At 41.9% G+C, this 288,358-nt stretch overlaps 4 protein-coding genes across 7 annotated transcripts; all 4 read left to right on the forward strand.

Moving 5' to 3' along the window:
• Window positions 1-19,595: 19,595 nt before the first annotated feature.
• On the forward strand, window positions 19,596-115,256 carry RBM20 (RNA binding motif protein 20). Its single transcript, XM_058029141.1, has 14 exons — window positions 19,596-19,729; window positions 92,014-93,193; window positions 94,815-94,876; window positions 95,034-95,125; window positions 95,471-95,562; window positions 99,428-99,571; window positions 100,499-100,630; window positions 102,431-102,510; window positions 103,319-104,003; window positions 105,792-105,890; window positions 107,301-107,970; window positions 110,331-110,450; window positions 111,149-111,270; window positions 115,133-115,256. The coding sequence occupies exons 1-14, from the start codon at window positions 19,596-19,598 to the stop codon at window positions 115,241-115,243; spliced, it is 3,723 nt and encodes a 1,240-aa protein (XP_057885124.1). The 3' UTR covers window positions 115,244-115,256.
• A 14,525-nt stretch (window positions 115,257-129,781) lies between these two features.
• On the forward strand, window positions 129,782-148,019 carry PDCD4 (programmed cell death 4). Of its 3 annotated transcripts, none has more exons than XM_058029398.1 (13): window positions 129,782-129,801; window positions 133,356-133,502; window positions 134,667-134,763; window positions 138,059-138,355; window positions 138,877-138,971; window positions 140,618-140,731; window positions 140,995-141,216; window positions 141,474-141,571; window positions 143,061-143,175; window positions 143,961-144,068; window positions 145,142-145,252; window positions 145,986-146,125; window positions 147,282-148,019. In XM_058029398.1, the coding sequence occupies exons 3-13, from the start codon at window positions 134,724-134,726 to the stop codon at window positions 147,340-147,342; spliced, it is 1,401 nt and encodes a 466-aa protein (XP_057885381.1). In that variant the 5' UTR covers window positions 129,782-129,801; window positions 133,356-133,502; window positions 134,667-134,723; the 3' UTR covers window positions 147,343-148,019. The 3 variants fall into 3 exon arrangements, with proteins under 3 accessions (XP_057885381.1, XP_057885380.1, XP_057885379.1); XM_058029397.1 differs by lacking the exon at window positions 129,782-129,801 and adding an exon at window positions 132,343-132,504; XM_058029396.1 differs by lacking the exon at window positions 129,782-129,801 and adding an exon at window positions 132,343-132,490.
• Window positions 148,020-161,091: 13,072 nt separating this feature from the next.
• SHOC2 (SHOC2 leucine rich repeat scaffold protein) lies at window positions 161,092-222,615 on the forward strand. Of its 2 annotated transcripts, none has more exons than XM_058029111.1 (9): window positions 161,092-161,180; window positions 185,251-186,185; window positions 199,065-199,202; window positions 211,235-211,365; window positions 214,082-214,270; window positions 215,566-215,688; window positions 217,795-217,932; window positions 218,419-218,536; window positions 219,838-222,615. In XM_058029111.1, exons 2-9 carry the CDS (start codon window positions 185,483-185,485, stop codon window positions 220,044-220,046), a joined length of 1,749 nt encoding a protein of 582 aa, XP_057885094.1. In that variant the 5' UTR covers window positions 161,092-161,180; window positions 185,251-185,482; the 3' UTR covers window positions 220,047-222,615. The 2 variants fall into 2 exon arrangements, with proteins under 2 accessions (XP_057885094.1, XP_057885096.1); XM_058029113.1 differs by lacking the exon at window positions 161,092-161,180 and adding an exon at window positions 161,969-162,064.
• Window positions 222,616-238,354: 15,739 nt separating this feature from the next.
• Window positions 238,355-241,665, forward strand: ADRA2A (adrenoceptor alpha 2A). Its single transcript, XM_058029110.1, has one exon. It carries the CDS (start codon window positions 238,383-238,385, stop codon window positions 239,715-239,717), a length of 1,335 nt encoding a protein of 444 aa, XP_057885093.1. The 5' UTR covers window positions 238,355-238,382; the 3' UTR covers window positions 239,718-241,665.
• Window positions 241,666-288,358: the final 46,693 nt, after the last annotated feature.

Genomic DNA, 288,358 nt, shown 5'->3' on the forward strand with positions numbered 1-288,358 from the left:
CAACTGGGTTTCTATTAGTGTGAGGCACCTGAATCCAAAATTACCTATTTCGTGTCATGTCCTGGTAAGGCATCTCAATTTGCTACATAAGACATCAAGGACCCAAGCCATAAGAGAACCATTCTTAGATTAGATGTCAAGATTGATCACATAAATATTCCCTCAGTGTCCAGGGTGAAGGGCAAAGCAGAGATTAACAGCTGGATGGAGGAGAAGGATTTGTTTTCATGAAGAAATAATTTGGTGGATAGCTAGAGTAAGAGGGAAAACTGGAGAATATTTACCTGCTTTTGTCTTGTAGTTCCTCCTCCCTCTTCCTCAGGAGGCTGGGGTACTTCTGGATGTAGAGCAGTTCCTCAGTGAATAAATTGTCAGAATGGGATCACTGGTGATATTCAGCACACTACACCAGGGCTTCACTGTCTGATCCCTCTGTCTGAGTTGCTGAATGATGCAGCTGGGGCTTGTTTCTGGAATGTGCAGTGAGACAAGGGAAAAGCATGGATGCATACAGCTGGTGTGATAAAAGGAGACAGCCAGGTTTTCAGGGTGGTTTTTATCTTGGCTGTGTAACAGTTCAGGAGAAGTGTCTGTGGTCTGAGGTAGCAGGGGATGTGTTGTGCTGGTTCTATGACTCAGCACCAGCTTCTAGGAGACCAACCCAGAACCACACATTTGGAGACTGGCAGTCAAATAGGGATACTTGAATTGTTAAATGCATTTTTCTTGTTGAACCTCCTTGTACAAAAAGGAATTCCTTCTCCTGTCTGATCCCTCCAAGGTCACTTGGCAGCAAAAGGAAAGGCTGCTCCGTGGGTTGCAGTTTCAGATTAGTGACAAGAATTTGCAGAGTTATCCATACCCTGTGCTCCTAAGGAACCCGTGAATGGAACCCTTGGATCTATGTGTGGGTTTTTACATTGGCTGAGTGTGGAGGTTGTATTAATCACTCTCTATTGTGTAGAGCACAGATGTTGGACTGTGCAGAAAGAGAGCTAAAGGGCTGGATGAAGGCCATGGTCAAGCTCTCTGGCACTTGCTTTGTGACATTCAGGAGCTCAATGGCTGCTGTTGTCTTTGTAGGGAAGCTGTGCTTACAAGACCACTTTGAGCAGTCAGCCTGTGCAACAAACACCATTACTGATGCCACTGTATTTCCTTCTTTGTGGATTTCTAGATGCCAAAATTTGAAAGACAGCATCCAGGATGCTCTATGGCTCTTTCTGCAGAGAAACCAAAATACATGATCTGGAGAAAGCTCTGTTTGGTTTGCATTCTGTCCTCCCAAAGTGTCATCACCAGCCTTGCCAGTTCCTATGAGGTACTCTTCTTGGAGACAAGAGAACTTTATTTAGCATGACATGCCATCCAATTTGGAAACTATTAAGAGCAAAATAAATTTTAAAAATTATTACTGAAAGAAGCTTATTAGGTATAAAGTACTTAGTATCACATCCACAGACAATTTACACAATATCACATCAGTCCCAAACTTCTGCTTGCTCTTTTTCCACTAGGACTTGGATGATGATTTTATGAACCAATTTCCTGAGATCTCAGCACCCTTCATGCTTTGCAGTTTCTCCTGAGCTCACCTTTCAGGAGCTATACCCAGTGACTGCAGTATGGGTATGTGTATAATGGCTTGGCAGGTCTCCACAGTTGTGGAATTTACAACCATTGCTGTGCATGTAAAGCTTGGAACAGCTTTTTTTTATTATTTATTTCTGGTGTATGATGAATTAGGCCATCTGTCTCCAATGTCTGCTGACCCTTCTCCCCCACTCTCCTCTTGCCTGGTATGTTGGCACTGTCACACAGTCAGCCAAGGTCAAGGTCTGGAGGCTGGTCTGTGACCTTCGCTGCTGAGCCCTCGAGGGCTCAGTCCTCAGTTTCCCAGGGTAATTCTCCAGTATGTCATGCACCCACTGGCCTGAGATGCCATGCAAGGAGGAGGGATCTGTTTACAGTAAACTTAAGAATGCGATAATAGGAACTTCCTTCACGCACAGAGCCAGTGCTTGCAGAGTGCTTTATTTAAGCCCAAAGTTAACAAGAGGACTAGTTTTTCAAATATAAATGAGACACTTCCTGCTTTGCAACTAAAATGGCAGAGGACACTTGACCAAATTGAACTGAGCATAGGTCTTAAAATGTTAAATGCAGATGCACTTAGACATACTGAGACAGAGGCAAGCTTTGATGAAACAAAAATAGAAAGCCAAGTAAAATTATCTTGGCTTATCCCATTGTGCTCCTTGCCTGAAATAAAAATATATGATAGTGATATAAGTATCAGCAGCCAAACAGGTATGAAGGTCAACACTTATAAACTGGGCTAGCACTAGTAACTCTAGAACTTGATCCAAAGATTTCTGAGATTAATGGGAATTTTTCTAAGGAGTTTAATTGTGCTTTAGATTAAGCGTGTCGATGCAAAAGACTGTATGTATCAGTAAAATGTCTGCAAGCACTTGGGGAATCTTTTGGAAGGCTTACTGTAAATAGCTAGATCTTTAGTATAAGACTGGAAAGTTTATTTACTGCTGTTGGCAGCCATCACAGGGATATACAAGAGCCTGGGCAGCTCCTCAGGGAAGTGACTTTTGTAGTATTGCCAGTGCTGTTACAAGATGATGAGTCAAGTATTAAAAAAAAAAGTGAGAGTGTATGGAAATGATGGGGCTTTGTTTTTAAATAGAAGGCTGTAAGTTCTTTTTCTTTGATGCTTCTCTTTTGGCCTTTAAAGATGCCTGCAAAGCATATTTCAAAGCAGTTGTATGTACCCAAAAGGGCCAGGAACAACTTCCCAATCAGAATCTGAAACTGCCATGCAGCGATAGGACTAAAAGATGGTACAGAGCATCGTGGATTTACATTAACACCTCTGGAAGAGGTGATAGTGAGCTACCAGAGGGATTGGTGGAATGAGATTTAATGAGGTTGACCAGCAATGAGGAAGAAGAGGAAATTCCTATATGTACCAAGTAGATGACAGAGCAGGCATAGTGTGTCTGGAAAATAAATAATTCTTGTGTTATTTTAGATCAGGATTACCTCTGATAAGGAAACGCTATGTGTATGTGTAGTGCTATGTGAATTCTACGCACAACATAATTTAACCCAACAACTCCAAAGGGTTGTTAATTTTCAGCTCTCCTTTTTTTTTTTTTTTTTTTTTTTTCAGCTTGACCACATGTTTTTGCACCTGTTTTGGCTGCAGTGTTCAGAGATTTGTCTTGTGGGTCCAAGCAGTCCTGTCTGGATGTGAAGTAGCTGACGAGATTGATGCTGAAGGCTGATAATCAAATACAAATAGCTGTTCTCACCCCTGTTCTCACTCAGCCTCTTCTAAAGATCAGAGCCTGCCCAGACTCAGCTGTGTTTGTCTATTAACAGATGAGATTACTGCTCTGAGATGAGGTCCTGCCCATGCTGCACTAAAAGGTTGGTCTTAGAGCAGTCACAGGTATGTGAGGCCACATGACTGCCTGCCTTGGCACATGAGGCTGGATGCTGTGCCATCCCCTCACACGTGGCCCAGGGTGTACATTCACAGGCACTTCTGGGGCCACACTGTAGGGAATTAGTAGATCTGCCATGAAGGAGCCTTGGCCCTTCTGTAACAGGCAGCACAGACATAGCCTTAGTTCTTCCTGATGGAATTTAGCTAAAAAAACCCTTAAGTCTCTCTCTGTGACTTGACTGGGAGTTACTGTGGAACAACCTAGAGGAAGAGAAAATTATTCCATTGCATGTAACCATACTGTGAGGAAATGGGGGTTGGTGCTGGAGTGACTGATAAAAGTTTAATGTGTTTTTCTGGTGCTTTTTTTTTAGTGTTGAAATGTTAATGAGACTTTGAGACAATTTTTGATCAGTTCTCAGTGTATGCCACAGCATAAGGGATCATAGTTTCAACAACAGAGATGGACTTATGTTTAAAATGAAAATCAAGCGTTCCCTTCATTGTTGTTATAATACTTCCTCTGCACTAATAATCCCTCAAGGACCAAAGCAAAAAATTGTTTGTTCCTTGTAAGGAAGAAAAGTTCAGAACCATAAAATTCAGATTACTTTGTGACTTCTGTCTCTTGGACTTTACCAACTGGCAGAAAATTAGATGGCATCAAAGAATTACTGGAAAAGGACTTATTTAATTTTGAAATTAATTGGAAATTGTCATGTGTTTATAATGCTAACAGCTGTTTTCATGTCACTTTACTGCAAAAGAGAGCAGCATTATGCCTGGATACAGCTATAGAAGATGAAGCTGAGAACTGTGATAGAAATACAAGTCGAACTTAATGGGATGCACAAACAGGTATTTCTGCTGTCTGTACTGCACCTGTTAAGTGTTTTGCTTTCCTGTAGTTTTTTTGGAATTTTGGAAGAGTTAAAAGTTAAAATGAATTAAATTAATTCTTAAATTTAAATCAGTAATTTTATTTAAAAACTATTCAGATGAAATACACAAATAACAATCCTGTCCTAAAAAGGAGTTGGAAAAATATCTAGTTTTTCATGGTTGTTTTGTTTTTGTAAAATGATGAAAATACTTCTATGGGGAACTCAACCCTTCTGTAATTTCTTACACATTGATCTAGGTCATATGTTTTTAGGGAAGGAACCAAAGAGGAAAAGTAGTTGCAGTAAAAATCAGCTGCAGGCAAACATGGATGAGTGTTGGCAATGAAGTCTGCTCCAGAGTAGTTCATTGTCCTTTGCTACCTCTGATTAGTGTGGCTTACCACACAGCTATTGGCTACCTTGAAAGATGGTAAGCAAATTGAGGAAGTATGATTCTAATGAAGCAACATTTGATGCACAGTGTACATGTGAAGGATTATCAGAGGCCTTGGGTGTACAGTGAGATATAAACCTGTGGGGTAAGTGCTTTCAACCCCTATCAGTGTAATAATTAATAAAAAATGTGCCATTTAACCCATCTAATTGTAGAATTTGCAGGGAAATGAATAAAATCCAAAATAAAACTCTGGAGGGTGTATTAATAGCTGGTGTGAAAAGCAAAATTATTTCCAGGTTTGCATATCTGCTCTGACCTAAAAACCCAATTCCTTAAAAAACACATTTAAAGCCAAACAAAACTTATGGAAGCTGACAGTTCTTCCTGCAGCAAGACTTTAACAGTATCGAGGGTCCATTAATCAGGTTCATTGGTGTGATCCCAACTGCAGTTTCTGAGATGGCTTTTCTAGGTTTGGGAATTGGGTGTTCTGTTTGTTTTAACCTTCTTTCCACCAAAATTGACATCTTATAATGGCACCACAAAATATGCCCTTATGAAAAATCTTACCAGGATCATTCAAAAAAGTTTTAAGGCTAGTTGCTCATTTAAAAGAGTCCCATTTATAGCAGCAAAAGTCCTGTCTTGTAGCCCTTGAGCTGAACTGGTGAGGAAAAGACCTCTCACCCACTGCTTAGACTGTCAGGAAAATAGTCTGAGTTGTGGGAGGACAAACAGGGATTGAGAGCAGGCTGGGGGAAGGGCTGCAGCCACACAGTGCATTTGTCATCAGTTTGTAGTCTGCCCATCCCTTGCTGCTGAGCATAGGCTGTTGTTAGTGGATTATTTGATGAAGATGCTGAGGGAAACAGCTTCCCTGAGTGTACTGTGCAATCTGTTATGCAGAATTAGAGCTGAAACAGCCCATTCAGTGGGAATGGGTTTGTTTTATGTCATTCTTCCAGCCCAGGTTTATCTGTGTGGACTGGAAATTACAATATTCAATGCCCAGCACAGAAATTTTGTGTGAGGATTATCAGACTTAAGTTTTCTCAGTGTACTGCAGTCTGGGCTTCCTGCTGGCACAGGAGCTTCCACTGCCAAGGTTTTTGAATACCAATGCCTGGAGTTCCAAAAGGAGGAATAACAGAAGAGAATGTTTTCTGTTTCACTCCTTCTGCATGACAATGACTATTAAAAACTTTTGCTCTTCTCTCACTTCCCCCAAGCAATTTCTTTTAAGCTTCCCAGCTGAAATAAAGCCATGGCATTTTTCCACCTGAGTAAAATTGCTCAGTTTTCTTAAACATAAAGACATAAGCCTTGGATACCCAAAAGATATATTTTTAATTCTGCTTTTATTTTCCCTTCTCCAGATTTACACATAAAATAGATGTGCACAGAAGATTTGAGGTGTTTCAGATACTGAGTGTATCAGCTTCCTCTCCTGAGCTGAGCCTAGGATGATTATCTGCAAATGAAGCTGAGGCAGCTGCACAGCTGCTGCCTCCTCAAAGTTGGAGTTACTTGCTGTTGCCACCTCTCTTTTGCTGGGTGCAGCTCAGCACATTCAAGGTCAGCCTTTCTCATTCTCACAGTGCACATGTGGGTGTGAGTGCTTGCATCTGACTCCTCTAGTGCTGAGACCTGTCCAGGGGTGCTACATGTCTCACCTCAAAACAGATCCACCAGATGTTTATTATCTGAGTGCAGTGTGATTATTTAGTGAGGATTAGATTTCTTTAGGTTTTAAACAGTAATGCAATTGTGCTGTGGTTTTAATTAAGTGTTCATTTCAATGGGTGCAGCTGGTGCTGCAGTGGTGGAAGGCAGGGTTTTTGAATCCATGTGATGCATCACCACCACGTGCTTGGTGCCTTGCTGCTGGCCTGATCTTGTGAGGTCTTCATCACAGTCCAAAAATAAAACTTGCTCACAATGTGATGTATGGAATAGTCTTACAGGGGAAGGTAAGGGAGAGTTTTGTTGCTTGTATCACTTGACATTGGGACTGAATGGAAACTGGAAAATATTATGCCACAGCAATAGCCTTTCAAATTGCCTCTGAGTTTGCAAGAAGCAATTACAAACATTTATAATCCATTATATAACTTTCTTTTTTTCATTCCATTAACTCAGTTCCATAGAATTTTTTCTTTTTTTCTTTCTTCTTCTTTTCTTTAATGCCAAGAAATCCCAAAGGGTAAAGGATTTTGTTGGAAAAACTTGCTTACATTTCTATCCAATTCTGATGATCTCTTAAAAGGTTATATTAATAAACAAATGATATAGACAAATTAAATTCCTGCATCTAACTACACAGACCCAGCATTTCACTGCAATCAGTGTGAGCTATAGCTAGACCTCTTCAGCCTCCCTTGCCTGAGGCTGCAATGCTCCCACTATAAAGCCATTGGTCACACCTCCTTATTGAGGTTATTTGCAATAGTGTGCAAAGGACCAAGTAACAGATGTTTTGAAATGGCTAATCAATTTTTATAGATTTAATTAGGTTGATATCTGCACGTATTTCCAATGTGCTTTTTCACCAAAGCCAGGGAAAGGATCTTAATTACAAATTCAGTCAAGCCTTTGTGAGGCTCGGGCTTCAGTGTTAGAGCATAAGTATTACTTGCATGCTATTGCAATTTTCTATTTTGGCCACTTACACTGGAGATTCTTGTCTCTGAACTTCACTCTTAGAAAGTTACATTTGGACTTAGATGTATGACACTTGTTGTTTGGAGTGACACACACAAATCCCCATATACCAGAATGAAAATTCAGCCCTAATCATCAAAGGGAAGTGAGGACTAAATGAATGTGTCATGCATATCCAATTTCTCCACTGATCATCCAGAGAAAATAAATCACAGTGGATGTCCTTCCATTTCTTTTTTGTTTCAAAAACTAGAAGGAGTTCTCTGTTAAAGTCACCCTGGGTTTCCCCAGGGAATACTAAAATAAATTAATATTGTCTGATTAAATGTTTTGACCCACATTTAAACCACAGGAAAATGATAGGCCTATTTTATCATGGCAGTAGGCCAGCTTTTTGTGTGTGTGTGTGCTTCTGGAATCAGAGGATAAAACTGGAGGATCACATCTTAACTGAACTAATAGCCAATCCATTCATTTTAATATTTTTTTGTAACTGTACTTTTCCAGATAGATTTCTCATGTATCAATCTCTCAGCAATGTCTAGTGTCCATCTGTGCTAAGATCTCCTGTCTTCTTCCCATTATACATCAGAAAAGACTGCAAAAGTGATCCACAGAAAAGAAAAGAGATAAAAATGGGGAAAGGCATTGCAGAAAGGTCTGGACTGATTAAGTGGAAAATTTTAAATGGCACACATTGCAGATATCCAAGTCACGTTGATTTCAGTGAGAATAAGATAGCTTACAGTCCCTCATCTCTCTGAAATGTTCCCTTGCACCCTAAGGCAATTTAATTTGGAAAGAATTGTTGGAAGAAATATGATAGGTGTATAAAAGGAGCAGTATAAAAAGCATGCTGCCACAGCAAGGGCAGTGCCCTGAGATTCAGGACCTGCTCAGAATTAATTGAAATAAATTGGAAAGACTTCTGTTGACTTAAATAAGCTCTGGATCAGCCCCTGTGAGAGCTACTTTCAACACCCAGGTCTACCACAAATTTTTTGAATGGCTCAAAGCAAGTCATTCAGAGCCATATCCAGAAAGGGGGCCAGATATTGTAATGGGATTGCTCCAAGTGAAGAGTGTGAAAGGTTCTCTGTGTAGCCTCACACTAGGGCTCTTTTCAGAAATGTGTTATGAGCTGCTAATGTAAAAAAAAAAAGATTTTTATTTTACCTGTGGTGCTTATAGTTGTAGGATGCTGTCAAGACAATTAGAAAAATATTTAAAATATTAGGATTAAGCATTTAGGATTTAAAAACCAGCATCTGTAGTCAGATTAGTTTTGATAAAATGTCACAGGTCACCAGTCCTCATGTTTTCCAGCATAAACTCACCAACAGCTGGAATAATGAAGCAGATACCTCAAAGGAAGACTAGGTTACTGTAAGCAATTTATTGTATCACTTACATATTTTGTTATCCAGCCTTTATGTGGATCAGAAGGGGATCTGTTCTCACTGCCTGGAGAATGGCAGAGCTGTTTGTAACTTGTGTAACTGGGGCCAGTCCCTTGAGGTGATGGAGGTTCCTGGTGAGTTCTGCACCCTTCAGACCCAGTGAGCTGGGTCTTTCTGGCTGCTCTAACCCTTCACAAGCTCTAGCAGTGGTTTTGGTGCAGTCAAGAAAGCTCTGCAAGCACAGGAGCTGGGCAGTACTCTGTGGGATGGAGCCTTTGCCATCTGAAATGAGATCAGCTCAGATGGTCAGAGCATGGTGTTAATAACACCAAAATTGTGGATTCAATCCCTGTATGGACCATTTACTTAAGAGTTGGACTTTTAATACTTTGCCCCCTAATCATATCGGAAAGGACAGACAGTTTAGCTTCAGATATTATAAAAGCTCATCTGGAAGCAAACATTTCAGCCAAATAACTGCTTCTGCATTGTTCAAATTCCACTTTGTTTACGCTTAACCCAAACCAACTTTTATGCAAATATTTTAAGAATTGAAGGAATTAGTTTTATGTTTACATGTTTACTCCAAAATAAAAAAAAAAAGAGAAAGAAAAATAATCACTGATCTTGTGAAACCTTCACCAGAGTCAGACTTCAGGAGAAGTAACTTGCATTTGAACTGAATTCCTGCTGCTTTGCCTTTTATATATTTATATTAGCTAAAGTAGCTTCCATACAAAAGGAAGAGACCAGTCCCAGAAACTCAGAAGACTGGAAATTAACGTAACTTTGGAGAGATGGGAACATGCAGTTCAACCTCATCCTCTGAAAAGGCAGAGGAATTTGAACTTTCCTGACATTTCTCTTTACTCAGAATTTATTTTCAATTACTTAGACTTTTATTGAACTAATGTTTAATTTTTCCCTTTGGATTCTGTCTTACCTTCCTCCTGCCTGTCCTTATCAATGGGCTTTTTTTTTTTTTTTTTAATCACAGAGTCTTGAGGAGTTTTCCTGCCTCTTTCAAGCATTAACCTCACTTGTAATGTCTGTGCCTCTGCTTACAGTTTTGATGTCTCTTGAAACTGAGAGGGTAAGGACACAACTGTGCTTGTGAGAAAAATCAAGACAAATTATGTAATTCTTTCAGGAGTATTACCTTTCTTCTGAGCTGAGTTCAGCTTGAGCTGATTGGTAAAGTTTGCCTGAGGCTACATATTTTTTGGCAATTGATCAGCTTACTGAAAAAGACTGTGTGACATGTCAAGTGCTCTATGAAAAAACAAGAGGAAAGGGGAAAAAAGAAAGAGGAAAGACATGATTTTAAAAGCTTATTTTTCTTATTTATAGCTTTTTGTCCTGTTAAAGAAAAAAACAAATGGAATAATCAATGTAAATACAGCCTAATAGATTTCTCTGTGAACTGTGAAAAGTAAGGGAGTTTTCAGTGCCTAAGATGGATTATGTGTTCTTTGGTTCAAGGAGACCACTGTGAGATTTCCAGAAATGAGCATTTCCAGAAAGCATCATTAATTTCATATGTGATTTTAGGTAGACTTTATGCTTTAGCCTTTTCCTGGCTGAAGGCTGTTTTTGTTTTTCCTTGTATCCCGAGCATGAAGTAATCAAATGGCTTTGCTTTGGTCAGTTTGCAGACTGCATGGTAGGCCTTGCATTCCAGATTGTATGTGTGCAATGTTTGGAAGATTAGTAATGATGTGCTATCACAGCCAAGGGCAGTCCAAGTAAAAGCTTTGTGGACTGTGACTGATGGGGTGGGGCTTATGCCACTTCTTTAACCCTGAGATTGCTGGCCACAGTCTCATCACACATCTTTTTTTAACAGTGGAGGGAAAAGGGCCTGCATTTATCAGTGGATTAAAGCATCTGACTTTTCAGAAATGATTCTTTAAGTGCAAACTATCCTGATATGATCATATTTATTTTGTATTTTGTATGTAGAGACATGTCTTCTTCAAGACTCTTACTTGAACTGCCTATTAGCCAAAATATTAAATAACTTGGATTTAAACAAGCATCAGTTAAACTAAGATTTTCTTGGGCTCTGGTTCAGGTTTCCTGGATGGGCTGAATTTAAGGGTCACTCCATGTGTGAAATTTTATTTTCTGCTTAGGGCCTGTGTTTGCAACGGCTTCTGTGTCTGGGAGAGTGATGCATTCATTCCTTAGAGACACTGTATGACTTCCCTTTCACTAGGAACAAATACAAACATTCAAAATGTTTGTGTGATCTCTGCTTCTCTCTCTCTCCCTAAGAAAACAACTTTTTCTCCTTCCCTACTTTGACTGTATCACTTTCAAGACCCTCTTTAGATGTATGGTCGTGCCTTTTATTAACATACATTGTTGGCATCTTCAAGCCACCTGAACCATGGACCTGTAGGGACTATGAAGACTTGCTGGACCTGCAAACTACATAAGTTTTATTAACTTTTGCTCTTCTTGCTTTCCAATGGATTTTTCATTGCCATTCCAGAGTTTGCTTGCTTCAATAATCATGGATAATGGGCCACCTAGGTGTACCTAATCCTTCCTCTTGCCCCACAGCTGGATCATGTGTAATTAATTCCTGAGAGATGGCTTGTGCAACCTATTTTAAAGCTGCTACGTGAGGTGTTTCAAAATTTGACATATTCCCTTATTTGCAATTAGCAGATTTAATCTGAACCTCTCTTTCTGTGATTCAAATCCACTTTCCCCCATCTTCTTCACCCTGGGGATCAAAACCAATTTATTCCATTCTCTTTAAATGTTATTTTCTGATTTCAGTCTTTTAATTTCTAGACTGAACAATGCCCTTTCCATCATCCATTTTTTGTGACTCTTCTTTTTCAGGCTTTTGGTTAGTTCTATACTTTCTTCTGAATTTTTAAATCTATTTTGTAGTGAAAGTACCACTGCCAGAGTGAATGTAGTGTTCTTACTGAGGCCTTATCTTAATACCAAGAAAAATAAGGGAATTACATCAGACAAAACTCCTATTTATATAGCTTAGGTTGATGGATGCCTTCCTTGCATGATATTGTTGACTCATGTTCAGCTGTGATCCTCTGTAATACCCCCAAGTCTTGTTCAGAACAACTGTTTTCTGTCTAGTCATTCCCCATCCTGTACTTTCCCAAACAATATTTTCCTTTCCTAAGTACAGGACTTAACATCTGTCCTTCCTCAGCTGGATCCTGTGTTCTTCACAGTTTCTCTGATCACTCCAAATTGTTCTGAAGACTCTCTCTGTGCTCCAATTTGCCTGTAGCACTTTACCACACATGCACATTTCAGATGTGTGATCTGTTCCGTTACCCAGACGTTGAATAACAATATAGGAAAAGGAATTAACCCTTGCAGATTTCCACATTATACGCCTTTCTAGTTTGACAGCAGACTACTCATACCAGCTGTGAGTGAAGGTTTCCAAGAAGCTATGCATTCATCTTCTTGTAGCCTCATCTACAGTATGCTACTAGTTCTCTTTTAAGATTATTTTCTGTGATGGTGGAGCTTTTGCTGTGTTACCTGAGAACATGAGTTATTGCTCTTCTTTTTACCCCAATATTTATCTTTGCTGTTTGTTTTCTATGCTCTCCCTCACAAGTTGCCGATAAAGAAAGAGGTAAACTCACTACTAAAGTGAGAAGTAACAAAGGAGAAGCCCTCCAGAACTCAAGTCAAAACGGTTTTTTTATTCTTAGTATTTCCCTATCTTAGATGGCACATTTCAATAAACTAATTTGACATCACAGTAATAACAGTTATGTGTTTTCCTCCATGATTATAATAAAATTTTGCAGTTTTATCCCTCTATAAATTTCTTTCAATACTGCTGTTTCATTTTTCAGTCCCTATGATAATTATTTACAAAATTTATTTTACAATCCTATATATTGCATATTCTTCAGCTTCCTAACAGGGAAATTACTTTTAAAGTCCTTGTAGATTTTCTAAGGGGAAGGAGCCTGTGAAAGGTTAGCAGCAGTGGTAGTTCAGTAAAAAAAAAAAGAGCTGTAGGTTCTAAACTGAAAGGCTAATTTTAGCAGATGACCTCAACAGGTGAGCAGATCATTTCAGGTAACTTCAGAGTCCTTTGCTTCTCTGCATTAAATGTCAATGTCCATTTCTCTGTTGACTCTTACCCTGAATATATAGATTGCAGGAGCTGAGTTAGATTCCAGATCAGCAAGATCATGTTTTCCACTGGAAGTATTCCAGATGATGATAAACATCATCAAATAACTTTGAGCTCACCATGAATGTCGATGAAAGCATATCTCAGACTTCAGGGACACATAGTCTCACCTACCTTATCTAAATGCCATGAGTTGTTTGAAATCACTGTAGTATCTATGCAGCAAATGCTGCATGGATTTGGCACACTTTTGCAGGACTTCTTTTCTTTCAACTGTAGAGCTGGCCTCGCTGCACTGGACCGCCTGTGGTTACATGGCTGCAGGTCAGAATGTTAGTGGATTCCCCACTCTTGTTCACTCAGGGCCCACGGTTCCCTCAAGAAGGTTGTCTCAATGTAATGGCTCAGCGCCACTGTCTGGCATGCAGAACATTCCTGGTTTGTCTCCGGAGATCCGCGCTGCAAGTGCTGACATGTAACACCACAGCTGTGCAATTTGTCAGCGGACAAGGGGGAAGGAGCCCTGCCTCGCTCCGTCAGGAGGCACTGCAGCTCTGGCCTCGGCTCTGCCGAGCTCCGCAGCCTCCCAGGCAGGGCACCTCGGCAGCTCATGCCAGCAGGCGGGGCTCGCACATGGGGTCTGTCAAAAACTCGGTCCTGCAGAACATCTCTCACGAGTGAGAGGTCCCAGGAAGGGATTTGTTTGCCATAGAACAGACCACCATATCCTCACTATAACCTAACATCATTTATAGGCGCATAAATTGTGCAGTCTTTGGTGCTGTTCTACTTCAGCAGACTTCCAGAAATCACTTGCCTTCATATAAAATATTAAAAGACCCTACTTTGTAATCTAATTTATACTTAGTTTGTCTTTGTGTGTCAGTAGTATTTATCATTATCAAATGATACTCAGCAGTTATACAAAAATCAGCGTTTCACCATGGGTAAAGAAACCATTAAGTTTAGCTCCAGCTATGCATATACCCTTAGAACCTGCATACACATAAAGAAGAGTTAGTATTTAAAGGTTTGGCAAATTAAGCTTTTTAATGTCTGGATATTACTTCTTTTACATATTAAAAATGAAAAATTATTGAAGTAAAATCTGTACTAAATATATTAATGATGGGTATTTTTATTAATAGTGAAAATGTGATAGTTATTACCTAGCACTTTGGCGATGAGAGGAAAAACTCCCCACGTATACATTAGAAAGGAGTGGGGTAAACAAATAAATAAGCTTTTATTCTTAATTCTTTTGTGCTTATGGGGCCATAAAGGATTAGAATCAGAAGTGAGGATGACTGGAAGCAGACCAGTTACACCATGATATGAATGGAAGTTTGTAGTAGTGAAAGCACAGAAAGATAAGTCAGGTTATTAACATGCATATTTCAGTTATCTGAAGAGATGACAGTAACATCAAGGATTGTTTTAAAAGTCCTCTTTTTTCCCTCAGAGTAGTTTAACATTAATTTTTCACTGTTGCCATTATGTTTTCTTTATTTACATTTTGTTGTTCTTTAAGCAGTTGGCTAAAATAGTTAAAATGGTAAACATTTGCATTTCTGCAGCTAGAAAAGAGCATGATACAAGCCATTAATGTCATAAGCCAGTATTCTGGGATCAGAGTGTGTGTATATCTCCCAGGTATGATCAGTTGCACATTCCAATGTTTTCTAAATTTATAATATGTGAATTGAGGATTATATTGTCACTGGCTGAAGGTGCTGAGGAATACACAGCTTCTCACAGTACCTGCAAAAGACATCATTAGTTTATTCCACAGTGTTCTGCATCAGGCTTAAAAATCTGCAATGTTTGCCTTTTATTAGCTGGCTGTCCCAGCACATTTGAAAGTCTCAGCTATCCATGATTGAGTATCGATAGCTTATCTCCAAAGGTTATCCTTTAGCATCTTGATCTGCTTGACTCTTGAAAGCACCTGATCTGTACACTGCAGCAGTCAGTCCAGCCCCTGAGTTTTGTTTTTCACCTTTCAGAAGTCTGGGACCAGGCTGTATCTGTCATTCGTAAGCTTCATTTTCTGGTTATACATGGGTTGATTATTTTGCTCCTAACCTAATGTGTTTAATCAAATTCTTCAGGTGATTCTGTTCTCCCACAAAAACACCTGCTCTGTAACAACCTAATTCTAAAGGACTAGATCTCCCTGTATTTTCCTTTCAAACTATTAGGAAACTTTCTGCTTTCAAAAATGTTGAAAGAAATTTTGTTTGTTTGCTTATAAAGCAACTAGCAGGCTTGAGCTAAATTTTACCTGATCCTTTATAAACATAGCCTGGTTTCTGAATAGCACCATTTCAATGACATGCAGTCATGAGCAGCAGAGCCCACACAGGTGCAGGAAAATGCAAAGCCAGAGTAACTGCAAAAGAACCTACCAGTTGTGGCCACCTGTTGCCATTCACATCCAGTGAAAAGAAAATCACTGAAAAGAAAAAAATCAAAAGTGGTGCTGATTGTAATATTTTTCAGGAGAAGCTGATAGAAGTAAATAGAGACTTACCCAGAAGGCGAATTTCACATACCCAGGCACTGGAAATTTCTGCTTCAGTCTTCAGCTTCTCTATCCAAACAATGATCGGAGAGAACAAGAAAACACGTACAGCAAGCTCCAGAAACAGGGTTCAGGGTAACCTGGGAAAACCTGATGCATGGATTACCATAAACTGACTGAAGTGTTTTTCATTTTTTTAACCTGAATTTTCCCTCATAAGTTTTGGAAGTTCAGTAAGAGAGTGCTTTTCTACCTCTCTGCACAGTCTGTTAAGGAGTATGATACCATTCTTCCTAGATGAAGTCTTTTATTCCTGCAACTGGATACTTATGTTACTTCAGTCCTATTTCAGAGATGACATCTCATTCCACATGAAATCATGTTTGTATTTTAATGACTATTGCTGCTGCAGAACCGTCACAACACTATCTAGATCACGCTTTATAAATATGAATTGCAGTACTTGTGCACAGTAGTAACAGTAAAAACCAGAGTTTATTCTCCATTGAGTCTGGGTCCCTTACTCACTTTGGGAATAAACCATGTTAGACACACAGTGGTGCCTAAACTGCTGCTGCTCATTGCAGTTTATGTGAGCAGGACATTTACACCATAGCACAACATGTGCAGCTGGGCCAGCCCTGGCCCTGAGGTACTCACGTTATCTATCAGGTTTTCCATCTTTCTTTTTTTTTTCAACTGCTTCTTTTCCCTGATAATAAAGAGTTGATTATATATTAATTTTCAGAAGATTAAAATTAAGGCAAATAATTCTCCAAGGATTAAATTTCAGGTCACAGAATAACAGATTTATGCATGAACCAATGAAAGGCCTTAGTCAGACTAATAGGCAGATTGACATCTTTTATTCTTAGATGTGTTTCCTTGCTACTGTGTAACTCTAGAGTTAAATAAGCTCTTAAAGCAATGAAATCATTGCTGTTTTTGTTGTTTGATGCTGAACTATTTGGGGATGCAGTATCTGTGTGTGCCTGGCTCCATCACTGTCCTACTTTATGATCCCTTTCTTTTTCTCTGAGTTCTGCCTGTGCCTTTCTTGATCTGCTCCTAAAAATGGAATATTCTGGGTGTGAGTTCATTTACACCAGAGAGCTGCATCTGATTTATCCTCATGCAAGTTAGAACAGCAGTTAGATCAGGATTTCAGTTTTAGCATGCAGACTGCTACAACTGGAAACTCCAAAAAGGCATTGTAAGAGGTGGAGATTGTATAATTGTATTGGGAGATGCAGTAAACATATTAATCTCAGCTGAAATTATTAGCCAGGAGTGTTTTTTGCATGAGGTCTCATTAATACCCTGGCATAGATACTTTAAAAAAATCAGCAGTTTTAATCTAAAATCATAGATATTTAATACATACAAAGTCAGCAACAGGAAAGTCAGTGTTTTGCCAATATTTTTAACAAAATCTCTATTAGCTGACTGTTACACAAACACAGAATGTGTCTCTAGCCAAGTGGAAAAAACCTAGAGTTCTGATTTCTCCATGTGCATAGCTATGTTCCATATTAGGAGAACGGGAACTTGTATAGCTGTTAGCACTTGTTCAGTTCTACTGCCAAACCCAGACCCTAAAAGTGTGGGTTTTGGACCAGCCACTGTTGTTTTGCTCTTATGGCAGTGCACCAGAAATACTGTAAGGTTTTGCCAGAAAACTGCTTATATTGATTTCTTGAATAAGAGAGTCCATGAACATTGGTCAGTCTGTGCCTGCTCACACCCACCCACTTATTTCCCTGTAGGACAACCTCAGTGAGCTTTCTACTGCCTTATGGTAAGGCAGGGAGCAGATGGTGGTGAGGGGTCAGTGCTTTTGTCACACCAGATCATGCCAAGCCAAAACATGGGGATACGACAGAAAAAGAGAAAGAAAACAAACAAAAAAACCAAACCCACAAACAAACAAAAACAAACACGAAAAAACAAAAACAAAACCAAAAAACCTCGACAAGAAGCAAACATAGGGATGAGAACTGTTAAAATAAATGGAGAAAATCTTTGCAGAGTTTTAGGACCCCGTGCTGAGGCTGATTGCTGAGTTGTACTGTGGATGTATTAAGTGCAGAAATAGTAGTGCCTAGTAAAACACACTTGATCCATTATTACAAGTGATGTAATATGTCTGTGCGAAGTAACACGTTCTTGTGACTATCCACCTTCTAATCCAGGGCCGTGCATTAGTGTCATAGCTGTGCTCCTGTTGCCCTCTGAGCCATGAGTCACCATCTTTCACTTCCTCAAATAATTACAGGCAGCAGTTGGCTGTTGCTTGGTCTCAAGGGCTTTCACTGCTGCTCAGGAAATTCACACAAAGCCACTTTTCTGTGGATGATCAGTGGACACCTTGATTTGCTTTAAGCCTTGGGCAGAGATGGTCCTACGTGTTAAACATTTTTTTCCCGTGAGTTGCCTCATCTGTCTGTTAGACCTTACCTTTCCTTTGTTGGAAGATCAGGCATCTTGTAGCTGCACTGTGCTGACCACCCCTTGGCCCTCACTGAACCAGAAAACACATAATTTGCAATTTTTTTTCCTTGTGGGAAAGGATGTGAAGCTCCCTTTTTCGTATTTCTTAGAATATAGTGTAAGTCAATGTGTCTAAACAAGTACTGATGGCTATTCATTTTTAGAAGGTGCATTTGGTGTTACATTACCATTAAGTAACTGTGCAACTGCAATCTGGCCCAATTCTCCACTGCCCTGCACCTGGTTGGTGCTCTCCATCTGCAAAGTGTAAAGTACGTGATTAATGCAACTAACTTAAAATTTTCCAGTCACTGGAGGTGGCATTTTGTTCCCATTTAGAAGGCTACATAGTTGTAAATGACTGTGCCAGGTGCAGGGGAGGAGAACCTGACCCCTTCAAAATTTGTCTTCCTGAATTAGGATTAATTTTTCAAAGAAGCCAGGATGTTTCTGCTTTCCTTGGGGTATGTGTGTGTGTGTGTGTGTGTGTGTGTGTGTGCTGGGGGGAGGGTGCGTGGCAAGCAGAGGTAGTGCAGGAGCAAGTACTGAAATGGTCTTTGACTTGTCCCTCTCTAATACGCAGGACCTTACAAAGGGAGCAAGAGCTGGAACAAACATTCTCAGTGTTACTTGTTTAATGCAAGAGTGCAATTTCTGCTCCATCAGTCGCCTGAAATTTCCTCCCAAAACGCGTGCAGGTAAAACTTTTTTTGTCACATTGTATCATCACGCAGCAATTCCACTCCTTAGTCCTGTGCTATTACAGTAGCAGGTAATGCCTTCCTGAGTAGGTCCTGATGGCGCTAAGGTATGTGTTTGGAAGCAGAGAGCCCAGGATCGACATCCTTTATTAAAAGCCCATCATGGCTGGGCCTAGACAGGGAGAAGGGTCTACTGTAGCGATTACTTGCTGCTTTAGAAGGTTTATTAATTGATTCTCCTCTCCCGTTTTATATCAGCCGACAGAGCCTGTATCTGATAAATGACTGATTACATTTCTTCAAAGGTGCTACCAGCGAGAAATTAGAACAGTACACACGCTTTTCCCCATGCCCTTGGCATTTAATGATCGTTAATTATTGCCGGAGGGTGAAGGGGATGGTTTGCTCTCACTCTTTGCTGTACAGCCCGTCCTTTGCCAAGCGCGGCCCCCGGGACCATCCCGGGCAGGGCCAGGTGCGCCCGAGCCAGCCTGCCCCGAACAGGTGCGCCCGATCCACCCTGTCCCGGCTGGGACACAGGGCAGAGCCGCAGGGCCGCCGCGGGGCGTGGGTCCCTCCCGTCGGGCAGGTGCGGGCGGAGGAGGGAGGGAATGGGCCCGGCGCCCAGGTGGGGCCGGGCCGGGGGCTCCGCCCGCCCCTCCCTCCGGCCCCGCCAGCGCCTCTGGGGCTCCGCGCAGCACCGGCCGCCCCCGCCGGTGGCCGCAGCCCTCCGGCAGGGCGGGCTCAGTCGCAGGGGGTTGCCTGTCCCGCCGTCGCCAGCCCGGCGGGGGGGCGCGGGGGGGAGCGCGGTTGTCTCCAGGGCCGGTCCTCTGCCCCCTCCCTCCCTTCTCTCTGCCACCCTCCCTCCCGCCGCCGCGGCCGAGGGCTGCCCGGCCACCCGCGCCTCCCGCCGCAGGGGCCGCCCCGTATGGTCCCCGCCGCTGCCATGAGCCAGGCCCCGGCTCCCCGCGGCGCTGACCCGCCGGAGAGCGATGCCCGCAGCGGGGCCCCCAGCCGAGGGATGCCGCCGCCGCCGCCCAGCCTGCCCCAGCTCCTCCACAAGTAAGAGCCGCCCCGCGTTCCGCCGCGCCGGGAGGGCGGGCGGGCAGGCGCGGGTCGTTCTCCCTCCCCGGTGGCGGTGCCCCCCTTCCCTCCCCCCGCGGCCAGACTGACAGCCGGGCGGGCGGAGGGTCGGCCCGGCACCGGCCCTGGCCCTGGCCCTGGCCGAGCGGTGCCCCGCGGGGCTGAGCCTCGCTTCGCCGTGCGTGTGGCGGCGGGCCCGTCCCCGCTGTTAGGGGCACGGACTCCCCTAAAGACCGGCAGTGGCCTCGCTGCCCTCAGAAGTTTTCTGCCCGAAAAGCCGCTCGTGTCGGTTTGCCGAGGGTTCGCCCCGGCACCGCGTCTTCCGTGCCCGGGAGCTGGGCCGGGGAAGTTTCCGTCGCTTGCCCCGCGGCGGTGTGTGCCGCCTGCCCGGCCGCCGTTCCGCTGCTGCCGTCCCCCCGGCAGGCCTGGAGCGAGGGGCTCCTGGGGTGCCAGAAGCGATCGCATCTCTGCGAAAGTGTCCCGGGGAAAGTAACCTGTGCGGGTTTGGAAGTCTCATTAATGAGCGCAGTGATGCGAGTGGTATTTTGCTGTTTTGTTTTCCATCCAGAAATAGGGGAGAAAGCACTTCTGCTACACAGATGCAGTGGTGCCAGTGATACTTATCTGGCTAAATGAGAAACTTGAGGACGAACCGAATGCATTGTAGCTAATAGGTGAAGCATGAGTAAGGCCTAAGCTGATGATCTGTGCTGATTCAAGGTGGTTAGGTGCACTGTATCTGATTTTTCCCCAAGTCGTAACGTATTAGAAGAGGTAAGGGCTTTTAATCTGCTAACAAATACCCGGCTATGGAGCTGTTAGAATTGCCTTCTATTACTTTAAGATTTGAGCTGACGAGCCGGACACTGGGTGCTGCGCAGTGGTGAAGGTTGAGAACCGCTTTCGATATCAAGTCCCAGACCGCCAAGTGGACTGAGCCCGTGTGCGGCCCTCAAGCAAAGCGCGAGTATGACAAAGCACTGAGGAGCTGCCACGGCCTTGACCCTGGGCTTGAGCCGCTTTCCTGCAACAACTCCTTCAGCAAAGGCGCTGGCTTAGGCATCTCCGTTATCACCTTCTTAACAAAACCCAACAATGTAATTAACGGAGGAAATGCTTTCAATTCTCTCACATTTGCAAAATACACACACGTACAGATAGACAGAAGTGCAATGTGTTGATGTTACCGCAAATTTAACGTATGAACGTTATTTTCAGTTGGGAAGCACATCAGCTTTTATAAATATGTAAATAACTGGACTTTCAAACATTCTGCAGAATGTGGTCCATAAATTTGATGCTTTATTTTCTTTTAGTCTGTTTGTTTTTAAATCATGGTTTGTAGCTTAATCGTGAAAACATTCAAGGTTCTTGTTACCTACATTTTTATTTCTGATTGGAAATACAGATTTGGAGATTTGCACTGAAATTGAAATACTAATTGTGTCTTCCTAAGTCCACTGGGCTGTTGCTGTGGTACAAGAGATTTATTGTGCACCCACAGAGTAATTTACACTTACTCAAAATCAGTCTTAAATCTTAAACTACAGTCTCTAAAGCTGACCTTCATTTTCTCACAATTACCAAGACTATGTTGCTGCATATTGCAAGTCAGATAGGTAGATCTGTTGAGAATACTTCACAATTTAATTTCTCGTGTGGTGTGTGTTACGTATACGGGCATCACATTCTTGCTAGTTATGCTTCCTAGCGGATTATAAGCGGGAAAACTTGAAATGCTTTCTTTTTGACCCTACCTTTAATGGAAAGATTTGAGAGAGATGCAGTCTTCTGAGTGTTCTTTGTCATGTTAATATGACGTAGGGTGGCAAAGACCGAACACCTCCATCTAAGGTCCTGCAACTCGATCTTAGAGTTTTGTAACCGTTGTGGCGTAATTTGGTGTGTGCCTGTTTACCTGATTAATAAATGCACTGAATTGGAAATGCAGGCAAATTGTACTTTGTTTTTATGGTAATAACTTGGTATTTTATAATCTAAACTGAATGTACAGTTCAATTGAAAGGGAGATGTTAGAGAATGTCCAGAATTGCTCTTCCAAGTTTATTTCCGATACGCTAGTACAGGTATTATGTCTGGTAAAATACAATGGAATGAAAGTGGTGATTCTTCTACAAAATGAAGTAATGGTTTCATTACAGGAAAGAAAACAATGATCTTGTTTTCTGAGCATTTTGTTTTTCTTGACTTTTTTCAACAATTGCTATCTTTTTGCTTTCCAAGATGCAGTAAACAAATGTGCAGTTGCAGAATGCTAATTCAGAGCCAAATAGATCAGAATATTCTGTGGTGTTTAACAAAACACCTCCCTGTTTGAAATCTTTCCTTATAATACCATATAAAATATGCATTTTTCATTATCCCATTTAAACTTTAAAAACTCTCTGGATTCCTTCTTTCTTCCCCTTTAGTAGTTTTGTTACAAAGGTTTACAGTTAGGTGAAGAGCAACGTAACTTTAAAAAATGGCTTCCTACATGGGCAGCTGATGAAGATTCATTGTGAGTGCTGAGCTTTGAACAAGGATTAAAATTTAGTGAAACCGGACATCTGAAATGTCTTAGCAGCTACATTGGCTGAACTCATGCAACACAGGTAGCATGCACTGTATTCTTTAAATGCTCCTCTGCTTTAAAATTTATAATGTAATTTTACTATAAAAGTACTACTGAACCTCTAGTTTGAAATTCTCTGCTGGTAGTATCCAACTACAATAAAATACAAATTGAAATATGTTCTCTACATGTTGTACTTTTTCCCCGAGTGACTACGTCAGTTGCGTTGATAGTAAAGGTCCAATGATAAGATTTACAGAGTTAAAGCATTCTATCTATGCAGGTTGTTGTGATGTTTGATGGGTAAATACTTCTTATTTTCCAAAACTAAAATCCTTATTGCAGTCAAAGCCCTCAAGCTGTAGAGCTGAGAATGAGAAATTGCTGGGAAAAGGAAACTTGAATTTACATGCTTCAGAGGATGATTTATAAAAACATACCCTTCTGTATGAGATAAAGAAGACTGAGAAGAACAACATTGTAATGGTGTTGGCCAGTGTTCATAACTGGTTTCTGCTGCTGCTGTGTGGAAGGAGTGGAAATGCAGGGTAGGGTCTATAGTGCCAGCAAGTGAAACACGTATTGGATATCTCTGCAAAGACCAATGTGTGTTTGGAACTGTTTGTTGTCTTGGGGCTTTTCCCCCCTCTCTTGGTAAGTCTGCTCTTACGAGAAAATTGATATGGTTTGGAAGTTTCGTTTATAATGTGCAGTTGCACTGCAAAATGTTAGTTTTAGATGACAGGTCAGTGTGTGACAAATTTTAGTACCTGCTGTTAGATTGGCTGGAGTGACTAAGCAGCATGAGAGAGTGGAGACTCCTATTAATAATTCCAGGTGTGTGATTTATTGCAGTTTGACAGAGCAACTAGCTGGAAACAACTGAGAGAGAGGACTGAGTGGTGACTGTGGGTTAACTACAGAGATATTGCATGAAGAGTGCTTTCTATGAGAGTTCTTGCTGAAAACATTTGTCACGAGTAAACTCTGTAATTACAGGAGACCTCATTGTATTGAAATCCAACTCTTTGTATGCTTTTGGTTCTAATGATTTGTCATGGGTCATATCTGTCCAGTGGAAATAGAGCAGTTTTTAACTCCCTGTGTTGATGTAGGAATATATGTTTGGTTTACGAATTGAATAAAAGGCACCTTAAAACAATGGGGGGAAAGGCAAAATTAATATTTTATTCCTGAGGGGTTGTGCCCTGGAGATTTTGAGCTCCTCTGGAAGGAAGATGGAATTTCCAACATCTGCGCCCAAGTTGTCATCAGTTTGTGCCAGTTCTGGGGGCAGAGAGGAGGCAGCAGGCTGGTGCTGAGTGCTTTGAGTCCTTTATTTCTCTACAGCAGCAAGGAGAAAACTTGTTGAGAAAAATTATCTCCAAAAATTTATCCTTTTTTAACTCTAGCCCACTCTGTTAGACATGTGGGGTTTTTATCATTGTCATCATTGTCTGTTTGTTTTGTGTAGTGTGGGATTTTCTTTTTCCTTTTCCTTTCTTTTTTTTTTCCCTCCCTGACTCAAAGTCTCTCAGGAGAGATAAAATATGAAATGTACTCCCATTATATACATTAGTCATGGCAAATAGTTTGGCATATATGGCAAAGGCTAAGCTGATACTTAACAAGGAGAAACACTGGTTTTACTGTTTCTCTTCTTACTGTTACTGATACAGGCTTTCCATATTTATTTGCCTTTTAAAGTACATCTCCAAAATCTCAGTTTCTCCTCTACCTGATAGGGCTCTGAAAACTCAGAGTTTGTGTTGAGACAAATCTTACAGCCCTGACTGGAGATGAAAACAAAACAGAGAGGGCTGTAGTTGTCTTAGCTGAGCAGCTTTACCAAAACAAGGGACAGGAGCTGTAAAAGCAGCATGGTGTGGGACTGGCCAGGGAATGTGGGAAGCAAACCCACATTGTTAAGCTCCTCCTTGTGTTTGCCATTTATTGTCTCTGTATATTATGAAACAGGCAGTGGGGGAAATGCAGTTTTTCTGGAATTGTCTGGCTTCTTGCTGTGTAATTACTGAGACTCTTCTTGCACCTCACCTGAGATAAGAATCAGAACTTCAATGCTGAATGTGTGTAACAAATGTGTGTGTGTGAATGGAGGGGACAGGGTCAAACGGAGGGTGCTTCACTTTTAAGTTTAGTTGTTTTCCAAAATCAGCATCAGTGATTATAATTATCTTCAAGTCATGCAATTAAGATTTCTTTTTTATTTATTTCTTTTAAAATTTATGTTCTTTTTTTGATGGAAAACAATGACCCCTTCTTTATATCAACTGTGACACAAAGGTTTAAGATTACTTAATCTTAATCATGGAGGTTCTTTCTTTTAAACAAAAATGATTGAAAGTGTGGAGTTTGGGACTTGGGTTTGTTCTGTTTGGTTGATTTTTTTTCTTTAATCTCTGATTTAGAACCCAACAGCTTACTGGCAGAAAGGCAAAATAAAAAGACTGAAGAGAGAGCACAGAGGTACTAAAGCAGAAAGGAGTCAGAACAAAAGAATTTAGAAGGAATGTGTTGCATGCAAACATTTCCAAGTAATCTTACTTTTATTATCAGTTATCAAGCAATTCTTATTTGCTCAAAAGTGTCAAATTTTAGTGGAGAGAGACATAACAGCAGTGATGCCACCTTTAGTGAAAACTTCAATAATGCACAATTTTTAAGAAGAAATATACTAAGTGACTATTGGAATACAACACATGACAATGGAGTCCTCTTTAGTAAAACTCAGTTGCCTGGACGTTGCTTTTAACTGGAAATTTAATATACTGTTCCCATCAGTGGGAAGGTTGGAAAATATGTTCCTTTAGTTTTCCTCTTAATTCACCACTTGTCCTTTCAGAGCTGTGTGCACCTAACAGTAAGAGCTGTGTGTGACCTGCTGAGCTACTGCTATTGCTGTGGTGCTAAAATCTTCCTGATCTCATTTGGAGGAAAGTAAAATGGAGATGGGAAAAACCTCAGTAAACAGTTCTGATCCTTTCTGCTGGCTATCAAAATGGGAAGAACTAGATCTTCAAAGATACTATTTTACTTCATAGAGATTGTAGAAATTTATTTAGGAAGGAAAAATGGGTTATTTACATGAAATAATAATGTCAAACACTTTAAAATGCTCCTTCAAATAGAATCTGCTTTCTCAGAAGAGTAAGTTGTCTTGCTTTTTCTTTTATTTAGATGAATTAATTTCATATGATTTGCAGCTAGACACTTTATCAAACTGACTTTATTCCTCCCTTTTTTCCTCCTCTTCGTCCTTTGTAACATTTTATAGTTGATTTAAGGATGTAATCGCTCTGTTAGCCTCTGCCCCTCTCTATGTCCAGCTGCTTTCCCTTTGTCACGCTAATGACCCATCACAGCGGAGCTGTCACTTGACACAGAGGGGGAAACCAGCAAACGTCTCCCTTTGGGCTTTAGAAACGTTTAATATCTGTTCTGTTCTGACAGCTCAAGCCTAGCCCGTTTTACAAATGCCTTTTGCCTATTTAGAAGAAATGTGGAATGAAAGCATCGGGTATTCTGTTGCAGGAAGGGGGCACAGGCTTGTTTTCTTAAAGGATCAGTAGGTACGAGTGCACAAGAGTTACTTTGCATCAGGAGAACTGCATTTCTGGGTGTGTGTCTGCAAACTTGTGAAATGTGAGTTTAACTGATTTTGAATATGCAGCTTGTGGTACAATTATCTTGTGCATCTAAGGAACTACAAGGAGGATGCATTTGTTGATAGTTTTCTCCATGTCTGTGTTGGGAGATGAGCTGAACAGGCAACTCCCTGTTCAGTTGCCTGTTGAGGACCAGGGTGGAGTTGCATGAATGATGTTGCATGAATGATGCAGTTCAGATTTGTTCTTTACCATCTCGGTTGTTTAAAGATGTGCAGCTGTCCCACCAGCCTCTGCAGAGTGCTCCAAAGATGCCGTGAGCATTGCTGACTCTGGGGGTGACAGCAATCTGTAGCTATGCTGGTTGTGAGGAGCAGTCTATGTCCTGCATGATTTTAAAGCCTGTGTTATGTGAAATCTTAATGACAATCACTCCTTGGGGAGAGATTCCACTTCTGGATTACTTCTTCTGAAGAAAAGACAGGGACAGGATAAGGAAGTCTTTAACTTGTGTTCCCTTGAGTAATATCTTCTGCTGGCCAGAATGAACAGAGAAAATGTCATTTTGGGCAGCTGATGAGCAAGCTCCCTGACAGCATTCTGATCACCTGGTCCCTTCTCTGACTTACCAGCTTTTGACCTAACAAAAGCATCTGGTGTTATCTAGTCTTAACTTTTCTCAGCTTACCATGAAACTTGTGATTTTCTGTAGATTAGGATGCAGAGTTTTAGAATTTAAGCAATGTCAAATGTCTTGAATTTGGTAGTGTCAAAAGCTACAATTTTATTTGTCATGCCTTTGCTTTTTTCCTGGATGCGCAGACACATGTGAGTTGATGGTGTCTATGAGTTAGGGACACTTGGGAAATGTGCAGGAGTTGCAGTGCATTTTTACTTATATTTTAATATTTGTGTTAGGAAACAGGCTTTAAGTACCTCTTCAACAAGTGGCTTGATGGCTGGCATTGGCTTTACTGAGATAACAAATACTGTCTGTTTCTGCAGGAACAAATCTTGTTTCTGTCTCTGCTGATTAACATGTTTTCCCTCTAAGGGAAGAGGCACCAAGTAGTTTTATTAGGCTGATCACACATGCAGTTTCTTACACTGACCAGCTTTTACTGTTCTATTTTTGGCCTCATTTTTAAGAAAATATTTTAATGTCTTTCTCACCCTTCTTTCTCACAATAGAGTGAGAGCAGATTAACTTCTGGTACAGAGTAGGTTGCTCCAGTCCCTGCAGGGCTGGGCACAGCTATGGGTATTTGCCTGGTTTGCAGTGTGGATGCTGTTCTTGTGATTGTCAGAGGTTTCCTCTGCTCCTCCACATAAAATTCTGTCTGAGATTATGCACAATTCAGTCTAAGGATGACATTTGGAGAAAAGATGACTGATATCTCCTGAAACCATAGAGAGAAATATTAGTGAACTAGGATGAGATTTTTTTTCAGTCCTAGGCTCCTCTTATCTTTCAAAGTCTTCCATTAACACGTCTTAACATTCACACCCTTGCTATCCATGTGCTCTGCACCATCCATTTGTGTTCCTCTCATGGCACATTCTTTTAAGGTCACCTACAATTTTCCACTGTCCTGCCAACTCACAACCAAACACTGGCCTCTTTTCTTTATTTACTGCTTCATTCAAGGTCACTGTTGTGTTGTGTAGCAACACCTTCTCATGGTGCAGACAGGGCTGACCCTTTTGTTGGCATCTTCTGTTGACTCTCAGATGAACCAGGAGGTCTGCCTCAGGTTACTCTGCCATGCATTACACTCAGCAAAATGTCATTGTTGTATCTAGAGGTGGACATGTTTGTGAGAACTACAGAATAGTAACTGATGGTTATATAGGTACCTCTTTGGTTGGCATGGGCAAACAGGTTCATAGGTAACATGTTGTAATAAAATAATCAAAGTTCTGTGGTACTTCAGTTCAAGTCAGCTCACTTTCTGCACTTGTATGTACCTCTTCTTTCCCAGCTTCTGGCAGATAAAAAATTGCTAATTAAATACTCCAGATTTGACAATGAAATTTAAATTAATCCCATGTCATGTATCTTTGTTAGATCAGACTTCTACAAGGCTTGGGATCAATTCTGTTCAACCTAGTAATCTGCATTGCAGATTACTAAAAGATTGAATTCCCTTCAAAAAAAAAGGAGTTAAGTTGAAATTTGGAAGGGCTAGAAGTGACTTTGTGATTTTGTGTAGATGGTTAAAGTATACATGTGCAGAGTAAAGCAACATGTCTTTATATTATAAATATATAACATATATATATTAGTACATACAAAATAGTATAACAATTTATAAATTGCATAAATAATGTTAGGTGGCCAAATGTTTGCTTGTCAGTGGTAAATAGGACTTGAATTCCTCTTTGGATATAGTGTATATGCCATGATCTTCTAAAGCCTTATTCATACACATGAGGATTATTTATGTGTGTAAGGCTTTAAAGGATCAGATCCTATCATCTAAATCTGCAAGGCTTCATGACTCTTTAGTGTTTGTTTCTTGGGGTAATTGCTGACAGAAGAGACCTAATGTAGTAGAAGCCAAAGTAAATATCAGAAAGTTTGAAGCATTAAATCTTCCATTTTTAAAGAGTATGGATCTGTGCAGGGAGGAGTAGGAGTCCATGCTCCTTTGTGGTGCTTAGTAGCATATTAGAAGTCTGACATGTTTTCAAACCAGTACTCTGGGGTGTTGAAGCCTCACCAGCTGCAGGGATTTGCAGAGTTGGAGGTGGAGAGGGGTCTACAAAGAGCCCATCAGCTCCTCTGCACAGAGCTGCCCTTACAGGGGGCCATCACTGCTGTCTTCTCATTTGTGCTGAGCATTTGGGAGAAATAAGGCATGGTCTTATGTCTCTCATCTAAGCTGGCTACTTGCTTTGCTTTCTGTGTAGGTTCTCAGGATTTTTTGTTTGTTATTTTTGCTGCCCTTTTAAAATGGAATAACAGGCAAATAGCAGATACAATTTCAGAGAAGCTTTTATAAATGTTATACCCCCGTCCATATGGCAAGAACGTAAAATACCAGCAAATAATATTATTTTCTGGATCTCTGGCAAAATTTATGGAGGGAATCTGCTCTTAAACTGCAAGACAGCAGTTTGCAGTCTTTTCTGTACAACATACTGTCTCTTACTGTGTATTTTGGCAGCACTTGTAATCTCCTCCTGCTCTGTAAAAATATAAGACCCTTTTATACAAAGATGCAAACATTCAGAAGGGAGCCTCTGCATGCTTGTCTTATTGGTCTGCTTAGTATGATAGATTTTTCTCGTACCCTTCTCTGAAACATTAAAACCTACTGTTTTGCTTTTGACAAACTGTGTTATGTAGAAGTTGGTAGCAGTGTTCAAAGCCAAGGACTTGATTGGCAAGTTTTAGCTGTGAGTAAATTTTCACAGCTGATCCATAAATCCCCAGCAGACCATTAGGAGCTTCAGAGCGGCTCTAACAAACTCCCTTACAATAATTGTAGTTTTAAGTTTGTTATATTTAGTTTTCTCACCTCTTAGCTGGATGCCAGGGGGACCTCACTAGAAGTAAACCAGCTCTGTATTTACTTTTTTTCTCTAAGCTAGCAGTTTGCACAAATAGCACAGTGTGGGAGGAGGGCTTGCTGGTTGGCTCTTGGTGAACAAAACAGAGACTGACCAAGAGTGTTACTTGTGAGAGATGGACCCCAGATCTGGGGTTAGACATTTTAGTAATTCGAGGAGACTTAAATACATAATTTTTAGCCCTCCTCCTGCAGCCCCTGTTCTTAAGAAGCAACAAAACCATCAAGGGAGCAGGAAAAAATGCATCTTCAAGCTTCAACACGACAGAGTTGTATATAACTGTGTGAGACAGAGAGGCAGCTCTTAATTTAAGTTCCCTGAGGTAATTGTACTTATTTATCTGTAGTGAAGCTGGCAGAGTGACCAGCTTTTAGGAGTCAGCACTGCTCTAAGAACAGAACTGCATGGGTGGCAGCGGCGGGGGCAGCAGGCGTTGATGGTGGGAATGTTGCTGGATCACCTGGAAGCCTGGCTTGGAGAACACATCCCCCTCACATGCAGGAAAGCCAGTGCTGTAGGGACTGCATTGCATCTTCAGTAAGTCCTGGAGCATGCTTCTTATATAGTACTGCCTGACAGCCTAATAAAGCCAGAGAGGTTCCTGTCATTCCCTACATTTAGATCCATACTGGGTGGACTCCGAAGCAAACTCAGACTTGAGTGCTTGTTTGAGCAAGCAATGAATATTTTGTATGTTTCCTTCTGAAATCGGAACTGCTTTGCCAAAAATGTACTTGCCCCTTGATGGAGTCTGGTGTATTACCTTGCTGAAGAGGGCTGTGTAGAAGGAAGGTGTGTCTGCATGGTAAACTATTTCAAAGGGTATTTTTCCTTTTTCAGGAGATAGAAAAATAAATTGAATGTTTCTGTCTTCTGCCTCAGAAAACCAACCTCTCATACCTAGAATCCTTGAAGGATTTGTTTATACAGGAGGGTGAAAGCAAAGCATTATCTGAATGATTTAGGAAAGGAAGTAATGAAGAATTGGTCTTTGAATTTTCAGTATTTTTTTTTAATTTAGAGCAAGAAAAGCAGAAATCTCATTTATATTAAAACTCTTTCAGACAAATGCCTTCATGTTACAATTTTAATTTAGGAGGATCAGAAGCTTTGTTGATTAAGGTCTTGTTAGGATAACGATAGAGTAAGTAACTATAAATAGTGATGCAGTGAGTGATGATCTCTTCCTACAAACTTTGTGTTGAACTTAAGCAGGAGAAAGGAAAAATATCAGCCAACAAGTTTCTTGCAAGGGAGCATCTCTAAAATAGAGGGGTCTACAGTAAAACAAAAAGAGTTGGTCATCTCTTCAGTCTTTAGTTTCAAGTGCTTTAACTTCATTTGATGCAAGAAGTCAAGTGGAAGTTGTCATTCCAATGGTGGGGATAGAGTGCTCTTGATGCCTGGGCCTGTTTTGGTATCTGACACTTAAACTAGAAATGCTAGGAGTGATAAGAGTAAATGAGCTCATTTCATGTGTACAAATGAAATTCAGAGCATGCTTCTGCTGGGAGAAAAGACAGTGACCTTCATCTGAACAGCATAATGGAAAAAAATTTTCGGAATTGTATGGGATTTCTAACATAAATTTGGATTGGGTTTGGTGGGATTGTGGGGAAAACCACATTGTGGTAATTAAAAATTCAAAACTCTGTTAAGATTAAAACCAAAAGGTATTGGTTATATGGATGTAAACAAACTACACATCTTCCTAGGCTCAGCTGCCTAAGTGTTGTGCTCTGCTTTATTTCCTCAAGAGCTAAATTGATGGGAAGCAGGTCACTAAAAGGGATGGCATGGTTCTTCTGTGCTTTTGGGGACGCCGTTCATTAAGACAGTGCACTAAAGATCATAATGGCAGGGCATCCTCACCTAGGAAGTGCTGACCAGCAGGTTGTTAATGCAAATTTCAACTGACTTGCATTTCACTTCCCTGGCAAATAGAGTTTGCAAATGCTGGCTCACAGAAGCACCTGGAATGAATCAATGACCAGTCTTAAAGTATGTGAAATTTTACAGGTGGAGCCTCAGATGAATCTGTAAATAAATGCCAAATGTAAGAGGGAGAATCTTTCTGATTGTTGCTCTAAAATACAAGCAAGGGAATGTAACTGTGGAAGAGGATGGGAGACTTAGGAGGCTTGTTTTCACTGCAGGATTAACTCAGACTCCCGCCTAGGTTTTAAGCATTGTCATCTATCAAGAAAATTATTCTTAGGTAAAAATGTGCTTTTGTGACACTTGAGGATTTGGGGGAGGATCTGACCTTCACTTGCATAGCTGACACTTTGGAAAGAGTATGCCAGAAAAATAATCTACAAGCTGATTAATCTTCATTTCCACCATTCCCTGAAGGACAGAAAAGTTGTTAATGTGATGCTATTGACCAAGAAAAATTTCAGTTCTGCCCTGCTGTCAAAATTTGCCAGCTTGAAACAGTGTTGGATGGCCAGGGATCCCTCAAAATGGGGAACTTTTGCTTGAATTAGGTTAATCAGAGAAGTGTAAGCAAGGTGAAATGTATGAGGTATGAGGGAGCCATACCCAGAGCAGATTCTTCCTTTATGTCGGAAAAGTCTGTGTACTTCTCCCAGCTTCTTTGGGAGAGCCTAGGCATAATGCCAACATTAAGTCAAACAACATTTCTTGCCTCCTGCACCCACCCACCTTTCTGGTTGGTGTTGACATTTTTTTCCCAGCTCTTAATTAAAATGAGAATGAAGTTAAGGTGCAAACTCAAATAATTTGGTTTTCACTCCTCATGATAGAAAATTACAGCTTTAGTAATTGCAGTGGGTGACTAATGGGAAAACAAAGTGTCTACTCCTGCATGGATGTTATTTACCTGTGAAGCGGCCAGAGCAGTAGGGAGGTTCTCTAATCTCTGTGTTTGTCTTTGAAAGTGAAGTGATTTGAAGAAGCAAACCAGAACTTTTTCCTGGTTGAAAGGGTGCCTAGGCTTATGTACAGCCACAACAGGATATTAATAGAACATACTGCATTTCCTTCACATAAAAATACGAAGGGCACTTTGCTGAGAAAAAATCCTGCTGTCCCTTTCTGTCTTTGGGACCAGCTCATCACCCAGCTAAAATTAAAACATGAAGTCAGGCAGTTCTTGCTCTCTATTTTTAAACTGCTTCAGCATATGAATGTGAGTGTGAAATCTTTCTTTAGGCCTCTCTTAACTTAATTACCTACTTATTCAAAATATTCTCTTCTCAAATTGCTGAGCTATAATTATATTAATATTTTCTGTAGACACACTTTTGCTACTTGATGTTTGTTCAATTAGTTTTATGCTTAATTTGTAGTTTTGTTATTATTTACGGTGATGGAAACCTCATGGTAAGTGTTTAAAATCTATTTTGATATGTTAAAAAATTAGCAAGTAGGTAAGGTTTTTGTGTATCTGCTCCATGTGTTCTTCTGGAAAATATAATGAGAAAGTGCACTTCAAAAAAAGGTATTAATATTAAATTAAAGGGAATGTCTTTTTATTCTTTAATTTCTTCACATCTTTTGCTTTGTGCGAGGTTATTCTTATTTTATTTTGGTTTTATGTCTTTTCATTTGTTTGTGTGAAAGGGATGATGTGATCCCAGAACAGGAGGTGCAGTGGAACTGCTTATATACCATAGATTTGTAGCACTTTTCTGCTGATTTAGATATACTGAATTCTTCTTCCTGCATTTCAGTGAGTTTGAAAAAATTCCATGCAACTTCCTTTCAAAGTGAGCTGCCTTTGCTTGCCTAGAGCTCTGCTGTTTTCCAGTGGCACAGTCAGCCTGCAGAGGGTGTGCTTCCTCCTGCAAACCCTCCGCTCCCAGCTCAGCCAAAACATCCTGTCCATGAACACGGTGTTCAGAACCCAGTGCTGCACCCAGAGGTACCAAGGGAAAGGCTGTCTCTGTTCCCTGTGGCATTTGTCCCTTGACTTCTTTGACTTTCAGCTGTTTGAAGCGCAGGCTGTGTGACTTATTCCCAACTGACCCCTGTCACTGGAAAGGACACTCCTGAGAGAACACAGCGCTTCTTTGCATACTCATGTAACTGCTCTTGATCTTAACCAAAGTGCAAAATAGAAAAAACCTTCTCAGGGTTTTCCTGGTTCATTTGCTTTTGTCAGTGGGGCGTAGCTGTGGTGTCAGAGATTTTGGGAAGAGTTTTCCCTGCAGTTTCCTATGTCTGGCTAAGCAGTGATCAGGCTCCACTGCACGGGGTCCTTTGTGTTCTGTCAGGTAGATGAAGTTGGGTGAGGTGATCGGTTTTAAAAGGCATCACCTTCAACATCCTCATCCCCCTGCAGCTTGCATATGGGAGTCTATTGCACTCCTACCCCTGACAGCTAAATGAGTAAATGGCCTGCTACAAACTGTCTGCAGGGTGGCTGGTACCTGGGCATGGCAGTAAGTGTGATTACATCTGCCCAAGCAAATCCCGTTTTGGGATTCAGCCTGTTCTGACTGCTGGACACCTTCACACATCTTACCAGAAATACCAGAGATTTCATAGATTTGGGTATTGGATGACAAGGCATTTCTATCACTGGTGAGAAACATGTTGCTATTCACAGTGGTTTGTGTCAGTATAGTTAGATAGCCAGACAGTGATGTTAAGTAACACAAACCTGGAGTCACAGTCTTTTGGACACATCTTCCTGTGCCAATCTTGGTGCTTGGAACAGTTTGCCCACTAATTTGTTCCAAGCTTCCACCCCCCTCCCTGCCCTCTCCAGAAAACCCTTGGCAAACCATCTCTTCAATAAATCCTCCTGCCTTGGCTGGCTGCTGTCTCTCTGTTCATGTTCTCCTGTACTGCTGCCCATTTTTTACTTCAGATTGATAATTTGTCAGCACAAAGATTTATGTGAGCCTATTACATCCTGTAAAGAAATACACAGACTGCTTATTCTTTGAGAGATGTAAAATTTAATTTTCAGAGTTCAATGCAGATGTGGTGTTCACCTAGACAATTTAACAAAAATAATGCTAATTACATTAATAGATTGTCTTTTCTCCAACTGAGACTGCAGTCCAATGTAAAAATGCCAAACTGACAGTACCTGCAGAATTTCTGCTTCTGTCATCTTTGCATCTTCTGCTGTTGCTTAGCTTAATAAACTGATTCGTTTTGTATGTTTATTTTTGTAAATGAATTAGTGAAACACATGCTTGACAAAAGCATCTTGGCAAAATCAGTGCATTTTAATGGTGTTCACATACTTCGGTGCTTGAAATGAAGCCTGAAAAATTTGTCCTCTGGGATGTTACATTATGTTTTGGCCACTGGAAATGAAGCACCTGACAGCATTAAGCTATCGGGATTTCCAGTCATGGGCAAGCAGCCATTATGTATATGTTGATCCACAGTAGGAGATCTGGACAGCTTTTGATTTACTAGTGCTCATCTGTTCAATATGAGCTGGTGATCAGGACAGCAATTACCTTCAACATTGATTGAAGAGTACTGAAAAGGAAAGGAGAATTCTATGAATGCAGGTCTAGAAGAATTGCTGATTGTTCTTCTAGATTATCTTAAAAGTACACTTCTCAAGGTGGCAAAAAACTATTTTTGTAATAGTTTAAAAATAGCCTGTTTAAAAATATCTTACTAGCTTTATCTTATTTTAAAGCAGACACTTTTGAATTCTCTAATGTCCTTTTCGATAGATGGGGTTAAGTAAGTGGAGAATTAGAAACTCTGTTTTTTAGCAGCTTGAGCATTTATCCATTTGTTGGAATGCTGCAGAGCTCAGATAAACAGATTTATTAGCCGAGTTATACATTTGGTTTTAAAAAGACTATAAAAATTCTAACATTGTCTTCATATTTGGCCTTTAAATAGTTGTAATAGTAGACTTAATTTGAAGAATTTGAAACATCCTCCTTTTTATTCCAAAAACGACATGTGAATTTTATTTGTTTAAGTGGGTAATAAAACTAAGGGGCCAAGTCGTAAAGCACTTTTGACTGAAATTAATAAAAATACTGACAAAATTCCTGTCATGTGATGTGATAATGAAAACAGACTTTTTTGTGTAGCATCTCATGCAGGTAAAGCATCTATCTCAGTGTTAGTAATAGAGGTGTGTGTAATACATTAATATTTTTATGTGTGCATGTGTTTTGTAGGGTGTGTATGTTTGTGCACTTATGCACAGTTTTATTTTTGTAAGGAGCTCTTGTTTTAGAGATTATGCACAATTTTAGCTATTAATATTACTAACCTTTCCCAGTGTATAAATACTCCTGGTCTCCCACACAGCTGCTGTGTCATCAAAAAAGGCCTATGCTCTTTTCACCAGTCAATTGCATAAAATCAGTGTTGGAACAAGGATGTATATGATAAACTACTTTGCCCAAAAGATCTCTTGGTTTCTTACCAAATTTCTGGGGCTGCCTGAGTCAAAGCATGGACATGGTGGAAACTGACTATATTTCTAGGGCACAATTTTAGAAACAAATGGTTTGCTTTTCTCCAGTTGAGATTTCAGATTATTGCATGACCTGTCACATGACCTAACTTTTACAGTAACTTCTAGAAAGTACTCCTTCTATAGGTTTTACCACATTTGTATTAAATTTGTGACAAGGCTAGCCTGACCTGATAGTTTGAAGAGCTGGAGATCATGTAAGAGTTGAGATTGTTGTATCAATGTGGTTTTGTGTGCAGAGTGTGTGTATTTATATATATATATACACACAGACATAGATATATTTTCTTCAACTGTGGATAATCACTCTGTTGCATATCTCCTTAGGGATACTGAAGTCTTGGAAGTAAAATGGGGATGATGGCCTGGGAAAGCCAATCCAGAGGTTTCATTTACTGAGCTCTCTGCAGGTTGCCCTGTTAAGGGCTTGGCTTTGTCTTACTGGAAAAGATATCTTAAGGAGCACGGTGGGATTTGTCAGCCCAGGGCTATTTGTAAAGGGGATTCACTGTGAAACTAAACTGCTGCATGCTGTTGACCCCTGTTGGCTTTCAGCTGTGGAACAAGTTTCACAGAGATGGATCTAAGGGCTGCTGTGCAGACTTTGCTTCTCATGTCAGAAGCTGTGCTAGTCCCTTGCTGGCAAGGCTGGCTTCTCTTGTAGTGGGAGCAAGCCCTGCAGCATGTGTATCCTGGGCCAGGAATAAGCTAGGATGCTGGACATTTATCCTGGGAAAAGTGGGTGACACTAAAGGCAACTGTGACTATACAAAACACATTGTCTGCTGAGTTGCTCTGTGGTGCATTCTCAGGGCAGCATTTCTCTTCAGCAGCTGACTGTGAGCAGTTTTTTCTGCCCATCAGCACAGGAGTAGTGGATAGACCAGGAATACCTGGGACTGCAGTGCTCTGCCCACTGTCAGTCTGTCCCACCCACTCCCTGAGCTGTGACCCAGCTTTCTGTGTTGTCTTATGCCATCACTCTTTAGAGTCTCTCTGTACACCTAATAGAGCGTGCTAAGCAGGCACTGGGGAATGTTCCAATCACCTTGCTGGCTCTGGAAAGCTCTATCCCAGTATGGTTCCTCTGAGCTAACTAACCCACTGCAAGAATGGATTTAGCAAGAAAACTTACTGGTGGAGATATGCATTGGTACATAATTGGTTAAGGATATAAGCTGAAAATCGAGTTTGTACTTAGGTATGGTTTTTATTAAGAACAATATCCTACTTAGGATTTCAGTAACATATTTTACAAATCACTCTTCAGATGCTCTTTCTGGAACTCAAACAGTCATGTTATAAAAGAAGAATGGATTCAGGAGGCTTCACAGTATTAGTGATTATATTGTAATGCTTTCCAGATGGTAGAACATGATGTAATCCATACTGCCCAGTTTGTTTCACTGCACTGGATACTGTTATAGTCAGTAAGTAACCAAGAGACTCTAAGAAGCTCATCAGGCTGTTATGAACAATAGCTGGTTAATCCATATGTTCTTTATTATGTTATGAAAACTGCAGATTAACAAATCACTTGGTGAATGCAGGAAGATTGATTGCTGCTCAAAGCTCTTCGAGAACTGGATATGCAACTGGGATTAGCTTAGCTCAAGATACACATTGGTGAATGAATTCCATTTTCCTCAGGGCTATGAAGTAGTTTGCATCTGTTCAATTGCAAACTCCCCTAGCTGCACTGGGTAGTTTTGATTCCTCTTTGGAGAAATGGCAGGAATGTTGATTTGTTGCTGTTTACATTGATCTGAAATAAAATCACAGCATTAGCATCACTGGTTGTGTGGGCATGGTAGCTAAGGTCAAATTAATTGCAGCTTGCAGTTGCTCATAATTCTGCCAGTGTTCGTGCAGTAATGTTGTTTACTAACTGGTGCTTTTATTAGACTGACAGACCATCATTTGAATGGCAAACCCATCAAATTTAAGTAGGCACTTAACTCAGGATTTTCTCAGCATTAATTGAAGGCGCCAGGGGTACTGTGCTGGGACAGGTGCAGTGTTGCTGTGAAGAGGGAGGATTTGAAGAGTACATGGGGAAGGAAAACTCCCTGTGCATCCTGACATTCAGCTGTGTAGGGTTTCTCACTTGAACCCACATACAAGAAGTGTTCGAGTGAGATTAGGGCTGGGGTAGGAGGTTTCAGTCTGTTGGCAGTTATCCTGTAGAGTGGGTTTTGTAGGCGCTTCTTTGGGCTATCCTACCCTTTGGTTAAATCCAGAAAAATGGGATGGAGAGAAGAATAGCAAAAGAGACATAAATACATGGTTTTAACTAGCTTCTGGAAACAAGAAAATTTCTTGAGGTGGGTTTAGTATCTTGTGGTTATCTGAATATCCATCTGCCCGTAGGTTGCCATTGGCAGGCTCAGATCCCTGGGTTAGTGCTATCCCAGATCAGATCAACTTTCTACCCTGTCTATAGGATTTCAGGCAAGAAAGGTTGGAGCAGGAGTTGGGAAATGCTGGAAAGAAGAGTGGTTTCCAGCACAGTTGTTTTTTTAATGGTTGTGTGGTGCTGTTTTACCCAGTGACTCCCTCATCTGGTTTTTATCATGCATGGCATTGATTAGCTGGTATCTGTTTTTATTTTTCCTTTATCAAGTCTCTGGGGAATTCCACAGTTCAGTGTCAGATCAACGCCTTGTAGGGAAGGGTGGAAAGAGGAGAGGTTTGCATGGTGCACATGTCTCATTTTACAGTTTCCTGATGATCTTAGTTTGGCTGCTCATAAGAAGTATTTGTTGTTTGTAGTCACTCAGCCAGGCTTGTTTATTGACTTAGGCTGTCTTTGCTCACTGCAGTGTTGCTGGTGATTGAAGTGCTTTGCCATTCTGATTGCTTCAGCCTGTCCTCTGAAACAAAATTAATGACAGTGGCTTTTGGAAATTGAAGGGTAGCAGAGACCTCATTACAGTTTTCATTAAATATTCCTGCAAGCCCAGGGGAAGAGCTGTGGTGCTCAGTTTCATGTAACCTCTTCGCTTCTTTTTGCAAAGAGTTTGTGGTGAATGGACTCACCTGTGATTTAAGGGCTAAGAGCGTGGACAGAGCTGGGAAAAGGTCTTGAAAGGATGCTGTTTTCATGCCCTTCTCCCTTTCCTTCTCTGCTCCTCAGCAACTTTTTCATCAGGTTTTCTCCCACTCAAGATCTTTTTAGTCTTCCTGATGTCCTGCCATGCCTGGATCTGCAATATTCCTAGTTTCTTCTCCTTTACCAAGCCTTCTTTGATTGTAGATTTTTTTTGGTGTAATAATTGGCTGCTTCTTCCTCAACAGCTGAACCTTTTATATAAGGCACAAAGTAGAAATATTCATTGCTTCTTCCTGTTTTTAAAAAATGCCATAGAGAATCACAGTAGATTGGACACCTTGAAGAGTTTTTGCTCAGAAATCCAGCCCACTGAATTGGTTTAAGATGGTAGGAATAGAAATTCCACATTTGTTTGACTGAGAGAGACCAGAGATTTTCAGACTTGATAGAAGTTTGAAAGGTGACATTTATCTAAAGCCTTAAAATGCTCTATTAACAGCAGCTTTCTAGCATTACAGGGTCTCTCCTCAAAAAAAAATAAATTACTCTCTTGATCAAGGAGGGAGCAACTGCAAAAGACATTACTTTCCTGAGGAGGAGTAGGGAACCTTCTGTGATTCTAGGAAGCCTTTGCTGTATTTTAAAGAGGCTATAAACTGAGTGGGGATCCTGCCTGGGAGGGTTGTTGGTGTGCAGAGTGCTGCTGTAAGCATAGATTTTGTGTTGGCTCAGCGCACAGACTGCAGGGCTCGCAGCCGTAAGCGCAAAAGGTCAGGATCACATTTAGCCCATAACTATCAACTCTGTGATACACTATTAGTCATAGAAACTTGAGAAATTTGTTAGATACCCTGAGTTTGATTTGGATATCTCGGGACAGTTTTTAAAATTCCATCGCAGTTTAAAGTGGTACTGCCAGTAGGAAAATCAGTTGATCAAAATACGTTGTTTTTAAAAGATTTTACTTCTCTTCTGCTTTTTGTGTATTTGCCATCATCTTCTAATTTTAAAAGTTCGAAGTTATATGTCAGAGTAAAAGCTCTCTGTCTAGAAAGAAATTCTTCAGGCATAATATGATTAAAATACTTTCATGCATCTATTCAGTTGCAGCAGTAGTACAGGATCATTTTAGCACAAATAGGTTAAACAATTATTCAGATACAAGTGAGATTTTTAAAAAATTATTTAGATGTTCCTTTAATATTCTTAACTACATTTTTCTTCCCACCTCAGCTCTCAATTTCTGATTAATTGAAATTAGGCAATTTTTGTTAATCAGTAATGCGGTACCGTATTTTGTCGTTGTTTCTTAGGAGCTGTGTTTACCTAAATCTACCATGTCAAACTGTAACTTATATAGGAAAGCTACAGAGCAAACTATAAACCATGTATCCTGCATAAATCACTTCAGTCATTAAACAACAGGTTGTGCATATTAACCTTGCCCTTTTTCTGTTTAATGGAGAAGGCTTTTATGAAGCAGTCACAGGGCATGGTCTTTTGTTCTACTTACAGAAAAAGTAGTTTTTTGCAGAAATAATAGAACAGGATATCAAACTGTATTGTTTATTTACTTCCCATTGATCGTAGATAAGATCAAACCAATAACCATCCAGAAGTCTTGTCCTGTGCAGAGACGCTTTGAGTAGTTTAGTGGGAAGTGATGTGCAACTGGCTTGTGAATGGGACGAGCAAAATGGAAAATCACTTTAAGTTTATCCATCGGTCAACAGTAACATACTGCGGCACATCAGACAACTTTATTGTAATTAAATATTTTCTATTTAGATTTAACAAAATAATGTCTCACATTTGTTCATATTGTAGCTTATTCTTGCTTACTCTATCAGTGTATTTCTTCCCTTCAAGACAATTGCAGAAATGTCCCGTTTTTGTGCTTGTTCTCTAGATATCTGGAGCACAGAAGGTGAAATCATTAGCTCAAGAAGCCAATACTTTATGAGCAAATTTAAAGTTGTTTCCCATTGTTGAATATATATGTAGTGCAGAAGGAGAACACGTTTTTATTTGTATCCCATCAAGAAGATCGCGTGTCACTGAAAAACCCTTTTCAAAAAGCCAGAGTTAATTTCTCTGGCAAAAGAAATTCCTGTGGGGTTAGAATCTCAGATTGGAGACAGGCAGGTCAAATTCCTTATCACTTCTAAACTAAACATGTATAATATTTAGCTTAGAATTTAGTTTCATTTATATAATGAAAGCTATTCAGGCATGTCTGAATCTCCTTAGTGGTATTTTGAATTATTTTTTAGAGTATATACAGGAAAAGCCTTTTTTTTTTTTTTTAACATTAAACGACTATTAGACTTGGATATAATTCATTAATTTAATTTAGTTCAAATTTGTGAATATAAATTTTTTGCATAAGAGGAAGTCACTGTGAAGAACAAACATAATTGCATAATGTTAATTTCATTGCTTTAGTGAGTGGTTTTGTTCTGTTCTATACACTGATACTTTGTCAAATGTGATTAGTTAAATCCTACTTTATAATACCTGTGCTTTCAGTTACTATTTACACATTATTTCTCCGCTTGATTTACTGAAATTTTGTTCTCGCTGCAAATATTCAATGTCTTAGAATTCCATTATACCTGAAGATTTTGAAAGGCAAATATTCATTATTTTCTGAAACTTTCTCATCTTGAATTTAAAACACATTATGAAATTTATGTTTGTGTATAGTTTTGGGAAACAACCTTTCAGTACTCAGTCTATAGAACGGATGATTTTAGAATATATGATTTTAAAATAAAAGCAAGGATTTTCCTTAAAAAAGAAGAAAAAAGTTTCTTATGCAAGAGAGCCTTCCACTGGAAAATGTTTTTTCTTCTATTGGTTTGCAGGGAAATCTGCATGTCTCAGCTAAAAAGTATCCCATCACCTTTTTGTTAATTAAACTACAAATCTCAAAATCCGTTTTATTTAATTTTATTATTAAATTATGCAATTCTGTAATGGGGAAAGTGTGGATCCAAAATCAGCCTATTCGAATTAAATAAAATGAATTGATTTATAATTGGGAACAGCTAGTGGAACCTGGCAGATAATCTCATTCAATGCATTTACTGGGTCCTTCATCTACCAACTCTACTTTACATTAACTTACAGATTGTCCTGACCTTAAGTTCTGTTTCAAGCACTCTGTTCCCTTTCAAAAGATAAATTTTCTGTAGGCCAGTGCTTATCTGCCTGACTTCCTGGCTGACTGGGATTTAAGCTATACTGGCTTGGACAACACAAGCAGTTGAACCGTGTAAACTCACAGGAGTGCTCAGCAAGAACATGGGGAATTACTGAGATTTTATCAGAGGAAAGCAGACAAAATTTTATAAGAGGAGAAACGCAAAACCAAAGATAATGAATCAGAAAAGGTAGTGTATTCATTTGACTTGATGATACTGGTTTGTTGAAATTGTTTGGAATAACATTTGGTAGTTAATGCTATTTTTTCCTTGATATATAAGAAGGAGAACACAGTGTGTCTCACTGCTGTGTGGCTATCCAATATTTTGTTAAGCATTTGTGCCTTCAGTCTGGGATATTGTGTTGAGTAAAAAAGGCAGAGGGAGGTGTATGTGTTTTGGTTTTAATTTGCAGTGGAACGGGTTAGTGGTGGTTTTGTGAAGACACCTATTGAAAGCATAATGCACAAGAGAATGGACTTCAGGGTAGGATTTATTTTTCTTAATTGCTTCTATTGCTCTTGAAAAACATGCTTTTTATTAAATATAATTCAGAATTGTCCCCAAATGATTCCACAGCAGATATGGGTGCTGTTTTTCTGAAGTGCCTTAATGTGGTTTGCAAAATAACTAAGAATGAGATAACTGTGGAAATGTTCTCTGCTGCTTTCAGATGCAGACAGTCTATTTTTGACCTGGAGACCAGTATCAAGTCCTGGGTTTTTGTTAGGTCAGAGGGGTGGGCACAGAAGGCCTTATCTCTTTTTTCCTTTGTTGACAACATACCCTTATCCTTCCTGGGTCCTGGGCTGTCTGCTTGATAGTGCTGGCATTTGAAAGACCTAGATAGGAGAAGTCACAAACTTTTCTCTATTTTTAAGGATGTTCAATAAAGTCTCTAGCAAGGCTTAGTGAGCTACAGGGCTGTGGGAGAACACTGCTAGTGAGACCAGGAAGCCATAAGAAATCATGCTTCCTTAAACAGAGACCTGTTAAAAGCATGAATTAGTGTAAACATTTTGGAAGTATAAAAAATTTTATAAACATAATTTATTTGTTTATTTATTGATTTTGTACAATAGGAGTACTTTCAACGTGTATTTTTCTGGTGCATTTGGGATGTTTTTTTAAATTAAGTAGTTAATTCCTCTTAATTCCTTTTTAAGAAGGGCCACTGTAATTACATAATGTTTTATTTAAGGAGAAGTTAGTTACATGTGTTATTTTAAAGATTTTTTGTTAGATAAGTGGTGAAAACTTAATATAGATCCTCATAAAGGTAAGGCATTGAAGGAAGCTTTTGAAAGAACATAAAGTTCTGTGCAAACTGTTAGAATGCATGAAAAAAGTGCTTTGTCAGTGCTGGAGTGTGGTAGTGGGCCAGTTCCCTCACATTATGTTAAATTATGGGTTTTCTTTAATCATTTAGTGTTTTGGCTTGACACTGCCCCCTGCCCAAATTCTTGGACGCTGCAGTGTTGAAAGACCAAAGCAGGTTAACTGCACAGTTGCTTCTCTCTGTTTGTGGGTTAATAATAAAGAATTATATCTCTGAGAAACTTTATTCTTTGATTGGCTTTATTTATGTTGGTATTTAAAAAATAGAATGAAATAATATAAATAAACTGTAACTGTGAAAATTTATTTTTTATTTTTAGCTATAAATAATGCACAAGAAGAAAATCCCTTAAGAGACTGCACCTTGTTATCAGTATGGATAAATATAGGTGGTTTTGGCAAAGTGGTAGTTTTTCCTCTGTTTTCAGTCTCTTAAATATTATAGCTACTTCCTTTACTGGGAGGGAAGGAGCAAAGAGAAGAAAAAATTTATTCAAAATAGGCATTTAACTGGTGAATGTTTCCCTATCTAAAGACACATTTGCAAAATTTAAGCAGAACTTTGAAGGTGGAAGTGAAAATTCATGAACTTCTGTGTTAACAGAAAGATGAAACGTTCTTTTTGTATGTTCAGACTGTATAAAAATGTAATTATTAATAATCACTAAGTTGCCTTTGTCTCTTCAACTTAATCATACCATGGAAAATACATTACAGGATAACTTTCCTCATGGTAAATACAAAATACACTTTTCAGGGGTTATGGAGGTTATTTTATGCCAGTTGTTCACATGCCTATAAACATGAGCAATTATTGTGTGATTTGCAATATAGTGGTAAATTTTACCTGAAAAAGAAAATTAAGGTGACAGATAATACATATTTGACCTTGTGTTAGTGAAGCCTTGCAGAAACTATTATTTAACACTTGCATCTATGTAGTTTTATTAGTCAATGGGTGAAATCTCTGTATGAGGGGAAAATACTGCTGTGAACAAAGGAAAACTGAAATTGCTTCAAAATGAGTTCTTAATCAGAGAAAACATAGTCATCATAGAGGCAGTTTACACAGTCCAGTAGTGCATGTATAAGGTCTTCTCTGATCATCTTCAATGTATTAACTGCTTTCTGTCTAAATGGGATTTATCTGCAATATTAATCTCATGGACTGAGGTGAACTGTTTTAAAATGGTTAGAATGGGTTTTATGAAATCTAACTCAGAGTATTTTTGTACCGAATGAAAAAAAAGTGCTGCAAGTTGGTATTGAGTAAGGTTAAAAAGTAATTAGAAGAGCTGAACAGATATTTCCTTGATATCATACTTCTTACTCATATCACTATAGATAATTTCTGAGTGTCTGGTGAAAAACAGAAGTTGAAACCACAGAATAAATTGTAGCCTAATTAAGTCCCTGTTTTTCCTGAAGAAACAAAGATGTTCATACCCTCCAGAAGAAATTTGTTGGTGTATCTCTATTGCCATAAATGGTTTCTGTTGCTGTCATCCCCACAAGTGATGCTTCTATATTAACTAAAAGCAGTCCTAGTTATTAACTAAAAAATCCGAATCAGACAATGTGGTCACTCCTTGTCCTGGGAGTTTGTAATTCTGACTACACAGATTTGTGAAATGCTCTTATGAAAAATTGCAAATGTAGCAGCATAGGCTTTTCTGAAGCACTCCCAAATCCTATAGAGTGTAAATGTAGATTAATCCCCAGTGATTCCTAGGACTAGATGAGTAGATACAAAAGCATTTACCTGTTAAATACTGTACTGTCGGTTTTTCCGGTGGATTGTACGTGGCTCCTGGTTAGAGATCTGTGGAGTTGCCGAATGAAAGTGTCAACAATTTTTCATGTCAGTAACCCGTTTTGCAACTGACAAAAAAAGGAAAAGAAGCTTAGAAGGAAAAAAAAAAAAAAAAGGCAGAAAAAATTAACTGTGGTAAAGAATGAGCTGCTTTGGTCCCAGCCAGGTCCTCTCCACCTCTGCAGTTGGAGAATTGGGATTATTTTTTTAAACCACCTATCTTGAAGGATTTAAAGAGCCAAAATCTTCTTGACTAGTAGAAATGGCTTAACATCTGCAACACATTGATGTTTTTTATGTTAAAATTTGTCATGGTGACTTGTAAAATTTTCCAAACCCCAGCTTTCACGCTCTTCATGTATCAAACAGGTAATACAAGTCAGCAGAGTATCAGAACCATTCTTTCAGTGGTATTTTGCTGTCCTTTGCTTGGAGTTTGCTTTCTAAAGCAATGACCCATGTGCTTTTATTTTAGCTGAAGTGAAAGCTGGAAAGATTACTTTTTTTATCAGATCTTACTGCTGGTCTTCAATATGGATTCAGTAAAATGCTTCCCAGTAAATGGAGTGACAAAGAAAACTCATAATCTTGTTGCTGTTGCAGCGTTGTGTGAATGAAAACTGGAGCTGCTAAACTGCGGCAAAACTTTTCAGTGCAGGCAGTGACTTGCTGTGTACAGCACTGGGAGCAAACCTGTGAAGGAGTTTAAGATACAAATTACTCATTTGCACAATTTATGAAATACCACATTGATGTGACACGAAATTTGTTTATCTCAAATACTCCAAAGCCATTGTTAAAGTACATTTAATAAAATCAGAATGGAATTGTATTCTGTAGGAATAATTAGTTCTGGAACAGTTCTTTACATGTGCACTTAAAAAGTGCCTTTGTACTCAGTGCATATGTATTATAGACATAAAACTAAGCAAATCATGCTGTTTTAGAACTCCAATAAATGACCAAATTATCCAATAAGTTATACCAGTAAATATGTCCTAACTTATTACCCTCGAAGAGCCGGAAGCAGTATGAACCTTTCTGTTTCAGGAGCATGAAAATACATTTTGTATTCTTTTTATTATCTTCATTATATTGCTCGGTGAGATTGTACCAAAAATTAATATTTTAGAGACTTCTCTCAGAATTTTAGTTTAATGCCAAGTTTCCAAAATCAATTGGCTTGAGGTTTTCTGTATATTATTTATTAGTCCCCCTGGAGCTTGAAAATTTCTATTTTAGAATTAGCACTTCTTTCTCTGAATCTTTGCTTCAAGAAACCTTCCAAGGAATCTTCTGCATGCTGTTTGATATCTAACCAAAATAGGTGTTAATATCCAGTATTAAGCAGAGGGAATAAATGCTGTATTTCTCAATAAAATGGCTAAAGAAAGGGAGTGTTGGCTTTGTTGCACAGGAAAAATAGCTCATTGCATTCAGTTAGTGATTTCAAATACTCCTTTATGAGTAGATGGCATGAGACAATTTAAAGTCCAAGCCAAATTAATTCTCATCAGTAGATCTTCAATCCTAGAGAAGTTATTCATAAAAACTCATTTACTTGTATTTCTAGACTTGAGAGAAAAAAAAAAAACCAAAAAGCACCTTAAAATAAGCCGACTGTGAAACCTGTAGAGATGTCGGTAACCTTGACCACTATGATTGAGACGTGCCCCCTAAAGAGCCAATGGAATTAGCAATTTTCCTTCCTTCATAACACAACTGGGACAGAGAAACCCCGTTGTCTTTACTTTAGCAGGAACACTTGGAAGCCCTCCAGTCAACTGGGAACAAAGAGTTGTCTGTCAGGGTCCAGAGAGCCCCCACATCTGCTCTGTAAACAGGATGTGGGGAAGGGTAAAATCCTCTCCATTTGTGACGCTAACGTGGCTTTGAGAACACCTGGAATTACTAGACCCAGCATTTGAATCTTATCTCTGGAGCTGATTTCTGATAGACTAAATCCCTTTAGAGGCCAGGTTTCTGTGTTGTGTGGGACATTGGAGTTTGGGCATATTTTGCACTGGAGGTCCTGAACAATAAAATCTGAACCCAGCTTTCCCTTGGAAAACTGTAAAATAATTTAAACAAATAACTTCTGGGAGACTGTTTAGCTTAATTCTAGATTTCATTTAAAAAAAACCCAAAACAAATGATAAAACAAAATTATAAACAAACAAGCAAAATCTTTGAGTAGTTTTTACTGCATTTCATTGTCCACTCAGAATTTTGTAAGCAAAAACAAATTTAGGCCTTTTTTTTGTTGATTACTTTCTGGTTTAGTTGATTTAATTTGTGTGAATGTTCAATGAAGCAGAAAACATTAAGCACAATCAGGTTGTTTAAGGAAGTTCTTTCTGGGCTTGAAAGAGTGCTAAAAAATACCTGTGCATTTTCAGTAGAGCATGAAAGTGTTTCCTCTGATCAGTGCACAGTGAAAATGGCCCAAGTACGTTATATTAGCAGTCAGATTTTAGCGGAATGTATTTCAGCAGTTTCTAAGATAAATGACTAGATAATAAAAGGAAGAAATATTTTGGTAGACAATTTGTATTTCTATACTTCTTCATCTTAATTAATCTGTCTCTCTTTCCAACTAAATGTGCTATCAGAGAATGCTGTCAAAATTTTACATAATAGTGCTGTTTACTTTTATTATATTCAGGTTTGGTTTTTGTGTATCATATAAAAAAGATTTGTTGGGTATATATTATTTTGTTTGTGTTATTTGGAGTGGGGAAACCATAAATGGGCTACTCTGGCCTGACTCTGAACACTGCTAGATTTAAGGAAAGCTTGTTACAAACTTGTCTAGAAACTTATTAAAAAATCTGTTTTCTATTTCAAAGATATTTTTTTGAAATCAGTGGCCTAATTGCTTGCATATTAAGTAGTAATATAAAATAAATTTTGATATAAAAATAAATAATCTGCTTCAGAATACATGTTGTGGTAAATTTTACAAAACAGTTGTCGTAAAAATATGTGGTTACAGTCATCTTTATTTCTGGAATTTTAAAGTTTGTAGGAAAGCTCTGGAAGTAAAGGGTTGACAACCATAATTTAAATTGTGTTATTGAAACTTGTAGTTAGGTGTGTTAATGACTGCTTTTTGTATTCATTTCTCATTATGTAGGATAGCATATAATCTTAAAAATATCTAAACTTGTTTTTGATTTTTTTAGTATTGGAAAGAACCTGCAATTAAGGGGATGATGCAGACCTTGTTGAGTGTTTATTCTTGCTGTTTCATTTTTATGGTAAATCCCAAAAGTTAAGAATGTTCATGGATATTTCAATCATCTGTGTTTCGGTTGGTTTTCTTGAGTACAAGTCTCATTGATGTGCTCAGAGTATTAAAATTTGTTTGTATTCAGCTTTGGTTACTAAGAATGTTAAATTTCATATGTTGTATAATTGGCATCTTAAAAAAATCTTTAAGAAGCCACAAATTACAAGAGAGTTAATGCCTTAGATGGGTTTGTTACATCCTTCTTAGGAGAGAAGTCTGCAAAATCCTGAAACTATAGCACTGGACATATCATAAGTTCAAATAAAGATTATGATAAGACTGTTTGAAGGATTACGTTTTAAATCTAAAAAAAGAAAGAATATTTTAAATTTAAATGTTATGCGCTGGAAGGAAAATCCTGGTGACAGCATTGGTGTTAATCTGGCTGGTTCGCAGTTTGCCTTCACTCTTTCTTCTGACAGTCTTAATGCCACGTAATCCTTCATAATCTAAAACTGGCTATGCACTTCCTTTTACTGTGAAATGAAATATCACCTAGAGGTAAAAAGAAAAGAAAGAGTAACTGTTATAAACAAAAATCCCAATGTAAATAACAGATGTTTTTCTAATCACTTGGGAGAAAGTATCATGGTTGCTATAACTTTTAGAATAATTTTCCATTACTATGCTGTTGGCAATCTATTCAACATTTAAGAAATTTGTTTTTCTGAATAGCTGCTCTGAGATGATTGAGTTACACATACAGCTAGAAGCTGCTATGCTGTTGGCTTGTTGGAATAAAGCACAATGAAAATAATTCTAGGTATTGGCTGTCATAGTAGGAAAATATTATTTAAAACATCTCATTCTTTGTGAATTCTCTAAAAGTAATTTTTCTTATTTTAGAAGCTTGTTTTTAAAAAATAGTAATACCTAGCCTGAATGGATGTTTTGTTATCTTTTTCAGTTAAGTATTTTCAAACATTTTGGGGGTAATTTTAAGTATATTTCTAAGAAGGACAGTATAAGGAAAGTATAGCAAATATGAAGGGCCATTGATTGGTAGTATAAAGGAAAAATAATATGTGAGAGTAGTTAAAATGTTAAATAATTTTTGTTTCTCGGAAGTTAATATATGTGTGTCAATACTGGCAATGAAGAAATTTTCTTGAAATCCTCTCTGAGCTCAGAAAGTTCTGTGCTATCCAGAGTGTACAGGGAAGACGTGCGAAAACATTTTGATGTTATAGTTAAATGTCAGTGTATCACAAAGATTGGATAATATAAGCTTTTTGTGTCAGAAAATTCTTTGATGTGTTTGACATTAGATTTTTGTGGGGGATGTATAATAGATCATTATATAAATAGTTTTAATTACTACTAGTCCACATTATAATAGAGAAGTCAGTTAATGGTTATGCTTAACTATTACAGTAGGTTTAAGGGTGCATGTAAAATTTTTTAAGGATATAAATTTGTTTTTCTTTTGTATGTGTTTAAATATCTTGAAGGTAGATGAGTTTTCATTCAGTTGTATAACTGTACTTTTTCTTTATCGAGCAATTTCTGTTCTTCTACCTTAGGAGAAAGTGTTTGCCAAATAAAAATATTGTAGTGTGTTACCCACACACTTGAAAAGGAACTGGAAATAAAGAGCAGTTGTGTATATTATGAATTCCCTGCCTAGAAACACACATATAGTGCAGTCTCTTCTTTCTTTTTTCTTTGAGTTTAGGAGGCTTCAAACTAACTGGCTTTTTAAAAAATAAAGTTTATATTAGATTACTTTCAATTTTTATATCCAAACCAACTACCAGTGCTTTTCTTTCAAGTACTTTTAAGGAACATGCAAAATAAAAATACCTAACAATTATTTTGTAGCTCCTGTAAGATCTGTAAAAAGCAATGGCTGGAATATAGGGCAGATGAAACGACAGACATCGCAGTAAACTACCACGATACTGCAAAATTAATTAAAAATGTAATAACTAAGTAAAAGCACGAGGATGCTGTGTTTCCCACGATATTTAGGGTGGAAGCAGCCTGTCGGTGCTCGGACAGGAGTGGGCAGTTGCGGTAAAGTGCGGAATCACCCACCTGACTTTTATAACCCCTGGGGGCTGCTCGGCCCTCGCTGCCCGGTGGCGCTGCCAGCGCGGCCGCCCGGGACAGGCGAGGGTCCTGCGGCCCCCTCGGAGCCAGAGCTGCCACCCCCGGCACCGCCAGGGCACCCAGAGCTGCCCGTGCCGTCCCCTGCGCGCATCCGACAGCGCTGCGAGCCTCCACCTCAAAGAGTTTGTTAAGGATTAGAGGGCTTTAGCAGGGGTTCTGTGGTTTCATTGCCCCGAGCGCTGGAAAATGCAGTTGCAGCTTGCACGGGTAGAGGTTACAATCCGTTTTGAAAAATGAGCTACTAGAGGTCCCCATTACACTGTGGATTAAATAATATGAGTTGAAGCAGCGAAAAAAACCAAAATACAGGTGGAGAGAACAAAGGAGAAAAATAACACTGGCAAGTAAACTGGGCTCATGGACTACTTCTGGAAGTACTTGGCTCGTCTTGACACAAGAGTAAATATCTTAATGATTATTAGCCAGTATATCTTTGGCTAGTGGCAAGGCTCTGCAGTATCTTGCGTCCTTTTAAATTTACATATTAATTAAAAATGGAATGTGTCATTCCCATGTGAATGTACTGGGATACTCTCTGAGTGCAGTTTAAAAGATCAGTATTATAGTTTAAGCCATAGAAAACACAGGTGCAGAGAATAAAAATAAGATTGCACATGTTTTAGTCATTCCATATCATGAACTGTTTAATTATCCTTCTTTGCTTGTAATTGAATATAGCCAAACCAGGCTTGTGTTTATGAGCAGCAATGGGTGATATTTCTTACAAGGATCCTTTATGAGATTGCTGTCCTAACTGACACTCTTGACCAAAAGTCATTTTATTACCTTTAAGCCTGTCAAGATCAGTAGGTGATTCTTTTTTCACAGCTTGATATCAGATGGGACTATTGTGGCACATGGAAATGTTATCTGTGCTAAGATGTAAATGATTAAGTTTTATAGCAGAGAGTTAAGAAAGCTTGCAGCTTTTTCTTTTTAAATGGGCATGAAAAGCATTGATGTGCGTCATCAATGGTAATAGACGTCTCTAAGGAAAAAGCACCTGCCAGGAAACGTCATGGGGCAGGGAAAGACTGTCTGTGTTCACACCATGGTTTTTAGTGTAAAGCACAGTTGGAAGTATGAGCTTGGATGTTTTTGTTGACGTCTGCACAGCAAACTGATATGTCCGATTTGTATTCCCAGTGAATAAACATCTGTATCACCAAGCCTGCCTGTTGTTCTCAGCAAATGAGACTACATTACTTTAACCTCTGGATGAAGTCAGCATTACCATGGTATGGGAGCTACATGGGTTTACTTTATCCACTTCAGGCTGTGTTGCTGTTGCTTGGTGCATCAGTAGGATGAGGGTGGTTGGGATGGCTGTATTTTCCAGTAGTCTGAAGACTCTGATTTCATCTTTCTTGACAACTGGGATTATATGTTGCTTTTGGTGGCCTTCTCAAGCTGCTAAAATGGCCACACTTTGCTGTGAGTTTGCCCATTTTGGTCATGTAGAAAGTGTTGGACAGAAAGAAAATATGAAAGAGGGGTGAAATTCAGTGTCAGAATTGCAGTCAGCTTGTTTACTAGTAATTAAGAATAACACTTCAGAAATAACCACCCCCCAAAACAGGCTTGCTATCACAAACAAGAAAAGAAAATATCACTTTTTTTGAAGTTCACTACAGGGAAGCAAAATACGTGCATTTTATGTGCGTTTTTCAGTTTGGGGAGGAGCTAGGTTTTTTCAGGCCGGTGTTAGGCTGGAGAGAGGTTTTCAAAGAGGTCACCAAGCTATTGTAAGAGCTACTCTGACATTGCTGCAGTTAGTGGGTTTGTCATGTTGGGTCACTGGAGTGACATTGAGGCTGGTTGATCTCTTCCAGAAGCATCTGAACTCTGAGAATAAGTTTAGAGGTGATTATAGTACGCTGTATCATTTACATAACTTATCTATCAGTAACACTTCCCATATTGTCAAGTGTGTGTGTTTATATATATGCCTGCTGAAAGGATTGGGTTCAAAGGATAAACTCTGACAGTGATGTGGACTCTATTTGACCTTGTCAAAAGGTAAGTACCTCCTCTTTGGCTGTACTGCTTTTCATAAAAGAAAAACTAAATATCTGCATGAGCCATTTCTTCTTCCTCTACACAGGCTATGCAGGACTTGTAAGAAAAAGGAGCAAGTCTGATTATAACCTTTAAGCTTTTGATGACAATCTATTTTAGTTTTTGTTTATAAGCATTTTAAGTTGTTAAAGACTTGATTCAAGTTTAGAATAAAGGACTGAAATAACAGGGATTTGGGTCACTGTTGATAGTCAGCAATGTCTGTGAGTGTGGCTTTTCACCAGTTTTCATGCTATATTAATCACAAAGTTTGAGAGCAGTGGTGGGACCTGTCTCCTTGCCATCAGCCCTCAGCCTGTGTGCCGGATGTGTCAGCACAATGCTGCTGGCAGATGGAAGAGTTGCAGTAAATATGCACAGTTATGGTTTAAGTGAAAAAGCTGTGGGAAAGGAAATACATTAATCCACTGCGGCTGTTTTTGCTTTTATGTAAGCCTCTGTAATAATTTTGAGTTTTTCCTGGATTTACCCTTTAAATTTCTAGATTCCTTTCTTGATTGGAGGAGGGAGTAGAGTAAAAATTGAACTGTAGCATTAAAAATCTCCCAAAAAACCAGAAGCAACTGAAAATTAATTGGGTTGTGCATGTGAAAAGAAATCCTCTTCCATGTGGCCATTTTCTTGAACACACTTCAGGAAATCTTGGTGTAGCAGATCATAAAATGCACTCTTGCATACAAGTGGGTTGTTTGTTTAGGTTGTGTTGTGGAAGTGCTGTTTAGGAAGTGCTTTAAAGACAGAAAGGATCACATCCCTGAATCTGGGAAGAGATAAACTTGATGATTTGCATGTGAACTTGATATTTGAAAGTACACTAAATGTTTGGTCCTTTAACTCTTTGGAGTTTTGATACTTTCTTCCTACATAATCAGGAATTTCACTGAATGAGTGTGTCTGATTCTCTTTCTTTGATATTTGCAGTTTTAATAGCATTTAGCATATAATTGCTCAGGCCATAAAGAAGAGGACGTTGAAAATTTTACAAAACTTTTTTTTTTTTTAAATTCAAAAGTATTAATATAGTTTTGTGCCTCAGACACCTAATTTTGTTTTGATTCTTATGTCATCATCTTGTTATTTCTTCAGTCACTACAGTTTTTATATCCTGAAGGGACCTGGTATGCTAAGAAGAAAATTTCACATGCCATACAAATGTGGAGGAAAATAGCTTTTCCTGTCTCATTTCCCCTTCTCCACTTGTTGTAAATCACCTTTGAGGTACATTAAATCTTTATTCCTTACTTTCATATTGACCCCTGCCCAGTGTGGTAGCAGTGCAGGTTACCATGGTGGTTGTTCCAGTGCAGGATCTCCAGTGTCTCCGTAGGGTTCTGAGGGAGGGGTTTAGGCTCTCTGCAGATGCCACAGCTGCTGTTGTGACATGTGGCAGGCTGGTTTGCCTGTTTGATGTTGGCGTGGGTGTTGCTGCAAGGACTGGGGACAAGTGGCTGTGCACGGAGGACATGGGTAGCAGGAGCCTAAGCTTTCTCTGCAGAAGTGCTGTTAACATGGAATAAAATGCCTGCTCAAAAAGGGGTAGGAGTGGCAGAGGTCGGCACTCATCCAAGCCTAATGTATCTGCAAGCTGTGCCAGTTGCTTTTGGTACTTGTTGGGATGGATGAAGCTGTGGGCAGAGCTCTGTGTTGTTACATCTCAACCCATTTCTTGTGCTCAAGCCAGTTTATTTTAAGCTATCTTGAAATATCTCTACGCTGCACCATAGTGGGTAATGTATGCAAAGTCATGCATCTCAGTGCTATCAGTTGCAAATTACTCTCCTGTCACATGGAAACCTTACAAGGAAAAAAAGATAAATAGATGTAAATAGTGTAAGACTCAAGTTAAACTGTTGCTGACTTTTAAATATTGCTTTCTTGCTTTCCAGAAACTTTTGTGGAAGCTGGAAATACTCTAGGAAAAGGTGGCACCTAAGGACACTGCTGAATTAAGACATGGCTTATGTGTGTTCTGTTGTGTCAGTAATTTCATATCCTCCTAAGAGCTTGTCCATCTTCTTACAAGGGTTTGATGTGGACACTGTCAGGGCAGGAGCTGATGTAAAATATGTATTACACAGCCAAGTCATGCACAGTGAAATGGATAAACCCACATGCATATGGCCTGTGGGCGCCTCCTCACTGGTTAAATGTTATTTTTGTCAGGTCTCTCGTGGTACTTATATACATGATCAGTTTTAGTCTCCTACTTGTGGCTTTTCACTGAAAGGACATTGAAAAATGCAAATATTACCATAATAACCTAAAGACCAGGAAAATTGCATCAGAGATAATATTTTAAAAAGTTATTGAAGTACACTGAGAGCAGAATAACTTCAAGTTCAACTCTCAAAGCAGCTTTTGTCCTTAGGAAAGGAGGAAAATTTTGTATTGGCCAGTGCTAGCTCTGATGCAGATGAAGGAGACATTGTAGCCATGAAAAAAGGAGAAGGTGCAGATGTTTTCCTTGTTCAGATCCTCTCCTCTGTTAATGCCATACTATGCACCATGTGTGCACTGTGTCATGTGGATCCTGCAGTTCTAAGAAAGGCTTTCTTTAAACATACACTGCAGCACTCCAGAGCTCTGGTGACACAGATCCCCATCACAACCTTTCTCCTTCATGCGTCTTTTCTAGTGCTTGGCCTGTGCCAGATCCATAAGTATCTTAGGAATTAACTTTTACATTCCTCTTACCCCATCTTGATACTCTGAAAATCTTCTGTGCTGAAGCATCCGCACCAGGGCAGTAACATAGGAACATCAAATAAATTCTGTGTTTCATTCCCTGGTAGATACATTTGCCAGCAAGTTATACAATAAGATTGTGTGAGAAAAGGGTGTTACACCAAAGGAATAAGAAAATTAGAAATGTATTAATGACAGTGCATAAAAGTATTGATGACTAGAAGAAACAGGACTGACTCTTGACATAATTATGTTATCAGAAAGAAATCTTACACTAATCTTCAGAAAGAGTATTGGAAGGCCACTGCTTAATCCCTGTACATTATATCAGAACCCTAGGTCTGCTACACTTGAGCTGGAGATCTCCATTCTCCTGGGTCTGTAGCAGCTTTTCTCGAGCTCTCCTGAAATTTGGGGCCTGATTGCACGATGGGATAAACCTAAATTTGGGGATCATCTGCTGTTTTGTTTCCCAAAACACATTATTCCTCTAACATAGTTTTAATTCACATTTTATTACTTTTTTTATATGAACATGTAGGAATTGCACTATTTTTCTGATCTTACCCCAAAAGCAGCAGGAGCTCTGTGTGTGTTCACCTGTATAGCACTGAACCCCCTTTATCTTTAGCCAAGCAGAACAGAAAGCTTGAAAATTAGTTTAAAGGGGACAAGAGAGGCAGGGATCTGATGTGCAGGAGATATAGATTACCCTACACTTGCAGAGGTCACACTGCCAAAAGGGCTTTTAATCTCTCATCAAGACATCATGAGAGTCTGAGGAGATGTATGTCAGCCAGTTGAATGTAATCTTTAAACAGCCAATTTCAGTTTCTCACTGTTGGTTATCTTGGTGTACTTTAGCATGTTCATCAGAGGGCTGTGAGGCTTTCAGCCTTCCCCTGAAGAAGTGATTATTGCTGATAAATGCGATGGAAGGTTTGTTCATCAGTAAGTGAATACTCATCGTAATGAATGACATTAAGTATGCTGATTAAGTAGTAGTGGCAATCAGTAAGTTCTGACAAAATTAGCACAAAGTGCCCTGTTTTTTCTCTTGATGACTCAGATCTCTGAAAACCTGTTAGAACTCAATCTCTTTCTGAAGAGTTTCCCTGATTGTTTATGAAGGTATACCTCAAGGCATCAGTGACATCTTGTCCTTGTTCACCTCCCCTCTGCTCTGTTAGTCTTCAGAAGCTCTCCAGAGCCCCAGGCATGGCTCTTCAGGGGGTTGTTCAAGCGTGCTGGAATGCAAAGTGACCTTTGCTATTAACCAATGCTATGGAGATCAGTGGGAATGCAGCAGAATATCCCAGTGGTAAATCTGGAATCCTTAATTTCAGTTGTGTGTATTTTTCTAAATCACTTGTGCAACCAGGCTGAAGTTTGGGCTCCATGTGGCTCAGCAGTGTAAACTAATTCAAGAATTGTGAACAAGTGTTATTTTTCAAAGTCTTCTGCAGTTCAAGCTGCATTGTCAGGAATATGAATTGGGAAGATAATTTAAGGCATCAATAAGCAGTTGAATGAAACTGCATAAAATTTAATTCACTTTAAAGATTTTTGTACCAAATTTGACATCTCACACAAAAGCTTCATAGCACAAAAGTATGTGACAGTGATGCATAATGAAACGTAATGTTGTTGCACAGTGTTTGCCAAGGAGCAGAGAACTATAATCTTCACAGAAGAAAGAGATAATAAGTTGTTAATCTATTTATTGTTCTAGCTACTACTATGAGCAAACATCAGATTATTTCGAGAAGTACATATGTATGTGAATATCTGTAATAAATAATTTCTCCCACATTCCATTCCAGGGCAAGATTATTATAATGTGCTGACTTTGGCACAGAACCTGAAATCATTTGGAAGATAAAGCCAGTGCAGAATGTGTCAGCTTGCTTGTTAAAGCAGTGCCCCTCTATGAAAAAAGACAGCAAGTATTGTGTGATCATAACTACTGGGCTACTTCTTGGAAGCATTTAAGATATAAAATTTCTGACTTGTTATTTTTTACTTCTCAAATGAAGCAAGTAGGAGCTTCCTTTTTGAGAGAGGTACTGGCTCTGAATCTGTTGCTGCATTGCATCTGAGGTCTTTGCTTAGGAGGCTGAGCTGGAGGAGCTCTTTACAGAGAAGCCCTCTCTTTACAGGAGTTCCTGGCAGTTTCAGCAGCATGTGCCTGAGTTCCTAGGATGGAGCCAGTCGTGGAGCCAGTGCTTCACATTCCTGCTTCCACAAATGCAAAATGCAGTCATGCACTGCCCAGGACCTTACTAAGATCCAGCAAACCAGTCCCAAAAGCCCTGTCCACAGCCAGCTCTCCCAGGGCTTGTCAGGTTGGTGGGTGATGATGGTGGAGAAGCAGAAGCCCAACCTTGCAGACTTCAGTGGTCTGGCAGGAAATCCCAGGAGACCTGCCAGGGCTGTCTTGCCCTGTTCTTTTGCAAAGAATATTTTGATTACAAGTGAATTAAAGATTCAGAGGCAACATTTTTAAAGCCATGAGTATATAGTTAAAATAATTTATTATTTTTGGAAATAAAGAGAAATCTTTCTATTGGCTTCATCAAAGTTTGGAGTAACAGCAGGATTGTTGTTTCTAATTGCTCTGAGTGTACTAAGGACTGACATTGAGGAGGTCATGGTAGTTATTTACATGATAGATAATCACTGTGTAAAATTATAAGTGTTGGTAGTCATCTAGGCATGACAAGTGACGCAGACTAAGCTTGGGTTTTCATGGACATTAATTGCAAGAAGACTTGTGTTCACCCAAATAACAAATGAGAATTCATCCAGAGTAATTTATATGGTGAACTGGAGTTGGTGAGGAATGGAGTGATCATTCTGTTTTGAAAGTCAGATTTCAGATTTGTTCTCTGTGCTTAGAGAATGGGTTCTGGTTCCAGGTGATGCTGTGCACCTGGTTTAGACAGAAGATGATTTATGCATAATTTTTCATTAATTGATTATAAAGAGGAGAAAAAATGGGAATCTGTTTTGACTTCAAAAGCTCTATTCTATTCATTAGCCTTATAAAACAGTACTGAACTTGTTTTTGTTTCTTGTGCTAAGAAGTCATAGAGAAATGTTACATTGTTCCTAATCCAGGCAATCCAAAATCCAAATTATAAGCATCATGTGACTTTATTTGTTGATCACCAGTTTTATCTGTTGACTGTAGAGGAAACCAGGGGTGATTACAAATCTAAGCTTATCATATTTGTATTGCAGTAGGTAAATATAACAATGGCAGTATTCCCAGGGAGAACTTCCTTGATTTGAAAAACCATTAATTCATCGTTCCATCCTTAGTATTATTACAGGGTTGAACTGTCGAGCAGGTTTTCTGGGCTAAGATGCAGTCTCTCTTTAACAGAGCAGAGAAGACCTACAATGGAGTCACTGAGTCCTGATCCTGTAGATCACTATCTCTGATCAAATTCTTGTATTTGCCCAAACCTGATCAATTAAGATCTTGTTGCCCTTTGCAACTTCCTTCAGCCTCCCACCCTGAGCAGTCAGCAAGGGAGAGGTGGGCAAGGAGACTCTTTTAGGAACATCTTCATGAATTTGCCGTAGGAACGTGAAGAGACAATGGCCGACCACAGGAAACAAATACAAATATAATAGGTAATAAAGGCAGTAGAGATAATTGACAATATTGGCAAAGTAAGTGGCTTTAAATTTCATATCTGAATATTTCATAGGGACTTATAGTTACCTGCAAGGTTAATTTGAGATTAAATAATACTGAAATTGATAAAATGTGAAGTGGTGGACATACAGTAACATATGCAGTTTCCACGTCTCAGTTCTCAAGTTCTTTCCACTGTCTTCTGCAGATGGGCTTGTTTTGCTTTCCAGATAATTTGCCTGTTGTTTCTCAGGTGTTTCCTGAGGGATTTTGGCCCTGCATGTCCAATTGGGCCTTCCCTTTTGATCTGAGCAGTAAGAAAAGCCTGTAAGTCTGAGGGCAGCAAGTCCCCTGTATGTTTCCAGAGGCACAAGGATGGAAAGACACTCTTGAGAGACACACAAAGGTCACTACTGCAGTGTCCATTCAAGAGCTTTATGGCTCATAGAGAAGGGTTAAATGTATTTGCCTGTTGGAGAGTAATACCCAGTTGTCACTGATCATAAATAATCTAAACTGCAGGTGGTCTTTGGTACCGACAAATGCAGACTTTATGACCTATGTTCAAGCTAGTAAACACTTCAGTGAATCTCTGTGCTAGTTGGGCTAAAAATAGTCCCTAACTCCACTGAAATCTACTTTAAGGATTTCTGTGTTTAAATAAAATTTCTGCTTTACTACCTGCACTGCAAGAGAGAATGAGTAAGAGGCCGTGATCTAAATAAAATCGTTATGGAAAATAAGAAAAATTTAGGAGAGGAGTGATTACAGCAGCCAAGTGTGAAGGCTGAAGGCCAACACTATAAAGATGTGTTTAGATTTGTGTCTTAAAATGATGGCAGTGCTAGAAGCAAGGAAGCAATATCCTTGCAAAATCTATAAAATCTCAGTCAGCAACACTGCCATTTACTTGAAATTGTTTCTCTGTGTTTAGATTGATTTTATGGTGCAGGATCGTTACTTTTAGATAATCATTATTCCAATTAATGATTAGAAATCAGGACTTCTGCATATAGTTATGAATTGTAGCTGCAAGACGGAGAAATTCAACAAATCTTAGAATAGACAAGCAGTCCAGCCTTCCTGGCATGTTTCTAGAATTTGCAGTTATTTAATCTGTGCATTGTTTCAAACAGTAGCTACCTAAGCTTCAGTGAGCAATGAACCTCTCTGCTGTAGAGCACCATTGATTTAACTTGTGGAAGGCTTACTGAAGTCATGTGTGTACACCTCCTGCTAGTTAAGCATGTGTTAATCTGTTAAGATTTACATAAGAAAATGCCAGTGTCATGGTCCTGCTTTGGGTGGGTTTGCTCCATTCCTGTCTTCCTTCTCCTTGCTCTCCTGTATAAAGTACATTGCACTCGATAGCCAACAATCCGAAACAGCAAAACCATCATTAAGCAGATGTACTAAAGCACATAGGAGTTTTTGAATAAAGAAGAGATTTTGCAGATTGAAATACTGAAAGCTAATTATGGGGAGGCAAGGCCGGCGATAGAAATCTTTAATGTGGTAAATCCAGATTGAGGTGACTTCTCCAGCTCTGACAGTGTTGTAAGATGGGGGAAGCTGAACAGTAAGAATTGATTCTGTGTATTTTTGCAGAGTACATACCAAAGCCTCTACATTTTGGGGTGGTTGCCAGGCAGTAAGATATGATGAAATATTTTGCCTGGAATTTGTAGCACTGGAAAGTGCTATCCCCATGCAAGTAGGGATGTCAGTGGAAGGGATGGGATTCACTTGCATAATTTTTCAACATCTCGAGGCTGTTGCTTATTCCCTGGTGGGAGTGGGAAGGAAGAAGGAAAGTTACAAAAGACCAGCATGGAGGAGTGCTAAGAATATTTCCAAAGAGGTGTTTGGTTTTGATTTGTTGTTGGTTTGGGGTTTTTTTTGCATTATTATGAATTCAGATTTATCAAACTGTTTGGCCTGACAGGTAGGTTTGTCTACTCACACTTATTCGGAAAACTGGGTAGCTGCTAAATTGACATTTTATTAATTCCAGTGCCCAGAAGTGAATCCATGCTGTCCCTTTTGATTAATGGCATAGGACACCAGTAGTTTTGGACAAGTGTGGTCCATTGTCCTGTGGATCTCAGTAATCTATGCCTACCTTCATCCAGAGAGCTAAGTCATTCTTTTATAAAAGCAGAAGAAGCAATAAAAGTTTGTATGGAGTTAAATTAAGTCAGAAGCATGTGTGCACATTTGCTCCAAGAAGAACCTGTAAGACAAATTGTGGTAATAAAGTTATTCCTGTGTTTTTGTCTTTGCAGGATCTGGCTCTAGGTATTGAACCACTTGCAAATGTGTTTAAAATAACCCAAAGGGAAGAAGGGAGGTAGAGTGTTTCTATTATAAGGTTGGCTGCAGAAAATTTTTTATAAGGATTACTTGTACTAAATTGTAGCACACAGAGTATTTTCTCTTTCTATAACTACTCTGAATGGGGAAATGGAAAGAGAGGAAGAAGGTTCCTTACATCCATTGTTAGATTTATGATTTTCGGTGTACTGAGCTAGGTTCTGTGCTATGCTCTGGATCTTGTAACAACCACCCCCTTCCCTTCATGTAGCAATGTACAGCCCAGTTCTGCCAGAACTGTTTTGACTCCTAGGAAGCAAAAAGCAATTTGCACATCCACATGTAAATGTTGCAAACTGCAAATTGCACAGGAGCAAATGAATCCCTTTTTGCATCTGTTTCTGTGAAAGGTTTGATGTTCATGTTTATTTATATCCCACAGTCCTTGCCAAGTGTATGATGTAATTTCCTAACTTGTGGCCTCATGACTACTTGCTGATGCTATTCCATTTCAGAAATAGCATGAATGAAATACAAACTTTGTACACCTAAAAGAAATCTTGTCTTGTCTGCTTCTCCCACCTGTCATGTCTCTGTATCTACAGAAGATGCTGCTGCCATTGCTGGCTTCAGAGATCAGGTGGTGAACTGCTACTCCAAGGACAGCTCCTGTATAAATCATTCTGTGAGAAATACAGAATACCTTTTCTCTTTTGTGCATAAATATATATGTTGTAGCTTCAAGGTTCAAATACATCCTGAGACACTCGTGCATATGGTTTCATCCATTTACATGTGCATTTAAGTTGGTGCAATAGCTTCCCATTTCTTCAGTTGAAGGGCTTACGCAATTTTCAATCCACTGGCCTTGTAAAAACAATAATTTTATGGTTTGGAGCTGTGTGGCGTGTGCACAGTAGGCTAAGCTGATTGGAAACACCAAGGTTTCCCGTGAAGCTGGTGGGATTGACAGCCACAGCTTGATGATGAAGACAGATGGAAATCTGCTGTGTCTGCAGGCTGTCATGCCCAGCAGATCTTAAGGTTGCAGCTATGTGAACACAAGTCACACAGCAAAGCCAAGGCCCCGAAGCCCTGGTCCCTGGAACTGGTGGGATATGGAGGAATGAAGACAGTTTTCCCTAAATGCCTGTAGTTGTTAAGCTTCTTGGCTTGCTGCTTTGGAGAGCTAAGGCTGATATTAAGACAAGCCATGATTAGTGCAGCAATCCCATGGAGGTGAGGAGTTAATCCAGGTATATTTCTCATACTTTGCCCAGGGAAGGTCTAAGCAGCATCTGCTTCACTTGTGTTGTTGATGCATCTGCTGAGTATGTGTCAGGTAAAACTGCTGTCACTTGACATTGCTTGTGTGGAATGGCTGTTCCTCCCTCCATCAGCTGGGCCAGGGCAGGCCACAGCCAGGGTTAGTCAGTGGCTGCATTTGGTCTTGTCTCTCTCCTGAGACACTGGGATCTAGGTGCCAGTTTTAATCACTATGAAGAAGTTTTCCCTTAGAGTCTGTATCTTTTATGACAGATAAGCAGAAGTGACACATTTTTTTCAATCAAATATTAAAAAAATTCTGTTTTGTGCCCATTACTCATCTGCAAGAACATTGAGAAAAATATGTCGTTCTTATTTTCCTTTACGTTTCACGTATTTTTGTTTTTATTTTTTCCGTTTCACCAGTTTTAAATCCAAGTATGGAGCATGTAAATAGGAAATATGAGTTTAATGCCTTTATATTATGTCTTTTTTTAATCATGCGGGGGTAGTTACTAAGTATGAGAGAGTGTAATACAATTTTTACCTTTACATAATAATATTCATGTTTTAGTAGCTGGCTTTAGCCTCTCCATCATAATTTGATTTTAGGTTTGCAGATTGGACTTTTTTTAGGTTTTTACTCTTACCTGTACAAGACGTTTTTAGATGCAGTTAAGAAAAACAGTCTTGGTTTTCGTTTCAGTTCAGAGCCATAACCAGAAGATAATTGTCAGGAGAAAGGAAGAAAAGTATACAGCACTTTATGAACTATTTTCTTATAAACCAATAGAACTTACCCCAGTAGCAGAGCCCAGGCCCAGCTCTGGGCTGTGTTCCAGGGAGCTGCAGAGCTCTCTGCATGCAGCAGCCTTGTACCTTGCAAACTGGAAGGCAAAGCATGTCTGACATTACAAGAAGCAGATATAAAGGCATTGAATTAACATTTCATTTACTGCATTGGGTGTTATTGCTAAGTCAGATGTACAAACTGAGCTTGGCTTGCAGTGAACAGATTGATCCCCTAATACAAAATATGTGCTGTGGGAGACCAGCAGGAGAGAACTGATATTCTCAGTGACTTTAAGAAATGTGTATTACTAAACCCTCAGGGAACTATTTGTGTGATGAGGGTCATAAAACTCATGGGATACTTCAGTGGCTGAACCACTGCCAGGTCAGGCTACTGTGACTGAGCAGCAGCTTTGAGTACTCTATGCAGCTCTTGCAAGGAATCTCAGCAGTCCCAGTGGAAGCAGGTTTACAGAGCTCTGTCATTGTGCTGTCTGGTCCCTGCCTTGCTCTATATGGTTCCTGGTCACTTCTCATGCTTTCCAAGGCCCTGGTAGTGCATGTGTGTAGTGCAATGCAGTTTGCTGGGAGTGAACTCTGTGAATTCCTCCTCTGCTCATGCACTCATCCATATTCTTAGAAAGGATGAGCACAAAAAAAAAAAGAAATCAAGCTGGATGTTATAGTATTAAAGAATTGATGAGTAATTCATATCCACTGAGTTTTGACTGCATGAGGATTAATTTGATAATCAAAGTCTGGAAAAGAATCCATTAAATAAAGCCAGAGACCAATGGGAACTAGTCTGTTGTATGGCGGTATGTGGGAGGAGAAGGAAGGCAGATATGGAATATTTAAAAATGGACCATTCAATGTGCCAGAAATCTGATGCAGCCAATAATAACTCACTTAGCATTGCTAAAAACAGATAATAATCTTTTAATGCAAAAACCACAGCACACAATACCAGCTGAACCCATTTCAGACGTCATGAAGAGGGATGCAGATGCATTGATCAAGGGAGTGAGATTTGGTGGTTGCCTAGGGACCAGTGAGCCTGACCTACTTCCCAAAGAGGAGGCATATGCAGATTTGGATGGCTAACCCGCTGATGTGGCATTTCAGAAATGCTGAATTTCATCTCTCTGGAGAAAAATCTTCTGAGCAAACTTGATTGAGAAGAAAAAATTAGAAGTGAATAAATTAATTTGAGATTTTTGTAAAGAAACCTTGCAGAATGTTTACTGCACTCTTCCCACTCAATAACAGAAAAATCAACAGGGGCGTTCTCTCTGGGAAGTATAAAATAAAATCTATGGCTGATGGAAGAATTTAGATGTTTCAGGAGAATGCCACTAGAAAGGACTGAGACCCAGTACCAGATAAAGACTGTAAAGGAGCTAGAATTGATGCAAAAAGCCAAGAACTGTTTGAGATATATCTTGCTTTCCAATAAATATTTCATTTCTCTTTGTAAAAGAGCAGGATAACTTTGTTGTATCAAAATAGAAGAATACAGTACGCTAAAGTCAATATTTAGTGAGAATATGGTAATGTTTTTCCTAGTAGAACTGCACCAAAAATCAACCCACAGAAATGATAATTGATTTATTCCACTGCCTTAAATCCACCAGTAAGCCACTGAAAGTTAGACATATGCTTTAGTGGCTGGGAAGAATTAGTGGATAGGAAAAGAGTGGCATTATTTTTTTTTAAATTATGGTGTATAGCCTTTTCTTCAGCAAGTTTTCAGCTCTAATCATGGACGATAATGCCACTTTGCAGATACTAGATTGTATTGTGAGGGAGTTTTATAAAAATTTGACAAGGAAATCTTAAGTTTGGTGTCCAGTTCAGCACTTGAGAGGGGAGATGTTCATAGGCTGTGTAACATCAGATTACAATTGATAAGGTTCCTCTGTGCTTCACCTAAATCAAGTTACGTTGAGCTGAATGAAGGTCTTGGGCTGAAATTTCTGTGGTGGTGTAGAGGATCCTGTGCTCTTCCTGATGATGTAGATGTTGTGAAATAGTGTGAAGCCAGTGTGCTTTGCTCTGGGGCTGGGAGGTGAAGGCTGGGTGATAAACCAAAGAGATAAATTTTAATTCAGAGCTTTGAGACCTTTCATAGGTACAACCTCAATGCTCTTGTTAGGTTTCTTGAAAACAGTGAGATTTTTTGCATACCCCACTAAATTGGTAGATTTAAAGCAGGTTTTTCCACTTTCTTCTTCTAACAATGCTGTGAGGATCTAAAGAAAATTTCCTCTTAACTTTTTTTCCTGGGTTCAAGTAGTTTTGAGAAGATACTGCATTGCATCCAGCTCATCTGTATGGTGACTGGGGTTTGTAGGCAGCTTTCTCTTTGCCTTCTCTTTCTGCAATAAATGGCTGCCAGGCCTCCCTGATGGGGTCCTTTAAAAAGTAGGAAATATCAAATGTGTGTACAGAGTACTTCAAAATTACAAGAGAAATGAATCTACAACATTATTTTGTTGAAGAAAAGTTGTATTGTTGGTAAGCACTCCCCACTGCCGGCAAGAAAGTCCCACGCTGGAGCGGAGAGGGTACAAGGGCAGTATTGTATGTGAGTCCTGGCATAAATCTCTGTCCTTGCTGCCCCAGCACACTGGAGCAATGCAGAGGCAATTGCTTTAGTGCAAGCAGGCAGATTGCTTTGTGCAAGCAATTCAGCTGCTGCTCGTGAGAAACAGAACTGCAGGAGCTGTTTGACTGACTTTCATATAAATGAAGCGTGATCAGAAGATGTTTCTGGTGGAGTTTTGAGTCCCAAAGATTTCACACTTCTGCGCTGCCCTGTGCAGATGCCAGGGTACTGATCTTGAATGCTAGCCCAGAATTCCCAGAGAGTCAGTGTTCAAGTGCTGGATGCAAGCTAAGAGACCTCTGCAGATGGTTGCAAGGTGGCTTTTAAAACACTTTTGGGAATGTGAGAGCTGGCACCAAAATTATTTTGGAATGCAGTCCGTCAGAAAGATGTGATGTAAACCAGATTTCTGTGTGCTGTTAAAAGTCAGTACAATATTAATCTGGTTGAATTAGTATCATTATTACTTTATAAAGAGAGACTGTTCTATGGCTTCTCACTGATTTTTATGAAAGTCTCTGAAACACAACCAGGCATAACAATATTTTTTGGAGATGAGCTGAATTTGTACACTGGAAGAGAAGGCACTTAAAGGGCTGCCTTCCTCACTGGCGTGAATTTTACAATTTCACTGGAAAAATGGCCACTTAACTGAATGTGAACTTAAACAAAATGCTTGTCTAGCAAATCTTCATTCATTTTGATGATGATCCAAGAACCAAGGCAGGGAACTGGGAATACCTCTACCAATTCATGTCCTATAAATACCATTTCTTGGCTCAATTTTTATGGTTTCATGTGTCCTATAAATTACTCAGACATACCTGTAGCTGTAAAATTATTAAGCAAATGTACCTTTTGTGAACTAGGACATGGGGTGTTTTAAAACTTGAAATGGCATCTTTGGTAGAAGAGGTTAAGTGCTGAACATTAGAGAACTTAAGGGAGATTCAGAGCTTTGTAGAGGCTTGGCAGGAAGAGGATGCTCTTTTATGGCACAAAATCTAAATCAAGATATATTTCTGTGTCTCAAAGTGTCATCCAAATCACATGCTGCAGCTCATCTCTTTCTGGTAATGCTGTTTGACATACTGTCAGTAACACCGAGTATGTTTTTTCCCTTCCTCACTCTCTGTGTGTCAACACATTTACAGCTGTGATTAAGTATCCTCTGTTGAACATTTCATAAGTTTTTGGGTTATCTTACACTGAAATAAGTCAGTCTTCATCTGAGAGCACTAAACTGCATGTACGTCCCATTGCTTTTTTGAAATTAAAGAACATTAGAATGAACCTTGTGTGAAATAATAGAATCATGTGTGTACACCTAGGGAAAAGGTTGGTGAGAAAGCTGAAGTTGTGTAGCTGAGTGGGAGTTTACTTCTACAGTGTGCTGAAAAATGTCATAAATGTATTCACAAATTGTTTAAATTCTTAAGGGGGGAGGGTTTCTGCCATGGCATGTGAAGATTTACTGCCCTCTACTGTGCAGTTGAACACTGAATATGCGTAACAGATAAAACAAAAGCAATGAATTGGGTTAGTGTACATTTTTTGGAAGGGAGGCATGGGTTAGGATTTAAGGTATTATCCCAGACAGACTGTGGGGTTTGAAGTTCTGGCTGAGCAAGGGCAGGGTGATGATGCAGAGCAGAATCCAGTGCATCAGCTTCCAGACTGTGTGTGTAACCAAGTGGCCAGGCACAACCCTGGGCTCTCCCACTGGCACTGCAGCTACAGATCCGAGGGGTTTCTTTAAAGATGCCCTGCAAGTGTTAGAAGAACCTGCAGCTGTTTCCAATGGATCTGACTTTTATTATCTTTATAAGGTAGGTACTTATTCCTAAAAACCGTACTGAAGGTGATACCTCTTAGCACATTCGTACTAAATAGACTCTTAACCAGAGATAGAGATTTTTAAACCCCAGGTAGAGTGGTTAAATTCCTTAAGATTTCTGCATGTTTTATTAAGGTAAAAGGCAAAATGCTGAGTGAGAAATAGTTGAAGTGTCTCATTGCTCTGGCAGGGAGGGGGAACCTAGTAAGCGGATTCTTGTTAGTTACTGCCCTCCCACCTGTAATAAGGAGCTTTTGAGCTTCTCTCACAAACATTTTGCCATGATATGTGACTTTTTACTCCAGTGTGAATCTCTCCTTAGTACATAACTGAACGGACTTCTGAGCTCTTGCATCCTGTAGCTGAGGCTCTAGGTCCCTTCATGTGGGCCAGGAATGCAGCCCTTCAGATGACTGAATTCCTGTGCCACTCTCAGGCCAGCTGTATGCCTCCTTAAACCTGCTTCTGGATCTGCCCTGCCTCCTGTTCATTCAGGCTTGTTCCAAAATTTGGAAGATGCTAGTTAGGTGTCTGTGCTGGCTGCTGAATCCAAAGTAGCTTGGCAGTGGGGGGGAGCAGGTGAGTGTTTAGATGTGGGTGCCATTGAGACTTTCCTTTCAGGATCATTATTGTGCTTCAAACTTTTGCTAGACAAGTCTTTGTAAGTTAAGAGAGAGATTAAATGGTCCTCCAGCATTAGTGCATCTTTTCCTTACAACAAAACCATGCATTTCTTTTAAGAATCAATTAAGCCTACAATTAGAATTGCAATTTAAGGCAGTTCTAGGCAATGAGGAAGTTGTGGTGAACTGATCAAGAAATTCAGGCTGTTGTTAAATTCTTTTATCTCCCAGACAGAAAAGTCCCAGGCCTTCTTCAAGTAAATAGGTCTTCACCTATTTAGATTCAATGTTATATTAAAGCTGAGTTTAATATCTAGAAAAAAGCCCACCTAGGTTTATATTGCTGCAGTAGAAGGAATCATTTAAGGAAGTATTCAGAAGGCTTTTTCTTCATTTTGCTTCTTGCAAGATTGTAATTTTTTCTGAAAAATTCTTACACGTGGGCTTGCATGTGTGCTGTACCTCAGAGCTGTACCTTGTAGTGTTTTGGCAGTGTGAGGAGTTCTCATTTTCTGCTGTGTAATTTTATTCTACTCTATAGGATCAGAGTTATTGGTCTTATTACAGCTGTGTACAACCACAGCTCTATTGCATCTAGTTTTATGTCCTTCACTGTAACAGTGCACTAAATTCTGATAGTAATAATGCTAATTATATCAAGAAGGAAAACAAACAGGGTGGCATTAGTGAGGAGTCCTTTTTCACACTTTCAAGACATCATTTTTTCACACTTTCAAGACATCATTACAACTATCTGAAATTTCTTATTAAAATGCCTCAAAAAAATTGCATCTCTCTCCTCTCTCCGTTTCTACCATTTTGTATTCTCTATTCATCATTATTTTTCTAGCAGTTTGCTACAATTAGGAAAGATTTCCAGAAGGATAAAATTGTCTGATCTAACTGAGGCTGTTCCCTTCTTCCTATAGAGAGTTGAATAAGTCTTTGTTGTCCTATTGCTGAATCTCTGACAGATACAGTTGCATGTCAGTTGTTAATTTAATTTCTCTGTACTCACTCTCAATTTTCCTGATAGATCACCCCTGAGGCCTGTATGTAAAGCATGTTTTAAAAAATCCCACTGCTTGTAGAAAACAGATCCTGGGAGACTGATGACACATTCACATAATTGTGAATCATGATGTGGAAAAATAGATTTTTCTGGATTGCTTTTAAGAGTTCTGCTCAGCTTTATCATAATTAAGGCTTTTCACTGTGGTATTGGAGTTCAGTGTGAAGCACACATTAACTAGTATATTATTAATGCTGTTTGTTCTTACTCTGTCAAAAGAACACCTCAGGGTGCCTACTATAAATGAGATCCTAAGATCATGGTAGGACTTGTGCCTTTTTGTTTATAACCATAAAGGAACCAGTATAATAGAAGTGCCAGTGTCTATTTTTTGCTGGGTGGCTTAATATTGTGCTATTTCAAATGGTGCTAATTAAAAATCATGGCATTTTTGGTTTTCACATTTAAAACACCGCAGTGTAGAATTTGGTCATTTGTGGGGAGGATCTACAGCATCTGCTTATCTTTTCATTCTTGCTGTGCACCCTGCTGCTCTAAAACCTGTGATTCCCTGGAGCAAATTGGGGTTGTAAGATGCAGATGTAGAAAAGGGACAAGGATTCTAATCCCGAAGGAATTTGGCTTTTTGGCACTTGCTATAGGCAGACAGGTGTGGGTGACTTTGGAGCTGGCTTTAGGTCTGTCACTCGATAGGGCTGCTAATGAGCTGTTTTATGCTTCCTTGCTGTAGTGGATGATGTTGTAATTCCGAGGATAGAATCAGGTTTCCTTTCGGGAGTATTGTCTGCAGCTCCTCAAGAGATCTCTGCCCAGGATCTTTCATGGAGCTGTAGTTAAAGTCTTTTCTTATGCACACATATAGTTATTCTTTTAGTAAATAGCAGTGCCCACCCAGATACTGGTATGCTGAAGCATAATGTAATGAATTACTTTCTTCATGCCTGATGGGAGGGAATTCCACAGCCTAATTGGTTGCACAGAGCAGGACCAGAGCATGGGGAATGCTGTCTTGCAAATGACAAAATGCTCCTTTACAGTCAGATGCAGAGCGTGTCAAAGTCTGTAATGAGCCTGACTGAATGTTTAGTAGTGTAAAGGCATTGAAGTTTAAGAATTACATTAAAAAATTTAATTCTGTCACTAATTCTGTCACAGTGGTGTGACAGAATTGCATTGTCAATGCACTGAGGCTCCCATCTGACCATTAACAGCATCTCCTCAGATCTCTAATATGTTACAGCAAATGCCCAGAGGAGGCTGAGTCTGTACTGCTGAGATCAATAAATATTTCATCTTTGGGTGAAAAGAATGGTGGTGAGGAATACAGCCTGCAGTGCTTTTTGTATTTACCTTTGCTTTCCAGCAGTTGAAAGCTATGACAAAGCATGCTGAACATAGACTGGTTTTTTGTTTGCTTACTCAAGAGTATAAAAGTCTGACTAAATATGTGTCATCTCTGAAACATAGCTTTAGAAATAAATCCAAGATTTTGCTCCCTAAGTTGAAGGAAACTTTTTTAATAACTTTTTTTTTTTAGTTCTGTGCCATTTTTCACTCTTACACAACAGTGTTTTAAAAGGAGATGACCAGCTACTTTCAAAGCATTGAAGTGTGGTGTTTTGTTTGTAACCTTTTACCTTGGGATAAGGAAAAGCAATAGATGAAAAGTTTAAAAGGCTTCGTGTGTTTTTTTTTAATGTGAACAAATATCAGTTAGAAAGCTTTTATGGGAATAAATGGTTTTCAGCTTTAGAAAAAGGAAGATACAGTTTATTTGGAATACCCCCAAATCTGTCTGTGTTCCTAACAGGGCTCCTCAGGTGTCTTCTGTAAAAGAATCTGACTTCGGAGTGCAGCCTTCTCTTGACGTATACTGACATTTTCAAGTGATATATGAAATATTTAAGTATCTCTGAGTAATCCCCCACTGCTCTACTGCTCTGTGATTATTTAGCCACTGCTGGGGAGGAGGGTAATACTGGAAGAGGGGATTTGAAGGTAGAGGGAAAAGGGACCTTGGATTTTAGTGCAGAAGGCATTGCACTCACAGGGAGAAAGAGAGGCAAGTGAGCCCCAAAGCTGATAAAGTGGAAAAGAAAAAGCATTGCCTGTGCTGTGAAGAGTTTGAGGGTGAGGACATCTAAGAGAGGCTTCAAGCCCTGGGATCTGCAGAACCACTTGAAGAGCTCTGTCATGGTGGAAGGGACGAGGGCCGTGCACATCTTATGAAGGTGTTGGTCCCACTCATTTAGACAGGAGATGCATGTTGAAGTTCTAGCTGTAACCTGGTGGAAAGGCATGGATAGGGGAGTGGCAGGACTTGCCTACCAGGTGCTGGAGGGAAGAGGAGAGGATCCATGTGGACAGCAGGGTGGAAAAAAGGACAAGCAGGTGGAACTGCAAAAGATCCCTTGCCAGAGAAAAAAGATGGTCAGAAGTGGGAGAACCTGCTAGAAGGTTGGGGAGATAGACCAGCAGTTTGCTGTTGCCTGGATATTTGTTGAAACTATTTTCAGGTCAGTTTGGAAATATGCACATTGATCTGAGACTGTTTTCTACCTGTTTCTCTTGTACTGTTTATCCCTTGCACAATATGAATCCACGCATGGTCTTTCACACAATCCAGTGAAAGACATGGAGAAGCCAAGTGCATGTGTTCTCTGTTCCTCTCATTCCTTTTTTTTTCTTTTCCTCTGAATACTCTGATAAAGCTTTATTGCAGATATTGCTACACAGTTCTTAACTCTTTGCTCTTTAACATTCTGAAGCCAGACATCCCCATCTAGTGGTTATTCCACCTTCACTCACCAAATACCACTGTGGGAAGGATGCCCTGCACACAGAGCAGGACGACCAACTGCAGCCCCTCTGTAACTTCAGTGCATTCCTTATGGGTGTCTTAAGCTGCTGTGAGTCCAGAACAAAGCACTTACAATTTTTTTCCCAAAGGAAATTTTTTTAGTACTTAGTGGGAAAAAATATGCTGATATATGGAAGGGAATTATTTTACTGCTGCTTATGACACAGCAAATACACATGAAGATGCTTATCATCGTAACTGTATGCAGAAAATAAAGCAGGATCTGTCTTGTTTGTTAACAAGAAAATGACAAAAAGAACTAGTTATTAGACATTGCTTTGTGAATCAAATTATTACATTAAAGTAAAATTGTTGGGACCTTGTAGCGCATATAATAATGTTGTTTTTTTTTTCAGAGAAAAACAAAATCTCTTGTTTTTCTTGTTGGAGTCCTGCCTCCAGAAGGCCTCACCATATCTCCCTGTTGAGTGGCTGATGGGTGTTGTTGGTGGCTGTGAGTCAGGAGCAGGTCAAGGCTGGTATTTATCCAAGAGGTGCCCAGGCTGGGGCTGTGGTGCAGCCATCTGACCCTCCTTGGCTGTGAGGGAAAGGGTGCCAACAAACAAAGTCAGGCTCTTGCAGCCTGGGATGGGGAGACATTTTCAGGACCACTTGGGATGGGAGAAAGAAGGGAACCCCCCTGTTAATTAAAGACAAAGTCAAGGTGTGCACCAGGTGTAAACTCCCATCTTCTTCCCCACAGGAAGCTTCATTGTGCTTTCCCCACTGTGGGATCTCCTCCACCTGTGGGCAAAGAAATCTCTCATGGACTTCATTGCAGGAATGGAAACAGAGTTTTCTATTTCTCCTCAATCTTTAATTAATTTTACTTCTCTTCTTGAAGTCCCTTTTACTTTCTCTACATACATACATTCAGAGATCACAAGATAATTTGTTGGATCCCTCACCATGCCCTGAATTAAAAAGTCTTCAGGGCCAGTCAGATTTTCTTTATATCAGGAAGGGCTAAAGTGTAGCCAGAGATAGAAAGCCAGAAAGGAAAAAGAGGCTCTTTATCCCTTCTCCTGCAGTGGGGGAACATCTTCAGAAGTGCCTGGCTGAGGACTGGGTGCAGAAGCTACTGTCCTTGTCAGCTGAATAACTCACCCATGTTTGTTGCTGGAGATGGTAGTGAGAATATTCAGCTCCATTTCCACCATCCTCAAATGAGTATTTTTAACATGTTTTTTATATGATTATTTTGAAGAAGAGCTCTTTAATGGAAATGTCCTACTATGAAGGTGCTTTCTGTTCCCATAGCTGAAGCAGAACTGGTTCTGCTTTACATCTGCTTTAATTTTATTTTTTGTAATCTGTTAATGACTAACGAGCCATTGGGTGGCAGTATCAGCCAGTGAGCACCTCCAGTAGTTGCTGAGCTAAATGCAAAAGTCTAGGTAGGAAAGATGACAAATTACAAGTTTCTTAAGATGGAAAACATACATTGGTTTCTGTTTGAAGAGGCTGTGTTTGACTCCAAACCATATGTGTCTTGAAAATCTTTTAAAATTAAGTATGATCTCTTTACCTTCTTCAAAAGCAGAAGTCTTCATTTGTAATTTCAAGATTTTTCTTTTTTTTAAGGAACACCTATGAATGTAGAATAAAATTAATCCCATGCTAAGAATAAGGAAAAGTGCAGTGCAGGAGTTCTAGCTGCTGTGTGCCTTTAGGGTTTGCCTGCACAGGGGCTTAGGTGCTGTTTGAGCTTGGTGTTCCTGAGCTGAGCACACACACCAGGGTAATAGCATCTGGGATTCACATCATACATTTATTTTCATTTTAATTTTATTCAATATTTTGGTTAATACAGAACTCACTTGTGTATTCAGCTTCATGACTCAAAAATAGCATTTGTGGTGACCTACTATTTAATTCTAAATTTGGAGGCAGCCGACTTAAAATATCAATGTATTTGTGATGATGTAAAACTTGCAAAACTGAGTAAGAGTGCCTACTTTTAGGCTCTATTTCTAGCTAAGCCTGTGTTTTCTGTGATAGGCATTGTAGTTATTTTTGTCATGGAGATGGTGTCAGTTCCATTGTAGGCATTTTCACAGAATTACTGTTTTATACATTCATGCTGTTAGCTCTCAGCACTCTCTCCTGAGTTCAAGGCTGACAAAACCATGAATGCTGCAAGCAAATTTTGACTTGTTCATAACGTCTTTCACTTCAGGAACCCCATCCTGATCCTGAACAGGAACATTTTGAGAGGTACCAAAAAAAGCTTCCATGATCATGTTGTTCACATCTTGCTTTCAAATGCACCAGATAATGCCACTTGTTTAAGCTTAGTCATGTCTGGGGGAATGTCAGGAGTCTGCATCACATGAGCTGCTCCTCAGATTTCCCAGCCTGCATCAGCATGTTTTCCTGGGTAGAAGCAGAGTGGAGACATTATTAAAATGGTTAATGGTTCATCCTAGATGTTAGTATTGATATTAACTCTTAGGCTTATTCTGTGATTTTCATGCAATATTTCACATTTACATTCAGCTGATTCATGTGAAAATACTTTAGTATCTTTTTTTCCTGAAAGTATGTGCCTCAGATGGAAGAACATACATTCTAACCAACCACTCTCTCTGTGTTTTTGCTGATAATTTCATTTTCTGCTCAACCCCCAGACTTACCACCTTGGGACATCTTCGAGCCACCATTCAGCTTAATTTTACACATGTGTATCCTTCCCATGATCTGTTCATAGACCTAGTGTTGCTTGTGCTCTTTCCCTCCTTGGAGACCAGGAGGCCAGAAGGACCATTGGCCTGTCCTTGCTCATGCTGCAGGTCAGCAACCTTCTCCTGAACAAACCCAGGATAAGGCACACAGGGAAGCACTCGGTACAATCTGAGTTTGTTCCCTCCTGCCTTTGTGGCACTGGTGATAAATGCACCCTGCCTGGAGATACTCCAGACTGCTGAGATCTTTGAGCCTTTCCCCCTGAGCATCATTTTAGCTGCTCAAGGGCCGCTGTACTCACCACACCAGCTGTGCAACATGTGGAGAGGATGAGAGATGAACCAAAAAGGCTGGCAGCACCAAAACACTGGGTTGTCTTATGCCTTGCCATCAGGTGATTCATATTCAGGACAAAATCTGCTCAGTGTGTTCAACTGCTCCAGGGCTCTGTTCCCAGGGTCTCTGATCCTGTTTCAAGAGTCAGGAGTAGATTGACATTGCTTCCTAAGGCTTCAAGCCTGTGTTTTGTCTGTCCTCTCCCTGCAGTCCCTCCCCCGTGGGGCACATGGAGCTGGATGCCCCTCATGTGCCCATATAGGGAAGGGTGTAACTCTGTTGTTGACATTGGCTAATCCAGGCAGGCATGTGAAGGGGCAGCAGAGTGTGATGCTCACATGTAGTGTGGCAGATGGCACTTGGGACTGGCTGTCTCCATCACACCCCTCAGGACCGACATATAAGACAGGGAAAGAGCTTTTTTGCATACCTCTGCATGCTCCTGACAGAGTTGCTGAAGAGCTGGGCTGTCTAGCTCCATGTACTGAGCCACACTCATTCCTAGAGGAGAAAATTAATGAATCTTTCTTGTGCTGCAAATTATTGGCAGTTCTGCCGTAGTTTTAATTTCCTCTACATCAGTGCATTGTATTAGGTGAAAATAACTGAGCAGGAGCAGATGTCTTGCAGAAAACACCATCCTGTATTGGTGAAAGCCTAGCTGACCATGCCTTTTTCCAAATGTATGGCCAAATGGGACAAAACTCAACTAAATGATTTGTTACTGAGTTTTCATCAATGACATCTAGATAGCCCTCTGAGTTATTTGTATGTTAATGCTGGAGTGGGCAGCCAAGCTTACTGTGTGTGTTATTCTCTTTGAAGCTCCAGTGATGAGCTTTCATGCTTTGCTTTCAGTAGACAAATCAGAGGGTGAAAGTGTCTGAAAGAATTAGCAACACAGAGAACACAGGCTGGATCATAGTTGGAAGACCTGACTGAAGGTTTACTAAATCTGACAAGAGACTTTGAGACTGATCTGTTGTGCAGGAGGATTTTAGATAATCCAATTAATTAACTGAAAACCAGTGTACCTATGGAAACTGCTCAGGATCTCTTTGTAATGGTGCTGAGCACTGAACACGATCTTCAGCTGCTGTCCCATCCACCAAGTTATTTCCCTGTGTGATAATGAACCACTGCATTCACTGTGGACTACAACACAAAACCTAGTAGGAGCAACAGAAAAATAGGAAAAACATTAAAGCAGGTGACTGTGCTCTGCCCTTAGATGGAAGCAGCCAGCAGTAGTGCAGGAAGCCAGCATTTCTCTGCAGGGAGAAGGCTTCAGCATCTGTTACACATATGGATGACTGGGGGTTTATTGGCCATGCTTAAAGTATAACTATCTTCTTTGCTAAATTGTATTTTATGTGCCGCAAAAATACTTGCTAGCGTATTTGATTAGCACAGTCTTTGAACCAAGTGGAGAAGAAGTGTGAATGCTGGACACACAAGCAAATCTCAGGTTGGCAGAGGTTTTCCTAGCTAGAAAAGACCACTAAAGAGTTGAGTCTGACCTCAGGTGTAACACAGTTATTTCATACTGTGTGACCCAGAGGGTTCTTTATCATCCCAAACCCAGGTTTTACAGCTCATGCCCCCGATACCAGAATTGACCTGGACTCTGGCAGCAGCACTACGCTGTGATTTCACTAGTATATATTAGCACATACATTTGATGCTGCCAATCTTGGAAGCCTCAATCTCTGCAGGCACTTGAGCATCTTAAAAAAATGATCAGAAATATTGATGTGGGCCTGTTTTATTATCAAACAGGGGTTGCACTTACAAACCCAGAAGACTATGTTAAGGTCTGTCATTGTTTCTTGATGTCATGTTAAAAAGTATTTATGAAGTTTGAATGGTCTTGCTAGTGGTTCTTCAAAAATGTCAATGTCCAGATGCCCAAACAGTTTGGAATCACAATTGTGTGGAATATTTCTGGTCTTCAACTTACTAGTTTAGATATAGACATTCAAGACATATGTTCAGTTTTCCTGTCTATCATAAAGAAGCTGTAGATGAAGTTGTCTGATTCCAGGCCCAGTAAGGAAGGTGGTTTCCTGTCCTGGTCTGTAGGACCAGACTGTAATGCTTAATTAGGTTATAATGCTGACTACAGAAAGAATTGTAGCTTCCCTTTTTAAAATAATTTGTTTGAATATTGCTATATGGAGCTGGATGGAGCTCAGGAAGAGTGACTGGCTGTGAGTAAAAGCCGAAGAAATACATGAGAATTTTCTGCTTGCACTGTGAAGACAGTTTATTAAGATTTTTTTTTTTATTGGGTGAAGAAGATAATTTATTTTACTGTGCATTACATTGTAGAGGTTAAGATGGATGAAACACACTCCATGTAAAAAAACCCCCAACTTATTTGATTGTTTTAGAAATATGGGAATTCTTACAGCAAATCCAACCACAGTTCTGTCTGCTAGCATCTCATTTCTTGGCTATTATAGAAGCATGACTCTAAAGCTCATTTTTGTGGAATATGGAGATAAGCTTCTTCCAAAGCCCACTCTGTAGAAGGTAGTTTATGCCAAGAAACTTTTAGGCTCATATTCCATCCACATATCAGGACATGTTCTTTATTCAGTAGTCTTCTTTGAGTGGGGATGCTACTACATCTGGAGATCTCAGTCCAATTCTTTCTCTAAATTCTGTTGTTTAAATATTCAAATTGATCCGTCACATTTCTGCTTGGCTTGCGTTGATGCATCTGACTTCTCAGGATGTTTTCAAAATGACGTACTGATGGTTTTTGTAACAGTAATACTATGATCCAGAAATTCTGGAGACGGGGCAGAATCTAAATTTTTTTGATGCTTGCTGCGATAAAAAGAGATTTTTAAACAAGTGAAGAAACTTCAGAACCCAAAAATTATGCTTAGGTGATTTATATAAAAAGATTGATTGCCAAATTACAAAGGCAAGTCTAAACAATCCCAAATTAGAGTATTAGAGAGCAAATTTCCTGAAAAGCTGCATCACAGGACTTAAACCTCCTCATCAAATATATTCTTGCCTTTGACTTGATATCTCTCCTTGTATGCCAACTGCTCAGCTAAAATCTGTTCTCAGCTGCACTACTTCATCTATGCTTTTTCATTTTTTGATCCAAGTGGTCTGAATAGTTTTTTTTCCCTACTCCCACTAATATGTAAAGAATGCCAGTGAGCCTCTCTCATCTCACCAGCCCCAGAGAGCATCATATTACTTTAGCAGAGGGCATCAGGCAGTTAGGAGGCCTTGCAGGTGCCAAAAAGGTGGGTATTGGGACTATCTGAAAACAATGAAGATGCTCCCAGCTGAAATTGAACCAGCTGAGAGACTTCACAGTCTCTCTCCGAAGTGCATCCACTTTCAAAATTAATGGAGTTTTTGATCCCTTCTGATCACTGTTAAGGTTGCAAAAAGCCCTAAAAAAGGCAGATAGATGTTAACTGTTAACTGATTTATTGTGAATGGCATGTCTTTCCTTGTGAGCAAGTAGGGAAAGGAGTAGCTGCTTGTTTCTTTCTTTTTCTTCTTCCTCCTAACTTAGCAGACAGATGAAGTGAGGACATGCTACAGGGATGAGACTTGCCAGACTGCCAGGAACACCACGGTTTTGGGGCACGTTCTTTCCCTGGGTGTGAAGGGAAACTCAAGTATCTGATGACAGATGAAAATGCAGGTTAGGGAAAACCCTATAACTGAGAGAGTGAATTTTTTCCCTCTTTGGAGAGATCAGCAGCCATGCAGCCCGTATGTTAGGCAATGTTTTCTGCAATCAAGCTGCCTGTGTTACTCTCCTTGCTTTCCTTCCCCGTTGGCCTGCCGTGCCTCGGTGGAAAGAATGCCATCCGCCTGCTGACAGGGCGCAGTTGGCTGGGCCAGCAGCTGCGGGCAGGGAGAACCTGCAGCGCTCGGTCACATGAACCGCGTGCGGGCAGCGGCGGGGATTAGCTCTGCTCCTGGCCGGAAAGGTCCCGTGCGGTTCCCAGGCTGAGCTCGCCATATGTGCTTCACATGATTGTCCTGAGGGTGACACGAAGTGGAGAGTTCACATTCGAGTGAAAGTTGGTTTGTGTTTCTTCACCCCGTTTAATGTAATGCAGATGCAGAGCAGAGCATGAGGGCGCCTGTGCTGGGGGGAGAAGTGACAGGCTGTAGAAAAGCCCTGTAGCTTTTACTAATTCCTTCTCCTTCCCCTGAATTTTACGCTGTTTCCTGATGGGAGTTGTATGTGTGAAGGAACCCCCTTGGACCACCTGTTAGGTGCCTTTCCCCTTTCAGTCATGGTCTTCGCCATCTCTTAAGCTTTGGGGGTTTTATATTTGGAGAAAAGCCAAAAACTTGAACAATAGTTTTCTCCTTTTGAGGGGCGGGGAGAGCTCTCTGACGTGGTGCAGGAAGGAAGAAATAAGGCAAGAAAAAATTAGAAAATATGGATGGAGATCCCTCCAGTCTCCACTTTGAATGAGTGTGAAGTATTGCAGGATTATAATATTTTTTTTTAAGGTAAGAGATGCGCGCTTGCAGGCTGATTTAGTTTGTGGTTTCCCTTACTGCAAGGTAATTTTGGAAATGGCATCTTCCATAGAAGGATCATGTCGCATACAGAGTGCCAGTGCTATTGCGAAAGGTTTCCAGACTAATGCTGGAAAAAGGAAGTTTAACAAGCTCTTGCTGTAAGAAACATTGTCTGATGGGCTGAAGAGGCTCATGTCCCTGTGGCAAAATAGGAGTATTTGCCTTATTTTGATCTTTGGATGTGTGAGAACATCATTTATTTATTAATAAGAGAATTTATTTCTTAATTGACATATATACTATGTCATGTTAGAAGCAGAGACAGCAAAATAGAAGGCTTTCTATGTTAATTTTTTGGTAGTGTGAAATACGGGAAAGGTCCTCGATTTTGCCCCTAGATGTAAGGCGTAATATATTTGGGTTTATGGAAGTGCAAACTTTGTTCTTGGAAAGCTTTGGTTTTCAAGGAAAAGGTGGATCAGCAATGAGAAGAACCTGCTGAGATAACTTGCTGAAGGCTGCATGCGGGTGTGCGGGCTCTGCGCTACCTCTTGCTCTTGCCTCGGGGTCCGAGCAGAACCTGTGGCACAGGTCAGCGATCGCACACTTTTGAGGCAGTGGATTAGTGCTGGATGATGACTTTTCCTTTCGCTGAGTGTTTCTGAGCGGGCAGAGAGCTGATTTGAGCGATAATATGCTCAAGCTAACAAATATCAGCAGTGTCTTTCCTCAAAACCTCAACTTTCCTTCAGAAGAAGCCAGCCCAAGCATGGACAAATTGCTCCAGGGACGAAATGTAATGTATTTGAGTGCGTGTTTTAAGAAACTGTTAAAACTTCAGCTGGCTAATGCTTGTTGTCTTCCAGAGCAAGGACTTGCTTTGTAAAATTCAGTCTCCCTCAGTCTTCATTAGTGAGCCGTGTTTTTTCCGCAGTTTGCCTAATTAGACTGTGACCCTCTTGCCAGTAGGATCCCGTGGTATTACACTGTACAGAAGCAGGATTTTGGTGCTGATACTTGAAGAGATCGAGAACATATGGCATAAACATCAACCGATATTGTTTGCCATCCACACTTGCTGCGTGTAATGCAACGGGACGGGCTCCTGGTGGCCACGTGATCCGCCTTCCAGTCCTCCATTTGGGGTGGGTTTTTTTGTTCCTAAAGTTGTGACTTTCTGGAAGGAAGCTTGTAAATAATCGGGGTGCAGAGAGCAGGTAGAATGTCAGTGGGACGTTACTGGGAGGCATGTGCGCAACGCTGACATCGGCTCCTGGCCGCGCTCCCTCCGCACCAGCTCGCTGCTCCCGGCAGCCCTTCATGTTGCAAGAAGGTAAGATCATGTCGTGTCACCCGTGTCCACCCACCGCCGTGCCGAAAGGCCTGTGTCCCCGTCCTCTCAGCAAGGAGGGACACTAATATGCCAAGTGGAGTATCTTAAGGATCTTTAAAATTTGATTTTGAAGTTCAGCTCTTTCCGTAATGAAGGGAAAAGACAGGGAAGTGCAGCTCTGGCGGCAACAGCTAACTGGGATTTCAGATTAAAGATACGGTCTGCTTTGGGCAGTAGCTTCTTATCGTGCTTAGCTTTTTGTAATAAAGGGCTTTTAGACTTTAAAAGACATTCCACACCCAATTGTATCCTATTGATTTGCCATGGTTAACCACCCGATAATAAGCCTCATAGTCTGTGTTAGTAGGCACAAAGCAGAATTATATTAGTGCTGTTTACAAGCAGTGGGCAAAGAGTTGTTTGCAAATCGTGGAAGAACTCAAAATACCAAAATTTTTTGAAGATGTTTGAATTTGGAAATGCCTTCATTAGGCTATGAATAGAGTTCTTTGGAATAAAAAAAGAGGAATCAAAGCATTATTATTTTTTGTTTGTTTTGTCATTTTATTGTTTGGTGTTTTTCTAATAATGATACTTTATACTTCAAGAGAGTTTTTTATTTTCAGAAGTAAAGGCTGGTAAAGAAATATGATAGCATTAAGTAAAATAGAATTTTTTTTTTGGAAAAGGAAATAACAGTAATAACTTTCTTGGATGTCTTTCCACACAAAATTGAATCTGGATCCTAGGGTGTTTTGCAGTTAAAAGATACATCAATAACACAAGGTGTATCATCTGCTGTGCAGGCCAGTGGGATAAGTAAAAACTTATTTTTCTTCGGTCCTGTAAGCTCCATAGACATTTAGACAATCACTTCTCAGCAGAGCATGTGCATTGTAGTAAAATGGACAGACCATCAAGCAAAAATTGAGAGGAAATAAGGCAGTGCTTAACCTAAAAGTAGTGGCCGGCCGTGTCCATTGACAGTTCTGTCAGCAGGAGTGGGCAAATGCCCAGCTCAGTGTTGGGGATAGGTTAATATCTTCACACTTTTTCCTTCCTATGGCTGCCACATGCAGTGCTCTGAAACCTGATATTTTTCATCAAAAACTGATTCTTAGTTTCTGTCTTAGTATACTAATCAATTTTATCATGCAGAGCTTGGAGCATATTAACTGTCAGTTACTCCTAATTAATACTGAAGGCAGACAGAAGGAGAGAACAAAATAATTGATGTTATTTAATACAAAATGCCTCTTCCAATTTTGTTTCCTTTGTTTGGTTCCTGTTCAAGATTTAAGCACAGTCCTGTTTTATGTTTTGTTTCACAAGGTTGATTGAATGGCAGTTTATTATTTAAGACAATAAATTAAACTTCTCAAAGCCAAAGAGTTGCAACAGTTCTGGCACAGGCTGTTTTCTGCCAGAAGGAACATGCTCAGTCTGATTCATGCAACTGTTGCCCTCTAACATAAGAAAATTAAAGAAAACCTCCCATATACCTTTTAAGATTCACATTAAATTTCTTTAGCATAGAAATTGGAATTCATTAAAGAAAACAGTGAGCAACATTCATTGCAAAACAGATAATGAAAGCTTCTAGGCTAAAATACCCTGCGTATTACTTCTGTGTAATAGTATGAATAATATGGTTTAGTATTAAAGGCTGATTTCAAAGAGATCATGGAAAGAGAGCAAACTTACTAGATTTTTTATGCTTAAATTAAATATAACCAAAAAGGGGCACAGAAGCATTGCTCTTGTTACAGTGAGATCAGGAAGGCTTTGCAACATGCTTCAGTAACAGCTGAATTAGGTTGGGGCTTCACAAGGTTCATGTATAATTTATGTACACCAGTAGCATGTGAGAGTACCTAAACAATAGGAATTTATAACATTTATGTTGTGTTAAAATATGCATAAAGGGAAAACAAAAAAATAGGCCGAAGTATATAGTCGTGTAATATAAACATCTTAGGCAATCAACAGAGGTTCTGGTTTTCTAATCACAAATCTGACTGAAAAATAGCTGAAGCTTCAGGGGCTTTGGTTGGGTTTTTAAATGAATGTATTACTTTAAATTGCCAACATTTCAACATTAGCAGTAAAGAGAAAGTAAACCATCTCGGCCACTGCAGATAGGAGCTATTCCAGCATTTCTGCTCCTACACTCATGCGCTATGTTGGTTAGTAGCACCTAGCATGTAAACAGCTTTTAGGGGAGATACTAGATTAATTCTGAAGTGATTGTGATGCTCCTGGGTGACTTGTGGTCACAAGCTGTCACTTTTCAGCTGGCCTAGCATACAAACAGGAGAGCTGAGGTTTGCATGTGATTTCTGTAGCCTGTGTCAGTAGTGTTCTGCCAGAGACTTAGTTTACTAATATGCTTTTTCATTAAACTTTTCAAATGTATCATTGGCACTAATATTTAAAAATAAAAGGAGAGTTTAAATTTTTCCCCCCACAAATGGTAATCCTTTCTTTGAACACAAATGAAGCTACTTTAGAAATAAAAATCCTTCTTTGTACTCTATGTTTTCCACAGTTATATGTCATTTTCCTGTCTACAAACTGAAGATATTACCTTGGTAAAAGGGCTTTTATGTTGTCTTATGTTACTGTGAAATAGAAATGGCTTATTCAAATGAAGAATTATCTGCCTACCACATTATGGCTCCTACTTTCAACACACAAATGAAAACAGCTGTGCCTCCAGGCACTGCAAGATATTGATACATTCAAACTTATTATTATTGTAGTGGTTAACAATGTCATGCAGAGAACACATTAGCAGGAGGTGTGGTGAGATATTACTGTAAAATCTCTTGTAGTAAATACTATATGTCAAGGATTATTTTTCAGTTGGGCATTTGTCTATGCGTTCATGTAAAAGCCTTTAAAGGATTTCTGAATTGTGGTTTTTCTTTTTTAAGGTCTGCATTTTCTTTTCTTCATTACATTGAAATAAGTTTTCCAGATCCTTTCCCCCCAGAATTGTGTTCTTTGCGAGGGGAGGCCGGGAGCAGCGCCGGGAGCGCGGAGCCGCGTGGCAGAGCGGCCGCGCTCCGGGACAGGGGTGCGTCTGCTGGAGCCCCTGCCCTGTTCCCACAGAGTTACCTGGCTCTGCCAATGCTAATCCTTGTGCCTGCCTTTTTGCCCACCCTTTGGACTTGCATTATGGTCCATACCACCTTTTCTCCTGGTTTTCATCCCCCAAAGGACCTTCTGTGCTCCTTGGTCCCAGGCAAGTTCCCAGTGCTGTTGTGTTGGCAGCTTGGGGCAGGAGCAGGAGGGGTTTGAGCACTCAGCACCCTGACACCACCATCTGCTCAGGGCCTGTGGCTGTTGGGGTCCTGAGTTACTGGGGTCCCTCAACACCCCTCCTTACAAGGACCCCTGCTGAGATGCTGGTTTGCAGAGATCATCCAACCAACCAGGACTTTGGCCAGTAAAGGGTATTTGAAGCCTAGCTGATAAGAGTTGTTGCAGGAAGGGTGCTGGGGAGACAGGCATGGGCAGCATGACACTGCTAGACTGTTATAGCAAGCCCTGAAAGCCCCACAAAACTGTGACACAATTTCTCTGCTAATTTAGAACTTTGCAGCATGTTACTGAGGGCACTGATCTGGTGCTATAGCTATTTCTGACAGGTTTTAGGGTAAATTTAAAATAAATTTTGAAAAATATTTTTCTTTAATTTCAGTAAATAAAGGATTGCATTTCCTTGGGAAGTAGTTGCAGTTAGCTGCTTGCAGTATAGCTAAAGGAATTACTATGCTGAAATTTAAAATATAAACCAATGTTCCTATGTGCACACTAATGCTCAAAGACATCTTTGACATACTGTGGAACATCATCAAAACCAAGCAACACTTAAATATCACGAAACAATATGATAACTTTCCCAGCTTTCGGAAATAATGACTTAGAGCCTTGGGCTTATGGAGTGCCTTTACTAGAATATGTGCCTTACTTGAAAATAGCTGAACTTTACCTAACTATTTGTGGAGAGATGCATTGCGTGGGGGAAAGCAGAGATAAGCCCAGTATGTAATCTGGAGTTTCACACAATATAAGAAGTATATTTTCAGGATAAAACATCTACTGGGTAACATCTACAGGAAATGTGATAGCCGGCGTAGACCTCGGTGGTACCTGGTATTATTCTTGTGTTCTAAGTGCCAACTGTTTTCTATGGCCCTGGATTCAGCAACTGAAAGCAGCTAGAACAAAACAGAAGCAAATGTTGTTGCAAAGAAGCCAGAACACATAGTTGATTTTAAGCAACAATCCCAGATAACTTCCCCAGAAATATAGAGCAAGAGTTGATAATAAGAAATCAGTCTCACCAGAGGTGATTCACCCTTTTGTTCTTGCAAATGCAAATATGTTTTGTTGGTTTTTTTAAGCAGAAATGACTGTCAGGGAGGAAAAAACATGGTCTCCTAAGCATGCAAAGCAGAGCTGCAAGGTGGATAACCTGTCCTTGAATTACTGGTGTTTGGAGAGTAAATGGAAAGCACACCACAGTCTCCTTATTTGGAACATCCCTAGTTTATTTGATGCCTTCATTGATAACTTGGGTGAGCAAAGTGTCCATTAAATTGATGCTGAGAAGAGAGAGTTTACAAGTGCTCTGGAGGCACCATGGGAATTCAGAGTAATCCTGACAAACCAGATCTGATCTAATGTGGATGCAATAGTGATGAGGATAAAATGAAATTGTGATACAATTAATCCTTTGGACAGTCAAAAAAAGCAAGGACTGAGCTAGTCCTTATTGTGTGGAAAGTCAGACTGCCTGAGCTCCCAAGATTCCTCCCAACCAGCATATCTGGGCAATATCCCTTCAGGAAAGGGGTTGGGTGTAACAGGGAACCACAGGGCTGTGCTGTTATAAAGAAAAGCAATCAGCCTGGGGTTTGCAAACAAGTGCAACACACAAAATGTGTAGAGAAGGGAGCTGGGATGATTGCAGAGAAGATATGGTAGCAGCAGCTACAGGTAAGAGAAGCCCTTCTTTGTGGGCATGGGATGATGGGCTTAGGGTGTCAGCAGACAGCCACCATAGGCTTCTAATGAGTTTTATAAAATTAAGGGGATTTGAGCAATTTGACCCTGAAGGTCATGGAATATCCACCAAAGTAGCTTCTTAAGAGCAGATTAAACAAATATGTCCCAAGTGGTTGAGTTCAGCTTGATCCTGCTTCAGCAACTGGTCTAACCATCCTTCTAAGATCACTTCCAATTTTATTTCTGTGATCAAAACAAAGAACTGTTATCCAAGACAAAGCTACTGTGTTTTGCCCTTTTATCTTGTTCCTTTCTTAGTGAAAATTGCCTGGCAAGAGAACCTTTTGGCTTCAAAGTTTCAAGCCAAAACACAAGCACAAGGACTCTTGGTAGGAGGCAAGCACTTAACTCCCATTAGCTTTGTAAATATCAGGGTTAGCAGTTCTGTGATAACGTTTTACATTTCATCTTCTAGATAACTGTTAGGTTAGATAATTGTCCGGGTGGTAGAGTTTAGCATTGCCAAACATGCAAAACTCACTTGGCAATGCACATGTATACATTGGCTGATGTTTTATTTTCCTCTCTCAGTAGTGTAATGGAAGGCTTTAGAAATCATTATTTGGGATAAGAAAGGTTTTACTTGCAGCTTATACATGTATTAAAGTAGCTTAAGGTTTTTAGTGCTCCCCATCATTAGCTGAACTTACTGGGAAACATGATCTCTTTTTTTTATCATTTCTAACCAGAGCTCAGGAAAAAAAAGTTTGGTGGTAGATGATTTCAGAGTTTAAATTATGAAGGTGAAGGGTTATCTCCTTTCAGCAGTCTTTCTAAGCTTTTCTGACAAAAATATTCATTTTACTTAAACAAAAAACCCAAAAAAACAACTTCTTGTGGAGCTGAAGAGAAAATAAGCAGTTATTTAATATCAGCCAGAAACAACCTAAGAATATAGAAGAAATTTCCAGAGTTCATTTTCAACCAGTGCTCCAGTCTTTGTTGGTATAAGTGCTGGATTTATTCAACAAGCAAAAATGAATATAGATCCTGTATTATTAATAAGATCAGCAAAACAGCATTATATTAAATGTAATTATAATAATTTTATTATCATTAATATATGTTGTGGAATTTGCTGAACTTTGTCTTTACTCCTAACAGTGTTTGAAATATGATGTTGTAGTTCCCTTGTGTTCAAGAGGCTGGATTCTGTCCTCGCATACAAGCATGCAGTTTTAATGAAGTGCTGTCAAATTATGCATTTTAATTTGAAAACTCCATCTACTGCTAATATCTTGCTAACTTCATCATCAAACATTTAATTTGTATATTTTTGAGGCATATTTGCTTTTTTAGTACAGTGGCAATTGTTTTGGATGAGTTTAGAGAAGGCAACCTGGTATATTTCTCATGTGTGATACATTACAGAGAAGGGGTATGTTCACCTTTCTGCATAACAGAATTATTTTGTGCTTGCATAATTAGGAGATGGTTCTGTGTGATGTATTCAGGAGTCCTGAATCATTAATTTAAAGTTTGCTAACTGATTCAGAAGCAGCTTTAGAAAAACCAGCGTGCTACTGCACACATTTAAATCTAATACTGTACTAGTGCAGAGTGATGATGCATTTAGGATACTTGGGTATGTTAATGCCCTTGTCATTTTAATTCTGAAATTTTAACATATTAATACTGACTGCTTGGGGGAAAAAAGGCACACTCTGGAACAAAAATTATTAAAAATTTCTCTTGCGAATATTTTGACGGGTAGGTGTAATTATATGTAAAGGCATGTCTTGGGGAGGGAATGCAAAAATCTTAGAATATATGCAAGATTCATGGAAGAGACAAGAAAAATTCTGCACTGCTATGAATTAGATTTTTTTTTAAAAGTATTCAAATTCACACCTCATGCAACATTTCAAATATTTGTGAATATATAAATAGTTGTAACTCAGATCATTAATTTATTTGTCCAGATTTTTTTTTTCTTTCCTAATTTTGAAAGGTGCTGGGCAGCATTGTGAAACCCTTAGTTTTGTCAGTTGAAAATCAAGCTCCAGGTTGTTGGTCTGTTCTAATAAACATGTTTTGTGGTCAACCTTTTCATCACTCTTGTAGACAGGATTGCTCAAATAATCCAGCCATCTAGATACCTTACCTCTGACACTGTTCCTGGATACTAAAAGCATAATAAAGATTACAGGGATAGCAGGTGGGCTGAATTGATTTATGGTGATATGACCTTGCCAGTGTTTGCAATCCCATTGTGAGTGCTGCGATATCAATGTACAATTTCAACTCCCGTCTCTCAGAGCTGTGTGAAAACTTGTCTGGGCTATGGATTTCTTTGTTGAATCTGTGTGGCAGCACTCCTGCCTGTCATTATTTCAGCAAAGAAAGACCATTTCTGGCGTTCCTAGTGGTGCTGGTGTAGGCCAGCTGTACAGCGGGTGTTAAATAAATAATTGCAGAGGACAAGTTCTGTTTACTTTTTACATTGCTGACCTTATAATCAGGAATGTTTTGCACAGGATAGAGCTAACTGTGTCTGACGCAGGCCAATTCCCTGAGAGCTTCATTCAGCTGCTTTCAATCATCTTGTGGCAGAGACCCCCCACAAGCAGCTGGGGGCTGCCTTTCAGTAACCTGAGGATGAGCTGGGGGTGGGAAGTGTGTCCAAATGGGGAATGGCACCCACAAAATACCTTAGCTGAGTGCTATCCTCACCTTGTGTTTGCACTTTCCAGCAGGTTAGTAAGTCTGTAGCAAGATTATTTACAAAATTATGTTATCAAATACATAAACGTTGTGGTAGTAGAATAGAAAGAAAGAAAGAAACTTTCAAAGCTGTGCACGCTGGCCCGGTATATCTTTTGCGCCATGTATTTCACAACAGAACAGAAATCCTTAAATCTGGGTATCTGTCTAAAAGATGCTTTATGTACAGCTCTTCTCCAACCTTCTATCTCTATATCTGCTTTCCCAATGATCCAAGAACAAGCACTTCCTTCTTTGCCTTGGTTAGATGATAAAATATTCTGTTTCTGCTGTGGGAGGATAAACTTCGCAACCCGAAACACCCTGAAATCCGGAAATTCATAATAGACATGGATTTTGAGGGTTTGGCCATTCCCAAACCTATTGGTGCACGGGAACAACTGTTCCTTCTTATTCTGTCCCTCTCTCAGTGGATTGGAGGCTGTGGCTTCTTCATACAACCGTATGGTTGAATACCACATGGTATGAATGCCATATGGTGTGAATGCCATATGGTACTCAACATACCATACAATGGGTTCATTTTCGGTAAGGTTTCCTGGAGCCCCAGTCTCTCCTTGCTTTGGCCTGCTGGCTTGCAATCCAGGATGGAGCCAGCAGGCACAAGGGGCTGGTGCTGCCCTGTTCCACAGCAGGGTCCAAAGGCTGTTGGTCTGAAGTGGCCAGAGCATTTCCAGTGCGGCTGTGCAGGGCACTCCAGGCCTTGCCTTCCCCATACCCAGCAGCAGATCCCAGGAGCAGGCACAGAGCTGGGGAGAGCCAGCGCCCAGAGCATTGCCCAGCTGGGGGTGCCGGTTCTTGGAAACAATGTTCCAAACTTGGTCAAGACACAAGGAGGCTGAGGCAGCTTCAGGGCTTGTGGCAGTGTCAAGTGAGAAGGTTTCTCTGGAGAGGGAGCCTGTGTATCCAGCAGGTAACCACCAGAGCTGGGGAGTGGCTGCAGCTGTTGGGATAGGCACGCTGCTGCGTAGGCTTGCAGCACAGTGGAATTAGATTGCTGGGAGCAGGAGTCATCTGTGGCTCCTGTGCTGAAAACATTATATGCTCCTGGCTTTTCTTTTTGAGACCACTGGGCAGATCTTATTTGCATGCTTTGTAAAAGTTTTTTAAAGAGTTTTGCAGCTACTTAAAGAACAAAGGGTATAGCTATAAAATAAAACTGTTGTCAGGCCTGTGGTAAATGCCAGAAAACACACCATGAGTCTGGACACTCCAGATGCTGGTGGCACAATACAGCCTAGGCACAGGGCCATGCCATGGCCCCCGGTGGCAGTGACAGTGCGTGTGCCATTGTAGCATTCCCTCTCACCACATGCACTCCTCAGCAGCTTTGTGTGTCCTCAGGATCTCCCGGGCTGGGGTTTGTGAGGCTCTCCATGTTGTTTTGACTGTACTTGCACACTGACTCTCATCCATAATCAAATTTACAGCAAACTGGGTTGTAAGTGCAAGTCAGAGAGTAAGTGATGGAAACCACATGGGGAAACAAAAGGCACCTCAGCTCTGAAGCTGAGCACTGGTGTCAGCCTGTGCTGGCAGGGAGTCGTGTCATTACATAATGATGCATTTATCCAAACGGTGGTTTGTGTTTTGGGAGACAGATGTGCCTTGCAGTTGCTAGTGGAAGTTAAATGTTAAATATGAAACCCATTCATTTTCTCTTAGTCATACTTTGGATTTAAGCAGATGTTTTCCTAATTTGTGGTTTTCAAATGTAGCATGCTGACAAGACATTTATCATTAACTACAGCTTCATCCATGCAGTTTAGCAAATTGGCCAATTATTAACAGTGAGGGTTGCGTGGTGGTTGATGCATGGTTCCTGCTACTTTGAAAGGCCTCAATTGAAACTCAATACATTTTTACAATATAAATTAATTGAGCTTTGGACCACGTCCCCGTTGTATGAGTGTTCTCTGCTCTCACTGTCAGAATGAGCAGCCATTTGTAATGCAATGAGTAGCTGTGCTGTCTGTGAGCAGAGGTGGTGGAAAGTGAAAGATAACATTTTTCCAGTAGGAGCATGAAAATGATAGTTTGGTGGTGGTGCTGGGAATTGGTGAGATATCTCAAAGGTGTTTCCCAAAGCAAGAAACCACCATATGCCTGAAAAATTCATCTTCTGTTTTCCCAGCTCTGGAGTTCAAGCAGGCAATTCAATAATTTACTCATCCCATGTATGAGACTTGAAGGACAACGCTGAGTGTACCTCTTATTTCTAGGAAGTATTTAGACCTTGATTTTCACCAGCTGGCACTGCAGAAATTTTGTCTTTGATTCTAGCTGAACAAGGAATACTCTTGAGGACAGCTTGTTTGTAGTTGCTTCTCATTCACTTTTTTCGTCCTCTATATTTGCATTTGCAAAACTATAGGCTTTGTTACAGAACAAGCTGCTGTTCAGATTAATAACACAAGGACTGTAAACAAAATAAATGCATGTGGAATATTTTCTCTTGCTTTATGCAGCCAGAAGTGCTAAGTGAGAAATACCTGAGGGGCTGGCTTTAAAATCCCATTTGATGTCCTCTTCTTCGCATTACCTGCTTTGTAGGAAAAGAGAATAATGAAGGTATCACAAAATCAGTCAGGATCAGTGATGTCTCAGCAGGGGGGCTGCAGGTTGCATGAAGTGCAGAAAAGGGGGAAAATTGCTGATTTGGGGACGGTGTGGGAGGGCCTGTATGGCCTTTGCTTTCCCTGAGTTTGGATACACTAAACCTCTGGCAGCAGCAGTGTATCCCATGCTGGGCTTTCACAGAAGGTGGGCGTAGGTAGGTGTGGGGTGAATTTGGCTAACCCAGATGCTGATCCTTTGCAGTGCTGCCAAACTCCTGGAGAAGAGTCCATTCTCTGTTGGCGCCCCGAGCCCTCTGCTCCCCTCGCCGGCGAGCCTGCAGCTGGCACAACTCCAGGCACAGCTCACGCTCCACAGGCTGAAGTTGGCTCAGACTGCTGTCACCAACAACCCAGCCGCTGCCACTGTCCTCAACCAGGTGCTCTCCAAAGTGGCCATGTCACAGCCACTCTTCAACCAGCTGAGGCACCCCACGGTGATGAGCGCCCCGCAGGGCCACAGCGCAGGCCCACCCCAGGGGCCTGGCATCGCTGGCACGAGGTTCCCCTCTGGTGGCATTGCCTTTTCTGCCCAGAGCCCGGCCTTAACTGCCCCAGGGGGAGGTCTGGGAGCCGTCCAGGCCCAGGCGCCCAACGCAATCGTCATGAATCCCTTTGGAAGTGTCATGGCTCCGACCTCCGGCCAGCAACCCGTGGTGGTGGGTCTCAGCAAGGCAGGGGCTTCCACATCTACTGCTGCAGGGGGCTTTTATGAGTACAACAAGCAAAATGCTGTCACTGCCACCTCTCAGGCATTCGCCTCAGAGGGGGAACAGTCCAGCCAGCACGGCTTCCTTGCTGGCAGCACCCACACTGCCACCCCAGCAGCAGGGCCGCGCTACGAGAGTCACTTTGGGGCTCCTGGCCAGCTGCAGCACGAGGCGGCAGCGACATTTCCCAAGGAGTCCTATGGGGCAGCAGCACAGCACGGTGCAGCACGGGCCTTCCCCAGCGACCCACACACGGGCTCCCATCCGAAAGGAGATCCCGGCCCTGTCTTGCATGGCAGCAGTACAAGCAACCAGTGGGAAAATATCCCTAATTTCCCCAGCCAAAACAAGCCTGACCTCATGCCCGGCGACAGCCTGTGGCCGTCAGCGAGTCAGCAGCAGTATGAAATAAGAAACGAGCTGTACAACCCCGAAGAGCCGACACCTGACACAAAGTTCAGCACGGCCGCCCCCCCCTCCTTCGGCCGCCTCAACCACAGCGCGCAGAGCTTCGGCAGCCCTCGCATGAGGCAGAAGGAGGAGCGCAGTGGCGGCACGCCCGACCTGCCCACCCGCTCCCTGCCGCCGCACCAGCTTGGCGACCTCCGCGGTGTGGCCCCTCTCCACTTCCCCCACATCTGCGCCCTGTGCGACAAGAAGATCTTCGATCTGAAGGTGAGTGGTTTGAGGGCGTCCCTGGGCATGGGTCAGACCCTTGGACAGGCTGTCAGGTGACTGATTTGGCCACCAGCTCCTGCCACCCCTCACTGCCAGTGTCCATCACCACAGAGGTGCCCTGAGAGACAAAGAAACAAAAGGCCTTAATTTTGCTGAGGCCATGGTACATCTGTTTCATGGCAGTTACTGGGGCTTCGAGATCGGGTTTTGTTCCACATGCAGCTGTGAAAGATTGTGAGATTACAGCACTGATGTAAAAACGTGAGATCTGAGCTATGTCCTAGCTCACCTCATGGGCCCAAAGTGAGGCAGGGAGGAGCTTGAAGCTGATCCCCCAGTACTCAAGCCAGTGTTGCAACCCCATGTCTGTAGTTTCATCTGCTTCCCTTTTTCTGATCCCAAAGGCTTCCACCTAACACAGCCTCATGGAAGCAGCTTTCTTAAACAAACCAACACATTGTTTTTATAAACTTATTTTAACTATTTCTCTGTAGGAAATTTTTCCTCCTTGTGTCTCACAAGAAAATTAGGTCTCAGGGTCCCCAGGGACTTTGACCTGAAAGCAAGAAGCTGCTCCGCACATGTAGTACAGACTGTGCTCTCTCTCACTTCTTTGTTCATATTACCAAGGGAGCTCCAAATTCAAGCTCACCCTCAAGAAACAGCTTCCTAGTTTCCCAGGCAGTGTGTTGTAGGTCACGTTATTTAGGTCAGGTCTGGAGAAGGCCACTTAAGTGGCCCTCTGTGTCCCACAGCCATCCATGGTTGTTCTGGCCTCCTGGTGAGCCCTGCTCAACAAGTGCTTGTGACCTTTTCTCTCACATCACAGGACCAGCACCTAACCACAAAGGCATGTGTTCTCATGTTGATGGTGGCCTGACAATAAAATTATAACAGCATGTATGTAAGAAGGAAAATGACCAGCAGATTAAATAGTACCTGATCCCTAAAAAACCTGGGGATTTGGGGTATTTGAATATATTTGCTTTCATGTTTACTTTTTAGTCTTTTAGCAATGGCTTACAAAGTGTTTTGCTTTGTTTACTGCAGCTTGTGGTGCTGGGCTGAAGCAGACCCTGTCTAGGGCATGCTGGGCATTTGTTTTTTTCATTGAACACTTAAAAAGTGCAGGGGGAATGCCGTTGCAGTGAGTTTCAGGAGATCTGTTAGTTGGTGTTTAATGCCTGCCTCAATTGAATCATAGAAATGTAAATAGCTAAGTGTACTTTCACAAATGTTGCTGATCTAGTGAAATAATAAGCACTGTCCTGGCTGCCTTGAATACTGAACAAGTTCTTTACGGACATTGCAGGAATTGAAGGTGCTTAGCACTTTGCAGGATGAGGTCTTCAGCAAGAATTAAATAGCTTCATTACTAGAAATACACTGAATTTAAAAGCTAATACAGAGAAGGTTTCCTTTTGTAAAATAATTGATAATATTCAATTAATGAATCAGTAAATGCATTGGTTGAAGGTGTGCTTGGCTCTGACATCACATGGTTTCTTCAGCATCTCAGTATTGGTTTTAGAATAAGGTAAACTGAATGGAAGAATGATCTTTTGTAAATTTGTCTCAGGATTTTTCCTGTGTTCATTGTCTCTTTGTTTCAACGTAGGACTGGGATCAGCACATTAAGGGAAGTCTTCACATTCAAAAATGTATGGCTTTTTCAGATAAGTAAGTATTATTTTAAAATGAATTCTTCAAAGTGAATTTCTAACCGAATATCCCTTACTTCAGTGGTTTTCCACTGGGAATTTACTGCCTAACAATGAAGCTTTAATGTTTTTGGTATATCATGCATGTCCCTAAAGTTCTTTTCTTTCTTTTCCAGCACTGGTATCCGGTGTATGTTAAGCTCAGCAGATGGAACATTGCATTTATCACCAAATAATGCAGCAGTTTTCAATCCATCAAGTATCGAAGGTGAATGATTGTATGTGCAGTAGTTAAAAACACTTTTTTTAATTGAAGAGGAAATGAGTCTCTGAGGAGAACTGTGTTTTTAAAATGAAATGTGATAAAAGTTTCAAAGGAAAAATTTTGAGAAGTTGTGCACAAAATAATGAAAGCCAATACTGTGTCCTTTGAAATATGAATTTATTTTTCTTTCAAACAATAACTAGTTTTCATGCTACAACAAAACAGTGTATAATTTGGTGTAGAGACTATGAAATTATTTACTATGTAAATGGGGCATTGTTTACTGAGCACAGTAATGCAATTAATATGAGCCAAGATTTAATGAAGTGTGTATAATCCATTATTTAGATTATCCACCAAATGTTGGCACCTCTTTTATCGCTACACCAGCAAGATCCTTTGGCCAGCCAGGTCCTACATTTTCTTCTCCTCCATCAGGGGTAAGAGTGAGTACCTAAGCAAATTGATGTCTCTGTTTCTTGTAGAAGATTCTTGTAGAAGCCACTTTTTCTTACTGGAATTAAAACCCTGAAGGCTTTCTTTTAGGCAGTAGTCTGAATATGAATGTTATTTCAACTTCCCTACAGTTCTTTTATGCTTTTGATTTTGACCAAATATGAACTTGATTGTAGTTTTTGTTTTGCTTTGTTTTTTCCAGTGCTAACAGATGTTTGCTTGTCAGAGTTATTTGGGGAGGTTGGTAAATAGGTTTGTGTGTGTTTTCCATTGACTTTTTTCCCCCATTATCTGAGTCTTTTTGACCCAGGAAGGTCAGCTTCAGTTTGGGATGAAGATTTGGATTAATTTTGAGTTACCTTCAATATTGAGCCCATAAAACAACCTTCTATCTCTCTGGTTATTTGTAGCAATTGCTCTCTGCTTCTCTCACACTGAGGTCCTTCTCCCAGGTAGCAACAGTGGCATGGACAGTGGCTGCAGCTTCACTGTTATTCTTCTGGAGGTCCCAGATCAGTTCATTATACTGGATTAGCTTTTTCTTAGTTTATTTTAGTGTAGTATTTATATCCTCTGCTGTCACTGGTAGCCTTTCAGCAAGTTTGTTTCGATGTGGAGCTTCCATGGTTTAGGTTTATTAGTCCCTGCCTGCTTTCAGCACAGGTACCCAGTTTTATATTGCTCTAATGCACACTTGAATTCCTAGCTCTATAGTCAAAAAATTCCAGAAAAAAGAACCAACATTAAAAGGAATTCTTACACTGACAAAGCAGAAACATTTTAAAAGAGGAAAAAAAAGGCAAATAAAAGCAAACCATATTCATCATGAAAATACAAAGTTGTTAGGGTTATGAAACTCATAAAATGAAACTCATCACATATCAGAAAGCTACAACTAGAGCTGGACACACCAAAGACTTATGTTAGGGCGTTCATGGAATAGCAGCAGTAATCCAGGGGTTCAACTTTTCACCTTGTTAACTTTTATGTATATATCTCTCCTAATGTGGTCTCAGACACTGAAAAGCCAGGCTGAGTTGTGTCCCTGTGGCACTCCAGTTCATTGGAGTTCATCAGGCACTGCTTGCAGAAAGTTCACCCAGATTTCCTTAATCCAGCCAATTTTCTACAGTGCAGTTTTTACTGTGCAAGAGGTTATTTGAAGGGGTTTCAGCTTCTGCCTGTCACAGGCACTGTGAGTGCAGGCCAGCAAAGAGCAGAGCTGCTCATGACAGCTGCCTCCAAGGTCAGAGGTGGACTACTAGTGGGCGCAGAGGAATGTTCCTTTTCATCATGTCTGTCAACTTCGCAACAAATGAAATCACTGCTAATACCAGTGTCATTTCTCTTTAGAATCTGTCACTATTTATCATTTAAGCTGCCTGAAGAAGTCCTCTTCTGAATGACCTGCAGTATTTTGAGACATAAAAGAAACAATAACTTTGATTTTCCTGGATGCTGTAAATCCCTTTTTTCTTCAGAAGCCTATTGGATGAACAGGGAGCTATATTAGAGGTGTTAAGACTGAGTTTGCCAGCTGTCATTCACTCTGCAACCCAGGTGGCTTATAATTTATTACACCTTTGCATGGTAGTATTCACTTTCAGCTAAGCTGCTGCCATTTAACTGAGCAGTAGGAGATTACACTTGACCCTGCATGTAATCATAAACAAAGTGTTCAGATTTCTGGAAGAGCTTGCTCTGTGCTGTCCATCTGCAAATAACTCTATCCCTCTGTAAAAGGCAAGTGCTACCAGTCTTCACTGGGGCGTGGTGAGCCAATAGCACTGCAGGGATGAGATTGGCAGTTTCTTACTATCTTTATAAAAAAATTTCATGTGAAGCTCAAGAAAGGGATAAAGAATTTGAAAAGCAAGAAGCAGCAACAACAAATGTAAGAAAACAACTGTAATTAAAAATCACCAGATTGGATGAGTGAAATAATATTGTAATTAATATGAGGTACATTTTGCTGTTGTACATATTTTTTTTTAGATTTGTGGTTTTTTAATAGCCATGCAGCTGCATTGGTAACCCCTTGTAGACATTGGTTGCCAAGAAAGTTAACTTTGAGTATTACTGAAAATTACACGCAACACCTGACATGTAACAGCTCCTCTAACTTCCTGATTGTAGATATGGAAAGGGTATATTCCTTTTCTGGCCATGATTTACAGCTCTGTTTAATGAATGGATCCAGTTTAACTGCAATCAGCTGACAAGATTATTGCTTGGTGCAGCCTGTTGGCTTTTGGCACGAGTATGTGACCACTTCTTAATCAAGAACTACAGCAGGTTTATGGCATAGCATTTTCATTTAAGCCATTGCCAATTGTGGGGAAGTGGCAACGTCTTACAGTTGTTTGATTTAATGTACTGAGGGCTGTGTGTGGGAACATGGGCTCTGGAGCCAAGGCACTGAAGAGCTGAGCCTTTCTAGTCCAATTGACTCTTACATATCATCTTTTAACAGATCTAACAAAACAAACAGAAGGTGATTGGTGATCTGGAGTGTTCTTACACTGGGACTGCATTTGATGTTTCCTTTTTCTCCAGCTGTAGCAGTGTTCTTCTGTGCTACATGCTGCCTTGCCAGATGTGTGCAGACATCACTACCTTTTCTGTTCAATTGGAGTTAATTGCTTCATCTTTTTTTCAGGATCAGGTCTTTGTTATTTTTCTGCCAGAATAAAAACCTAACTTCTGGACTTTTGCACTTCTCTTTTGACTTACCTTACGCACCTGAGTGGGCTCTGTGAGATGCAAGCTCAGTTGCAGATCACTGTGTAATGCAGGGTTCTAATGCAGCAAAAATACACAAATGGTTAAGTGGTGAAGTCTGAGGGGAAGGCAACAGGATGGAGGTGTAAATAAGATAACATTAGCTCTGTAACTTGTGAACTTGCTGACAAGCCAAACATTTGTGATGGCTCTGGTGAACTTGATCCCACAAGATTACATGATTTGCATCTTCCCTTGAATGGCACAATTTTAAATGAAGGTAGAGTTACTTCTTCAGTAAAATCCTAATGGAGAGGTCATAAACATGGAGGTAGTCTGGAAAGATTTAATCCTGTGCGAGTGACGTTTTGCTTGTCATTAGCTATGGTAAATTAACATTCTCTCTGGCTGTACCCTGATGCCTTTTGCACAGGGAGTGTAGAGCCTGCTTCCCATGCCAGGGAGATGGGCAGCTCTTTCAGAACTGCCCCAGCACTCCAAAATAGACTTCTACCCTTGGGAAGTGATCACCACTCCAGTGCTTTGTGCCTTTGCCAGCCCAGTTCGGGAGCTCTGCGTCTCTGCATGTCCACTGCTCACTGTGCCCGCAGGGGGAAGTCCTTCTTCCTGTGTGTTGTTGCAGTTAGAGGGAAAAGTAGCAGGTTTTCTAACCCCAGGTACAGCTGTGTGTCCTCTCACAAGTCAGGTGGGATCACTTTTACCCCCCACCCAGTGTGTTCCATGAAGAAGGATTTTAATTTAGTCCCTGCTATCCTGAACACCCATGCAGTGATTTCCAATATCCATAAATTCAGCAAGGACTGCAGTGAGTAGTTAGTTTTTGCAGGAGTATTGTTGATCCTGTTTGAAGGAGGTGTCTGCCTTCTAGAAATCCTCTCTGGACTTTGCAAAGTCCAGGGACGGAGACTCCATTGGACTGCAGCTAAACATTTCCATTTCCATTTGTACTTCTAAACCAGGATTGTAAAATGCAAGTTTTAAAGAATATTTTTTCTTAATAGCAGGTGAGCAGAGCATATAATTTTTTTGCAGAAATGTAAGATGTTATCTAGTGGAGAGAATATCTAACATACAAACATTGGTTTAAGTTGGGTTTTTTTCCCCCAGTTTCCCCAGAGGAAATCTACATTGGGTCGAGTTGTTCACATTTGCAACCTCCCTGAGGGAAGCTGCACAGAGAATGATGTCATTAACCTGGGCCTCCCATTTGGAAAGGTCACCAACTATATCCTCATGAAATCTACTAATCAGGTACTGTACATTTGGGGTTACCAGTGTTGACATCTGTTGGCAAAAAGACATAAAGATATAAAGACATAAACATGAAGACAGTCTTTGGGGGGAAACCTCTGATTTAGTAATAGAAACTTAAATACATGAAGTCTGCTCTCAAAGTGAAAAAAAAGTTGGTGGTCACTGAATTAGATGAGGATGTAAACATGACCACATGTAAACAAGTTCTTGTTTAAACATCCTGGCAATCTTAATGAAAAAGTGTTGTGAATCTGTACTTCTACTAATTTTTTTTTAAAGTGAATTACTCCCTGCCTTCTCTCAGCCATTTGTTAGGGTTACTTCAGACTTCTCTTGTTCTTTATAGTAGCTTAAGTATACTCTAAGTATCTTAAGTGTATCAGTGGTGTAAGCTGGTGAGAATAGAATATCTTCTCTCACATTCCTGCAGCAGACAAAATGGATGGACGTAGAATCCATGCTGGTGGAAAATGTTTGAGATTGTAATGTGTAAAAATCACAGAATCATAGAATGGTTTGGGTTGGAGGGGACCTTAAAGACCATCTAGTTCTAACCCCCTGCCATGGGCAGGGACACTTTCACTAGAACAGGTTGCTCAGAGCCCCATCCAGCCTGGCCTTGAACACTGCCAGTCAAGGAAGATTAGGTACCAGTCATTTTGTTTTTAACTGAACCATCTTCTAAGGTGACATATTGGCTTTAATAGCTGGTTTGAAACCATTATTTGCAGTTAAAGAAAAAATGAGAAATGGAACGGACTATTATAATCTCAGTTTCAGGCCTGGAAAGCTACCCAATTTTGTACTATCAAGACATTTTGCATGAGAAGCATCCAGAGAAAATTTATTATGCTGCCTTTTCTCTCTTTTACTTTGTATTCTTAGTTATGTAATAGATTGTAAAGTTCTCTCCATTTGTGCTAGGCCTTTCTGGAAATGGCTTACAGTGAAGCAGCCCAAGCCATGGTACAGTACTACAAAGAAAAACCTGCTATGATAAATGATGACAAGTTACTTATTAGGATGTCTAAAAGATACAAGGAATTACAGCTGAAGGTAAGATGGTCATTCTTGATCAAATTATATGAGTTTCCATGGCACATCTGGCGAATACATTTTAAAAGATTCTTGCTGATTACTGATTTCTAATTAATGCTTCAATATGATGGGAAAAGAAATAAAGATAACTTAAGCAGTGTATATTATTGATCTTTTACACTTGCTCTTATTCTAAATTGTAACTCTTGGAAGAAACCCCTTTTTCTATGATCGTTTCATACCATTATTTCAAAAATCCCTTCTGAACTTCATTGTGAGCAGACTCCTTGGTCTAACAAAGATCTAAAACACAGCCATGTGTAAGACACAACGTGTCAGCAAAAATAAGATTATTCTATCCTTTTAGTCAGGCATTAAGCCCAGAACAATACTTTTTTCACTGCTTCCATGCCTGAGCCATAGCAGTCTTGACACCAAGCAGTGGTAACAGGACTAAACAGAATACTGATTTCTTTTTATTTTTTGTGAATGACCTAAGTTATAAAACATGAGGGTTTTTTTCATTTAACATAGAGTCAAACCAGAGCAATATTATTTAGACTTTCTGTAGAGTGTGTGACACTTCTGTTCTGGACACTTGAGTGATGTCCAGAGATCACTGCTCTTGTGAAAGTATTTATAGAGGCTTATATACTGTCATGTAATGCTAAGAGAGTAATTTTATTTCATGGTGACTTGGACCAGAACTGGCAATGCAGAGCTTAAGAGCTCCATATTGTATTACCTAACACAGCACAAAGTTATTTTGTAGAACAGCTCTGTAATGTTCCAATTTAATGTTAAGAGTCCTTTATGAGCCTTGGGGAAAAAAAAAATAAAGGAACTTGGATAGTTTGACTTGACCTTTGGAAAAGCCTCTTTCTCTCCTGTATGTGTATACTAGCTTAAGGAGACTTAAAATGAGTTGCCAAAAGTTCATAAATCAGGGCAGACTTTCCTAATGTGGAGGGGTTCATGGCATAGGGAGGGGTTCAGATGTTTGGTGGTGGAGATTGACAGAGAGGCAGGAGTTACCCAGAGGAATGTGATAGTTTGCCTAGATTCCAGGAAGATTTTTCTGCTTTTCCAATGACAATTTTTCAGGTCACGGAATCATTTTGCTTTGCAAAAGAAAGCAAGCAAATAAAAATACCAAGAAGGAAATAGTCATGAGCTAGCACATACTGCTACAAACTGCTGAGTTCCTGCATGATTATGTTGCTCATCTGTGTGCGCTCCAAGTGTTTGAGGAATTGTGAGCACTCCAGCCTGTGTAGGGCATCCTACCTAGGAGTAATCAACACCCCAGGATACATCTTGCACTTAGCTTGTCTGAAACTCTCCTTGTCTAAACATAGTCCTTTAGAGCTATAATCCAGAATGAATAACTCTGAGATCAAGAGAAGGCAGTTCATACCTAGAGGATCAGAGATAGGCTGCTATACATATTTGATTCTGTATCAGAAAAATTTGTCTGGTTTGTTTCCTCTTAGATCCAGTTCCTAGAAAATGCTCTGTAGTGATTGTGTAACAAGGTTTGAAAACAAGCTAGTTTTCAAAGCCTGTTAGAGCAGCCAAATATGAGGAGAGACTGCTACAACGTAATGGAGCAAATTTTCCATTTGTATCATTTTACTGCTTTGATCGTGCTGTTGAGAAGGCAACTGCAAAAGAGAGTGTAACCACAACAGTGAAACTAAGTATTTCTAGTTCTAGAATAATTCAGTGAAGCATGGATACTGTTTCTTGAAGGACAAATCACCTGTGTCAGCTTGGAGAGTAGGGCAGCATGCTGAACAGTGTCTTTGTTTATTTTAGAAGCCCGGTAAGAATGTGGCTGCTATTATCCAGGACATCCACTCGCAGAGGGAGAGGGACCTGCTGCGTGAAGTGGACAGGTAAAGTTTCTCCAAAGTTTGGAATTGAAAGTCTGTAAATCTGCAGATATAAGGAGCATTATCTGTGTGCTTCCCTCTCATATTTAATTTTCTTTCCTAACTGGGATTTCACTTATAATATAGTATCTATTTTTATACAGTTCAATAGTTGGTACAGGGCCTGTATAATGAGATCCAATTGAAACTGTGCATGTTATGAAAATAATTCTTTCCTACTGATTATGTCTCAGAAGGTATGTCTGGCATGTGAAGAGCATAAAAATGAAACTTTTCCACTCTCCTCCCTGTTGACTGAAAAGCATAAAGGCTGGGGGTGCTTTGAGACCAAGTGGGAAGGAGGCAGTTCAGATTAAAATGTATTTGGGTACATTTCTGATATCTCTGACTTCTGGAACTTTCAGCAAAATGGGAGAGGAATCACAGTCCAAAAACATCTCTTTTAAACAGGTGGTCTTTGTCACTTCTGTGTCAGAGATGCCCTAGCTGAGTGAGTATTATGGGTATACACATTAGGGTCATTGTAAAGGCATTAACATATTATAAGCTTTTAATGCTAAACCCTTCTGAGATGCTTTTAAGAATGAATGAATATATTCTTGACAGTTCTGTGGGGATTTAGTTAAGCTCTGTGGCTATGACACTGCCTTTTCTCCCGTTCACTGTTTGCAGCTGTGCAGTGCATGTCTGTGAAAGGCCTGGGGTCTCAGGTTCGCAGTCCCCAGGGCAGTCCCCATGAGCCTCCAGTGTACAAGAATTGGTAGACAGCAGTGGGTCAGCCAGTTTCAGTAGCTGCCTTTTCCCCCTGCAGCAGGTACGGCACCGAGAGGCCCCGCTCCCGCAGCCCCATAAGCCGCTCGCTGTCCCCCCGGTCCCACACGCCCAGCTTCACCTCGTGCAGTTCCCCGCACAGCCCGCTGGGGACCGGCAGGACCGACTGGGGAAATGGGAGAGACGCGTGGGATCAGTCCCCCTACTCTCGACGGGAAGAGGAAAGAGATAGCAGAGAATGGCGAGAGAATGGGGACGAGAAGAGGGACAGGACTGACACGTGGGTACACGAGAGGAAACATTACTCCCGACAACTGGACAAGTTTGATTTGGATGAACGGCTTGAAGGAGGCAGAGGACACCGAGAAAAATACTTAAAGACTGGTTCCCCTGGGTCCCTTCACCCTTTGTCTGGCTACAAGAACAGGGAAGATGATTATTACAGAAAATCCTCTAAGTCAAAATCTGACAAGTTTCAGAGGCAGCTGCAGGATTTACCTGGGAGATCTAAGAGGAAGGAAGAGGCAAAGTTAAGGGAACGCAGGCATTCTTACAGTGAGGACACTGCCAGGGAGGAGGCAGCTGAACAGAAGCACAGCAAAGCATCTGAGGGCTCCAGGCAAAAACAAAGTGATAAGAATAAGGTGAAGAAAGCTGAAAAAGACCAAGAAGATGCTACTGCTGAAGGCAGTGATGTAAAGGAAACCAAACCACCTGAGAACGAGGTAAATAGAGATCTAAAACTATATGTAAGAGGAAGTGTAAGTGGTGAAGTAATACATTTTCTGAAATATCTTAGAGAATTTGTTGTGGGTGTGATGCCAGCAATGTGAAATGTTTTTCCATGATGAAATTAGGGAATGTAGTCACAGAAGAAGTCTTGGGAGGCCATCTTGTCCGTGTTTTTGCCCAGACCATGCAGATCTATTACACTCTTGTGGTATTGGTTATATGGACATTATCATTTTGTATCTAGCATAGAACCTTTGGGTAACAAATGAGGGGATGGGGTCAGACAGCTGCAAATGAAACCAAGTGACAGTCTGCTATTTGCATGCAGGTTGTGTGTGAAGAGGCAATTGTCCTCCTCCTAACTCTGTGCAGAATGCCCCATAGCTGCTCTTTCTGCATCCATCACCTGCTTCTGCTGCCAGTGAGGAGGATTGAGTTATCTGGAAATTAAGTAATACTTTTAATGAGAAACATTTCTTTCTGGATAACTCAACAGAGCAATTGTTTCTATTAATCATGTGTGCCTACCCTCAACTGTGGCTGGCAGGGATAATTCACACCACTCCCTTCAATGTTCTGGCAGAAATCTCTTCCCATGACAGAAACCACTGAATCAGCTCACCTATAAAATTATGCAGTCTCTGGAGAAATACTTGCAGTGGTAAAGTGGCAATGTTTGTGGTTTGATTCTCCACTGGGAAGAAGTAGGAGGGGGAACACCTCCAGATACCTCATTTGCTCAGTCTCAGTACAGCCCATACTCACATCCCCACCCCTTGGGGATCTGGTTACTGGCTCTTGGCCACCTTGCCACCCCTGGAGTCCCCCAGGGATAGCTGCTGCCATCCACCCCCAGGTCTGTTGGCACAGGAGCCTGCAGATATGCTTGGCAGACCAGGGCTCCATCTCTTGCTTGTGCCTTTGTGCTGCCGGAGCCATTGTTGGTTGTTTCCAGTTGATCTTCTTCTCCTGAGGGGCTAAGTTGGTGGAATTTCCTAGATTTGTAACTCACTAGTCTGTAACCAGCAGCAGCACTGCCTCATGCCATAGATAAGCATGTTTGTACCACCTTTTATCATCTTTCTCCTTTGGCTGGTGTTTTACTATGGTGTGTGGTTCCCTGGGAGGAGACGTCAGAGAGAAATGTCAGACAGCATCCCAAATCACACTCCTCTGCATGTTTTCCAAGTTGTTCTACAGTGGCTTTGCTAAAGATATACCTCTCTGGGGACTATTGCTAGTAATTTATTTTAAAAGGAAAAAATAGTTTTGTATGTCTTGGACTCACTTTTGCTTTGTCCCCCTTTTACTAAGTATGAGGTAGTACTGTGGTTTTGTTCTTCCCAAGTATGAACTGTACAACCAATTCCATTTTCAACTGATCCTGTGTCAATAAACTAAACAGTCGAGGTCTTCTGCAGTCTTTAACACTGCTGCTCTCCTTACCACATCTGAGCCAACATAACAAATGTGGGTAGAGAACAGAAGAGTGGAGGCTGGAAATTTTAATGAATTGACATTCTCCCCCACCTGTCTTTCAGCCAATTCTGTGATATAAATTACACCTCTAATTTAGTTTAAAATTCTTTTTCTTAATTCTTATTTGTACAGCTCTGCTAACGGAATTTATTGTTGGGTCTTTTCCCACAGCCTAGTTGACTTGCATAAACTTTAGAAATAAAGAATGTGACCTTGTGAGTGACTTTGCTTCTCTAAACCCAGAATAGAAACATACTAGAGCACCACTGTGTGTTGTATACATGTATATGTATTTATTTTAGCTTGAAAAAGAGGAGCAAGTTCCAGTGAAGAGCTCACCTTCAGATAATAAACAAGGAAAAGAATCTGGAGAGATTCTGGAAAACACAAGGAAAGAGAAGGTTGGTGACACATTGTTGGTGTAGCTTCTTTGAGAAAATGATTGAAGCCTCAGGTTTGGTAGAATGCCCTCCCAAATTAAATATTAACCTCTCATGAAAAACCACATAAAGGGGTTGGATGAAGGAAGTTGTCAAAATTAACTTGCCTTATCTTGACCTCTCCTTTAAGGGACAGCTTTTCCTGAAGTCTCCAGAATTCTTTTTTTAGTTACTCTTTGCTCGTGTACATTGCTTCACATACATAGCGCTTGGCAGTGGCAGCTGTGAGGAATGTATGCCCAAGTGAGCTGGGTAACTTGGCAAACCCTGCCCAAAAATAGGAGATGTGGTCAGTTAGTGGGGAAGGAGGGGAGATATGATGAATACTGCTTAGAACATTGGCCTTCTGAACTATAGATAGCAGTCTTCTGATTGTTTCTGGTTTTAATTAAATAATGCCTTTACAGCACCCCTACAGCTGCATTGCAGTTGGGGACAGCAATGTCCCTGGAATTCCTCCAGCTTCATTTCTGTAGGGTCATGGGTTGATGGTCAAATATGGAAGATATTGATATCTGTTGCTGCAGAAAACTGATCTCCTGGCAAGAGCAGTGCCAGCTCACAGAGTTTTCATGCTGTTTTAGGATTCTAGGAGGGGAAGTGTGGGAATGGCCAAACAGGAGGAGAATACAGATTATTAATAGATTGTGTGTACACAAGGAGTCTGGGAGTTGAAATCTAAGATGCAAGTGTATCTTAAAAGTAAGATATACCTTTTAATTCTAAGACTTCACAAGTCCAGTATTAGTGCCTAAGTCCTGTAAGTCTGAAACTGCATGTATGAGGTATTTCAGAATATGTGCCTTGGGGTATAACTGTAAACCTGCTTTTTTTCCTAAAGTTTAGGCCAGTGGCTCCCAGCACAGTCCCTGCCAGAGGGATCTTGCTGGTGGAAGGAAATGGCTGCAGAAGGAAGCCATGTTTTCTCAGTCACCATGTGAATTTAAAGGACCTGGTCCAGGAAAGAGAAAGCCACAGTGGCTTGAATGGGGTTCAGTATATTTTCATTGCACTGAGAAGGAGGCAGAGGAGGGGGATCACACAGTAACATCAATTGGATAACAAAGTTTAACACATTGTGCCTTGCTCTACTGCTTACAGAAAAGCAAGGAGCAGAGGACTGGAGAGACTGCAGTCCCCAAGGCAGTTACAGAATCTTCACAAAGAGAATTTTATGTGATAATTCAAGAGATTTTTTTGTCCTCGTGCGTAAGATTTAAAATCACAGCACCAAGGCATATCACTCTTTGAAATTAAAACACAAGAGGAGTTAGACATGGCCATATCAAGGTTTTTCCTGGTTTCAAGGACCACTTTTTACAGTGATTAACTATAATCACCAATCTCTCAAATGTTTTACATCTGTGACAGGACCGAGACTGGGAGAGTGGAAGTGAAATAGAAGGTGAGACCTGGTATCCAGCTAACATGGAGGAATTAGTGACAGTAGATGAAGTGGGAGAAGATGATTTAATTATGGAGCCTGATATAACTGAGCTTGAAGAAATAGTCCCAGTTGATCAGAAAAATAAAGCTGCTTCAGAAATGTGTCCCTGTATGTCAACCATGCTAGAACTGAAAAACGATCACAGCCACTTAACAAGAAGTGACGACAAATTTGCCCATAAAGCTTTAGAAACAAACTTCAGAACAGCAAAGGGCAGTGCAGCTTCTAGTGGCTGTCAGGAAGATGATGAGGATGATGATAATGATGATGCTGTAACTGAAGCATCAAGCCTAAATCTGGACCCTGAACAGAAGCCAGAGGAGTTGAAAGAAGACCAATCTGCTAAGGAGTCTGATTGCCAGCAGAAGGAAGGAAAAATTGATAAGAGCTCTGACACTCGTTTAGAGCCTGAAGATCACCAAATACCTTCTGTTCATCTGAAAGAAGAGACTCTCCAGCTCCCTGATGCATTTATAGATGATTACAAACAGATGGGATCACAAGGAGCTGAGAGCAGAGAAGTTACGGAAACGCTCATTAAAAACGCTAGTGAAGAAACAAGACATGGAAGCCAAGAGTGTCCAGAGGCCAAGGGTAACTACTGCTTTTTTTCCCTTCTGCCTGCAGAGAGCCTTGCATGTTTTCTCTGAGGGTAGACTGAAATTTATTGCTAACAAGAACAAGTGTCGTTAATAGTATCAAGGCTTGTCCTTGGAGCAGCTTAGTAAAAGAACCCCAGTGCCTTCGGCCAAGCTAAATCATTAGAGCCTCTTAGATGAATAGTGTAAAGGAAATATGATAAGCAGCTTGCAAGCTTTCTGAAAGGCATAAGCTGCTATAATTGTCATGTCAAGGTTCACATGAGTTTAGCTGAAGTCTTTCAGTGCCTTGCTAAATTTATTTTGAATTGTCAATGAAATGAGTGACAGTCTCTGAAGGTCAACAGAAAAGTATCTGTAATGTCTGGCTGGCTCCTGGACAAGGTGGGTATTCTTACACACTGTACTGAAGCATTTTTAATATGGATATCGTGCATAGATTGTTACTTCTCAGTCCCTGTTCATGCAAATATATGCCTTTTGCCAGGACTTGCTTTATCATGTCCTGTTCTACTGCATGCTGCCTTTAATATAACTGATAGGATGTGCTGTGAGATAATGTCAATAAATGTAATCATAGCTACCTATTTATATTTGTCAGGAAAAAAGGGATCTTGAGGTCTGAAAGTCAGTTCAGTTCCTTATGATGATACCTGAAAATGGGCTGTGCATAGTGAGATGAAGTGAAAAACTACATTGAGTATGTTGGTCAGAAATGCTCTTTTTTAATTGCTGCCAGAGCCCATGTGATGGACAGGGGCTTTTGAAAAGAAGCTGATGGAAGATTTTTGAGAGTGCAATGCTGGAAGCATTTCATGTGAGCATCTGATTTTGAGCTAACTTCTTGCTCCAGGACAGATTTGAAACTCATTGGTTTTTAATACTTGCCTGATTGGCCTGAAGACACCTTGCCAGACTTTGTGTTTGGAGATAATATTGCCATGGGACTGGGCAGGGCAAACTTGGCTCTCCTGGGCTTCCTGGGCAGCCAGCTGATGAAAGAGTTGGGTGTCTCAAGAGCATATTTACTAGTGTTTCCAGCATCTCAGCTTCCAGCTTGTCAGCAGGGAGCCTGGAAGCTCCAGGGCCTCTCATGCTTCCCAGGTTTCAGACATGGACTCGTTATCTGGGATCTGCTGTCCAAGGCTCTAGGCCCTCTACCAAGGCAGCTGCCAGCTCAGAAGCACAGAAATCAACTGAAGTGGGGCTTCAGTTGCTGCAAAGGCCCTGAGTGTCTAAGCTTACCAGCTTACTGGGGGTCTTCCAGGTTCTCTGCTGCAGTATTGGAATCCTGGGGTAGGTTTAAAGTTAACTTGAAAGCCAACCAGTTAGGATTTTATATTATTTTCTTTTAAATCATGCAATAGACATATTTAAAAGTGAAGAAAAATTCATTCTCATAGCCAGAAACTGTAGATCTTTGAACTACAGACTTGAAAGACAAGAAGGGTTTGGTTTGGGCAAAAAGATGTTTGTTTTATAAGAAAATATATCCCTTATTTAGGTGAAATTTGCAATGCATTAGAAATTTTGTCAGGGCAAGTAAAGTAGTTCTTTGACGTAAGGACTGAAAAAGAGGAATCAGACCAGTTTATCTGTATTTCTGTAGCTTTGTGATGGCAAATTCCTCTTCTTTTTAAATAAAATTAATTCATATGATAACAATCATGGGAAGGGACATCATCTGTTCTTTTGACTGGCTATATCTACCTCAGCAAACCAACCCAGTGTTTCCACATCTTGAATCTCCTGCTGTGTCAATTAGTGTCAGCCAGCAGGGACCCACCATCCATCCCTACTATTCAGAAACCAAAATCTTTTAGTGGCTGAGTGCCATAAAGCAGGAACTATCCCTTGGAGAGATGAGGATGGGAGGAGTGGCTCCAGGGAGAAGATGCCAATGATGCTGCAGGGATCCTCCAAAAGGCAGCTTTGGAGAATTGTATTCATCAGGTCCTGCTGCCCCCACCATCCCATCTCAGCAGCCCCGGTGTCAGCCCATCTGCAGCACTGATCATGCAGTAATATATGTGATTAAAAAGCTGCAGTCAGGCCATGCTTCTGCCAGAGGTGTGTAATGTTATAGCTCTGTTTATAGACTAAAATGCAAAACCCCCTCCAAACATAGGATTAAATTAGAAATGGAAAAATGGTCTACTGGGAGGAAGCAGAGTGACTGCACACCATAGTACAGCTGCTGGAGTTGCACTAAACAGGCCTCTGATTGGAATGGAAAAGCATTTTTTTCCTGATTTTACTTCATTTATAGATCCACCCAGAAAGTGTTCCCAAGAAGCTTTACAAACATCTCTTTAATAAGCTGTTTTCATTCAATGCATTTATTCATTTGTTAAGCAAATTCTAGGTACTTGGAAATGAGATCTCTGGAATTCCCGGAGGTAGAGCCTAAACAAAGGCCCTCTGCAGCAGGCTGGGAGCAAGAGGACGTCTTCACCGAGCTCAGCATTCCCCTGGGTACGTTGGGCCGCCCCCTGCAATACCCAGGGCTTACAACAAGATGTCACTTTAAGGCTACTCGCTATATTTATTTCTCAGAGCAGATGTGAGGAGAGAAGGAACAGAGTCTATGACAGACGGGTAGCTGTTGAAAGAAACAGCCTTTTGATTCTAGAGCATTGCTAATTCATTCCAAATGAATGGCAAAAGGCAGCTGATGAGATGAAATAAGTTCCCTTAGACTATATGTGAAATACATATGAAAAATTACTTAGTAATTGAAAAGTCTTTGGCATAAAGCATAAACAGAAGTATTGGCTTTACTGTGTAAATACTGATTATGAGCAAAACACCTGGAAGAAGTACATCCTCAAAAGCAATCTGTGTAACTTGAACATGTATTTACTGCTAAACAGTATTATTGCCTTTCTAGCCCTTGAGGTTACAGAGTGAAGTTTCCAGTCAATATTATGACAAAATAAATTTTAAAGCATGTATATCTAAGAGAGAAGAGAAAAGGTGTGTTTTCAATACACAAGATTTAAAAGTGCAGCTCAATATTGCAAAATTAGGGAAATCAGAGAAGTGATTCAGGATTCAGTCTTCCTATTCTAATATTTAACTAAATAGCATGTTTTTTTCTTTGAAAACAAGTTTATTATGAGAGGGATAGGATTTCAACTGACACTTTAATGTAATTCAGAATTTCTCAACAGGCGTGGAATTCGTGGTGCCTAGAACTGGGTTTTACTGCAAGCTCTGTGGACTCTTCTATACAAATGAAGAGACAGCAAAGACAAGTCACTGCAGGAGTACTGTTCACTACAAAAATCTCCAGGTAAAAACATACCTGAAGCTACCTAACAACAAGCTTGTGGAATGGTTTGTGTGTAAGGTAGATGATGTGATAAAAAATTAGTTTTTAGTCTGTAGACAGAATTCAGATGAAGTGAAATTCAGGTAAACAAACTTTTCAGTAGTTCAAATCATTAGCATGCTAATTTCTCAGTCTCAGGTCCTTGAAATCAACTTCTGGATCATAGGTAAAAAGAGACGATAATTTGATCTTCTCATCTACATTTGGTCCTTGTGACTAGCACAGCATGCAAGTCAGATCATTAATTCCCTGTTTCAGAGGGTCCCAGATGTTTCTGTCACTGGCAGTGACCCCAGCAGTTCAGTACATCTTAACATCAGGAGCATTAAACATGGCATTTGTCTGATATCATAGCCAGAGCCATTTCTGTGTTGGTGTGGGTTCTCAGCGTGTTTCAGCTCACAGCTCTCTGTGACACATGGGCTCTGTCAGGCATTTCCTGTGACCTGCTGAAATCCCCTCCCTGTGTGCAGAGCAGCCCTGCTGGGTCATTTCCATCGGGATGTGCAGGAGCATGTCAGTGCTTGTTGCTCCATAAGAATGTAACAAAAACACGTCAGCAGTTGGTAACAGCACAGGGAGACCATGTGTGCCTGCAGTTCAGTCAAAGACCTGCCTTTGTCACTTTTGAGAGGCACCATCAATAGAATCAGTCACAACAGCCTGAGCATTGCCTGTCCTAATGTCCCATGCTCAGGGCTCCTCGAGGCTCCCACCCCCAGTCCTGCCTGTGAGCAGGGTGTGTACACGACACACACGCTTGTGCTGGCATTCTCATACTCTTAGCAAAAGTCATGGCAGAGCAAAGCAGGGCTGCTCCTCCTTTCTCTGCTCCTTCCCTCTGCCCACAGTAACTCTGCAGTAACTCTGCTTCTGTTCAAGTAATAGCTCTCTTTCCTTAGCTGGCTAGTAGGCGTTGACACTCACAGTCAAGTAATTTTTCTGGGAGAATTTTCTTCTTGGTTTCCTGAAGTTCCATAGCTGTAATTATACAAAGGCCTCTGGCTTCCAAAGGCTTCCTACAGAGCTCTCATACTTGCTCATAATGGACCCTCTAAGTGCAAGCTTGAAAAACAGGTGCCAAGTTTGCATTCCTTTTTTTGCTTCATACAAAAAACCCAGAGGGATTCACCAGAGGTGGCACCACTCAGTGCAGGCTGTGTATCCCATGCAAGTCTGTCCCTAAGAAACTCATTCTAAAGAAAGATTGCAACTCCTGCCCCTGCCCCTGGAAACTGGTTCCATGCAAAGAAGAGGGATTTTTCTTTTTTAATTTTCTAACTTATTTTGTTAAAGTCATAAGAAACAGGCCCAACTAAAACTGACTTAGTGTGAAAATAACCTCTTTTTCTCCCCATTAAGACATTTCCAATGAGTACTGTGGGAGATAGCTAACACTGACTTGAGATAAAAGAACAAAGACTATAAAAGCTGTTAAAATTAAATCTGCCAAATGCAGCAATAAAAACAGGCTGTTCTGTCAAGCCATACCTCTTCTCTTGCTACATACAGGAAGTAAATGTCTTGTCCAACGTTTGCCTGCTCAAATGGAAACTTAGCAAATTTAAAATCACTGTCCTGTGCTGCTAGAACCCTTTTAGTCTCCATAATGATCTTTTATGCATTCTGCAAGGAATATGAGGCTTCTCCTGTGATGATGCAAGTTAATGAGTGTATCCACCAATGGAGGAACTAGGGACTCTGTAGTGCAGCTATGGGAGTGAGTGCTGCTGCACTGTTCCTTTTCTCCTTCCTGAATGCCAAATGCCATCATCCAGTGACAACAACAGTGTCCCAAATTGTGTCACAGCTTTGAGTCTTTTACAGCTGATTTGCTACTTGTTGTCTCTCATGTGATCTCCTTGAGCCACATCCAAAATATATGTTCAGTGTTTGGATTTGGATGCAACACTGAACAGCTTGTTTGCCAATTTTCTTCCAAAAGCCTTGTTTATATGGTGATAGTTTTGTCTTGAAGTAAAGTAGTCAACTTTATCTAACTATTATACCCCTCAAATAATATCAATCACTGATTAAAATAATCAGCTGTTTCTTTGCCAGCCTTGCAGACTTTTTGTAATTTTTAATTATCTTCATCATAATAAATTATTTTCCCAGGTGATATTTGTATTTACGGATACACTGCAATTCCCATGTCGAAAAAATCCATATTTTTGCCATCCCTTCCTCCAGCTACCATTCATCTGGTGGAAGCTACCTTGGCAACTCAGTGCAATATTTCATCCTGTTTTCCATTGGCTTTATGCAGTAATTGTCAAAACTTGTATTTAAATGAAAAAACATACATTTTTTTACTTGACTTCCATTTTGCTATATATTAATCTGAATCTCAAATTTCAAATCTGGTGTTTGTGGTACTCATGACAGCTGGCAAAATCAGCTAAAGGTAGTGGATAGAACTCAGTCTTACTTTGGTCGGTGCTCATGAAAAGCCCCAAAAGCGTGGGTTATCTGATGCAGGGACAAGTGTTAGTGATTTATTACAGTTCATGCTGTACAGAACACGTCTCCCTGCCTTTATGGTCCCTATATCTCTGTATACTACTGTAACATTTACTCTGGCTTTTTGCCACGTGGAATTTTGCACCCAGAGATCAGGACTGAGAGTTGTGTAATTTCCACAGCCCAGTCTCTCTAGTCAGAGTAATAAGGGTGCAGTCCATGGGTATGTCCATTCATTACCATTGCTGAGTAACTTTCAGATGAACCTCTTATATTCAAAACTTGTATTTATCTGAGAGAATGTGGCAATTCTAACACGGCCCTTAGGATTTTTACAGCCGTTTCTTATTTAATCTCTTCCCCATGGATGCCAAAGAGTAAACTGTACTCTGGGGAAATCCTGCAAGTAGAGAATTTTGCAGTGATGTGAAAGGACCTTTTCAAAATAAATCAGCATAAGAAAATAGCTAGAATAGGAGTTTTATGATCCTAATAATGTGTAGATCAGTTATTCTTGAGTATAATGGAGGTGATGTGTGTAAATCATTAAAAAGAATACTGCTACATTATTATGCTGGAATTTCCCAGGTGTCTCTGCACTAACTGTTGCTGAAAAAGTTTCTTTCCATCCATTTCTATGTCTCCTGACCTTGAATAAATAGTTTGAGCACTATTTTGAGACCCATACCCATTCATCATCCATTTTGTGTGCAGCTCTGCCAACTAAGAGCACTGCCAAAAGGCTGAAAGCCTCACTGGCCATGTCTGTTCTTTTAAATCTCAGTGAGTACCCAAAGCAGTGAAAGGCTTTATCTTAGAGAAACACAATAAAGGTAAATACTCTAGCCAAATTGCTAAATTGTGTTGATTATTACTGAGTGTGATTATTCCTTTAAAACAAAATGTTCTCATACAAAAGGTGTATCTCTGAGCTGGACATGCTGAAAAATATAATATATAAACTTTAAATCAAGGCTCTGAAATCATATTTATGTTCTGACACACCAGAATGTTGTTGACTCAGTGGAGTTAGTTCCTGCCCTGTAGCACAGGGGAGTAGAGAAGAGGTGAGGTCTGGTCACACAGACTGATGGGGAGTGGAGTCCTCCTGGTTCTGTCACCAGTTCCTCCTGTGGCACACAGTAAAGCTCTGAACTTCTGAGGCTCTGCATGTATTCAGCTAGTTTGCCTGACACAGCCATATCTTCTAGCTTGAGTTTTCACCAAAATGGGGCTTCTGTGTGCTTTCTTTTCCTTTTGAGATATTGGAAGAGTTAGAGCTCTGAAGAGGCATAAAGAATCCTGTGTTGAATATTTCCAGTTTTGGTAACAATGCTTTGGTTTTTTTATGTGATTGCAGAAGTATCTATCCCAGCTTGCAGAAGAGAGCCTGAAAATGAAGGAAGAAGGCAGCCCTCTGCCTCAGGATGACACTGGCATCGTTCCTCACTTTGCAAAGAAAAAACTGTGATGCAGATGAACTGGAAGAGCTGTAATGAGTGAATGCTGATACCTTTTATTTTTTTTAATTTCTATAATATGTGTCAATTTGCACTGTACAGAGGAGGGGAAATAAAGAGCATGTTCCATGCATCTATGCCCAGAGTGCCATTAAAAACCAAAATGCCTGAAACTGTTTCCCACGGTGAAGCAATGCTGGCATATCTGTTAGAAGTGGAGCAATTCTTTCTCACACTCTGCGTGCTGGGAGTGGTTTCCTAGATTAAATCAGAATTCTCAGGGATTCTTAAAGTTTTAGTTCTGATGTAACATGTCAGGTCAGGTGGAGTACTTAGAAGCACTCAGCATCCTCCAGTGGACGCTGGAAGGAAAGGAGATGTGACTATTTATAGGCTTTAATGTTGCTTAAAATATCTTCAGCCATTTGCCCCAGTGAGAAGTAGGATTTGCATAAAAGTAGATTTTGCTAAAACTAGTGAGTAGATGGCATAATGTAAACCCCATCAGCACCCACCTCCATGTCTTAGAGCTTGGTGAAATGACAAATGTTTGTGTTGTCAAGCACTGACTGTACACTGGCAGTGTTGTGTGAATTCTGGGGGAGCCACAGTCTGTCCCAGGGACCTCAGAGCCTGAAGCCAGCACAGCAAGAGCAGTTCAATGCACGTGCTGACAGCCAGCCTGCTCTGGTTTCAGCATTTTCCATGGTGTGGTCAGGGTGTTCTCCAGGGACCGTTGTGTTTGAAACTCTACTTTTTGATAATTCTAAAGGGTGCCAACTTTGAGTCTTACAGACTTGAAACTCTCATGAGAGGCTTTTTAAAGTGCCACATGTTTGGACCATGTCTCTTTTAGACATTTTATTCAAGATCCTTGCTTTTGGGGTCTTTTTGTTTTCTTTAAAGCTTGCTTTTCCTCAGCTTGGCAACGTTGAATTTTCCTGGTTTTTATGGAAAGACGCCAGATTTCTGATATTGTTTTTGTATTTTATTTCCCTGAATTTTTTAAGGTGAATACAACAACTGATGGCTCACGGAGCACTGCACTGAGAACACAGGATGCACCAGCAGCTCTGGCATTATTATGACCTATTGTTTCTGCACAGTTGTTGCTTAGTATTTTGCAAAGTCCTTTTGAAATGCACTGTACAAGTTTCTGGTTCATTTCAATAGAGCTTTGTGTATTAAAGTGAATACGCATGCAAACCATTGCCAGGATTGATCCCAGAGTTTATAAAATGCCCTGTGCAATCTGGGCAGATGGGGATTTGCAGGCATTTCCATTCTTTGCCTGACTCTAATATTCATCACAGTATGTTCTGTAAAAGTTGATGGTACTGGATGTCCTCTTTAGATGTTGTGCAGAGGAAACAGTTTCCCAGAAGGTTCTAGCTTTCCCTAAGAGTGACAGGGATGTTGCACAATATTGCAAAGTGGCTAAATTGCCAAAACTGCTTCCACCAAAGTATTTGTTCCATTATGTCTTGTGCCAGCAGCTGTGCTTGTTCTCTGAAGTACCCTGTAGCCAGGCAGTGTCTCTCAGAGGTGCCTGGTGTTGTTGCCTGAAGCCCTGTTCCATTCCATGGCCTGTGCTTTCCACTCATTTTTACCAGAGGTAGGTTCAGATTTCATAGTTGGAATTCCTGCTTCTTGCAAGCTGAGGGATTCTTTGCATCCCAGATTCAGACAGAGCCTACCAAACAACGAGGGGAAATGAAAAACATTACAGCCTAAATCCTCTTTTGTCCAGGCTTGAAGTATATTAAGACTTGTGTCCATCTGTCATTTAAAACAGCTAGTTTAGTTTTAGTCTTGGGGGGATTTTTTTTATTGTTTTGGTGAGGGCTTTTTTTGATGGTTTCTTGTTTGGGTTTTTTTTTTTTTTTTTTTTTTTTTTTTTGTGGGTTTTGTTGGTGAGGTTTTTTTTTTTTTTTTTTTTTTTGGTTTTTGGTGGGTTTTTGGTTTTTTTGTTTTTTGGGTTTTTTTTGGGGGGGGGGGGGGTTGTTATTTTTCCCTATGGAGAAGAAAAAAACCCACCAATATTGCAAACCAGGTATTTTTCCTTCAAGGGTTGGGTTTTCCTTTGACTGTTTGTTTTTCACATGGCAGTGAAACTTGAGCGCAGGGCCATTAGGACAAGAGCTTGTATTGCAGGCTGTAAGATGATGAAAATGGCAGTAAAGATTGTGCAATTGTCTTCTAAAGTGCAGCTCTCTAGCTGGTCATGTATCATCTGAATATGAAGTTCCCTTCGTGCCCTTCAGCACAAACTGAACACAAGGGAAGGAAATCAGGCATCAAATCTTTGAAGCTAACCCTGCTATCAAACTGGGGCTCTCACCAGCCTAATGGGAGCTTGTTAGACCATGTGGTTAAGCTTAATTGGATGTGAGACATAGCTGACTGTATATCAAAGTCATATGCCTCCAGCAGCTTTATCCCCAGGTAACCTCAAATGAGAAAAGTATCACTGTTATTATTCTTTATTTGTAGTGCAGCAGAAGCTACAGGTCCACTGCCTTTATTATAGGCAAGGCACAAATCCACAACAAAGACTTTCCCAGGCCAAAGAGCTTTAAATCACACTTTCTGAAAACAGACAACAGGTGGATACAGGCAGGCAGGGAAAGCAGCAGGTAACCATGAGATTTTGACTGGCAGCAGAAGAATTAAAATGAGTGTTTACCCAGGGGCTTATTTTTGGATTTATGGGAGATGATTCAAACTACTTTCCCCCTCCTCTGGTTCTGAACCAGGTTCACTCCCATTTTTCACAGCTTGCAATTAACCTCCTTTTTTTCCCCTAGACAGTTGCATTAGGAATACAAAATTCCTCCTTGATACAGTGGGTCTTGGTGTCCTTTGGTCCCCAGCCATTGAAGTTTCAGTCTCCAGAGGTGGAGCCTTGACCGAGGCTCAGCAGGAAATGTCCTGGCTCCAGACACCTTGTTTGGTCACAGCTACAGGCCCTTGCTTGCCACTGAGGAAGGAGGTGGCTCTAGATGGCATCTCTGCCCTGTGCAGTTTCCTCTTCTGGAGGGAGATGACTCAGGTGAGCAGTGCAGGTGCAGAGCTCAGCCCCACAGCCCTGATCAGAGCCAGACATTTTTAGGGCTGCTTTGGACACCCCATCCCTTTGGGCTCTGTCCTGACAAAACAGCAATCTGCAAAATCCTGGGAACAGCCAAATGGGCACTTCCCCTTCTGAGAAGGTCCTTCCTCCCCAAAGTTTCAACAACTGAAAGCAATGCCAAGTCTCAATTAGCTCCTAATGATGCCCATGATCAGTTTGCAGCCTGATGCACTTTGAGAACTCAGAGCTAATCTCCTTCCCTCTCCAACAGGCCATCATGCAATGCTGACAGGCACTCCTCAACTTGTCTCTACTACCTATTCTGCTGAGAAAGAATTCTGCTGTAGGCAGCCCCTTACCTTCCTCAGCTTGTGTAAAAATGTGCTGTTTCTTTTGGTTTATTGTATTAAACTCTTGACTTCTTTTAGTTGGCATAATTTGTCATCACTATAATCCACGCTCTTTATTTCTATATATATATATGTATATAGCACAAAGCAGGCTCAGGTCTAGCCAAACAAATATTGATATTTAAAAAGGAACTTCCTTAATATATCAAAACCATTTCGATACATCTCAACCAAAGATTGCACTTTTGTAATAGGGACTATGTTTTTCATCTCTGTGAAATCTGCATTGACCTCAAATAGTCTTTAATGTCAATCTGCAACCTACTTCCTTTGAAGAAAAAAAATGAAAGAATTAAACATTTTCCCCATTAGATCAGACAAAGTTTCTGGCTTTGACACTAAATTAGTGTTAGGCTGGTTATATTCAGGGTTTTTTTTCTTTTCTCTAAGGATTAAGGCTGTGATTTGTTGAATTATACTTGAACTGGACCAGATGTACTATTTATTGAGCTTATATAATCTTGTTAATTTAAGTTTTGGTTTGTAAACAGTTGAAATTTGTTAGTACTTGTTTAATTATGTAGGACCTGTCACCAATATTAACTGATCTGTGTAACTGATTGCAAAGTGTTTCAATTTGTGTTTCTTAAGAAGAAAGATTTTAATAAAGAGAATTATAAAGCATATACATTGGTGGGCAATTGACCCAGAAACAACATGCTTCTAGCTTCCCAGGGGATCTATTAAAAATCAAAATGAATAAAAGATAGTTTAAGGAGTAAGAATGAAGCAGGGGTGTAAAAGGTTTGCTTTTAAATATAATTTTTACAAGTTGTGGTTCGTGGTTCTTGCCAGGGAGCTCCCACTGAACAGATTGGGAGTGATTGCCATCAGCCGGTGCTGAAGTTGAAGTGAGCACATCTCAGCAGTTCACTCTGTAATTATCATTAATTGTTATTACCCACTCCTATCCCTCTAGATATGTCCTTACTTCCCTTTTTATTTCCAAATGAACTGGGCAACCTGTCTGTTCCCACTGGCTTTTTGCTGTCTCCATCCAGGTTGTCTTCTCAGCCTTCTGAAAGCATCACATAAAATATTGCCCAGGCAGGAACTTTCTCCATGCCAACTCAACCTACGTCCCTTAAGTTTACCCAATTCTTTTGTTTCCCTGGTTCTCTCCCTCTGCCTTTCCTGATTTTTCTTCTTTTCAGCAGTGTCCTCCCCAGTGCCACCCCAGCTATACAAGGACCTTTCCCACTCTGGCCTTTTCCTGGCTCACCACCACTGCCACCAACCAGAGCTCCTGGGAAGAAATACTCAGCCTCAGCCAGGGTGACCTAAAGACATTCTTGTACTAAATATTTAAAGAATGCAAAGAGGACAAAAGCTGAGGGGAGACTTTATCACCAGATCTGATAAATTCATTCAGTGGAAAACACAGGGAGGAAAGCTGAGACACCAATGTCTGGTCCACGTGCAAGGCATGGCATGGGGCACTATCAAAGCATGAGCTACACCTCCCATCCCCCTCTCTGGGAGGGAAATGGGTCCTGTCTGCCCCACTGAATGGCTGGGAAAATTCTGACTCTGCAGCTCGTTAAATCAGTGCCTTTTAAGTAATTGTTTTGCAGGTGAGGCACACATGTCATATATTTTAAGCACAAGTGGTTTCAGTTCTTCTGTCCTGGATGTACTGAAACCTTTGTTCGTGTGATACCATCTCACTGGAGCTGTGAATCTCTCGCTCTAGAAATCAGGCAAATGAAATAATATATTCATACCAAAGGGAAAAAACATCCAAACTCTGGTGTTCAAACACAATGTTTCAAGTCCAGCTTTTGTCACATTTAACATTCTTGCTGGAAAAGGGAACTCGGGTCTGGAAAACTTCACAGGTGAGCAAAGCATCAGCTTGGCCTTTTGACACAAGGCTGTGACTGAGCTGTCTTGGACAGCCAGGCTGTGAAACAGCAGGGCTGCCCAGCCTGCCCCCAGTGCAGGTCAAGGCTGTCCCAAAACAGGAGCCCTGTGTGGGAGGCTGACCAGGAGGGAGGGCAGGGGCATGCAGGGAGCTGGGCATGGTGCTGCCAGCTTTGGGCCAGGCTGACGTGGCGCCTGCCTGGGGGGCGCTGCCCTGGCACATCAGCTGGCTGGCAGGCCCTGTGTGGAGCAGCCTCCCCTTCCTGCCTTTTCAGTGCCCTGGGACTGTGCTGTGTTTGTGCAGGTGGCAGCAAGGGCAGCCCAGAGAACAGGTTTGCCTTGGTTACGTTCCCACGTCCAACTCCAGCGGCCTCCACGGATCTGTGTCAATAGGTCGAGCTCTCCTCACGTGCTCTGCTCGCTGATGCAATGCTGCAGCACGAGGCCATGGGAGCATGTGGTGTGTATTCGTGGAGGGGAAGGTCCCTTGGCTGGGGACAAGAGGGGGACTCAACAAGAGACAGGGATTCTCCCTAAAACATCTTGGTGGAACTAAGTAATGCAGCAGTGGAACACAAAATACCAACGAAGATCAGCATTCAGCGCCCTGTAGTTGTGTCAGGGGAAGTTTAGGTTGGATATGAGGAAAAGGTTCTGCACCCAGAGGGTGGTTGGGATCTGGAACAGGATCCCCAGGGAATTGGTTTTGGCTCCAAGCCTGACAAAGTTCAAGAAGCATTTAGACAAATAGCACATGGTGTGAATTTTTGGACTGTCCAGGAGTTGGACATGATGATCCTTGTGGATCCTTTCCAACTCAGAATGTTCTGTGATTGTCACTGCACGGCCTGAGCTGGTCTTACTGACCTGGTGGTCAGCAATCCTTCCCAGCTCTCCTGCCATGCCCCACCTCCCCTTTCCTTGCCTTCAGCAGATTATGGTGTATTACAGCACTGGCAATCTGGCCCCTATCATTTTGGAACAGTCTCGTACTAACCTGACTTACTCATGGCACCATGGGAACCTCAGTCCCCAGATGCAGAAGTGAAAGAAGCAGAAGTAGTTTCCATTTTTTCCCTCCTACCTGTCCCCTTTTGCTGCCAACATCAGGAGGGCCCTGGTTGGTGCCACGGGGGCGTGGGAGCAGGCAGGAGAGCAGTGGGGCCACCAGGATCCATCTCCCACACTCTGAAGATGATTTTCTTAGGGCTGATCTGCACACAATTGCATCAGCCTTCTGCAGGGTGAGATTTCTAATCAGATACCCAAAGCCAGCAGCTCTCTCAGTTCACATCAGGCCTGTTCTGGTTAAAGGGCTGCCTGTCAGGAGCAGCACTCAGCTAGCTACCTGAACTGGCTTCCTTTAAACTGAAATAGGAGCATACATCAATTTTTAATTAACTGGATCATCTGAATGAGTGGGCACGTCCAAAAGCTTTTTGTGAACTAGAAAGCTGCGTAGGGCATGCTGAATTCAGCCTATTAAATGTTTAAATAATTGCCACGCAGAGTCTTGGACACTATTCCTCAAGGTAACACAGTGAAGTATCAGCAGCACAGCCCTGGGTCAGGAGGCAGCTTTCTCAGCCTAATTTCTTCCCTGTGCCTTAGAAACAAAGGCTCTTGTTTAAAAGCTGTCCTCCCGTTGTTCCTGAGCCTTGTTTGAGGACATGCATATTAGTTCCACCTTCCTTAAACACTGCCTTGGTGTCTTTAGAGAACACAGGAAGCCTGTTTTGTTTGTGGGTTTCTTCTCTGGCTGGGCTGCTTTTGCATTGCAGCTGGTTTATCTTTGGCAGATAGCAACGTGTTCTTGGCAGCACATTTTCACCTTGAGCTCACGGGGTGTAGCCACACTGTGTTTTGCACACCTGTGGTGGAGAACTAGGAAAATGTTGCCTGTTTGTGTCAGTGCTGAGATGTAAAAACCAGTTTCCCAGCAGAACTGTTAGTGCATTGTAGAGGTTCTGGCTCCCCAGGCGTGGGCACACTGGAGGGTGGGTGTGCATGTGTGTGCATGAGCAAGGCTTGTGCTGCTGCATGGACTTTAGCACTGAGCAGCTGGCAATGGGACATGCTTCTCCATTACAATCACAAGTAAAGTTGTTTTGGTGTGCCCAAGCTGAGTTTTTGACCTGCTTATCTGCCCTGCTCACTGTCACCTCCCACAGCACTGTCTGTAGGTGGAAGCTGTGGTGACAAGCTTGCCAAGACACGGCCCCACCAAGACATTCACAGGGACTGGTGTCAGTGTTCCCCACAGTGCCCTTGGACAATCCACAGGGTCTCTGGAAAGAAGGGAGACCTCAAACAGGTGTGCTCAATAGCAGAGTGAGAAGAAAGAACACTGAGACCAGCAGCAAGAGCAGCCCAGGTGTGTCCTGATGCTAATGGGGATCAGCACCACTCCAGCTGAGCTATTCCAGTGCCTGGTTCCAATTGAGAAAGATGAACTCAAGCAGGCAGGATGGATATGCTAGATATTAGTCTGCCAAGATATCAGCAGGCTGATGCCCCTGTGACTGCATGTTCACAAGCTGAGTTACATGCTCCTCTGCTTTTCTCTTCCTGCAGAGGCAGGTGCTGATTCACGAGCTGCTGCTGTAGTTCAGCCACCAGCACATCTCTTCCCAAACCCCTTCTGGGGGGTCTGATCTTAAAACCAGCAGTGAGAGTCTGGTGGAGCACTACTTGAGCACTAAGGTAAGTTAAATACTTGTTTAAAACAGTAGCAGATATGAGCAGTGTGAGGGAGCACTGGGCTCTGCCAGCCTGGTGAAAGGAGGAAAAAAACTGGAAGAAACCCCTCAGAAATATTGCTTGGATATGTTCCTTCCAGGAGCTGCCCATCTCTCTGCACTTGCTATGTTCACACCATAGCAAGGAATGGCATGAGCTCACTTTCATTAATCACTTCTTTTCAGGCAGGCAAAGTGGGAAGTGAATTCTGTTTGCTGCAAGCACCATGCAGGTGCTCTGAGAGAGTGGATGTTGGCTCAGCAGGAGCAGGGAGTTGGGGTGGGTCAGCTGGTACCCAACTAGAGCCACTGTGGTGTCTTGATTGCCTGTGAATGAGCCTGAAGGTGCTCAGGATAAAGCAGAGTGATGCTTATGAGGGTTTTGAAGCTCATATTTGCTCTTATTTGGTCCTGGAGGCTTTCAGCAAAGACCACCCACTGAAACAAAGAAGAATCACTTTCCTGAAATGGAAGGGACCAAGTCATATATTCAATCTCTTTCATACAATTCTGTGATCTTGTGGAGCCTTTGAATTCTTCTTTACCTACAAAAGGTTTTCTACAGAGCAAAATGAGTTCCCAGAGCAGAAAGATGCTCCTTTTCCAAGGGGATATGGGTTGTTGAGGCTTCAGGTAATGCTTCAAGGTGAGTTGTCATACATTTCTAAAATAATCTTTTCCCACCACTTTCCTCATGTCAGCATTTCTAGAGCTCCAGTGCATTGTGGTTGCTGTTGTTATGTAAGGATTTATGAATGGCTGCAAAGTTCAAAGGCATATTGGCAACCCCAAGTCCCAAAAACCAGGAGTCAGCCCAAGCCCTGCCCCACTTCCCAAGACAAAGTTGTTTGCTGACTATTTCTTTTCTTAATTTTTTTTTTTAAATTAGCCCACAAACTTTAGGATCTCTTAATTCACCTCCCAGGTTTTTTTTTTTTTTTTTTTTAGCTTTTAGGTTCACTAGTTTCATGGTTTCAAATCTTTCATCCACAAAACCTTGAGGGCTAGGGGCATACTTTGTTTATAAATGAAAGCTAAAATTCCCTTGTTTCAAGGAGCTGGGATTTTAGGATATAATCCCCAAAGCATATAAATTGTGATAAAATCACAGGAGTTTCCAGCAGTGCACCGTCTTCTGTGTTTGGAAGAGGAGGTATTGGATTGCAGTGAGCTGCAGGCATCACTAGCTACTGTTATTTAGTGAGTCAAATAAAAATAATATTGTGGTTAAACATGAGCTCTGCAGGCCTAACTAAAGAAGATAACCTCATCTATCTGCAGTGCTTCACAAAAGCACTGCCTTTGCAATCCTCTGGATTAAGGTTCACACTGAAGCACTCTGCCCCAGAAGCCTCTGCATCCCTGGCAGAGTGCATTTAAAGGATAAAGGCTCTCTGGGATGCAGAGGAGGCTGGTGCCAGCCAGGCATCTCCTGGGACACGTGGTTGTGGCTGCTTCCAAACCAGGAGCATTTCAACCCAAGTAATCCTCCTTTCTTCCCTCTCATTGCTCTTGAGTGTTGCTTTCATTTCAGTGTCGTGCTGCCTTTCACGTAGCCCCCCTCAGCCTGAATCAGATCCCCATTGTCTGTGTTGTCAACACAGCTGTTTAAATCCCTTCCCCCAAATTCCCCTGTCTTCCAGAAAGCTCCTGCCTGCAAGGCCCAGGCGCTGCTCTGAGTTTGCAGCTTTCTGTCAGGTCCTGGGCTGAGCTCAGATTCCTGTTTGGACCAGCATGAGGTAAAAATGGAAACAAACTCAGGAAAACGCTGCACTTGAGCAGAGCCTGATGCTCCCTGGCTGCCTGCTGGAGGCTGCTGCAGCCTGAGACTGGCACTGCAGAACGAAGAGAATGATTAGCATTATTAAAAATGCTTTGCAATTATGCAGCACCTTTTCATCTAAAGATTTCAAAGCTTTGTAGCACTCACACAAAGTTACTTATTATCCCTGGCGTTTAGCAGAGTCAGGAAAGGCAGGAGAGCAGCTAAGTGACTTGCCTTAGGTCATGCAGTAAGTCGGCGTCAGAGGTGGGAACCCAGCCCCGAAGTGCTGACTGTGTGGCTCATGCCCCAGCGAGAGGACACACCCCACCTGCTGCTGCAGAGAGGGTGCCAGGCAGCTCCTCGGGGTGGGCAGAGATGGGGGAAGCACTCAGCCCAGCTGGAGCATCAGCACAGCCTGGGCACTGCCCCGGAAACCCCTGGCTGGGAGCAGCACCCACCGTTCCCAAGCTCTGCTCCGTTCCCCAGAGCTGAGGACCCCTTGTGCCTGAGGCTGCAGTTCAGCTTGCCTTGGCATGCTGTGGGGTGGGTGAGTGCAGCCAGGGACCTGGAGGGCCTGGAGGGCGAGGTGTGATGGCCCTGGGCTGAGCATGGCCACTGCAGCCCCATCTGCAGCCCCATCCCTCCTGCCCGCTGGCCATGCTCACATGGGAAGGTCACAAGGACCTTCCTCAGCAGGGAACAATTCAACCTGGGGGACACCACTGAGGACCAGAGGTGGCTTTCCCTGTATCAGCACTGCCAGGCTGCTGTTCTCCCACCAGTTCTGGCTACAGTGAAGGTGCAGCAGCACTGGCGCCCTCCAGACCAGGTGGTCCAGCCTGGCAAGGAGCCTGGATGCACATTCAAACACCTGCCAGGACATCAGGAGGCGTTACACTCTTTGGCCAGCTCAGTGGGCTGGGCTGTGGGAGGCACTGGGAACCAAACCTTTATGCCCTGCAGCAGCAGAGCTGAAAATGTCAAGTCCTTGTATGCTGACACTTTTCTGGCTTCAGGCCAGTGGCAGGACTTGGGGACAGTGTCCTGTTTTCTGGGAGGAAAGTCAGAAGGAGGGAGAGGAGAGGTGGAGGAAAAAGCAGACGTGAAATGGGGTGAAGAAAAGCATGTAGACATTTAGACCTCAATGGTCAGGAAAACACCTTGGCTGAGTCTCTTGGCCCCAGTGAGGCAAAACACCTTGTTAGTGTTAACCACAAAAGGTGACAGGCACAGTTATATTTATAAAGTTTAAAAAAGAATATTCTAAAACACCGACTACTTCTGTTCCACCACTGAGCTACTTATTTTTACCCTAGAACTATAATGAAAATCCACTCTGGTCAAATTTTTTCTTGGAGACTTGAGAGGCTGCAGGGTTTTTAGTCATAAACAGTACCCTGTTAAAAATATTATATCCCATTTATGAAGGCAGGCATGACTGATACAGCTTCAGAGTTCCAAGGGGAATATTTAAATAAGTAACAGGAACTAATCCATATAGTCAGCTTTCCTTAGGAGCCTGGGGATTTACATGTCTAAATTTCACTGGGATGAGACTCCAGGATAGGGGATAAAACTCTAGTTAACTGGAGATAAAACCCAGGAAGGGGAAAAGCTTGCAGACAGATGCTGCAGTTGAATGAATTTATACCTCAGAAATGCTACTTAGAATGAACAGTCATTGCAAGGAATCATTTTAAAAAGCAAAAGAACCGATTTGGTATAAAACTCCCTATGTCTCAAAAGGGAGTCAGAATTTTGTCTTTTAAAGGACATTAATAAAGAACAGGGAAAAGTTTTTCCTGCTTGCATAGGGCTGAAGAAAACAGGAGGAAGAAGAAATTATAGGGGATAGAGGTTAATATGCATTGGGTAAGTGCAAAACCCGAACTCACACTTTGCTTTAACTTTTGCTGAGGATGTTAATCATGTGGCTGCAGATGTGAGGGATAATAGGATGGGAGTATGGAAATGTTTGGGGCCAGGATAGAAGCAAATCTCAGGGCTGCTTCCTGCGCTGAAGGCAGAGGAACGGGCCAATCCACATGCCAGAGCTCTGGAAGAACTGGCCCGATGTCTTTAACAGGTCCCTCAGCCAGGGACAGGAGCACGGCAAACTGTACAGAAGTGAACTGATTTGGGCAAGAAGAGGCATGAAGGTTTCAGCTTAATAGCATAAGGACAGATTCAGAAAAAATGGTGAAGGAAAGGCTAGTGAAAGAGAGGGAGGTAAATGGCATGAGATGAAATGGGTTTATCACACCCATTTATCTTTCTTGGGTAAGGCAAGCTGCAAGCCATTTGCTTATTGAAGGAAATGGGGTGGATCTCACCTCTCTGGATGACATTGCACATTTCATATGGTGCCACGTGGGAAGTTCTTAAGAAAAGGGAGAGATGATTTTGCACAAGGTATAACCCCCTTAAAGACCTGGTGTGAGAGCAGCAGAGCTGTCAGGCTGGAGGGCACTTACCTGGGGAGTGTTGAGCATCACTCTGCAGATCTGGCAAAGTGCTTTTGTAAATGAGCTTGGCACTAATGTTACTTGAGAACTGGTGAATTTGCTGATGACAGAAAATATGAAGCAACCTCAGGAGAAAGAAGGCTTGAAATATTACACAGAGAAAGGTAGATTGCAGAAAGTGGTGGTCAGAGGCACAAATGACCAAAGCCTTTCCTACAAGCTCCCTGGCAGTTCAAGCTTTGATCACCAAGTGACTGACTTGTCAACAGTGGAAATAGGAAGTGAGAAATGCAATCCTGGAACACAGCAGGAGAGGTGCAGCCCAGGCTGCACTGAAGGCTGGGATGAGCTTGAGGAGAGGCTATCTCACTCCATTTTGCAAAGCAAATACTGTGAGCATGAGGCTTTCTCCACATAAACACTCCCAGGAAGGGAAGAGAGAAGAGCTGAGGTGCTAAGGGCCAGTGCTGGTACAGAATAAATGATCAAAAGGAGGCATCAGACATTTTGATCAGAAGATCATTACCAACCATTTGACAATGTGGTTCTGGAGTGGCCTTCCCACTGCAGTCATGCATGCAAAATATTGAATTGCTTTGAGGATGGAACTTGACAAGGTCATGATAAGGATTATATCACAGGGTGCCTTTGATAGGAGACCTGATAGCACAGAAGGTCCTGCCAATTCTAAGCACAAAGGTAAATGTTCTGTAAGCCTCTGTCCATATAAATATAGAGCATGTGATTATATACACACAAAAAGCAGGCACATGATTTATTAATCACAGGACCTCAGCTTGTCAAATAATAATTACAAGGCAATAACACACCTTGTTTTAATAAATGGCTCCCTAAGATTTTCTCCCACAGTAAACCAGTAAAAAGGGTCAATTATTCTGAGGTGGAGGTGGCATTTTGTGTTTCTGGTTGTTAGCTTTTAAATGAACTCACCGTCTGGAACTCTTAAATCAAGTACTCCCATTTTTCTGCACATTTCACAACTTCAGCCCTTTCCAGTAAAGCGTCTTTTCAGATGCGTGGTTGCCCTTTGTTAAGGCAAGAATGAACAGATGACAGCGGCAGCACGGAGCAGACATGCCCGGAACAGTCGGACGCAGCGAAGCCGCTGCTGCCGCTGCCAGGAGGGCGCACTCGGAGCCCTGAGCAGGGCCGGCTTCTTGTGCCATGTGAGGGGCAAGTCCTGGGAAGCCACGACAGAGACGGGAAGGCAGTGGTTCGGGAAAGGGTTTATGCAAAGCCATGGCAGTGGGTGACCCCTCGGTGTCCGTGCTCGGGGAAACGCAACGCGATCCCTTCTCCGAGGGCGCCCAGCCCCGACAGGCCCTGGGCACCCAGGGCTGCAGCGCTGCCCCGCTCCCGGCTCCCGCATGGAGCTGCACGAGGGTGTTCACATGAGCTCTAATTACTGAGCATTAAAAAAAAGTGAAGGCGTGTTTCAGTACCCTTTCAACCTGGAGCTGACGCTGCCTGATGAAGAAGAATGGGTGTGCTGTGTTTGCAGTTCATTTCATGAAGGCACCTTAGCAGAAGATGCAAAATTAAAAGTAATCTGAAGGGAAGGAAAGCAGAAGGCCAAGAGACAGGCAACTGAACAGAGCAGATTGATTTAACAGATATGATACATTTTTGCTGTCTGCATTATGTGTGGAAATTCTTATTCCAAGTGACACAGTAACAGACTCGACTGTAATCAAACAGCACTGCTGAGGTGTCAGGAGCACAGATGCTGCCTATCGAAAATATTTAAAACAGAAAGTAAAACTTTGAAAAATCCACAGTGGGGAGCGCAAGGGAAATGCTCGGTGGCGTTTCTAACCCGAGGCAACTTCTCTCTGCTTTTCACTGCTCTCTCTGGGGCGGGAGGTCGGCAGCCGTGCGTGAGGCAGCCCAGCGGCAGCTCGGGCAGGGCTCGGTGAGCAGCGGAGGCCGGGCAGCCGGGGCAGGGCAGCGCGGACACGCGGCGTGCATTGCGCGCCGGGCACGGCACGGGGGAAGGGCCGCTCCACGCCTTTGGGGCAGCTCCAGCCAATGGATTCCTCCCCTGGCTGCTACGGGAGGGCTTGGCCTGCATGTGAGAAAGGGAGGGGAGAGTTTGAAAACAACCCAGCAGGCTCTAAAGGAAGGAAGACTGCTGGAGAGTGGCCTGCTCGCCTCCGTGCGAGCGTTTTGCTCCAGGTGATCGGCGGCTGTGGGGTGGAAGCGCGGCCGGGGCCGGCGGCCGAGGCGCGGCGCAGGTAACCCGGGATGCGGAGCGGGGGCCGGCCGGACACCCTCACCGCTGCCTCCAGCTGCAGACACTCCCGAAACGCTCCAAACAATTTGGGAGATTTTTTTTGTTTGTTTTTTTAGTTTTTTGGTTTTTTTTTTCCTTTCTATGTGAGGAGGAATTTTGATGTTTTGTTTTCATGGGGCTTTGGTGGTGTGTTTGCTATTAATATGTCTGGGGTAGGGAGGGAGGGAGCGAGTAGGTCTCTACAGCTCAGAGGTTAGCATGTGATCAGCTGTTTTCTACTTATTGCTTTGAGGTTAGAAAGGGAAAAAGAGGTGATGTCTATTAGTAGGCTGGTTGATACAGTGGAAAAATACAAAATGTATTTCATGCACATCAGCTCTTTTTCAAGTCACAGTGCTTTAGAAATCGGAAAATATGTGCAGATGAGATTTTCAGTGATTGATAGCCTAGCTGCTAATAGAGATACTCAGCAGAAGAAAGAAAAACTACACAATTTTCTTGTCTGGAGGTGTGCTGGATGGTTTGGTGGTTTTCATCTTATTTTGATTACTGACCCAGCTTTAGGCCTCTTGGAAGTGATCCAGACCTAAACTTTAGCAGAAAATCCTTTAGCAGTTTTCCATGGTGCTTTAAAAGGTGTAATTGGCATGATGCCATATTTTGTGCCATCTTCTCCTGTGCAGATTCTGGTTACTGTTTCAGCCTCTCTGTCACCTCTTTCTTCTTTACAGAAAAATCTCTTTAAAGCCCCACTCTGCCTTGCAGGGAAAGCTGAATCCCACCATCAGTGTTAATAGGTAGATTTAGTTTCCAAATCTCAGTGATGACACTGTGGTGGTTTGCTTGGTATGCACGAGTCAGCAAAGGTGCAGAGAACAAACCAGGAACTATTTTTTGATTGATGGAGAAATAACATCTTTTAAAGCTGCCTCTAGGTCGCATGTCAAAAAAATCTTGTGTGAGCAAGTTGGACTGTTCTGACTTGAAAAAGTCTGCAATTTAGTGTCTTCATGACAAGAAAGGTTTTCTTTCTGTCATTTAGCTGATGGGGAAAATATCGTGAAAACATGGCAATCGTGTTGCACATTCTTTTAACAGATTGTTGTCTGAGATCTTAAACCTATTTTGGATGATTCATGCAGAGCCAGGCCAGTAAATTAATTCAGAGGCTCTAACACCAGGGAACTTTGGCTCTTATTTCAGGCAGAAGTGTACCTATGTGGAGTGGAATTAGATAGGAAAAATATTTAATAATACTACAAAAGTCAAGTCATAATCTGGTTAACTGAGGAGGTTACTCTCGCTGGCAGCTGGAAAATCCTGCTATGCACAAGTACCAAAGCAGAAGGGATTTGTATTTACTTCCCTCATTGCATGGGCTCTCTGGAGTGACAAATTAGGGACAGAAGACAAAGGGTGAGCTGAGTTTTGAGGAGAGGCCTGAATGGAGGCAAAGCACATGACAATTAGAGGAGACTGTCATCTCTAATTAGGTGTGTGCCCTCAGGCACTTCGTACAGAGTAAACAGGAGGGTAAATGTAAACTGAAACAAGGTGGGAAGTTTGGAAGGCTGTGGACCGTCATGCACGGTTTGGTTGTCAATTCCAAAGCTAATCCTTAAACCTGTGTTGAGGGTTTCGGCAGGGCCGAAGGTGGCTGTGAGCGGCAGCGATCCCACCGGACAGCGGCCGCCCTGCCCCAGCCCCGTCCCCACGCTGAGGGAAGGGCTTGTGAGGGAGGCGGCCAAAGGCCTCAGCTCCACTTCTTGGCAGAGAGACGCACACAGATAAGAGGTCATAGGTTATTTTTTCTGATGGTTTTCTTCAGAAAAGGCAGAAAAATTGACTTTTAACTAAAGATGTAGAACAGCACGTGGAGGAGGAACCAGGCACAGCTGCCGCGTTTCCGCGGCCGCCCCAGGGCTAGCACCCAGCACCCCCAGGCGCGATGTGAGGAGCCGCTCTCGCACACCGCGGGGGCTGCCGCTCCACACCTGCCCCCTCGGCGGGCGGGCTCAGGCGATGCTCTCCCGGGGCGGGCGCTCCGGGCCGCGTCCCACAGGGCAATGGAGGATCCGGCCCAGGGGCGCCTCAGCTCCCGCACCAACGGCTCCTTCCCGCCCCCCGCACCCACCCGCGATGGTCTCGCCCTCCCCGCTCTCCCCCGGCCGAACGCGCGCCGAGCCCTGCCCGCCGATTGGCTGCGGGGCGGGCGGCAGCCAGCCAATGGCGGCGCCGCGGGTGGCCGTGTCGCTGGGGCAGAAAACTCAGGCAGCCAGGGGGCGGGCGGGCGCGCGCGCGCGGGGGCGGGGCCGTGTGGCGGGCGCGCGCACGGCCGGCAGCGGGAGCGCGCGCGGCGGCGGCTGAGGGGACTCGGCCCGGCCCGCGGCCCTGAGGGAGCGGCGGAGCTGCGGGCGCATCCCGGGAGCTGCGGGCGCTCCCGGGCCGGGGCAGCCACTGCCAGGCCCTGCCTGTGCGCCGGTCCGGCCCTGGCGGCCTGAGCCCTCGGCCCCGCTCCCGGCGGCCTGCAGCCCTCGGTCCGGCGGCCTGAGCCGTCGGTCCCGCCCCCTCCTCAGCGCCGGCGCTGCGCCGCCGTTGGTCTCGGCCGGCGGCACGGGGTTTGGTAGGAGTACCGAATCTTCCCGTGGCTTTTGTGTGTGCGCCTGCGGAACAGCAGCTGCTGTTGGCAGGTCTCCAAGCTTCGGTAACGGGGGGGTGTTTGCCTAAAGTTAGCGAGAAGGGAAAAGTGCATGCTCTGTGAAAGTTACTCGGGGATGCTTTGCCCCTCGGGAGGTCTTGATAACTTTTGGAAGCTTTGTCCTGCTGCGTGTGTTGTTCTAAAGGTCATTGTGCCTGCTGAGGTAGATTTGCCTGTTTAGATGAAGGGCAAGAAATGGTAGTGGGTACAGAGCACCGAACATGTTTCATCGGTGGATTTCAGTGACTTAAAAAAATACCCTTGTCTTATGAACTACTTAAAAAGTACTGTTCATGTCACTGATTCATCTTAAAAATTGCCATGGTGTTTATGTTCTGCCTAAAGTGGCTTCTGTCCATTTTGTTCCTGTATTATCTCTTCCAAGATGGATTCTGATGTTTTAAAGGCACTTTTGCAAATTGTGTTCCGTAGTTTTATCAGTAGTGCTGTATGATGTAAGTCTGCAAATGAGAAAATGATGTGGTTTGGAGACAGTGATAAAATCCCAGCATCCTGAAGCTCCAGAATCTTCTGGTTTGAGTTAGTGAGAAGGTGCATTGCTAAGCTGAGAGTGTATCTCCTATCTCCTGATCAGTGTGACAGCAGGCTGTAAGGCTTGGATATTCCATCATGCTTGTTATAATCAAAGCAGGGTGCTGAATCTCAGAGTGGTACTACGTGGAAGTTGGGTTGTTATTTATTATGTTGCCACAGGTGGAGGATTTCAGCTAAGGTCCTGTACAGGAAGAGCATTTCTCCCCTTGACATTTAGAACTTGGTTACAAATGATGAAAGCTGTGATTATTATTTAACACAGGTTTTGTCCTTTTTTTGTTTTTTTTTTTTTTTTTCCCAAGAGGTGGACAACTGATGGAACGTTCCACTAGGAAGGACAAAGCTGTTCTTTCAAGGTAGTTTGTGTGGATTAGACTGAGACCTGCACAGAAAAATATCTCAACCAACAGTGACTGGAACACTTGAGAACTCCTGAATGATTGCTTGAGGTAACTCACAAAAAGTGTTGATTTAAAAAAATGTGTGGGGCAGGGAAGACTTATTGCACAAGGCTGGGAACTGTTTGGTTGGCATTAGGAAATACAGGACCATGAGAGCTGAATGCTGTGCCCCAAACCAGAGTTTCTTTATTGCCAACGGTCTGTGATGAATCATTTGCCATTAATGGGTCTGTGGCAGGCAAGTGGGCGTGAAAGGGGAAAACCAGGGAAGAGAAAAGGGGAAGGGAATGCAGTTGTTTGGTGTCACAATCTTGCCACTCAACAGTGAACAGTTTTCAGGGCAGCAAAGAATGAGACGGGGAAAAAAGGGCTCCTGAATTCCTATGGGACAGACACAAATACCAGTAATTCTCCAAGGCCTGTGAAGGGATTTGTGAAAATGTTGCAGGTGAAGAAGTGTATGAGGGAATTCTGGCACTGCTTAATATTTTGTGTACATAAAGTAAAGATGGATGATGCCATCCTCTTCACAGTAACATGAGTTGATTTGGAGAATAGCAGCTACTAGGAAGGGGGAGAAAGAGGAGCCAAAAAGAGAAGTGTTTAAATGAGAACTTTATCCCTTGCAGATTGAATGGTGGTTGCAAGGAGTGTTTGAAGGGTGCAGAAGCACAGATGTGAAAACTTGATAGCTGTATGTACACATCCAGCAAAACAAACACCGTGTCCTAGAGGGGAGGATCAAAAATTAGCTTGTTGTCTAAGGGCTGGGCTGAACTCCATATGTTGGTGCCATTTTATCAGCATCACTCACATGAAGAACGTTTCTCTTGTGGGTGCAATTATAACACAGTTATTGTACATTCATACAGATAACCACTTGGCAGAACAGGACAGTCTGAGTTGATAGAGGTGGCTTTTATCAGCTATAAAAAGCTGTGTACAGGGGGCTGTTAGCCTTAAAATAACGGCTCTTGTCCCATTTATAAAACAGCAGCAGAGCTGAGAGCTGCTAAGGCATCCAGCCTTAGGTGTGCTGGAGGGTGGTGCCTCTCTCTTGCTGCACCATTTACCCTCCCAGCAACTTTACAGCTGCTTCTAATAGTTAATTATAACTGAAGCCCTCCCATTTTTATATTTTGTGAGTGAAGCCTTTGCATTTCACTTTGATCTAGTGGTTTTTGTTCTTTAAACTTCTCTGTTTCTGTTTAGGCCTTGGAGGGAAAACATTAAGACTTTACATTTCACAGTCAGCTCTCTTAAGCAGCTATGGAAATAGAAAAGGAACACATTTATATTACCCCAACAGGTAAGTAATATATTCAATTGGTTTGAGTTTTTTTAAACTTAAAGTTGCTTAGCTGACCAGAAGGGTTCTCTGTAGAAAAAATGCATCACCTGAGAATTTTTTTAACAATACTGATTTAGAAAATAAAATAATCAAAACCTTAGTGAATAATTCCTTCAATTGTATATCAAAGAATCCTGCTCTATTATGTTTATTTAAATTTTATTAAAATAAAAAAGTTAGCATTTCTGTAAGTTACTGTACTTTTCTCCTTATCATCTGAGTTCAAGTAGTGCTGGTGTGAAGAAAAGGATAAACTTAAAAGTAAAATGTGTAGGTGTGTTTAAATTCTGCTTTTATGCAACAATTTACCTTAGAATTAGGGGAAACAAATGTTGAAGGGCTTGGCTGGAAGTGGGCTGGCATGGGAAAAATTTAGGAAGTACTCATTAGAGACTGCCATGAAATGGACTCTTTTGTCCATATCACACATTTATTTTATGATGCTTAGTCAAGGTAACACATTCATCTTGTTTTCTGTATCTTCCAAAGGTTGTGATGGTCTGCCCTGGCTCTTTCATGTCAAAGAGATTTTAAATGTTTTTTAGAATAACATGTATCTATTTTAAGATGGTGGGTAATGCAGTTGAGGTGGCAATATACTCCATATGATTTCTGATATTTAAGCAGAATTAGGTTAGTGCAGAAGACACCTTGGTTGTCACCATTTTAGAATTATATATGGCTAATGGGTGGAAAGCTGCAGCAGAGCTGGGTTGGCAAAGTTTGGACAGTTAAAATTGGTAGAAGGCTTTGTTAACAAAAGTAGCCCATAAAAGCACACATTTTAAGTGAGCCTGCTAGGCTGAATGGCAGGGTAATGAGATAAATTTGGATAACTTCTTAATATATAGTAAGCAAAGTATTAAATTTGATTGAAGACTGTTGCTGCCTATATATGTATATGTTATATGAGGTGAAAATAAGAAGCTAGAAGGAAGATCTGCACCATTTGATAGGTTCTTATTGTTTTATTTTATTTTATTATACAAGTTTTTGGAAAATAGTATGTGTGTTTAGTCTGTTCTTTGAAGCCTAACTAGGTAACTAATAGTGGAGGACCAGTTGGTTACCATATTATGGAGAAAGAGGCTGCAGCTGGAAGTTACAGTGTTATATAAAACCCAGTGTAGTAAGAAATATTAATTCTTCTGGGTTTCCTGTGGAGGATTTCTTTTAGTCTTGAACCTGAGATCAGGGCTGTGTAAGGAGGTTGGACTGTAGCCTCCCTTTTAATCCTTAGCTGCCGGAGTCAGGGCTGACTTGTGTTAAATGTTGGCAGTTTCCTTTGGAAACTGAGAAAGGAGTAAGTGGTCTTTGAAGAGTGGAGTTTCTGGACAGCCAGAACTCAGGTCTAAACTGGAGAAATTCATGGGAGACTGAGCATGAAGAAGAATTAGAGTGGATTTGACTGAGAGGAGCTGGTTGTTGCTGATGGGGTCTCCTGGGGAATGAGAGGAAGGAAACCTGTTTGGGTTTGCTCTTTTTTTCCCCTCTGTTAGCTTTATGCAAATCCTTCATTGTTTTATTAAAATGTTAGACAAACAGAGAAAGCCGCTTGTGAGAAATCTTTTCCTGGATGTGATGCATGCTTTTCTTTTTTAGCTTGCTGCAAGCATAAAAGGAATGCTTTTGTGGGAGTAATGAGTGGAAAGATGAAGCTTAGCCTGGAATGGCTGCACTATTGCTTAGCTGTAGCATTCACATCTCTGAACACCAGTATCTAAATGTTATTTCTTTGATCACAAAGGAGGCAGTTCCATCAACTTTTGCTCTGCTTAATATAATCTTTGATATGGGTAAATACTTGGAGATTGGCAATATTTTATTAGTCCACTTGGCTTTAAAAACAAATGTTCTTGAACTTGTTTCAAAGTGAAAAAAACACAATTCTGAGAGATATTGCCAAATGCAGGTTGCTGATGAGCAGGTATTGGAAGGGTGAATTAATATGTTAGCTAAGTTCAAATGTAAATTTTGAACACTCTTCATATTCTGGGTTTATGGCAGTGAGCTCTTCTGTAAAGCAGTTTTGGAAAAGCAACTTCTTCTGAGTGCCCTCATCTTGCCCTGCTCGTGTTGGGGCTGTGGGTTGTCTTTAGTGCTCTGCTCAGTTCTGAACAAATGGAGAACTGTGTAACAGAGAGCTGAGGCTGTTCTCTGTCTGTGTCTTCTAATTTGCAAGGACTCCCAGGGTACTCACTGAAATGTAAATTGATTCTCAGGTGCTTTTTCTTTTCTTCTTTTTTTCTCTTTTTTTTTTTTAATCTTGATTAGTTAAGAAGGGGAAGAATAGCTTGTGAAAGCTTTTGTTTATAATGCTCTAAATAAGACATTCTGCTGAACCAGACAGCAGTAGTGGGGGACAACTGAACTTTGTGAAGTAGGACTTTAGACCTAAACATTAAATGTGCTTCCTCAGAGAGTGAAGTTATTGTATATCTCAGTGCTCCGAGATATTTACAGATCCTCAAGTAGTGAGAGAGTTTTTTGTTGGGTACAAAACAAATGTATTATTTGATTGTGTTGTGTGTAGAAGCAGTCTTGACAGAAGCTACAGTGAGAGACAGTCCATAGAGAAGAGAGATCCCACTGATTCACAGGACTGTATATTCTAGGAGTCTTCATTACCAAGCTCTCCAAGCTTTGTAGTGAACAGCATTTTTCCCCCATAACTTCAAAACCAAAAAATAAAATGAGTACTGTTTTAATTTTCTTCTACGTCTAAATTGTTGCTTTTCTTGCTAGTGAGCTGTGTTTGAAATTCCTTTAATTGAATAAGGGGAATGTTGGTTGATGACTTAGGGAGTTCATTTCACTTTGGTGATGAGTCTTGTAACATTGGTAAGTTCCTACAGAATTTACTGAATTGGCAGTTTCATTTGTTTCTAAATCAAGGGAAGAGTGGGAGGAGTGAGAACGAGGCACTTAGATCTATGCACTTAGGAGTTGGGATAGTTTTTGTTTAACAAGGGTGGGGTTTTCTGTGGTTTATGTATTTATGTATGGTTTTATTAATTTGCTCTCCAGCTCTTGACTTCTGCTCTGTTTAGATTGTGGATATTTTGTGCAGGGGAATAAGGAAGTCCTTATTACTGCAGTATGCAGACATACCTTAAATACAACCTTTGCCTTTACCCTGTTGAAAACAAGAGTTCTATATGATCTTACAATCCTTTCTAAGTGGAATGTGTTTTGGTATTCTGACATAAAACTGTTTAAAACTATAAGATTTTTTTTCTGTCTTCTTTTTAAGAACTTGAGAATCTAAATGATGCTCCATTTTCTGGTGATGAAGAAAATGGTGGGTCTGAGGAACGAAAAACTGAAATCAATGGAAATTGGATTCCTGCAACTTCCATTACTGAAGCCAAAATAAACGCTAAAGCAAAGAGAAGGTTGAGGAAAAACTCCTCTAGAGATTCTGGGAGAGGAGACTCTGTCAGTGAGAATGGAGAGACACTGAAGGTTGGAGTTGTTCCAACGAGCCCGAAGGGGAAACTCCTGGACAGGCGATCCCGCTCTGGAAAGGGGAGAGGTCTACCAAAGAAAGGTGGGTATGGCTTAGTGGAGAGACTACAATGAGAAAGATAAAGGTTTGTTCAAAGCACAGTGCATTTTTTTCTGCTGGGAATTATTTTCATAAATCACAGTCTTTGTGCAGGCTTTTGGCCCTTTATGTTATTTAGTGGGTGGCAATAGCAGGTGGCAGCAAATCTAATATGTCAACATCTGTTTTTGAGGGAATTACATTTCCTTAGCAGGCTTAATACACAAATCTGAACTGCTCATGGTTCATGGGACTGTTACTAATGCAAATTGAAATCATGATTGTATTTGAAAATACAGTTTCAACCTTCAGGAATTCCTGTGCATTCCATACTGCTTCTAATGTCTTTCTGCAAAGTGATGAAAAGCGACTGAGGAAGTGGGAACTTGTCAGACAAACACACACTCTTCAGCATGTATTGTTAGTCAGGAGATGGGCACAAGCAGTGAAAGAATGCTGTGTTGAACTCACAAGTGTTGTTTGTAAGCTGGTGGTCCTTACTTACTCTCCCATATTTTTGCCAGGTGGAGCAGGTGGTAAAGGAGTTTGGGGAACACCAGGTCAAGTGTATGATGTGGAAGAAGTGGATATTAAGGATCCTAATTATGATGATGACCAGGTATGCCAATAGTTTCTTTGCAGTGTTGGTTTATATTTCCTTTTATCAATTTCAATGGCCTTGTGAATAACATGAATGTCAGCCTGGCTACACTGAAATGCTCATTTTTATGCTCAAGAACAGATTTTTGGCCAGTAAAAAGTCAGCTGGCGTAGAAGTCACAGAGTAATACTCACAAATCTTATTCCCAAGCCCTCTTTCTGTGCCTGAGTAAGCAGCATCCCTTTCCCACGTGTGTTCTCCACTGCTGTTTCCCACAGAGGTGGATGTTGCAGTGCTGCTCCATATTGCACACAAACACTGTGTTAAAATTGCAACACAGACTTGCTCAAGTGGGGAGGTTAGTGGGGACAGTGTCCTTTATGATAATATAATAATCCCTGTATTTCCAGCCTGCCCAATGTCTTGTCTGCTTGGTGTAAACACTTCATGAAGCTGATAGCTTGGACAGTTTGTTGACATATGTTTAGAATATGTTATGGAAGATTGTATCTTACAGCCATAGTACTGAGAGAAGGGGAGAGAAAGCAAAGCTTATTGAGCAGAGGGCTTTCCATCTTTGAAAGGGAAATGGTGATTAGGAACACAGCTTGCTGAAGTCTCTGAGATCAGATCAATTGCAAGACAGACCATCAGTACACTCTGTGTGACATAAGCAGAGCAATGGTGGTGTCCTTTGAGTAGAGGCTGTTTGCTGTAGCCATAGCTGCTGAAGGTATGGTATGTGAGAATATCAAAATCTTCTTCCAGGATCAATTTTCACTAAAATTTGACACTTTACATTACATTAACAGAAACAGCCATTAAAATGGAGCTGACAAATGTATAGAACAAAGTCTAATGAAGAATGAGCATTCTGTGGAACTTTGATATGATGGACGGATAGGTTTTTTTATTTCTTCCATACTTCTTGATCATGAAAAGTTTCTTTCCATTAAACATTGGTTGAAAAACATCTTTGATCATATGTCTTTGTTCAGCTCTGCAATATTGCTCTGATTGCTGCTTCTGTAGGTGCAGAGTAGGGAACTAAATTAGAGTGGGGAGATGTGGTGCTGCTGGAGCTCTGCAGGACAGGTGATACATGAGGCAGTTGCTGTGTGCCTCTTTTTTCCCCTTCAGGGAGTGCCTTTGCTCACTGATGTTGTGAAATTGCCTTTTCTGTGATTTGTGCATGGCACCACCTGTCTGGTCACAGAGTCACCAAGGAGGAGGGAACAAGGCAGGGCTCCTGCCAGGGACAGGAGTGCCACTTGCAGGGGAAGGTGCTGTGGCACAGCCAGCTCTGCTGGGCTGGGCCAGGAGCTTCTGCTGCTCTCCCTTCAGGATGGAGGCACTTGGCCTCTGCTCCTGTGGCATCAGCTGAATCCTAGGAACCCAGTTTGGTGTGTTTACCATTGTTTAACAGTAAATTCAGCCTTTCAGTTAAATTGAGCTAACAGTAAAGTCAAAATATAAAGAAGTATGACAGCCACCATTATCTGCACTTCTATAGTAGAGACAGAGTCTAATATTTTTTGGCAGAATATTGACTGCCAAGAATGAAGTATTAAGGATTAAAAGCCCACTATTTTGATGCTATTAGTGCTGCATAAGTTGCAAGAAAAGACTATAAGGATATCTGCTTCTGTTGTCTTTTAAAACAGGAGAACTGTGTCTATGAAACAGTAGTTTTACCTCTTGATGAAAGAGCATTTGAAAAAACTTTAACACCAATCATCCAGGAGTATTTTGAACATGGAGATACCAACGAAGTTTCGGTATGTTATGTGCCTTTTTATTTCTGTGTGTTAGGGGTCAAAGCTGTAGCATACAGGGTAGTGCAATTGCCAGCTGTGAATGAATTTATAGAGAAGTTTGCAAGAAATGTACTGTAAGAATAGCCAAGCAGTTATACTAATTATGTGAGCAGAAGCATATATGTAATTGTATAAGCACATAAATATATATTTGAGGTCTGTTTATATATTTAAATAATAAAAATTATGAAATCTCACTGTTTTGTTTTTCAAATCTTATCTAGGAGATGCTGAAGAACTTAAACCTTGGTGAAATGAAATACAGTGTGCCAGTGCTGGCTGTTTCCTTGGCATTAGAGGGGAAGGCTAGTCACAGGGAAATGACATCTAAGCTTATCTCTGACCTTTGTGGGACAGTAGTAAGCAAAACTGATGTGGAAAAATCCTTTGATAGACTGCTCAAAGAACTACCTGAATTGGTGTTGGATTCTCCCAGGGCACCTCAGGTAAATTTGTAAATCTTTATGCCAGTAGTCAAAAGCTTTTTGTGGCTGAAATAGATCAAATAAAATGAAATACTCTGTGTTTTGAAAAATATCAATTGATTTTCTTACTGTCTGTAATCCTCTCCCAGTTACCCAGGCTGTGTTTTCACTTTGAAACAGCTCATTTAAATAAAGCCTGAAAACCAAACACATAATTATCTACTTAAAACTTCTTTGAAATTCAGCATTTAATTAAAAATGTTTCTGTTGTGTTGCAGTTGGTGGGCCAGTTCATTGCTAGAGCTGTTGGAGATGGGATCCTAAGCAGTACCTACATAGATGGCTACAAAGGCACTGTGGATTGTGTCCAAGCAAGGTAATTTCCTTACTTTCTCTATAGTTTTCTATTCCAAATGTCAAGGATAATGATCAGGACTTTACAGCTTCAAAATAAATCATGCACTTCTTGAACTTTTTGAACTTTTTTTTTTTTAATTTGAAATTTTAAAAAAAAGCCCAAAAAACCAACAAAATCCAGAATGACTCAAGTCAGAAGAGAAACACTGAGTTCTGAAAAATGTATTAATACATTTGAGTTACCAGGTTTGTTGTCCAGCTTATGTTCAAGAGTGAAAAATGAGCTGTAAGAAGAAGTGGTTATGGAAGGTTTTGTCTTAGAAAAAGCTTTGATGTGATTAATGGGTAAATATAGCATCAGGGCAGCTGCTGTAAATATATTGTGAAATACACAAGGGATTAACTGTTTTGCCTTGCAAAGGTTTGAAGCCTGTGCAGTGATTTCCGAGACTTTCTCTGTAACGCTGTTTGTCAAGAAGTACAATTGTTTTCCATGTCAGTGTGAGAAGTTTGAAGGAGCAGTCTCTGACAAAGAGGGATGTTTTAATAATGAGTCATGTTTTATTTTTCTTACCCCCATAAGTGTATGTTTCAGGCTTGATATGGAGGTGCTGAACTCTTGTTTCTTCCAGAAGTTGCATTTGCAGTGATTATAGTTTGGCGCTTTCAGAAGGAAGAGCAGTTCTTAGCTGCCTACCTTGGGGGCTCAAATTGAGAAAATTGTCTGTCACTTATATAAATGTGTCCTGTGATTTGAGGGATTGTAGCCTGCATTCTGCACATCTGGGATGCTTTGCTGCCTTTGTTATTTCTTGGCCAGTCTTTCCTGCTCATTAAATCTTGGTGAATAGAGTTATTGTTATTGGCTTGCCCCCAGCGTGAGGGCTGGGAGAACTGTTCCTCCTTTACATGGACGGTACATACTGTATCCCAGACTTCTTTTTGTCACCTCACTTCCCTTTTTATACTTTTTTTCAATAAACTGGCAGGCATCCCTAGCTTGTGCTATTTTTCCAACTACATATTTACCTTCTGAAGTGTTTTCTTTGGCTTAAATTCTCAAGGTTTCATAATTCTTCAGACCGAAATGGAAAATAGTGTTTCAGTAGAAAACTGTTCTTGAGCGTGGCAGCGACTCAGGCCTTTTTTGTTTGAGATCTACCTGCCAAGCTGCATTCTTGGAGGAGTCTGGATACAATCCATGTCTGCATAAGAAAAATATTCAGGTGTTTTTTGTGAGGATGTTTCAGGTTCTGCATTGGCGATTTAATCTACTGCCATCACAGCATTGTTACCTGTCCTTGGTATGAGCAGCAGTGTAAGGTGACAGAAGGGCGATGTGGGGAGTTTATATTTTGCTGATTTTATGATCTGGATGGTCATCTGCTAACCCTGACCCCTTCCCAAAGATCTGGTAGCTGTGTCTGAGGATCTGTGGCCATGGGGGCAGTTGCAGGTGCATGAATGGAGTTCTGTGATGAGGTTTAAAGCTCTGCCTCTGCCTTTAGAGCTGCGCTGGACCGCGCCACGGTGCTGCTGAGCATGAGCAAGGGAGGCAAGCGCATCGACAGCGTCTGGGGGGCTGGAGGGGGCCAGCAGTCTGTCAAACACCTGGTCAAAGAGGTAAGGCCACAACTCCCCACTCTCCTGTGGGCTGCTGCTCTGAGCTTCTCTGTTTGGGGTAGAGGGAACAGGGACAAGTATCCCATACTAAAATGATGTCTTACCTCATGAGTGTTGGCTTTGTAGATAATTTGGTTGATTTTGTAGTATTTGTCACTGGTGGGAGCATGCTAGTACAACATTCTGTATTGCAAGTATATGTTTATCTTTGCTTCAAGCAAAACTTGTAAGCATTCAGATTTTTAAGACCTCACAGTATAAAGTGATGAAGTAATTAAAAGAGCCAAGATGAAACCGGCTAAACTAGATAAACTATTATATTTTGGCATTGCTGATCAAAAGCACAGTAATAACTGAAAAAAGAGAGAGGAAGAAAGAGGAATGTTCAGAGATCCATGCTATAAAGTAAGCAGGTTTAAAGGAAAAGGTCATGTTACAATTTCTAGGTTGGGAGCCTAACAGATGATAGGAGGAGGCATTCAAGGGAGAGGATAAACTTAATGCCACCCACATGCTCCTTTTATGGTGACACACAGCTTATAAAACAATGATTTTGGTGTTTCTGTATCAACACTGTGGATAGGTATTTGGCTTACACTGTGGTTCAGGTTACTGATAATGTCTCCATTTAATTAATGCCTAAATTTAATTAAATTTATAAAAGCATTGGCAGCAAGTTTGAGGAACTAACTTGCTGCTGGGTTGCTAGTGGATTATCAAAATGGTTGACAGCTTTTACATTTTATCTCTGATTAGTGTTGGGTTTTTGTTTTCAAATTCAATAGATTGATATGTTGCTGAAAGAGTATTTGCTTTCTGGCGATGTATTGGAAGCAGAACGCTGCCTTCAGGAACTGGAAGTACCCCATTTTCACCATGAACTTGTATATGAAGTAAGGAGAAATCAGGTCCCTTTAATAATTAGTTGTTGGTGTTTTGATGTGGGCATGCAAATAATATAACTGGCATCTGAAGCTTAGGTTGCTTGCTCTGTTATTTGAATAACTAAATTGTTTCATGTAAAGTTAAAGGTTTGTGTGTGCATTGTGCAACAAATAAGCTGCTGCTGACTCTGGGAAGATCCAGAAGTAATTTCTGGGGGTTAAATAGTTGAGTTCAGATTATTATAAGTTCCTGAAAATAAGAGCTCAGTTTATTTTCTGCTGAGGAATAGCAACAAAGAAAATCCTCCCATGCTTTGTTTTGGTGTTTATTTCCTTCTAGTTTCAGATATCTGGGTATTCTAATGGGTGTTACCTGTTTTTGTTAAGTTATAGAGCTTCCTTTTTCAGGGTGGGATTGTTTCACCCAGCACATTTGTAAAAGCTTACATATTTCAGACCCAGCCTATATGGGAGACTGTTCCCATTTGTACTGTTTTTTCTGCCAAATTGAGAAATGGTTGTTTACCAATAAAGCTGAACACCCACAATCTACAAAATTTCCTTTTCAGTAAATTGACTTGTAATAGAAAATTCCTTCACAATAGAACTACAGAATCATTTCAGTTGATGGGGGTTGTGCAGGATTGTAGATTTTAAGCTTCTGGGTCCTCCTAAAATCACAGATAACAAACCCCCATGGATACAAAATTAAAATCCCTTGGATACAAAATTAATTTCACAAAATTAATTAATTGCCATCTGTACTGCAGCAGCCATATGGATATAGTCATGTAGTGCTGAAACCAGAGAGAGAAAGGCAATGCTTTTCACTCTGTCTAGTCCTTTCTGGTTTTTCATACCTATAATCTTATCCAAAGGATTTCATTAGTTTTTCTTTTCTAATAATAATAATAATAATAAAATATCAAACTGAAGGAGTGAGTGCATGTAGCAAATGGGCTTTTTTACCCAGAAAATTCATAATGACACATTCAGTCCTTTCTGTACCTCATATGCTCACACACCTTGTACCTGAGCCAGTGTTTTCATTTTAGTCAAAACACTTGCATGGTTTGTTTTAGGCCATTGTACTGGTTTTGGAGTCAACTGGAGAAAAGACCTTTAAAATGATACTGGATTTGCTGAAAACTCTGTGGAAGTCTTCTGTCATTACTGTGGACCAAATGAAAAGAGTAAGTATGGCATTTAGAGAACTTTGTATAAGGTCTTCCAAAATATCCAGCTGCCCTTATGCAGTTAAATGGTTAAAACTAATAATCTAAAATGCTGACATATTGCTTCATCTTTTAAATTTGTCTTTTTATCTGGCAGTTCTTTGTAACTGAAGTAGTATAATAAAGGCCTACTAATTACAAATGTCAAGTAGAGCAGTATAAAAAACAGTGTTTTCAACAGTTGGAACCATCTGTGACTTCTCAGGATGAGTACAGACAGCAATTCTGTCCCAGGGCAGACTGGAGACCACACCAACACTTGCATAAAAATTGACCCAGCTGTGTTGCTGGTGGGAAGTGATGAAGTCATCTCTGTTTTCCCCAGTCTCCCCTGCTGCATAAACTTGTGTTGGTCATTTGTGGCTGCATTTTGTTCACTTACATGGAAGACATTCATTTTCTTCCCATGTTACTGCCCTTGTAGCAACAGGCAGGTTAACATACAGATTTCAAACTGCAGATTTCTGACTTCTTTAGAAGTTAAAAGTTCAGGTTGTGTTTTTATATGGATATTTGTATAATGGTATGGGCTGATATTATATACCTTATTTCTCTGCTGACTTATAGCTGCAATGCTTTAGGTTTGTGAAACCATATAAAAAATAAATCCTCTGGAATGCAGAAGGGTATTTAAAAACATAGTAATAAATCATAAAATAAGCCAATGATTATGTGAATCCTTACACTGCAGGGCTATGAACGGGTTTACTGTGAAATCCCAGACATTAACCTGGATGTGCCACACTCCTATTCTGTGCTGGAGCGCTTTGTGGAGGAATGCTTCCAGGCTGGAATCATCTCCAAACCACTGAGAGACCTCTGCCCCTCCAGGTACTTCTTTCATTGCAGATAGGCAAAGGCTTTTCATTCCTGTCATAGGGGACAGAAAGCAGCATCTGGGCACCTAAGTGTTGCTGATTAGAAACTGGAGGATGGACCAACAGTTGGACTGGAAAAATATGTATTAAGAAGCTGCACTGATGTGAATCCCAGGTAGCACCCCTCAGTGCTCCTCAGAGGATAAAGGCTGCCTCTCCTCAGGTTTCCTGATTTGCTTGGTAGAAATCAGTGCAGCACCAAGCTGGAAGATCCAGGTGTCACAATGGTCCATGTAGGTGACAGAGGAAAACTGTCAGTTATACTGGGGAAACAAAAAAATAATCCTTTAGAAATGGTTTAAACTTATCAAAACAGCATGAGTAGAGTTCTGAGATGAGACAACCAATCCTAATATTTACATAAAAAGGAACAGGACACTAATAGGGGATAAGCTCTGCACACCCCATTCCTCATATCTGTCCTGTGATTTGTTTAATGCTTTTGGGTTTTTTTTGGTTTTGTTATGGCTTGGTTATTTGTAGCATAAATTACGCTGTGTGAACTGTACCTAAGCAATATGGTGTTACCTTCCTACTGGTCACAAAACTGTTAAAAAGTTTCATTTCCTCTGGGGAATATATGTAATTTTTTTAGTAGTATATAAATACTATTATTCACAGTTTTATGCATTGGGAATAGTATTTATTTGACAGGTCTTTTCTATTTTGGGTGTTTTGTTAGAGTTCTTAAAATGTGATAAATTTGGATCTTGGAATGTTAGCATCTTTATCAAGAACAGCCTCCATTTGTGGACTTCACACTTAAAACTCTGTGTGTGTGTGTTGGTATGAAATGCTTTGCAGGTTTGGGTGTGTGGGAGGATAGAGAGTCATCACTGCTTTAAAAGCTTGATTATGCTTTGGTTACCATTTATATGTTGAGAGGCATTTTTGGTTTATGCACTTCAGTTTTAAGTAGAAACCCACCATTCCTAGGTTTCCAAACCAGCATTTTTAAGCAGCTGAGCTGACATTGTGATCACTGCTAACCCTGCTGAACTCACACTTTATATTTGACTTCCAAGACCCAAGGGAAGATTGTCCTCAGCGATAAAAACCAAGCAATGCTACTGTAAATGACTGAAAAGAGACTTTGTACTTTCTTACAGGGGCAGGAAGCGTTTTGTGAGTGAGGGAGATGGAGGTCGTCTGAAGCTGGAAAGCTACTGAAAGTGAGACTGCCTCCTGCAGCCCTGCAAGGGAACATAGCTCCTATCCATGTATACAGCACGCATGCTCCTCTGGTGTGTGTATGGATGCACCTCTGGGACTGACCAAATTTAACAGTTGCTTAGCACAGTTCGTATTTTTTTAAGAGCACATGTTTTGGGTACAAATTGTTTTCTTTTTTTTTTTTTTTTTTATTTTTAATAGTTTTGTAAATTTCAGGAAGAAGTGTTCTTTTTTTGGGCATATAGTAGAACAACTAGCCACTCTGCTGTGGTGGTGCCTTGAAATAAGCTATCTCTGTATGTGCCATGTTTATGACCTAATCATTCCACGTGTGCATCGATGTCTGACTGCCGCTCGCTCTTTCCAGGACAGTGCTGTCATCATAAAATCACTGGTTTATACAAAGCTTTATTATAGAAGGGTCAAGTTAAGCTGCTGTGATCCCATTTCCATTGCTGCTAAAGAAATACTGTGCTTTGGGAGTTAAAAAAAATTAGCAGTTTCTTTGTTTTAAAGAGCCCAAGAAAATACAGCTGGGGCACAAGACTAATTCATCTGTTTCAGGGCAGAACACTGGTTGGTTTCAGCCCCCATGTACCAAACTTGTCTTTTTTTCTATGTAACTGGAAAAGTGAAAAGTTCTGGTAAAACATATTAAAAATATTTTTTGTGAAGCTCTTGTTTCTGCCTCCTTTTTATTTATTTTAAACAGAATAAATTAAGCAGTACATCTAATGCTGCCCTTTGGTATTGCAATCAGGAGGAGAGCACAGAATAATTAAATTCATGGCAAATGAGTATTTACCAGAATGTTTTGGAAAACACAACTGACTTGCGTAGGAGCGTCCAGGCTGGCACAGATACTGTGAACCTGTCTTTGCAGCAGGGCTTCGTGCCAAGATGGATCTAAGAATGATTTGCTTCCAGGAACTCGGTAGAGCCTCTCCTTTGTTTTTCAGTTTCACGTCAATATTTCAGGTGTTCTGAAATGCTGGGAATAGCCATTCCAGGCCGGGAATAGGCTGTGCTCTAGGAGCCCAGCGCTTCAGTGCTCAGGCGGGTCTGGTAACCCCGGCTTGGAGCAGGGGCTGTGGAACTCGCTTCCTCCCGTTTGTCTTTTCTGGTACCTCTAAAGACGCGTTTGAAACAGCGCCAGGGCAAGCGACCAGCGCAGCTCCTACACCGCCAGCGCCCGACGCGCGGCCTCCCCGCCCAGCCGGCACCACCGCCCGCGTTCAGGCCGCGCTCAGCGGCAGCGCCGCTCCACAGCGGTACCTCCGATCGCGGCTGCCGCCGGGCACGACCCTCCCCGCGCTACTGCCGGGGCGGCGCGGGCCCCGCGGACGGCGGCGGGGCCGCCTGGGCCGCGTCCAGCGCCGCCTTCTGCAGCTTCTCCAGCTTCTCCAGCGACACCGACTTGAGGGGCAGAATCTTGGGCTTGCACAGCACCAGGGCGGGCATGTCCTCCACCGAGAGCTGCCCTGCAAAGGGAGAGAAGGGCAAAGTGAGCGAGTGCCGGGCCGGGCGCGCAGGGCCGGGCGCGGCTCGCCGCCGGTACCTTGCTTGGGCAGCACCTCCCGCAGCGCTCCGGTCCCCTCCGGCATGGCGGCTCCGGCACGGCACCGTCCCCGGGGGCAACTACAGCTCCCAGCTTGCACTGCGCGGCGCCACGCCCACGCACCCCTCTCGTGCCCCCCGGTGCGCGCTGGGAGCGGTAGGCCCGACGGGGCTCCGGCCGCCCCAATGCGCGCTGGGAACTGTAGTCCTTGGCGTGGCGCTAGGGTTGGGCCGCCTCGGACGCGGCGGGAGCGGCTCCCCGGGGCTGTCCCGGTCCCGGGATTCCGGGATGCCGCTCCCCGCCTCAGCTGCGCCGGCCTCTGCTCTGGGGCGGAGCCGTCCCACCTGCGCGGGCCTGCCCGGCCCGGCGAGCTGCTGCCTGCCCGCCCGCTAGGGCCCGCCGCGGAACTCGGGCTTTGAGGCGCTTTTATGGTTTATTTTCTGCTTCTGTAAATAAAATCCCCACCAAACACCGTCCGGCAGACGGGCGTGGCCAGGGCGTACGCGTCCCGGTTTTCGTTTCCAGGCAGCGCCTCGGGATTCGCGCTGTGAATCACGCTGCTGTTTGACATGTAAACAGCAGGAAAAGCCGCTGTCTTTCTAAACGCTGCGGGCTCGAATGCCGCCGAACCGGACGGGCCAGTGCGCCGGGATCCCCCACAGGGGTCCGCCTTCTGCGGGATCTTTGCACCGGGAGCAGCTTCCCTGGGAAAGCCCCCGGGGAGCCGCGTGTGTGACCCGGGAGGGGCCAGCAGGGATTCACCCGTGCTGGGCCTCGGCCGGGCCCCGGCGAGCCCCGGTGCCGCGATGTGTTGTAATTTTAGAGTTTGCTAATGAGCTTGCCTGTGTGCCCTGCACACCCTGTGCGCCTGGGGATTGCCAGCTCAAACTGGTAATCCTGCTAACCTGGCTCCTTTCAGTGTGCTGGGATTGAGATCTGGCTTCTTGCTATGCACAGGGATGGTCGTGGATGAGTAAAATGAGGGGGGAAATGATCTTTGCTAATAATTGTTTTCCATTCTGCCTTGGTGGTGGCTGTCTGCATGCTTCCTTCCCTCTGCTAGCTCAGGGGGGGACCTGTCAGCTGTAGGATCCAAGGTTTGCTGGGAGAGTAGTGATAAAACTTTTAACTTCCAGTAAGTGGCACCTCTCTGACAGTTATTTAAAGCCTCTGTCTGCATTGTTCCAGAACAATTTCCTTTTTCCTCTAGGCAACCTAGAGTAGGAAGCTGACAATCCCTCAGGTACCCGGTTCCACCTCGCTGGAAGCCTCTCCTGATGCTGGGTTGGAGGCCAGCAGAACCCACAGAGCCTGGGAGCAGGGCTCCTCCTCCTTCCTTGCGGAATTGGCCAAAGGGAACTCTCCTGGGCTGCTCCAGGGCACCACAGAAATGGGCTGGTTTTGGCCTTACTCACATATTCCACTGTCATGTCAGAATATCAGCATTGTGAGGCTGTGAAATGGATGTGTTTGCTGAGGACATCCTTCTCTACCCTTTGAAGTGCTCAGAAGCATTCCCACTGATTTCTTTGTCTGATGTGCTTTTCCATGTGCCAGTCAGTATTTTTTGCTGCCTGGAAGGGAAAGGACAAGGCACTGCTTTATGATGGATGTTTTTAGACCAGGGGATTTCAAACAGTACATGCAATTTGCAGATCAGTTATTTGTAGATGTTTGTCATTTTGTTTGTAAGAACTGATCCAGCATCTTAGGTATGGCTGTGGCTAAAAATGAGCATAAAAGATACCCAGTTATGACTGAAAACTTTGCACTGTGAAAGCAGGAGTTATTCCTGTGGTAGCAAATATGGCCTGCAGAGCAACAGAAATGAGCTGAAAGCAAGATGCTGAAATCAAATTGTAGGCCAGGTTTTTCACCAGTGTCCTTCACAGTGCCAAGGCCACCTGGAGTCCAGCATTATGTGAACACTTGCATTTGGAGCCCATCTCAGTTGTGCAGGGAATCACTTTCCAAAAGCAGTTTTCCTGCCAACAGGGTTTGTTTGCTTGGTGATAAGAAACAATGGTCAGCTCAGTTTGTTGCTTGAGCATTTTAGTGACTGAGAAGTCTGGCATCCTGTACTAGATCCATTTTCTTAGCTACTCAAATGCCAGCTTGGCAGCCTATCTAGGAAGCTGATAGCACTGGGACAGGCGTGATTGTGGAGGTTGTTTTCAACAGTTTCTAGTAAGTCTGTTTTTAAGACAGCTCCTTCCTTTTTTCCTTTCCTGGGAAAAAAAAAATCATAGTTACCACCTTCATGACTGGGAAGTCTAGATGAGAGAGAGGAGGGAGGCATGGGCATGCAGCTTAATATCCTACTTTTCAAAGTGCCTTAAAAACAAGACTGGGTTTAGTTTTGAGTAAGGCTGGTATTTATTCATAGTTATACCCCATTTTTTGACCTTTTTGGCCTCTGGGGTTGACATGTGCTCAAGCACCCATTCATTTCTCTCACGGGCCTTTCCAGTTCCCAGGAATAGCTGGGAAGCTTTTGCCAAAACCCTTCCATCTGGGAAAAGCACCGTGCACTTGCAGTGGGACTGTGCTGAGTCAGTGCATTATCTTGGTGCCATTCCACAGGGCTGAAGAAGTCAGAACAAGACTGTCCTTGTGCCCAGGTCTCAAGTTGTGTCCCCATGGCATGAAGCTTCCCAGAGTCCTGAGACTCGACCTTGGGCTGGAGCCCAGTGTTATTTGAGAAAGCCTGAGCGTGGTATCCATGGAGAGGACAACGTGCTCTAGGTGGCACATCCTTATTTTACTGGTGTCACAAACAAGTTATTCTTGTGCGCTGCAGAGAGCCTCACAGCCACAAAACCAGCAATAATTTTATAAATGATAAGCTTGTTTTCCTCCTCCTGTTCCCAGATACTCTGAGTGCAGCAGACAGCAGAGATGTGCATTGCTGGAATCCAGAGGGTTTCGTAATTTGGCAGCCACTTGCTGAAAGCCCTGCAGATACAAAACAACACTTATTTCAAGTCTTGAGAAACATCTCCTACTAAGTAGAAGAAAAAAGCATTTAGGTGAAGCAATGTTGCCAGTCCCATTTGTTTATGAGGCTTGGGTTTTGTCTTTATACATTTTAAATGCTTTTTATTTTCCTCTTGCTTTTTAAGCCTTTCAAGTTCGTGTTTTCCATACGACAAGAAAGTCTGGAATCAAGTTCTTACTTTTAAAAGCAAAAATTTGGTTCAGAGTCCTGTATAGTCATGCAGCTCCAGACATGGGGTGTTTAAAAATAAAGCCACTTTGATGAGAACTACCCATCTTGAAGGTGACTTTCTGTTCTGAGTTTAAGTAAATACTTTGTTGACAGTTTAAGAAGCTTTTCACAGCACCTGATCTGTGTTTGCTTTCCACTTGGATGTCTCTCTCTTTTCTTCTTTTCTCACTTTCTAGAGCTTGTTTCACCTCTCTATGTGCTGATGAGTTCAGAAATGTAGTGTGGCAGCATTTGGTAAACAATGCATCCCAGTGTTTTCAGAAATACACCTGCAGATTTCATGAAGTTGTCCCTGAAGCTGCTAAGTGGTACCCTGGGACACAGAGCCCAGCTTCAGAGAGAGGAGGAGGAGGAGGAGGAGGAAGGTGGTTTGGGTTTACTGGGTGGGGTGAGGCAAGGAACAGAAAGCCTGGCGTGGCTCCCTGTGGGAATCCCAGATGCCTTCAGAGCCTCAAGCTTGATTGCTTGGTGTTTAACCCAGTCCTTGTTTTTGAAAGGAAGTTGACAGACAAGTGATTTTTTTTTTTAGTTGAGCTTTCTGAATATACTTATTTTAAATTTGTTGTTTGGTGCAGTTTGATGGAGTTTGATCCTCATGCTGTGTGCAAAAGGCAAGGAGACGTTCCTGGAAATGCATTATCCAAGGGACACAGACACAGCTTTTTGACAGGCTGCTCTTCCTGCTAACACCTGGTAAATGCAGAGACCTGGCTCCATGTAAGTCCCATTCTGGGCTCCTCAGCCAAATGCTCTGCACTGGCGTTTCTAGGAGGTTACTGCTCTACTTGTGTGGTTTGAATCCCTTAAGTCTTTGGCCCCGTGCCCTGGAGTGCCAGCAGAGGCTTGCTGTAATTGCCCGTAAGTGCACCGTCTGTCAGATTATTGTTTAATTATTCCAGCTTCTCACCACCACACACTGCTCTGTGTCTCTCTTGCTATCTTTATTTAATTGAGTGGAAGAAATTCGAGACTTGTGCTTCTCTTACATCACTTTGTTTTTACCCATCCTTGCCGTATCCTACTGTCAAGTCCCACCTTTTGTTTGCAGAAGTCAGTCTTCTTTTAGAGAAAAAAAACCATTGTCAATATCTCAAGCATATGTTAGAAAGCGAATCAATATTTTAACACATGGTAAAGTCAAACCATAAATCTCTCAACACAGTGAAACGATTGTATTATTCTCCCTTGAAACACCGCTCCTCCCCCTGGGAAACAAGAGAGGGAAAGAAAACTCTTGGATAACCAAGCCCTTGTCCTCACAATGCAGGACTGTTCTTAGCCCTTCTCTCTTTGCTGCTCCTTCCTCTTCAAGACCCATCTTTCCCCAGCCCATCCCTGTTCATCTGTTCCAGAGTATTACTGGGATATCAGCTTGTGATGACCAGTTCCACTGCCTACCTGCTGCCATTTCTAACATCTCTGTGCTTCTTCCCGTCCTTGCTACCAGGCTCTTAATAATGTGTGTTGGGAAAATAATCTTTCTGAGCTCTCTCTGACACTCCTTGTCTGTATGGCCTATAAAAAAACCTGGCAACTCTCTGGCTGCCTTTCTTCTCTCATGCTCCCTGTGCCTGTGACAAATATGTGTCATTTTTCTGGTCTTACACTTGGCTTTCAGCCTCTGAATCAAAACGCTCTTCTTGTACAGCCCCCCACACAAAGATCAAGGCTCTGGTGCACTAGCACAATAATAGTAAACATTAGGGTTGTTGCCACTCTGCTCTAGTTTTCATGGCTCTGGGCAGAAGGAGTTTAATGGTGTCCTTTTGGAAGATCTATCTACACCTGAATGATTTAGTTTTCAGGGTTTCATTTAGAAATCCTCAGCTGAAACCCCCCTTTACAGGTGTGCTCCTTGACTGATTTTTGGTGTTGTTCTTTCCACTTCCTGTAACTGAACTATAGGATTACTTATTTCATGCTGCTTTCTGATTTTATTTTTCAGCCATCTCTTTTCTTCAGGAAGGAGCAATTTATGTAAGAATTTCAGTATGGAACTGACTTTAGGCTTTATTGCTGTTTGTCACCCTTCAGGAAATACATCCCTGGCTCCAGCACTCAATCTCTGCTGGCATTCTGAAGAGGAAGAGAAAATAATAGAGCTGCAGCTATTAAGACCAACAGGCAAATATTTTATTCAAACTCAACTTCTTCTTCCCGGGTCACTCTTAAGGAATATTTTTCTGATTGTAAGAATGCGAATGAGGGTTGTGTTTGTTTGTCTTCCTGCAGACTCCCCTATTCAGCTGATCTTCATCTTCTTCCACGTTTCAGGCAGCAGGGCTGGCAGCAGTGACAAGCTGTAATCCCAAGGAAAACTGCTTGTGCCTGTGGCCTGGGTTAACCTGCTGGCAGCGATACGTGCCTGGGCAGGGGCGGCCGTTTCACACAGCTCAGCATGGACGTGCTGCCACTCCCAGCCACTTTTAGGACACAGGTGAGGTGTTTACAGCAATCTCAAAAAAGCCTGTAATAAAGTTGTTCTGCCTTCCTGGAGCCACCACTGCCTGAGACCTTTCCCCTTTCTTGGCTACTGCGGGAGCCTCCTTCCTTCGGCTTCACACCTTTATCAGCTGAAATGATCCCGTCAAGAACTGGCTGTGGTCAGGTTCTGTCTCACAAGGAGGGGCTACACTGCCACTCTTGTGGCTGCCGAGAGCAGGAAGATCAGAGCAGGGAGGTGGAAGCCTGCTCCCTCTTTTATGTGGAATGGAGTCAGGATATGCCCTTGTGTGAAGCTGAGCAGAGAAAAGCTTGGGCTGCCCTCGCATTCCTGCGCACCGTGCCATTCCAGTCAGCCTGGTACTAATCTGCAGGGATCTCTGGAGGCATGAAACAACATGCAGTGCAAATGAAATCTGAGCCACACCACACCACAGTACCGGTGCCAGCCTCTTTTAGAAGGCTGCCATGAGAGCCAAGGGAAACAGGTACAATGGTAGGAGATGCCTTGTACCACCTGCAGGCACAGACCTACAGCACTCCAGCAGCTCGTGAGCCATGTGAAAAGCTGGTGAACCCAGGGCCACTTAGACTTGAATGCACTTTCCTGGGGAGGAAGTGGCTTTTCCCTTGGAAAGCTCAACTCCCCAGGGTCTGCATGAGGTCAATGGAAAAAGTGATTTCTTCAGAATGTGATTCAGAGTGCCTAAGCACTGGGCTTATCTTACTGACTACAGAGGAAGCTCAACTTCTGTAGATTTACACTCACTTTTGAGAATACTCATCCCCTCTTGCCCCTTAGTTGTGGGAGTTATACTAGACCTGGATGTGGTTAGGCACACTTGGAAGGCACACTACCTACTGAAATTCAGGTGCTGCAGACCAAAGTTAAGAAAGCTTGTCTACCAGAGCACAGGGAGTCCTGTTGGATCCTGTTTTGTCCTTTTGAGTTACCCTGGGATGTCAGAAATGGATTTGCAAGTACCAGAAAGGAAAATTAAATGAAGAAAGGTTGGTTTCTTCACGGTTGTCCTGACTGGAGCTGGAATAATCAGCATCTGTTTCAGTTTAACTGAGTTTTCATTCTGGCCTTTTTTCCCCTTTCAAAGTACAGGCAACTGAAGCCTTTAATTTGCCCTGTCTTTCACTGCAGAGGAAAATAGGAGTTTCTAACAGCTGTTACTATCCTGTCTAGAATAGCTGCACTAAAAAAAATACAGTTTATTGTCTGTTGTGAATGAAAAAGCTCTTGCTTGTTTCTGTTGTTTGTTGTGTTGACTTTGAAAGATAAATTGTTTGAACTGGTTGACTCTCCATTTGTATAATTGAAGATTAGCTTGCTTGATAGCCTGCTGGATTTGCAGTTTTCCCTTGCTCTCAACAAACTGAAGAGCTGCTGGCCTTGGGACAGTTAGGACACAGCACATACTGAAAAAAGTTTGTGCTCATACAGGTAAATAAGAAAATAACTTCATGCATGACATTCTGGATGTGCTGCTTCAGTGCTGATATGTCCTGTCTTTCCACCTGGAAGAGTTCTGGTAAGAACTAGGAAGCCTTTTTAAAAATTGCTAACAGACATGCATAGGTGGCTAATGAGTTGAAAGTAGAAGCTGGCAGGACCAGAATGAGTTTTTACATGGTAGTTCTAAAATCCTAAATCATGCTGCTTGTGTTTGAGAACATAGATACTCTGTCCTTTTATCATACATTTGTTTTGTAAAAACAGTTGGAGAAAAAGGAAAAATAACTTCTTGTCACTCAAGTAAGCAGACCTGGCCCTGAATATACAAAAGGAAGTGACAGTAAAAATAGCAACATCTTATTGTACTGAGGTCCTTCAACAGAGAACCATATCTTGAAGTTCCCCTTCTTTGCATCCTTCTTTGTATTGCAAAGACATCTTGCCCCAAGCAGAAGCTTTTGCTCTGGGGGGTCAGAGTCTGATTTCAATGGGACAGAGCTTGGTGTCAGCCAGTGCACTGAGGATCAGCTTCTAGACATTGACAAGGGCTCTGACCCTCCATGTGCATCCTCCAGGTTTGGTTTCTGTGCCTTCCTCGCTCCCCTTCTGCCAAGTGGTCCAGCCTTCCCAGTTTTCGTCTACTCATAATAAAGGCAGTGGAGCCAAGGTGCCATTTGAGGGGGAGACAGAAAAGAATGACAAAGGCATTCACTATTTCCATGATAGGCATGGTACTCACAAAATTAAGTGGGATTTGTTGTGCCATCAGCCTTCAAAACATGCTTCTATCCTTCAGAATAACTAAACCCCTTGCAACCCTTGGCCAAGAGACTGAAGCCAAACTTCTGGTAAACTGACAATTCAAGGGAAAGGCATGGGATGTGACAGGAAGGTCTACATAGACTGAGGTGTAGATGAGAGGAAGGCAAAATCTAGAGTGAAATTTTGAGATCTGAGACATGATAGTGGGAGACTGAGATACAGAAAGGGGGAAAGGGAAGGGAAGGGAAGGGAAGGGAAGGGAAGGGAAGGGAAGGGAAGGGAAGGGAAGGGAAGGGAAGGGAAGGGAAGGGAAGGGAAGGGAAGGGAAGGGAAGGGAAGGGAAGGGAAGGGAAGGGAAGGGAAGGGAAGGGAAGGGAAGGGAAGGGAAGGGAAGGGAAGGGAAGGGAAGGGAAGGGAAGGGAAGGGAAGGGAAGGGAAGGGAAGGGAAGGGAAGGGAAGGGAAGGGAAGGGAAGGGAAGGGAAGGGAAGGGAAGGGAAGGGAAGGGAAGGGAAGGGAAGGGAAGGGAAGGGAAGGGAAGGGAAGGGAAGGGAAGGGAAGGGAAGGGAAGGGAAGGGAAGGGAAGGGAAGGGAAGGGAAGGAGGGAGGGAGGGAGGGAGGGAGGGAGGGAGGGAGGGAGGGAGGGAGGGAGGGAGGGAGGAAGGAAGGAAGGAAGGAAGGAAGGAAGGAAGGAAGGAAGGAAGGAAGGAAGGAAGGAAGGAAGGAAGGAAGGAAGGAAGGAAGGAAGGAAGGAAGGAAGGAAGGAAGGAAGGAAGGAAGGAAGGAAGGAAGGAAGGAAGGAAGGAAGGAAGGAAGGAAGGAAGGAAGGAAGGACAACTGGGAATTAGAGTTTTATGTTGAGACTGGTTGGCAAGGAACTGGCAGACAGAAGGCACAACAGAACTTCAGTAAAAGGGAAGAAGGAGGAAGAGAGTGGAAAGTCAAGGGGATAGGCAGTGACATGAAGAACCAGACAAGAGATTGGACTAGGACCTGGCATGGGGAACCAAAGCTGGAGGCCCTATTGGAGATTAGGAAAGGAGGGACAGTCTGGGGAAGGAACAGGTGATCCAAGTCTGAGAGTGGAGGTGGGCACAGGCAGCAGGGAAGGAATGGAGTAGCAGGGGGGAGCTGTGGGAAGCAGCCCCACACGGGGCAGAGCAGGGGCACCACGGGCTCAGCCTGCTGGGACATCCTGACTTGCAGAGCTGGAAGTGGAACAGAGCTTCCCTGAGGCTGGGCTTCATGTTGGCTCAGCCAGCAAAGAATTTGCCTCTTGTGCTGCCTGCCCCAGCAGCAGCAGCACAGAAACCACTGGAGCTGAGTGTCCTTGGCTGAGGCAGCAGCAGCAGCTGCCTGGGGGAGGAGAGCAGGCTGTCGGGCACTTGGATGACAAGAATTTTACAGTTGGGAGGAGGCAGTGAAAAGGCCACATGACCGAGGGAGAAAGGGTCAATTCATTAGTCTGGCAGCCACTAAATTAAGAAAAGGCAAGTGGGACTATATATCAGAGGTATCTGAATTCGGTCAAAGATGATTCTGAAGTTGCTAGATTGATCTTGTGGTTGGCTTAAGCAAGCTTAACTAATTAATTGCTTTATTTTAGTTCATTGTGTAAGAGCTAGCTCCTAATCACTGTTTTGTAGAAACATGCTTGAGACAACTGTGTAAATACTAAATAGCCTTAGGAATGGTCTTATGAATCCACTGAATAATCCAAATTCCAACACTCATCCCCCTCTGCTGCTAGTCTGGATGGAGGATAACATCCACTGCTGCTGTAACTTTCAGTAAAAGGAGAAGTCTGTGCTGGACACACAAGGTGGGGACATGCAGCTGATGGCCCATGGAGGTGCTGTGATGCTGCATGAGCCTGCACGAACAGCTGTCCTTTTCAGGAGCACAGGAAATGCTACAGGTGTTACAGGAACACTATGAATGTTGCAAAGCCAAGCCTTTAAAAGTTAGGCAATGTCCAAATGAAATTGCCAGTGAAACCTTTATTCAGAACCATGCAGATTATGAAATGCTCTTTAATTATATTTCTCCTCCTGCTCGTTTCAGTGTGGATGGCAATACAGTCCTGTGGGGTTTCTGGGACAACAGTCTCCTGATCCTGAGAGACCCTTCACTAATGCTTGTAAGGATTGTGAGCTCCTGTATTCACCCTCTGCTCTAGGACAGGTCTGTGCCCATGAGATCTGGGGACAAACATTGGTGATGGAGACTGGGAGTAGGTTGGAGCTTTCCAACTCTTTCCAAGCTGAGCTTTCCAGCATCCAGTAGGAGGGTATAAATTTACCTACTCCATTTGGGCAGATTAAAAACAAATCTTTCATGCATGAATTCTGCCTTTGCAAAAATGTCTGTTAGTTCTGATTGTTGGCACAAGTATTGCCATAGTATCAGTCTAATCTCATATGACACATTTAAGGATTTGCAGCAGAAGGGTGGAGTTAGCAGTGTAAATTTCTTGGCTGATTTATCTCTTGTGACAATTGTCCTGCTCTGCTTTCTATCAGCTTTTCAGAACAAATCAGGGGTTTTGAGTATAAAGTAACATTTCTTTAGATTTCAAATAGTATTTTTTTAAATAGTATTTTTTTAAAGCAAAGTGAGTGGAAGCAGAAGTAGACTCTCCAACAGAACCAGAGTACATGTAGCACATATCCTTGGTAAATATTTCAGTGCTAAGGCAACTGGGCAGTGACACTTTGCACACAAAGGGCCTGAGAAATGTAAAGGTACATGACAAAACATTCAGATCCTCCCTATAACACTATGCAAATGCAAATGACTGTGTTCAATTAACTCACACAAGAAACATTTTTTTCAGACTCCAAGCTCTCAAGGCAGTGTGTATTTCCATGTCTTGTAGAGGATCCTGCAGAGTCCACAATGAAGTTTTACTGATTAATAACAGCAAATAAACATCCAGTCATTGTAAGAAATATTGCTACTAGGAAATTTCAACTGGTTTCTGTCTTGTGACCCAATATGCTAAAAATCCAATTCTGCTTTTAATGCTGTCCAGCATTTATTAGTAAAAGCCCACATAACCACATTGAACTGTCTGGTTTGCCAAAGACTCACACAAAGGCAATTGGCAGAATTTTGGTATTTGATAATTGAATGTGAATAGCCTTGTTTCGCTGAAACCAGCCAGATGATTGCCAAAAGTTGTAAAAAATCTGATGGAAATAGCAGATACTCAGATCTGACTATCTGATGTGGCTCCCACTCATGGTTTTGATTCTGCTGAAGTAGCTGCTGAACGTGAGCCTGTGGGCCCAGTCCAGACTAGCAAGTACTGAGATAAATTAGTAGACTCCTATTAATTTGAACGTATTTAGAAATTATAAATTTGAGATGCTACTGCTGTGCAGAATCCATCAAGGCTTGAAAGGGGAACTGATTGCAACCACCTGAGAACTTAGCATCAAAAAGCTAAACCTTTCTCAGCAAAATACTGAAAGATCTGTTATAACAAGTCGTCAAGGAACTTGCTTTTAAAGCCCATCCTGAAATGAAAGGGCGACTGATGGCAGGTGCTCTGTCACACTTGGGTATATTTGTCTACACAGAGGTGTGGTTGTCACCCTCTGGTATCCCTTGCAAAGGCAGCTTGCTTGGGCTTAGCCTGAGCTGTCTGCTACAGGAAGAAGAGTCAGCACATTGGTCCGAGGTTACATTGGCTGCCAGCTGCGGATAGTCCCGATTTTGTGGCAAAAGGAGACACGGGGATGTCGCGGTGCCCGTGCCCATTTCTTTGGCGGAGTCTCAGCGGCTGAAGGCGCCTTGCAGCAGGAGCTGTGCCCTGAGCGTCCAGCACTGAGGAGAGCCGCTCCACAGCAGCCATCCCTCCAGAACTCCCGGTCCCGGCTGCGCTGGGGCCAGCTCGCCAGCAGCTGTTGGAACGGCAGGAAAACACCTCCTGTTTGCTGTAACACTTCAGTGAACGGCACTGGGTCACCGACCGAGTTACGGGCTGCCCTCCACGCCGGGTACATCCCGGCAGCGCTGGCCCGACGGCAGCTTTCAGCGGGGTCTGCGGGGCCGGGCACCCACCCGGGGACCGCCATGGGACAGCGCAGGGGAGCCGTGCCGAGCCCCGCGGGGAGCCGGCCCGGGCTCCGGCCCTCACGGCCCCGCACGGCCCCGCACGGCCCCGCTCCCGCCGTCGCCACGGGCAACGCGGCGCTTCCGCCGTAACCTGGAAGCGCTCGGTGTCCGCGCTCGGCGGGCCCGCCCCGAGAGCCGCGGGAGGGCCGTGGGCGGGCGGTCCCGTGACGGCTCGGTGCGCACAGACGGTGGCCGGCAGGGCAGGGCCGGGCGCGGAGCGGGTGCCGAGCGCGCCGCGGGAGGATGGCGGAGCCGCACGGTACGGGGCGGGCGGGCCGGGGGGCTCGGCCGGGCGGCGGCTGACAGCGGGCGGCGGCCGGGGGCGGCGGGAGGCCGCGGGCACAAAGGCGGGGAGGGCCGGGGCGCAGGTGGGGGCGGTCGGGCGGCCGGCGGGGAGCCCGTGCCCGCCCCGGCGGGGCTGCCCCGCCCGGTCCGCGGGGCCCGGCGCAGGTGGGGCGGAACGGGCCGGGCCGGGGGCGGCCATCGCCCCCGGGGGGCTCGGCCGAGGGACTGCCGGGCGATGGCAGCGACCGCCACAACAACAACAACAACAATAACAATAAAAAGAAAGGAGGAAGCTCCGTCTTACAGCCTCACCTCTTCTCCTCGGCGCCAGCTCTCGGTGCCGGGAGCTGGCACGGAGAAATTGAAGCGATCTGGCGTGTGTGTAGTGGCGGCGGCGCTCCGGGTAATGATTACCGGCGTGCGGGTAATGATTAGCGCTGCCTCTGCCCGTGTCAGTGCGTCCCCCACCCTCTCGCATAGGCGTGAGGCTCTTTTCCTGTTTCACCCCATGTATTTATTGTGGCAGTTCTGATGGAGCCACAGAGACAGAACCTCGTTTCAAAAGTCGTCGCCTTCCTGTCTAGCCAGGTGATTTTCCCGGTATTTAAAACAGAGAGGTGTGACAGAGAAAAGCGGTGTGACAGCTTCCCGCGTATATTTGTGGCTGTAGAAGGCGTCTTCACCGAGCTGTTCGTGTCTTTCCCTAGGAAATGCTCCAAAAGCTGTAGTAACCTTAGTAAGGTGAACGGCCGCCTTGACTAAAATTGCGACTGGGCGTGAGCTGCACAGCAATTCAGCAGAACTGAAGTTTGGTGAAACTGTGTTGCTGCTTCACTTGTCCATCCTATTTAGGAGCAGGTATGGACACGGAATAAAACGTCACCGTGTGTGAGAAAACAATTGTGAAGTGCTGAAATAGTACTGGTAATCTGTAAGTTGTGTTTTTGAGATGGGACTGTGGAAGCATTGAGTTTTGCACATGTGCAGACTTTTGAGGCAGAATATTAATGATCAAGGAGTTGTATTTGTGTGTATTGTCGTTGCTGCAGTATTTGGTTAAGATTTTTTTGTCTGTCAGAATAGAAGTTGAGATGGTTTTGGTAATCACTTTTGGGATCTTAATTTTCTACTGTTTCTTGTTTGCATGTTTGACCTTATATATTGTTCTTTTTACCTCCTAAACTGTGTGTGTTGGTTTGTTGTTGTTTTTTTTTAATCACTTATCATTATGTTATACTTCTCTTTATAAAATCAAGGGCTTAAAGTAGGTGGTGGTCAAATTAAATCATGATTATTTACAGCCATATTTCAGGCATATGTTGTATGGTGATCTTGATATAAACTTAATCTGGTTTTGGGAAAGATTTACAGTATCTTTTGAATTTGTTATTACACTACTGTGCATACATTTTAATTTTAGTAACACCCTTATCATCTTAATTCCCCTTGAATGTTTTGGATTTCACTATTTTGTTTTCTATGTAATTATTCCTTGCTCTGGATGAGTAAAATGGGAGATAATTTTCCTCATTTGAAGCCGTGTTCCTTTAATTTGAGGCTGTTTGTCGGCCATCAGCATTTCTGTACGTGTGGCAAGGCAAAGCATGTATATTAGGCAAAAACTAATTTTATATGTAACCTTGTAATGCACAAAGATGATTCCAGACAAAGCTCTCCTTGTGTCCACAGCCTTCCTTTGAGGAATACTGAGGGATCCTCAAAGAGGATGCTGTCTTCTTCCACATCCCTCTGTGTGCTCTTTCTAGAAACAATCCTCAGCGGTTTTTGTTTGCGGTGATGGCAAGGGAGGGTCCATGAGCAGTTCTGGTTGTGAGTAGCTGCAGTTCCCGGTGTAGTTTTTCCTGGTGTAGTTTTTCCTTTCCAGCATGGCATATCTGTAAGGCAGGAGGTGCTGGGAGGGGCGTTCCTTTGTTATGTTGACACTTTAATCGCACTGACGGGTGTATTCTCCTCCAGGAATTCTGTGTGATTGAAGGGATTCCTTCAGACGAGGAACATTTTCTCCAGCTGTCTCCCCGCGCCGTTAGCCCGTGCACAGAGATTAATTGCTCGGAAGATCACTGCTGTGCGTGTGCCTTTTAGGAACCCCTTGGATTGATTGTGACTTGGCTGTGGCTTTCTAGAAAAGCATGTTTCTGCTGGAGCAGCGTGTGTGTGGCAGTCCTGGCTTGTCACCCTGAGCCGGCAGCTGTGTCCAGCACCCGTGAAATAGGTGGATGTACGTGCTCGTGTGTGGGCACGGTGCTCATGCATGGTAATTGAATTAGGGCTGTCAAAGCATCTTCTGCACGTTTGAAATAAGGATCACATTCTGTGATCCCTTCTTCACAGGGCTGAGGAAATGCAGTAAATAACAAAGCTCTGTTTTGGGAGGGTTTGGTATGGTAGCAAGGAAATAAAACTGCCTTAAGAGACCTCAGTGGTTCCAAAACACCGCTGTGGAGAATTTGGGTGGGTGCTAGGAAGGAGCCATGTCTCTGTAGGAGCAGGTTCTCCTTCGTGTCTGAGGAAAGATGAAAACTTCTGTGCACAGGAGGGGAAGGCAGCGTTGTCCCTTCCCGTGTCCCACCACGGCCCCTGGGAAGGCTGTCCCTGGTGCCCACCTTGCCCCTGCCCTCCCCAGCGCCTGGGTTTGGGGTATCTGTGCTGTTCCTGGGTGCAGGAAAAGCTGCTGCCATGTCCTCATGTCCAGCCCGCCATACCCTCCCGTTCAGCGCGGCCAGTGGCATCTCCCACCCGGAACACTTCGAGGCTCATTGCTTTGGATTTTATTTTTCAGTGGCTGCTCTTTTAATTGAAGTGAAGCTTGCTTCTCGCTCTGTTGTCGTAATACCTTGTATTTATTTTTACTGCTTGCAACTGCATCTCAGAAGAGATATTTCTGCCTCTCGCTTTTCTTTTTGGTGGGTTTGTGTGTGTGAGAGAGGGCTGGGGAGGATGCAGTAGAGAAGATTTAAAAGCCAGTTACAACTGATGGTACAGATAAAAAGAACTCTCGTTTTCTGGAAACTGTACTGGCCGATGTGGTCTAGTCTGTTTCATACAGTGGTCTGGTCTTGCTGTGTTACAAAATGGATAAAATGTAACAGGTTGATATAATAAGCAAGGTAATGTTTGCTGTATTAGCCATTGACCTTAATTCGCTTGTTTTTTGCTGCATTGCTTTGCCTTGACTCTGTTGCGAAATACTCATCACGTACTATTATAAATCTGGCAATTCTCTAACATCAAATTTGGTTCAATAACGGCGTTTTTAGGATATCCAGGTCTCTGGATGAAAAGGGAATTTTAATTACTAAGATTTTTTTTTCCCATCGTTAAACTCCAGGTAATGTATCCTTTTTTATAGAAATTATGGACAGTTTATAATTTCTTTAAAAAAAGTGAGTTTGTGCCGTGTGGTGATTTTAGACTGTTTTAAGATTGTCGCAGTTTAAGAGGTTCTTTATCTGTATTGCTCTACAAGAGAAATGAGAGAGCCCATCATATAATTGCAGACATGCTGACTGCTGTGAGGATATATTAAGAGGCTGTGAATTGGTGTAGATAAATACTAGGATGCATGGTCAAAGAACTTTTTAAAACAATCTGGCTTGCCTGTATACTTGGTTGTTTTAGTATTGTTTTACATTAAGGTGTACATGTTGTAAAAAAAAAAAAGGTGAATACTTAAGTCTATTAGTTTCCTTTTTGCTTTCTCTACAAAAGCACAGTCTGTTCTCAGAGTGGATGTGCATTAGATCCTGGTTTGCACACCTGACTCAATCAGTGCTGGAGAGAGTTTTGGTTTTTTTTTTTTGCCACAGGAAAGTAGGTCCCCGATTTTTATGTACTATTTTTGAGCCAAGTTGAAAGTTTGCTGCTGTGTGCCAGCGGTGGGGGGTTTTGCCGGGAGGAGCAGCCCTTGGGACCGAGCTGTGCTCTCTAGTGAGACGCGAGGCTGGTGCCCGCATGGAGTTGGCTGTAGCTTGTTCTCACCTTTGCTGTGCTCATCATCTCCGCGCTTTTGTGCCCAGGGACGCTTCACATTCCGGGTGTGAGCCCGAGGCGCGCTGCGATCCAGCAGGCAGGATTTCCATGGAGCCCTGTGGATCCCGTAGATATTGTATCCGGTTCAGTGGACCTGCCCACCCTGTGGTCGGAGGCTTTTTGTTATGCGTGCATCCTAATTGTTCTTTCTGTCGGCATTGTGCGCTGACTGAAGGGGCTGTGCACCAATGCAAATCGCCTTTCTAATACCTTCCGCATTTGCATTAGAATGGCTGCATAAATATTGCAGCACATCTCAATTCACTCACTGCTTTGACTGCTGGGCTTTAAAATAGGTTCTTTCTGTAGCACAGATCTTGTTCGTGGTTGGTATTGCTTTGGAGAGGGGTTCTGAAGTGCATCCCTATTAAATAGTGAGGCTTGTTTGTGATGAGGTGCAATTTTAACTTAGCTATGTTCTAGTCTCCCACTCCTTTCAGCCCACAGGTTGATACATGCACTTGGAGGCAAAAAAATTTCAAGCTTTAGCAGTTTTTCACCAACTATTTCTAAACTCACTATATTTGGGGTTGCAAAACATGTTTGCTTGAGGTTTTGTTTTGCATTAATTCCAGAAATCCTATGGAGGTCTGTGAGAATATTTCCTACATAAGGAATGTGAAACGTTGTGCCACTGTTGTTTTGGTGCTGAAACATTTGTTGACTTACTGAAAGTGTCGATACAGGGATGTGACTGAAAGCAGACACTCTTTTTGGGAACCGGTGGCAGATTGCCATCACCTGTCTGTCAAAAGTTTGCTTTACAGAGTTGTTAAGCAGAACAGTGATTAGTATCACGTACTTGACTCTTAGTGATTAATAGATGCACAGAGACTTTTTAAAATCATCAGAGAGTGCAGCTTTTCTTGTGGCTATAGACATGTTATTGATGCAATGTGTCAGATTTTGGGAATGGTAGTACATGAAACTAGTATTTCTATTTTTTGGCTAATCTGTTTTAATCCTAGGGTTCACTCTGTTTTATGTGTTTTAGTGTGTGAAAACTGCAGCAAGAAAGGTATGTTTAAATCACATCTGATGTTAGTAGCTTGTCACTCTTCCACTTGTTTGCACACATATTAAAGCAGTATGAGTTATTCAGGTTAAGGATATGCAGAATGAGTTTGTTGTAAGAATTAAAATTACAGAAAGTGTTTTCTGAAACAGTAACTGATAGCATTTTAGGAATCCTGAATTTACTTAGGACTTCTATATGGTGATGGATGATTCACTTGCATATGAAGTATTCTGTGTAGTGCTGCAAACAGCATATGTATTATTATAATACAGTACTTTTAACACTTATCCTGTCAAAAAATTGTGTCTATTAGAAGTTTAGAATAACTATAGTGATGGGCATGAAAATGCAAGGTTAAATAATGTTAGGTGAAAGCATAAAAATAGTATTGAAACCCCAATACCTGTGGACACTAAGCTATAGTGCATCTATACTTAATGTACAGATATATATGATTTTAATTATCTATTAGATATTACAGATAATGTTGGTTTAGTACATCAAGAAATATGGCAAAATCACCTCAGGATTTGCAGTTGTATTTAGATCTGTGTTTTCAATGTATCCATACTAATAGGAATTAGTAATAAATCAGAAGTTGAAGAGTTATTTCATGACAGCTTGAATGGTCAGAACAATCCATTGGTCTGGCATGTTGTCTTGACTGGGAAGAAAAGTAAGTATATTTATTACTTTTATGAAGAAATACCTGACTGGCAGCCAAAACAACCAGGGCCTGATATTTGTTTGTAGCTGAGGTGCAGCAATGATTGTGGGGAGTCAGATTTCTCCCTTTTCCTTTTCCTTTCTCTTGCCTGTGCCCCAGCCATTTAAATCTTGGCAAATAGGGGATTTTGCTTTCTCTTTGTTATGAGGCTTCTGTGCTGTGACTGCCAGTAATGGTGGTGTGTGTAGTTGCACCATGTGAACTGTCCAGTCTCCTGTATAATAAGATCCCTGACTGTTGTAAGTTTTTTTTGATGCTGAAAATTATAATCTGTTTTGTAATGCACGGCATTAATCGTGGTTATTGAGAATTGTCCTGGGAGGAAATACTCATGTTGTGTCAGAAAAACACAACAGAGCAAAAAAACCCCAAAAGCTCAGAGCAAAAAAAACCCAAAAGCTCTTTTTTACTATTTCTTAACTGTTGCATAGACTTTTCTTTTATAAACAAAAGAAACCTATTCAGTGTGTCACAACTTAAAGCTTATATTGCACAGTAGTGAAGGTTGTAGTAAATCTATAGATAATTAGCTAAAGCTCTGTGTTCAGTGCAACTGCAGGTGCTGAGTAAAGTGCATTGTGCTTTGGAAAGGTTCAGACTCTTAGCTTCAGTCTTTCTTTTTTGTTTGTGTTAGACCTAATCTAGCATCATTGCATCCTCATTAAAAAAAGAACACCTTGTAATCTCTCTCAGTGCTTCTCTCCAACTCAACATCCCCCCCCAATCAACCTGCAGCTGACCAAGGCAAAGAAAAAATGGAGCAATCATTATTCTCTTCATTAGATGAGAAGTTGTGTTTCTGAAATTGTGGTGTTGGAGTTTTGTGTTTTGTTATATTCCCCTTCCCCCTCTGCTACAGAAAAGCAGAACTGTGCATTTCTTTTAATTCCAAGGGATAACTCATGGCCAGGAGTCTTTTGCAGATTGCTGCAAATACCAACTCCTGTTTAGAAGCATGTAGTTACATGGAGTTACTGTGTGCAGCAGAGAGAAAATGACTTCACTAGCAAACTATATGTCTCCTGGAGGCATCAGGTGGCTTAATATGTAAACAAAAGTCCACTGCAGTCAAAAATAGATCTTTATAAAAAGAAATAGTGCAAAAAGTGGCCTCCTAAACAAGGAAGTGGAGGGCTAACAGAGAATTCATCTGTGTAGTCCTACAAAATGCTGATTGTAGCAGAATATGAAGGATTTACCATGAAATCCCATTTTGCTGTTTCTTCTGATGTAGTACTTAGAGTACATGATTTTTAAAAATGGTACATGTAGAGAAAATGACTGTACAATCAAAGAGTCTAAAGCCAAGGATATATAATATGCATAATTTGGAGTGATTTGCACAAATTTCTTATTGAAGGGATGTATGGGTTAAATGAAACCTCAGCTCAAATGTTCTTGTTAATATGTTAAATTGTGACAATTACTTTTCTAATAGTTCTTCAGATCTGATGGCTATTGTTCAGTACTTACAAAACCAAAACCATTACTTATTAAAAAGAACTTTATAATACTGGCAGTTGCATAGGCTTTATTAAATTTAAAATTGTCAATTTCATGAAAAGGGAAATTCATATTAGTAAATAGCACAAATGAAAATACCTGGGAGCTTGTGTTAGTGCAGCAGATTTTGTTTTGGTAAGTCTGTTCAGGTCTTTTGGACTCTCTGACAGTGTGCAGATATGATCACAGATTTCAGGTAATCATATTTGTTTTTCACAGTGGGCTATGTATTTGCTTTTTGGAATACTCAAAAAATTGTTTGGCAGCTGTCTTTATAGCATATTGTGTGTGACAGGCCTAGCTAGGAGGGAACAGAAGTTTAAATATTATACCTGTGAGTTGTAATTCAGAATGTAAATGCAAGATGGATTTTTTTTCCCTCCATGATGTCATTTCATCCATAAATTTATTTTCTGTGTTTTAGGTCATCATTAGGGACATTTTCACAGTAGTAATTTCTCTTTTCTCTTCCCCATAAGCAGTCTTCAGAGCAGTCTTTGTGGTTATTTCTTGCATTTAGGCTGTATCTTGTCTTGTCTTTTAAAATTTATCTGTTTGCAGGGCGGCTCTTTGGAGAAGCCCTAAGTCATACCCAGCTATCGAGGTTTCAGTTACATGTTCTCACTGTAGTATCATGTTTTCTTCTTCTAAACTGAGATGCTGTTTATTGAACCAATTAGCTGCTGGGTGCAAGCCAGAACTTTCTCCTGAAATCAGAATTAATGAATAAACAAATTTCTCTGGAGGGATTCCTGTTCTCACCGGGCAGTGACGGTGAACGTGTGACAAGGGCGCTGTTCGTGTCCTGTACCTCAGTGCCCGTGCGTGTGTCTGGGTCTGTACTCGGCCCTGCCAAAATCCGTGGGGTAACTTCTGAGTATGGATCACAACGTTCACATCACATATTTGATGGTATGTCTGTCTTGGGCTGGTTTTGAAACCATTCCAGCTCTTGTGCAGTCAGCAGATGGGATGCATACGCCTTCATTAGCAAGCAGTTAACTCCGCTGCTGGGGCTGTTTCCATCACGCTCCGGGTCTCTGACTTGGCTCTTTCTGCATTCCAGCTCCCACTGTTTGTTCTGCTGTCTCCAAGAAGAAATCGACAGGAGTGTTACATGCTCCTGCCCTCCTGTGGTAATGAAAACCCAAATGTTTTCCCCAAAATCAGGTTGTATAAAAATAAAAGAGAGAGAGAGAGGAGAACAAGGAACTAGTTTGTCTCTTCTGGAGCAGCTGCTCACATCTCAAGATGTGCATTTGCCTTTGGTGAGATGTTCTGCTTCAGAAGCCCTGGAAAAATCATAGTTATTTCTGAATTTGCTGTCGCAGGATCAAAAAGACCTTGTAGCCTTTTATAGTCTTGAATAAGCTTACTTGCCTTTATGTGTGATGTGTGCTATCCCTTTTGCATTAGAGAAACTAAGGCACAAATTAGAGGGGAGAATTTGGCCAGCAGCAATGGCAGTGGGATAGCTCTGTCTTCCCTCCTTTGAGCCAGTGGTAGCTGAAACTCAGTCCTAGGATGTGGCTTGGAGACACCAATCTCACCATGGTTGAGGAACAGAGGTGGATCCCAGCCCCAAACTCCTCACTCCTCCCAGCCAAGTGGAAGGTGGAGAAAGGCAAATGGGCACAAACCCATGGCTGCAGTGAGATCTTTGTTTGGAGAGTAGCATGTGTCATCTTTGAATGTACAGTGTGGTAACAAGTAGTCACGGGGCCTGAAAGGATCCTGAAATGGTTGTAATCTGTATGTGACCTCTTATTTCTTAATGATCCTCTGTATTAAGAATACTAAAAGAAAGATGCTCTCAACTTCAAAGCTTGTGGTGTATATAAACAATGGGCTTACACCCTCAGTCTCTGTAGGCAAATCTTTGTGTTGTTCTCAACCTGTAAAGTCTTGGAATGAGAAATCTGTGTTTGTCACAGCTTTCAGTCCTGTGATTTTCAGTGTCTACTGAAACTGGTTTGTTTTGTTTTTTCCACTTAAACCTGCTTTATGTTAGCAGGAAGACTTTCGCAGTTTGCATGCTGTTGGTTCTTTGGGCCAGCTTGCTGTCTGTCTTTCAGAAGTATTTAATATAAGCTGATCAGTTGTATACCATGGTAATCTAAAAGTATCCTTGAGAGCTGCTTCTACTGATTTTTGCATTGCTTTATACTTTTACAACATGATTTTAGCTCCCTCTTCATCTTTGAACCACATAATTAATAGTTGAAATACCTTCTGACAAAAAGAAATGGTCCAGAATATTTTTTTTAATCTTGGCTATAAATGTCTTATTTTGCGACACAGAAACAAGTTAATGCAAGGCTGAAGTGTGTAGAGAGCATGAAAGGTACTCACTGGGGCTGCTTGTCTGTATTCCCTTATCCTGAGGTAATGTGAGGTGTCCTGCCTCCATTCATCTTAATGCACACACTCAGGTATGTGTGCATGCCTGAACTTTTTCCAAGTCACTGCTATGCTTCCACCATTGAGTTACTCTGTTTGCAAGTCTAGAGGTATAAAGTTTTCTAATAAAAGTAGGGGGAGAGAGCATGGGAAGTTTGTGAGTGCCACTTTCAAATTACTTTTTCTAAATAGAAATTAATAATGGTTTGAACTTTCTCATGCACTTTTCCAGTGCTAGAGCAGTGATTTGTCATGTGAGCAAAAAGTTCTGCTTGTGTTGCATGTGGCTGTAAAAGCTCATGGACTGAATTTCAAGGTTTCTAGGTGCAGAGTGTAAAATTACTGCTGAGACTCCTTAAATACCTTCCAAGACTAAGTTTTCTTTCCTGTGTAAGCAACTTTCTCAAGTAGTTGAGGGTGAGATCAGTAACAGCTCTGGATATATCTTAGTTACAATTTTGATGTAAATTCAGTGTTGTATAGCCTGGTTTGTAACTAAATGAGGCTAGGAACTCAGGAACCAATTAACAGGTTTTCTTTTGTGGGGTTCTGCTTTGATGGATCTTCCAGAACCACTTCAGGTGTGTGTTTATATTCATGCACTACAAATGTGCTGCTCTTCAGTTACCAAAAGTAAATGGGCAGAACCTGATTAATAGAATAGGATGAATTATGATGAAAATAATCTTTTCACCAGATTTTGACCGCTTTTCAGGTAGGTACTCCAAAATAAAGTTATTGATGCATTACAGAGATGATTAGTCCAGAATCACAGCATTTAGGATTCATTTGGATTCTCATTTTCCTTGCTGTCAAAACTCTTAATTACCAGCTAGTGAGCACTGTAAGTTCTCTTGTCAGTCAGATGTGGGAGGCTGGTTGTATGGCCCTTTTTCTCACCTCCTCTGATCATGGGCACTTTTCATCCAAGGCTACTGCTTGGTTTTGATTATTATTATCATTATTAATGTGCAGCTTTTACCACTGCCTAGTGCTTGCAGCCAAGTGTAAATAAAATATCCCAGCTTGAATAGCAGTAACAAATGAAAGCTTAAACAGGTGATCACAGAACAGAGAAATTAGCCAGTGCAAAGAAGTGATTCTTTTAGGTCAAGTTTTTTATTTAGATTTAAGGGTCACTTGCCTTAAGTGTCACGTTTTAGTATGAGGTGTTCTGATATGCTGATAATAGTTGTTATTATGCCATTATAATTATATATCCATCCATATGTATGTATATGTATATATATGTATATGCATGTATATATATATATATATATATATATATACCTATAAAGGGAGGGGGGACAATTACTTTGCACTTTGTGAAGTTTACCAAAGTCACTTGTGGATCACTCCCAACTAATAGTACTTGAATTAAGTAATGTGACTTTTATGCAAACCTTCTAATATTTGAAACAGTATCTAGAAATAATAAATAACAAATGGAGAGCTCCTGGTGATAATACAGATGAGGAAGATATTTTAACTGGAACAGATGGTATTTTTTTCAGCCTAATTTGGATTTGCTGTGTTATCTCCCTTTTTATTTAACGGTCAGCCTTTTGTATCTCTATTAGCAACTTCATTTATTGTATATGGAGGCATGACTAATGTGTTGGAGCATGCAGGGCAGCATGGCTTGGAAGCAGTCCACAGGCCAGAACTGCCTTGCAGGGCAATGATTTGCTTCCTATTTCTAAAGGACAGGTGGAAGGGCTATTTGGGCAATAAATACTTTGACACTGTTTTTTTTCTTAGATAGTATTTTGTAGTCCTGTCTAGACACAATGGTAGTATGGCTAAAGGATGAAGGGCATAGACAATTTTCTAGCAGATTCTTGCAGTTATGGTGTGTTTATAAATATGAGAAGAAGTGGCCCCATAGAAACATCCATTGAAGAAACCACATTCTTCTGGAGAGAGATGAAGAGCTCCTGAATCAAAATAATTTATTGATAAATGCTAGAAGTAGGAACAAGATGATGCTGTGTAAGATCATGCTGTAATGCAGCCCACAGTGATGAGTCTGAGTGTTGGCAGGGATCATCTGGTCTGGATTTAGTGGTAGTGTTGTTATTTGCTCTGCAAAATAAGCTAAAAGTTGATTATTAGAAAAATGAGCAGTGAAACAGTATCAGCTGCACAGATCTGACACGAGGACTTTAGGAGTTAGAGGACAGCACACAGTGTGTCAAAAACAGAGCCTGTGGTTAAACCTTTTTCTCTCAGTCATATTTCCAACTGCTGGTCCTCACAAGCATGGATCAAATTTAGCCTTAGAAAGCAAGAATCATTTAAAATGAAAATTTCCTTCTTTGCATCATGTCTGAATTTGATCCTCATATGATGCTGATCTAATATAAAGTGATTTAATGTGTATATTGGTGTATATTAAAAAATTGTTAATTTATGTTTATAGCATTTAAGTGTGCTTCAATACTAAGTTAATACTGACAGTTGTCAGACTAGTTATGCTACTCTGTAGGAATTACAGAAGCTTTTGGTTTGGTAGGAATTTGTGCAGTACACACTGATATTCAGCTCTTCAGATTGCAGCTTCTCCACCTCCTGTTTGAGGAATTATTGTCAGAGAATGTAAGAAGGGGAGGAGGAAGGAGGAGTTGTGGGGGAGAGAAGCTGCCCCTGTTTGCACAACCCTGTGCCCAAGAATCACAGGAGCTGGGGGCTGGTGGGGAGGAGGTTTCCTCAGACATGTGCTGATCCTTTAGCCCCAGACAGGAATAAAATAGTGCATGTAACTGGATGTTTCTTGCCTTGCAGCAGAGGGAGGGATGGAGCAGGCTTGTGGTGGGATGGAGGAGCAGCTCTGGCTTGTTGTGCCTGGCTGGGAGGGTGGCACTGGCTGTGCCCTGTTGCAGGGCTTGCAGCACTTCAGGTCCTGCTCCACACATCCTTCTTGGGCAGTTCTGGTGTCCTGCCTGTGTGTCTGCTACTGCTCTTTGGTTATTCCTGTACATTGCCAGAGTTCCTTGCAGCCTGTACCCAGTGCTCCTGTCTCACTTCAGGTGCATGCTGGTGGTTTTCATCTCTCTTCTACCTGTACTGCTGTTTGCTCTCTTTTTCTCATCCTTCATGTTTTTATTGGAAGTGTCATTCCTGTGATTTTTCTTCCTTCTTCACTATTTTGAGAATGGTTGAGTGAGAAAGGAACAAGCAGGTAGCAAGTATTAGTTAAAATTAGTTAATCAACTTCTTTGTTAAACTGATTTTTATTTATTTGTTTTTAGAGTTCCAGGTACAGTGTTTCTACAGTGTTTCAGTTTCTTATTCTTTCTGTTCAGGAGCTCTGTTCTCAAGTCCTCAGATATGTTCTTAGTATTCTCATACTGTTCATATATATATGTATATATATAGTACCTTATTTTGAACATATTGTTCTGGAGCATATTGTCATACTAAAATTTGTTCAGTCCTTCAAGTCAATTTGTGAGGCTGTTTTTTTTTTCTGAGTGCTTTGAGCATATGTCTAATACTTTTTGGATTATTCTTGGTTTGAAAAGGACTCACTGTCTTTTAATCTGAGTTGGTTCAACCCCTGCAACTCGTGAATGTCACTTAAGTGGTTAAAATACCCCTCTCCTGCCCTGTGCATTAGTACAAAAATGAAGGCTCCATCACTTTGTTGAGCTGTTAGCTGGGGCTTGGGTCAGGGTCACTCTGCAAGGAGCTGAGAGCATCCTCCCCTCTGTGCAGGTCAGAGAGGAGCAGCTGTGGGCAATCCCAGTGCAGGGAATCACCTGTTCTCAGCTGGTAAAGTTCAGTGCAATCCTCTGGTCCATCTGTTCAATGGGAACAGATTCTGCAGGGCACAAATATCTGCAGACCAGCAGGCCTGGTGAGACATTGTTGTACCTGAGCTGCTGTAAAGGTTGCATTTTAAATGCTCACAGACAATTCTTGCTGAATTATCTAGACATTTATGACATCTGTTTTCTGTCTTAAAGGCCAGTAAGGTGCAAAAGTGTCACTCAGTATAAATAGGTATATAGTAAATTTTGATTTTCGTATTGTGAGGAGAGTGATGTGAACTTTAGTGTAGCTCTAAGCTAGCCTGCTTATTTATCATTTTTTTTCGGATTTACATTATCTTTTTAATTTTTTGGAAAGTGGTGAGGTAAAAGGTATTGTTGCAATATTTATACAATGTTTTATTCAGATTGTATCTAAATATTTTTCCATGACATTTTTTCAGGTTAGCACTGCTGCTGCTTTCTAGTTCTGCAATACACAACCCTTTCAAGTGTGCTAGGAGTCTATCACTGAGCTGATTTTTGACAAGCAGAAATCATGTTTTTCACTGTTTCTAGGAAAATTGTAATTGAAGACATTTTGGTGGTGGGGTTTGTTTTTTTTTTATTTTTGAAGAAAAGAAAAGGATGCCTCATCTGAACAGATTTTGAAGAATCTGCTTGGAAGGGATCATAGATCTTTTTACTTTTTTTTTTCTTTTGAAGGAAAACATCTTGTTCCTGTGAAAGGACCCAATTTATCATGTGTTTTCCAGAATTGTTAGTATATGTGAAATAATCTTTTAATTGGGCTCAAAGTTATGAGCAGAATAGTGTTCAGTGCTGGGGCTGAGGGGGTTTGTGCATCAGGCTCTGTGATAGTGGGGATGAGGAGAATTCATTGTAGGTCTGAACATTTCATGGTTTTTAACAGGAAGGTGAACAGAGCTTTCTTGTCCTTGTTTGTTTCACTTTCATCTGCTATCCTGGGAAAGAAATCTCTGGGATCATCTTGGGAGTCTGTAAGAATGTGGATGAACTTGCAATAAATTCAAATGCTGTCATTTTTGGATTTTTTGTAATGCTAATGCATTCAATGTTGAGTGGGGAAGAAAAGATGTAAAAAGCTAAATAAAAATACTCCTAAGAAGTTATGAAAATTAAATTTTCATTATAAAGCAATCAGAATTAAGGTGGTGTGAATGAGATGGCTTCCAGTGCTGTAGGTGACCGTACTTGTCAGAATGTGATCAGTACCCCTCCAATCACTACAGAGTCTCCAAGACCCCTTCTCCAGGCAGTGTGTAGGAGCAGGAGTGGTGCCTGTTGACTGATTATTTTCTCAGGACTTCTATGTCTATGATATTCTCTTATGTAAAATTTCTTATCAGCTGCTTCTTGCCTGTCACCTGTGCCATCACTGTCCCATCCTTGTTCTTCTCCAGCTCCTGCCTCTTTCTCAGCTTGCCTGTGCTCCTGGCAGGAGCTTTTCCTCTGTGGGGCTGCTGTGACCCAGAGGGAGGTGGGGAGGACAGTAGGAGGGTGTTTCAGCTGAGAGCAAACAAAAACTGCCATAGTTATGAAACTGGTGTTAGGATTACCTTCAACTTGAATAAAGCCATGTGCTTTTACCAGTCTTGCAAACAGCTGAACCAAGTAAATTATCTTACCTTTTCCCTCTATTCTTATGCTCCCTCAAGATCCCTCTCTCCAACCCCAAAACAATCCAAAAATTCCTGAGGGCTGGCAGGCAGATGCTGCCAAATGTCAGCTTGAAGGGGTGAAGTTCTGTACAGGTCAGTGTGTTTGAAGAAGCCTTTGCCACAGAGCCCTGGCTGTAGTGGCAAAGGTGCAGGGCCACCTGAACCACCTCTGGAATGCATCTGTTTCAGTAACACTTCAGTGCTTTCTGTCCTTGGGTTTAATTCTGTCATGCTCAATGGGGGAAAGCAGTTGAAAGCTTTGAAAGAGGCTTGGGAGTAATTTTGGTCTTCATCACCTCCTCAGGGTGTGTAATGAGGCTACATTTCCATGGTGCCATTAATTGGTGAAGTTCCCTGAGGTATTTCTGAGTTGCTTTGGCTTCTCCAGCTGTGGCTGAGCATCTTTCCAGGCAGTGGTGCAGAAACATGGGATCCATTGGAATGTGGTGCCCATTGGAATGTGGTAATCTGCTTAACCATGTGCAGTAATGCAGCATTAGAGGGTGAGGGCAGGGAGGGAATAATGCAAAAGCCAGTTGAAACTGAGTGGGCAGAATGCAATTAAGCTCAGAAATGTAGCAGTTAAAAAATGAGACTCCAGCTGGAGTGGGCACACAGGGAAAATAGCATTTCTCTTTGACAGTTTCTGGTTCTTGCATCTGAGTATTTGGATGGCAGAAGTGGTTGGTCACATCATGTTTAGGCAAATGATTGCTGGAGAAAAGAGATGAGAATATTTTAACTTATATCTAGTTAGCTGAAACACAGCAATTTCTTTGTCCTAATGTTATATATACATTATATATTTATATATTCACACACACACATATATATTAACCTGGCCTGAATCAGTTACTTTCACCAGGTAAGATGCATTTGTCTGAAAGAGTCAAATTACAAAACCAAACAAAAAAGCCTGACTAGAAAGAGCACTGCTTGAGCAGTAATGGGGGAAGATGTGTAGATTTTTTTGACTTTTCATTCAGTCTACATTTGTCTTTCTTTCCTGTAATATTTAAATATATAATGTAAAAATTTGGGAAAATATAATGTCATAAAGAAACAATACTAGCTGATCATTGTGCAGTTTGCAAAGAAATTTTATTTAATTTAGTTGTATTGAAGTAGAAAGTTACGCTTAGAGCAAATTTGATGCTGATTGTGGTTGTTATCTTTTCTTTGAAAAGAATGCTGATCTGTTCAAAGAGCTAGATGTTTTCTAAGAACTGATCATATCCAAAATATGTTAATGATTTTAAGGGTGAGGAGATGTGTAATTGGCAACTTGTGGGTAAAGTATTTTTTTGGACTTTGACAGACACTTCTATGTCTTCCAAACTCACAATGCTAGTTGAAAAGTAAATGTTACTGCAGATTTCCTTTTCAATGCATTAGTTATATTTAAACTAGGTGTTCAAGAAAACAAATATGTCCAGGCTTTTGTCATCTTAACTGAAGATCAAGAACTGCAAATACTTTTAGCTAAAAACAATAAAAAATTGAAGAGAGGCCAGATATTGTTCAGTGCTGAGCTGCAATAATGTAGTTTTTCTGGCTTTTTCTGCTAGAACATAGAAGGTAAAGAGTTGTTGCTCCTTTTCGTGTACAAAATTGTGTTAAAACCACATCTTAAGTTGTTTTTAGATAGTTTTTTGGTTTCTTTTTTTTTTTGGCATAGTGTTCCTCTGCAAAAGGATTCAGTGACATAAAAGTCACTAGTTATGGCCAGAAAATTTGAGGGACTGATAATCATCATCCAGCACTGAACTTTGTGAAATTGTCATGATTATTACAGAAAAGCATGTTGAAGAAGCTGAGCAAACGTACTGTGTCAAATTCAGAGATAAATAAACAGAGAACTGCCACAATAAACAAGATTTTTGGTAGATAATCCTGTGTTGCTCTTAGGGGCCAGGGTGGGATGCTACCCTAGAGTGTAATTGTTTTTGTTTAGCTGTGATGGGGTTTTGTGTGCTCTTTGTCCCAATCTCTGTAGGATCAACACAACTTAATTTGTTGGTAATGTAGATAATTGGTAGATAATATGTTACTCTGCTGTTGCTTTGTGTGTTTACTTTCTCTCTTGCTTGTAATTCATGTTTGAGTCTCCTTTTGAGTAGGTTTTGTTTTGATAAGTTGTTTTTATTGCTCAGAGGAAATGATGAATGAATGAAAAATATTTTATGCTGGTTTGTAGTTTGTATCATCACCTTTGGTGGGACCAGTGCCATTTTCTGTCAAATTGGTAACAAAACAGTGCGTGGCAGGTTGTTTATAGGAGCTGTTGAGGGATCTGAATAGTTGTGTCTGGATGCTGTGTCGTGGTAATAGTGAAAAATTGTTTTATATTGGAAATTAAGTTTTTGCTGATCTTTATTCAGAGGAGGGTATTGGGTGGATTGGGAGTGCTTGCTCTTGTAGAAGGTTGTATGCCACTATAGATAGAGAAGTTGTAGGGTCACAAAAACAAGAACTGGGTTTTCCTAGATTGGCAAATCCATTTAGAATGACCCTTTTAAGAGATATTAGAACCTGCACTAAATCCTGGAAATTTGTTTCATCTAGAAAGTTAGGATTTTCAAATTTCATATATTATGCAGGATTACACAGCCTGCTGATAAAGTGAGTTGCCATGGAAATGGAGGCATGCAGCTCAAAAGGTACATGCTGGGGGGCCACACATGTAGAAAGTACCTTTTTACATATTAAAATAAGCTGCTCCATGGAGTTAGCAGAATTCTTTGCTCTTGGAGTCTGTTTTGCAAAAATATGCAATGGTATTTTATAACTTGGCCAAAAAACTAGTGGGTTTTTGTTCCTGCAAAGAAGAAGAGAGAGTGCTTCATAAAAATAATGTTGGAGCACACAGAATGAATCACAGTATGTATATTTTTGTGCTTGCTAGGTGAGTTCAAAGTCAGGGCACTAAAGATTATTTCTACCTCCTAGGAACTTAAGACGTGGGTGACTTTCTGTCTGCAAGTGTGGAGCCTTTTTGTCCCGACTGCTCTGGACTTTGGTATGTGACCTGGCACTTAGTGCAGGGAAATGCTTCCAGAGAGCAGCAAAGCTGGTGACCAGTGAGTGAAAAGATGGATTCCAAAGCTTCAAACCCAGCAGTGTGTCCATGTGCCTGCCCATTTGCCCTGGAAGGGCATGGTTGTGTCAGAAGCTGGGATGGGGTGTTGTCGAGGTGGTTATGACAAAAGCAGAGACCACAAGCAGTCTCAGTTGGCAGCACTTTATTAGTGAGCATGGCTGATCTTTTATACACTTTCCAATTGTTTACCCTTCTTCTACTTTAACTATTGGCCACAATAAGTCAATACCATGCTATTGGTGAAAAGTTATAGTGACTTCACCTAACTTTCTAAAAATGCTTCATCCAGCTGCAAAGTGCTCTTATCTTTCTTCTCTCGATCTCCTTGGTTACAGCCTTGGAGAAAGCTCCTTATCAGCTTCTTCTTACTTCTCAGCTTCTTCTCGCTCCTTTAGCTAACAGGCCTGCTGTTAGCCCCTTCTACAGGGTGTCCTGGGAGATCTGCCTGGTTCTGCAAGCACACAATGATCAACCTTCAAAATCTTTACAAACTCACTTGCTTATTCATAGTTACTCCAGGTGTAACTGCACATAGGTTTATAATTAGGTGCCCATAGTTACAGACATGTTTGCAGGTTTAAGGCACCACAGTGAAGCATAAGGAAGCCCTTAGAGGTGGTCTAAAAGCAGTTGTTGCCCCCTTGGGCTGAGGTTTGCTCCATCATTCCCTCGGCCCCAGGTTTTGCTGGAATGCGAGGCTGGGTTCCGCTCGGCTGTTTGGCAGCCGTGGAGGCAGCAAACAGTTGAGATGCTCTTGGCTGCAGGCCTGTGGCAGATGAAGATGTTCTGAAGGGCTTGGAGGCTGTCAGGGCCCAGGCCTCCTCCTTGCCCAGCTCCACAGGCTCAGGCTGTGCCTGCAGTGAACAAGCCGCTCCCTCAGCGTGAGAGGGGATTAGGGTGAAAGCTGTGTCACATCCTGGGGTGTTGAGATCAGGCTGAATTGGTAGCCTGTGAACTACCATCTGCTGGCCATCCACTCAGAGAACTGAGATGAATTTAATGGTCAGCCTTTTCTATCGAACAAGCCAACCAGGGTAGCTGGCACCATGACAGTATTGCCCTGCTGCCATTGAGCACCCTGTACTCTGGAATAACAGGTTTCTTCCCAAAGAAGAGAAGCTGTCTAGCTGGCATATTTCAGGAGCACTGCTTTTGTTGAGATAGATGCTGCTGTTTTTGATCTCTGGTGGAGTGATGGCTGGTTGTTCCCTTGCTGTCTCTGTACCTCTGGGTGAGGTTTTGTGTTTAGAGGAGCTGTGCAGCCGCTGGTGACTGATTCAGCAGTTTGCTCCCAGCTGCTCTGTCGTGGCTGCAGTGGCAGAAGCTGAAATGCACTTACACAGATGAAAACTCTGTAGCTCAGATGTTTGAAGCTAGCAAATTGTAGGAGAGAATGTGCTTTGTTTGCAAGTGACTTGTTGGCTTAAGCTGTTTGGGTTTCCAAATGAAAGTAGTGACTATGATGGTTGAGGTTTTTTTGGGTTGGCTTTTTTTTTTTTGCATATGTGGTATGAAATGAAATGGAAATTCATTGTAGCCACTTGGGCTAAGCTTTAAATTTCATCCATTGCTTATTGATGTGGTGTGCTGGGATATGAAATGTTTTTGATGTATCCCATGCTGCTCTAATTAAAAGGTAAATAATTTTAACAAGGTAGATTTTTTTTTGGTGTGTGTTTGTTTGTGAAGAGGTGTTGCTGCAATTACCAGATAGCATTTGAACTCTGCCTTGTTGTTAAGAATCACTTAGGGCTGACTAATCAGAAATACCTAGATCAGAATTGCAATCTCAGAACATTTTATTTATTATTATGTAGTAGAATAATTTTTTGCTTACTTCAGAGTGTCAAGTAGGAGCTGATTCCTTATTAAAATTTTTTTGCATTTGGAATGATCCTCCACTGTTTTTTATGTTGAAAAGCCCTAGCCATGGTGGGGGTTAGGTTTAGTACAAACACAGAATAAGGAGAAAAAAAAAATTCCTACTGTGATAAAAAGTTGTATATGTAGTAAAAAAATTTCTTTTAAAATGCAGGCCTGTATGTCTCTTGCTACATTACAGAAGTAAAATTCTGTTACAGTTGAGTGTAATATGTTACACTTCAGTGGAAATGATGCCTTAGATATCACATGCTTAGAATATCAGAAATGTTTATGGTTTGAAGTGCCTGGTTTGGCTCCTGAAACACAGAAGGGGAACCAGTAAAGGTTTAGGTGGAGCTGTAAAGTGACCATTTTGTAAGATGACGTGCCACAATGATTTTCCTTTGGCAGAGAATCCTGCTGTTGGTTAGCCTCCTCACTTGAGAGGGAAATGTTTCAGCTGTGGGAGACTCTTTATTTCAGTTAACAATTTCTTCTTCAAGCCATCTCTGTGAACTCACAGGAAACTTTCACATAATTACAAGTCACAAGACACTTGAAGGCATCCTCTGGGAAGTGAGGGACTGCTGCGAGTGTTTCATGCAGGGAAGAGCCTGTTCTGGGGGTCCCACTGCTTTGCAGTAGTGGGTAGGAGACAGTTAAGGTTTTTACAGCCTTACTTGAATAGCAGTTGGCTGAAATCCTTTATCTCAAGCCTCATATTGTGTTAGATAGTGACCAGGAAGCATTGGTATTTATATTGCCAAATTGCACTGATTAGTGTAGTGTTATTCCTAGAACTGCAAAATGTTCCTACATTACCGCACTTTTAATAAAGCATGTGTTGCATAAATGTTTTAGGTTGTATTGCTCAGAAAAACCGAAATATCTTTTCAATTACTTTTACATATTTTAAACAATTCATTAAAATTTACAAGGTAAATGTGTTCCTCTTTTCCACACAGTAAGGAAGGTGATACAGTTTAGGCTTAAGTTGCTTCTGTTTCTGAAATTTCATCAGTTTCAGATGACAGAAAAAATGAAATGCATCTGGTTTATGTTTACCAGACATCAGGAGGAGTGGATCAAAACTCTGAAGTTGGTTATTTATAGCTATTTACAAATATTTTACTTTTAAAAAGTAATACTCAGAACAGGGAAGAGATTATTTTCCTTAACTTCTTTAAACGTTATTTTTCCCCTCACATACTGTGCCAAGCAAGAGTCTTATTAAATTTTCCAAGTTCTCCACAACATAATAGTTAAATGTTTTTATGTCAATTAATATTGACAGGAAGTCAGTTTGAACAGCATTGGAAAATGGAAGTAGTTGGCAGAACTAGCTAATTTCACTTAATTTCCTTTTGCTAAAAATATCTCTGAAAGAAGCTCTCCTTTTGGGATACAATGAATGCTTGTTTGACTGTAGTTTAGAATTGATGGTGACTCTTGTCCTTTAACTGAAAGGGCTTGAAAAATATGCATAACCTTCTGAAACATATTTAACTTCCTCTGTAGTATGTTATTATACTAAGGCCCACCAAAAGTTTACATACAGGTTTGACTTATGTATGTGAGTGACCCCATCAGCTTGGATGATCTGCAGTAGAGATCATGTAGAGCAATCCAGATGAACATTCAGTTTCTTTTTGGCAATTAAAGTTATTGCTAACCAAGACAGTGAAATGCGTGCAGATTATTTGGAGCCCTTGCACTGCCGAGCTGCTTTCTGCAGCACTAATCTCCAGCAGTCTTTCCTTTCTGAGGCTCTTTCTAAACCTCCTCCAGCTGCTGTGCACATAAGAAGTGAAACAAATCTCTTGGTGGGTCCTACATTTGATTAAATTGGAAGCTCAAGAGAGCAGCAGCCCTTTGAGTATTTCACACTTTGAGGACTGGATGAGGAGCAGTAGCTGTTCTGGCACTCAGGTCTCTTTCCTGTGTATTATTGGAATGCAGAAACTGTGTTAGTTCTTGATTCTTTGTGTTGCTGTTTCATAATGAAAACCTTGTCAAGCCTTTGGGGCTCCCACCCTTTACTCCGCTGTGTTTTTGCATTGGGAGTCATTGCATGTCCTATTACTCGTGTTTTACAAGCTGTAGATTATACATTGCTCAGAAGCAGTTTTAAATATAATCTGGTGAGGTTAGCAATCTTGAGGAGAGGTTAAATTAATGGATGGTGTAAAAGCCATGTGGAAATCTTAAGGATAGAACCAGTAAAGAACTTCTAGCAAAGAACTGGCTTGTGCTGCTTTAGAAAACTCAACAGTGCAGAAAATTTCCAAGTTAAAAACTGTTTTTGCTTGCTGCTGCTAGCGTTCAGCCATGGCCCTTTACAACAGAGTTGTCCAGAAGACAGGAACTGGAGGCAATTTTGGGCTTCTTTTGAGGGTGAGGGGTTCTCTTTTTTTTTATATTACAGTGTTTGTAGCACAATTGGTGATGCTGCAGCAGTAATGAATCAGGGTGAACGACTGGAAGGCACCTCCTAGGGCAGGTTCTCTTTTGAGCATTGTTACTAAACAGCTGGATTTTCAGCTGGGGTAAAGTGCCTTGTCCTTCTGATCATCTTTAAATAGATTTTCCTTATCTTAAAAAAAAAAAATTAATGAATATATATATACATATAGAGCAAAGTGTGCAGCTTTGTGTTCTCCATGTACATTTTTGTATTTGAAGGTAATCATACATAGTGACCACAGTTAAAAATGGTTACTTGAGCTTTGCTAAAAAATGTTTGTATTTATAGTACTTGTGATGGCTTAAGTATGCAAAGTATTATTTAATTGATTTTGATTACAAGCTTTATGAACTTGTGCAGAAGTTGGAATACCAGGACAGTGACACAGTTCCTGTGAGGGTTTTAAGAGTATTTAAACAGGTGGCTGGGAAACAAGGGATCTTGCTTCAGCAGTGGATACTTCATATCAAAGCTAAAAGGTGGACTAATATGGAGACGTGAAATTATTGTTGCCATTGATTGCTTATTTTTCTTCCACAAAGATACATTCCAAAACCTTTCCACATTTCACAGAATCATTAAGTTCTTGGGCATGTCATGTGTTTTGAATTGAAACATGAAGAAAAGCTACTCTCCATGGTGCATAATGATTTTGTAAAAATGTAAATTAATCTTTATAGGTTTGAGACATCTGTTCACTTATTAGGCTGCATTGTATTCATTGAGTGGGTAAATTCAAGATGTCGTAAAGATATATTGTGTCCTACTCCCAAGAGAAATTCCTTCATAATTTAACTTATATTGAAGCATAATATATTGTTTCTTCTGGGCTTTGGGCTGACTTTCTGATAGGTGTATTTTAAAAATCCTTATGCTTGGTTCTTCAAAGCACATGAAGCTGGTGAGAATGTTCTGCTCCAAATGAAAACCAGAGACTTGCAGTTCAGAGGTGGTCAGAAGAGACACCTCAAGGCAAAGTGTTTGTGTTACTGAGCATATTAGATTTTACTGTAGATTGAACTGAGATTCTCTTGTGCTCGAAGAATAAGCCTATATGGGTTTCTTTGAAGAGGCAGGCACTTAAAATTATAGCAGATATTTATTAGCTGATTGGGCATTGAGGGAAGAGAGAATATTGATGTTGATGACCAGGGAGTTGTTGTAAGAACTAGGTAAGACATAGGATGGTGACTCAAATGTAGTACTGAAGGCAGTATTATGTTTAAGAATTGTGATTTTTCTTCCCTCATATATACTAATTAGTACAGTTCTTGTACCACAGTAGGTTTTGTGAGCAATATGTGTAGTATTTCTGATTTAGCCTTGGGTTTTTCATTGACATTTGAACAGAAGGACAAATCATTAACCTGACTTAGCGAGCACAGGCTCAATGTAGAAACACTCAGTATTTAACTGGAAGTTTTATATTTACACTAACTTTGGCTTCTCTTCTCTGTGTTCCAGAAATACTAATACGGAGCATTTGACCTGATCTCTACAGCTGGATCTCCTGATAGCAGGATTAGGAAAGAGTGCCTTCAGAACCAATATGTAGCAAATGGGTGTCACACCTCTGAAGCTCCCCCCTGGCTTCAACATTTGCGTGTTTTAAGGATCCTTGTTGCCTCAGCATTGAATTGTTCTTGTGGACTTCAGAAACAGATTTCATGTGGTGCTTGCTGAACGTTGAGTCACCATGAGTAGTAATCTAGGAAAAGAAAAGGACTGTAAAGAGAAGGATCCAAAAGTCCAATCGTCAAAAGAAAGGGAGAAGGAGGCGAAGGCCTCTGGAGGATTTGGGAAAGAGAGCAAAGAAAAGGAGCCTAAGACCAAAGGGAAAGATGCCAAAGATGGAAAGAAGGACTCCAGTAGCACGCAGCCTGGGGTAGCTTTTTCAGTGGACAATACGATAAAAAGACCTAATCCTGCCACAGGTACTCGCAAAAAATCCAGCAATGCTGAAGTGATCAAAGAGCTCAATAAATGCCGGGAGGAGAATTCTATGCGCTTGGACTTGTCCAAGAGGTCTATACACTTGCTTCCATCAGCTGTCAAAGAGCTAACGCAGCTGACAGAACTTTATTTATACAGTAACAAACTGCAGTGCCTGCCAGCAGAGGTGGGCTGTCTGGTGAACCTGGTGACGCTGGCTCTGAGTGAAAACTCACTCACCAGTTTGCCTGACTCTCTGGATAACTTGAAGAAGCTGCGCATGCTTGACCTGCGGCACAACAAACTGCGAGAAATCCCCTCGGTGGTGTACAGGCTCAGCTCCCTGGCCACGCTGTACCTACGCTTTAATCGCATAACTACTGTGGAAAAGGATATCAAAAACTTGTCAAAACTCACCATGCTTAGCATACGAGAGAACAAAATCAAGCAGCTACCTGCTGAAATTGGTAAGTGATTGTACTGACTGAAAGCGTGATGCCGTTTTTACGTTCCCTGCAGTTCAGTTAATTATACATAAACTGTCACTTTATTTAAAACTACACAAAATTATGCTCTTGATCATGCTGTTCCACTGTTAGCTTGAGAATAGTCAATACCTTGTATATATATTTGTTTTTAAACAACAAGAACTCTTTTTCTTCATCTGTCATCTTAAAATCAGATATATACTGTTTTCATCTTTGCTTTGTACTTTCACATATTGTGTCTTGAGAGCCCAGATGGTTTTAAAAAAAAGAGATACAGGGGCATTTTTTATTTTAAGATTTTTTATAAATCATTTATGAACCGTTCCAAGTTATAAACACACTATGGGCATGTTACAGAGGGGTGTGACCACAGTAATACAAGGTAGAATAGGTAACTATTACCGTGAGCAAACTATTGGATGCTGTAACAGTTAATAATCTAGGTTAATGATTTGTGCAAGTGTCTGCCTTTTATAAGTCATGAATATATTAATACATGGACTCTGAAGTGACCAAATGTTGTACACATGGCTGATGATTCTTATGACTTTGTATGACTAGTTCGTTTTTCCAGACATGGTTACAAGGGTTCAAAAGATGGTGAACTAGTGTGAAAGTATTTTATTACTTTAAATGGTTTATTACACAAAATGTGCTGGATTAGCTGTATATCAGAACTTCTGTGTTGTTCCTAATATATTCTGCTTCATGGAAAATATGTCTTTATAACACTGTGTGAACAATGTGTGTGCCCTATAAAAGTGTGATTCTCTTAATCAGTAGTTTTTTTTCTATATGTCACCAGTTTTTAAAATGCAAGTATAGCTTAGCCCTTTTAGGGGGTGGGGGAATAGAAACTTCACACAATTAAGAAACTGCTTTGACTTTCTTCAAGTGTGAAAAAAAAAAAAAAAAAACAACCTTGTGAAAGCCCTTGTAACACTGTGAGTAATAACTCCCATGTCCTGTTTCAAAAATCTGCTGGTGCTTTCCTATTGTCCAAGCCAGTGTGTGAGAGTGTTGCTACTGAAGTGGCCCCTATGGTCACCAATTTTGCAAAGCTTGGGAAATGATCTTGTTTGTATACCTGATAGATCTTTCTCAAGCCAGCCGTGTTTGCTCTTTATCTTGCACATTGATATGAAAGATACATAAGATAACATGTTCTTGATGGTGGGAACTCCTGGGCATGCCCGAAACTGCTCATCCAGTTACCAGCAGTGCCCAGTACAGAGAGCTTTGTCAGTGGTAACAGGAGTGGAGAAATGTGCTGGTGATGCCAGCTGCTGCTCTGAGCCTTTGGCTCCCTGTGGCAGCTCTGGGGATGCATTCTGCTGGAGCCACAGAAACACTTTTTGCTAGGCAGAAATGAAATGGATGATGTGGTATGTTTTCTGATCCATGTGATTTTTGAATTGTTGTGAGCATCTCAGCAATCCTTTGAATTTCCCCTGAGAGAATGAAGGAATTACAATTTTCAACTATTTTGGCACTTCAGTTTAAGTTCAGCAGCCTTGTTGGATATTTTGCTGATCAACAAATGATACTGGAAACCATGGGGCTGATGTTTACAGAAAACCCAGCATACTGCGTGTTTCTACATTCATTGAAGGAATTGTGGCCAATTTAGCTGGTTGAGCTGTTACACAGTTGTCAGTATTTTACCTGGTTCTGTTTGTGGCTCACTTATTCGTTAACCTAGCATAGATCCCTCTTCTGAGGTTCAACTGGGGATAGTGCTGCATAAATTCAAAGTAATGTTAGTAGTGTGTGAAGAAAAAACTTCTGTGAGGTGTTGGATCCTAGTGTTTGATGTTGTGCTTTAGAAACTTCTCTTGTGTGTTTGGTACTGCAGGCATTGCTGCTGCTGAAACCTCTTTATTTCTTTTGCTTATTGAATATGATTTACATGGAAGTATGTAATGTCTGTATGTGTTTGCTCACAGTTGTCTTGAAAGAGATCATGTGTAACTGCTTCATGGGAAAATTAGTAGGTACTTGTGTCATGAATCTGTGACTTGTTTCTTTCTTTTGTATTTTTTATTGTCTTGATATGTGTACAGGCAGTGTTCTCAGTTCTCTATAAAACCCTAGCTTGAGAACATTATCTGCTTTGCTTCTGTCGTTGTATCCAGCAGTTAGTCCTGCCTTTATTTGAATTGATAATGCTCATGTGCCTTTTTACGGGTCAGCACCTCATTGTGGAAGGCCTTTTAGAAGCACAAATGAAACACAACTGTCACCCTTATGAAGAATTTCAAAGGAAAATCATCAAATTCAAGCATCTTTTTTTATTCAAAGTAAATTCCTCAGACTAGGTTGCCTGAAATTGAATCAGATGAAAAATAAAATTAATTGTCAGATGAAAAATAGAATTGGTGTTTAAGTAACACAAATAATTTCAACTGCTCAGACACATAGTACAAGCATTTGAAAATCTTTTTCATCAGAGTAAACCCAGATAGGATAGTTTAAATTCTGTAATTGATTTCTACTCACTTACTTTCGTGTTACTTTTTTTGATGAAATACTTCAGTTGAAAGCACAGCTGAAAAATGAAACTACTGAGAAGTGTATTTCTGACTTTCCAATGGAATTTGTTTCTTTGAACACTTACTATTTCTCTACATTTCACATATGCACTTCAAAAACACCCTTCCCTTTTAAGTCTCAATGCTTTTAATCCCTTGTATATTTTCTAATACAGTATCTAAATACTATAAACTAGCAAGCACTCATATTATCAGCTTGTAAATAACAGAAGTTTTTCTTTCTGCAGAATGGAAAGTAAAATGAAGCCATTATCTTTTACAAAGCAATATCATGTGGAGCATTTCAAATTCTTTTTAAAAATGCCCCATTGTTCTAAGGCCTAAGGCTCACAATGGCATGCTAGTGTGCTTGTTCATATTTCTAAAAATTCAAAGCTTATGTAACCTGCTGACTTGTCCAGAGAGGAAGAGTCTTGCAGCAGTTAACTACAATGTGCTCATGTTGTTGATCTGGTGCACACTGCGCAAGGCATCCTGGGTTTTCTTTACTTTTTCTATTGAAAGTAGATGTGCTACAAAAAGGTTGGTCTGGGCAAAAAGAAAATTAAAGATCCAGGCTTCAGTTTGAAAAATGTTGCTCTTGTTCCCTCAAAGAGGGATTGCATTAAGGCTTACCCTGGTGCTACAGAGTTGTGATGACTTTCACTGTTACACAAAACTGAAAATTTTTGTTTAGTAAGAATAAATGGCTTTCCAACTTTAGGACCTTGTTATAAGCAATCATCCCATTGCTTTTCTAGGCATCTTTATTCTCCAGCCTTATAAAAAAAAGTTTATTTTCCTTCTGGTCTTACTGAAATAAATTGAATGTTGGACTTTTAAGTGCTCTGATAATTGAAGCATTTCTTCCAGCACCCAGCATATCTTTGAGTAGTTGATTTTTGTGCCAGTGATGTTCCATTGTTCTTAGATGCAGCACTTTCCCTCTGTTGCCTACATTTGTTCTCAGGTGGTCCTGGAAACTGCTTTACAACTGACCTGTTTAAGGTGTTTGTTGTTTTGGGGAAAACCTGGAAGAGGTGAACCTCCCACCTGAGCTGCTGGGAAATAAGCTAAAGTTTGGTTCTTTTTGGACTTTAAACTGTCTTTAGTAGCTAAACAACACAAACTTTAATTAGGGGACTACACCTGAGGAGAAGTTGCTTTGCATTTAAAACCAGTGTTTTAGTGAGAAAGAGGAAATGTTATGATCTATAGTTACTGCACAGATGTGTGTGTTTCTGGTCTTTCCCCCTCCCCAGAATTAAGCACCTCTCATTCCATTTCATCCAGTTGCTTTATTATAGGTAGATACATACTAAATAATTTCTGCTTGTATTTATCAGACTTCTCTTAACGCTTTTCTAGCAACATCTATATTGCTTATACATTTTTTATGCAATTTGAAATTATTTCAGTCGACTGCATAGTAAGCTGAGGTCTTGGTGTGCATTGTTGTATTTTCAAATATAAACATATTTGTTTGAATAAGATGTAAAAATACTCAAATAGTTTGTTTTGGTTTTTTTTCCCCTGTTTAGCCAAGAGCTCTGCAGGTGAATCAATGGGAGTTTTCATGAAATAGATGTGCTGATGTATAAAAGCTTCATGATACTGGAAGTGACAGGATCCACTCCCCTCCTGGCAGCTTCCCAGATGCTACATTTGTTGTCTGTTACTTTAGGTAGTTGAAATCAGTGTAGTTTAGATCAGCCTGGAGCTGGTGTGGGAGGAGGAGTGAGAGAGCCTGAACTGGAACAGGGAGGGCAGGACACCTGAGCTCTGGGATCACTGGGCTGGCTGCAGCTCGTGTGAGCATCCCCGGTAGGATTGCTCGTGTTGTGTATGGGTATGAGCATGACAAGAGCACTGCAGGTGCTCTGGGGAAGGGTGGATTGCTGAGAGCAGAGAGCTGTTGAAAATGCAGCAAGTTATATTTTCAGAATCTTTTTCTCCTTTCCCACTGCTTTCCATGTCTTGTACCACAAGACCTGGAAATCACCTGGTGTAGTTCACTGGAATCCTGGTAGCCTGAGCTCAGCTGCACCTCACTGAAACAATGTTTTCACGTAGAGTGGTGAGAATCCTTTGATGAGAGTTTCTTGATGGCAAAGCTACTCTGTTATTCTTTCTTACAAATTGCATCCTACCTAGCAGGGTGATAAATTGTTTCAGAGTGCATCTTGCTCTTTATCCTGGTTCTGACTCTAGCTTTAAGCAAGAATGTGCATAGAAACAGAGTAAGTTTATATATGAGGCTTCACCTGACTCCTTGCCCACATCCAACTTTTTTTGTGTCAGGGTTTTCATGAGTCTGATACAGCTTGTTTTTTTAGTAATTCTCAGTACCCTCTTCTTCCAAAGGCTTGGCCATTTTTTTTCTTTAAACTTCTATAAATGCCTTTCTTCTTTAGTAAGGTCTGCAAGTTTGCTTTGAATGTTCCTGTCCATGAAGGTCACTGTTATGCAGATGTTATATATATATATATGTATATATATATATATAGAGAGAGAGAGAGAGAGACACGCACAAGCACATCAAGACAGAATTTACCTGTTCACCTGGCTGTTCAATCTCTAGTTGCAACCATGAAATAAAACCTTAACAGAAAGGTTTCCTTGTGAAAACTTTGCCAAAAGACGATCTGGAGGGATAATTGTGGGGATGAGTTCACAAGGTGGACACCAACATCATCTCCTTATCTGGTAAGTTGTCCATTTGCACTGAGATCAAAAAGTGGAAGATTAGAATGGAAGAATGTGAATGCTTTGGTGAGTCAGGCAGTCAGCATGAGAAGGATGAAAACCAGAGGAATTGTCTTGGGATGAGGCCAAGCAAATGTTTCAGTTTTCAGGCTGTTACTTAAGCAAGCCTTTTGCATTTCTTATATTTGGAGTTTTATTGCATTCCTCCATGTTGTGTTGAAGGAATTGTTTTGCACAATCAAGTTGATAACGTTTTCTTTGCAAAGAAAAGGTTGCATCTCATATCAGTTTTGAATATTTTTGTTGTGTTGGCACACAGAACTCAAATAGAAATTATATTGTCAACGTGGTTGAAATGACATGTACATAGTTTCTGCAAGTTTCTTGAGACTCCAAATATTGTGTTTTCTGTCTGAATGCAACTCCTTTTCTGGGGAGAATCTGGTCAGGGCTGTTCTGCAAGGAAAATATTTTTAGAATGTAATTTGGGGAATCTGCCTACACCAGGCTAGGAATGTCTTTGAGACTCTCTTCTTCTCTTCCCCCATCTACCCAATATTTAGATAGTTTGTGGTTTCTTCACTGCTTTGAAACTCTTTTTCATAACACTTGCACCTGTTTTGTTTTCAGTAGTGTAGACAGTGGACCAGATGTGTGCAGCCACATTAGTTCAAGTCTACTCACTCCACGCTGAACGTGGTGCTTCCTTATTAAATGACTTGCTAGTTGCAAAGCTTTTCAGTGATCCTCTGAATTTCATTTCCCTTTTTATTTTTTTTTTTTTTAAGCAGAGCTGATAATATAGAGAAATATTTGTTTACATTATTTGTATCTAAGAACACCTTCCTGTGTTTCATCAATTTGAAGGAAAAACAAAATTGTGTTTCTGGGCTTAACTGGTGTGGTAATGTCTGCAAACAGTAGTTGAGAATGCTTTTATATGTTTTTATTTTAATGTGATAAAAGCATGAAGTTGTTAACAGGAATGGAATAAATACAAGCATTAATGTATGTGTGTTGGTCTCTAGGAGTCAGAGACAATGACTGCTTATGTGATCCAGTTCTGGTGGTTTTCTTGAGCTGCAGAAAAAGTGTAGAACTCTTTTCACCAGCTTCAGCTTTAGTAACTGAGTTCTGATTCTTGTGAGAGCTCTTGTGGGGATGCAGTTTTGTCTTGTCAGCTAGTCAAATTCCTCCTGATTACAGTTTCTTCAGGCTGGCTTTAGGATAATGATAAAGTAGTCCTGCCTTTTTGATCTGCTTGCAGAGCTTACTGGGATGATGCCCCAAGTGTAATTCCAGTAGATAACTGACAGCTTGTTAGAAGTCCAGAGTTGTTTTGGGATTTTTTTTTTTTATTTTTTAATTTGATTTTTTATTTTTTCAAGTTTTATTTTTTTAAATCAATGCTGCAATTATTTTAACTGTTTGAATACTTCAGTAAGTACTGAACAGAGGAGAAAAAATCACCTTCCTCAGGCTGCCTTTTCTAATGTAGCCTGGAAGGTGGTTAGCCTTTATTATTTGAGAGCTTGCTCCACACTGAAAATGGACAGGATCTAGATGTTACCCCAGGCTCAGCACCACCAGGACCCCCTGGTCCTTCCCTGCAGAGCTGTTTCTCACCTCCTGGTGCAGAGTTGTACCTCTTTACAGGGTTATTCTCTGCTAGGTGCAACGCTTTGCCTTTGTCTTGGCACTCAAATGAATTTCTGCTGTCCGCCTCAAATCCTGCTTTGAGCCTTTGCTAAGACTTTTCTCTGCATTTTGCATGTTTGGGATTTTGTTTGAACATGTTTTTAATTTTATTTGTATTTTTTGCTTTCAGTTATAAGCAGTAAGTGTTTGCTGTTGTGTCTTGTTGAAGCTTGTTTTAGAACAGATTTTGAGTCTTTTCAGCTGAGGTTCTGTGGTTTTGAGTGGTTCCCACAACTAGATCCTGGTGTGCATTTTGAGAATAATATTACTGTGCTTATTTCTTACTTACATGAGTATTTTAACTTTGGTAGTCAGTAAGTCACTCATGACCATATTAAAATTGCATTCCTTCTCCTTGGTAACTCCTCTGTGTAAGTTAGAGTTGTGCAGTAAGAATTCAGAATGGCTCTGACTGCAGAACAAAGAGCTCAGGCTCTCTGTCACAGTGATGTACTCAGATCTCACAGAGAGTTAAAAGATTCCAAAATTCTAAAATTGTTTTTGAATTTTTTTTCTAACAGCAAGAAACCTGTCCCACAGACTTTGTGTAGACTGAAAATTCTTTCCATTTATTTTCTCCTTTGCCAGCAGAGAACCAAGTGAAAGATGAGTAGCTATGAAAGTTATGGAACTGTTTGTAACTTGTTCCCAGCATTGCTGATTTGGGATAATTAATTCTTACATATTAGCTTATAACCAATGTTCTGACACATCAGCCTGAAGTCCCACTAATATTTGCATTCTCCTCTTCCTTCTACTTTCCATAAGAGTCTTGATCCTCTTGCTGTGTCATCTGGCCTAGGATTTATCATGTTGTGAAGGATTTCATAATATTCAATCTGCTTAAGCATGGGCAGGCATGTCATTAATCCAGTGGAAAAGAGGCTACATTACAAATTGTGTTTGCCATCCAAGAGTGGTGCCCACTGACTGAATTAGTGATTGGAAACACTGAAGCCTCTTTGCTATTGACCTATATACTCTCTCCAACTGTTAATTTGTGTGTACTTGAGTGTTTTTTGATGAAGCAGGATTTTTTGTTTCATATGGCCAAAAAGAACTTTCAGAGTTTTGTAAGTCGGGGCATGTAACCTGGCCCTCTTGTCATAACAGGCTTTCAAAGTTGGCCATGAAATGGGACTATAATTCTGCCTCATTATGTTGAAAATATTAGTCATTTCATTATGCTGGCTTTTTAAAAGCAGGTATATGTATCATTGTCATACTACAACATTTATTCTTTGTGTATATGAGAACAACAGTGAGGTGATTGCTCACTCCACCTTTTTTAAGGATTGTTGAGGTGAATGCTTAGCTGTATTTCAACAAGTTTTTTTTAATGGAAGGTGGTTGGAGTCTTCACAAACTGTCTTTGCTGAAAAATGCATTTGAATTGTGTGATTTTTTTTTTAGGGCCTTTAAAATACAAATTTTTAAAAACTACATGCTATGCTGTAACTGACTATTTTTTGTGAAGGTTATTTATAGAGAAACTGTTTTATGTTTTTCAAATGAGCATTGCTCCTACTTTAAAATCTTTTATTGTCAAGCCAGCTAGTACGTGCAATTCCTGTCTGCTTTCTTGGCAGACTTGGAGCTTTAATTGCTTTTTTTCCCTTTGCAATCACAATGTAATATAGTAAAAAAAGGCAAAAAAATTCTCCTCCCCAAGAAAACTAACTCCAAACACTAGTGCCCTCCTAGTTTATTTTTTAATTGTTGTGAGGGTGCTTACCCCTTCAGTGCAGCTGTAAGTAGTCTATAGAGAATCTTTTATTCACTACTTGTCTGTTTTGGACATTATTTGTGGCAAAAAGAGTTAATTTAACCTGTGGTTATTATTTCCCTGAAGCAGTGCTTGCCTTATTGTAGTGATTTGGGGTGTTTGAACAATATTTTAGTGAAGTGATGCAGAAGTTGTCCGTGTGATGAAAAGGAATGGGTTTTTCTTCAGGAAACTGCTTTCTGGTTAAGGCTGATTTTGATCTGCTGCGCATTTCTAGCTGACTTATTTCTGTTAAATCAAGATAAAAATGTGTTTCAGCAAATTTTAGGTAGTACACAAAAAATTGCAAATGTTGATTCTTTTACTATGAATAAGATCGTGAGCTCCTTACTCGTTAGACATTTTTTTTTGTACCTGATCAAATCATTGCTTTAGGAAAAAGATTTTTCCCTTTTTTTTTTTTTTTAATTTTGACATATGGCTCTTATCTTGGCAAAAATGACAGATTTCAGTTGTATCTCGGTTAAACTTATTTTAACTTTTTTTTTTTTTGAGAAGCATTTCCTCAGTTCAACTGCCGCTGTTCAGACAATAAGAAGGACACTTTGACTCGCTGAAACATCAGCTCCTGGGAAGAGCACGATGCAGATGGCCTCCAGTTGGGGCTCTGTGCATTTGCAGATCATTGTGTGTGGTGTGGAGTGCTGCTGCCATGTGTTTGTGTGCTGTGGCTGCTGACAGAGCCGCTCTTGTGAGCGGTGCCTGCACAGCCGCAGCCACAGCGTGGCCATTCACGGTGCGCTCACCCACTGGGACCAGAGCTGTCCCCGGGCTGTGGCTGCTGCTCTGGTGGCCCCGAGCCCTCCTCATCCCACTGGGGACGTGGGATGGGATGTGCTGGGATGTGTTCAGCAGTGCTGGGCACACGAGCTGTGCTTTTGCTGTGCTCAGAGCTCAGAACAGGGAGATCCTCACCCGGCAAAATAGAGCTTAAAGAGAGGACAGGGCAGGTGGTGCTGGTTTCCACAGGACATGACTGGCATTGGTTTGTAAGGGACTGGACCCTTTTATTTCCTTATTCCTCGGTTTTCCTCTACTTGCCCTTCTAAGCTACATTGATTCCTCCCTTTCCCGTTCCGCAAAGATTCCCTAGCAACTCTTACCATCCCTGGTTGCTCTTCCTTTTACCTCACAGTAGCTCTTCAAGCCCCGCATGCAGCAACAGCCTCAGGCTGCGAGGTGCTCTGAAGAGCATTTCCATTTACACACTGTCTCGGCTTTCACACGTATGGCCACTCAGTATTTTAGTATTTTAGTTCTCAGACCACAGCTGAGAGAACTCTGCGTGCCTTTGCTTGTGAAGATGTAAAAAACCATTTAACTCCGTTGGTTAGAGCATGGTGCGCATGACACCAAGGATGTGGGTTTGGTCTCCCTGTGGGCCACTCACTAAAGAGCTGGACTTGATCCTGAGTTTCTCAGTTAACCTCTTTGTGTGTGTACTGTTAGGCTTATGAAGTGATTCTGAGACTTCCTTTCCTTTTTATCTCAAATGGAATGTTTAAGTTGATAGGCTAGCTTCATGCTCTTCACTTCTGTGATCTGAGTCTCTATCACATCACCCAGATGTTTTTTGCCTTTTTAAGCATGTTGGATGTAAGATTTTTTTGCCATATGTCATGGAGAGCAACAGGAGAAATGTACCTCGAGTGATATTTGTTGACTTACATGCTCTCTGTTGTATCTCAGTAATTCAAGTTAAAGTTTTGAAAAAATTGCAGTGCCAACAGCATTTCATCTCCCCTCTCTTTCTATCCTTAGAGTGGGCAATAAACCCATTTTCATGAAATGCTGTTAAACTATAAGTACACAATAAATGTCCAAGAACAAGATTCCTTACTGAGCAATGGGAATTAAAAGCTGAATATTTCTATATTTCTTTAATTCCTTTCCTTAAGTCACTATGCTTCATGATAGGGCTCTAACTTCTGATTTCTGCTCTAAAGCTTAAAATTTGTTGAGCAGTCCTCAATCTTTTTTAACATTCAGTATTTTTATTAAATGCTACTACTGTTGCTTTTTAAAATAATGCCTGCATCTTTAATGCGACAATATTAAGTATGGCTATTCAAATTAAACTAAAGTGTTTGGTTGCCCTTAATTTTCTACAGAGACATAGGCATTACATCTCTTTTCATTGTTTTTCCTCCTCAGGATTAGGTAGTAAGATGTTTGTTTCAAACATTTAGCTTGCTGTTGTCAAAGATATCAGCAGGTGCAAAAATGAAGTGCAGCACATGTTGCTGCAAAACCCCCAAGTATTTCTTCGACTTCAGCAGATGTAGAGTGGGAAGTCAAGTAAATGAGAACTCAGCACGATGAAATGGAGTTTATGCCATATTTCAAATTTGACATCATTGGTTAAGGCCTGAAGTGAAAACAAATGAAAACAGCAATCATGAAGTCAAAGCTACTGCCCCGAAGTGTGTGAAGGTTCTTGAGTTACCTCAGTAAAGTTTTCCGAGGCTCTTTTTTTGTTTGTTTAAAGGGAGGGATGTTTTAAGTCTTCCTCAAGCTTTTCTTCCTCCTATTGCGTTCTACACTTTGCCCCTTTTTTCCATGAATAATAAAGATACCATTGTCACAGACCATTAACTCTTGCTTAATTATTTGTTACATTTGCTTTCTTCTGCCTGGTAATGGCATTGACATGTGTGGGTTAGGCAGTGCTGGGTACAGCACATTTAGCTCTTGCCTCTGGTTGCCTGGACTGCACTTGATTGCTGATCTAAGAGAGGGGACACACAGTGCTGGAGTAGCTGCTTGAGCACCAGCTTTACATTTCCATCTTCTTATCTTGCAGAAAAACATCCCGTTTTGGGTTAATTAATGCAGGAAATAAGATATGTTAACATATCAGCTATATGTTAACAATCTAAGAAAAACAGAATAATGAAGCTTTGAGGTTGACTTTTTTCCTGGCCTTTCACAATTGTTCTGTGATACATAGTGAGTATTGTGGCTACATGACGCCTGAACTCTGGACAGAGTCTGAATTCATATTATTTTATGATTTATTAAATCACCAGTTGTGATTATCTGCTGACCTAATGAGTAGACACTCTACACATCAGAACTTGCCCAGGATAATCCTCTAGGCCTGTGAGAAAATCCTTGTGTCAAAGATACAATGCTGAAGCTTAAAAATAGATATTTGCTCCTCAAAAGGAATTTGCTGCTCTTCCAAATTTGTTACTCACTGAGTCATGCTCTAATATACAAATGCAGTGACCTCATCTTCACTGGAGAGTAGAAGCTGTTCAAATAATATGCATTAATTTTACCTCCATCAGATGCAAAAACTGTGAATACATACACATGTATTTATGCACACATTTGGTTTTTTCTTTTTTCAAACCCAACAATCTTTTGCTCAGAACACAGTGTGTTTGACATAAAAATAGGTGAAACTACTGTTCAGAGAGTTGTGCCTAGCTGTGCTTTTAAATTAACTTATAAATGTTAGAAATGAAGCAGTTCTGTGTGAAGTGGCTGTAAACTCCAAGCAAATCCAAACTTATTTAATGTTTAACAGATAATCCTTTTATTTCAAACTTTTATTTGCTGTAGGTCTGCTTGCATACACTTTACTTATTATAAGTTGTCTTTTTTGGGATGACTGTCACCAATGTTTAAAATGTTTAAAAATAGTGTTCAGGACTTTAGATTGTCTAGGTTGTCAGCCAAATAATTTTTCTGTCTCTTAATTGTTGATTTTATGGCTGAAAGTAATTCATTATATAAAAAGTGACCTTAATTTCTCAAAATTTAGTACAATTCATTTACTTAGTAATGTTTTAAAATTCTGGTCAGCCTGAAACAAGTGTAAGATGCAAGTTTTGTGTTTGTATTCCACAGCTTGAGCTGTCAGAATAAAATCAACCAATAAATTACATTTCTTTGGAGAATCTATTAAAGCTTTATCTGAGCTTTTCAAAATTGTTGATCAGGTTTTAGATCTGACTGATGAAATGATGATCCTGTAATACCTTATTTTATATGTATAACTTTATGGTAGCAGTAGCTTTTTTTCAGCTTATCCCAAAATCCGTCTGATTCTATTAATCTGTGTGGAGGTCACTGTTGAGAGTTGTACATTAAAGTCCTTTATGTTTTGGTTTTCCTGTGTGCTTTTAGGTGAGTTGTGTAACCTCATAACGCTGGATGTAGCGCACAATCAGCTTGAACATCTTCCAGAAGAGATTGGAAGCTGCACGCAGATCACCAACCTTGACTTGCAGCACAATGAGCTCCTGGACCTGCCAGAAACCATAGGTAGGTGAAGAGGCTGGAGAGGAGAAAATAAATCACTGTTTCAAAATATTCATTAAGGGGAACAAATTCAAGAATGAGTATTTGTTGGTGGCTCTGGAATGACTGCTGTTCAGCTCAACACAGAGATTTACACTTCATACTTGAGATTTAAAGCAAGGTGTGCTTGTTACCTTAAATGTAACCTTAAGTAATTTAAGAATGAGAGTTGCAATGAAAAAAAATCCAAATCTGTTACTTCTAAATCTTAAGGTGTTCTGTGGTTATAAGCAAACATCTTCTACTTGTTTGTTCATTCTGCAATGAAACTGAGCACATAAAGAAATGAAAGGCTCACTTATAGTTGAAGTGCAGTACTTTGGCAGATAATTTTAACTTACATCTTTGCCTAAAGCAATATAAAGCTAAAATCATAAATATTTTAAAATAATTATGTATGTATTATATTCTTTGGTGGAACATTTAAAAAAATCTCAAGTCCACAAGGTCATCATGTCCTTATGCAATAGAATACAGAGAGTTTGCAACTTACATTGGGAATAATAGACTAAGATAAACACAGTCCTGGTTGGTTTCAGTATCTCATATGGGATAAAGCAACAAAATATGCCTTTTCCTATCTCATTAAATCAGTTTTAAACAGATGGCAAAAAAGATGGCTGCTGTGATTTAAAAAGGCTAAAAACAAGGCCATGACGATTTTAAGTTCTGTCACCAGAACATACTCAGAAGAATGAGCATTATCAGTTTAATGGTATTCAGTGTTGAGTACTTATTAATGTACTCTAATGCATGGGAAAGTGAGGAACCATTTAATGACACTCCAGCTTTTCTTCTAGTGGTAAATTGTTGAGGATGAAGTTACTATGGCTTTTGGTTGAGAAAGTTTGATGTGAGCAGAGTTTACACTGATGATGTATCCACTGGAACTAAACTTCCTTCCTGGACTGATATTTTTAAACTCTGGAGATCCCATTCCATCTGGAGTTTGCATCTAACTTACACCATTCATAAGTACAGCCTTTATTTTTGTTGCTATTTTGTAAATCTTGCTGAATGTTGTTTTACATAACACTTATGTGTAGTGTATGTGTCACATTTAGGGAGTGAGTTCCCTGGATAAACTGTTAATTATGGGAAAAAATCTTCAAGCAAGTGTGAGAATTCCATATTCAAGGCTTATAGACTAAAGCTGTTAATTCCTGTGAAGAGTAGTAATATGGTTTACTAAGTTGTTTAGTGCCTGGTAATCACTGAACATCTCAAAGGACCAGAAAAATCTCACTTGTTATATGCTGCAAGACTGTACTTACAGGGAAAGGTCTCTGGGTAGGAGAGGCACAAAGTTATTAGGCAGTTAAGTCACTTGTGATAGATAGGAAATTGCTCACTCTGCAGTCAAGATAGTTTGGACTCACCTATTTCTTCAGAAAGTTTCTGTAAGCTTAGGTGGTTTCTTTTGAGTCGGGTTCATACCTGGTTGGACTGGATTTCTGTTTTCTTTGTTTAGTTTTTCCCTTGCATTGTCTTTATAATGTATAGAAGTTGTTTTTAAATGTTGGTAGCTGTCTCTTTACATGCTTATCTGAGCTGAATATCAATGTTTTAGAGCTCAAGAAACCACCAAAGATAGCTGAATAATGGTAGGAGACAGGAGTGAGCCGTGTTGTTGTTAACCTTACTCTAGTTCGGTTTTGCTCCACTGGAAAATCTCTCTTGTAAACAGTAACTTAAAAAAAAGTATTTAAATAAGACCTTGAAATCAGAAATCCATGTTTGTGCCTCATGTGGTTTGCAAACAGAATTTAATAGTGAAGGAAAAGCTTTAGGTTCCATCTTAAATGATAATGATCAGCCTACATTTATGCATGTTGCAGGAAAGGCAGCCGTAGCCAGTTCAGCAACATTGGCTTTATTTCTTAGTCATCGCAGTTTTGGTTCGACATACGAAAGCAAGCTGTGGCATGATTTTTAGATTACAGCTTGCTTTGTGGTTGGCATTGTTCAGGGAGAAGCTCTGAGTGCTGTGAGAAGCCCAGCGAGTCAATGGCGCGTGGCTGGGGCAGCCCTTGGGCCCCTCCAGCTCTCACTGCAGGTTCTGTCCCTGCCTGCTGCTTGCCACAACTGCCTTTTCTTGCAATGTTTCCGTGCTTCCAGGTGTCAGGATGCTCGCTGTATGAGTGCTGTTAATGGTTCTCAGTTCAAACTCTGGGTTACACACCAGGGACAAAGCAGACCAGGCACATTTGCTCATTGTAAGTATTTGATGTTCTGTGAGCCCATGAGCCTCCTGGTATGGACCAGGCTTTCCATAGCTGCCAGGTCTGTGCCCTTCTCCCCCACTGACACCCTTTTGATTGAGGCCTCAGTTTTTCTTGAGAAGGATGTTTTTGTCATGCTGCTTTGAAAAACAAACAGCCCCCTTTGCTTTATATTTCTCCTTCCCCTCCATCAAAAAACCCTCTGAAAGTAGCTGCTGAACTATATAAACAAGCTTTGGTTTTACCACAGGAAGATTTCAGAATCTGCCAAACTTAAAAAAAAGCTTGTTTGGTAACTAACAGCATGTACTGAAATGTGCTGGAGCTGTGGGAAAGGGACGTGAGGGTGACATGCAGGGGAGTGGCAGGGAAGGGATTATGCATCAGCAGTGATTACAGAGGTTGCAGAGCCAATATACCCACTCTGTAAAAATACCAAGTTCTTCTCTCAACTAATGCTGTAGAAGCATGCTTTTGTGCAGTAACAAATGTCGATTTTAGATATTGGTTGTCAGGAAGTGACCTAATGCCTTGCTTTATAGATATTGGCTTAATACGTTCATATCTGTATTTCTGTTGATTGAAAATTGTAAAGTACTTTTTATATTAGATCATTTCCTGTAAGAAAAATGAGCTTTGTGGAATGGCTTAGCACATTCCGAGAGTCTCAAGCCCAGAATCAAAATCATAGCAGGATCGTAGCTGTTTAGTGTTTTCATTGCAGATTGCACACCCCTCCATAATGTGATTTTTTTTTTGCTGTTGGAGGGTGGTGGAATTGTTAGCTACTTTTATTTACACAGTGTCTTATCTCTGTATACTTAGCTGGCACACTAATATATCCAACACAGAAGAAAGTGAATAGCCTATCATTTATATTAAAATTATTAATTGAATTTTTGAGACTGGCAACAAATTTTGGGTGGAGTAAATTATTTCTTAGGATTACAAGATAGCTTAGATAATTTTGTCCTGCAAATACCACATAGTGAGTGTTCCCTCTTTGAACTTCTAATTTTAGCATTCTGTACAAATGAGTTCACAATTTCAAATGTAAAAGCGTAGAAAAACTGATTTGAAAAGAAATAGAAACAGAGTTGCAGCTTTTAGTAATACCAGATTCTTCATCTGCTTTGTAATTTTTTAGTTTTGTGTGCTTACGTGTGCAGTTTGATTATGGTCAAATGTGCCATATTCACAGGCATCTAAGGCAACAGAAATTTTAATAAGAAAAAGAATAGTCAGTTGTAAATGTTCCAAAATTATACTTGAAAAGCACAGAAAATTCTGTCAATGGACACACTTTCCAGTGTCTGACATAGCACTGTTCCTAAGAGATGGTTTGGGAAATAGGATTTACAGTTCTGCACTGCTCTGCTGCCCTTCTCTGTGGCACTATAGCTCAGAGGCTGAAGTCACAGCTTTCATGAAGTTAAATACTATTTATTGATTGGTTTTGCTGGTTGAAATTGTGCTCCAAACCACGCTTCTAACCTGCTTAACCCCAGTGTACCTCTGAGAGCACTGTTTTGTTCTTTAAACCTACAGCTGATAAAACATGAAGCACTGACCAGAACCAGACATGTGAAATTGGTACAGATCAGGTTATGCAAAATTGTGGTTGAGAGCTTTAAGTCCCTAGAAGCAAAGATATTTCTGAAGAAATGTGAAACTACTTTAAAATGGTATTTTAAATTTGGCAGGTTTAGCAAAATCAGGAGTCTTGTTCTGAAATGTCTGAGCACCTGCAGCTCCCTCAGTGATCAGGGGCAATGTTCAGATGTGACTGATGAGTTTGATGTGGTTAATTACTCACTGTTGTGATGGAGCAAAGTGTAGAGGCTTCTGCTCCAGCTTTCACAGCAAGATTCATATTCTCAACATTTAAGCACGCCCTGGTGCTTTGGTCAGTGAGCATTCTGTTTTGTGGCATCAAGCCACTTTCCATAGGCTCACTTTGGGAGAGCTGATCAACATTCAGTGCTTTGTCTAAGGTTTTGTTCTTGGACTATACTGTTAATAAAACTTATTTAATTGGATTCTGCTAGTATTTGGCAATTGCAGTAAGTGCAGCCTTTTCTTTACCTGATTGAAAGCAGTGGCTCCCACTCTAGTACTCTAATTTTTGTATTACTGTGAGCCCTGTCTAGTTCTCATGCTGGTCTCATAAAGGAAAACTTCTGGTTCTTGTTGCCTTCAATTCTAGACTTAGTAAATGTAAAGTAGTGAAATTGACTGGAAAATGTCAGGTGGAGGGTAAATGGGAAGAGACTTGCTCATTTTGTACTCCAAGCTCAGAAGGGCAGGCGTGAGGCTGTGAGGTGTTGTGTCACACTAGTGAGGCTCAGACAGTACTGCATGAGATGGGCAGGGCACGTTTGGGTCTCAGTGTTTGCACAGGCTGATGCAAATGCTGAAAGCTCAGGGTGTGACATGGCAGTTATGCAGAAGAAAATCATAACAGTTGCTTCTACATTTGGGAAATCACTGTTGAATCTTCCCTTACTCTTCAGGAAGTTTCAGGGTGTTCTTACTCCTTTCTTTAGGTTCTTTTCCTGGTATCTGCTGTTGGACAGCATTCAACTGCAGGGAAGATATGAATGGAACCCATGTCTCCATAAAATAATTCTCAGATTACTTAATTGGCTAAAATTGTAAAGATATATTCATGTGTTGTACATTTCACGTTTTCTTTATATAGTAGGGCAGCATTAAAAAATTAAACACATCATTCACTTAGGAAAGGTTAATGTTTTTATCACATTACCAGTTAGGCATAAACTGTTCATACAATATGATTTACATTTATATGTATCTTTACTTTCCCAGAAAGGCTTTAAGTAGTATATTTGAAAAGGGAAAAAAAAGACTACCAATGAAAAATTAAATTGAATAAATTTCAGTTGCTTTGTCTTTACTGTATACAGTGTGAATTGAATAAAATGAAATGCTTTCACTGATAGCCCAAAATAAGGTCCAGCTGTTGTTTTTGTCTCTGTTGCAATGTGAAGTGTTTTGTATTTATGTTTTAATTAATACATTTCCAATGCAAACGCAATATAGTTAAATACATATGTACTATTTCATTAAAGGTTAGATTGCTTCTAATGGCTAAGTAATTCTGAGTTTATTGATTCAATGTATTTATGAAAATATTTTTTATTTTGTGTTTTGGTTGGATATTCATCCTAAGACTAGAGTGGGGGCAGTTTATTTTAGTGAATGCATGTACCTTCACACAGAAATTAGATGCAGAGACCAGTGTGTACGGATGTATTATAACTGCAGCTCAGCATTTTCAGAATGATTAGTATACTGCAGAAAGAAAAAGCCTATAATACTATTTTATTTATGTGAGAAGCAGGCACAAGGGAAGAATGATTCAAAGGAACACATCAGAATTGAGACAAATGGGTCTGTGAGTTACTTGCATTTTGATGAACGCATATTAAATGAGTTTTAAGTTGAATTTTCATCTAGACAGTTTCAGAAACATGTCACTAAGAGTTTGTGCTCTCTAGCCTTATGCAGGTGTTGTGTGTGTTGTGTATTGGGTACCTGAGCCTTTGTTGCTCAGGTTTTGCAAGTATCTTGTGTGCATCTTTTACACAGCCAGCAATGTTAGAGTCTGGAATCAGACTGAGAAATAACTGACTGCCTGTGGTCACAATTTAGCGTTTTAATAATGACATGATGAGCAAAAACCTGTATTTGGATGATATCAGACTGAAAGTAGAGAGAACTCTTTGCTCTCTTCAGATGGCATATAAACTTGTAGGGGTGGTAGAGACTAATTTTAAATTAATGTTAAATAGTTTTCTAATAGATAACATCTTCATCAGAACTCCTAGACTTTGCAGAAGGAGGATAATGCACTTTGATTTGAGCAGGGCAAATAATGATGGACCCTGCTGACTTTGGTAATTTGTGAATTTGATTTTGCCTCCTACACTGGCCTGCCTGGTATATCAGGAGGTATTGGTGGGTGAAAAGAAAAATTAAAATACTCTAAAAGTCACTTTTCTGTTAAACCAGTGAAATTAAGTCAAACTTTGTATTGTGTTTAACTACACTTTTCTATTTGGAATGGAATAATTACATCTCATGCTTTGGTAGTTGGTAGCAATGATCAGGAGGGGTTCTCTTCTCTCCTGCAGTTCTGCTAAGAGTGGTTCCCTTCCACCCCCATCACCTTTCTGTTCCCATTCCCATTTTTCTAGGGCATCAGCCTTTAGCCAGAGCATATTAAACATCAGGGATGTAGTGATTGTGGAAGGGATTTGTTGTCTCTCAGATGATGGTCAGTGACACAAGTTTTAATTTGTACAAACCTACAAGCTTCGATTCAGGAAGAAGGTGCCCCCAGACCAGATGAATGATGGCTGTGGGATTTTGTTCTTGTTTCCTCTGCAGCAGGGATCATGAGATCTCTTTTGGGGTGTCTTGTTGGACCAGTCACTTTGTGCTGTTACTCTCTGCTTCTGGAGTGCAACTGAAGGTTAAACACTTTATCTGCAGCCTTTCGTTTTACTCTACAGCTATCAGGAGAACCGGTTTGCTTTCTGATAAGAGATTAGATTAAACACCAACAGCTCCTTTCACCTAAAAATCTGTTGTACAGTTAAAAAGTTGTCACAGAGGTTGGCTGACATCTGGAAAACTTGTATATAGTAAGTACAAAGTGTGGTACAGGCACCTTCTGACTCAGGGCTATTTCAGACCAGGAGCCACTGTTGAAATATCTGAATGCAGTGTTTAATCTCTGTCTACAACTGCCCTCTGCAGCATGTCTGCTATCTCCCATACAATTTGAAATTGATTTCATATTATCATCTTTGTTATTCTCACTGCAAGATTAATATCATGTGGTGTATTACATTTAATTAATGTATTTTTTTTAAAGTGACATCAAGTTTAATTTTTTTTAAAGTATTATTAATTTTAGCTGTACTTCTTGCTTTCAGTTAGTTAAAAATGACACCTGGTATCTTTGTATGCAAACGGGCAAATTTTTTTTTGCTAGAAGATCCCTCAGTGAATTAAGCACATGGCATTCTGTGAGGTGACATGTGCCCATATCAAACATGTTCTTTAGTAGGTGACTGCTCATTGTGTGCCAAGTTGAGTCAAATCAAAATCTAAGAACATTTATACAAGTTAGACCATCTGAAATACTTACTAGTGCCATGTTGTTTGTAGCAGATTCCTGCAATTTTCTGTTGTGTGCTGAAGCTCACATATATTGTTGATAATGATCTTATGGGATTTTGATGTGCACAGCTCTTATAAGTCAAATTTATGTTTTTAACATTATCTGTAGAAGTTTTGTCTAGTGAACAGATTTTTAAATTGATCTGATGCTTTGGTTTACTTAAAAGAAAGCAGCTGATCCTGATAGCAAATTAGCTTGGTGAGCTAAGTTTCACATTAGTAATGACCTTTCATCTAAGGATAGAGAATTTGAAGGATTATTTTAACTAAGGGAGTGAAAGGAAGAGGTGTGGTAAATCTCAGAAGAAGAGAGCATTTATCACTCTGTTTAAAAAGCAGTAGTAGGACTTTGAATTAGGAATTAGTATTTCTTGATATTATTCAGCTTACCAGTTCTTTTTTCTATTGATTTTGAAATACTTAAAAAAGAGATGTAGAGACCTCTTCATGTGGTCTTTCTAAAAAATATTGATTTGTTAGCATAGCTTCCTGCTTTGTTTTCTGTCTTTTTTTCTTTTTTTTTTTTTTTTTTTTTTTTTTTTTTTTTGGAGAGAGGCATTGGTAGACACCTGCTTTTCCTTTGATTAATATTTTTGAAGTACCCTTAATAAAGAATTAATTTAAACCATCTATTTCGCATCCCTTTTATTGTATCAGTTTAATCTAATATTTCTGGATTTGCATGCTGCCAAGGATTTTTAATTCACTTCTGTGTAAATGAAGCGGCTAATCCTGAGAGAGACATAAAGTCACTCCAGTGAAGGGATTATGAATTCTGTGCTTAGGTTGCTTCAACCCTGAGAGCTGGCATCTGCTCATGAGTGTTAATACTGTGCTGGTGAGAAAATGGTCCTGAGACAAAGCATCTGTGAAACCTGAATCCCAAGAGTAGCTGTTTCTGACAGAAGTTGAACTAAAGCAAGTGACTTTTCAGTGACTTGCTTAGGCCTGGTGTGAGTTTAGGGCTCGGTCAGGCTTTACAATCTTATTTTTAGAAGTACCACTGAATAAGGCAGTTGAGTTTACAAGCGTTTTCATAACAGGCTCTCTAAGAAAACAAGTTGAAAAGAGTTTTGCTTGTTGCCTTTCCTGCTGGTATCTGCTTTTCACTTGTGGTTATCAAACTGTCACGTACATGAACATCCAGTGCAGCGTTTTCTGAGTCATTACCTGCGAGGGGCTGGTTCAGAGCAGCTGCTGAGGTACAGCTTCAGTGCCAAAAGTACAACTGCAAATGGTCCTGGTGACAGTCTGAGCTGATCATGATCAGTGGTTACCTTCCTTGCCTTATTCCCTAGACCTGGCCTGACAGCCCATCAGCAGATACCCAGTGCTGTTCCATCTCAGAAGGCAGTAGCTGAGCTGGAATGATGGAGATGAGTGCAAGCACTGTGAAGCAACTCCAGACAGAGGTATCAGCTGGGTAACCCTGAGCTCAGGGAGCTGTAAGTGAGATCATTTGGTGGTTCAGTGCACTAGGTGTGGTCTGGAGCAACTTGTGACTGTTTCTGTGGTAAAACAGTTTGTCACTTGGTTTTCATGTTAGCCCACTGGCCCCTGGAGGCAAATGTTAACATTGTACTGGTGCATTCCTGTCAAAAAGAAAAGTTAACTTGGACGCACCGGGCAGAGGGAAGAGCTGTATCCTGTTTTGTGAAGGTGGGTCTAGGATCTGGCTTGTCCAGCATGTGAAGATGAAAGCTGCTAAGGGTTTCACACTGTGATGCATTCACAATGAGGTGTGTGTACACACTCCAAGGAGGAAAAGGTAGCTGAGCCTTGTTGACAGAAGACTGAGAGGCTGTAAATAAATTCTGATTTGAAATGAGAAGGTGGCTCATGTTGCCTGTATCAGTTGGGCTCAGGACAAGAGCAGTGAGAGAGGTGCTGCTGATGCAGCTGCAGCTGAAATCTTACTGGTTTGTCCTCAGGAATAATTGTATTTAGTGCTGTGATGTGTAAAACAATCATGAGGAATGTGGTACACACAGGATGTGTCTTCTGTTATGCCTTTGTGTGCCTTTCCTATGGAGAAGAAAGATAACTAGTAAAGAAACAGTGATAAAGTTCTATTAAGAAATGCTACTTATGACAAGGACAAATTACTGGGAGCTGCTATTTATGCCTCCTTTCTCCTCATGATAATGTCATGAGGATCGCCAACGTGTGTCATTCTCTTCTTTATGGTACATTTTGACTCTCTCTAGTGGCTGCCTTGTTTCATTTTTCTGAAATGCCACATTGCTGGTAGGAAGAGAGCCATGTACATACAGCCTGTGCTCACAATCTGGAACTGGCACAGCAATGTTGTATTGCTAAGCAACAGTTGGCATCACGCTGTCTACTTCCCTGTTCTTCCTTTTCTCCTAAAAATCCAGATCAGCATCTAGCGCATGTTTTAGGTAGTGAAAAGAATAATAGGTTTATATCTTACTTTGTGTGAAGTTTGTTGTTCATTCTTTAATAAAATATCAAATAGCAATTCAGAGAAATACAGCCAGGGTGTGCTTTGTTCATCCCTAGGATGGCAAATCCTAGTGATCGTGGAGCCTTGCAATAGAATGTTTTTTGTGTGAAGTGAGGCCAGTTTTTTATTCAACTAGCAATGCCTGATCTCACAAATACAGCATGAAATAGCTAAATTATGTACATAATCTGTGTCTTTTTACTAGTGGACTGTAGGATCAGAATAGGTCTTTATTCTCTTTAGTGTGTATATGCATTGCAGGATTTAACAGGAAAAGATGAAGGTTTGTGCACTGCAGTGCAGTATTGATAGCCTTGGATTTTAAATGCCTTCTGATTAAATGAAGACTTTCTTTGCTGCTTCTATAAAACTTAATTTTATACTTGTTTAGAATCCAACACTTCAAAAAATAGAACTCAACACCCAATTGAAAATACTATTAGTTAAGCAATGGTGTGTAGCTACCTGTTGTGACTTCTGTTTAGTTGTTGATGGTACTAAGAAAAAATTGTTGCCAAGCTTGTCATATAATTATCAGATATGCACTGAAAACTCATCCTGTTTTTTTCGTGATTTGGAAGATGTAGATGATTTTTGTTCTATATTAAGGGGTTTGTGGGTTTTGGATTTTTTTTCAGTTGCAGTTTTATGGGGGAGCTAACATTTTTTGGTTTTTTGTTTTACTTTCACTGCTCTTGTGACTTCTCTGTTTTAGAACTACAGTGAAATCATTCAGCATTCTTTCCAGTTTCAAGTTTTTATTATCTACATTCCCAACTGTTTGGTCATGTTGGGGCATCTATTTTGACCAGGTTCAGGAAAGAGATATTTTGTTACTTGCTTTGGTGAAAGTTTTTCCCTGTTTAGCAGACATACTCTACATTTACTTCTTCCTTTGCTGTGCTCCAATTTGTATAAGTGCCCATGCATAGCCACTAATATAGCCTTCCCTTAATGAGCAGTTAGACTGTACATATTAAGACCCCTTCATCTTCTAAAATTCTTCTGGTTATTCATTCTACCATTTGTTAAATTCTGTGTTTCCTTTCTATTTGTTGGTCTGGTACTTCAGTTTGCAGAACAAAGGTGTTGTGCCATGGGTGGTCATAAAAGCAAGTGTAAACCAGCAAATGTTTTGCAAGGAGCTGATTGTGTGAATTAATTGTGTGTTCACAAGCTCCCCTGGTGTGAAGTCCAAACCTGCACAGACACCTTTTCTGATTGTAGGGATGAGGCAGAGGTGGAGTTTCTCTGTACAGTTTGGCAGTTGGCTTTTCAGTGAAGTTCAAGGCCTTGCTACCTGCAGGAGAGGCTAAATGCCCCAGCACCCATCAACAATATCCTTGAGCAGTTGGTTTTGGTCTTTAGAACTTGTTAGATGGTAAAGGTTGGAGCTAAAGGGAGCTTCAGATGGGAAATTTTCAAGCTGCAAGTTTCTCAAGATTTTTGTTCCCTGACAGAAGGACATATCAACTGGGGACCATCCGCCCAGCAATATTCAGAAATACTTTTACATGCACTACTGTCCAGATTTTTGAAGACTTCCTCCAGACTTTTCCTTCAGTATCACTCAAAAACTTGAGAATTCTGGGGTTTTTCCTATCACCTGTTGAAGGTTTTCTTGCTGTTGGAGAATGGTAAAGCTGTGGGGTTTTTTTTTCCCCTGCAGAGGAAATTGTTTTGCCAGGACCTGAGTTGTATGATGCATGCCCAGGTTCTGGTAATATGGTTCATGGCACTGAATGATACCATCTGTAATTTTTAAAAGTTCTTTTGGGACATCTGGAAAATGATAGTATGTTTTGATGATAGAAAGATCAGGACAGAAGGACTTTTACAACAGGACAATAAGCTTTGCTTGCTTATCATATTATGCAGAACTTCAGAATTATATTTAATATGCACAAGCTACTTCTGCATGGTTGACTTCAGCATTGGAAATCTGTGATTCTCCTGTTTTGGGATGATAGCTCCCATTTCACCATTTGAAATTTTGAAGTGTAGGGTGAGAGATAGCAGAAGAATCAGAAGTCACACCTTGTTCTGTGTGTTTGTGTGATTCTCACAGCATGTTAACACCTGTTTTCTACCCGTAGGAAATCTGTCCAGTCTAAGTCGTCTTGGCCTGAGGTACAATAGGCTGTCAGCAATTCCCAAGTCTTTAGCAAAATGCAGTGAACTTGATGAGCTGAACTTGGAGAACAACAACATTTCTACTTTACCAGAGGTGAGGAGTAGAGGGAGTGGACTGGGGAGGGGATGCTGCTGGAGAGCATCCATGTTTTGTAAAGGGCGTGGAACAAGGGAAATTATTTCATTTTGCCTCTTAACTCTGAGGAATACCCTTTGTTTTAACCTAAAAGTCATGTGAATGTCAATTGTGTAAATATTAGGTATATTTAATCAGTATAGAAAGACTAATGCCATACAACCTGAGTCAAAACTGGGAGCAGCACATGTGTTGTATTTGCTGTGCTGTATCTTTAGAAAACCTTAAGTAATGAGTTCAGATTCCCACCCTTCAAGCCAGGTAAGTGTTTCTCAGTGGTTCTGCTTTGTGAAGCATTACTGCCTGGAAGTAATTGTTCAGATGACAGAAGAAATATCTGATGTGATTGCCTCTTATTTTGGATATTTATTCAATTTCTTTAGAACCTTTTAAAAGAAGACTTCATGACACAACATAAAGTTTATAGTCTCTTCTGTTTTAATGATGGTCAAACTGCTTTCCTAAGCTGTCATCCCCATGACCCCAAGTTGTCTAAATTACTAGTATAAAATGAGGTTAAAGGTAATCTAAATATGTATGTAGCAAACTATAAATAGAAGAAAACAAAATGCATTAGGAATTAGGCAAAGTATTTACAGTAACAAAGGCCAATAAGTAACTAATTTTCCTCAGATAAATTTCTGAGCTCATCAATGGTAGACTGAAACAAAGCATTCAATAAATGTTTGTGCAAGACTATAATTTAGGAAAATGCTAGAGTGAAAGCCACCAGGCTGCTTTTAGGATGAGAGCTAAGCTAGCCCACCCCACCCAGACGTGTTACAAAAGCAGCTGCAGTGTAATTACAAAAAGCTAATGTGAGGGATGATTACTTGCTTTAAAACACGTTCAGTCATAATACAAACCTCTTTGTAGCTGTGCTGCCTTCTTCAGGTATATTTGCCCACAATATGTTAACACTTAAGTTTGCAGAAGTGTATAGTTTATACTGTAATCTGTTTAAAATAAAACATGTTATGCTATAAGACAAAGAACTGTATTTGTAGAAGAAATTTCTGAATTTCAAAACATAGCTGAAGCTGCTGACACAATGCCTAATAAATATTTTATCTTAAAAGGATGGGCTGAAAGAAAGCAACCCTGCCACAGCTCTCATAGATGTAAGAGCATTGTTCTCTTTGTATTGCCAAAGCTCTCTTGCTTCCCTTCAAATGCATTTAATTACTCTAGGCTATTAGAGTGAATTAGCTAACATATTTTAGATATTTTTTTGGTATACAAGCAGCCTTCAAAACCAGCTTTCTGAAATGCCAAGATCCATCTGAAACAATAAACTGTCTTAGAGCTCAGGGACTGCCTTAACCCTAAGACTAATATCTGTTATTTAAAGTATAGGGAGAAACAATATTTCCTAACCAAAGATTATACTAATTAATGATTGGGTTAGATTGATACTGATTTGAAGATCCATTATTTTATCTGTAGTGGAGAAAATGCTTCACTGATATTAGCTGACATGCCCCCACTGTCTAAATTTTTAGCCAGGGCACATTGGTAAGTCCCCTTTAGATCCTATTTTATTTACAATAATGTTAATAAACTATTTATAAAAGTAGCCAAAGCTTTGCTGGTGAAACAGTAAAGCCATGTTCTTAAAGCATTTACCATGAATATGGAGCTCAAATTGCAATCCAGAAATACTGACATTAGGAATATGGTTGGAATAATTATCTTGTTACTGCTCATTCCTGATTGCAGATGTTGCATTATTTATGGTATGTAATGCCATGCATAAATCTCCAATTTCTGTATTACTTAAGCAAATAGGGCTGGATTCAAGTTGGTGTAGTAATAAGCAAAGGTGACACTTCAGCAGTAATTTAGATCTCATTATCCATCTCTACAGTTCCAGCAATGTGCTTGGCACGTAACTAACAGAGATATGGGCTGCTGGGATTTTGGAATCTAATTAGATTGTCAAAAGAAATGAAACTCTGGATTCAATGGACAGCCCTTGCTATCCAGTTTACCTACAGGCTTCTTGCTTTTTATTTTTTAAGGGGAAAAAAAATAGAGCAGTAACTACTTAGGAATATTTTAGAAAAAGGAAAAAAACAATGGAATTTTCCAACCCATCCTATTCTTTTTCTCTGTCTGATTATCTGAAACTATTATGGTATAATTATAAGACACTGACAAGTTGTGATCACAGTATGGATGTTTATGAAGTTACCAAAGATTTGAACTGGAATTATCAAGTGCCTCTTTTGGGAGCCATTGTGTGGGGTTGATATTCCTTTGGGCCCCATTTTGATGTGGGTGAGTTGCTGGAGCCAAAAATGCTGCTGGGGATGGGACGGACATGCTGCCCCTGTGCTCCTGGAGCAACATGTCATTAGAGAAATTGCTTTCAGAGGAGAAAAGAGTTACCAAACCCCCCAAACCTGTGCTTTTAAATGTGGTCTGTTTGCTTTTTTGGTATCTGTCAGCATGCAGGGAGCAAGGGGGAAATAAGGTAGTGGCTGGTGACTGTGAGCAGAGGTTGTTGCTGGTGGAAGTTTTATCAAATTTAACACTGGCTTGTGTGTTGCAACACTTCTTCAGGGGATGGACTTGAGGGGGGAAAAACATTTCTAATTAGACCCATAAGGGAAAAGAGATGCATTCAAATAAATCTGTCCTAAGTTCTTGGGTGGTTTTCTTCTTTCTACAGGGTCTTTTATCCAGCCTTGTCAAACTGACTAGTTTAACATTGGCCAGGAACTGCTTCCAGTCCTATCCTGTGGGTGGCCCGTCCCAGTTCTCCACAATCTACTCTCTCAATATGGAGCACAACCGCATCAATAAAATCCCCTTTGGAATTTTCTCCAGAGCTAAAGTATTAAGTAAGCTGAACATGAAGGTGAGGCACAGAAACATGCTACTGTGTAAAATCAATGAGGAGCACTGTTTGCTGCTCCATGAAGTCCGGCAGACTTAATAATGTAAGAAATGAATTTATCATGCTGAAGTGGATGCTGCTACTATCACATATATAAATAATTCTGTATTAGTGTAAAATTGTGCTATCAAGATGTTACTAATTTTCTTTATGTTTTGTTAGTTAAGATTTTGTCACATTTGCTTGCGTTTAAACAATGAAAATAAGAAAGCTGACTGCAAAATTCTTGAATATCCACATGGGACGCAAGCATGTAGATTAGTTTATTTCTCCCTCAGACCCTGTTACAGTTTACATTTTAAACAGAACTATGTAAAATACTTTTTTTTAATATAGTCTTTCAAAACCTGAGTCTAGAGACTTTTGGCTGTAGTTGAAGAGCGCAGCAAAAGAATTTTTAAGTGTGCTAATACAGTTAAAGTAGGGAAAAAAGATGATATTTTTCTATTAATAGATTTATTTCAAGAAATGCTTGAGCAGTAGCTAAGCTCAGCTACTGTTTTAGAATTCAGTTTGAGACAAATGAATCCTCAATTTGCATTGTCCAGTTTTTTCACATACCCATTTGTAACTTTGCCAGTTTACCACAACTTTGTGTGACCGTTTTTTGAAAGATTTTGTGGTGTCTGGTCTAAATCAAATATTTAAAAAATATTTTGAGCAGTAACATGTTCAGAGTAATTTCAGATGCTTTTACTCTGAGACATTAAAGTATATGGGGTTTTTTTTGGTTCCTTTTTTTTAGTTGTAGGTTTGTTGGCTTTTTTCCCCTCAGCAGGGTTTGGGTTGTGGGTTCTGGTGGGATTTTTTTAGTGATGGTGTTTATTCTCTTGATTGCTTTGTTTGGATTTTTTTAAACTCCATATATTTTTAGGATTCAAACATTTGCTGATAGTGCCTTTGTAAGTTACAGTGAACTTTCTCTTCTTTTTTTGAACCCATCATCAATTGTATTCAGCAGAAATTGGTTAAAACATTGTTTGTCCTTAGTGTGAGATCTTGAGAATTTTGTGCTTTTTGTTTTTCCACTTCAGTTCATATTAGTAACAGAGTCAATTCTGTAACTCTAGATTGGTACCACTAATATTTGGTGGAATTCGAAAAAAATTGGCCAGTTACCAACATTTTGTTCTTCTGATTTCATTATCAACTATGTTGTTATGAAGTATTTCTGTTAGCAGTTGGTTTAATCTGTCAGATGCCTTCCCAGCCTCTGGCAAGGGCAGACCCTAAATGTTTGATATGTTAAATCACAGGACAATCAGCTGACGTCTCTCCCCTTGGACTTCGGGACTTGGACAAGTATGGTAGAACTGAACTTAGCAACGAACCAGCTCACAAAAATCCCTGAGGATGTCTCTGGGCTTGTTTCTCTTGAGGTGAGAAGAGTATAATTTAACAGATAAGTGAATACTTGCAACATAGGGATTATCTACTTCAGATTTAAGTAATATTACTTTTGGGTAAAATAAAGCTACATAAATTTGTATATCTGTGCTGTTTAATCCCCTGTTGCATCTGTTTGTGGCTGTTGTCAATGGCTTTTGAATGTTCTTTAGGCTCTTGATGAGTGTGCACAGACCACTACCTACGGCTATATTTTTAGCCAGGTAGAAAGAAAATTTTTCTCAACAGGAATCAGTGTTGTAAATGCAGTGTTGCTGAACTTGGTTCAATTCCTGGAGAACAGCATGGAAGCAGTAGGGATCAGAAAAACATAATGAAATGTTTGACAGCCAGGGGTAGTTTGAGTGTAGCTCTGTGAACCTCGTAGGCAGCCAGGTGGGAATTTTCAGCCTTTGAGGGAGAAGAACTCATAGGTTAAAAGCATAAACTAAACCTGCTCTGTCCCCTCATCCTGTTTCTCAGGGTACCATCAGCAGAGACAAATTATTGCCTTGGAGGGACAGAAAGACAGAGGTACTTGTTTGAGCAGTTGAGGGGACTTTTTAAGCTCTGTGAGTTGCTGGGAAAAATCTGTTAAAGAACTATAACAAATGGCATATTTGAAATTGCAAATTTCTAATGTGACTTCTTCTGTGAATATTTAATTATTCCTGTAGTGTGAGGCTAAATTTATGACAGAGTAATAGTTACTTAATAGCCCAGTTCCCTTTTAAGTGAAGGCTGTGGTTGATGTGATTGGGAAATTAGTAACCTCTAACAACTGGGTTTGCTGGTGGTCTGTCAGCTGCTGAAGCTGGAGAGCTGCTTGGTTTGCTGACCTGTTACCACCGTGTTTCTCTGTAATTAAAAAATCAAACACAAAGAGCTGTTGGGGCGGTGTTTACACAGAAGTGAAGGTTCCCACAGCAGTGCTAAGTCAGCTGCATTGCACGTAGGTAATATTGTCTGTTCCTGCCTTTGTTTCTTGATAGGCAATTAAAATATTCCTGTTCTCACTGCTCCGTGCATATGCAGTGCATAAAGGATGGTCACTGAAATGCTGCTTGTGCTAATCCTCAGGCATTGGCTTTCTTTCACTTTGATTTTCACTTTGATTCTCACCATGCCTTTGTTTTGTTCCTGTCTGTGGTGTTTTCATGTTCCATGAAGCCAGTGAGAGTTGGGATTATTGGTAGAAGAGGGGAACTCTCAACCTTGGCTGGTTCTGTGTGGCTGGCACGAGGGTCCACACTGGCTGCTCTTTCACATCCTCATGTCTCAATGTGCCTCCTTAAAGAGCTACATAACAGCATTATTTAATCAGTAATTAATTACCTGACTACTCACGGTGCTGTTATGAGGCTTGATTACTTCCAAGAACTGCAGGGTTTCTCAGGAGGAAAAATGGTGTATTAGTGTAACCCCTGTTAACTTGCCTGTGAAATAATGAATAACTGTTAACTCTGTTAACTCTGCTAACCCTGCAAATAAGGATACACTTCTTGAACCTGGGGCATTTAAAATTCAGCTCAGAAATGAAGAGAAAAACAAGAGGACATCACTGTAGTAGGCGTGGGTGTGTGATAGCAGCCCATTTTGGAAAGCCTGTGCTCTGCTTAGGTGCTCCCATTTGTGTGTTTATTTGCTGTTGCTCCTAGCCAAAGGGACACAGGGAGAAGAGGAAGTACTAAGCTTTTTAAGGAAGATTTGGCAAGCACAGCAAATAATGTAAAACATGATTATGAGATAGCTATAAGGAAGCAAAACAAAATGGTAGGCAAATTCAGGAAGAAATTGTTTTTCTTGGGTCATTTGAAGAAATAAGGTTTCTATTGTATTTGCTTTACATTTATTATTATGTATAATAATATTTGAAAGAAGTATATCCTAAATGTATGTATTTGTATCATTAAAGACTTGAAAAAATTATGTTAAATCACTGACTTGTTTTATTTTTTTTAAATGTTCAACTACTTCCTTATGTAAATGTAGACTAATATTGGACTTCATTACTTGAAAATATTAAAATAAAGAGTATTTTAATCTGTTATTTACTTATTTTGTTGCTGAAATTCTGTGTTTGGTGTTTCTTTTTTGAGGTTCTTATCTTGTCTAACAATCTCCTAAAGAAACTTCCCCATGGAATTGGAAATCTACGGAAACTCCGAGAGTTAGACCTAGAGGAAAACAAACTGGAATCCTTGCCAAATGAAATAGCTTACCTCAAGGATCTGCAGGTGAAACAATAATTGGTCAAGATAAGCATCTAACATCCTTTATTTACACCATGCTGATTTAATTGCAGCTTTTTGGATGAGTGGAAACTATTTGAGACTGGACATAGAATCAGAAGTTGAGTCTTGTGCAACTTCACGCACAATTATTCCCCATTAACTGTTCCCCGGCTTCATTAGTGAATACTGAACAAAAAATTTGTGAAGGTTTTAACTGTTGTACCATGAGCATGATACCACCCCAGGAATTATTTCAGTCGTGCTCATGAAATCTTCTATGTTTAGGCATTTGTTTTATTAGGCATCTTTTTATTTTTACATTCAGTGATGCTTCAGAGAGATTTGAAATGTTGATGAATGATTGTAATTTTTCTTGCTCAAATTCAGGAGAGTAGAACCCATTCATTTGTCAGCCACATATCTTGTTATTTGCTGTCATTCCAAGCAAAAATCATTAATTCAATTTGTAAAAATGTGTTTTTCCCTTAGAAATTGGTTCTGACAAACAATCAGCTGACCACCCTTCCCAGAGGAATTGGTCACCTTACCAATCTGACGCACCTTGGGCTCGGAGAGAACCTTCTCACACACCTTCCTGAGGAAATTGGTAAGATCCTCTTGTCTGGTTTGGTGCAGTGTATCTGGGCAAAGGACATATCATAGCCAGCTATTTTGCCCAGCACTAAAAGCCACAAAATTAATTTGAAACTTCTAGATATGTGCAGCCTGATGTGAAGGATGTGCCACAGGAACAGCATTAGAGTGATGTGCAGATGAAGAAGGCATGGTTTGTCTCTTGCATCATCTTTGGTGAGGAGCCATTACAGCTGCTCATCTCAATGTGAGAAAAAACTAAAATAAGCTAAACCCAGAGCTTTTTAATTTATAAGCTAGTGGAGAGAGTTTGCTGTGGAAACAAACTGTGGAATTAAAATCAGTAAGAACATGTTAAATACCATTGAAGGAGTACAGTTTGGTTATTAAAGCTGGAAGTCTTCACAGATGAGAGAATAGTTACTTATTGTCAGTTGTGGCTGTTTCATGTATCATGCTATCAACTGTTTTCTTCTATAGCTTCTCCTTTTGGTTGGTTTACTATGCCATGAGTCCTGCCCACTGCTTTCTCTTGTGAAAGATTAAATAGTCTCTTAGGTTATAGGAGGTGTTTATGGTATATAAAAGTGGAAAGTGGGGAATATTTTGGGGAGGACTTCTATATTTTGAAAGGAGAAATGGAAATCTTAAAAAGAAATTACTCTATTTTCCAGCTTCTAGTTAGTCTGCATTGCGGTATGTGTAGAGGCAAACTGTAAAATTTTAATTCAGGAAAAAAATTTCACACTTGTTAGTTCCATTTAATAAATTCATAAGTTAATCTTTCTGTGCAGAGAAGTTACACTCTTTTGCTTTTTTACTGTGACACATGACAGGTATGGTTTCAGGTCTTTAATATATGGTTTCTAATTACATAAAAGGAATGACATAGATAATTTTAAAGAGAGACTAGATCCTGTATAGCAAAATTATTTCCTAGGTCCTTTTGATTAGATAGCTGTTCCATGTTGCCTGCACTTGTATAGCTCATGAATGGCTATGGTGAATTCCCTTTCAGTTCTCTTATTCTCTATATTTGCAGTTCATTTATTATCTAAAGGAGATGCCCCAGTGGACATTTTTACAGGGAAATTAAAGCAAATTGGTTCTTGCTTAGGTACTGGTGAACAGAACTTGCTGTGCTTGAGAACAGGAGTCTCACTGACTCAAGGTTCTGTATAGGGAAGAGTCTTCAAGTGGGCTCTTCAAGAGTCTTCAAGTGGGCTCTGTCTATGTCTGTAGCCTATGTCTATAAGTTAGAAACTGCATGAATCAAAAAGACACTACTACTACTTACTATTTTATTTTAATCAGGTACACTGGAGAATCTGGAAGAACTGTATTTGAATGACAACCCCAATCTGCACAGCCTTCCCTTTGAGCTGGCTCTTTGCAGCAAACTGTCAATAATGAGTATTGAGAACTGCCCACTCAGCCACCTTCCACCTCAGATTGTTGCAGGAGGACCCTCCTTCATCATCCAGTTCCTAAAAATGCAGGGACCATATCGTGCCATGGTCTGATGCTCATCGACTTGTCCAATACACTGTACAAAATACAAACTGCATTAATGTTGTAATTGTCTGTATATGTATATATAATATAATATATGTGGTTTATATTATATTATATATATATAAATATATAAATAATATAAAAAGGCAAATTTAAGACTGCATTATGTGTTTCTGCTAATAGAGGAATCATAGCCATTTAGATTTTTTTTTTAATTCTGTAAAAATGCTTGTCTAAGTTTTCTTTGCTGAACTTGATGGAAGTTGTCTGAATAATCTGAAAATGCCAGTTCATTTAAAGCAATTGCCAATGAACTCAAAGTTTAAATTTAAGGGACAAAACCAGTTTTGCTTAGATTTACTTTCAGTTAAGAGAAATGTATAACCTTTATATAATGAACTTTTCTGTTTTGCTCCCCCCCCCCCCCCTTTTTTTTGTGTCAAAACCTGAAAGGGTCACGTCCCCTGAGGTTGGTATTTTCTTTTAACTTATTTTGAGATTTGAAGCAAATGGTGTTTTTATATTGTTTACAGTCAGAGTAAATCACTGGATTTTGTTTTATTCTGATTTGCTCTGTTTTAATCAATCATATCTAGAGTTTATATGCCTCTGCTGATGGATTTTTATCAACCAGTTTGTATACTAAAAACATACTCATCAGAACAACTGGCAGGTGAAAAGGATGCAGTCAAAACAAAAAGAAAAGAAAAAAAAAAGCTTGAATTCCTTTAAATCTTGCTTCCCTGAGTTATCAGTTGCAGGCATAACATATCTGAACTGAGCCTTTTGCAGTTGGTCTTTTCTAGCACAAGTAAACCTTTTCAGATTGGTAAAAATGTGGAGTATCCTCAGTGAAGAGCGGTTTTCATTGTGTGAAGTAACAAGTCCATGAGGTCTAACAGTACAGTTAAGTGACAAGGAAATAATATATATGTACATTTTTATTACAATGTTGAGTCATAAACTACAACAGGCAATTTTAAGGATTCCTTATAGACCTTGTACAATAAATGAATGTGTCTTACTTTTAAACACTGCAATATATGTAAGTTTTAAGGTTGGTTAACAATGTACTATGGTTTTATATCTTGACTTGCCTTGTACCTCCTTCCATTATGGAACTTCTGTGTCCAAGCACAATATCTTCACACTGTGCTGTTTTGCTGCTGAACTAAATGCACTTTTCCCCACAGCTGGGGCACTTGCTTCAAAATATTCAGTTCAGTATCTTGATTATTCTTTTTTAACTTCATCCTATCTGTTTCAGTATTAAACCGATCTATTAAAAAAGAGGCACCTTTTTCATTTGTGCAGAGATGTTGGTAGCTCAAGAGAAACACTGTAAGTAGTGGACATTCAGTTTTACCATGAATTTCTTGGCTGTTTAGAAGGCAGAAGATGCTTCAAGGAGAGTTTCACTATTGCTGCACTTGCAGCTGTCCTTGTTCAGGAGGGTAAGAACTCGAGGCAGTCACATTCCATGCTTACCCAAGAACTGTTCTGTTTATACTCACTGGAATTGCTGCTGGGGTAGTGTGACTTACAGGGCTGTACCTTTTGCACAAAATCAAATCAATGGATGCCATGGGAAATCTGTTTCACATGCAGAAGTTTGGGAATATTATTTCTGGCTTTCAGGTGTGCTTATTTAGACAGATTTCCTCAATCTACTTGCATTTTGTTTTGTTGTATGTCTTTTCATTAACAAGGAGTAAGTTTTAAATGGAAGGCAGGTGGAGATATAAAACCTTAGAGGGCTTAAACATGCTGTAAAACTATTGTAGATGTCACTGGATTTTTACTAAGTAATGTTCTATTCTTTCTCACACACTCTCTGTCGTTCCCCCCTTCCCCTTTTTTTTTTTTTTTCTACATCTACTGTAGCTTTTCAGTTTAGACTTTAGTTTATAAAAGGCTAGTTCCTTACAGTTCTGCCTGAGTTAATCTTTCTCAGCACTAAGGTGTTAAAATATGAAGATGCTGAAATGCTTAGTATCAAGACTGTAATTGAAATTCTGAATATACTGCAAAGTCCGTGTTTGTGCCCTCAGGTCCCGAGGGGGGAAACTGGTTTGGTTAATATGGTTCCTTAAAGCAAAAGTGGCGACCCCTTGTGTTTCCAAACGTCGTGGTCTCATTCCCTGTCTGCTCCTCAATCCCGTTTTTATAAGAGTTCAAGGGATTGAATTTGTTTAGTTTGTAAATATGTTGATTATTCACCTTGTTAAGGTACATGGTTAATGACTGTATGATTGGAGCTGGCCCTTTCTCACATAAATTCCTGTGGAGAAGTTGGCTACCAAAATAGTGCTCGTCACACTCACTTAAAAACAAGCTATTCTTTTCAGTACACTTATAGGAATAAATAAAGCTATGTTTTGATTAATTACTATGTTAAAAACAGGATATTTTTGTCAAACTGGTTTTGTACTAGTATGGTTGTTGCAATGCCAGATAATCCTGAGCCCTGTTTTAGGAGTTTAATTTTATACACTTTGAGGTGAATGCTTGTTTTTTCAGTGTCTCAAGGGAGATTTGAGTAAGAGCAGTGTGAGAGAAGTTCTGGTGTAGGAGAAATCAAGTCAGAAGAATCTGAGAAGATCTTTAAAATGATCTGGAAGTTTAAAGCATTAAATATCTGGTACAGATTGGGAATACGTGTATATAAATCCATATAAGTACAATACATGGATTTATATCCAGATGTATACATAGACCCATATAAACCCGACCATTTTGATCATTCAAAATAGTCTTACCTCCTGAAATAACAGACTTTTGCATTTCCCAGGATGCTGGATTGTTAACTAGTGTGATTTTATTGCCTGGTGACATTCAGTTGAACACACATACTGGCTTACACATGTTTAAGAATTTTATTTGCCCATATCAGTTGAAGTATGAATGAAAAGAACTTCTTTCTGACAACTGTATGCATACATAAATACAAAAATGTATTTGTGTATCTATACATGTATGAAAGCATAGACACGGTGAAGAAATAAATTATTTACAGCATTTTTGAAAATAACATTGAGTAACAAGTGATTTCCAGATACTTGTATTAAGTGTTTATTCTCTTTGCTATACTGAGGGAAATAATTTAAAACTAGTATTGAAAAATATGAGCATTTGGATGAAAATCATGACCTTGATTACTTGTCCATAGCCAAAATATCAATTTTTTATGTGTCTGTGCCTGTGTACATACATACTCATGACTCATAGACACTATCCTGAATCATGCCTTGATTTAGCAAGCTAAATTATTATAAATTATTTAGTATTATGGAGGTCTGGAAAGGTATAAAGCAGATCAGAGATTTGCTAAACCATGAAAAGAAGGAACAGTTGCTGTTGTGACTCATGTTGGTCACATATTGCATTTTAATTTACTAAATAGGAATTTTTTTATAATTTTTTGCAAAGGTTTTTTAGCATTAGCCTTTTAAAGTTTTGTCTCTTGCTGTCCCATATTCAAGTTTGGTGCTTGGATTGTCTCCCTGGTTATTGCTTAAACCCATTGTGTCACCTGGAAATCAAGTGTCATCTTCAATCCACAGAGATTGAGAAATCTCTTTTATTTAACAATTAGAAAGCTTTGAGAGGTTATTTTTCCTCCCCCCCCCCCCTTTTTTTTTTACCCAAAAATAAATTAAACTTCTAAATCAGCACTAATCCATATCAGGAGACTTTTTATATCTGGATGCAACAAAGAATTTTCCTGTCAGTGAAACACCTCATTTTTATCAAAAGAAATGCCAAAATAGCTTCTAGTTAGAAACATGCAGTTGGTGGTAATTTGCACAACACAAACTTCAAGGCACAGTAAGGATGATTACAAACAAATTATAGGATCTACAAATGGATTTGTTTTCTCATTAGCAAATATCAAAAAATTGTGTTTATTATTATTCTGATTTAGATCTTAACCAGGACTGCACAGGACCTTTGCTGTGGAAAAATATCAGACCACACTAATTTTGTGGTTAAAAGCTAAGTGAGAGTGTAAACAGTCTACAAAAATGTACTTTTAATCTGAATTATTGTAATGTTGTTATGTCTATATAAAAGATTGCCTTGCTTTTTTATAAGAGTCATTCTGTATCAATGCATTCATTATAAATAGTATATTTGTAAATAAGCTGCCACTGAGTCTTTTCAAAGTTTTCTAGTATTTCTAGTCTGACATTAACCTGGATGTAAGTCTACTTTTTCAGCACCTCAAATTATTAAGAACTGTGTTCTCTTTATATACTTATCACTCTTCAAAAGATCTCAAAATATTGATTTTCATGTAGAACAATTACAGGAAACTTCAGAAGTTGGATGATAGTGACTTCTTTACTCAGAGTCATTTAGAGTGGAGACCTGTACAGCAAATATTGGTAAAAACTTTTATATTCATTTTGTTATGTTTTAGTAGGGCATGTAGTAAAAAAATCCCACAGCTTTCTCTCTGATGGGGAAAATAAATCTTGGATTTTAGTGCAAAATGCATTTCAGCAGCAACAAAATTAAAGTAGGTATAGAATTGTGATGCCTAAAAGACAGACAGCAGCATTTAATCTTCAGGTTTAATAACAGACAGTATTGCCAAGCTGCCATGGCACTGATTAAACTGATATCTTCCAGCTCTGTCAAGCTCATTGCACAGACTGCTTCAAGAAAGGATTGCTTACATTGTGCCCTACAAACAAACAAAAATCCAGTGTCCTTGGAAGTCAGAATAGAAAGCCCTCAGGAGTTGGGGCATGAGGAAAGAGGCAGAGGACTGCAGCTGGTTCCTTAAAAAAGCTGGAACCAGCTCTCACAGTGTGCAGCAGTCACTTGTGCAATAATGAGTGCTCCTGTCATTCCATCAGGTCCCTGCTGATTAAAATCAGTAGAGACTGATCAAAACACCTAAATTTTGGTCTTTGAGGTGAGTCAGTCCCTGTAACCATAAGTGATCTGACAGTGTGAAAACAAGCCAGTCTCCTCAGCAGCTGGCACTCCTGTGCTGTCTGACAGGGCTGTGCAGTTGTGCACATCAGGCAGGGTGTGCAGCTCCTCTGCTGCACTGCTCAGAGCTCACCAACCACTGCTGGAAGGGCTGGCAGAAGGGAAACAGCATCACTGCATTTAGTAGCCTTGATAGATGAAGCAAATTTGCAGAAGAAACTTTATTTTTCCTTTTTCTTTCTTTTTTTTTTTTTTTATTTTACATGTCTATGTATTTCTGTCCTCTGCAACATCCTGTGTCTAATAATTCTACAATATAATTATGTGCTGGGTGAAAAAGTACTTCTTTTTGTTTGTTTTGAACCATGCCACCTTATTTCATTTGGTAACTCCTAGTTCTTGTAGAACTAGAAATTTATGAACAGTTTTTTTCCTGTTCATCTGCTTTTTACCACTCTTGAAGGTTTTGGGTTTATGTCTTAGGTTGCCAAAGACAAACCAAGACAGTTTATTTTCATAAATGGCAGCATTTTTTCTCCAAGTCATGGAGTTCTAGTTTTTTAACTTCTCTTCAAACTAAACCTCTTCTATTCTCTGATAATTTCTGCTGCCTTTCTCTGTGGTTTTCTAGTCCCAGCTCTGAGTCTTTTTCCTGGTTCATAGCCTTTAGCAACCTCTTTTGTTCTTTGTGTACTTCTTCTGTGAAATAAAAGTACAGTTCTGTTATGAAAATTAAAGTTGAGTGGCTGTAACTCAAAATTAAAGTTGAGTGGCTGTAATACAAAGTTTAGTACTAAGCTTTGGTGAGGAATAATCCCACTAGGCAAGGATCAGGTTAGGATTTATACTTCAGATGCAGGCCACCCTTTACTGTAATTAATTGTTTCCTCTGATTAGCTGTAACTGTCTTCCATCATCTCTTGCAACTAGGTATAAAAACCAGAATTAATACGAATTTTTTTCATAGTGTGCTGATTTAAATAATGCCAGGATGTAAATACTACCTTCATGCTAGTAAGAGTTCATTGTTTTGGAAGATGTGGCTTTTGAATATTTCAGCTGACCTTTTTAAACTGTCAAAGCACAACATTTTCTGAAAATACTGGGAAATTTCTGATATTGCTTTTTTTTTTTGAAAGAGACTGCACTGGTTGCGTTTTATGTTCTTCCTTAAGTCTTTGTAGAAAGCTACATAAGAAGTAGTAATAGAGAAGAAAAGAAATCTTCCCTGACCCTTCCATGACAGGGAGCATCCTGCCAACAATTGGTGTCAGCCAGAGCTTGGCAGCCACCTGGACTGGGGGGAACTTTCTGGTTGGGACTGCTTTTTGTTCAGATGGTTGAAATGAGCACCCCTAGATGAGCCTGGCCTCAAGAACCATGCAATGTGGCTCTGACAGAGTGAAAAGTGAAGAATGTGTTTTGTTTTTGCCACCCCGTGTCCTTAAGGCTGTACAAAAGGCCTCAGCAATATGCAGATGGTGTCTTGTGTGTCTCTGGTGAGACAAACAGATGACATGTTTGTGTCATTAATCCAGCCCAAGTGCTTCAGGATACCCAGTGTCCCAGCACTGCTCTCCAGTGACAGGTACTGCTCTCCACTGGTGGGAGTTGAGCATTTTATATACCCACTGTGTACAAATACTGCATAAAATCTGAATACTGGGTAGCTCTGTAGAGCATAGCTGGTGCTGTGAACTCTTTCTGATGGCCATGGTAGAAAAAGAAGTGTTAGAGGGCTGGAGATGGTTAGCTTTGATACAACTGGCACAGGCTGAGTGCCTTGAAAGCTAATTTGTTTCATTTTCACAATCCATCTCAGTCAAATAAAATACATCATCTCTTCGTTCAACCCTTGCCTCACTTCAGATTGTAAGAGTGGGAGATAATTTGATTACTAAGATCAAATGATGATGTTTTAGAGGAGGAGCCATCTGGAGTTTCTGAGTGAGCAGCTGGCAGCCTGGGCTGCATGGTTAATGATCTATGTGCCTTGCAACTATTTTTTTCTGCTGCAAAACCTTTTAAGAGTCTTTAGAGATCAATCTACCCCACTGCCTCCAAGTAAGATGCTATCTGCAAAATTGCAGACAAGTGTTCCCTTTTAAAAGCTCTTCCCACAACACCCTCCTTTTCCTTTCTATTAGTATTTTTTTTAAGACTCATAATGAATCCTTAATTTGCTGTAGTTTGGTGCTTGGCTTTGCTTGGCCTGGTAGTAGCTGCTTTGCATTTTGTTCTGCATTATTACAGCTGTACTGCCTGAAGTGATTTCCCAACTTCATGTGGTCAGTTTTAATGGAAATACATTTTTTCATTGAAAATTTTAAGATGTTTGAAAACAGCCACGGTAAAGACAGTGCAGTAAAACTCTTCTCTCTGTATGACCCAAGGTTTTTGGAAGCCTTTCATCTTTTTTGGTCCTTGCCAAGTAATGTTAACTGAGTGGGAAGTTATAACTAACTTAGAATTATCTATCCTTGCCAGAGCAGCAGTGGGCAAGAAATTTAAGTAGGTATGGAGCTTTTGGTCAGTGAGGCAGCTCTGATTTCGGGCTTTTTAATCATCTCCAACTCAAGCAATGCCAGGCATTTCCAGCCTCCCAAAAAGCTGCATCTGACAGTGCCCCATGGTTCTGATGTGGGGAACCAGGAGAGTCCCAGGGAGTCAGAAGTTTGCCTGGAAAGACTGAAAGGCACTGGAGGCAATTCCCTAAAAGGAAATTGAGCCAAGTGGAGAGTGGGTGGTACCTGCCAGCCTCTCCTGATGGATGCTTTGGTAGCCCAGGCTGCAGCTCCAGGCAGGCAGGGGAGCACAGCCAAGATTCTTGGGTCTGTGGCTCCACCAGATGGATGGTCCTGAGGCCAGGCCACTGCTTTTCTGAAGAAGCTTTTGAAAGCTGGGGAGGGCTGATGTCACTTTATAATAGAACTATATCTGGAAGTAGCAGAATCCCCCATGAGAAGGAGGGGCTTCTCTAGCCTTGCTTCTTTTCCCCCCTGTGAACTCTTCAACTCCTACCAGCTCTAATCTCAGCCTCTCCACTTGTGCTCTTACCTGCCAACTCTCTTACTTCAGATTTCACTCTTTGGTCAGCAGCCAGGTGTCTCACCCCCATGCCTTCCACCCTCTTCTGAGCTGAAGTAAATTGTGGAAGGCAGGGAGAGCAAAAAGGTGGTGTAGGACCAGTGACTTCTGCCCCATGAACCTGTTGGTGCAGCTAATTCTTCTGAGCTTGCTTTGTATTGGTTATGAGGCCCTTTTCTCCAGTTCTGTTGCAGAATGGAAACACCAAGAGAAAAACAGGAGTTGGGAACAGATGGCTGGGAGAGGAAAATAAAAAAGATGGAGCAGCTGCACACGACACAGCTGTGCATTGCTGTACAGCTTCTCTGCTGGCTCCTTGGACACAGCCAGGTTTTTCTATTGTGTCTCAGAGTCCCTGTAAAGGGATTGATGTCTGAGTACTTGCCAGATAAAAGATTTGGCTTGGGGTACATGTCAAGACTCAGAAAGGAATGAATTTTGATTAAATGGCAATTCTGTGGCCAATCTGTGCTCCAAACCATTTAGGAATGAGGATGGATGGTTTAATTTTTGAAGTGACACAAAATGCTTAACAGTCCAGTAAAGAGTTCTGAAATATGTGTAATGCTTAATAATATTCATCACTTCTGCTTCAGGAAAACCCACATGCTCCCACAGTTAAATTGTTAGTGAAGTATTAATAAGAAAATGACATTCTCATTTCATACAGACATGTAATTCCCCAGAAACGTTAAAAAATTTACATTTTTTAAAGATATTTGTTGAAGTTGCCACAATTGCTTTTTACCATTTTTCTTTTGCTCTGTTTAAAATTGGCAATTGGATTGTAGTGAGGAATCAATGGTGATCTTCAGTGACTTCAGCTCCAGAGGACTTTGCTGGCCTGGCAGGTGTCCCAGTGCACAGGGACACAGGGGACCCTCCTAGGAAGGACGTGAGCCTGGTGGCTGGGTGGGTGGATCAGAAGGGATCCTCAACAAAATGGTTTTGAGGTGCTGTCAGCTAAAACCAGTGAGCTGCATTAGCAGTGAGCTGCCTTTCTGAAGATTTGGGGAATATTTTTAGCCTAGCTAGAATGAAAGGATGCTGAGATTTCAGTTGTGCTGTTTTCCTGTGCCTGTCTGAGGGTACGATGCCTCTGGAAGTGCTTGGATGCTGTATGGCAATTTCCACTTTGTGCTTGCTGCCCTGCAAATGGCTTGGTCTCAGCAAGTAGAAAGAAAGAGTTCAGGGTGGGTTCAGTGCTCCCTGTCTGGGGAGCTCCAGTGTTTCTCATGGATTGCTTTGCCTCTTGCTCCTCCTGCCCTTGTGTTTCACTGGCTCTGACAAGCTGAACAGCCAAATATACATGAAGGAGCAGAGGTTTCCCTTTCCCTTCCCTCTGCTATGGCTCCCATCAGGTTTTCTTGGAATGGCAGAGGGTGTTAAAGACATCAAGCCTTGTGAAAATGGGGATGGCATCTGTGTTGATGGGAGCACTGACCTCCTGGATCCTTCATCAGAGTCCAAAGACAAAGTTGTGGCAGAAGAATCTGGCATTGTTCTGTTCAGGGTTGAAAATGAGTTCTCAGGGAAAAAAAAAGGGAGAGTTTGCAGCAGCAGAGATTAATGCTTACTGACATGTGCTCGGTTTTCTGTTACACTTCAGGGAATGACATGGATTATTTTGCTCTTGAATTTTGTATGGCAGGAATTTCCCTTGGTACCTAGGATGCTTCCAGGGAAAAGGAAAATCTGAGTTGAAAAAGTGCAAGTGGAGATATAGCAGACTCAGCCTGCTTTCTCTAAGTGCTTTGTCCTCATTACACATTACCACCCTTGATTCCCAGATAGGATAAATGTTTCCTGGGGAGAGAGCCAGTTTGTATTGCTGAAAATCAACTGACAGTGCTGAATAAGCAAATACATCAAAAGCTGGTGTTTAAACTTAATTTGAGCCTCTCAGGGAAAAAACAAGTTGTACCTTGCTATCTGTAATATCCCTATGCAATATTCCTGTGACTGTGCCTTGCAATCTGCAATGTGATTATTCCTGTGATTGTGCCTTGCAATCTCCAGCATCCCTGTGCAATCTGCATGGGGTAATTGTCTTGTAGGCAGTGTGGGAATGAGCACAGTAATGATGATGGATGCACAATCTGCAAATCACTGTGAGGATGGAAACTGGCCCTGGAGAGAAGAACCCTTTGTCCTCTGCCCACCAGATGAAGATTGTTCTGCTCTGGTTTTGGCTCACCTGGCTGTCACCACACAGGCCAGGAAGGTGTTGGACCATGGACTAGCTGGAGTTCGAATGTGGGGCAGCACTTTGTCCTGCTCTGGGGGCTGAACCTGCTGTGACCTCCCCATGCTGGGTAGTCTCCCTGCAGGCAGGTGCCCTCTCCTTCCCTCTCCTGGAGCAGATTGTGTGCAAGAACTCCTGCCATGCCAAGTGGCTGGATTGTGGCTGGTATGTGGAAAGGAGGCCTGGCCTTGGTGGAGCTCTTCCCTTTGGTATGGCCTGATGGCAAATGGGCCGCACAAGGAGAAAGCAGCTCTGGAAAGCTGATGAAGGCAAGCTCTTGCCAGCACCCCAGGTACTTGTAACACCCAGCTGAGCCACAGTGAAGGTTTTTCCTTGGAGGTATGTGTCCCTTTCCACCTTTTTCCCCCCTTCTCGCTGCACCTCTGGTTAATAACTCGGCTGAGGTGGGGAAGGAAAAGTCTCACCTTGGAAGGGCTCTGCTCACCATGACGTCTTTTCCTGGGGGCTTGGCTCAGCCTGTGCTGGGTTTGATTGCCAGGAGAGCTGAGTTTGCCCTGCTGTCTCTGCCTTCTGTTCCCTTGGGAGCTGGGGCCTTCTGAGGAGGGGCTGGGGCAGGAGGAGGGGTGGAAGAACTGCTGCCCGTGGGAGAAATTACAGGAGCCTGTGGCTACAGCTGGCATGGGGACAGTGGGGACACAGAGGCACGGGGTGGGCAGGGATCCATCTGGGAGGGGAGTACAGAGCAGTGTTAGTGCAGGACTGTGATTTAGGGCTGGGGCACTTGCAGGGCTCTGGGTGCTGCCTGTGTCCCCAGCTGAGGCAGCTGATCTAAGCACACTCTCCTTCCAGAGCTGCTGCAGTTCCTGGATGGCTCCTCGGTGTTATTTGCTTTTGCCACTAGATGGTGAGGTAAGGAGTGAGAGAAAGCTTGGGAAGTCTCTCTGTGTTCCCTGTTGGCCTCCCTCCCTGTGGAACCACGCTGACATGCTCTGCTTTCTGGGAACCCAGCAATTTCAGGCAATTATTCCCTGGATGTTTTATACAGCTCAGCCTTCAAGAACTGCTGCTGCCACCCTGACTCTTTGATCTTTTTAACTCCAGTGCTGCCACCCTGCAGTGATGTAGGCAGGGCAAGCTGTGTTAGGCACAGATGGCAGAGCTGCCTGACACAGGGACGTACAGAAAGCTGTCTCCTGCTGTAGCAATTCACTGTGGTCTGGCTTTTGAAGAGGGTGTGTGATCTGCTTCCCCTTTCCCACGAGGACCTGAACCTGCTGTGAGACCCACACCTTGGCAGGTGGGAATTGCAATCCCTGCATGGCTGCTCTCTGTTGTGCCATCTCTTTTCAGAGCTGTTTGCTTCACTGGAAGCATTGCTCTGGCTGTGCTGGAGGAGTTTGGGGATGGGTGATGGACCAGAGAGTTACAGCTCACCTGGGGCTCTCCTGCCTTCACAAAAGGGATTGAACAAATGCTGGTGATGGCAGGCCCTGCCCCAGAGGCAGCAAAGTAGATCATGGAGAACGGGGAGGGAAAGGGCAGATGCACATGTTTGGGCACTGGGGAGTGGAACTTGAAGGAATGAGTTACTCCTCACTGAGTAACTGAATGCCAGCATCTCCCAGCCAGGAAATTAAATGCTTTGAAGGGATGCGGTCTCAATTTTGTCTTAAACACAGGCTGACTCTGCTCATGAAGGGGAGCTTGTTGAGATGCAGAAACTTTATTGCTTTCATTCAGGGAAGGTTGTAAGGTGCCCAACATTTCTGCGCTCTGAATACTGACCTGGGTGCCACTCTGCATGCCCAGGATCACTTGCTTTTCATAGAATCATAGAATAGTATGTGTTGGAAGGTATTTTAAAGGTCGTCTAATCCAATCCAACTCCAACTAGATCAGGTTGCTCAGTGCCCCAACCAACCTGCCCACGAACACTTTTAGCAATGGGGCAATCACCAGCTCTCAGGGTGAGCTGTTGCAGTGCAGGCTTGGAGAGCCATTCCCTTTGTGACTGGCTGGAACACTGACCTGCTTGCCCTGGTCCCAGGAGTGTGGCAGTGCTTCTGGCTTGGTTATTTCTTGCTGGGCATTGCTGCTGAGGGGAGTATTTGCGTGGGAACAGATCAGGGAGCGAGGCTGTGTGTGGGCAGCCTCCAGGCAGAAGTGGGGCCAGAGACTGGGGAGTATCACCTACCCTAGGTCTGGCCAGGGCTGGAAGGATTTGGCTGTGTTTTCACTGTGTTTTGGCTATGTGGTCCTTAGGTCTGGAAAAGCCCTCTGTAGTCTGGTTCAGGGTTTTATGAGAGGCAATGACTCAGTCCCCTGAGCGAGACAGGGAGCAGTATGGAAGGCCCCTGTAGTATGTTAGGAATGGTCCATAGACGTTTGGTTTATTTTTTACTGTTTCCACAGTTCTTGGCTCATTTCAGTGGGATCTGTCTTGTGAGCTGGCACTCTGGGAAGCCTGGGGAGGGGAATGGAGCTGCTCCCCAGCACTGAGGGATGGCCCCCTGGTGTTTAGTTCTGACCATGTTGCAGGATGCAGTGAGGAAGGAAAAGTCCCAAACAGGGAACTGAATAAAGAAAACAACACTTCATAAAAACACACCCACCTTATGCTTGGCACAGAGGTGTGTGTATGTATTTGTGGGTGTTGCAGAGAGAAAATGCACATTTCCCTCTCCCTTCTCCCACAAGCATTGAAGTGCCTGAGGGACACAAGCCAGTTAGATGCAGGCAGCCAGGGAGGTTTCTTGTGCAGCACTCCTCCTGCAGGGCTGAAATGAGCCTTTCATGTTCCAGAGGCCACCGTGACACCAGGCAGAAGCAAGAGGGAAAATACTGAACAAATAAACCAGAGGCTTGCATGAGCACAATCCCCATGTCAGCCTCACCCCGACTCTGCCATGCTATAATCTGTAGCGTGGAAATGTTTCTCTTGGCTGTTGATTTAGGGCTGTGCAATCAAATCTGGTAGTTAAAAGCCTGCTGAACAGGGCAGGCAACCCAAACAGCAGAGGAAAGGCAAGCAGAGCTTTTAAGTTGTTTGCAAAAAAAACACCTGAGGAGCAGGTGGTCATGCAGCATCCATCTTGTGCTGCTTTGAGCCAGCTGTCTGCAGATGTGGGCAGTAAAGAACTGCCACTGTAGGTAATATTCAGTGTGTCTCCTTTCCTTCCCCTCTGAACATCCGATACCATGGCAGCATCCCTGCTCGCAGGGGGATTAGGTGCTAGCACAGACCACTGCTGCTGTATCCAATTCCTACTGATTTATTCAAATAACTTGGAAAAGAACATCCAGCAGCTGAGTTTAGAAAAACTCTGTTGAAAAACATGCCTGGCTCTTCAGGGGCTATTGCTGTGAGATCTGTGGAAAGAGTAAACCCCAAACTCGCATGTGCAGCAGGGGTGGGGAATGGAAGGGTTGTGGGTCTGAATGTGTGTAGGAAGAAATGTGCCTGGGGTCTCAAAGCAGCTGGAGGGGTGGCCACACTAGACAGTTTTTGAATTTAATTTAGAAATAGAAGGAAAATAGGAATCACAACATTTGAAACATCTGCCTAGAAATGGATGGTGTGCTTGCTGTATTACTTTGCAGTGGCAAAGTCAGGTTTGCCTGCAGAATGTCTGTGCCTCTTCCCTGATAGCTCCTATGCTGTTTTTCCTCCTGGAGTTAACACAGTAAAAGGGAAAACAATATTTTTGTGTGAGTTAGGTGCCTCTTTGCTGGCTTGTCCTGGACCTGCAGGAAAACTGACCAAATTGGAGCTGTTGTGAAGGGCTACTCAGTCATTAGTCCAGAGAGGGTCATGAGCCATGGGATTTCAGTGCCTTACTCCCAAGGGTAACTGAACAGTTAGTAAGGCAAATCCTCCTGAAAGACACCCTGCTTTGATACATTCAGATAAGCCCAGCAGCATGATCGAAATACACAGCTACAACAAAGGCTTCCTGCCATGGATATGCAAATATTGAGATCAGTGCAAATCACAGGCCTCATGCAAAGTAAACTGTGACTGCTGTTTACCTCTGGTGCACAGCACCCACAGCTACAATGCTTCCCTCTTTTATGCTTGTGTCAAGTTGCTCTTGAAAAGCTTCTGCTGAGCAATAATTTCTGCACCTTGTTCCAGTGGTTGCCCCTTTCATGTGGTCCTCCCAGGAGTCTGCCATGCCTTGACATAGTTTTATGTTTGTCCAGTTTCTCTAGCCTGAACCAGACTGTCTAAAAAGCAAGTCTCGGTCCTTCACTGGTATTTTTTAAACTTTCCCTTGCCAGAATCTCACTGCTTTTCTGGAAATAAGCAATTCCTGGGGCTGCTTGCTCAAAACACACATTTTGCAGCTTATTACCATAGCGATCTTTCCCAGAGATTCTCTCTCCATATGTGGATTGCTTCGTGCCGTGAGCAGCTCCCAGACCGCATGAACGTTTCTCAGCTCCTTCTCCCCAAGAGGCAACAGGGGAGGATGGTCCCAGTTCCCCGCAATGGAGACAATGCTGGAAGTGATGCTGGAGTCGAGGAGTGGAAGAGATGGATAAACATGGAGGCAGCATGCCTAATTAATGACCTGAAACCAGCTGGAAAGGTCAGTTTGTTTGCGGGGGCCGCGCTCGAGGCACGAGTGCTGAATGCGAACTTGGCCTCGGAAAGGGCACTGCTCCCTCCCGGGATGGAGGGGAGGAGGGAGAGCCAACACAGGAGGCTTGACAGCCTTCAGCCTCACTCATTAGTGTGCACCAGCCTGGGATGGGTCTCTTCAGCCTCACTCATTAGTGTGCACCCAGCCTGTCCCCCCTTGTCTGGAGAGCCCCGTTCCTTGTGGGGTTCTGCTGAGAAGCCAGGCTCCTTTCTGGGGAAAGGGCAGGCTCCTGCAGGTCTTTGGTGTGGGATGCTGCAGAGAACAGGCTGTTTTTTCTGGGCTGTTTTGTCAGGCACTTGTCGACTGAGTTTGATCTGCAGAGTCTTATTACTCATATTAACGCTGTCAGCAGCACGCGAGCAAAAATTGAGCGTCTGGATGCAAACGTCAGGGAATTGATATAAAAATGTTCTTTGCTAGCTGTTCTTTGTCCCCATGGAACTTTTCTCTACAGTGTTCCAGGGGCTAAAAATTCAAGTTTCTTGCCTAATCCCAGGGCTCTGGGAGTTAAGGCTTTATGAATACTACAAATTACCATCGAGCATGGTATGGACCTGTAAAGACAGCTGTCCTGTAGGACAAGGTGTGCCATGGGTTGTCATGTAAGATCTTCAGGGTACTTGCCAGCCCTTGCAATTTCTGACCACCCTTCATCTCAACGCTTGAGCAGAGCCATGAGATAACCTGCAGAGAAAATCAAGGGGAGACAGCATTACTGAGTCACTTTGCAGACAGTGCTGGGCACTTCTGGTGTCAATAAAATCACAGAGATGTCACACGCACAACAATGGTGGCAATGAGAGGAAAGTGCCTTTGAGGCAGGTTTTCTCCCTCTCTGAGATGAACACAATGCCATCCCAGCTGTTCCCCACTTGCAGCGAGCTCTCTTTCTAGTGGTGTTTCTGGGACAAATCCTTTTCTTCAGGCCTTTGGCCTCATGTTCCCCTCGAGCTCTTTGTCCCAGCAAACTGAACTGATCAAAGCTGCTTTTGCTATGCAGTGGATCAGGAGCAACAGTTGTTGGCTGTGTTTAGCTTCAGGCAGACTGAGGGTGTCTAACTACAAAAGGAGACAGAAAATCAAGGCAGCTGGTCATGCTTTGTCATTTAAATTGGCAGTCTGTCTGTGCTGGGGAATGCAGAGAGCATGGGGGAAGGCATCATCCCAGGTGGGAGCAAAGCATCTCAGACAGTCCCTGGTGGCCTTAGTGAAGGTGACCTGTTGGAACTGGGATCAAACTGGTCACACAAGGGGTTGATCATGCAGGCAGAGCACAGCCTGCACCCTTCCCTGTCTGGGTCCTTCCACCCAAACAGTGACCAAGGAGGCTCCTGCCAAGAGTGATGAAGACTCTTTATCAGAGGAAGACCCTCTGCCAGGCAGACCAAGGCACCTGCAGAGCACAGCAGTCCCCTGCAAGCAGCAGAAGAGAGGAGGTGTTTGCATAGTCCAGCACATCCTTGATCTCTCACCTGGCCTTGCCATAGACTTAGGTGACTTAGACCTCTCATCCTTGCAGTGAAATCTGTGGTTGTATGTAATTTTTACTCTCAGACAGAGATCTTTTCTGTGGGAATGCCAGTCCTCTTGTGTTCAGTTTACAGGTTTTAAGTTACTCTCTGCATTTTGCCCTTTTCCCAGGCACACCAGTGCAGTGGGCCTTGCACTCACTTGCTCAGGCAATGGGATTCCCCCTCTTTTTCCCTCACTCAGCCCTGTGCCAGTCCCAGAGGCTGTGTTCTCTGGCTCCCAGACCCTGTCTCTCCCATTCCTGTTCCCTCTCTAGGGCGTCACTGCTCCTGGGCCTGGCTTATAACACGGTGTGTGGCACAGGGACAAAGATGACAGGCTTTCCTCCCTGAAGGCTTTTCCTCTTGCAGAGGAAATCGGTTCATCGGTCTGAGCATTCAGCACAGCGATTGAGAGCAGCCTGAATCTGGAGCACCAAGTGGGCATCACTAGAACCATCTGAAAAGAGAGAAAAGAGGCCATGAGCGAGGGATCGGGGCTGGAGGCCGTGTGCTCTGCAGGTGAGTGATCTGTACCTGCTTGGTGGGATACCTGGAGCATCACTATTGCTCCTTTGCTGTTACAGAGCTTTCATGCTGCTGCTGCAGCCCCGGCGCTATCGGGGAGGCTTTCCAAGTGTGGGGCAGCTGCCTGCCCAGGCCTGCTGCCCCTGGGGGACTGCCAGGAGCGAGTGTGCTGAGCCTGTGCTGTGGCGTGGGGCGCCCGTGGGTGCCCGTGCAGCGGGGCTGAGCCGGGCTGGGCTCGGTGCGGGGCTGCTCCATCCGCGGCTGCCGCGCCTCCCCGTCCTCCCCGCGGCCGTCGGGCGCCGCCGCTCCGGGTGCAGTGAGGCGCCTCGGCCGCCAGGTGCCACTGCCCGGCCGCGCTGCCCCGGCCGCGCCCGCCCCGCGGGGCCCTCCGTGCGCCGGTGCCTCCATCCCGGGGGTGCCTCCATCCCGCGGGGCTCTCCGTGCGCCGGTGCCTCCATCCCGCGGGGCCCTCCGTGTGCCGGGCCCCTCCATCCCTGCGGGGACCCTTCATGCGCCGGGTCCCTCCATCCCCGCGGGTGCCTCCATCTCCGCGGGTCCCCGCCCTCGGGGCCGGCAGCTCAGCCCTCCCTGTTGACTCGCGGGGCCTTGCGGAAAGCGCTGCCCTCGGGCTCCCAGCGACCGCGGCCGCACTCCGGAGCGGAGCGGAGCCCGTCCGTTCCCCGGCGCACACACGGAATGGGGCGGCAGCTTTCCCTCCCTCGCAGCCCGGCTTTGTGCACCCCCGGCCGGCCGCGGAGCCCGCGCAGCGGCCGCACGGTTGTCGCCTCCAGGCGCCCCTCGCACGCCCATCCCCGGGGACTGAGGGGTCCGCTCCGCGGGGCCGCTCCTCTCTCCGGGCGGGGCGGGACCGTGGGATGGGGACAGCGGGACAGCGGGTGCGGTGTGAGCGCGGAGGTGCGGGGAGCGAGCGGGAGTGCAAAGACAGGCGGTGCCAGCGGCGCGGTGTGAGCGCGGAGCGAGGGGCGTGTGCGGGGGACGCGGTGTCCGTGTGGGTGCAGGGTGCGCGGTGTGCGAGCCGGGCTGTGTGTGTGTGTGTCTGCCTGTCCATGTGTGTCTCTGCCTGTGCCTGTGTGTGCGTGTGCGCGCACCGGGGGCAGCTCCCCACGTGGGGCTGACGCGGCAGCCCCGGCCCGATCCGGGGCTATAAAGCTGCTGGGCGGCGAGCGAGGCAGAGCAGCCGCGGCCGGCTGCAGCTCCAGCCTCGGCCCCGCTCCGCCCGCCCCGCCGCGCTCGGGGGTCCCGGGCAGCGCCCAGCATGCGCCGTGCCCGCCCGCAGCCCCCCGGCCCCCGGCGCGCCGCTCTGCCCCGGCCCGCGGCTCTGTAGGAGCGGAGCAGCCGCGCGGAGCGGGCGCGGCGCGGGTGGAGCCGGGGCGAAGGGCGGGGGTGTCCGCGCAGCCGGGGTTGATGTTTAACCTGGAGCGCCCGTTCACGGAGAGGGGCCACTTCTTCTCCTCCATGGAGTACCAGCGGCAGCTGGAGGAGGAGGAGGGCTACCCCCCTCCCGGCACTAACGGGACCTTCAACGACAGCGGGGCTGGCCCGGGCTGGGACGCGCCGTACCCTCTGCACACCACCATCACTCTCATCAGCCTGGCCAGCTTGCTCATGCTCTTCACCGTCTTTGGCAACGTCCTGGTCATCATCGCTGTCTTCACCAGCCGGGCACTCAAAGCCCCCCAGAACCTCTTCCTGGTCTCCTTAGCCTCAGCTGACATCCTGGTGGCCACGCTGGTCATCCCCTTCTCGCTGGCAAATGAGGTGATGGGCTACTGGTACTTCGGTAAAGTGTGGTGTGAGATCTACCTGGCCTTGGATGTGCTGTTCTGCACCTCCTCCATCGTGCACCTCTGTGCCATCAGCCTGGACCGGTACTGGTCCATCACACAAGCCATCGAGTACAACCTCAAGCGCACCCCGCGACGCATCAAGTGCATCATCTTCATCGTCTGGGTCATCTCGGCTGTCATCTCCTTCCCACCACTCATCTCCATCGAGAAGAAGAGCGGGCAGCAGGCTGACCAGGGGGTGGCATTGTGCAAGATCAACGATGAGAGGTGGTACATCATCTCTTCTAGCATCGGCTCCTTCTTTGCCCCCTGCCTCATCATGATCCTGGTCTACATGCGCATCTACCAGATAGCCAAGAGGAGGACGAGGGTCCCGCCGAACAAGCGGGCAGAGCGCCCCGAGAAGAAGCAGAATGGCTTGGCTGACAAGGAGGACCTGCCAGCCACGGCGCAGCTCAACGGGGAGAAGGCAGCAGGAGGCAGTGGCGGGCAAGAGGGAGAGGTCAATGGCATAGACATGGAGGAGACCTCTTCCTCTGAGCACCAGGAGAACAACCAGTGCAAGAAATCGGAGAAACCATCGAGAGGAAAGACCAAGACTAAGCTGAGCCAAATTAAGCCCGGGGACAGTTTGCCCAGGAAGACAGAGGAGGAGAGGAACACCAAAGGGTCCCGCTGGAGAGGCAGGCAGAACCGGGAGAAGCGCTTCACCTTTGTGCTGGCAGTGGTGATCGGGGTCTTTGTCATCTGCTGGTTCCCCTTCTTCTTCACCTACACGCTGATGGCCGTCTGTGAGAGCTGCTCCGTGCCCGACACCCTCTTCAAGTTCTTCTTCTGGTTTGGTTACTGCAACAGCTCCTTGAACCCTGTCATCTATACCATTTTCAACCATGACTTCAGACGGGCTTTCAAAAGGATCCTCTGCAGGATAGAGAGGAAAAGGAGTGTTTGAAGGACCCTTTGCTACCGACAGGACTAACCAAGACTTTGTAGGAGTGTAAAGTACATCTCTCTTGGGCTGTGCTTGCATGGGATGGTTTCTTTCAGCTCGTGAGCAGGAAGCCTTTAAAACACGAGATGAGCCTGTGGGAGCACCGGGCAGCAGCAGTGAGGAGCAGCAGGCAAGTGGAGCTCCAAGCTGTGGCATTCGACTTTCCAGGGGAGGATGGCCTTTGACTCGCTTGGTTTATTTTGTTAGTTTTTTTTCCTTTTGCCAGAATCTCTCAGTGGATGTTCTCATGACTGCTTAGTTTGACTCTTTAAAGGCAAACATCGTGCAGCTCTGTGAGATGAACAACAAAGAGGGAGTATGCCACACCAGAGGTGTTGGCTTTTTTATTTTGTTGTGTCTTTTTTCCCCCCCTGTTGTATATGTAATGAATTTTGACCCCCTTGTAAAATAGAGTATTGTATTCTTGAATTTGAATGTCTTAATTTTTGTAAGGCAAGCAGCTTTGAAACTGTGAATGCTTTAATGATCTTTGATACCTTAAAAGTCTTTCTTTTCCTACCCCCTGCAAAGCCCCTCACTCAAAACCACTGACCAACTAGAGCCATCCTCCTACCTGACAGTTTGATAATATTACCAAAATTCCCAAATTCCTGGTTTATTTATTTTTTTTTTTTTTTTGATTATAAGCTTAGGATCACAGACCTCACCAGACTGGCTATTTTTGTTGCTATTTTTTAATGTCATACCTGTTTCTGTTTAGTTTCTGTGCTGCCTGTGACACAACACAGCTGAGATGGCACCTGCCATCTCGTTACTGGTGAGCGCAGAGCCCGACGGAGCGGTGGCTCTGCCGTGCAGGCAGGGATGTCCCAGGCAACAGGGACTGTCCCTCCCTTGCAACGTGAGCCTTGGGACCCTGCCAAGCTCCCCTGAGTTAATCTTGTTTGATATTATACCACTCTGCAGCACTGAAATGTGTTCGATGCTCACTTGCTTCCTCCACCTCAACTGTAAATAGGTAACGTTTCAAAGCAAACAGCAGGGCTCTGCATATCATGTTATCTCATCTGTGCTGATTTGTGATGGTTTAACTCCTGCAGGATTTCCTGCAGAGGGGAAGGGGTTTGTGCACAGTGGCCATTCGTCTTTCTCAATTAAGAAAGAGTTCAGTTTTTAACGTGCCAGTCTCATCTTTCCTAGGAAATAGGGAAGCATCCCTCTTTCAGTCTTATACAAGGCAAAACTCTGAAATGGGAAACTTAACTTCCAGTTTCTCCATTATTTTATAGTGTAATTAAGCTTTTTTTTTTTTAATCCAAGTGTAAATATTGTGAGATTGGAGCAGGAGAGAGAGTTAATACTGCTTTTACACTCTTTCCTGAAATGGCTTTCAGCTCTTTGTGCTAAAAAAAAAAAATAAATCCAAAACAAAAATGGACAGAACAAATCTAACATCCTTGTGCCATGAATAAATTACTGGAGAACATTTATAGGAAAAACTTTTGATTTAACACAATAAATAAACAAATCTGCAAGTCTTTTAATGTTAGGAAAAACAGCTTTATCAAATGCTGACAAGTCACAGAAATGGTTTGGAGAAAGCAAAGTTTGTATACGTTGAATGTATAAATGAATTTGCCTTCTCTGGAGTTGTATGGTACACAGAAAGAGACTTTAAAAATACATTTTTACTTTTGGGGAAGTGTTTTGTTGATTTTGCTCTCTCTTTTGACTTTCTAATTAACTCCAAGTGTCCCTGGATGCATCTTGGGACTTGGAGAGCAGTGTTTACATTCACTTGCATTTTCAGAACTGAATCCTCAAGAGGTGAGGAAAGCAAATAAACTGTGCTTTAATGTAAAAAAAAAAACAAAACAAAAACAAAACCAAACCACGAGCAGAAGTTGCTATAATGGATGATTATTTTTATTAAATAAAAAAGCGTTTACAGATCAAGTGTGAAAATCCTCTGAATAATGTTAGCTGTTTTATTGTATTGTATTTTATTTTCTGATCTGTTCACCGAGCTGCTGGTAGCTTTGCTCTTGCCACTTTTTGAAGAACACGTTGGGAAAAGCACTCGTGCTGTCTGAAAGGGATTGTCAGCCCAGGTAGGAACAATGGCTCTGTTCATTATGCAGTGGCATAATAACAAATGAGTCCTTGATATTTCTTGGGTATTTCCACCCCCCTCCCCTCTTTGTGCCCATGTGGGAAGGGCATTCATGTGTTTGTTAAAGAAAAGAGCGAAGGTTTGAGGCTGTGATTTGCACCCTGGGAGTGCAGCCTGGCATTGCTGCTGGGGACCTGCCTGGCATGGCACTTGCAGCCATCGGGAGGCTTTTAATAATCAATTTGCAAATGGGATTAGAAACAATTAGGCTGGGAGGCAATATTTTGTGATATATGCAGGAGTGTCCACCTGAGTGGGCCTTTGTTTCCAGAGCTTGCTTGCCCTTCCACTGGTGCTGCCAGGACCCTCCCTGAAGGAGATGATGGGGGAACGTTCTCCCACCGAATGTGGAACTGCTTCTGGTGAGAAAATAAATGACCAGAGCCCCGTGTGGAGCTGCTGCTCTGGTGGCCCCACTCTGCCAGTGCCCTGGTTGCAGCTGGAGGTGCCTGCCATGGTGGTGGGGGCCCAGGCAGCATCTCTGCTGGGTGTAGGGCACCTGCTGGTGGCCCAGAGATGAACATCTGGCTCACCTCGTGGTGGCCTTTGCAGGTCAGGGGAACTTGTTTTGGGTAGAGTGTCCTGCTCCCACTCTGGTCTTGGCTGACCCTGGTGGCCTGGGAGGGTTTTACAGAGCAGAGATCCCATGGGAGACTCTGGGTCAGCTCCTGGGACACGAGGGGATCCAGAGCCATTGACTGCCCTTGCTCCACCCCTCTGCCTGTCAGTTGTCCTTGCTGCCAAATCTCTAGCATGGACAGTAGAGTGTTTTGCTGGGTTTGGGGCTGGGAGACTGAGGCTCTTCCCCTTCCCCTCCTGACTCCCTCCCCATCATTGCTTCCTGGTTATTCCCTTGCAAATGACGCATTAAGGGATGTAATGAACTTTGATTGTTTTTTATGACCTTTCATTTTGGGGCTGAAAGGTTAATGGTGTGAGGGGAGGGAGAGGGAGGGGGACCTGTCTGCCCAGCTGGGTGGGAGCCAGCCAGGCTGGCACAGCAAGCACCAGGCACAGACTCCACTGCCAGCTCTGCCCTGGGAGAGGTTTCTCCACCACTTTCCTCTGTGGGGTGACCCTGCATGCCACCCCTTGTGTGGGCACCCCCGAGGAGGGCACAAAGGCGCCACACAAGGGGTGTGCATGAAGGGCTCAGGTGAGTTGGTCTGGTGGAGCAAATGTCCTGAAATGCTTCTGGGAGAGCGGCATGAGCAGCAGGGCTGCCCTTGCAGAGACCTGTGGCTGCCTGCCCAGGGTCTGTCCCTGACCCCCTCAGAACCACGGATGTATTCATTTGTTTCCATGGGGTTCTGGTCCATGTTCTCAGGGGGCCAAGGAGCTGGACACACAGAGGAGCCTCTTTCCAGTGAGGGAGGGACTTGGCCTGGTCACTGTGCTCACACAAAATGAATTTCCCACACCCAGAGGAGCCTTGGAGGATTTCAGGCAGTGTCCATTGGCCTTCCTGTGCTATGAGTACCCCCAGTCCCACTCTGCATCCTCCTGCCCAGGGGAAGGTTCCCTCTGGGTTGGGTGGTGGCCCCACTGCCTGTGTAGCTTTTACCAGCTGAAGCTCTTTGTCTTATTTCTTAACATTCTCTGCTCTTTGGAAAAGTTCAAAGTCTGTTGAGATTGCTCCATTATTACAGCCAGCTCTGACAGACTGCTCCACTTGCAGCTCTCATCTTCTCTGGTATGAACTGCTCTTTGCAGCTGGCTTATAGGAACACCTCTGTGACTTGTGGAATGTTTATAGTAGCTGTGGTTTCTGTGCCTTATCTCAAGTTGTAGAAATGGAGTGAAGAGAGAGCAGAATTTGTGTCAGCCCAACCCTTGCAGTAGCCTCTGGTACTCCCTCAGCTCACAAATGCTCAGGAGCAGATCCCAACCCCTCTGGGAACAGACAGTGCCACAGTCTGAGCCCTGGGAAGCCCAGGTGAAATTCCAGCTGGGGGTCACAATGCAGGGAGGCTACAGCACAATCCCAAATATCCTCAAGGCTGAGCAGAGGGGGTGGTGAGCAGGGCTGTGGAGGACACAAAAATCCTTGCCTTTTTGTGTCACACCATGGCTAGTCCCAGGAGGGAGGTGTCATGCAAGCAGAGGAGGAGGAGGAGGAGGCCTGCTGTTGTGGAGCAGGGCTTGTTGAGAGGTGTTGGATGGAGATACTGATGTTCGAGCTGGTCATTCAGCATTCTTCCATCTTGGGACGCCTTCTTGGACATTTCAGTTGTCCCCTAGGAGAACTCATTTCCCAAGGAGGACCACAAATATTGAGGACATCATCTCAGATCCAGGAGTAGGGGGGTGTGAGGGGGTCTCAGGACCCAAATCCAACAGAGAGACATGAGGGTAGGCCATAAAAGGGAGCAGGAAGACAACTCCCTCACTTGAGCACAGGTGTCATCAACACAGGTAAAAACTTGTTGGCTTAAACTACCTTAAAACTGCTCTAGCTGGCTCTGGTTTAGTCTGTTGTGATCATCAATTCCATGCTGGCTAAATTCAGAGAGAGCCTCTCTGCTGGCTTGGATCTAAGGTCCTGCTTTGCTTCTGTGTCTCTGAGAGTGGCCTGAAGCAGATTTCAGGGAACAGTGAAGAGCAAGGACCCTTCCCAGGAGGCTCGGGGGTCATGGGGTGCTCTGGGATTTCCTGGGGCCAGCAGTGCCTTTTGCACTGGTGGATAAATTCCACTGACATGTGTTTCCTGTCGGCAGCGCTCTGCAGCAGGAGGTCTGGAGGGCTTTCAGAGGCATGTTTGAGTCAAAAGCCAGCATTTGGGTCTGTGTGAGGGTGATGGGGGGAATGGGTTTCATCAGGAGGTGAGATGAGCTGACCTGAACATCCCTGCTTCCCTGCATGCACTGCCTGCAGCCTTTGGTCCAAATTGGTTTGGGCACAACCCAGGATATTGCATTTGCAGGAGCAGCCTTGAGGCCCCCCAGAGCTCTGTGACCTGCTGCAGGGTTCACTCTCAGACATGAGAAACATTTGCTTTAAGTCAGCTGCTACATGGAGGAATAGATTGCTCTGTTGCTGCTTGAAACTGTTGTGTTTTGCTGGACCATGACTTCATGGCCTTTTTCTTGTTTGTTTTTCAATTGCTCCCCACAGAAAAGAAGAAAAGAACAAGCTTCTCATTGCTGGACATTTCTGGTAAAATAATTTCTGGTGAAGGCTGCCTTTTCTTCATCTGTGCATGTGGCATTGCTGCAAAGTATTCATCTTAAGTTTGACACCTTAAGGTGTTACTGAAAGATTCCCCAAGTAACAAATGAAATAAATGTAGAAATATTTAGGACTCTGCACCCAAACTTATTTCCTGAGCTGACTGAACTTTTTTGTAGAGTGAAAAGCTGAATTCTGGTCTTTTGCTACCAGGATAACTTTTGGCACTAGAAGAATTTGGACAAACTGTTCCTCTTGCAGACCAAACCATGCAGGTTGGACCCTGAGGTGGCAGACCTGGCTGCTGGGATGCTGAGATGCTGATTTATACCCTGCTGGAGCCTCTCCTTTCCCAGCTTATTCCTGCAGCCACAATTCCTGGATAACCTAGTGATAACTCCTCTCTGAGTAAGGCTGAGCTTGTTCTTGGTTCCATGGTGCAGATACTTGAGCTGAAATGGCTCCTTGAACGGGGTTTGTCAGAGTGGAGTTCCTGTTTTTAATTGAGGCAGCCTTTCCTTGGCACAAACAGCTCTCCATGCTCGTTGTCTCTGCTGTGCTGTTACCCAGACAGGCACAGGGGACACCAAATGCAGCACTGAGCTCTTCTGTTCCCCAGGGAGTGCCCAAAACACAGAGAAGTGGCACGACCCCAGTCAACCACATGGCCAACATGAAAAGGGAGTGGAGTCTCCCTGTTTTTCTCTTGGTTATGGGTTTGACCTAAGCACAACCCAAAGATTTATACTTCAGAGATGTTAGTTAAAAGTAATCCTGCATTTATCATTTTAAAACAAATGCCTTGTGGCTTTAAACCAGCCTCAAAGTCTAGTGGGGACAGAAGAGTTAAAATGTCCAATTCAAATGAAATCACCTGACTTGCTTACTTTGAAAGATTTGCCATGCAGGGCCTTTGGCGTTGCTGTCTCAGGGTAATGAAGATACATCCGACACATTCTGAGGAGCAGGATAATTGCTGTCATCAACACCAGTCAGTGTTTGGGTGAGATGGCTTTAAGCAGTGCAGCAGGGAGGAAAAGCAAAGCTAAATGCTGCTCTGCTGAGCTGGGCACGCAGCGAGGAGAGCAAGGTAAGCAGTGCTGGATCAGGGCAATCTTCAATCACTGTTGGCTCTGTGGGGGCTAATTAGGGACTGTGTTCTGGCTGCTGTGAGTGGTATGGATGGGATTTGGTCCAAACAAGGTTTTCTGTAGTAAAATAAGATGGTTGTAGCAACAGATGCAATGGTGGCAGCTGCCTTTAAAGCCCAGTGTTAATTGGCTTAAACCTGTGCATTGGAAATGATGTGCTCCTATTGTAGCTGTTGCTCATTGTTCCCAGAAATGCCTGTTCCTCACCCTGCTGCTGGGTGATGTGAGAGATGTGCAGGAAACAACTCACACCAATGACATCCACCTGTGAGGGGCCTGGGCTTTATTTGCCCTAAGCCAAATACCTGTTTTCATCACCCCAGCCTCATGGATTCCCACTGCTGAGCATGTAGCAGTGACTGGGGCTGGGATGAGGGCACACACTTGGGGATGTACAAATGGAGTCCATGGAAAATGAGACACAGTGAAGCTGGGTGTGGAAATGGTTGGTGTAAAACAGATGGTGCTACTGTACACCCATCTGCAAAAGCATTCAGCCTGAAACACCATGGGAGGCAAGAAATCCACCACAGCAATTCCAGCAACTGAGAACATAAAGATAGGACCCTCCCCTCTTATTAATTGACATCTCACTTGGGATTGCATAGACTGACAACTTCAAGTTATCAAATGTTTGGAGGAAGAGGTGAATTTTTATCTGTTGTTTATTCAGACCAAGATTTAATTAATATTAAATAGATTAAATATTTTATGAAATAGATTGAAATGAAATATTTAGATCCCTCTTCCCCCCAGATAGCAGCCCCAGTGGATGTTTATGTGGGCAGTAAAGCTAGAACATCTTCTGAATGTCAGAGTGTGTTCAAAGATCAGAGTTACATGGGAGTATCATCTGTGGGTATGAATTAAATTTGTCTTGGATCCTTGTCTTTGGCACAGGACAAAGACAAGGAACATGGTCTTCCTTCCTCTGGGATTATTGAGCAACCACCTTCTGGGACTTAGGTGCCACTTCAGTGCAGGTGTCACCCTGTTCTCCTGCCACATTCATCTTCAGTGGGGAAAGAGGCCTTGTGGGGAAGGGTTTTCTCCCATGCTTCTCATTTATCAGGGCAGTGAACACAAACTGAGAAGAAGTCAGCATTGCTTCATACAGATTAATTACGCTCCTGAAGAGGAAAATGTGGAAAAACAGCATCTTGCCTGAAGGAGGGCAGCTAACTCCTCACCAGTTGTGCAGGCTGGGGCTGTGTATCCCCCACCAGAGCAGGAGTGGGACCACTGTCCCCAAGTCAGGAATCAGCTGCTTGGCCCTGGTGGCAAATGCTTAACTAGAAATAGTCTTGCTGTCAAAATCCACCTGCCAGTGAGTGGAGACTGAAGAAATGACTCTTGGTTTGGTCCAACCAATGATGGCTTGGAGCTGCAATCCCTGCCTGTCATTGTAGCCATCAAGTGATGATGGACACTGGAAGGGGCTGGGGATGCATTTCCTCCAGTGCCCAATTTCTAGGGCTGGAGTTTGGCTCCTGTGCTGGCACTGGCAGTATTGCTGCCAGAATTTGCTTCGTTTGGGCTACACTGATCTTGTTTTAAAAGTATGTACACTATCCTAGCAGGAGTTTTCTAAATGGAATTATTGTCATAACCCACACAAAAGGAATTGTGTGTTTAGATAAGACCTCCCATCAAGGGTGTGGGTAAATCCTGGGCTCTTGCTGTCCAACACACCACTTTGGTCTTCTGGAATATTTCAGAAGCTTTAGCAGAGAAATGGCTTGTCCCTCTCACCTCTGCCAGCATCACTGCAAGGGGATGAAGCCACTGCAACCCATTCACAGTGGTTAAGTGACTTGCTAGAGGTTGAGTGAAAAAAGCTGTGGTAGATTAATAAAATATGGTTCTAAATAATTCAGCATGGGCCAGCTGATGGAGCTTAACAGGAGCAGAAAGCTGATCTCATTCAGCTTGGTGTGAAGCAGTGCCTGGCCAGCTTTTTGGCAGGAGGTAAGGGGTGCTGAGGGCCTCTGGGAGGGGGTCTCATTGTTCTCTGTGTCCTTTGGTGTCTTTGGGGTCCCTTTTGGTTTCCTGCCAAGAAAGGGCATCCCTGCTCTGGGTGGGCTTGTGAGTCCATGCTGTCCATGATGCCTGGGAAAGGCAGCTCTACAATTTGCTGGACAGAGGAGCCTGGATTCCAAGGTGACAGAGGCCCATGGTGATGGTCCTTGCTTGAGGGATGTGCATCCCCAATGCTCACAGCATCACCTGAGGGGCACCTGCCGAGCCCTGGGGAAGGAGCAGCCAGAGTGTGGCACTTCCAGCCTTCCTGTGCCTTCCTGCTCCTGCAGGCTGTGCCCTCCTGCACTCTCCTCCTGTGGCTGCAGGCTGGCTGGCAGTCTGTTTGCACACACCAGCACTCCAGGCTTGCCTTGTCTCTGGGTGCTGCAGCAGTGCCTCATTAAGTCCAGGTCTTTTTCTAGGAATCTGCTGAAGAAAACCCAAACAAACCTGTCTTTGTTTTTATGGCTTATCTCTGTGCTGCTGAATTGCCTTGAGTTTCGTTGCCAGCAGGCAGCAGAACCCCCAGTACCCATCAGGGATGTCTTCATTTATCCTGCCAGGTTTTCTCAGAGCTGTAAACATGGCCAAGCAGAGAAAACCATTTCCAGAGCAGATTTCTGAGGGCCCCCACAGGACCACAGCCAGGCAGGTCAGCACCTGGGAAAGCCAGCCCTTGCTGGCAGCTCTCCTCTCCTTTTGGTGAATTGCACCAGGCTCTTGATCTGCATTGATAACTGCAGGGAACTGGTGAGGGCTGACTCCCCATGGCTGGGCACAGGTCTGGGGAGGCTGCCCTCTTGATGCAAGGATGTCAGTGGCACCAGGCCAATGCTGAATGGACCTGCTATCCCTCACATATGGCCCTCAAACTGTGCTTTCTCTGCTGGGGAAGAGAATTAGGTGATAGCTGAGCTGATTGTGTTTTTGCCTTGTGACACACAGAAAGGCACATGCAATAGGAGCCCAAAGAGAGTCTGGTTAATGTGCTTCTGGAATTGGATTGTTTAATGCAAACAGCTTTAGAGATATGACTAAAGTAGGAAAAGAAACTTGGAAAAGACCCCATTTGGGATAAAAGCAAAGAAGGCTATTTTTTGCAAATACCAGTATAGCTTCTTCTAAAAATAATATCTTGGATGTCTGTTCGAAAATGAGAACCAAATGTGATTCTGAACAGTCTAATGCAGCCTGTCATTTCAGAGGAGAAGGAGGGATGGAGACCTCTCATTGGAGACAGGGGATGTGCTTGCAGGCTCTCAGAGACAAGGCAGAAAGCAGACTGGGAGGAATCCCCAGCACACTTTGGAAGGAAACGTGGATGGGAACGAGCAGGATTTGCCCACAGGCTGCTGAATTGCAGGTTTGCTGTGCTGGCAGCCATCTTCAGCCATGGCTCTGGGAAGATTGTTGAGAGTATGTGAGAGTTTCTGAGGATCAGGAGAATGGCATGTGGGTGGCCATGCTTTCCCATCAGCAATGGCATTCACATAAGAAAAGGAGCAACACACTGCTAACTTCTGGTGGTTTTAATTTTCTAAGCAGGAGCAATATCGAAGGGTGGGGTAGAAGAAGGAACGGCCCTTGCAAGAGAGGCCACATTAGAGCTGTCTTTCTGTTCAGCTATTTCAGGTCCTTTTTGGCTGTCCTTGCCTCCCTTGTGCACTGTTCCTGAGAATCTTGTGGAAGCAGCAAGGGAGGTTTCTCTTCTTTTTGCACATCTTTGCCTCAGCATCTCCAGCAGATTTTTTTTCATCAGCCAAGAGTGAGAACACTGTGTTCAAAGGGAATTCAGGTTGCAAGCATCGATGCTGGTGCCAAAGCCTTGCAAATGATTGAAAACCTTCAGGGTACCCTTCAGGACTAACTCAGACAGCATCCAAGCACTTTTGGAGTGTTTTCATAGACTTCTCACCAGTCTAATATTAAGCTCTGCTCCAACTTTGCCCTTTCCAAGCAGTGATCCAGCTGTCCTCTGGCCCTTCTATGAAAAGCTTGCAAGAAGTTTTTTCTTCCTTTGGAGCTGATGAATGTGATCGTGTTTTATTTGAAATGCACTGATCAGAGCACTCCACCTCAGGCAGGGGTACAGGGACATGCACCCCACAGAGTGCACATTTCTCCAGCCCTGCCTGATGGCTTCACCTGCCCTTTGCAATGGAAAGGGCCTACCTGTTTCCTTTATGACCAGTGTCTGTGAAAAATAGAGTGATGAGGCACTGAGACCACTCCACACTGTGGAGTGTTTGTTTTGGGCAGCACTGGACCTTTCCTAAGTATGAATCAGAGTCTGTCTCTGGAGGGAAAACTTTCCCTTGGATCTCCTTAAAGGGATTTAACTCATCTGCCTCTGCCTGTGGATGATGTCATGATGGGACTGAGAGGCCAGGAGTCAGCAATAGGTGATCTCATGGAAGAGGTCTGTAGGTGTCAGCTGTACTTGCCTGGGGGTTTGCAGAGCTCTCAGCTGCTCTCACCTTTGTGAGCCCATTAGACAAATCCTCTGGCACGATGCCCAAGGCCAGGAGAGCTGTCAGGTGGCACAGGGAGGGACAGACAGTTGTGTACACCAAGTCCCTTGGGCTGAGGGCAGCGAGCAAGCTCTCCACCTTGCAAGATCAGAGCACCCTCTGTGCCCTTGCTTGGTAGCCTTGTCTCCAAGAAGAGTCGCCCAAAAACCACACTGACCTTCATGAGACTTAAATAGACCCTGCAAGCTGGAGCATCCTGTGTCCTGCAAGATGGATGCTTCAAGTGCTCACTGTTAAAGAGAGGGGCTACTTCAGCCAAATTGTGCCTGGGCTCTCACAGGGACAAAGCTGCAATATTTGTTTGAGCTGTTTTGGAACTGATTGAATGACTGATGGCAGTGCTGGGAGCTTTTTGGTACCCAACTGGGATGCCCCCCTCAAAACCAAAACAACGGCAGAAGGTGTTTTTTTTGTGACATGTTTTGATTCTGTCACTGTGTGTAGTTTTTGTGATCACTTTGTTTTGCCCAACTGTGTTGCTCTGGGCATGATGGGGAGGAAAATCCATCTTTCAGTAAGTACTCCTCAAGCCACCTGCTGTCACAGCAGATTGCTGCATGTGTCTCTATAACCAGAGAACAAAACCATTGTAAATCTGAATTTTCAGGTCGTGTTCCATGCCTTCTGCTATCTGATCCACCTCACAGTGCAAAATTTTCAGCGTGTTTTGGATGCAGCCCAAAACATTATGCTATAAGCATGAAACAGCTGTCATATAGAATGTGAATCTCATGTGCAAAGACTCAGAGGATTTGGATTTCCAGGCCAGAGGAAGAAGAACATCCTGCAGCAAAAGCCCTTCTGCAAGGCCCTGCTTTTTTCTCTCTGAGACACTGCAGGAGAGGAGACTTTTGCACTTGCCTGGGAAAGACTCAGGCACTGTGCACTGAGTGCTCTGACACGCACCCTAATCCTTTTGCCATGGTACATGAAACTTGAGTGTGTTTCTCCATCCCCAGCTGCATCAACAGTCTTTGGAGGCTTTATAATTGAACTCTGCTTTTCCCCTATTCTGGATCCCCACTCTCTAGCCTAGCTCTGAAAAGACAGGGACTAAACCTTCTCCTGAGCTTCTCAGTGACTGTTTCTATGGAGGGAGCAGCTGGCTTTGTGGGCAGGTGTTTGCCCATCTTTATGCCTGTCACAATTTATTAATGTGTGGCATGACACCAGTGCCTCTGGAAAGAGCCCAGCACTAACTGCTCACTTCCTAGACTTGTCATCCATTCCTTCTGCCACCAGGTCATCTCTACTTCAGATCTGCTTTCTTTTGGATGCATTTTTTTTTTTTTTTTAAGTGACAGTGCCCTCAAGGATTTTGGCAAAAGAAAAGAAAAATGGAAAAATCCTTCTGGCAGGATCCATTCTTCTGACACAGCAGCAGCTGCTGTGGAGGAGAGCCAGCAGCAGGGATCCTCTTTGGAGGAGTTTACAGGCTGAGGATCAGAGCTTGTGCTTCTGTCCCTGCTTGGTAGCACAAGCTGCCTCCCTGCAGGGAGAGGTGGTAGCCAAATCAAGCTTGAAATGTGACATTCACAGCTCTAATTAGATATTTGCAGCTTCACTTTGACTCCAGAACCCAGCCCAAGCAGGTGGATGTGCCTGTCTTGCAATGCTTGCCTAAGGAGGCCTAGGAACTCAGTGCAGTGAGCAGCCAGTCCAGGACCCCATTGTTTAAATGTCTGCATCAAGGCACACTGAGTCACCCTGAGCACTCACTTTCTCTCAGTCCATGGAGAAGGAAACCTCCTGGCCAGCTCTAGGAAAATGCTTACTCTAGAGCTGCAACACCAGGAGAGAGAAATCTGGTCAAGGAGGGAATGACACAATTTCCTTCTACCTTTTGTCCTGGTGGGCTCCATCCAGCTCTGCTGCAATAGGCTGACCATTCACAGCTCTTCATCATTTATTAAACCTTTACTGAATATTTTAATAAGCACAGCCAAAAAAGATAAAAGCTTGGTAGGCATTTCTCCTGAGTCTGATGTTGGGATTTGTGAGCTTGGAGTGGGGCTCTGGACAGGGACTGGAAGGAGACTGGAGAGGATGAAGCAGTCCACCATGTCTGGATTTCGTGGGCTGAGGAAGCTCTTGGGTGCAGGTACATGATGCTCTCAAGGGTTTGCAGCTCTCATAAGACAAAAGCATGTCTGAGTTTTAAGGACAGGTCCTTTTCCTTCATCTTCCCATCTCTTTCCCTTCCCCACTTCACGCTGTTAATCACACTGGCAGGATGCCCTCCAGGCTGAGACTGTTCTGAGAGCAGGGTGAGAGGAGGATGCTGAGAAGGAACAGCAGGCTGTACATTTTTCTTCTCTAGCATGATTTAGCCATGATTAATGCAAATGGAAAATAATCAGTGCATTCAGCCTAATTCTGCAGAATTATTGAAGGGATGATAACAAGGGGAGAGGAGATATTTTGCTGCTTTTAATATATTTTTAGGAAGGAGGGCAGGTGTCATGTGAATCTGGTTAGGTGACATCAGCATCTCATATTAAGGCAGGGAGCAAAATTTATCACTGTTTTTCTTTTTTTTTTTCTTTTTTTTTTTTTGTCTGCAAAAGACATTGCTAGTCTGAGCTCTGGAAATCTCCCAAAACCAGGTCAAAAGAAGCTCATTCATCATTGAAACAACACAGTCTGTATTAAAGGGAAGAGGGATTGTAAATGGGGAATCTTTGGAAAATGGGATTATTATGCCTGGCTCTGAGCTGTTGATCACCTCAGGCTTTCCACCCCTCCTTTCAGTGTGCTGCCAGTGGGGCTGGGTACAGCAGATTGCTCCTGGTTCCTGGGGAAAATGCACCATGCAGGAGCTGGGTCAGGCAGGCAGCTGGGGGCTGAGCACAGCATTACAATGTGGAGCTCATCTTCTTTACACACATCACAAAACCTCTTGTGTTTCAGGTTGGGTCAGCTATGGCTACTTCTAGTTTGCTTACTGCTGTGATCTCTATCTATCCCATCAGGAAGGAAAACATCCTGTTTTATGAGCCAGAGGTCTTGTAAAACTTTCTTCCTCTCATGTGTTAAAATGAAATAATAAAATATTGGTTTACTGGAGAGATCTTAATATTTCTCAGGATTATATAATGCACTAAATAATACGCAAAAATGACTGATATGGAAAATATTAGAAAAGCCTATTTTGTGGTTTTAATTGCATTCCTTTCTGGCCCAGGTAAGTGTGTCAGCTACTTCTTTTAATTGTGTTTTTGAGACTTTGAATTTACACTTTATGTATTTTCCATTTTCTTGTAATTCCCATTTACCTACACAAAATTAACACTTCTTTTCCCTGCTGAGCTTACTGCTATTGATTTTTTCTTTAGTTTTCTAATTTTGCAAACTTTGATTAGGGTTTTTTTTTTTCCTCTGTAGGTTCCTATATGTGTCCATGTCTGTTCAGAGAGATTATTACCCCATAAGTGCTTAATTTCAGAGTCCAAAGACACAGAATTTCAGACAGAACTAGGAGCCATGTGATCTCTGAGTCAAACTGCAAAGAACAATTGGATGCCATGGCATTTATCATCAGGCTCTTGGGTGTCGCCTCATCACAGATGAGAGCAAGGCTGAAGCTCCTCCTGCTTTGTGTGGGTGCTTTGCTGCCTTCTGGGGCCATTGGCAGCAGTGGGAGCCTGAGGCTGCCCTGCATGGCAAAGCCTTGGGACTGGGACATCCAGGGAATGCCCTCACTGCATGGCAAAGCCTTGGGATATCCAGGGAATGGCCTCACTGCATGGCAAAGCCTTGGGATTGGGATATCCAGGGAATGCCCTCACTGCATGGCAAAGCCTTGGGATTGGGATATCCAGGGAATGCCCTCACTGCATGGCAAAGCCTTGGGACTGGGATATCCAGGGAATGCCCTCACTGCATGGCAAAGCCTTGGGACTGGGATATCCAGGGAATGCCCTCACTGCATGGCAAAGCCTTGGGACTGGGATATCCAGGGAATGCCCTCACTGCCTGCCTTGGTGCTGGTGGTGCCTCTTGGGGGACTGCAAGCGCGTAGCTGGGGACTGGAGGTGGCTCTGGTGTTGATGTGAGGATGTGGCAGCCCCAGGGGGCTGGGGCACAATGCAAACCCTGCTGGGGTTTGGTTCCTGGGGGAAGCCTGACCTCAATAGACCAGTTTGTCACATTATGTTCATTTCTTCAGATACCCTGCAATGATCCCTTTTAGCAGAGGAAGGGGATTTGCCTGTGCCTCCTTGCACATCAGGGTGCCCAGGCTTGGGTGGAAGGGTGCACAGAGGGTGGCACCCTCTGCAAGAGAGATGGATTTTCTGTCCTGGAGAGTGGGGAGCAGAGTGAGGGGACAGAGGTGTCCAGGTGAGCCCGAGCTGGTGCACACAGCCAGGTCCTGGGTGTGGAGCTCTGTGCTCTGTACAGGCCAGCAGAACCTTTGGAGAGGTGCTGGGGCAGGAGCTGGATTCCACTGTTTAGAAGTTGGCTGAATGCTCTTGTCCTCACAGATCAGCTTCAGGAACATGCTGTAGGTTTGGAGATTGGAATGGAGATTATAGCTAGCAATTGTAAGCTTTAGGAGGGAAAAACTAATGTTATATGTACTGCAATACATATAACATTGGCCAGATCTGAATAGTCTGGTGTACATGAAGAGGACAATCCCATGTGCTCTGCCATGTGATGAGACTTCCTCAGAAGGTCCAAAATGCTCAACAGCCCAGGGAGGAGCAGACAGATGTTGCCAGGGGCTCAACTCTTGGAGGTATTTTGCCCAGATGAAGAGCAGTGATCTACCAGGTGGCCTAAAGTGAGTGGCCCAGTGCCCTTTGCTGCTGAGTGTCCAGGCAGCAGTGGGTGCATTTCCATGAGGCTGGGAAAAGGCTGGAGAGAAATGTGGCCTCCTGGTGCAGTCTTTGGGCCTTGACTCACTAGAACAAGCACAAAGTTGTTCATGCAGATGCTTTTCAAATGAGTAAATGCCAAGCGCCTCTGCAGGGCATGGTGGCCTTGCACCTGTCCAAGGAGATTTGCTTTTGACTGCGTAAACCGCCCTTGCAGAGAAAACCCACTGAGGTTTTTTTTTCCTCTCTTTCATGATAAGCACAAGAGCCTGTGGTGGTCACAAGATCCCTTCAGGAACATCCTGACTCAAGCAGCTTGTGGCGTTGTTTGTATAAGTCCAATTTTCTTTTTGAGGAAAATCAATACAGCTCATTACTTAGCCAAGAAAAGAGCCCTGTGTCAGTTCCACTGGAAGCAGGCCTTGAGCAGGCTCAGCCAGTGTTTGCAAGGCAGACAACAGGCTGATGGCCTTTGTCTTAAATTATCTGTTCCAAACTAAAACTGCCCCACTGAGAAGAACGATCAGCTTCCCGCAGACCACCAAAAAGCTGCTCAACAAGTGAATGCCACCAGCCTTGGGCAAAAATACACACTGGAAAAAAAAAAGTAACAACCCAAAAGACACTTTTTTACACCTGCTGTGATGACTATAAGTTCTCATGCTGCTTCTTCATTATATCCTTTCTTCTAGGCTCTGGCAACATCATCAAGTCTTTTCATTTCAGTGCTAAGATGCAAGATACAGTGCTACAAGGCTGACAGATAGCCAAATATTCTTTGTTGAGCCTATTTTGAGTGGTGAGACAGAAATCAGGTGCTTGGCCCAAACTTATGATGAGTTCAAAACACTTGTGTACGTGCACGAGGTGTTTTAAAGCAGCTTTGGAATCTGAGAGGAGTTGAGACAGTTGGGTACAGTGCCCTTGCACATATGTGCGTGTGTGTGTGTGTGTGGCTTTGGGGACTGCACTCTTGGTCACTGTGTTTATGCAGGATGTGGACTGGGGGCATCCTCACCTGCAGTAAATACATACTTTGGCTACTCATATGAATATATGAGCAGTGAAAACTACTCCTTGCTGCAGCCCAGTTTCAGGATCCAAGACTGTGATCCCTTCTCAGCAGTTTGCTAGTTTAGAAAGTTGAAGGAGGTATTGATCTTGTGGGACATGGAGAATGCAGAGAAAAAATGCACATTGTGGCTGCTGAGCAACAGGATTGGGGGTTAAAGAGTAATATCTTTATGGTTTTGGTTTGAGATTGAATGAAGAGAATGAGTGAACAGAAATTTAGTGGAGACATTTCACTGCAGTAAGTTCAGGGACAAGGTCAGTGAGATGAGAGGACCAATTGTGCATGGAGAATTATTGAGAAGGTAACCTAATGGCTGGGGTACTTACTCAGCCAGGAAGAGCTATAAATAAGGATGCAAAGCTGGTAAATTCTGTTAAACAAATTCCCTGTCTTAGCTATTCACAGGCTGCTTCCAGACCAGAGTGGATAACAAAAGAAAGACTGTGGTTTATTTTAAAGGAGTAATCACCCAAGAAATCTGTCTTCTCCCTCCAGATCACCTTTGTGGTGGCTGCTCTTGAGAGAATGCTGGTGAGCTTGGCCCTTCCTGTCTCCTCTCCATTGGGTGGTGAGATGTGGCTTCCACCCTCCCACCCTGGGGTGAGCAGCATGCTCAGGGCTGGGGGAATGTGTCCCAGCAGCAGGGAGTGGGGCAGTGCCTGCAGCAGCATTTTGTGCTGTACCTCTTGTCCAGCTCCTGTCTGCACATATGTAACACCAGGTCAAGTAAACCAAACTTGGAAGGGATTTGCATCCTTGTCCCCAAATCTGTCCAAACCCCCTCTCTTGTTTTGGTTTCCATCACTGGTTGGTTTCCAGTCTTCCTCTGTACACAGCCCTTGATCTCATGAGCTGTCTTTAAGAGTTGATTCCAGATTCTAGAAAATTTCAGGCTGTAGAGACTGTGAACAGATGACATTGCTTATATTACCAGGCTCCTCCGGTGTTTGATGATGGTTATGATTGCAGTACATATAACATTATTATTTGACTGCAATTACAATAGCATGGGTGGTGTTATGCCTGACTAGCTGATTAATCATCTGGAGCAGTGAGTAAAACTCCCCCTCTTTTTCAATAATTAATTTTTACAGCTGGATTGCAGTTGGCTGAGTGAGCGTGGAAGTGATCAAGGCAAACAGAGAGGTGTTTGGCAGCTTTGGGCTGTCAGAAAGGATGGGCATATGGAGCTCTTGGGGCAACTATTCGCTCTGTGATGTAAACTGTAGCTTGAGCCAGCTCTGATCCACCTCAGGGAGCTGCATTTCTGTGGTAGGTGGCCAAAGTGCTGCAGACAAGTTGGTCCAGTCAGAGTTACAAGGTCTGGATTTGAGGGTAGGGCCATTTCAGACTGTAGGATGCAAAGCTCTTTCCTCCTTGCAAGGGTTTGAGACCCCTTTGCCAGTGTGTTTGTAGCTACCCAGGGGTCAAGGGGAGAGAGAAATTGGTTACTAGAATTGGATTAAATACCTGCTGTGCTGGGGACTTGCCATGATGGCTTAGGGTCACTGCTGTCCCCAAGCAGGTCCAGTGACTTTCTGGTTCTCCCTGCAATCTGGGCCACATACATTCAGCCAACAGCAGTACAGATTGTCTGAAAATACCTCATGGTTTTGCTTGTGGGCATTTACAGTTCAAATCAAGAGACATTGCAGCCTCTCCCTTCCTCATATGTTGATGTTCTTTGCTCTCCTGATACAGCAAAGATCCAGTTGAAATATTAAATGTCCTCCACAATGCAATTACATATGGCTGGTTGCAGTCAATTCCCTCTGCCTCATGCAGTTTGCTGTTGTTTTATCCTTTCCTTCCCTTCCTCTAAAAGACATGAGGCTTTCATTTGACAGAAGATAAAGACGTTGATTTCCACTCTACCCAAGGAGAACTGAGTTCCCAAATCTCAGTTTTCACAGAGGTGAGTTAGAGGTGATTAAAGGTGGTGGAGGCAAGAAGACTGAATGGGAACACAACCCTGCAGCTTAGTGGACACTGCAGGACAGGGAAGAGAGGAGAGACACTGATGCCTGCTACAGTGATGGTAAACCACTTGGAAACAGCAGTGAATCAGCAGCTCTGAATAGCTTTTGCCAGAGCTGTGGTTTATCCCTGCAGGACACAGCTGTGCTCCCATCCTGTCAACCTCTGGTTGTATTGAGCTGAGTGAGCATTTCATCACCAAGGGCTGAAACTCTCTGAGTGGAGGATGTTCACACCCATCAGGCAGGAGTGGAGGAAACACCAGAGCATGAAGGGAGCGGGCACCAAGCAGCCCCACCCGTGGTCCTGCCTTCAGTGCCCTGCCCAGGGGCACTCTTGCCTCTCCTGTGGTACAGGGGTATTGAGACCACAACACATTTCTTTAAAAATCATCAGACTTTTCATTACACTTTAGTCTTTGCCTTACCTGTCTGAGCCTTACACGTTGCTATGTTTGTGGCTGCTCTCAGTGCTGGTGTGACTTTGCTTATGATACAGTCATTTTTTACTTTCTGATTGCTAGTATCTCCTGTTTTACATTCTTTCCACATCAATCTGTGAGACCAGAGATAACTCAGATGAAAAGGAGTCAATTATGTGGTGCCTGGGATACTCATAGTCTGGACTTTATGACCCAGGAAGTTTCTCTCTGCACCATGCTCCCAATTTGTTGAGGTTTTTTTTCTTCATTAATATAAACAAATAACATATCCTGGATACTCTGCAGTCAACAGAGCTCACTTTATTGGCAGTAACTGACTTAGAAACTACTATATCTCTGTGAATTTTAATGTCTGTCTGTCTATCTATCTATCTATCTATCTAGCTATCTATCTATCTAGCTATCTATCTATCTATCTTTCATTCAGCTAGGAATATTTTTTTTTTCATTTTACTTTTTCCTTTTTTTTTTTTCACTTCATCATCAAGCTGAATGCTTGCTGATGCTATATTCTTGGTCAGTTTCTGAAATTAATCCAAGCTAGGAACTTTCCATTATTTTTCATTTATGTGGTGGTATTTTCCAAAGCTTTCTTTCCCACTTGATCCTTGATTGGCATGCTACCATGGAAAAGGCAGGGGACAAGTTGGGTCAGTGCTGAGTCCTTGGGAACTCTCTGCAGGTGGCTGCTGGGAGTGTCAAACTGGTGATGCAATAGATTAAATTTACCTGTGATGTATTGCTGCTGTCTTCAGGGAGGTCTTCACCATGGACAAATATCTCCTGTTAGTGTAACTGCAATGCTCAAGTCTTCCCTTCTGACCAGATTTCTGTCTAAAACAGCAATCAGCCAAGCAATAATGACTGTGTTTAGGTGACTTTCAAATTTTTATTATTTTGTACAAAAAGGATGAGCAGAAGCTTATAAATTTCAGTGCGAGAATGCACTGAGAAGCAGAAGGTTTGAATTAAAGTCACCATGCTTTTTGATCCAGTATTTGGAATTTAGGTGTGGGGACCTTGTAAGGGAAGAATGTACCTCATCATAAAGTGCTGGAAACCAGTTCTTCTTTTGAAGTTTTGTTTCCAGACACTGAAACCCCATTGAAACCTCCTATATATCATGCTGTAAATCCCATTGAAACATTCTATGTATCATGCTGTATTACACCATATATTATATAGTTTCTGTACCAGACAAGATATAACAAGCATTCTTCACTCCCTTATATTTGAGAGCAGACTGTTTATTATTTGTTCTTTGTAACGTTTTACCTGGCAGAGGGTTCATTTTTAATTTCTCTCCTCACGCTGGGTTGCCTGTGTGTCTCTGCCCAAGCCTGGCAGGGGTGGGGACCTGCAGAAAGCACCTTGTTTTCCTCCTGGAGGCTGCTCCTTTGGCAGCCACCCTTCCCAGGGGACTCTCAGAGTGCTGGTGAGGGAGAGTGGCTGCAGATGTGAGCCTGCAGGCTCCAGGGCTGCTGCCCAGCAGATTTCACCAGGAGGAAAAATTACTGAAGAAAAAAAAATTTAAATAATGCAAGCACAGGACACAACAGGAGGAGTAGCCTTAAGTACCTTAAATTAGGGGAACTGAAAGTCATCTCACTGCACCATGACATTTTAAGCAAAGTCATTATAATTAATCTTCTTTTAATATAGAATAATAGTCTAAGAAAATGCAACACAAGCCATACTTCTCCTGCTAACACGTATCCAGGAGACAGAGTGGATTTGAAGTAAGGTGATCTTTGTAATATGGTAGAAATAAATTCCTGAAAGCAGCAATTGATCGATATGGAGAGTGGCAGGTAAAAGCAGTACAAATACCTTCTCTAAAAGCATTGGCTATAGTAATTCCCACAGCACCAGGAAGATGTTAGCCAATCAGATACACCATAAGCTTCACTATCTTGTAAAAAAAACAAAAAGGAAAAAAATAGGAAAAAGAGAAAAACTCTGAGCATATGGTCAGCAAGCAACAAATGTGTATGCTGGGACTCTCTGGAACAGGGGACAGCCATGGCCACAGCTGTGGCTCGCTCCTGAATGACCAGGGCTGGGTGGCACCAAGGAGGCTGTTTGCTTTCATGATTCCAGTGCATGTGTGGCTGTGGCACCTACTCCAGACCAGCCTGGAGGGCAGCTTGGCAGAGTGTGGAGCTGGTGCTGAAGAGCCAGCCTGTTCCCCTTTGTGCACCTTTGGGGCATCTCTCTGCCCCTGACAATAGGTACAGCAAGCAGGGGAGGGTGTTTGCAGGGGACTCTGCCATTCCCCTTGGCAGGCAGGAGGTCAGGACTAGCAGATAAATCTGCATCTACTTCTGGGACAATCCATGCACAATTCACAAGTGTCACTGGTCCTGCAGGAGCAGCAGCTCCTGTACATAACCCTGATCACCACTTTTCACACCCACCTACCGAATATATTGTAGAGATTATATTATGCTCCTGTGTAGAGGTGGTGGTGTGTTCATCACAGCTTATACTTTATTCTGGTTGTATTTTAAATTCTGTCTCCCACAGATAGAAGTACAGATCAAAAAGTGAACAGAAGTGCTGAAGTGCAATCCCTGTCTCACCAATTTTACAGACTAACAGTACCCTCAGATGGGGTAAGATCTTCTCCCTGATGCCTACTGCTCATTAAGCTTCTTTTCTCTGCAGTCCAACATTTAAGATGCTGTCATTTATCCAAGCTCTGGCACCTGTAGGACCCTCTCTATGCTGATTCAGCTCACTAATCTGGCAGAAAAAAATAGTACAACAGAAAAGAGGTAGATGGTTTATGCTGAGTTAATGAGTTGAGCTCGCCCCGGCTTTGTTTGCATGGGCCAGCTGGAAATCTTCTTTCCCAGTGAGATGGTGCTAATTCTCATCTCCAATTTTAGCTCATCTCCCACATAATTGTCTTTTAGATTTTCTTTTGATGCAGGTAAGTAACCTGGAAAGTGGAATATATACCTTTTGCTCCCCTCTGCCTGGAAACATTTTTTTTTGTCACTGCAGGAGGAGCCTGGACTGAATATTTTCTTCCCAGAACCACATGGAGCTGGGCTTCAAGGGTGTAAACTGCTTGAAAAATGGATGAAATGCATAACACAGTAAGTGTTGGGAAGGACAAAACTGTGGTTAAATAATGAAACAATTTTTTTGTGATAGCCTGACTGTCAGGCTGGGCACCAGTGTGTTGTTTGTTTTTCCTTAGATTTGTATCTTCCAGAGCTGGTTCGTTAATTTTTTCATTAAGCAGCTATCTGTCAATGCACTGTGTTTTAATTATGCCTCCTGCATGAGTGCTGGTCTGATGTAGTGATGCAGGGAAAAGCCTTCCCTGTAGGACATTTCCTCTTCTCCAGCCTCTGGGCTGCCCCAGCCTTGCTGCAGGGCTTAGTCCTGTGCAGGGATCAGGCCTTGGTGTGCTCAGGCAGGACCAGGCAGGGAAACATCTCTGTCAGTGCACAGCTCCTGCTGCTTTTTTAGGAGTGTCCTGAGAGCATGGAAAAAGAGATTGGGGTTTGATGCTGACTGCTGGGCTGTGGAAATGTTCCTGACAGTGGTTGCTTTCTCTTTTTTTCAGCCCTCACCTGCACATCTTCTCTGCTACCAAACCTTTTTCTTCCTTCTGTCTGAAGCTCCTCTAAAAGCTCTTTAAGAATTATTTGCCTCTATTCTCATATTCAACCTCCATCTCTCTGCAGAGATGCCTGGAGCAAACAGCTTCTCCTGTACTGCAGCTCATGAACTCACCTACAATCTGATTCAAGTGCAGTTATTAAAGGGTAGTGCTGCTCCATTGTCTTGAGTTATATCTATATTGCACAATGTAGTGGAGATTTATCAGACTAACCACAATTAATTTAGTTAGTACAGTAAGCAGTTTAGCCAGGCTGCCATGGGGCTGCTAAAGGGCTCATTTACCCCTTTAGAAGATCAACAGAGACAAATCTTAATCTGGTAGGTGCAATGAATATGTTCATCTAAAACTCAAGCTGAGCTACCCTTTCCAGAAGAAATCAGAAAACTATAATGAATAAATCCACAATTCCATAGATTTATTAATATTTTACCAAACATACTCCATAGATTCATCCATATTTTATATCCATAGATTTTATTCGTGGAGTAGGGAAAAAGGAAAATTGTGAAAGCTCTTGTTAATTCTGGTTTTACTACTTGCAGTGCTAGAAGGACAGTTTGCACCTGTGTTAATCAGCAGGGTCTGTTTGCTGTGGGCACAGAGGTGCAAGAGAGCCGTTGGCAGTGAGCACCTCCAGTCTGATGCTTTAAATAGGAATATTTCTTTTAAATGTGGGGATACCTGAGGTAGCTTTACCCAAGGAGTAAACACTGTGTGTGAGAAGCACTGAGCTGGAGAAGATTCAGTGCACGACCAGTTTGTGGGAGGAACTGTGTGTGCTCGTGACTGCAAATGAAGTAACTCCTGTTCAAACACCCAAGAGGTGCCTGGGATGAAGGATAACTCAGCAGTCAGGTGTTCCCACCCTGAAGGCTCTCCTTCCTACCCCAATCATTAGTATGCTCCATGGTTCCCCCATTTGTCATAGTCTGCATTAGACATGAAGGGATGAAATCACCCTTATCATTTCCCCTCCCACCTTTGGTGAGAACTGTTTGTGCTTTGGTTGATTGAAACCTGCTGTGGTTGTTTTCAGGACTCACTAATACCAGGATTAATCTGAAGCTACTGTACAAAGAGTGCATTCTGGCACCTCTGACAATAGGCTTACTGTGCCACTGGTCTGTGTGGTAGAACTGCAGCCCTGTGCATTAACCTCTCCTCAGACCAAACAGCAGCTTATCCTTATTTAAATTGTCCCAGAAGAAAGGAAAGCTGGAGCACTGAGCCTCTTATGGGTCAGCTTGCAATGAGCATTCATGAATTTTAGAAAAGTCTTTCGTGAGACCAGAAGCATTGGGAAGGAGAGAACCACAAAGGAGATCACTGATTTAGGAGATCACTGACTTGCTGTTGCCTAAAAAGCTGAAAGGAGAAGAGCAGAAATACCACAAATACAGCAAGTCCCCTTGGCCAGGCAGCTGGGCATCATAGCAGCAGACAACACAACATTCCTCCAAACACATAAAAATGGGCATGACCAAAGCAGGAGATAAAGGACCACAGGGTAATGCTGGTAGAGCCTATTCCACCCTTGGGCGAGGGCAAAGACTATGTTTGGTCAGGAGATGTGGAGGCGTCACCACATTCCAAGTGCTGGGTGCAATTACGGATGCAGTAGATCTCCTGCTAGGATGTGTGCATGGGGAAATGTTTCCCAGAGACGGAGCGACTTGGATGTAAAAATTCCTTCTTGTCTCGTGGGTTGTGCCAAGGAAAACAGCGCTGGGGCAAGGCAATCTCACAGCAGGAAGAAGTGAGTCCATGAATGGGTCCACTGTAGCACCATAATGGGCATTGATGTGTGCTGGCTCTTTGCACGTGGGAGAACTGGAAAAGGCTTTGGGCAGAGCCCGGCCCTGTGGCTGGCTGGTGGAGATCCCATCTCAAAATAGAAGATGGAGAAGGCACTAATGGCCTGCCAGGCTTGGCAGTACTGGCAGAGAGAAGTAAAAGGAAGGGAGGGTGGAGCAACCAAAGAAGGAGAGGAATCATGTAAGTCAAATACCTTTTAAAGAAAATCTTACATCAATCCCTGTGCTACTGAACCAAGACAGTCTCAAGTGAGAAGTCATTAGAGTTCATTACCCCTGGCAACCTATGGCCATTAATTCTCTCTGGCAGCAATGCCCAAGGTTGGAGGAACATCCAGGCTGTGGCTCTGACTGCTGGGATGCAGAGAAAAGACAGGGCACAAATACTTTCCTCAGAGATGTCAAGGAACTTGAAAAAGATAAAAATGGTGCCACGGGGAAAAGAACAGTTAAGTGAGCAAGGGGAACAACAAATCACTGACAGGCATTGCTCCTTTTGGCACCAAAGTTCAGTGATCCACAAGAAGAAACACCTTTTCTGAGGATGACAGACATGCTTCGTCTATTATTTCATATCTCTTTACTTTTCATATGTTGTGACATGAGTCCTCAGTCATAAAGCTCCTTATTAGCTTGGTCTTTAAATGGTCCAGTAAGGAAATCAATCTAACTCAACACTCCTTCCTGTACTGAAATGGCCTGAGAATTTCTGAGTCTGGTTTAAACCAAAAACTCTAAACTTTTCCTCACTACTGCAAAGCAGGATGGTGGTTCTTATGTAATCTGGAAAGGGGATTTCTCAGCAGGTTTTCTCTGTCTTTGCTTTCAGAACCATTCTGGCTGTCTTCCTGGGAAAAATTAATATCCTGACACCCACAGCTATCAACCCCTGCATTTCAGACCCTTTCACCCCCTAGAAGTACTGCGTGCCTTGTACTTAAGGGCATTCAAACCAAATCTGAGGTCATAATCTAGATTTCAATAACAAAGTATCTTCAAAGGGAATGTTTGATCTTTCCCTCTGATACTCATGGAAATTCATTTAGGGTCCCTGCTCCTCTCAGCTCTGGTTATGGAGGCTGAGGGAGAGGAATGCTCTCTCACACAGTGTACCTGTCAGCCACTCTTGATCAAAGCCTGGCAGCTGCTATCCATCCAGGAGCAGAAAAGTAAGTACACAGGTGGAGAAATGAGGATCTGAAATTTGCCCTTGCGTAGTCAGCCTTCCGTATCAACACTGTGAGTGTTCTCAGCTGTTAAGTAAAAGCTGAGAAGATAAATCCCAAATATTAGAAATTAAAATCAATAAACTCACCGAGTTCTCCATGTCACAGTTCAGACTCATAAAGAGATACAGTCACTAAATCCCCACAGTGCTCCTCTTTCACAATTGCACACATTAAGGAAAGGGAGGAAAGAGTTATATGAAACATTTGTCTGGGTATAGGAATCAGTTATCTTAATGATGCAATATCAAAAGGAAATATTGTCTCATTTAGACATCTACCAGCTACAGTCACTACAATGCTCCCAAAAGAATGGTAATTATTCTCACAGATGCCCAGAAATTAAGAATTATACTTTCACTATGTTTAATATCCTAGCTGTGCTTTCAAGGATCATCTGTCTTAGTAAAGCTTTGGGGATCTAATTCGATTGCTTTTTGCCTGTCATTGCTTATTTATAAAACACGTATCTTTCTGGTGATACTGTGTTCCAGTGGATCTCTCAGAAGCTGGGGAAAAATGGATGAACAAGACAGATGTGATCTGCTCATCATGCCTCTAGGACCGCATCCTGTCCTCAGCTGTCTCGTTTTGCTAAACAAAGGACATACCTAAAAAATGCATCAGCCTCGAGCTGATCATGCCACACGGTAGGGCAGGGACATAGCCACCTTTTGGTACTTTGTGCTGATTGTTCTGCTAAAACCAACAGCCAGCTGGTGATTTTTCACCTCAGCTAACAACATCTGCAAGGTGTTGAGACATTTGCTCACCTGTGTGCAGAAAAAGAATAATTTCTAATGGATTATTTACAAGACCACACCATTGTGGAACAGCATTACCAGGAGCCCCAGAGTAATGCCAAAATGGATAAGCTGTGCAGAGACAGCTGAAATGCAGCCATTCCTTAAGGGAGACGCTGTAGTGCTTGGGGATGTCACATGCATGTGCTAATGATAAAGACAAAATATTGCTGTAATATTAGAAGATGAGAAAAAAAGTAATCTATATAAAACTTCCCAACCAAATATCTGAGATGTGTTGGCCATTATGCTATTTGGAGAGTTTTCAGTAACTGGTTTGCGTTCCAGGTCATAAGTGCTGAACTTGAATTTTTTTGTCACTCCTTATTTGCTTAAAATTAACCATAGGTTTAAGTGCTTTCATGTTGGAAATATTTTCGGATAGGCAACATCAAATTTCAGGCTAACAAATGCATGTAGAGTCTTAACATCTTCCTATAGGAAAAAACTGGCAGAGTCTTTCAGCCCTGAGAGTTCTCTCTCTCAGTAGTCTAGAGTATATTATTCTGATTAACAAACCATAAGATGGATTTCTTTCCAAACATCTGATGCCACGTTAATACTTTTCTTAATAAAAACAAAAAAGGAGGAAGCACATATTTTACATTGTTGCTCTGAAAACTATGAATTATTGCATATTTTACTTGACTGCTCCTGTAGTTTTGTACAGTTCTAGGAACATGAAGAAATCATTCTGAAGACGCCTTTAATGCAATACTATAAAAGTTTGGATTCAGCTGACTACCAGATGCTGAGTCATAAAGAGAGAGATGTTTCAGAGGTAATGGATTATGGATGGAGTTTGTAGGATTCAGTACTTATCCTTATTCAAAATCATCGATCTAGATCACCAATGTTTCTTTCTTGTCCAGGATCACTGTCAGTTATAATTTATGGTCAATGTTGGGGAGCTTCTGACCCTGTCCCAGCAGCAGCACCAGCTGGTGCAGGTCTTAGGGCAGGACTGAAAAACCAGCCAGAGCACGTAGGGGGGAAAGCTGTGCTGAGGGTCTGGAGAGGGAATAAGGGAAAAAATGGTCAGTTTTCTAACATTTATCGATTAAATCCTGCCCAGGCTCTTCACGAAGCACAGCTGTCTGCTATAAAAGTAAAAAGCAGCACAGAGCAGCAGCAGAACTGTGCAGGGGGAAGCGCAGCTGTACAAATCTGGTGGTAACTGTGTGTGTCAAGGCACGGAGCTCTGGGCTCCCCAGGTGCTCCCCGGGCTCTGAGCTTGGTCTTTGTCACCCAGCTGGGGCTGCCTCTGCAGGGAAGCAGCTGCTGCAAGGATGGATGGCGTGCTGGGCTCCACCTGCAGTTCTTGTGGGATTCCAGCCGCGTCACTGCCTGGCTGGGCTCCTCTCACGCTCTCCGGGCATGCACACAAACAAAGGGACAACGACGGCAAAGCACAAGATGGGAAGCGCAGCCGTCAGGAATTTCTTGGTTCGCACAAGGGAAATGGAGATTCGCCAAGAGAACTGAGAGAAGGAGGGCAAATCCCTGATAAAGAAAAGCAGAGCAGACAGAAATACTAAAAACAGGAGGCCTTTTAAGGCTTGAGAAAGTGTAAGGAAAAGAAAATGGCATGGAGGAAGAGGAAGAAAAAAGAGAGGAACACCAAAGAGAAGCTGTGGGGTTATTGATGTTGCAGGATCACAGACCTGATGCCTGTGTGCTAACTGTGCTGGGTTTATAAGTTTATAACATCCATCAAACCTCAGCATCTGCATTCAGATGAGCTGAGAACACATTCCATAGATTCCATAGCACTTATCAGGGAATGTTGTTTTCCTACTGAGACATTTAGTGACGGATAGGAGATGAGCTACTGGTCTCTGTCTCCACCTTCTAACAGAAGGGAATTGCTGCACAACCAGAAGTCCTGAAATTTCCAGCTGATCTGTTCAATCTCTGTTTTAATTTCTGCTGGAGAGTTGTGAAACCAAGCCTTCAGAGTAAGGTGAGAGTGAATCTGTGTGAGGCCAGAAGTTGTGGGCAACTGGAGGGATAGGAAATAGAAAATCACTCTGGTGGCTAACTGTGGGCATGTGCAAAGGAAATAATTTAAAACCACAAAGTGTTGTAGTGGCCTCTAAAATATGTATCTGAAGAAAAAGGCTACTTAAAAGGCATTTGGTAGTTCTGGAGAAAAGCAGCAATTTGAGTTCAGAGACACCTGTGAGTAGAAGGTTTCCCTTGCTCTGCTTCCATGTGCACCACACACACAAAAGGAAATTAAGCACTGAGGGAGCTGCAGTTATCATTGCAGCTGAAGCTGAATTCCTGAAGGAATAAAGGTGCAGAAGTCAAGAGTGAAAGAGAAGCAGTCTGTCTTGAGCAAGAGGACAAAGAGCTGATTGCAGGGAGCCCCTTGGTGTGGGGCTGGACGTGCCCGGTCCTTGCCTGCCAGGCTGAACCTGAAGATCCGTCAGCTGGTGGAGGATGCTGAGCTCCTTTTGCAGCAGCGCCTTGGGGGTCAAAGTGGGACCACAGGACAGAGAGGTCAGTGCCAAGCACATGCTTTTCAATGTCTCTGATTCTCTTTTTTAAGTCTTCAACTTAGCAGCTGAGAGCTTAAGCCTTCACTGTGCTAGAGTAGATTTTGTCTCTAAGCTTGGCTAGGCACATGCCTGAGCCCAGCTCAGTCCAGGGCTCCTCTGGAAGCAATGAATCCATGCAAGGTGGTGTGTGCAGACTGCAAACCAATCTACTCTGGGAAGTGACCACGGCACAGTTCAGCCATCAGGGCTGATCCACCAGCCTGGGATTAATGCCATCAGTGACAGTTCACAGAAAGGCATTCCTCAGGTATCCACCTGTCTGTCATAGGCTATGGATAAGCTTTGGGAGATTGCTCAGTATGTCTTTTTATCCCAAAATGTCTCATCTAACAGAGACAGTCTCACAGGCTAAAGTAGATGGTAGCATTGTTAGGGAAAAAATGGGAATTTTGAAATGGGATCTGATTTCTGGTACTCCAAGATTGATTTTGAAGAAGAAAATGTATGCAAATCTGTCCTCTACAAGGTGAGTCACTTCTGTCCCTGCCATTTGCATGAGCATGAGAATTGGAACTCCTTATCTGTACTGAAATGCACTCCTCTCCCTCCCCTGAGTTCTCAATCCTAGAAGCCAAGTCTATTCAGTCGCTTATCTGGCAGGTACATGAAATGCAGCGTTAGTTCAAGGACATGCACTAATAAAATAAACATATCACAAAAGGTAACACCTGGTCAATATGCTTAACCTTTTCTGCAGCAGATAAGCTTGGAAGGAACTGATGAAGCAACATCTACTGTTATGTTTACAGAGTAGTTTCATGTTACTCAGGTGAAAAGGATTCATCCCTGGTCAGTCCTCTTTTGCTGTTATTACACTCCAGGGAAGTACACTTTTATTCAACTGCCTGTGAAACATGTGGTCTAAAGTGCAACAAATTGGCCACTGGCAGTCCTATTAAGAGACATGAGTGCATATTACTCATTTTATTGTTTGTGTGTAATCTGAGCATTTCAAATTTCCCTTGAAAGCCTTAGCCTCATTGCCTATCATCACCTGAAGCAAAGGTGATGAAGCTCAGGGGAGTTTTGCTGTTGGACTGGCTGCTGTAAGGTGTTGGGTTGGAAGTGTATGTGCATTCAGGACAAAACTACCAGAGGCTGTGAAGGTGTGCTGGGGACATTTCAAGGCTGTTGGTGGCAGCCTATTGTGTTAGATGGACTGTTTCTCCAGACCAGTTTGGCTGTCAGCTCATGTGATGGCAGCATAAGGCAGCTTCAGGAAGGGGAAAGCAAGAACTCTTATGGGGACATTAGGTGCCTAAAATATATGTCCTTGGTCTATGGTGCTCACATTGTACATGTTACAAATCTCCTCATCTCTGGCTATACAAATTCTGAGGACTCTGATCACCCTGGCATTAATTAATTATTTTAAGAAACAGAATGACTGCTTAAAAACAAGAAAATGTGTCTGTGGTCCAAGATCCTTTTCAATCATCTCATTGTTTCCTCCTTCACTGTATTGCCTGCTGCCTCCCAAATTCTGCAGATAGCCTCTAATTCCATTAGCTCTGCCTATGAGTGCTTAAGCTGCCCACTAGCATCCTGTCACTAGGAACAAACTTCCCCAAGGTGAATTATTACCCAATTATGGAAGTTTTGTAACCTTTTCTGAGGCATTCAGTGCTGGTCACTCGGTACAGACAGGGCTTTTATTGATAGGGACTAATGGCAGGGCAACGTGAAGGAGGAGCTTTCCTTGGAGCTTGAATAGCAAAGCAGTAGTACTGAGTAGCTAGTACAGAAATAAAGCCACAGGTTTTGTTTTTGTCCTGAAGAAACTTCAATTTAATATCAATTGGGAGATATTATATGGAGGTAAAGAAGAAATCAGAGAGAACACAGCATCTGAACAAGGTTGGAGCAAAGAGGCATTGGGCAAATTCTCTTTCCTATTTTCTTGTGAATTTGTATCATGTCATTTGCCAACAGAACCAACAGAAGGAAAAGAGGTTTCCTGTAGTATTAAGTTACCAGACTGGAAATCTTAAGGAATCCAAGAAACATTTTGTTTCTTACTACCTGAGTTTTTGATCACAATATATCTGGTATTGAAATAAGTCATGGCTCTGCTACACAAAGTGCCCTGAAAACATAGCACAGCAGACCTTCACCTAAATTTTCATGGAAAATCAATTTAATGCTTCTCTTTCAACTTTGTGATACTTTTAACCTGGGACAGGTTTTTCAAACTATATGAAGGAATAGTTTGGGGAGATGTGGGGAGAAGTGATGTGCAACATATGGTGACTTATGGGCATTTTTTACCTTGTCAGAAACTAGTCATAGATTTCACTTCACTAGGAAATGTAATTTCTGCTTGGGTTTTGAGAGACTTGAATGATTGGAGGATGTTGTGTGCATGGGAATGAGATTACCAATTCAGATCCTTCTGGGTTCATTGACCATTGGTGGTGTTAATGTTGACCAGTTTTAGCAGTGGGAAAAAGGGAGGGAAGGGCAGTTCTTAAAAAAAAAAAAAAACAAACAAAAAAAGAAAAATAAATGGAGATATAAACCAGCTACATGCAACTGAGCTACTGAGCTCTTTGTATAGTATGCTCCACTTTATAAAGTTGGATATTGATCGATTCATGAGAGGGAGTGAGTTGGAAACAGAGCAGGAAGTTACAGATTGTGCAATCTCGCTGAATTATTGGGGAATATAGTTCACATCTCTTGCTTTCCCAAAGTCCTTAGTGGAGTGACAAATGGCATACTGCTGTTTCTTCTGTTAGAATCTGGTCTCTGTCAATTAGGTGTGTAAAGAAAATCTGCAGGGATCCTGGTAACACTGGGCAATGTCCAGACTTGCAATTGCAGCAATGTACATACAAAAGAGAAGGGGTGAATATCAATCAAGAATTCCTCTTGCTAGATTTTAAATTACATTTCTGTGCGTCAGATTCTCCTGGGTACAGCTAATGTAGAAAACAATGTAGCCTTCATGTCACTTGGATAGCAACAGAATAGCACAAAGCTCTGTATATCCAGAGCCTGATATACAGAAGGAAAGGACTAAAACACATCTTTAAGTGCCACATCTACATGTCTTCTAAATACCTCTGAAGCCATGAGAAGGCTGACCTAGAACAGAGGCTAGACAGAGTTAAAGAATAAAGTAGGGATTTATTAAAAGGCCTCAATGGATACACCTTGGGCAGCACAAGAGCCTGGTCGGGGCTACACCCAGGATGAACCCAAAATGGTCACAAAATGCATGACCAGTCATAAGGTCTCTCACTTTTATGAGTTTTGGTCCATTTGCATATTGGTGTCAATTGCCCAATTACAGCTTTAGGTTTTGAAGTCCCATCCTTCAATTTCGTTGTTTATGCTTTTGGGCCTGAAATTTGTATCGAGGTTGTCCTTGGTCCCAAGCTAGAAAAGGAATTGTTTTGTCTCCCTACTCTGTGAAGAGAGCTTACTTTACTATGTAGCTCAGAAGTACACACTAAAACAGCACAGAATCTGAAAAATACAAAAGCTAAAATCTTAAGGCATTACCTCCAGGGATGGGCTCCACCACTTCCTTGGGCAGCCTGTTCTAATGCTTGACAACCCTTTGGTGAAGAAGTGTTCTGAATATCCAGTCTAAACAGACAAGATAATCTGTTCTATTGCCTTCCCTGGGACTGAGGTCAGACTGACAGGTCTGCAGTTCCCTGAATCCTCCTTTCAGCCCTTCTTATAAATGGGCATCACATTTGCTAACTTCAGACTCTGGACAGATAAAACAGAAAGACAGCAGCATGGCATTCACTATTGCAATCTGGAAAGCAAAATAAAAATAAAAAAGGGATTAAAGTGATAATTTTTAGTTGACAGATTTTGTTTGTAAAGCTACAGTCATCTAATGGGGAACCTGAATTTTGTGGAGAGAGTCTGTATGCTGCCCTGGGATTACTGGACTGAATAATTGATGGAAAATGAAGATACAACCTCATGCAGGATGGTAAAGTACATGGCCAGTCTGCGGCAGCCCAATTTTTTTGAAATGGCTCCAATCCCACCAACACACTTCTGAGGGAAGCTTTGTCTTCATCCCTCGCTCCTGCAGGAGAGCAGGCTGGTTGGTACGTGTGAGTCAGACCAGTTCTGGTAAGTCAGCTTGGATCAGATATGGGGCACAAAAAGGCTGCTCCTCCTGGAGCACAGTGTTATCTGGTGGGTACAGCTGCATTAAAGAGATTTAGCTATTCTGGTCAGGAGATTTATTAACTCTTCATCTCCCCAGGGTTCGTGTCTCAGAGTTTGTACAAGGGCTGTGCTGGCTCCCCAGGCAGGCTGCTCGTTAGAAGGAGCCAGGGCAGCTGTTTCCCCTCCTGAGGCAGAAAATGCCCCCATTGAGTCGTACAGCCCAGGTCCATCCAGAAGGCAGCACTTATGAAGAAGTTTTGTGGACCTCTTCATGTGTAGGTGTGAAAACTTGTAAATGATAGGTGTGGGCAAATGGGGTCATCAAGGTGTACTCCTGAGATCTGGCTCAGAAGCTACATCAGCATGAAGACCACAGCCAAGGACAGAGTTTCCCCCTTGTCTGCCTTCCTATTTCTACCAGCCAGAGTGCTCTGAGTCATGAGAGAAACAGAACTTTTTGGTACTGGAGATATCCTACAAGCCATACCAAAATAAAAGTATATGAGATGTTTAACACAGAATAAGCTTCAGCACAGCTGCAGACTCATCAATGATTATGTTCTTGGCTCTCATTTTGTAGGCAGACCTTCAAAGTCAGCTTTGGTTTATTTGACATAATTGCTGTAATAGTACCCATCAGCTTGTTAATGTAGAAATCTGAGGTATTTGGCATTCAGGTCAATATGTCATACATAGATATTCCCTATTTCTGCACACTGCTTGTTAGTATAATGCTCAGGAATGGACTAATGTCATGTAAATAATTTCATCAGGGCAAGATTATTAGATCTACTCACCCCCAAACTCACATTATTTTTAAAAGCCATATTTCAATTCACAGGGAGCAGAGAAGACTGCACATATAAGAGGCTGCCTCACAGCCAATCTGCAGATTTTAAAAAAGTAACCCTTTGGGAGGGTCTAACTTCATTTGTAATTTCTTTGTCTCCAGCTCAGTGGAGCATGAAAAAGAAGCAGTTCCTCTCCCAAACCCAGCCAAGCACACAGATGGAAGTTAACTCAGGGAAAAGCAGCACACCACAGTCTCACAGCCTGGGTGCTGAACGGTGTGGCCATGTCTTGGTGCCCACATTAACAATCCAATCCCCACCAGGAATTTGATATGTTAGTCAATGCTCATCTCAGTTAGGTTTATAGAGCTATGGAGACTTATAATTGGCTCATAAATTCTTTTCCCTAAGCCATTGTTAAGACTGTTATTGCTAAGAAATTATTTGGCTTTTCTGTTTCAGGCCTTTTCCGCTAGGGTCCTGTAATTTTTGGTTGCCTTTTTACCTTACATAATGAGAGTTTATTTTCTACAGAATATCCTCCATTTTCCTATTAAAATATTTCCTTTTTTTTTTTTTGCATAAACATTTGAGTGGGAGCTCTGGAAGAGACATCAATACCATTGCCTTTTTTATGCAAAAGGAAAAATCAGTCTAGGAAGAGGTTCAATTACTTCTTTTGGTTTGTGTTACAGTAGTGATGAGAGGGATACTCTGGCAGATGTGACCTTGGAGGCCAATGTTCTGGGCACCCTGGAGTCCCAGAGGAGCAGAGGAAAAGAACCAAGCATGAGAGAACAGGCTGTCCTTTGGGCTTTGAGCTGTCTCAGGTCACAGGCTGCCCTATGCCTGCAATGTGCTGTGCACACTAAATATCCCCATCTCATACTGCAGGGTAAGTTACCTTTGTACTGCCTTGATTTCTTCTGTATGACCTATAATTCTGCTCCAGAAATATGCCTTGAAGTTGAATTCACACTGGGAAGAGGCAAGAAGTTGGAGTAGTACAGTCACCTCAGTGTATCTCAATTAAATGTGCCTTCAGGATGCTCTTAGGGAGTATAGAATATGTGCCCAGAGATAATAAAAAGACATTTTGTTATTATTATAATTTTTATTGTTATGGTTATTACCATGTATTAGTTTATTTTACCTGTGAATTCCTGGCTGAATTCCTCAATGAGTCCTTTTGGAGTTCTGTTTCTGTGTAGGTGTGTCCATCAGGTCAGGGCATGGTCACAGCATTGCTGTTGGATAGTTCATATGTGGGAAGAGATCAGAAGCTTGGAGAGTGATGAACAAGAAATAAGAAGTCAAGGTAAACACCTCACTGCCTTTTGAAGGGTCCTAACTGAAAATTGATGTGTAGGGTGAGGACTTTATCAAGATCATCACCATTATACCTGAGTACAAAATGTGGCAGCACCTCGGTGTGTTAGCTGAACTTGTGATGGTAGCTGACTGTGTAAAGGGTCTTGAAAGGCTTTTATGAAGTATTTGGAACTGGAAACTTCGGCATGGTCTCCTTCTGATATGGACATGGTTATGAAGCTTCATAACCTGCCTTATTTCAAGCTTTGTTTAATACACTCATAATTACATTAAATAGGCTGAAGTTGAGGATAAGAAGATCTGCCCACAATGCATGATCCTGTATGGCAGCCTGATTTGTTTTCATTTCAAGTTTTCCTTGGTTTCATTGCATTTTCAATATGGAGAAAAGGTATTTCTGTATTTTATTATGTTTGGGTTTTTTTAAAATAGTTTTTGTTCTAATTGTGTAAGAGGAAGTTTTATGATGCAGACATGCTTTATTACTATCTCTATAACAGGAGTCCAGAACTATTAACCAGAATTCTCCAAACAATGGTAGTTGTAATGAGCAAAGGGTAGAAAATGGGGAAAGGAACAGAGAGCCACAGCTGCCTCTCTGCTTCAGAGAGCAGGCTGTCCCAAATACAAAGATCAAACAAAAATCTTCACATTCACAGCTATTTGATATAGGCTAAATTCACTTTAGGCTTAGATACCCATCAGATTGCATCAGCTTTTTCATCTGTGCTGCAACAGGAAACTTTGATTTTATTTCCAAGGGATGTGAGTTTGGGTTCCTTCTAAATTATGTTGAGTATTAGGGCCAGTGAAAACTGCAACTGAACTCCTCCATCCTCCTCCATTCAATTTCATGCCTCCAATTTCTCTGTTTCTAATGAAAGGGATGTTTACTACCAGGCATCTCACTTGAACAGATTTGGCAAGCTGCTGAGAAATGTAAGTTGCAAAACATTTGATATTAATGATTTTTTCTCCATCAAAAAGATCTTATGTCAAAAGTGAAGACAAGTCTCTGCTTTTGCTCTTCCTAATTACGGGATGTTAGACATTAAACATTGAACTGGAAATTCAATTACATGATTATTAATCAGATGAATTTTTTTCAACTTGGGGGAAAATAGACTAAGTGAAACATGAAAGTCCATTGGGAAACACCACCAATTAAAGCAATTAAAAAAGGACATGGAATTCTTAATTTTTTACACTTGGCTAGAAAGTTGATTGACTGGGCTTGACTCTCCTGGGAGTGGGTGTGCTGGGTAGTTTTTTATTTGCTTCTTAATATCACATGCTTCTGTTTCCTTATGAAGAACAATTAATTTTCTTTGCAGGAAAATTTACTTATTGTGATATGGGTAGCTGATCATGTTTAAAATGTTGGATCAGGTTAAGTGATGCCTGTCATTTAACATTTCCACTCATGGGGAGAAGCACATATTCCCTCCACTCTTATTCTGCAGACAGACTTTCTGACAGCTGAAGTGTAGCCAGTAAATTTCTTTTCCATTAGTTGCAAATTGTACAACAATATACTAAAGTAATTACATCATAAATCTTCTTGCCTTGAAGTTAGGCTCTGCGGTACACACTCATAAAATAGTGCAGTAGCAAATAAAATCACTGCATCTGTGTATATTTGTCTTGCAATAATTTTTCTGAGGGTGGTCTATAACATTGACAAATGGGAATTAAGGAGGAACTAAAAAGAATTCAGTGTTTCTTCCTTTGTATAAGAGAGGGGCTATGGTTCTTCAATAATTAGGGCTACCTTGGAGCTGTACATGGGTCAAAACAAAAATTATTGCCAACAGTCTCCTTAGCTGTGCATTAAGAATTGAATATAATATTCCCTTGATCATCCAGGGTATGGTGAGTCTTGTTGAAGATTTGAGTTCAAGAGAGTGTTGAAGCTCCTTAGGAGTGTACCCAGGGTAGACAGAATATCTCTAGGATAAATCTAACCATTGCATGGCTCTAAAATGCTTTGAATGTCAGGGAAACACAAATGAGAATATTTGCACAAAAAGAAGTAACTGCCAATACATCTATTTTTCTTAACTCCCTAGAAAAGAACAGACAGGTAATGTACCTAAAGCACTCACTTGGCACCTGAATGTGAACAGGCATCATTTAGCATTCACCACTGTATTGCAAACTGTGGCAATAAAATTATGGTTACTTGGCAGTTTTGCTCCCAAAACCAAGGGCTACCCTGGAGATAAAAATCCTTGTAACCCTTCTGGTACTCCTTTAATTGTGCAATAGGAAAGTTTCTTTCCTTTTTTTGGGAGAAGATGGCAGCAGAGGTCCTGTGCTATCCCATCCTCCTTCTCCACGGGGGCTACCAGATATTCAGGTTTTTATATGATATTATTTATTTTATATTATATTCCTGAAGAGCTCTGGATCCAGCTCTTCCACTGCCAGGCTGGATTTATAGGAGGGCACGTCAAGTTTAATTTGCTGCAGTGTGTATGGATCAGCAGTCAGATTGTGTCAGCTTTGTCTCTCCCCAGAGTGATATCAGTGCTGCCACCCACTCCTCCCAAATGGAGGGCAGCATTTATTAAGTTATTTCCAGGTTATTTGTGGCTCATTTCCAGGACCATATCTTGTGTTTTGGTGGCACAGAGGGAGAGGGAGATTCATGGTGGTGAGCAGATTGCTGGAGAAAACAGTGCAGGAAAAACTTACTCTGAAAAAGTCCCCACTGGGGCTTCTGATCCTGCATAAGACTGCAGCCATGGGTCAGCCAGGGCAGCCCACCAACCCCAGGAAAATGGGCTTTGCTATCCTCTGAATAACTACCCTCACATAGACAGCATCTCTGACTGAGTCTCGAAAGCTTGAAACAGCAATTTGACTGATTCATCTGGGAACCAGGCATGTACAGGAGCACCAGAGAGATATTTTCCCTGCACGGGAAGTGCATTTGATTATATTCACTATATTTGGTGTGATTTGCTGCACTCAGATATTCAGCTGCAATTAGATGATTAGAGACTCATCATTAATCTTGACTCTGTGCTGCCTGTCAATCTGTTCCCTTACATAGCTTATGGCACTATTCTGAATATTGTGATGAGGAAATATCTCTGCCTTGGAGTGATTGCTGATGGCAGGATTTCTGTCTGTATCTCCTGTCAATATCTCTTCTCTTCAAGGTTTTTCAGAGAACTGTCTGTCAATTGATGATGATTATGTGTCTTGTCTTAGTCAGAGCTCTCTCAAAGCCCTGCTGAGCTTTGGGTCTGGACATTAGACCCCCCCTGCTCCTTTAAAAATATTTGTTCCTTGATACCTGAGCATATTCCTTGATGTATACATGCATGCATAATCCATGATGCATACTCCTTGAAATCTCTGATTTTTTTTTCTTCTTCTCACCTTAGGATTTCTTAGAATGTTCAGATTCATCTAAGTTACTTCCTGCTTTCTTCCTTACTAAAAAGGCTCATATTCTTGCTGCATTTATGATATTTAAAATGCTATGAAGTTTATTTTGCACTCACTGACCTTCCTGCATTTCAGCTCATTCTTTCATAAAGAACTCTCTAGAGTTAACATATATTTCTTCATGTAGAAGAGCTGTTCAATCACTAGAGATCCTATTGTCACTATTCTACTTCCAAAATTAGAGTCCTTCCTCAAAAAATAATAATAAAAAAGTGTTTTTCAGTCAGAGTACTGGATATGCTGAAGAATGGGCATTAAGAGATCACTTGGAAATCATAGTGTTGAAATTTGTGGGTCTCCCTCACAGGTTATACCCTCCTGTGGATGAAAAAGCTTTGAATGAAGCTACAAAGCTGGGCATTTTGTGCAATTTAGCATAAATGTGCTCTGAAATTTTATTTCCCTGAGAGAATCTCTAGGACATCTCTTAAGCTTCCCTGATGTTCAAACATTTTTGAGTCTCTGTTTGAACACATGTGAGTTGTGCTCCTTTGTATTTATGTATTGATACAGGAGAGGTGAGAAACTGAGATGTCTCTGCTGTGCTTTACTTTCCACTGATGAATAAAGAAGCAAATCCAGATTATTCACAGCACATCTTGCCTTGCCTTTGTTTACACTTGGCATCAGGATGCAGCTGTTCTGACTCTTCGTGAGTAAGATAAGGTCATATTCATCATTCCATGTTTAAACAATCCTTGTGTTTTCAGTGTCTTGTAATACACATCCTACTAGATCATTAAACTATCATCTCTGTTGGGTTTCTACGGAAATTTTCATTTTTCCTGCAGCTGATGAAATGAATGATGATGATGTATTTCTAACCAAAAACATCTGTCATTTAAACTCCCACATTTCCTCCAGATTTCAGAACTGTCAACTTAGCGCCTTTTATCCTTCAGTTCATGAAGACTGACAACAGTATTAAAGTGGTGTCCAAAGGTACCTCCAGGTATGTGTTATTTGGGCTAAAATCTGGATTGCCTTGTCAAAAGTTCAGCTTCCTCTAGAGTTCAGGCTTTATGATAATCTAGGTCTATTCTATGCAGTTATGGAAGAGAAAAAAAAAGTTTTTTCCATTAGCTCCTATGAAAAATTGCTTATTGGACATGGAAGCTGGGAAGTTTTGCTTTATAAAATTATGTTTTCTTTGTCTTACCCTCTTTTTGGTAACTGCAGAGATATTAAACACTAAACTCAATTTGTTTTCTGGTTCCATGGTGAAATCCAAGTAATTGAATAAGTATGAAACAAGTTTAGATTGCCCAATTTTTAAAACAACTAAAAGACTAAGGTGTCATCTGAACTAATGCTGATATTTATAATGCTGGTAATTATATTTTATAGTATCCAGATGATTACCAGAAGTGGGAAAATCCATGGGAAAAGACTGTCTGCTTGGGATAGATGGAACTGAGAGTTATTGGCAGAGGTTTTCTTCAGTGTGGATCCACAGCCCCCAAACAGATTCTAGGCTTACCAGAAGTTTTCAGAAGGTTATTTCTTTTTCTTTTGAGGGTTCTTTTTATCCTCTTGATATTATACTTTATGTCTCCTGGTGGCTCCTACAGGGATAATACAGGGACCTTCCAGTGGAGGGTGACACTTTGGCAAGGATTAAGAGAGATGAAGTTAATTTGTGCAAAGAGATTCTAATAATGACAGCATTAAGAGCTGGATTAAACACATTCATCCTGTATTGTGTCTTGATCCAAAGGACCTACTTACCCATTTCTCACATAAATGTCAGGATGTTTCACAGATGGGGGGGTTGTGGCAAGCACTGAGCACCACTCAGGGAGCACAGAGGGAGATGCTGACTCTCTAGAAGAGACTTCCCTGGCATTTATAATTGACTCTTGGAGATGACAATTTAGTCACTAAAAGGAACCCCAGAAGGACAACAGCTGCTAGGTTCAGTGTAGTTTGTACAGATTCTCTGTGTGTTTGTATTTATGTCTTATACTTCTGAGTATATTAGCCAATTTCAGCTAATTTAGATGAAGGGGCACAGCACAGTAGGACTTGGGATAATTCAATTCCTATGAGTTTTTTGGAACACAGCATCTACAGATTGTGCCAAAGTGAAAACAAAGCACTCTGAGAAATGGTATTTATTCCTTTGTTGTACATCTCTAGCAGGATAGTCTTAAAAGAAATGAGGAGCCCAAGGACTCCTTTAAAGCTGATATACTGGAGGTGGAGAGCTGTATTAGCTCTCTGGTATGGGTCACCTCAGTGGCAGAGCAATGTTACTTGTGAGATTATTTTAATCACAGCTTTTCTACCTTGCCTACATTCTGCCTCACAAAATACCACAGCGATGAAGCAAAGGAGTGTGGTCTCCACTAGAGACATCTCTGTGACATCAGGAACTGAGTACAGATAGTGCAAACCCCACCACACAACACTGAAATGAAATGCAGCACAGCCTAGCCAGGGTCAGCCCTACCTTCAGTCCCTAAATAGCAGTCAGGAGATGTGTTGGTCAGTGAGCACCTCCAGCCTTTGTGCAGTCACAATTATTTGTATAGACTGTGCATGAAGGGGCTCAGTGGTTGTTGATAATCCCACCAGTCTGCAATGTGAATATCTGAAAAAACCCAAGCAGATTCCACCTCATGAAGGTAATACACCCTCCTGTATTTTTGTTTTCATTTTTCATGTCACTGTTCCCTCATCTTTACTGCCTCTGGGGTGAAAATATTAAATCCTTCATCTTGGGCAAGAGAGAATAATTCAGAGAGATCTTCACCTCACTACAAACCTTCAGAGCTGCTTCTTTGATTATTGCTGGTATACAGCAGTAGATACTTCAAGGCCTGGAGAAAGGTACAGGGATTTGAACTGCTGATTGAAAATTTAACTGAGATCACCTTCTCCAGCATGGGTGGATTTCAGAGGAGCCATGGAGTGAAGTGCAGAGAATTGATCTGGTATCTCTATAGATATGGAGCAGGAATAGAGGAAATGTTGGGGCAGAGCTTTCTGCTGACCCTCCTAGAGGCTGTGAAACTCTGATCTTTAGGAATCAGAAACCAAACCTGCAGTAATGGCTGCATGCTGGCAGCTTCCCATAGTGAATTATGTCTTTGTTTTGCTGCAGAAAGTGCTTTAGCAAAGCTGTGGGGTGTGACTGAGGGGTACCACAGCCCTGTAACAGGACTGCTAACTCAGGCTGTCTAAGGGACACAAAGAGACCAGGCTTGAGGGAGAAAAATTTGCTACTTCCACCTTCTTCATTTCACAAGAACTCCTGAGTGAGGAAAGCTGTGACATGCTGGGAGGAGCCTTTCTTTTTTGTTTTCCCCTACACCTTCCTCATAATTAGCTCAGTTGTTGTCTGCCACAACCTGGACTTCTCTCTGAAGTGCTGAAAATGTCGAGGCATTTCTTATATTTCTCAGTATAAGAAACCACAAGAAGCAAATCCAGCCAGTCTTTTATCATTATGCAGCATTATGAAAATAATTTCTCCATTTCCATAGGCTGGTGGTGCCATTGATTGTGCTATTCTCTGGCAGTCGGCGCCAGACTTATCCTTTCAACCACATCCAGATTACCTCCCTTTCCTCTCAGCTCTGTGATTTCTTCCTTGACACTCACTGCTAGACCACAATTTGGACTACCTGGTTTTCTCCCTTCAAGTATCCTATCAGGTTTCTGCTTCTGTAGGAACTCAAGGCATTTTTTTTGTTATGGCAGAGAACAACAGAGTTTCAAGTGGCTAAGATGAAACATGAAAATCTTCTAAAAATTCAAAGTATCACTTTTTCTTCTCCACTTTAATGCTGGACCCTGCTCTTGATGTAAAGAAAATGGGCCATTCCTCTTTGCTGAAGGTTTCAGGGATCTTGCAGCAGAGTCCCTGGGGCTTTGTTGTGGTTAAGCAAAATGCATTTACTGCCAGAGGGCAATAGAATTAAGAAAAAAGTCAATGGTAAATAATGACAACTATTTATCTTATTTGAGGCCTACAAAGCAACTAAAACTGAAATTGTCTTCAAATAGACACAAAATAGAGTTTGTGCAATAAAGGTCCCAAATCAACCTAAAATCTCTTCCTAGCTGGAACAGCAAGAATCTGGAATTCACTTGGTTATGAGGCATAATATACCAGATTTAGAACTGTGTAACTCAGTCCCAAAAATGGGTCAAACTATGGAAAGCTGTTAGGAACATGGCTTAATACAAGGATTTAAAACCTATGCATGTGTTTAAGCACATTGCAAAATTGTCAGAAATCGGGAGCTTTCCCTGTTTTAGTTGCTGGGCGCTGAAAACTCTGGAGTATCTGCAATGGCAGATAGTGAATAAGACAATTTTCTTGAATTGGTGCCTGAAACTACTAAGTCTGTGAGCACTCCCAGGAAAGCGATCCAAGGATTGATTTGAGAATCAGCACATCATGAGACCCTCTGGGAGCCTTCCTTCAGTCCTTCATAGATTGTAAGGCTCCGGGCAGCTGAATGTAAGTCATTAAAGCTCCTAATTCTGTCCATTAGTACACTCATTAATATTTCTCAGTAACTTGGGATACAACATTTCTCATGATAAGCTTGGAAAAGTTTTCTCTTCCATCTAATTTTAACCTAGAGACAGCTGTAAGGAAGAAAAGCTCACCACTGAGTAGAAGAAAAACTTATTTATAAAATTTATGTTTGCAGAATCTGTCCTTCTGGGCAAAGCAGTTAGGAGTATTTTACTTTAGAGATTAAAATCTTTCATGAAGTTGTTGAATGTAGGGATATTTAACTTTTGTCATTGGGCTCAGTGTTCCAGCCTGGAGCATATTGAACTGCTAACAATAAAACAATGAACTTTTCACAGCAGGTCCCAAAAGGAAAAACAACAACAACAAAAAAATGCAGATAAAAACTTCTGGGATCTTAGGAACTGGATAAACAGGCTGGTAAATTGTTCCTATGCTCCAGAGATGGATGCCATTAGAAGACAACCATCTTGAATAATTGCTTTTGAGTAGAAATATAGAATTTTTCTAAAATAGAACGTCTGGAATGGGAAGAGACCTTCGGGGATCTTCTTACCCACCCCCCTACTCAAGCAGGTCCACTTAGAACCAGTTGCACAGGATGATGCCAGGATGACTTTTCAATATCTCCAGCAGCAGGATCTGTTTTCTTCCATTGCATGTGTATAGCAAGGACACATAGGACTTTTAAAACTTATATGAATAGAGCTTATATATGCACATTTATATATTTATGTATAGATAAACCCTCATATATGTATATATGACCATGTATTTTAACAGTAACATCTGGGTGATCAGCAGGAATTTGATAATTTGCATTTTCAGAGATATTCTGTAAACTTGAGGGAAAAGTCCCGAACTGTTTGACTCCACTGAGAAAAAAGAAAACCTTCAGTGCTAACCCAGCAGTGTTAACTGCTGGCTGGACATGGTGACATTGTTACTGTTGTAATGCAAATAAGTAGTGAGCAACAGGTCCTCATTGCTTGCCATGCTGTGTTTTAGCCCTGAGTTCAGATGCTAAACGTTTGCATTTTCATCTTGGCCATACATGAGAACACTCACTAAGCATACATTTATTGATAATTTTTTTTTTTTAATAATAATGTTCATTCATTCTTAGGAAGAATTTATGGGAGTAAAGAAGTAGAGGCAGTAGGCTTAAGAGACTTGGAGGCCTGTAGGATGTACCCTGTGCTGCCAAAGTCAATATTCCCTTTATACACAAAACAAGGAGTCCTCAGGCTCCAAGAACAAGTAGAAGAACTTGTTTTTGCTAAAGCAGGTTTTTGCTTTAGCTTCTCATATGGGATGTAGAATTTTGGTTCTTGTGTGCACAGCAACACTCAAGTAATTTGATTTTCTCTTCAGTGTTCTCTACCAGCTTGGATACTTATGGCACATCCCTGCTGATGCTGGTTGTTTCTCCTCTCTCTAATTCCCTAGTTGTGCTAACAGTCATTGAAAGGCCAGTAAACCTTTCTGGGCAAAGTCTGGATGTGGCAAACCCAAAGCAGTGCTGGAGTGTATCTGCTGAGTAGAGCCATCCAGTCAAAGACAGAACAATGCAGTCAAAGGGAAGGGGTAGAGATGGCCCATGGAGAGACAGTCTAGCCTGGAGAGAGTGTACTGAACACCATGTATTTTGAACTATTCTGCTTGGAGGACTCTCTTGGGGTATTTTTGGTGCCCTGTGGCTGTGGAGGATTTCTCAGCCGAAGATACGTTGCCTAGAAAGAGCTGATGTGGGCAAATCTGGTACCTTCACTGCCAGTTCAGATGTTTTGGCTGCAGCAGCATTTCCTCCTGTGCACAGCAGCACTGGGGATGTGAGTACAACCTCTTCTGCTTGATCTCACCCTTCCTGCTGCATTCACTCCCAGCCTTGCAGCCCTGGCAAGGGAGTGCTCACCATGTGAGGCTCACCAACAGAGCTGGCTGACAGAGAGGCTTTGGACAATGCTGACAGGCCAGAACAGCAACTTTCCTGGCATTCCAAGACAAAGTGCCCCTATGGGTTCAATGAGACTCCTGGCACAAGCAAAACTCAAAGGATTAAAAGACATATCTTCTGTCTCTGCCTCCTTGCACTCATGTTCCTCCAACACTGCAGGCACCTTTCTGCCTGAGCTCAGAACTCCTTGTTCTGCTGGGACTTCTGCATAGCTGAAGACTTCAAAGCCTTTGCTTAATTTGTGTTTGCACTTCCAAGTACTGAATGAGGTTGTAAGGCAAAGGTAGGTTCCTTCTAAGCATTTGTGTGTAAACATGAAAGTTAGAGCCTTCTGCTCCTTGCTCCTTTCATCTTTTCAGGCTCACAGATAAAATGCAGTAGGGTTTTTGAACTTTACAGAAAGTTTTAATAAAAGAGTGACTCAGATGTTCTTCTGTTGAGCTCCTCTTCTCTTTCACTATTCCTTTTGTTTTGGCCTTTTCTCCCCTTTCATTTTTCTTCTGCTTCCTGTCTCTTTCTCCCATCTAATTCTTTTCAGCACAAGTTTCAGACGGTTTTGGTGGACATCTTTCTGAATTTTTCTTTTGTGGGGCATCAGGGCTCTGCACCTGGGGACCTCATTTATTACAGCCTCCAAATCTGTCCACTAGACAGTTCCTGTCATCTTGGATGTAGGTGAAAATTTGTGGAAAACGGATTATTTCAGTACTGTATTTCTAGTTTACCTCCAGGTTGCCATGGGGAGAAGTACTAAGGATGTCTCTCCAGTGACAACAGAGAGAGCACAGAAGATTAAAAACCCCTATTTTCAGATTCTTCTCACTCCCCCCTCCTATATTTAAGAGGGGTTTCAAGCTCAAGAAATATTTCAACAAAAAGGTGAGAATTGGAACAGGACTGACAATGATCTGTCTCAAAGGGAGATTCCTTTGAATGCTGCCATATCATCCAGCAACAAAGAAAACTTCTGCTCTCTCAGGTTCTCAGCAGCTTCCCAGCTGCCTTTTCTGTAACTTTGCAGGCAGTTTGGTCTATTTACTCTAAGTTTAATTTCTTACATTGAAAACAACTGGAAAGCAGCTTTAGCATTTAAAATAGCACCAGTTATTTTAACTGTTGGTATGCACAGGTCTAGGTTACAGTGCCTGGGTAATTGTAACAAAGATATTAATATCAACATTAGAGGTAGGATCAAGGAGTCCTGAGACATTTTGTGTTTCACCCACTAAATCAAAGATTTAGAGCAGCTGCAAATATTCAGGTCAGTGACATGTGATATTTATTTTGCTGAGCTTTCTGTTAGTCCCAATTTTCTTTTAATCTTCTGACCAATATCTGAGCAACAAATACCCTAGTTACAAATATCTTCTTTCAGATATTTAGGCATCAGGACTTCTGTGAGTGAATCACTTCAGTGACTTTCAGGATGAACCCCATAGGCACATAGCTCCTCTTGGAAGTTTTAATTATTTGCTTGACTTGACTTTTGTGCCAGCTGGAATCTGATAATTTAACTGATAATAATATGTACGGGTGCAGCTGTTTATCTTTCAGCACTTACTCTGTGAAGTATTGTCAGAGATTTGCTGCTTCAAAGGTTATAAAGAGCTTAGGTCCTTGAGGTATCCTTTTATACTTTTTTATGTAATGTTGAGAGTAGTAGCTATAATTTAACCATTCTGTGCCTGAAACACTTCTTGCAGAACTATCACAATGGCTTCAGTGGCTTGTATGTGGAGACAAAAATAGCCTAATATCTTGCAAAGTGATTAGCTCTTCTATGTGCCTGCCAATGTGACATTCACCCACAGATATCTGAACAGTTTCCTGAGACTCAGATACTGGCCCCACTGATTAGACTGAGCCAACAATACAGGATGTTAGGTGAAATATGCAGCTATTTTTAAAATAGTGTTTCAATGAGGATTTTCCTTGTTCAGATTGTATCCACTGCCTTGGCATAAAAGTGCAATGCAAGGCTCCTTTTGAGGTCCACAAAGAATTCCTTGAAATTATGGTCAGATAGTTGCAAGCAATGAAATCATCATCTCTCAGGTGAGAGGATGCAATTTTCTAATACCTTTGTGCCAACCATTTCCAGAAAAGATTGCTTAAGATAATCCATTTTATATTGCATTGCAGGTTGCTGGAAGCCCAGTAGCTTTCAGTTTCTGTGGTACAGCTAAAGGTAGGTAAATTCTTTAAATATGAATTAGTAGCAATGTACATTAATATTAAAAACCATTGTTGATTTCTTGGGGACCTGTGACTGTACCTTTGCTAATGAGGGATAGAGAGACCTTAGAAATCTGAGTTTGTTGCTGAAAGGAATGCACTTCGTCTGTTTTTTTTCCCCATTCTTTTTTCTTTTTTTTCATTTCTCTTGTTGCACTTTGCAGAAAATCTTCTCAGAGGTCTCTGGGGGATGATGCAGGGAGGATCTGTAAACCTGCAGGACAATGTGATCTGTATCTGAAGAACTCCCCCTTCTCATGAAGCTCACTTCCTCCCCAGCCTCACTTGGCATCTGAACAGCAGCCACCCACATGTGGCACATTAAGGGATTAAGGCTTTAATGACAATTTTAAAATGCTGTTATTAAATGGGGACTTCCATCCTGTAGAACACTTGAAAAATAACATTTGTAAAGCTGCTTCCTGAGCAGTATATCCCCTTTTCCATTATCTCATCTATTTGTATGCTAATAACAATTCTTCTGCCTTTCTACTCTGTCTCTGCTTGAGCAGGTCAATGCTGAATTCATGATTCTGTGTTTTGTGCTGTGAAGATTTCACTTATATTTTAAAAAAATGGTATCTCAATAATTAATTACAGATAAATTATTGAGAAAGCAGCAGCAGGTGCAAAGGAAGAGTAGTCTGTATCCAACACAGACTTTGAAACCAGATATCTTTGAAATATCCCATATATATATACACACACACACATACACACATACATACATATATATATATATATATATAATTTTCATGTTCAGTTATCAGAATGCTTTCCTAGCATTTTATGCTTCATGTGATACCATAGACCGCCGACAAAAAATAAGCTT

The sequence above is a fragment of the Melospiza georgiana genome, chromosome 8 (assembly GCF_028018845.1).
Source record: "Melospiza georgiana isolate bMelGeo1 chromosome 8, bMelGeo1.pri, whole genome shotgun sequence".
Lineage (NCBI taxonomy): Eukaryota > Metazoa > Chordata > Aves > Passeriformes > Passerellidae > Melospiza > Melospiza georgiana.

Bases quoted from the DNA above. Each gene is read 5' to 3' on its own strand.
- PDCD4 (XM_058029398.1), top strand. From the start codon at position 134,724: ATGGAAATAGAAAAGGAACACATTTATATTACCCCAACAG. The intron at 141,217-141,473 runs GTAAATTTGTAA...GTTGTGTTGCAG, and splicing joins ATTCTCCCAGGGCACCTCAG to TTGGTGGGCCAGTTCATTGC. The intron at 146,126-147,281 runs GTACTTCTTTCA...ACTTTCTTACAG, and splicing joins AGAGACCTCTGCCCCTCCAG to GGGCAGGAAGCGTTTTGTGA.
- ADRA2A (XM_058029110.1), top strand. From the start codon at position 238,383: ATGTTTAACCTGGAGCGCCCGTTCACGGAGAGGGGCCACTTCTTCTCC.
- SHOC2 (XM_058029111.1), top strand. From the start codon at position 185,483: ATGAGTAGTAATCTAGGAAAAGAAAAGGACTGTAAAGAGAAGGATCCA. The intron at 211,366-214,081 runs GTGAGGAGTAGA...TTCTTTCTACAG, and splicing joins ACATTTCTACTTTACCAGAG to GGTCTTTTATCCAGCCTTGT. The intron at 218,537-219,837 runs GTAAGATCCTCT...TATTTTAATCAG, and splicing joins ACACCTTCCTGAGGAAATTG to GTACACTGGAGAATCTGGAA.
- RBM20 (XM_058029141.1), top strand. From the start codon at position 19,596: ATGGTCCCCGCCGCTGCCATGAGCCAGGCCCCGGCTCCCCGCGGCGCT. The intron at 102,511-103,318 runs GTAAAGTTTCTC...TTCCCCCTGCAG, and splicing joins CTGCTGCGTGAAGTGGACAG to CAGGTACGGCACCGAGAGGC. The intron at 110,451-111,148 runs GTACGTTGGGCC...ATTTCTCAACAG, and splicing joins CGAGCTCAGCATTCCCCTGG to GCGTGGAATTCGTGGTGCCT.